The sequence below is a fragment of the Asterias amurensis genome, chromosome 7, assembly GCF_032118995.1.
Source record: "Asterias amurensis chromosome 7, ASM3211899v1".
NCBI lineage: Eukaryota > Metazoa > Echinodermata > Asteroidea > Forcipulatida > Asteriidae > Asterias > Asterias amurensis.
The window spans coordinates 17585872-17825131 of NC_092654.1; the positions used below are offsets into that span (position 1 = coordinate 17585872).

Genomic DNA, 239260 nt, shown 5'->3' on the forward strand with positions numbered 1-239260 from the left:
GAAAGTACTGCTTGAGACATTTCTTTACTTAGCAGAAAATGAGTGGGGCACCAGTCACAATGACGTAACCTTTAATACAATTTTTGCTGGTAACCTGCTTCTGCTAAGCAAAATACTATTCTGTGTTTAGCCAGTTGTTGTGCTTACAGGCTTTATGAAATTGGGCTCATGACTCTGCTTACCATTAGCAAATAATTAGCACTTATGGAAGCAGGGAATTCAGCGTTAGAGTCAAGCGTATTCCAAGGGTTAGCAGTGAATTTTTGCTTGTGCGCATCCTAGTGCTCCGTGATAGGCATTCTTGTCTTTCACATGAACAGCGCAGACATTCGGCGATTGCATTAGCGGGAAATGGTGATCTCAAGCTTAGAATTCGGTTGTGAGCAGAGCCACGCAATTGGGCCCAGGTTGCACACAAAATGACATGTACATGTATAAACAAATTCGTCCAGTGCTTGTAGGTTTCGGTAGCGAGATCTAGGAGAGAGGTCCACAAAGCGCTATAGGCCTACATACCATCGTATGAGAAATTGCCAGACCTTTTGTATATTTTAACATCATCTTTACTAAGCAATTGATTTGCAGTTAACATCAGTCGTCTAGCTCATTGTGAAATAGGTGTGCGCAAATATACTCTTGCGTTTTGGGGGTCAAACGTAAGGTCAGAAAGAGTACACGAAAAATGTGTCTGTGCTTTCTCATGTATCACCTAAGCAATAAGTCGGGGCTGATATTTGTGGATCTACTAGTCTTGGTGGCAGCATTTACCAACGGTAGCTGTCAGCAAGGGTCATTAAGAGGGAAGCAAAGCGTGTTAAATAAGCGAGCAATTTCGATGATTATTTGTTGGCGGTTTTGCGGGCTCATTTCTATGTCTTTTTCTTTCTTTAGACGTGTTGACAAGAAGGGATGAAAGCTTGAATGTAGGAAGAGAGAGAGAGAGTCGTTGACGGACGGCATTCATCGCGCAGGAAAATGAAAAAGGGAACACGCGGGAAAATGAAATGAATTTAATTCAACTATAAATTCAATTAAATTCACAACTATTCGTCATGTTGACAATGACAAATTAAACATGCAGTTGAAACAAAATAACGATAAGTATTTATTTTGAAAGAGATGGATGCCACATAATTCAACAATAAAATGTGTACAAATTATTTCCCAGATAATATCGAGTGTAATTAGCATGCTAGCGAACATGCACTGGGAAAGGTTAAGGATTTCTGCTTTTGTATATTTCGTAAAGAAGGCAACATTTCTGATGTTAGAGGTTAGTCAAACTTTCTTAAAGATGATACGAGAATAGTGACTTACATGTGAGCGGCCATGTTAGTGATGCTTGATGGGAAGTAAACATTAGACTTGAGTCAGTCTGCTAATGGCATGCTGATACACATTTCCCTGTAACAGACAAGGACTATGGACACGACAAGAACAACAACATCGGTGCCTTGTAGACCTTTATCACGTTGTCACCATCTTGGTCGTGTTCCCTTTTTCCAATAACATTGATGAATGCTAACATTTATTGCGCAAATAAAAATAGATCCCCTTATAGATAGGCCGGAAGTGGTGATTATGATGCATTTTGGGAGAGTTTATGAGTAAGCTATGCACGTTTCATGCGTGACGAACATCCTAAAACATCGCATTCTATCTCAGAATGCAATTTGTCCCCTATTTGTAAAGGGGTCTATGGCACCATTCGTCCAGCCTCAGTTTGGCGCAATGGGTTGGAATGAAGTAAAATCAAGATGTCCACACCGTGATGAAGGCCTATGACATCATTTCAAACCATCTACGTGGAGAGCTTGGTTTATTGATTGTGTGAGCTCAATCGTGAAATCCAGAGCGTCTTTAACAGCGATTCATACAAAACCAGCGTTTGATATTCGGGTCACTGTTCACGCCAATTATACAAAATTTTAATCAAAAATAGTCACATTTTCCGCCTCATCGCTTTATCATTTAGCCATTTTACAATAACCCATTTTTTCCCCAATATCCCGTTTCCCTCTCAAAGCTTAATACTTAATTCATAACATCTCTAGTTACCACAGTTACGGCACCGTACACGTCACTTCAATGGGATAGGCTATAGTGGCACAATAAACACTAGGCCTACTGGGAATCAACCCCCCCCCCCCCCCAAAAAAAAAAAAAAAAAAAAAACATAGCATCGTTCTTCTGTTGTTACCCCAAACAAATTAATGATCTTACGAAGGGGGTAGATATTTATGCATTACTATTTTGTTTTTCTTATAAACCCTGGATATAAATAGAAAATTCCACAAGAGAACTCAGAAGATATGCGCTTTAATAGCGAACTGGAAATTGGGTATGGGTTTGCTTTCATTTTGTAACGGGAGTATTCTATAGATATACTTAGTGCATTGTCAATGGAAGGGTTTTTACATTGAGAGTGAAAAGGGATCTGTATTATAAGCATATTGTCGGTTGGCTTTTAATAAAAACAGATGATCTCCACAAATGGTTTTAAATTTGATCGGCAATTTTTCTTCTCATGTTCGGCTTAAAGTGCAAGAACAATCCTTTAGGCTTGCGTATACATTCAAGACTTCCTATAGTCATGTTACTTTGGGAAAACTGTTACATTAATTGTAAAAGGGCACTTCGCAGACTGCAGAAAAGAGCTGCACGGCTGTCTCCAACAATTTCGGTTGTATGAACTGTATTAATCAATTTTACTAGCAAACCTTGGAACAAAGAGATTGTTGCCTGTGTGTTTAATATATGTTTCATGGACTTGCTTCAAGTCGCCTATAACAAATACATCACCAAATAAAAAGTCACAGATTAAGGGAACTTGGTTTACAATAAAATTACATCAACAATAAATGTACATGTATAATAATGTCAAATACAATATTGAAAATATTACTTGAGTTAAACAGACAAACAGGAATTGGGAAAGCAGCATTAAAAACAGGCACAAACCTATAAGAAGTGCGGACAAAATTAATAGTGTACTTCAATGCTTACCACTTTAAAGGATTTGATTACTTTTTTGTAACACAAAACACAATGTCCACAGATTTACATTAAACTTACACCGTTTGAAGATAATGATAGTAGAAAGCTTCCCTGAAAACATTAGATGCTGAGGTGCTGTAGTTTTTGAGAAATGAGTAAAACAATGTCATGAAAATACGTTTTTACATGCTAAAATAAACTTCGTCTCATGATGAGTGAGACGAAAATTATTTTCATGACAATGTTTTACTCATTTCTCAAAAACTACAGCACCTCAGCAAGTAATATTTTCAGGGAAGCTTTCTACTATCATTATCTTCAAACTGTGTAAGTTTAATGTAAATCTGTGGACATTTTGTTTTTTTGTCCCCCAAAAAGTACATTTAAAGGCAGTAGACACTATTGGTAATTACTCAAAATAATTATTAACATAAAACTTTTGTTGGTGACGAGAAATGGGGAGAGGTTGATGGTATAAAACATTGTAAGAAACGGCTACCTCCGAAGTGCCATAGTTTTCGAGAAAGAAGTAGTTTTCCACGAATTTGATTTCGAGACCTCAGATTTAGAACTTGAGGTCTCTAAATCAACCATCTCAACGCACACAACTTCGTGTGACAAGGGTGTTTTCTTCTTTCATTATTATCTCGCAACGTTGATGACCGATTGAGCTCAAATTTTCACAGGTTAATTATTTTATGCATATGTTGAGATAAACCAACTGTGAAGGCTAGTCCACTGCCTGTAAAGCCATTATACACTTTCGGTAAACAGTGTTGTCCAAGTCCCACACTTCGTGTATCACAACTTATATGTAAAATAACAAACCTGTGAAAATTTAGGCTCAATCGGTCATCGGCGTCGGGAGAAAATAACGGCAAAACCCACTCGTGTTTCCGCACGTTTCGCCGTGTCATGACATGTGTTTAAAATACTTTCTCAAAAAGTAAAGCATTTCATGGACTAATATTTCAAGAGAAGTCTTTCACCACTACCTTCTGTAAACCCTGTAAATTATTTGTAAACCTGTGAACTTTTTTTTCTGTACCGAAAGTGTATAATGGCTTTAAGTCAAGAAGGACTTTGGTGTAAGTTTTTGTAATGAAACAGCAACATAGTTTGTTCGAAAAACACATACAATTCATAAAATTCGCAAAATCTTCAAGAAGTTTAAATTTATGGTATTTTCCCCTGTTTATCCTAAATACTTTATAACAAAAAGCCTTTCCCCTCACTTATACCTTAAGGGGGATTTACCTGTTAGGTTCTTTGAATCTTGAAGAAGGTAGAGACATCCGTTTCCGGGTACGAGTGTAAACTCCACCTTTAGAGTATGCTGAGGTGAAGCATTTGAATATTGATTGTAGGTATATTTGGAGGCAGGACAAGTGGTGTTAGATAAAACAGGGAGGAGGTGGGACTTTATTCTAACATGAACAGACTTTAAACATTGCGTCGTTTATTTCACAAATGACGTAAGAGTATATCTCGCGCCTCCCTGGGATCAATGAGTTTGTCGATATTCCTTCGGTAACAACCATCAGTAAAACTTATTCCCCGGGTGTACATTTCATCGATTTAGACTTGGGTGGGTTTAAAACTCGGCGAAGGGTTTGAGGCTATGACCGCGCAATGGGGCAGAGGGAGACTGCACATCACCTTGCAACAACGCTTGTAATTATAGAGGTTACGGGGAAACCGGAGAGCGTGAGTTGGGAGTCTTTTTGGCCCGTGGCATGACGGGCCAGTTTTAGGCTACTGACCGCAGCTCTCTAGTCTACTACGTACGTGGAATGACTCAGGGTGTTGAGTGACATGTATTGAACTGAATTTGTATTGTATTGAATTGGCGAGAAACGAAGACGAGAGGGTATGTCGAGGGTTTGTTGGTGCGGATTGAAAGGGGGAATGTATGTCGAAACTACAGGGGGATACAAGGAAGGAAATGGTGTGAAGTAACACAACATTCAAAGACCATGATCGTACAATCTAACTGATCATAAAATTCCATCCATGAGGAGAATTCGTGTCCGAATTGACGTCCATCCGAAAGTGACTCCTGGGGTGGATTTCACATAGAGTTAAGACTAGTCTTATCTCAAGTTAGGACGAGTTACTCGTTCTAACTTAGGACTAGCCATACGTTTTTAATATCTCCTAGGACTAGTCCTAAGTTAGGACTAGTCCTAACTCTTTGTGAAATCGAACCCTGAGCCCACAGTCATACCATTTCTTATTGATTCTTTAACCCCATAGCTTTGTGCTCCTGACCAGTGGATATGAAATACCGGTGGATACTGTGTTGACTTTAAAACCATTACGATAATAGTGTAGGGTCCAGAAGTAACATAAACACGCAACATTATCTACACTACAACAATTTTAATACCATCTTTGACGAGGCTGTGGCACTTTTGTCTCTTGTAAAGAAAAAGACGCAAATATCTTCAACAACATGTTGACACATTCAAGTCATATACATTCAAAATCGTGATTTGGTAATATTGTCAAAGACCAGTATCCTCACTTGGTGCATAAAAATAACAAACCTGCGAAAATAATGACTCATTTAATTGTCGAAGTGGCTAGAAAATGATACCCTTTGTTGCATAGATTTTGGTTTAACACTACATGCGAAGTGCGAAGCTGAGAACTAAAGACGTCCACGTACTTAAAACACTATGTGGACTTACACACGTCCATATAGTGTTATTTGTTGAAGAATATGATTTTCCCCTAAAGAACTCTTTCAACGAAAATTTCAAGTCGTGATCTTTGCTGAATTTCGTTTAAAATGTTTTCTGTCAAAAAGGAAGTTGAGTGATATGAGTATATATAGATTTTAATTGTGTAAAAAAAAACAATTATTTCGAATACCCTTATCCGGTGCTTTTCTGAAAAATTCGCGCAAAGCTCTGTCACGTCATCACTCAAATTAAGTCATGTGGGAGCTCCGATTTGTATAGCTGCGTAGTACCTCTTTAAGTGTACAGAACATGTCCACACAGTGACTGCAACACATCAGCTGCTTGAATTTATTTATTTATTTTTTATTTTAAATCTTTAGACATAGGGGCTGTCAAGGTTAAAACAAAAAGCTTTGTTTTGTGCTTTTGTACCCCAGAAAGGCTTCATGCCTGAGCCTTTCTCAGATCATAATTATTGTTTTGGATGAAACATTTCCCTTTTTTCTCTAAAACTACATTACAATGTTGCATTATATATCTAGTGCTATTAACCAGGTGAGTTTTTACGTTCCTTTACTTAACGAGTTATTGCCCCAAAAGGTACATGCTGCATACAGTTTCTTTAAAGCCATTATACACCTTTGAAAAAAGAAAGAAGAAAAACAAGTTCACAGATTTGCAGGGTTTACAGAAGGTAATGGTGAAAGACTTTTCTTTAAATATTATTCCATGAAATGCTTTACTTTTGAGAAAACATTAAAACAATATCAATTCTCGATATCGAGAATTACGGATATATTTTAAACACGGCGAAATGCGCTGAAACAAGGGTGGGTTTTCCCGTTATTTTCTCCCGACTCCGATGACCGATTGAGCCTAAATTTTCACAGGTTTGTTATTTTACATATAAGTTGTGATACACGAAGTGTGGGCCTTTGGACAATACTGTTTACCGAAAGTGTCCAATGGCTTTAAGAGCCATTATCTGGTTATATTTTCAGGCCATGTTGTCAACAAACCAATGCTTCTGTGTCCAGATTTGGAGCTGAATGCGTTTCAGCCCTTGTTGAAAGTTCTTAGGGAGTTACTAAAATACAGTAATTAATTTTGTGACAATCGCCCAGCGGGCTACGTGCATTTAGTGTTGAACAACGGATGTGAGAGATTAAGTCTTACGAAATCCAAAGAAAAGAATATACGCACAAAGGATATATAAAAAGCACACTCTTTGAGAGGGGGAAAAACCAAGGAATTCTTCTATTGTCCGAGACCTTTTTCAAAACCTATATCAGAGAGTGATCAAATTCGTGCGTTCAATGTGTCCATTCAGCTACAGAGTTTCAAGTATCTTGGTTGAGAGTGGTTTCAGGTTTACCGTTGTGAATGTGATAGGTGATTATGAGTTGATTGTGCTTTTTACTTTATGTCCATTGCTTGAATGTGGGTCTCTTATACCTGATTGTATATTAAGGGATATTTCCCCTTGGTGACAGTGTTGATGTGATAATCTCGAAGTTTGTATAGAAATTGGGTCCTTTCCTGAATGAGTATACAACCAATAATTGGTGTGGTCGGCAACAGTGTGCCCTTCTGTATATATTTTGGGATCCGCAGACAGTTTGATTGTTTAAAAAAGAAAGTTGTTTGATTTTTACTGCATAAAACACTGAAATTTTCGCTTTAGTTGTTGTACGTTTTTCCTGTTGCATAGCTTTGCATCGCTTTGTTGTTGTTGTTGTTGTTGTTATTGTTGTTGTTGTTGTTGTTGTTGTTTTGTTTTGTTTTGTTATTATTGTATCATTATAGGCCAGCATTTATTATGAATATTTTTGACAACATCTTGTGTTTTTGTGATGGTAATTATTGCCCTTTTTGATCGATTGACCGAGAAATTGACCATCTGGTCTGTCAGTTTGTTTTTATTGACCTGTATGTGACATGTCTATTGGCTTTGAGAAATATAACTCACCCGGACGCTACAGCATAATTTAAGTGTTGTGTCAACGACTAGAGATCATGAGATTTTCAGGATCATTGGACCTGTCTGGTCTTTCGTCTCGGTGTCACCAGGTTCAAATCCCGCCTCGACCATAGCCCCGTTTAATTATTAAACTTGCAACCTTTATCAGGCCTAGTTCTTCCCACGTGTGCTGTTCGTCTTGCATAGAAATGCATAGGGAAAAATAATAACAGTAAATATATATATATATAGATCCCACTGGACCTATATATGTTGAGTTGCTATTAGCGATATTGTGCAACGTCACAGACAACTGTGTTTAAGGTTTAGTGGCAATCGTAAAATCTTTACCGACCTCAGCGTTTATGATCCACCCGTGGGGGCGATGAGAGAGAGATGTACGGGTTGGATTAATCAGTCCGCCACAAAAAAAATGCCGTCCAAACCCTCGCACATTTAGGTGAGGATTTCCTGTCCGCACGGATCTATTCACTTACCGAGTCGTTGACACACGAATAAAGCATTAAAGGAACACGTTGCCTTGGATCGGACGAGTTGGTCAAAACAAAAGCGTTTGTAACCGTTTTTTTATAAAATGCATATGGTTGGAAAGATGTTTTAAAAGTAGAATACAATGATCCACACAAGTTTGCCTCGAAATTGCGTGGTTTTCCTTCTACTGTGCGAACTAACATGGTCGGCCATTTATGGGAGTCAAAATTTTGACCCCCCATAAATGGCCGACGTGTTAGTCGACGAGGTAAAAGGAAAACCACGCAATTTCGAGGCATGTTTGTGTGGATCATTGTATTCTACTTTTACAACATCTTTCTATTCATATGCATTTTATAAAAAACGGTTACAAACGCTTTTCAAAGACCAACTCGACCGATCCAAGGCAACGTGTTCCTTTAAGTTGGGTTAAATCGTGGGTTAAATTGCTGCCAACACACAATAGTAACTTAAGATGAGGGTACAATAAATTAAAATTCGGTACGGGTAAATTCTCGGGCCCGTAGTTCCATACCAGAAGAGAAGGTAAAAAACAATGACAAAGTAGGTCTACTAAAGAATTATGTAATTTTTAAGCTGTGCAATTGCTCTGGAAATGAAATTTCGAATAATGATTGTCTAATATTGTGTGCTTATGCTACTATCGTAGTCCTTTATTGTGAATTATAAGAAACTTAAAAAAAGAAATTATGGTAGATGCCTTATAGTATGCTCAAAAGCTGTTTGCGTGCGTTTAAATCCCGTCTTTTCGATGGTTATATACGCCGGGGTATGGCGCATCAACGTCATAAGTTGACGGATTCAAGCTGTGTGTGTTTTAAACACACAGATTGGATTTATTGATGCAATACTACATTGGCAATATAAATACGAATCTACATGGCTAGTAAACAAACCAGAAGAGCGTAGGCCTACTTAAAGTAAACTCAAAGTTACACTGTCGATAAACACACTCCCTTGCGTCAAAAACTCAATAAATAAATACGTTATCACGTCTATGCAGCTATAAATAGACACCCCTTTACTGAAATAATACAACAGCCAATCAACACCAGCTACTCAACAATAGCAGGAAGAAGCCAATAATATACCGATTTGACTCGCTTAATGAGATCCGTACGTAAGCCGACAACGTTACCAGTGGCGGTTACACACCTTTGCATTCAAACACAACACATCAACACGTGGAAACTGGGTTGCCCGCCTATAGTCGTGACGTCTTATTAGTGACGTCAGAAGCCTTTATGGTATTGACGCTAATCGATCTGGCGGTGATGTACACGGTTTGAAAGGTAAATATCAAGACGAGATGTTGACGGTTACTGTCTAATCAGGCCACAAATGAGCTTCAATGTGATCATCGATAAGTTAATTATATCAGGAGTCATGTTTTGGCGTTAAGTGTCAACTATGAGGACAAGACCCGATAGCTAACACCAATTCAAAGGTTAGGCCATGTACATAATTACGTCATTGGTTAAACAAATTAAATGGTGCTTTGGATCAAAGTACAAGTTAATTCCCTACGTGCGAAATGATCATGACTTGGTCTCATGACTTGGTCGAATGAGGTACACTAATTGCTTTCAACTTCAGATTTTTGGGAAGGGAGGATTTTCTCTGATTTGGTCAAGCTGGGTCTGGACTCGCCAACCTTTGGGTTCGACTCCCCGTCGCGAGATTAATGTGTGATTAGTGGGCACTTAACTTTTAATTGCTTCTCTTCACCTCGGTGTTACTTGGGTAACCTGTGAGTGGTAGAACTGGTACTTATGATTGATCTGACTGGATGTACCTTGGCAACAATTAAACGGTGTATTAACTTCCTAATGACGAAGATAATAACGTTCATCACGGAACGAAATTAGCATGCTTCCAAGCCATTTGAACCCGTTGTTTATACTTCCAGGGTGAAACTTAGTGAAGTCTGCTAGGGAGAGACTTTAAGAAAATGAGACTGGTTTTAATTTGTTACCATTACCTATTAAACTATAGCCTATTTTTCAGAGACACGATCCCATCGGTAGAGACAGTGCGAAATGTCACAATCATCCCTAAACACAGTGTATGTTTGGACGAGCTCATGAGACCTACACATGTTGGCCTAATCTTAAGACACATGCACTAATTTGACTCCCAAAATGGTAGCCTAGCCGCCTGTGACGTCAGCACAAGAGAAAAATAGCTATCATCAGTCAACAGGACCATGCAGTTAGGTTTCGTCTAGTCGGTCATATTGTTATAAGTCCATATTAATCTAAAGGTTCGACTCTATAAAAATTGTCCTTTAACTGGAATTTGAAACAATAACACGAACGAAGAATCAGTGCAGTTTGGAGGTGTATGGACAGCGGAATCAGTGAACTAGACAGAATGACTATACTTCGAGATGAGCTGTACAGGTTTGGCCGTCTTAAAACCTTGCAACTGGCTGGCGAAACACTACTCAGACAATCTTAAAGGCAGGAGACACGATTGGTAATTGTCAAAGACTAGCCTTCACAGTTGATGTGTCTCAACATATGCATAAAACAACAAACCTGTGAAAATTTGAGCTCAATCGGTCATCGAACTTGCGAGATAATAATAAAAGAAAAAAACACCCTTGTCACACGAAGTTGTGTGCGTTTAGATGGTTGATTTCGAGACCTCAAGTTCTAAATCTGAGGTCTCGAAATCAAATTCGTGGAAAATTGCTTCTTTCTCGAAAACTATGGCACATCAGAGGGAGCCGTTTCGCACAATGTTTTATACCATCAACCTCTCCCCATTACTCGTCACCAAGAAAGGTTTTATGCTAATAATTATTTTGAGTAATTACCAATAGTGTCCACTGCCTTTAAAACAAAAATCACAATTAAAGTGCAGGTTTCTCGGACGAACTAAAAAAAAAAGAGGGTTTGAAATTATTTCCAGAAGTCCTTTCTTATAAGATACTTGAAGGAGAATGCTCTGAAGGCTGTGGATGACTTTCGACCACTCGTCCAATGCCGGGCAATGGTGCGGAGTCCGTGGTATGGTTTGCGTCTAACCACTTCCGAGCCAGTCTTTCTGACGCCGTGCCCCCAAACTAATCAGCTTGTGTCAGATATTTAATTAAAAGGAATAGTCGGGAAATTTGATAACTATGAGTACAATTTCTATATTTATCATTATTTATCATTATTGCACTGCTATAACTAAATACACTTTTAAGAGAAAACATGTTATTCTTATAAATATCTACAATTATACTTGTATTCTGAAGAAGGTTATTCTTGCATAGCATCTGTGTCCCAAGGTACAATCTTAAAATGCTACTCTTAAGGGGAAAAAATGGTGTTGAGACTATTCGATTCTTGTTATCCTATATTATATAGTAAAACTAACATGTTAAAATTCGTTTCAAAAGGCGGTCTTCTTATAGCAGGAAATCCGAAGCGAATAATGCCGCGCACGAATACTCCACAACTTGAGAAGCGTTACCGACAGTAACGCTTCTCAGATGATTCACACTTTGGGGGATCAAAACTACATTAAAAAAATTCTTTGAATGCCTTATTGAAAGCTGCTGCAAAAAAGTTGTTATTGGCGTCAATTTTGTTTTAGAGTGATTACAAATCGATGTAGGCCCTACAAACAAAACATGTAAAAAAATATAATATGTATAATATTTTAAATGTCGCCGCTAATCAATATTCACCGTGTTTGATACAACAACACAAACAGACTTCCGATTCAATTTAATTCAACTCGACATTTATTTCCATATTATTGCAAAATGAACATACACGTAATTATAAAGATGGTCTGTTGAGCAAAGAGGTGTATAAAGAACTGCTATAGAGGGAGACAAAACGAAAATAAAGAGGCGTATACAAAATACAAAGCATTGTGTATAGAAATGAGTTATAAACAAAACACTGGACTTCAGAACAGGTACAACATAACAACAGACAAGATCGAAACAGGGCGAACAAACACAGAAAACGCTACTTTTAAGCTAAGCGTTTTCTGTGGTTTTTTTCCTCCGTGGAACGTTAGCATAAGCGTTGATGATGCTGCACAACGGCAAAGATAAGTAAAATAAACACACAATTAAATTACCAAACAAAATAAATAATTAAATAAATAAATAAATAATTTACTTTAACATAAACTATATGCCATGGAAATACATACAACAAGCAAATGTAAATTATACGAAACTGCTGGTGTTTGGGATAATGTGTCTCGAAACTAAGCTAAAAAATAACTGAATTGTATCTTTCGCCCTACTAAAACAAATATAGTATTTGTTGACGGATTTCTGTATTTGTTTCTCTGTATATTCTTTCTTCTTCTTTCGTTCAGCTCACATGAAAACCTACAAATTCAAACGACTCTGATTTCTTCTCGTCGGTTTGGCAAACAAAATAGGGCAATTTAAAGCCAGTGGACACTATTGGTTATTGTCAAAGACCAGTGTTCTTACTTGCTGTATCTCAACATATGCATAAAATAACAAACCTGTGAAAATTTGAGCTCGATTGGTCGAGATAACTATGAAAGAAAAAATCACCCTTGTCACACAAAGTTGTGTGCTTTCAGATGCTTAATTTCGAGACCTCAAATTTTAAAATCGAGGTCTCGAAATCAATTTTGTGGAAAATTACTTCTTTCTCAAAAACTACTTTACTTCAGAGGGAGCCGTTTCTCACAATGTTTTGTACCACCAACCTCTCCCCATTACTTGTTAAAAAGTAAGGTTTTATGCTAATAATTATTTCCAGCAATTACCAATAGTATCCACTGCCTCTAAAGTGCTCTCCGGGAAATAACGTAGAACAATCGTAAACATACAGCCCACGTCTACTTCAAAACTTACCAAACGTCACCCAGCCCCAATTTCTCAATAATAAAAATGAACTTGCAATTTGACGTCAAGCGTTATACTAGTTATCTCCAGTGACGTCATAGGAAGGCTAGATTTTGATAGAAAATGAAGGAGCGCCAAGTAGTTGTAATAACTGGCGGTGTGTTAAACTTCTAGGATATCGGCAGCCCACGCTCATCCGAAACTGACGCAGATAACACCGGACGAACGATCGGCAACATGGATTTAGCAAGAGAAAAGAAGAGAGGTGGAGAGAGAGAGAGAGGGGGAGAGGGCACATGTCAAGCAGCTCATAATGACGTCACGATGGCGTTTTCACATCGAAACCTCGATAGAGGGAATGTCGAAATGGTCATTTTGGTTTAAAATTCCGCTGCTGGAAACTTGGAAAAGAATCGATTGATACCGTTTGGTTGGTGTTGGCTGAACTGCCGTATATATGCAGCATATATGTATCCCTTTAACCTACAGACACAAAGGATGTCCATAATAATAAGGTAATACTAGTGTTTTGTGAGCTTCGCATCGTCAAAATGTATTGTAAAGTTTGTTTTAGAGAGTGAGACTTTCATACAAGATAGAAGACTTTTACCAACAGAGGGCGCAGTTGGTGATCTCCACAAAATTTGTTGTATTCAGCCACCACCTATTCGTCCAATTGAACATAGCGAAAAACACAACACAAATAACAACAAAACAAACAGAAGCAGTGTGTCAGTATCATGTGATCCAATTCAAACCATGGTATCTAAACAGTGATGTCAAATCAAACAAACCGAGATGATGGTTGCAATTGGCCAACACCTTCCAGGCGTCTTTGTACGTGTATCATTTCATATAACATTTTGATATCCCGCATTGATATCCATACTTGTCAAGTTATTTCAATGTTCGTTATTCACAATAGAGTGCATGAACCGCTATGTCAATACAAAACACGGTTCCGGCGAAGATGCCGGTTAATGAATCTGTAAGAACGTCTCCTGTGCCCTTCCATGAGGGTGTTACCGGGAGATCAGTTTATGTGCGTACTCTAGCAACAGCATGATGTAGGGCCTAGGCGTTGGCAAAAGTGTGTTTTAATAAACGATTACAAAAATTTCAAGCACGTGTGTGTGCGTTCACATGCATTTGTATGTGTTAAACGGTATGTTTACATGAACTCTTATCACGTTAGAGCATAGAAAATTATCTATGGTTGGAGTGCCTTTAGCTTTGACTATGGTGCAGTGGTATTGAAGTGTTATGGACGGCCTCGTGGGCAACAAACCGCTACTGAGGATCGGTGAACTTAGGTTGTATCTATGCAGTGGTTTCAGATCGCTTGAGTACAGGTTCAATTTGTTGAGTCTGTGCAACCTTTTTGCTTTGTGCGTGGGATACGAAGCGAGCGGATTCAACCTAGTCGTAGCGCGCGCCAAGAACAGTTGTCATGGGAACGTCCTATAATCAAATAGTGTTGCAGAAAAGGTATCAGAAGCCAAAAAGGGCGAAGAACCGATAAAGTAGGTGAAAGGTGTTGAAGAACACAAATTGAATAATGTAGCAGAACGATGTCAGAAAATGAAGGACATCCAGAAAACAAAGACGAGCTATAGCAGTGAGTCGTTGGTGAAGACTCGATAAAGGTGGGAAATGTGTTAATCTTGGGGGAAAAACTACATGTGTACACATTAACTGTACTCCTGCCTCGAGGTCACGTTCAGAAAGTGTAGTTTATGACGTGTCTGACTGATATTTGGACTGTGCGTGATCAAAACCAAATGACATCAAAACCATTTAAAGGATTCGGGTACTTTTTTAAAATGTCCACAGATTTACATTAAACTTACAGGTTTGAAGATATTGATAGTGGAAAGCTTCCCTTAACTGAGGTTGTGTAGTTTTTGAGAAACGAGTAAAACAAGTCACAAAATAATTTTCGTCTCAGGAAGATGCAAATTATTTTAAATTGTAAATTCCCATTAACCAGTTATGATATTATACCAAAACCATAGCATAACTGGTTATTACGTTTTTACATGCTAAAACTGAGACGAAAATTATTTGTTTTACTCGTTTCCCAAAAACTACAGCACATCAGTAAGTAAAATTTCAAGGCAAGCTTTCTACTATCATAATCTTCAAACTGTGCAAGTTTAATGTAAATCTGTGGACATTGTGTTGTATTGCTGATGATTTTCAGTGACTATATTATTGGCTTTTTAGAGTAGCAACCTCTAAAGCCATTGGACACTTTCGGTACAAAAAAAAACAAAATTAAAAGTTCACAGATTTAAAAATAACTTACAGGGTTTACAGAAGGTTATGGTGAAAGACTTCTCTTTAAATATTGTTCCATGAAATGCTTTACTTTTTGAGAAAACATTAAAACAATATCAATTCTCGATATCGAGATTTACGGATTTATTTTAAACACATGTCATGACACGGCGAAACGTGCGGAAACACGGGTGGGTTTTCCCATTATTTTCTCCCGACTCGGATGACCGATTGAGCCCAAATTTTCACAGGTTTGTTATTTTATATAGAAGTTGTGATACACGAAGTATGGGCCTTGGACACTACTGTTTACCGAAAGTGTCCGGATGAACGTGTTTTTTGGACGAGTCCTGTCCGAATATTGACGTCAACAATTTGATTCTTTATATGATAATTGCATAATTTTCAGGTGTCCAGGTTATATAAGAGTTTACTTACGTTCAACTCGACCACAAATTTCATTTCATGACCACAAATTTCATTTCATATTTCACTCGATTTTTATTTCGTTCGTTGGTGGTCATTTTAATTATTTACAGCGCAGTTTGTCTGTGTACATGTATGTGATTTATAAAATTGTAAATAATAATAATAACATTACTCCAAACAGTAAACCTGTGGTGAACTATTATTGAACTCCCACTGGGATGACCAAATCTTATCCACCGAAGAACATATCGCGTTATTTACAGGCTTAGTGGAACAAATTATAATTAGATTAACAATTTATACCCAAATTTGCCCAATACAATTGATGGAAGCTACAATCAACAACAACTCTTCAAGGTTGGAATAACACAGGGGAGCCGAAGGTAGGAATTGATATTCCTCTTAAAACAGTCTAGATTGTAGGATGGAAGGAAACAAGCACCGGGCAAAGAGTTCCAAAGAGATGCAGTACGTGGAAAACGCGCTGTTGATATGGCTCATGTACTACATCTCAGCAAAGCAAGAGTGTACAGGGGAGAGCAAGCAAATAAGCCCCTGGTTTCACGCTCAAACACCCTGACAGAGGGAACCAGATCGGACTATTGGTGGCACACTAAGCAGGAAAACTAGACAGACAGATGCTGGCTAATAAAAAAAAAACAGACATTGGGAATAGGTTAAAGAGTTGTGACTTGATCCCAACTCTTCAAAAATAATACTAACAGTACGCTTCTGCACTCTATCTGATCAAGTTTCAAACTTTAGTATTTCAGTAAGATTATTTCAAAGGCAAAATATATAGCCCTATGTTCATTTTATCACTAAGGCTGCATGTTAGACAGTCATTATGTACCATTTGTACAATTTAATGCGCGCTGATTGGTCCATGGCTAACATACCTCACAAAGTAAGTTAAGGAAGGTGAGTTTGTCTTAGCCAATGAACGACCAATGTCACAATCGCGCATTGAATAAAATTAGACTTTTTATCATGACATATATCTAAAGCCAAGCCTCACCAACAGAGGGCGCTATTTAATTACTACACTTCATTGCATGAAATTTTAGTTTTGTAAAAAAATGAGTGATCTCAACCAAGTATTTCTCCAACTAGAACAACCGTGATCATATTTTTCGAACATCAATGTAACATGGACCAATCTAGTCTTATGTTCGATTCGCTTCCCTGTGTTGACCCCGTGGAGCCCCTGACAAGAGCTAACTGAACGATCACTCACCCTCTCGTGGTGATGTCATGCACCTGGGGCTAGCCCCAAAGTGACCCACTTCACAAGCAGGGCACTTAGGGCTGACCCGGGTGAGCCCCTGGCATGACGTCAAAACTATTCGAAAAGACCAGGGGCAGACCGGGGTCGACCCAGGGAAGCTAATCGAACGCACCCAATATTAGTCCTAATCCTTGCTCTATGTTACAACTGTGCTACATATTTTACACTGTGTTTTGTATTGCATGGCTATTGCTGATACTCCCATAGAAATGTGACGTACACCTGCATGACTTGCAATCACAAGGTTGTGGGTTCGAATCCTACCAAGCTAATCGCTGATTTTAAAAAGACCAAAAATAAGCAATTGTCATCTAGTTACTAAATCACAATTTCTTGATTTGTGCAATTTATAATCACAGACATTAAACTGTGAGACCTTTGCCGAGTTCCCTTGGTGGGAAGATCATCTTAACGAACAAACAATCAAACAAACACATTAATTTATGGATAATTTACAGCGATCGAAATCCTTGTTGGTAATTTACAAGTAGACAACAGACTTTCCACAAATCCTTAATCACATGGGATACAGGGTCCAGCACAACATCTTGCAGGCACTTAAATGCGGTTAGAGTCCTCACAAATTTTGCGCACAGTAACCTCACGACCTCGGTGTGACACTTGTGAGAGTCCTGATGGGAAGGCCCACGCTTAAAAGTCGCTGCGTTATGGGGCAAGTCAAAGGACGGTAGTTGGTGAACTTTCACACCCACTGAAGAAAACAAATGTACACCCTCCCTCATGAACTCACCCTCCACAATGATACTTTCCCCCCTTTGTAGGAGTGGGAGAATCCCTGTTCTCTGCAAGAGTTCCGTACTGGTTGACACATCTGGCAAAGGATCGGAGGTGAATACCACTTCTCCAGAAGGGGAGAAGCAAACCAGACAGTTGAGTCTTGTAGAGCTGAGGTGATTCAAGATGGACCTTTGCTGTACTTTGATCTTAACTGGTTGGAGCAGGAAACTAGTGTTGCAGAACTGACCCTGGAACCTGACAGACTTGGTTGAGGTTGAGGTTGTGGTGCCTTGCGCTCTTAAAGTGGGGATTGGTAGTGTGACATGCAAGTAGTACACCCATCGCATTATGATGAACAGCGCATGCTTGGTCGAGGGTAATGCAAACCTATCGGCCAAATCTTCGGGTTGAAGGCCAAGCCACACATGACACAAGAACAAGAAGAGCTCATCCATGTACGGAATGGTCTTCTCTGTAAAATCCTGATAATTGTGTAGTGTTTCTTTGGCAAAGTCTACCGCGTCCTTCCACTTACTGGATCTATCTGAGGTCAAGTCGTCTGGCTCGATACGCCAAAAGAATCTCATTAAAGTATCGACAGACCTAAAACCAGTGTAGAACTTGATCTTCTCGTCAGATGCCATGAAGCGATGCAATCCGAACTTCTCTATGCTGAGTGCTTTCTCAAGCTCCTTGACCCTTTCCAAGGCTTGGGTTAAGCTAAGGTGTCCTTGTGGTTCAGTTGAGTTAAGGTGGTCACTCAGCATGTCTTCGATACTCACCGTGGTGTCCCCAGAAACAGAAGCCCTACTGCTCTCATGTTGAGAAACAGCCATAGGAGAAGCCAAGCGACTAAATATTTGCTCGTAAACATTTTCAGTTCCTGTCTGACTCGTGGTCTGGGTTTCCTCCCTGTCGAGAGGTCCCACTGAAAGAGTGTCATGGCTACTAACCTTTGAACCCGAACCGATTCTTTTGGGAGTAAAAATCCGGATCGGTTTAACGTTTGAAATCTTGGTCTTATGAATAGGATTTTTAGAGGGGACGGGAGCTGAATGCTCTTCCGGGATTGTCTCATGGCGATCAGCATCCACAAACTGACGAAGGCTTGATACACGTTGTTCTCTTAGCCCCTCTGTTAGTCTCTCTTCGGCTTGGACATCAGGTTCCAATGAATGGGAACTGATGATCCTTGGTAGCACCTCCTCATCAGATTCCACAACCATGCTGTCCCTCCTCAAGGGATTGCAAGCTGTCTCAATTTTGAAACCAGGGTTTGGGTTTTGCTCAGGCAAGCCAGAAATAACATGAACAACTTCAGGAGAATCCAATTGCTCGTGTTTGATGTACATCTGTTGTTGTATGGAGGAATACCCAGTATCACTTCCTTCACTATTATCCCCCGAGCCAGCAACTTCTAAAAAGTCCATGTGACCGACATCTGGGTACATGACTTGTGTACATGCAACCTCAGTTTGATCGTCAGCTGAAACAAATCTAGGACCTTGCTGACTATATTGAGCATGAGGCATCATCGCATTTGGAATCAAATGCTGTTGCTCAGTAGTACCTTTCGAGGAGGTACTCAAATTATTGACGGTGGGGTCGATAGTCTGGGAAGGCTCTGTATCGTCTTGTTGTTGAAAGTATTCCCTGATCTTGAGTTTTGGAGCTGTTGAACATGATCTCAGCCTGTATGTGGAAATATGACGAACAACAATTTAAAACAACCTTTAAAGGATTTGGGTACTTTTTGTAACACAAAACACAATGTCCACACATTTACTTTAAAGGCAGTGGACACTATTGGTAATTACTCAAAATAATTATCATCATAAAACCTTACTTGATTACGAGTAACGGGAAGAGGTTGATAGTATCAAACAGTGTGAGAAACAGTTCCCTCTGAAGTGACGTAGTTTTCGAGAAAGAAGTAATTTTCCACGAATTTGATTTTGAGACCTCAAGTTTAGAATTTGAGGTCTCGAAATCAAGCATCTGAAAGCACACAACTTCGTGTGACAAGGGTGTTTTTTTCTTTCATTAATATCTCGCAACTTTGAAGACCGATTGAGCTCAAATTGTCACAGGTTTGTTATTTTATGTGAAGAATAGTCTTTGACAATTACCAATAGTGTCCACTGGTTTTAAACTTACACTGTTTGAAGATAATGATGATAGAAAGCTTCACTGAAAATATTAGTTGCTGTGGTGCTGTAGTTTTTGAGAAATGGGTAAAACAATGTCATGAAAATACGTTTTAACATGCTAAAATAATTTTCGTCTCATGATCAGTGAGACGAAAATTATTTTCACGACATTGTTTTACTCATTTCTCAAAAACTACAGCACCTCAGCAAGTAACTTTTTCAGGGAAGCTTTCTACTATCATTATCTTCAAACTGTGTAAGTTTAATGTTAATCTGTGGACATTGTGTTTTTTGTCCCAAAAAAGTACATAGACCCTTCAAACAAGAAGATCTAGTCCAAATCTAAGCCCTTGGTTTTAAATTTGAGTCCCAGTCCAGAATCATTTGGGCCGAGGCCGACAATCAAGTCACGACTCTATCAAGTTTAAATATTTGTTTTCAAACTGAGAGAGTTTTAAAATTAGATAGTAAACAAAGTGTGGCCTTTAACTCTCTTCAAGTGTTGCAAAATAAAATTAAAAGAACTTTAAAAATCTTTTACCCTACAATGTTCTTGATTTTTAATTCCCCAGCTGTAGATTAGCAAAAGGCGGGAATGTTTAAAGAAACCTTGAGCTGAAAATTCTTAGACCAAAATGTAAATTAAAATGTAAATTTCAATATTCACTATTTGGCATGAAATTCACCCTTTTTTGTGTCAACTCAAGTCACAAATATCGAGTACGCTTCCAGGGACCAATTTCATATATAGCTGCTTAAGCAAACAATGCTGCTAACCAGTTTTGTGTTATGATTTTTGGGGGTTGAGCAAAGAATTGACTAGAGTGGGATTCGAACCAACAACCTCCGTTTAGTGTTAAGTAGAATTATCATATCAATGCCAGTATACAATTGTAGCATGCTGTGACGGGGTCCATGGCGTTTTGTACACTCATGGGGGAAGTTGGTGCATGCGACACAGTATTATGGCTGGTATTCTTATTCTGGTCAGCATAATTTTGTTGTGCTTAAAGTCACCAGTGGAAATATATTTTTTTTTCTTTCAAACATAAGAGTATATGCTTACGAACAATAAAACAATTTGTTTAGTAATTGTTTGTCACGATTTATATGTTTAAAAAATATATAAAGTTGTTTGGGGGGCTGACTCCGCCTACCCCTTTTGTGACGTCAATCGAGGCAGACTTTGCCTGCAATGCGTATAGTAAACACACGTGCAAAGTACATGTACGTCGAAGTCGTGAGTTGGTATGTTTCAAAAAGTGTTTTTCTGCATTCAGCAGCAATACACGTGGTCGGCATTGCCGGAAAAAAACAAAAAAATCTCTTTTTGAAACGTACAAACTCACGACTTGGTCCGTGCATGTACTTTGCAATTGTGTTTACTCTACGCATTACAGGCAGAGTATGCCTCGATTGACGTCACAAACAGCGCCCTCTCGGGTCGGGGTCTACTCTTAAATTTGTAAATAACGTAAGAACTGATTTTTTAAAACCTTAGTTAACTGTTTATTCACATTCCACTCATCAAAACACATATATTAGTGACAAAAGCTTTATTTTGAAAAAATACCACTTCCAGGTGACTTTAAGTTTCTTTTTTGTGCAAGCAGCTCTATGAACTGGTCCCATTTGAGCCCAAGTCATTGACCATCATCACATGAGTCCAAGTTTTAGTTACAAGTCATGCAACACTACTGCTTAATCGCACAAAATTATCGGTTTATGTTTGTGTTCTAATTATAACACAACATCAACAATGTCAGTATCAAAAACATCATTATCACAGGACTCTGGAAAGTACTAACATCTATTATATCGTTGCGATACTCGCAGCCAAAACATAGGATTCGAACTGCCTCTAGCTACCGGGAAATCTCGGTAGTCTAGCTGGTAAGTCATTGCTCTAGAATTGCAAGGGTCGTGGGTTCGAATCCCAACCGAGTAATATGCCTGTGATATTTTTTCAGGAGAAGTACTGAGAACTGAGTATACAGTGCTAACAAAAATTGACTTCTTTATCCCAGATGCAAATTAAACATCTATTACATCATTGTTGCAGTGTTCCTCAAATGGGCAATGAACTAGACTCTGGACAAGTCAATGAGTTGGACCATAGTAGTGAGAGCAGTATTAGTCTCACTCGAAGCAGTCAGTCTTGCGAGATAGCTGCGAGAGAGCCATTTTGCCATTTTGCAGACACCACAACAGACATTTAACGACTCGTCTACAAGCCTACCCATAAACCTTAGGACGATTTCACAAAGAGTTGAGACTAGTCTTATCTTGAGTTATAACTCGTCCCAACTTTGTCCTCACTTAGGACTAGCCTTAAAGACACTGGACACTATTGATCATTGTCAAAGACCAGTCTTCTCACTTGGTGTATCTCAACATACGCATAAAATAAAAAAACTGTGAAAATTTGAGCTCAATTGGTCATCGAAGTTGCGAGATAACTAGGAAAGAGAAAAAACACCCTTGTCACATGAAGTTGTGTGTTTTCAGATGCTTGATTTCGAGACCTCAAACTCTAAACTTGAGGTCTCGAAATCAAACTCTTGGAAAATTACTCCTTTCTCAAAAAACTACGCCACTTCAGAGGGAGCCGATTTTCACAATGTTTTATACCATCAACAGCTCCCATTACCCGTTACCAAGTAAGGTTTTATGCTAACAATTATTTTGAGTAGTTACCAATAGTGTGCACTGCCTTTACGTTTTTTTATTAACTCCTAAGACTAGTCCTAAGTTAGGACTTTCTTTGTGAAATCGACCCCTGACAATGTATTATGGTATAATACTTACAAAGATTTCTCTCTGTGTGTTTTTCTTTGAGTTGATTGCTTGGATCTAATCTTGGCGGCTGGTTCGTCACTACCAGTCGACGGTGCAGTGGAGGGGTTCGAGTCATGGTGGATCCTCTTCTGCCGAGTTTTAACGCCTGAATTCTATAAAACCACAAACCACAAAAATAATAATAATAAAAGTATTTATAACGTGCTTTTTCCCAAGGATACAAAGCGCCAATGGACCGTTCCGGCTTTCTACTAAGCTCCGCCCACCGCGCACGTGAGCAAGACACGTGTACGAGCACTCCCAATGACATCCTGCTTGATTCTGCCGCGCGTGCCAAATAATACGCGCAGGCAAGTATGACCGAGTTTGTCCGACCACAATCATTGCTGTGATTGGTCAAATGGGTGAACGCGCACAGTTTGATTGACAGGCCGGATCGGTTCATTACTTTTACTGCAAGGTGAGTGGGACGAATATTTTGAAATAATAAGTCCTAATCCTTAGCATACCATGTAATGGTTTACATGGTGCTAAGTCGATACAGCAGCCACAGCCAGGAACACCAAGGTGAAGTGCATACACTGGGTTCTTTTACATGCATTACACAACACATGGGAAAAACGGCTTCCGAAGGACGAAGCAATGGTTAAGTGTCTTGCTTAAGGACACAAGTGTCACGGCTGGGGATTCGAACTGACACTCTGCTGATCAAAAACACCAACGTTTGAATTCGGTGCTCTTAACCGTTCGCCCATGACAATTATAATGTGCCAAGGCTTAGAAGAGACATAACACCATTAACAGCTACTTGCATCAGGCCAAATTATGGGATGAGTTTTACAGGAAACAAAAACTCAAATTCGCAAAAAACGATCCGCTCCATGAGGTTTGGGACAAATTTTTGGACCCCATTTTAAGGTTCAGAGTTGTAGTCAGAAGGCTTACTGTTCCAGTCTGCCTTGTACTTTGTTTATTTTTTTGATTTCCGTCCTCATTTACACCAGAATTTGTTTTGGGAGGGGATGGGGAGGGGGCACTTTTCCCCGCCCCCCTGGACCCCTACTGGTTTGGGAGGACCTCGACGGGCTCAACCATGGGCTAGAAGTCAAGGTCTTCCCTTATGCCACTGGATGCTAGCAGCGGAAGGTTTTGTTATATGCACATTTGTGTGCAGGTGTTATAAAGGTCCTTGATGTTTTTTGATGAAAGGGGGGGGGGGGATAGAGTGAATGCTGATAATACTAATAATAGTAACCAGTTTTTATATATAATCGCCTTTTACACCCGAGGGCTTCTCAAACATTATTAACCCTGGTCACTGGGCCTTATCATTCCTCAAACCATCTCAACTCCCTTGGGATTATATGTCAGCCTGTGCGACAAATACATACATGTGCTACTCGTCTAAACCAATCACAAGAACCATCTCTGCCCGTCACAGGTACCCATTTATCCCTGGGATGAGAGAAGCAATTATAGTGTCTTGCTCAGTGACACAAGTGTCACGACCAGGATTCGAACCCACACTCTGCTGAACAGAAGCACCAGAGCTTGAGTTCAATGCTTCTACCCACTTGGCCCAAACAGCCTGTGGGGATTGTCATATTGGGTTTCACCTTTAAGTTTATTTTGGTTAGTAATTGGCACTTTAGTTTATATAGCACTTACCTCAACTGAGCTTGATGATCCTGGAGAAAGAACTCCGACATTTTCATGAAATGATCCCACAGATGACAAATCTAAATTGTACTCGAAAAATACCGGTTCTTTGCACTTTAATCCTGTGTAATAACATTTAATATCAAAGTCTTATTTCCAATACAAAGGAGGCACCTTGAGGTATACTGCATATTTTGGAAATTAAACAAGTTTAATTCAACATGTTGCCTTGAATTGGTCGAGTTGGTCTTTGAAAAGCGTTTGTAATCATTTGTTATAAAATGCATTGGTTAGAAAGATGTTGTAAAAAATAGAATACAATTGATCCACACAAACATGCCTCGAAATTGCTTGGTTTTCCTTTTACCTCGTCGACTAACACGATACGCCGTTTATGGATGGCTGACAGTGTTAGTTCGCAAAGTAAAAGGAAAACCACGCAATTTCGAAGCAAATTTGTGTGGATCATTGTATTCTACTTTTAGAACATCTTTCCAATCACATGCATTTTATAACTAACAATTACTTACAAACGCTTTTTATAGACCAACTCATCCGATCCAAGGCAAGGTGTTCCTTTAATAAACAGTTATCAATATAAACCACAAGGGAAACTGACTGGGTAAATTTTGAAATGATTTTTGGGGTTGAACAAAGAATTGACTAGAGTGGGATTCGAACCAACGACCTCCGGATTAACGTGCTGGCGCTCTACCAACTGAGCTATCTAGCCCTATATTGGCAGTGTCCCTATTTTGTCAATATCTTTGTTCAGGGTGCCAGTCAGAAGCCATACAACCGTTAACTGCCGTGTAGACAGGGATCACACCCAAATTACGATACAACCTGGGAAGCGGCAGCGAGGGGATCACCTTAAGGGGATGCAACTTTTTGTTTCAGATATCAATATAAACCACAAAGGAAACTGACTGGGTAAATTTTGAAATTATTTTTGGGGTTGAACAAAGAATTGACTAGAGTGGGATTCGAACCAACGACCTCCGGATTAACGTGCCGGCGCTCTACCAACTGAGTTATCTAGCCCTATATTGGCGGTGTCGATATTGACAAAATAGGGCCACTGCCAATAATTATAGGGCTAGATAGCTCAGTTGGTAGAGCGACCGCACTTTAATCCGGAGGTGGTTGGTTGATTGGTTCAAATCCCACTCTAGTAAATTCTTTGTTCAACCCCAAAAATCATTTATTAAACAGTGTGTAAAAGAAAATTTCAACCCACTTTTATTTTTAGATTACAACAGATTCGGTTTTAAACCAATTTAATTTTCAATATTCTGGGCAGAGTTCTGAAAAAGTGGAGAGGTCCTTGTTGGGTGATGAACTGCTTATTAGTAAATAAACAAGAATGTCCCGGGCCGAGAGGTCAAGCACACAGGATTTAAAGTTCTGGTGTTTCAGAGTGAAGGTTCGAGTCCCTACCTTCACACTTGTGTCCTTAAGCAAGACTCTTAACTAATATTGCTTTGTCCTCCACATTGGGCTTCAAGCTTTAGGTCTCACGTCTTATGTTTTGGACTAAGAAGCCATAATTTGGGGTTGAACAAAGAAAAACTGACTAAAGGGGGATTTGAACCAATGGCCTTTGGTTTAAAGAATAATTCGGAAGAGTTAAGATGTGGTTAACTCCTGCGAAATATTTGCAGCCAAAAACGGGGCTGTGACGTCAAATTTTTTATCGCATTGGCATTCGCAGGAAGTATGAACCAGGCTTTAGACCACTCTGTTGTTATTAAATACAATACCATACCTCCTTTGCGTGACTTGGGGTCCCACTGCTGCTCTGGATGAAAGTGGCAGCTGCACAACTTGGTATGTTGGGTTTCCGGACGCCACAGCTCCCCATTCTTATTCACCCTATTGATCCGTAACACCCAGATCTTGTACCATTTCTCCCAATCCGGGCCGTCATTCGGTGATGGGAAGTTGTAGAAATGGCACCCGTTACCCGACTTGTGGCCACATCCCGGGGCGCAACAAATCATTTTTTTGGGTCACACCATTGAAGAGATGAGCTTGGGCCTGTGGCTAGACTGTGCGCTGGCAAGCAAAAGTTTGTTTGGTTTGTACACAGGTGTCTAAAGAAAGAAAAAACAAATCAAATGAAAAACTAAATCCAAAAATTGATCAGTGAGGAGGTTCAAAATTCAAAACTCAAAAACGAAAATCTCTACCATGGTCTGGCAGCAAATTTGCTCCACATTACCTTGTATTCATTTCAAGATGTTAACTTCATCTAGTAAAGTTATTCTTAGCAATCTCTACAAGATTAAAGCTCTCATTACACTTCAGCGCAAAGAGTGTAAGCTACGACCGACATGGTGTGCTCTAATTAATAGCTCACTTTTGTAAAAGGAATAATAATTATAGGATAATTAAAGTTGGGCATAAAAATGCTAGGCACAAAAAGAACAATACCATGAGCACATACCCACAATTCATTAGGGGAAAAGTTTCCGTATGGCGCCAGCGCCACCACTTTTTCATTTGATATGATTATGAAATAGTATATCATAGCGTCATACGTTATCGACCCTCATGTTTTCGGTCCCCAACTTTGATTCCCGTTTACCGCGAAATTGTGCAAGCTGCACCGGTGACACAAGCTATGCAGTTTACTCAGTCTGTATTTTCATCAGGCTTAATCATGCTGAGAATAAAGTTTCCTGTCATTGGTTATGCTCAAACATTTATAAAATGATTGATTTTTGGTACTAACCACTAGTGCATTATTATGGCAACATTCAAATGGGTCAAAGAAACATCATCCAACCTCGAAAGTTCAAAACAAAATTACTATTTGCTAGATTGAGTTTCATTCTGCTTTAGTCACTAGATGGATCACGTGAGGTGGTTACTATTTGGGATTCTGTGGTGTGCAAATGTGGGGAAAATATTAAAATATTTTAGGTGAAAATAACAACAATTTTTTGTTATTATTTACTGCATACTGTAATAAATTCCAATAAAGCGTAATAAATATTAAGTCTACAATAAAGAGAAAATATCATAGATTGGTTTCTTATCTCCTGAAACCAAACATTACTGGTCTGAAATGGGGGAAAACGGATTGTTATGAAGTGTGAGTGCATCAAGGGGTGGGGTGTTTTACTTTCATGCCTTATGATATCTCTGGGTTCTAATATAGTAGCCATAATGCCTTAGGACAAAAATGTAATTAAATTTGTTCAGTAGTAATTATATATTTTGCACGCCATACTAGCTTCTGAATATTCAATAAAATACCAACCAATGAAAGGTTTGAAAATATATGACGTTGCTCCAATGTCGTGCATGCATAAGCACTGTTAATGGCGGACTGTCTCTCGCAACGTAAAACCAAAACTTTAAAAATGTCAACACACCATGAAGTGAAAGTGTTATTGTTGAAAAATTGGATAGATAATTTGGACAAAAAATATTTAGTTTTTGATTGTGAACAATTTTCCTGTTATCCTACTGAAAACACATGACACCAGGATAGCATCTTATTTACCTCAATGAGATATCCCTTTTTGTAAAAATTAGTGAAAAGGTGGTGGCGCCATACGGAAAGTTATCCCAATTACATGTGCATTGAATTGTAATGCATTATGATTGTCCCATTCATTGAGTATGAGTAGCTAATTTTTAAAAGAGGGTGTCACACATCATTATGCGGGTGGCTCAACGGTGAAAGTTTCAACGATCGTGAACTCATGTGCCTGTCATGAGTTTATTTCACAGCACTGAGTTCAGTGCTCTTACTTACGTGCATAAAAAGCAACAAGAAGGAAAGGCAACAACATGTGCAAATCAACATTGATGGTGATTTCTTTCCCATATAAAATTCTGTTTATAATTCGGAAAATGCGACCAAACACACTCCACCATCTTCTTCTGCTGCAAACTTAAACAGCGCCCTCTATACCACATGTCATAACAAACGTTGGATGAATAGACTTGGCACCCGTCCTTCCGTAGAGGAAAAGAACACTCTGGTGCAAAGAGAATTAATGCGCTCAGTGGGGGCGTAAAGGTGTGACATCATGGGAACACCTAGCCTGAACATCTGACGTCACACTTCGAGGCTCGTGAATAACGTCAGAGACCGGCATCAAAAACCGGCGTGGCGGTTTCAACTTTCCGCCGTGTTCAGTTTTCCGAATGACCAAAATACGGTAACATTACGTCATGCGACGCCTACGCATAGCAAGCGAAAGTAGTCAATATTTAGTGCCGTACTGAGTCCAGGAAAACTGAAAACGGCGGAAGACTTAATTAAAAGCAGTGGACACTATTGGTAATTACTCAAAATAATTGTTAGCATAAAACCTCTGGTGACGAGTAATGGGGAGAGGTTTGTGGTATAAAACATTGTGAGAAACAGCTCCCTCTGAAGTGCCATAGTTTTCGAAAAAGAAGTAATTTTCCACGAATTTGATTTCGAGACCTCAGACTTGGAACTTGAGTTCTCGAAATCAACCATCTAAACGCACACAACTTCGTGTGACATGGGTGTTTTTTTCTTTCATTATTATCTCGCAAGTTCGACGACCAATTGAGCTCAAATTATCGTTTGTTGTTTTATGCATAAGTTGAGATACACCAACTGTGAAGACTAGTCTTTGACAATTATACCAATAGTGTCCACTGCCTTCCTGAACAGAGAAATATGACCGCTGAAGTCGTTACAGGTGGTTGAGTCAAAACAGGCGTTTCTCATAGGGGTATACAACTTAAAAATTGAATAATTTCCGAAGTCGCAAAAAGTCGCAACCAATTTGGTTTTAGACTGAAGGTTCAGGCTACTGAAAATAGTAAGAATTAAAGCGGCAGTCGGCGGCATTTTATGTTTCCTATGTCTCTGATTGAAATGAATGAAAATTAGTAGGCATTTTATGGGATCTATCAGACCTTTTTCAAACAGTAAACAGAAATTAAACTGATTATTAATTTAATTTTCGTGACATATAGACTATAAACAACCATCGACACGGTTTTCATGACATTATCTTTTATGAGCCGATCAGGGCAGCAAGTTAAAATACCCATTAAGTTCAACGGTTTTGCCGCACTTTTTTACCATTTTGTGTCTAAATAAAGTCATAACCCGAATTTTGAAGAGATTTTTTTCATTACCCCTGGACTATTAAGAACAATAACAGCATGGAAGTACTGATTTTTCAAACAATCACCAGTTGCCTATTTTGGCGCAGTTTGACCTTGCCCTGGCCCACCGTGCGCCACACCGGTGTGCATGTATACTGTTTGGCCATGGAAAGCTCATGTCACTAGACGTATCCAATGATATCATTGTATCCAATGGAATCACTGGATCTAGCGGCGGGGACTTGTCTTTATCCTGAGGGGCCCAGTCTAGGGAACAGCCCGCCCAACCTCCCAAACCCCTCTTGATTTGCCCCTCAAATCAATTACGATCAAACAAATTGAATTGAATTGAATTGAATTGAATTGAATTGAATGGTTTATTCGTCAAGTATAGACCATGTGAACCGTGTTTACAACAAGTGTGACCTTGTACATTCTTGAAGTATTCTGGCAGGCACTGTAGTACACTGGTCCAATGTGAAAGTTGACATTTCGTGTCATAATTTCCACGTAAATCCAAGAGTTATGAAAGTACAAGCTGGACAAGTTTTGAGATGTGCCCCCTTTCATCATATCAAAAGTTGATAAGAATTAGACAGTGCAATCTTCATAAAATATAAGATTTCATGTTTTCTTCCATTGAGCTGTGTACAAATCATGCCTGCAGGAAGGCCAGGCTCTGTGGCTCTTTTGTAAACATGATGGCACAGGTTACATCGTGTACATAAAAATACATGAAGTTTACAATCCTATTGTACAGCAACATAACGTACTATTAAAGTGTAAAATTGCACAAGTTATACCACATAAAACAATAACCTTAGTTTAAGAAAAATCATTAAAATTTAAATAAAAAACAAACAAACAAACAAACAAACAAACAAACGCTAAAACATGAAAGAGAAGTGGACCCCCTCCCCAAACTAAAGAGGCCAAACAAAATGTACAAAATGATTGAAACAATAAATAGCCACAAAAATTATGTGCCTCAGCTTGCTCGCCTCCCGCCCCTGGATGGAAACGTGTCAGTAGTGTTACTATAAGTTGGCCAAAGATTATAGATATGACTAAAGACTGTCGATATGAGTCTCCCTACCCGTTACCCGGAACTCAATGATTGCGTTCATAGTTTCTTCTATACAAATAGTGCTCTAATCAGTTATCTAGATGATCAGACCTTGTAAAATCTTCTCAACCATCAAACGAGGCACGCTGTGAGCTCATGCAAACTGTTATTTTTATTTGGATATTTCCATTGTTCACATGCGTTGTGCACAATGTACGCAGCATGTTCAATATTTTCCATTGTCTTATAATTAACCACACACACTTGGTCAGTTCCTTTGCACACGCTGTCCCGTTTTAGGATAGAGGTCAACCAACATGGGGCAGTGGTTTGGTTAGAAAGGGCAAGGACAGAGAAGGAGTTACAACTAGAGCCCTTATTTTATCTGACACCAATTATACACAGATAGTACTTTTGAAGTCCCTGCAGTTGTAACTCCTTCTCTGTCCTTACTCAATGGAAAGGGCAAGACAAAACTCTGCCAACGCTGAAGTTTTGTGTAGCACCCACCCAATTTCTCTTCGAGTTCACTGGTGACTGTCCATGTATCTGAGAGATACATTTATGATTGATTCTACGGTTGATTTGAAGATGGTTAATTATAAATATTACAATCACACAAACAAGCTTTGACACTATGGATGATCTTACACCGGCCCCACCCCAACCCCCACCCCACCCCACCCCACCCCTCTCTCTCTTCGTAACGTACAGAAATGGGGCAATAAACTATCATGCTCCATGGTGCAATGGCAAAATCCTACAACTGTAAATTGTTCCCGTACAGTTATTAAGTAATGTGGGAATGGCGAACTGTCTGATCTATGTGCTTTATAGGGACCACGTGTCATTTGCTTAAAAGTGTGACCTTCTGTATCCCTTGGGCCTTGCATGGTTTAGTACCCAAGCAAGCGCTGCGCTTTTCACAAAAAAAACTATTTTTATGGAAAAGTATATTATTTTGAGTCATTATTTCCACATCAGCACTCCAATAGTTGTTAAAGATAGCTGAACAAAGTTTGAGCCGTACCCCGTGATACCACAATTAGACAGCGCAATCTGCCCTCCGGGTTCTGATGGCTCTGAGAGCCTCGATGAAGTGGGCTTGTGGCTAGACCAGAGAGATTGATCTTCCCTGTCTCAGGGAATTTGTTTGTTCGCCGGAGATTCGGTCCACATAGTCCACCATATTTTTGTATGGGAAATTAACATGGGCGAGGATTATCATAAAAAGTTTGTACACAGTTTGCCGTATGGGGGGAGGGGGAGGGGGGGAGGGGGAGGGGGGGCGAATCCCATGTTTTGTTAGCCTGTCAGTAATGGTTATAAATTACTTTGAAATCATTCCGAAATCTCAATAAAATACGCTTTCTCCAGGGTGGTGGCTCTTTTGAAAACATTGTTGTATCACAGTTATATAATTTTGCGTAACTGTTACACTGTTATGGAGCGTTTGGTGAGAAAAGGAACCAGGAAAACGAGATTGCAAATCGCTAAAATAAAAGGTGAGTTCAAATCTGCATAATAGTGTTTAAACGTATTTGATGTTGACATGTGAAATTCAGTTTGTAACCGCGAAACATTTTAACAAATCATTTTTTAATTGAATTGAATTGAAAATAGGTGCATAAAGGCGCATAAATTATTAAGTGTCATGATCTAACAGTTGTTTGATATATTTTTAGCACGAGTATAATTTGTAGATTTCGTTTGCTGTCAGTGGCCATGGCCTGTCGAGTCGTATCAATGGAGCTATAACACCGCCTTTACACTTGATCCGGCAAGGTAAATCAGATCCACCAAGGTGAATCGAAGGTGAATCAAAGGTGAATCAACGCTAGTGTAACGCACGGTGGACCAGGGTCAGACTCACCCTTTTGATCCACCCTTACTGCTGAATCAAAGGTGAGTCTGATCCACCGAGGTGAATCAACAACCAAGTGTAAACGCAACGCTGGATCAGACTCAGCAAATTGACCTATACCGATCAAACAGACAGCGCGGGCGATTTGAAAAAAAAAGAAGCAAAAAACTAGTAGTAAGCAACTGGTTCACCAGAGCATGGATATGCAAACGTTGGTTATGCCATATCTTCCTCCATGGTTATGCCATACCTCAATGGTTATCCCTTTGCGCTGGTTCCAACACGTCATAACAGCATGTGTGCACTCAAAGAGGACCACACGATTGTAATGGTATACCTGGCCTTTGCATCCCCTCGCAGGCCCCATTGCTCTGCAACAAATGTGACCGAACCACGCTTTGATTTTTTTCCTTCTGTTTTTTCCCATTCCTTTTTTTTGGCACGGTGGTAATTATTAGCTTCTTCAGTTGACCTTTGACACAAGCAGTGTTGAACTGCCTTTCAACAAGCACTGGGAAAGATGCATCAATGCCAGATATGACTTAAGTGTAAACGTGACAGGGATTAGCCTGATAACGGCTTGATTCACCTCGCTGGATCTGATTCACCTTGCTGGATCAAGTGTAAACATAGTGTTAGTAGCTCCATGGTCATTATTTACATTGTGATATGTAACAAGAAAATAACCCAGACAAGTAGATATTTTACGCACACAGTGTTATCGTAAACCAATACATTGATAACAAAAGTGATGTCAGTATATGATGCAGGTGCACGTAGACCTAGCCTTGCTCAAGGCAGTCGAATTATTCACTCCGAAAAAAGACCGCCGTTGTATAAAACCCACCCGTATTCACTGTGCGTAACATCGCACGACACGGTGCCCCCGTACACTATCCGCATGCGGAGGCCGTCAGGCCGACAGCCTTGTAGGGTCTGTGTTGAAGCCACTGACCTCATTACTATAATAAGTGAAGAGTTCCCACGGTCAGCTCATTACCATAATGCCCGCGAGGACGAGACATGTCTACATCATCACACACCACCACCACGGACGCTCAGCGAGCATGATAGGCGTGCGTGATTGGACGTCAAAATGAATAATTCATTTGCCTCACATCCTGTGTTGTCTGATAGGTCTGACGAACGATATACATATTCATGAGCTGCATACTAGCATATCCGAGAGCCCCCCCCCCCCCCCGATTTTTTCCACTGGTGGAATTTTTTCAATACAACACATTAAACCCGGAAGATACAGACCCGACAAGGCTGTCGGCCTGACGGCCTCTGCATGCGGTTAGTGGTGCGAGTGCGATGACTTGTGTTCGTACGATCTGACAGTGTGTATACGGGTGGGTCATGCGGTGTGATCGCACGCACCACGAACAGGGTATACGGGTGGGTTTACAGCTGCGTCTTTTCGGAGCGAATAATGCGACTGCCTTGAGCAAGGCTAACGTAGACCGTGCAATTTGTCAAAGAAAAGAAAGCAATTATTATATAATCAGTCTGAAGGGTTATTATGCCCGGCCTGCGCTTAACGTTGCTCTAGCACTGGATTCAATCGAGTATGAGTAACAAATCTTGCCGCAGAGTTTTGAAACTAGAGTCGGGTCATACAATAACAGACCATTATGTAAAAGCAAAACCTAGAGAGCGCTACAGTTTCCGATGTGTATGGTTTTGCACCAATCAAACCAGGAGCATCGGAGAACCCCTTATCGTTATGATAAGTGCCATGGTTCTTAATAATATGCATAACAAACGGGACAAACAGCTGTCCGATCCGAACGCATCTCTAAGAGATTCGATCCCCGAGAAATTAACATGGGCTTAGCCTTGCTCTCAAGGCAGTAGAATTATTCACTCCGAAAAAAAGACCGCCGCTGTATAAAAACCCACCCGTACACACTGTTCGTAAAATGTACGAAATTAACCACATACATTTCTTTAAAGTCACCTGGAAGTGGTATTTTTTCAAAATAAAGCTTTTGTCACTAATGTATGTGTTTTGATGAGTGGAATGTGAATAAACAGTTAACTAAGGTTTAAAACAATTCAGTTCTTATGTTATTTACAAATTTAAGAGTAGACCCCGACCCGAGAGGGCGCTGTTCGTGACGTCAATCGAGGCAGACTTTGCCTGTAATGCGTAGAGTAAACACAACTGCAAAGTACATGTACGGACCAAGTCGTGAGTTTGTACGTTTCAAAAAAATATTTTTTTTTTTTTTTTCCGGCAATGCCGACCAGGTGTATTGCTGCTGAATGCAGAAAAACACTTTTTGAAACGTACCAACTCACGACTTGGACGTACATGTACTTTGCACGTGGCTTTACTATACGCATTGCAGGCAAAGTCTGCCTCGACTGACGTCACAAAAGGGGTAGGCGGAGTCAGCCCCAAACAACTTTATATATTTTTTAAACATATAAATCGTGACAAACAATTACTAAACAAATTGTTTTATTGTTCGTAAGCATATACTCTTATGTTTGAAAGAAAAAAAAATATATTTCCACGGGTGACTTTAAGCACAACAAAATTATGCTGACCAGAATAAGAATACCAGCCATAATACTGTGTCGCATGCACCAACTTCCCCCATGAGTGTACCAAACGCCATGGACCCCGTCACAGCATGCTACAATTGTATACTGGCATTGAGATGATAATTCTACTTAACACTAAACGTTAATCCGGAGGTTGTTGGTTCGAATCCCAATCGTGACAAACAGTTACTAAAAAAATGTATTTCCAGGTGACTTTAACATGGGCTGGACTCGGGAGGAGGATTCAAAAGAGGGGGACCTCAGACGAAGTTTGTACACAGTTTGTCATATACGGGGGGGGGGGGGGGCGACACCGCACAATCTCCTGCGGTGAAATTGCTTTCTTCATCCAAAGGGCAAGGACTATATTAGAGCAAGCTCCTTGCCCCTTTATCTACTCACATCTCAACTGCTTTTGTCCCAATAATAATAGTCCTTGCTCGGTATATGGTCACACGTCACCTGTTTTTATTTGCAGTGTTTTATCATCTAGCTTGCGAGGAAAAACTCTGCTGGGGTCGAGAAACGACGCATATAAATCCAGGTCGCCAAAAAGTTTTTTCCACAGTTTATACCAGAAACTCGGTTGGTGAACAGCTTCTACATTGTTTTTAAAATAGAAGTTATTATCATGTGTGAGATGGAGTCCAACACAACGCATCTAAAAAGCAATGGCCGTGATACGTCAAGATCATCCGACTACCGGCAGCTATATCAGTCGATCCACACGGAGACTCATCAACCCACCCCAGCAAAAATAAAGGGTAGGTTCAATACTTATGGGTTCAATCGTTATGATTTTGTAATATTTTTTTATTTTTTTAATAGTATGTGTTTACTGTAAAGAGTTTCAGGTCTGCGGGAGCTGTAAGTGAGAATCAAATAGTTTCTAACTTTTTTTTTCTGAGCTACATTTTTACCACAGAAAGATGGCTTGAAAAACGATGTCTTCGTATATATTTTTTTTCTTTTCACAGAGCTCGGTGTCCATCAGTATTAAAGTATTATTAGTATTGTTATACTCGTACTCAAAATTATATTCATAAATTATATAGAATATTTGTAAGACGCCAAAAACTTCCACCAAATTGAGGTGCTCAAGGCTCATGAGAGGAAACAAGCAGAACAGAAGTATGGTCCATGTGTCTTTGTGAGAAAATGAACGGGTGGATTACTGATGGACCATAGTTCATTCAGAGACAGTGGACACTATTGGTAATTGTCAAAGACATGTCATTTCACTTGGTGTATCTCAACGTATGCATAAGATAACAAACCTGTGAAAATTTGAGCCCAATCGGTCATCGAACTTTCGAGATAATAATGAAAGTTGAGTAATTTCCAATAGTGTCCAGTGTCCTTAAAGAGCCAGTCTTGAACATTTCATTTTCCGCCACTCGATTTAAAAAAGTAACAAATAATGCGCAGACTGTTAATAGTTAAAGCCAGTGGACACTGTTGGTAAATGTCAAAGACCAGTCTTCTCAACTGCTGTATCTCAACATATTCAACATATGCATAAAATAACAAACCTGTGAAAATTTGAGCTCGATTGGTCGTCGGAGTTGCAAGATAACTATGAAAGAAAAAAACACCCTTGTCACACGAAGTTGTGTGCTTTCAGATGCTTGATTTCGAGACCTCAAATTCTAAACTTGAGGTCTCGAAATCAAATTCGTGGAAAATTACTTCTTTCTCGAAAACTACTCCACTTCAGAGGGAGTACTTTTTATTTTTTATTTTTTATTTCAAGATGGCCGTCATTCTTTTTAAAATGTCAAATATCCATTGTTTTTTTCTACTGCTTAAACACACAACACATAAATGAAACATTTTGGTCAAGAAATTCAGACAAGACATTCAGATTGTTTAAGCTGAGATCGTTTAAAATAACCCTTTTTCATTTAAAAAAAAAAGCAATGAAAACAAAATGTGCATAAAAAAATATAAAAAAGGAGGCGGCATCTAATAAGGAAGCGGGCGGGGACGCTAAACATGTTTTTTTTTAACTCGACCTTACTCAGTGACAGATTATTTTGATTACAGATTACTTCAAATGAATTTACACAAGGAGTGACAATCCTTTTTCAAGGATCAGGAATCGATATGTAGGCACGACACCCTAATCCCACCCTGATCCGTAGCTAGTACCCCCATCGCATCGAACTCGTTCTCACTACGTTTTTAAAATTTGTAGATTGACAGAAAATCACACCGGCCGTATGTTCAAAGAGTAAGAGCGTACTAAAGGTCCCATTGGTCCTAGACTTGAATTCAAGTCTGAGACTGCGGTTATTTCTCTGCATCGATCAGCCACACGCAGATTTCCCCCGCAGATTTGCTATTACTCGCAATTTCATGCACTGAACCTACGTATATGCAGCATGAATATTCACGTATTAAACGATTGCAACGAATACCCAATGGCCGAACATTTCCCATGTCATCCATGACATGCACTTAGCTTGTAAAAAATGATGAACGTGTTCCGTCGACCAAGGGCGTTTAATTTACTGCAAGGACGGTTGTGCAAGGGGCGGACACAACTGCATATGCAAATGTGTCCGGGCGGACACAATTGCATTATGCAGTAGCGTCCTGGCGGACACGATTGCAAATGCAAAACCGTCCGGCGGACATTATTGCATACCCGTGTAAACATAACTTTGCTGTTTCTGTTATTGAACATAGGTGAGGTGCCTAAATGGATAAACGGGTCGCTGTATCGCAACGGACCGGGTTTGTTTGAGGTTGGGAAGCAGAAAGTTGAAAGCTTCTTCGATGGGTTCGCTCTCCTTCACAAATTCATAATCAAGGACGGCACAGTGTCATACCAGAGCAGGTAACTTTAATATAATAACAACCCTCGTTGACGGGAATGGGAGACTTTCGGGACGCTTGGTGGCAGCAGACTTACGTGGTAAAATTCATTAATCTCTGTAATGTGCGCACGCTCAGAACTACGTAAACAATGGAAATTTACTTGGTAAGTCTGCTACCTTCCACCTAGCGTTTCAAAGTCTCCCATTAACGTAAATTTTAATGTAGATATAAAGCAGGCGTGTTTACTGTGCGTGATTATGATTGATGGGATACTTGGATAATAATAATAGTAAGAACATTCTTGTGTAGCGCATAATAATACGCGTATGGAACCCCCCCCCCCCCCCCATGCGCTGTGGAGAAAATAAAGACAATGTGCAAATACAAGACGTAGGCCACCGGGTATCAAAGCAAAATGCATGATGTTAGTAATATAAAAAAAATCGATATTTGTTTTAGAGTCGCTTACTCCGATTTTCAAATGTTGCCGTTTTGAACAATGGAAAAGTGCACGCGTGTGTACGCGATGTGCATAACTCTCAGTCAATGATAGCCTTCCATGCTTGTACGATCAAAGATGGCGGTCATTGACGTTATGTGACATTCATCTATACACAGATGATTTGTAATTATGTTTTTCCCCCACCCTCCTCTCGTCTGTAGATACTTGGAGTGTGACGCCTACAAGCTGGCTCAATCGGAACAGCGTCTTGTGTTGGGGACCTTTGGTACTGCCATCCACCGAGACCCATGTAAGAGCTACTTTCGGCATCTCTTCTCCTACTTCAAGAAACCAATGTACGACCCGACTGACAACTGCAACGTCAACTGGTTAGACCTTGGCAATGATGAGCTGTACGCGTTGACTGAGTCCAATTTGTTATGCAAGGTTGATCCAGAGACGCTGAAAGTCACCGATAAGGTAAGGTCCGGAGTTTCAAGGGAAGTTGTCTGATTTAAAGGCTCTTGACTCGTTTGGTAATTACTCAACATAATTGTTAGCATAAAAACTTACTTGGTAACGAGCAACAGCTGTTTTACATTATGGTCACGTGTCTTAGGAATGAAAAATAAGGACAAACATTACTTTAAAAATACTTTAAGAATCTTAAAAAGAACCAAAAACAAGAGGCCACTAAACAACTTCAGGTACCCAATCTACATCTTGGATACTTGGAATAGTCAAGGACATCAGAACTTTGTCTCCCAAAGGGCGTTGCCCTTCGTAGAAAACAGTGAGGTAAAACAAATGCATCCTGACTTATATAAGTGTTGAACATCGCTCACTTATGGTTTTTATTCAGATCGACATTATGGATTATGTGGCTGTAAACTCCGCTACAGCACATCCGCATTATGGAGAAGACGGCGTGGTGTATAACATGGGTTCAAGCTTCGGTTTTAGAAGTAACTACAACATCATTAAGATGGTCAAAGCAAAGAAAGGTAATCTATATTTATGTTTATAATTGATATCAAATCGAAAAAATAAAGGGACAACGACACCCGTCCTTTCTCTGTGATTCAGTAAATTAAAACAATGAACTCCTTGCATTGGCAGCCATCTTTGTTGACAATCAATGGAAACGTGCACGCATGTACGTTGCCTGAGCATGACGTCACACTTCGAGGCTCGTGAATTACCCAGAGCTCTGCAGCTGCGGAGCCCAAGTCCAAAATCATCTTTGACCTTGTACTATTTGCAATGGCCAATGGCATTTGCAATGGCCTCTGAACATCTGACGTCACACTTCGAGGCTCGTGTATAGCGCCAGGGACTGGCCCCCAGTCGTCGTGTATCTTCACATTTGACCTATACATTAATTTCACATAAAAATAGAGGGTGCGTTCGTTTAGCTTCCCTGGGTCGACCCCGGTGTGTGGCGGGGTTTTTGTCCAGGACGAACGTGGGTAATTATCTCCACACGTTCGTCCTGGGAAAAAAAACCCGCCACACACCGGGGTCGACCCAGGGAAGCTAAACGAACGCACCCAGAGATACGCAGTCAAAATATATGGCGGACGTGATGGAAGTGTACTGTTTGGGCATCTATGGAAAGCTCATGTCAATGCACGTTTATCCAATGATATCATTGTATCCAATGGAATCACTGGATCTGAGTAGCAGTTACCTGTCTTCATCCTTGTGGATAAAGACAGGCGCCCTGCAGTCTACATGCAGTCTCTAGCGTTTACATCAGGTCAAGTTGGTTAAATTATGCCGTCAGAGGGCGTGCTATAACGATTAACAACGAGCGCAGTACACTATCTACTATCTGTCACCGACGTATTTGGGCCAAGACTAAGGTTTTATTGGCTTTTCATAAAGACACTAGCGTGATGCTGTGCTTTGCACGGCACTGGTGTTTGCACGGCACTGGTGCAAGAGATTTTGTGTGAAAATCGCATTCTGTTTATTTTTGGGCGTGTATTGTATTATGGCTGACTTGGGTTTGAATATTACTGCTCAATTTGCTAACACAATTCAAAGACAACTAAGCTCCACTCGTGCCACATGACCAAGCATTGTCTACCGAATGTGGGTTTGTCTAAAAAAAAATACAAAATAATATACTCACTGTGCTGAACACGGTTTACTTTGTGTTTGCTAGTGTTCGTGAATTTTCCATCTTATTCTTATGTGTGACGACATTAATAGAGTCACTCAGTGTATTATGAATGTGTTTTTACTCCCCGATTTTCGTCCACAAAGTCAAAGGCCAATGTGCCCCGAGTTCTGTTTGTTAGCAGTTCCGTGATGCATTTCGTCTAATTTTCTTTTCACACAACAGGGGACAATGCCAACCCGTTAGAAACGGCAACCGTTCTCTGCAGCATTCCGGCCTCCACCTGCAACCCGGCCTATTTCCACAGCTTCGCACTAACCAAGAACTACGTCGTGTTTCTAGAACAACCCTTTAACGTCAACGTCCTGAAGATACTCACTTGCAAATTACGCGAAGTTGCGATGAGCTCCAGTTTAGAGTTCCATCCTAACGAGAAGTAAATTATTTTTGCACTCAATTTTTTTTTAATACATACTAGGCATTATAATAATGCAGGCATGTCTATAACTTTATAAAAATGCCACTTAACTCTAGACCCGATTTCATCTGGCTGCTTAAAGACACTGGACACTATTGGTAATTGTCAAAGACTAGCCTTGGTGTATCTCAACATAATATGCATAAAATAACAAACCTGTGAAAATTTGAGCTCAGTCGGTCGTCGAAGTTGCGAGATAATAATGACAGAAAAAAACACCCTTGTCACACAAAGTTGTGTGCTTTCAGATACTTGATTTCGAGACCTCAAATTCTAAATCCGAGGTCTCGAAATCAAATTCGTGGAAAATTAAATCTTTCTAGAAAACTACATTACTTCAGAGGGAGCCGTTTCTCATAATGTTTTATACCATCAACCTCTCCCCGTTACTCGTAAAATAATTATTTTGAGTAATTACCAATAGTGTCCATCTGCCTTTATGCAAAAAAAGCCGTATTGTTTCTTGCAAATTAAAAACAACGTAAACCATAAAAGCTGCAGGAGCAAAGCAGTCTAAAGCATCTTTACACGCCCTATTGTACAACAAACAGAGTCTATGCATGTACATACATCACAGGAAAAAACTTCAACAATTGCATTCGTCAAAGAACGATTTTAAGTACAGTATCATTCTTCTTGACTTCACAGGTGCCGTTTCCACATTGTGAACATCCATACCGGTCACTTGATCACAACCAAGTACCTAGCCGACTCCTTCTTCTGTTTCCACTTCATCAACGCCTACGAGGACCAAGGTCACGTGGTAGTGGATCTGTGCAGCTACAATGACGACACCATTATTAAGTATGCGACGTTGGAGTCAACAAGGTCTGGTGGGGCTTCCTCGCTCGAAGGATCCCTGCGACCCGTTCGCTTCGTTCTCCCCCTGATATTGGATGTGAGTTTCATCACGGTCCTCGGGGGCCTAAAATGATTTTTTTTTATTTACCTGACATTCTTATTTTACTGATAAATAAACAAATTAGTAATGTTTTTATATCATTGCAGGTTTCTTATTTAGATTTAGGCTGAGGCAGAATGTCCATAGACAGGTTATAATAACTACCGATAATTATTTGTCCTCAAACTTGTTTGTTTGGTTGGGGTTTTGTTTATACCATTCTTGTTTGCATAAAACACAAGATTTTTGTTCATCATGATCTTATACAAAAATGGGTCCATTCTCCATTCTTTTTTTCTTCTTTTTTTTCAGGGAAATTCCGACAAACTTGTTACCTTGGCTGACAGTTTAGCCACAGCAAAGCTCGTTGGGAAAGACACGGTGATGTGCACGCCCGAGGTGCTCTGCGAGGAGGGAAGTTAGTACAAATTATATTATACCCGGCGCTCTTCCAATTGAGCTGTCCAGCCCCCCTATGTTTGGCATTCTCCTAATAAATGTATATGTACGTACGGGTTTCGGGGTGCCAGTCAAAAGTCATACAGTCGTAATGCTATTTTCCCCCTCAAAGATGATGTGATTTTAAGGCAGTGGACACTATTCGTAATTGTCAAAGACCAGTGTTCTCACTTGGTGTATCTCATCATATGCATAAAATAACAAACCTGTGAACATTTGAGCTCAATCGGTTATCGAACTTGCGAGATAATAATGAAAGAAAAATAACCCTTCTCACACGAAGTTGTGTGCGTTTAGGTGGTTGATTTCGAGATCTCAAGTTCTAAATCTGAGGTCTCGAAATCAAATTCGCGGAAAATTACTTCTGTCTCGAAAATAATGGCACTTCAGAGGTAGCCGTTTCTCACAATGTTTTATACCATCAACCTCTACCTATTACTCGTCACCAAGAAAGGTTTTATGCCAATAATTATTGTGAGTAATTACCAATAGTGTCCACTGCCTTTAAAAGTAATGTGGTTGCGAAAAATTACGTCAGGAAGCTTAAAATGTGTAATCTGAGAAGCGTTACAGCAGTAACGTTTCTTAGATTGTGTATTCCTATTAGGGATTATTCTTCCTAGGTTGACATCGCTCCATATTTTCGGAGATATCTATAAAAATAAAAATAAAACGACTTATACCCTTTGAAATGAAATGTTTACAGGTTAGTTTTAGTGTACACATGTGCAACGTTCTAAAAACCAATGGTATAAGTGTTTTTGTTTTGTCCTATCATCAGCGTTTGAGCTTCCTCAAATAAACTACAACAGCTACAATGGTCGCCCATATAGATATGCGTACGGCGTCGTAACACATCATCTTCGCCAGGTAAGAACACAGTACACATTTAAAGGCAGTGGACGCTATTTGTCCTATACTCAAAATAATTGTTAGTAAGCATAAAAAACTACTCGGTGACGAGCAATGGAGAGCTGTTGATAGTACAAAACATTGTGAGAAACGGCCTCCTCTGAAGTATACGTGTATAGTTTTTGAGAAAGGGGTAATAAACATTTCTCTTTTTCTCAAGTTACACCTTCGATGACCAATTGAGTCAAAATGTTCACCGATTTGTTATTTAATGCATGTTGGGATACACAAAGTGGGCTGTAAGTTGACAAAGTTTACAATAAAATACCTATTATGTATCCAGGCGTCGACTTCACCAAACTCTTCCTAACTTGAGGATTAATCTTAAGACTTATGACGAGTTAAGTTCCGTTAGGACGCATTCAACCCATACTAAGTTAGGACGAGTTTACTCATTTTAACTTGAGATAAGATTAATCCGAGCGTTTCGTGAAATTTATTTATACTTGTGTTTTCATTAATAATGTATTATTAGTACTTTGGGGATCTGGAATGAAAAATCACCATCGCCTTTCATGTCGGACCATTGTCACGCAAAGCAACACAAGGCAACTGGAATAATTATAATTTATACATCACACAAAATGGACAAGTAAAAGAAAGAGGCTGAAATAAAACATCCCTTTCCTCACGGTAACTCACGCCAAGTACAACGTTTCCCCAAAATACAATAATACCTTACAGATGCAAGTTAGTTCAGTTTCCTATGCACCGCCGCAGCACCTGAATTGTAAACCCTTATAAAGAGCTTCATTTGGGTCTCAGAAATCTTTAAAGAACTTCTATAACCTATCTGTGTAAATGTATATACTAAGCGCCTTGTTTGGTAGATACGTGCGCTATTATAAGACTTCGATATTATATATATTTGTTTCTGATTTCCTTTCTTTCTTTTCGTTCTTTCAGATTTCCAAAATTGACATCAAAACTAAGAGTCGTGTCCTCTGGGGCTCAGAGTCGGGATCGTGTTACCCTTCGGAGCCAGTCTTCGTCCCTAACCCCAACGGCGTGGATGAAGATGATGGTAATAACCAATCATTTATTGATCTAAATTCCAAAGTACTTTTCAAAATATAAAAACAAACTCAGCAAATTACAGAAGCACGTTGCCGCCACATGACCGCTGTATAATCTTATCGCTTTATTAATATTATAAATATCGCTTTTAATGCAAAAGCAGAATCCCTGGCATGACCGGTTTCTCGCTTATCAAAATCAAATAAACTCATTCAGCAGAAATCCTTCGTTTTTCAATTGAATCGAATTGATTAATGTGTTTACGTACACGTAAAACCCCAACTATGGGTGCGTTCGTTTAGCTTCCCTGGGTATACCCCGCGGTACTCACTCGGGTGAGCCCCTGACAAGAGCTAATCGAACGATCACACTCGCCCTCTCGTGGTGACGGCATGCACCTCAGGTCACCCCAAGTGACCCACTCCACAAGCAGGGCACCGGGGGCTGACCCGGTGTGGCGGTTTCAACTTACCGCTGTGTTCAGTTTTCCGAATGACCAAATACGGTAGCATTCGTCATGCGATGCCTGCGCGCAGCAAGCGGAAGTAGTCCATTTTTAGTGCCGTATTGAGTCATCCGTTACCCTCCGGTAGCTGTCATGGCGGCGTCCACGAGTCGAGTACATGAGTAGTTTTTTATGCAAGCAGAGTGTGACCTGCCTAAAGTTGTACCCATGAATACATGTAAAGATGTGGCAAGAGATTATGTGACTACACAGAAAAGAATCGTAAAATAAACAATTTGGGGTCACCCGGAAAACTGAACACGCCGGAAAGCTAAATCCGTTCGAACAACGTGCTGATATGTCCGACTACGTCACCCGGAAAACTGAACACTCATACGATCCACGCGTTTGCCGCTAGTTGTACTCGACTCGTGGACGCCGCCATGACAGCTACCGGCGGGTAACGGATGACTCAATACGGCATCGCATGACGTAATGCTACCGTATTTGGTCATTCGGAAAACTAAACACAGCGGAAAGTTGAAACCGCCACACCGGTTCGATACCCCGGGACCGTAGAGACATTCACGTGGATTAGGTTCTTCAGTCCCTATCTTATACTGTGTGGGGTTCCCAATGGCGTTTTCTTCCCATGTCTAAAACTGAAATGTCTGTATTGTCTTCTTCACAAAAAGTTAGTGTGACGTTTCCTTCATGATGCTCTGCCGACTCTATTCAGATTCCTATTCATACAGCGCCATGATTATGTGTACTATAAAATACACAATGGCTTGCACCTTCTTTCCCGGTAAAAAAAACACCCCGTGTGGTGAAGAAAAATAACCTGGGAAAGCAACGTTTATCATCAAAACACAATGTACGGGGTTTGCATGCATGCTCAGTCTGCAGTAAACCGATATGAATTCTGTTTCAATAAAACCACTGACCTGCATAGTTGTGCTTCATTTCATTCAATTCAGATTATGTTTTGTACAGATAAACACAATGTAGTAAAGTGCAATTTGAAAATAGGTAACAACTCGTGGGAAAAGTATTATGCCAATCGGAATTTTTCAGGTGAGGTGTCGAAATCGAGCATCTGAAAGAACCAACTTCGTGCGACATGGGTGTTTTATCTCGCAACTTCGACGACCAATTGAGTTCATATTTTCACAGGTGTTTTTTTTGCATTTGTTGAGATACACCAAATGAGAAGACTAGTCTTTGACAATTACCAAAGGGGTTTAGTGTCTTTAAAAGCAATGTATCGATTAAAATCGAATCAGAACAACACAGGGTAGCTTTATGGTGTTTTTCACAAGCACTGCCTAGTTATTATTATTAACGTCATTATTTTTTATGTATATGTACCATCCCAGGTGTTGTTCTGTCTCTCGTGACTGACGTATCCCCGCCCACCAAGTCGACGTTTCTTGTCGTCTTAGACGGGAAGACGCTTGAAGAAGTTGCTCGTGCTGAAGTGAAGGATCTACCTTTCGGAATTCATGGGATGTTTGTCAATTCAACGTAGTTATGATTTCGTGATTGCCTGTTTGTTCATTTGTTCTTTTGGGGTGTGTGTTTGTTTGTTTATTTGTTTGTTTGTTGGTTTGTTTGTTTGTTTGTTTGTTTGTTCACGCAGCTTGCAATACACAAACTTCACAAGCCTATTATTTTTTTATTTTTACCCCTATACCGATGTGTCAGCACTGTATACTCAGTACTTTCCCGAATCCTGTGAAAACAAAATATCACAGGCATGTTACTTGGTGGGATTCGAACCCACGACCCTTGCAATTCTAGAGCAGTGGGAACATTTAACATCTCTTATTTCACAAGCCTAGTTTCAGTATAGTCGTTTCCATTATAGTAATAGCCGAGGTGAAATTTCGTAAATGTACTTTATGCTTTATAGCAAAGTTCCCCCACACAGAATAAGAAAAAAACTTAAACTAAATGTCCATGGCGTGACACCAGTTATGCCCCCAGGCACTTGGCTAGACAAATATTATTGCTAAATTATTATTGTTGTCAGTGTGCATTGGTGCACGGAAAACTTAGGGACAAAGTTTGCCGCTGTGATAATTAAACGGCTCACAGTTGCGGCTTACTAAACGTGGCGTGATCAGTGGACACTATTGGCAATTACTCAAAATAATTATAAGCATAAAACACTTCTTGTAACGAGTAATGGGGAGAGGTTGATGGTATACAACATTGTAAGAAATAGCTCCCTCTGAAGTGCCATAGTTTTTGAGAAAGAAGTAATTTTCCACGAATTTGATTTCAGTACCTCAGATTTAGAACTTGAGGTCTCGAAATCAACCATCTAAACGCACACAACTTCGTGTGACAAGGGTGTTTCTTTCATTATTATCTCGCAACTTTGATGACCGATTGAGCTCAAATTTCACAGGTTTGTTATTTTATGCTTATGTTGAGATACACCAACTGTGAAGGCAAGTCTTTGACAAGTACCAATAGTGTCCACTGCCTTTAACAGGGAGTGGCACAGGAGTATAGTGAGCTCCATCGCTTTGGAAGTATCGCTTATAGCTCTTCATAGCCAAGAACAATAGGGCATACATTTTGTTTCTGCTGCCAAGTTTCCTTAGAAAATAGTTAACTTTGTTAGTTTAAGACAAACAAAACAGTGAATTAACTTCATGACGTCTTTGTTTAAGTTTTCTGTCAGTATCAAGGCTTCCACAATTTACTGGCAAAGTTTAAACAGCTACCTGAGCGGAATGTTTACAACAGAAATGGTATTTTTACTTGTTTATAATGCACATGTTCACCATTTTAATGTAGTTTTGATATGTGTACACTTCTGAACTTTTCGTAATTATCGAGTAAAAAATCAGGCCCCTACCTAAAGGTTTTTTGAAAAACTAAAAACACTTCTGCCGTTGAGAGCGGGCGTCAAAGGACAATGCCGCTGACGTCATTTGAAGGAGTTTGCTTTGTTATACATCCACGCTGCAACAAAGTGGCTTTATCTACTTATGACGTTTTGAGAGTGATTACGTAACGGGGCTTTTCGCAAATCTCGCAGAAAAGCTCTGGACAAGGGCATACAAAATGATTGTTTTTTTACACAATTGAAATCTATATATAATCATATGACTCGATTTCCTTATTCATCGAAAACATTTAAGTGGAATTCAGCAAAGTTCACGACTGACATTTTCGTTCAAGCAGGTCTTCTTAATGGTTGTTGTTACCTTAGCATGACAAGTAGTTGAATTACTGATCATTATATTGGGGAGATTGTAGATACCCAAATACTGCTGTACATAATACAACAAATATATAATCATAATAACAATACAAGTTCATATGTGTGAATAATCTTAAAAGACAATGGACACTATTGGTAATTGTCAAAGAACAGTCTTCTCACTTGGTGTATCTCAACATTATGCATAAAATAACAATACTGTGAAAATTTGAGCTCAATCGGTCATCGAAGTTGCGAGATAATAATACAAAAAAGACACCATTGTCACACCAAGTTGCGTGCTTTCAGATGCTTGATTTCGAGACCTCAAACACTAAACTTGAGATCTTGAAATCAAATTCGTGGAAAGTACTTCTTTCTCGAAAACTACGTCACTTCAGAGGTAGCCTTTTCTCACAATGTTTTATAATATCAACCTTTCCCCATTACTCGTTACCAAGTGAGGTTTTATGCTAATATGCTAATGATTATTTTGAGTAATTACCAATAGTGTCCACTGCCTTTAAGATGAGCGCAGACATTTTTGTCTTACTTTTACTTGTTTTCAAACTAAGTCTATTCAATGAAGCTTTGGAACAATTTCGGGATGGAGGGAAAGCCGTTCATACTGACCTTTAGGGTAAGCGTCCTATTTCTCTTTTAGGGTAAGCGTCCTATTCCTCTTTTCAGAATAAAAGAAGTGTGGTGGATTGTTATTAAAGTGAAAGTAATTGTTTGGTAAACAGACGGTGGCTTATATAATGTGGCTTATATAAAAACTGAATAGAGTACTGATATAAAAACTGATATAAAAACTGATACAAAAACTGAAACTGATATAAAAACTGATATAAAAACTGATACAAAAACTGAAACTGATATAAAAACTGATACAAAAACTGAAACTGATATAAAAACTGAAAACTGAACAGAGTACACAAAAGTGATAATATTACCACTACTACTTTTTCCCGAATATATGCCAACGGCAAAAAAACATTGCTTTTAGTTTACATTAAAGATCCCACTAAAATAGATCCCGAATAAATGTAGACATGTCAATTTATCATACCGTAAAGTGTCGCCAAATTTGGGGGAACAATAACTTGGGTTTGGAGGTAAGTTCAACCTACTTTATCAAAACCACTCTGGGCAGAGACTGAGCAACACGGCATATTAAAGGCACTGGACACTATTGGTAATTACTCAAAATAATTGTTAGCATACAAACTAACTTAGTAATGGGCAATGAAGAGTTGTTGATAGTATAAAACATTGTGAAAAACAGCTCACTCTGAAATAATGTAGTTTTCGAAAATGTTTGAGTTGTTCGAGACCTCAGCTGAGGTATTGACTTCAAGCACGTGAAAGCGCGAGACTTTTGCGACAAGGGTGTTTTTTATTTCATTATTCTCTCGCAACTTCGACGACCAAGTGAGTTTAAAGTTTTACACAGGTTTGTTCTAAACTTGAAATCTGAGGTCGCTAGATCAAATACATGGACAATTATTTCTTTCTCGAAAACTATTACTTCAGAGAGAGAGAGAGAGAGCCGTTTCTCACAATGTTTTATACTATCAACAGTTCCCCATTACTCGTTACCAAGAAAGGTTTTATGCTAATAATGATTTTGAGTAACTACCAATAGTGTCCTGTCCCAGCGCCTTTAAGTAAGATTGGAATGTGTTCCGGTTGGCAACCATAACCAATTAAGTTTTACAAGGGCACACACACTTTACAATGTTTCTATAGATTCAAACAACAACTGTCTGTATGATTTATTATAAAGGTTTGAGTTTCCAAATCATGCTTCGTCGGGTACCAGTGCCATATCTGGGTCAGGGTTAGCCAGACACAGGAAATGAGGTATCACAATAACTCGGGTCATGGTAAACAATTTTCGTTTTAACCAATAGTATGCAACATCACAAGAATGGACCGTCAGAGCTGTCTTATAGAGTGTAGGATACCAGTGGTTGCTGATTATCAACTAAAGCACCCGAAAGCACACCAAGTTGTGCGACAAGGGTGTTGTTTTTTCCCATTCATTATTCTCTTGCAACTTCAATGACCAACTAGCCAAATTGTCACAGGTTTTTGGGATGGCAACTACATCGAAAGTCTATTGTACCCAAAAGCTTTAATAATAATAATAATAAGACTTGTAATGCGCACATATCCACCCTGCTGGGTGTTCAAGGCGCAGAGAAAACAGGGAAAACAGTCAATAAAGAACTTTCTTTGCCAGCCTGGTTTGCTGAATAAACCTGAACCAGATTATCCAAACTTATTGTTATCACATTTATAGCCTCGGGATGCCAATTGCTACTAGATTCTTCGCCAATTAAACATGATAAAAAAGGATTGTTGGGGAACAGAAGAAGGCCAACCCTGGGGCAAGACGTTCAAGTCCAAAGAGGTCACTGACATGTGGAGATCAGTGAATGGGGTGTCCGAAAAGTGTAGAGATTTTGAAACTTCACATGGTGGAAATACGAGTATGGGAAGGTTTGCGGTAACACCATGTATATGGTATCTTCTAAATGAGTTGGGGTGGTTCTAAGAACCGTTGGTTTCAACTCGACGTTTCGATCAATATGATCTGATCGGCTTCTGAAAGCTTTCTCCAGAAGACGATCAGAGCATACTGATCGAAACGTCGAGTTGAAACCAAGGGTTCTTTTTAGAACCACCTCAACTCATTTAGAGAATATCATTACATGGTGCTACCGCAAACCTATCATTGGAGTAGAGATAGCTAAAATACATTTAACTTTTTGTTCACGAAAAAAGTGACCGTAGGTCTTTATTGCAGGCAGTAGGCATATATAGCACTGGTCATGTGAGAACTTTTACATTTTGTTGAATACTTTCCACATGATTTCAAGGGCTATAAAAAAATAACACAAACGTTAATGAGATCCTACCCCTTTAATCATACTAAAATTGGAAAAAAATTCCGTGCCCTATGATCAGACCGTGCATAAATATTGTGATCAATAAAATTAGAGGGCTGTGTGCAAATCGTGCCCGCTCATGGGGATTGTGTGGGAAAACCCAGACTCTACGTGCTGGAAATGTAGGTTGGTTCGTGCATGGATGGTACGTGTTGGGTCACATCTATGGGTCTTTCCTATATAAATATATTTTAAAAGTTGTGTTCTTTTCTCCGTAACACAGAAATTAAACATGGGAAATATATCATAGTTTATATTATATTTTAATAACTAAGGATTACGATAAATTGTGTGCGGATGAAGGTCTCTGACAAGCATCGGCTTGTCGAGTTTAGAGCCCTCACTCGAATAACAAAAACAAAGAACAGAACAGCAATATGAAAACACGATTAGGCCTATTACAACCAATTAACAACTTTTACATTGGTATAGCCATGGGTCTAAACCGGAAGTGACTGTAAAACGCTTTGAAAAGGCTTTATTTAATTGCTTTTTATGTTAAAATGTACACCTTTTGAGTGTTTACAATCACATAAAACAATTTTGCAAAAATCTGGTTTAAAAAAATAATACCGATGACGTCACGAAAAATTAGTGCGCTCTATCCCATTCTGTCTACAGTTGACTTTTTCGTAATGTGAGATTTTGATTAACGGTGGAAATCGCTGTATCCTGACTGGACTAGGAACGATCCGGTCTCGCTTTTAACATTTCCAGGTAGAATATGAAATAATCCATCCATAATATACATACTAATTGGGGACTGTTGCCGACATTCATAACGGGAAATTTTTCCGTGTTTTTGTGACTTGTTTTCTCTGTTTTTGAAGCAATTTTTTTACGTACAAATTTTTCTTTTTCAAATTTGAGTTGCACCGATTGTTATTATACATAACGACAGATATGCTCTTCGTTTCAATTTACTGGTACATTATTTTGGTTGAGACTTTTCAGCAAAGGCTGAAAATGACCGAATTCCAGAAGCCTTTTTGACTAATTAGTATTCAAACCGAGCTCACGCATGAAAAAAAAACCGCTGCATATCCCTGTAGATAAATAACAATGGGGGTTAGTGTACTATTAGGTAGACTGAGGGTATTTATACCATGGAGGGATTGTCTTCATTCATGGGTTGGCAAATGTCTTCATCCATGGCAAATGTTACCAACCACGTGTCAGCGAATCGCGTGATCACCCAGAGAACTTTAAAGAACAATGGACAGCATACGATGCATGTTGTTGTCGAGAGACAAACCCCTTTGTACGAGTGCTATACCTGAATAGGTTGTACGGTGCATTTAACTGAGAGCCTCACCTATTTCACTCGACACTTCGCTGCAGCTATCAACTGGATCGGTTCGTGTCAAGCAAAGTCTTCCAAACTTCTCAAATCTCAACTCCTAACTTTAGGTGAGTATGATAAGATATAAGTTGGTGATGCTTAGCCTCCACAAAGAGTTGAGACTAGTATTATCTCAAGTTAGGACGGGTTACTCGTCTATAGTCTTTAGTTTTTAAAATCACTCTTAAAGACAGTGGACACTATTGGTAATAGTTTGTCAAAGACCAGTCTTCTCACTTCGTGTATCTCATCATATGCATAAAATAACAAACTTGTGAAAATTTTAGCTCAATCGGTCGTCGAAGTTGCGAGATAATAATGAGAGAAACAACACCCTTGTCACACGGAGTTGCGTACATGCTTTCAGATGCTCGATTTCGAGACCTCACAATGTTTTATACTACCAACCTCTCCCCATTACTCGTTAGTTACCAAGTAAGGTTTTATGCTATATGAGTTTTATGTTTTGAGTAATAGTGTCCACTGCCTTTAAAGAGTCCTGGGACCAGTCCTAAGTTAGGACTAGCATTAGATTTTAATTACTACTAAAGAGCCCTTGAACTATAATCCCAAGTTAGAATTATCTTTGTGAAATTGACCCCTGATCTGTACACCTATGCAGGGTTCTACTCGGCTCTGCAGAGTATAACCCTATTTTGAATTTATTTTATTCAACTGATGGAGTTGTCGGTTATGTGAGCACATATTTTGAAAGGGTCCAATTCGTCGCGTTAAAACAGCGAAATCATTATCAGTGTCATTCAGAGAAACGTTACCATCATAAAAAGTGTAGGAGTAAAAACACCCTTGTTTAATTTAGTCCGAAAGCCCACTAAAGTTCAAAACTTGTATTCCTGTGCGAAATATATGTTTTATCTGAAATGAAGTCATATTGTTAGGTCTGAAAACCTTTAAAAACAATATATTATTTTAAGATGAGTCTTTTGAATATTTTAGCATCACCTATGGTTGCTATGGGAGTTTATCGAGTGTGGTACACCCACTCATCAAGAACTTGAAGGGAAAAACAATCATTTGATTTATTGGTCATGACCCATTACTGTCGATATCAACAACGATCCTGTCAACCAATCACTGTTTGAAGTGTGGTGGCATGAACATAAGGTATGGGTAAATTTGTCTATACACCGTAACCAAACAGTGCACTTCTATTATTTGGCCACCAAATCTCAACAAGGCTGGGAGATTGGGAAGTTCAAATATTGTCCTTTCATGCGAAGTGGGTTTTTCACAAAAAATGCAACTATGCTCAAAAGAACCCCTGCTCTGTGCAGGTAACCTTTGCACCAAGATCAATGTCAAACTGCGCCAACATTGTGTACTATTGAACAGTAAGTGAACACAAAGGGAATCCATGACCCCTTAAAGACTTTGGATCAATAATATAATTACACATGTTGTGACGTCAACGAAATGCTAAACTTTGATTGGATGACGTAGTAGAGAATAATACTATCTAGAATTACAACTTCAGTTTATTTATTTAGTTTGTTGGTGTGATGAAACTGTACGATAAGTCTGCTTCTGTCACACATAACTAATAATAACGAACGAAAGTGTTGCTCTCGATAACCATTTCAACTATTAAAACGCAACAACTAAAAGAAAATACAAGACGACAAAAATTAAATTCCACTTTTCTCGGCTGCACTGTTGCTTTGTTTAGTGGCTTTTCAATCCTGTAAACAATTAAAACGCATCAACGGAAAGACCCCTCGAAAAGACAGAAATCAAAGTCCACCTTTTTCGGCTGCACTGCTTCATTCTTAACGGCGGTTCAATCAACAAATTAAACGCAAAAAAAACAAAAACATTACTAATAATAATCAAAAAGACAACATTTAAAGTTCATCTGTTACTGCTGCACTGCTTCATTCTTAATTGGTTATAATTTCAAAAGTTCTTTTTTTTTTCTCGAAGCTTTTCGATTCCAGGGCTGAATCAAAAGACACAATTCCAAGATGGCCGAAAAGTACAGTCAACTGGTGAAATCCTACCGTGAAGATTACGGCAAAAAGATGAAGAAGTACGACATCCTGAAAGACCTGGACCTCTTCGTCCTGGACAACTCCATCAGGGAGAGCACAGTCGGGCAGCTTCGTGGACACACCATCGAGAATAAATGGAAGATCTATAACGAGGTGAAGAAGATGGGCTTCAAGAACACCATCGTCGCCTCCTTCTCTCACATGACCAGGGTGGACGACGTCTTCATCAAACAACTCGTCGACAGAGGAGAAGACAAGGACGGGCTTTTTGCTTTCTCCGAGATCACGGATGGTAAGTGGAAACTCACCGGGAAAAATGCTTTATCATGGTGAGGCTATCTTGAATTTCTCCCAATTATATGATGATGTTACCAAACCGGGGCTGGAAGAACAAAATGGCATGGTTCCTATTTTCAACGCATTCATGAGTGTTATTCGATACGAGGAACATGACCAAGATGGAGGCAGCATGAAAAGGGTCTGTTCTCATACTTAATTAGAACAGTTCAATGTATGTGGGAAGCTTTATATGAAGTTGAACGATTCGAATAAAAAGAAGCTTCTTATTATTTTTTTTAAAACAATATATAATTTCATTGGTTTTCCTTCCTCTCCCGTAAAGGTATCAAAAAGAGAGTACCAGACACCGAGACTGTCCCCATTGGAATTGCCAAGCTGAAGACAGTCGGTCTCTACTGTGTCATCTTCGAGCTCGATCTCAGCGACTTCGTCTACGACTTCAAGAAGTTCCCGATGAGCAAGATGACAGCCCTCCTCCAGAAGTGGATCACCTGGTGCCACGACGAGCTCAACGAGAAGGCCAAGGTCTTCATCAGCTTCCGTGACCTGCCAGACACCATGCCCGACCACCCAGAGAGGCTCTTCGAGGTGGTGGAGTTCTTGGCGAAGCTCCCCCCTAGAATTCGTCCTTTCGGGTTGATGTTTGAGGAGCCTCGTGGCTCGTCTCTGCCCGAGGAGTGCGGTAACTGGAGCCACTACATACGCAAGGTGATGGACGCCAACAACTGGAAGGCCAACCTGCTGGTTCATGTCCATGAGAAGTTTGGGTACTGCGACGCCACGGCCCTTGAGGTAGGTAGTTTGTTTGGAAGGCCATTGTCTTGGGGAAACCGTCCACCGGATATACTATCACCCATTATGGGAAAATAACATGGGATTGAGGATGAATCAAAAGAGGGCGCTATCAGAAGTAGTTTGTACATAGTTCGCCAAGTGGTGGGGGGGGGGCACATAATCTCCTGCATGCCACACCGAATCCGAATTCGTGGCTACAGCTAGGGCTACGGCTAGATTTCCACGTCATCATGCGTTGAAGTATATGACGTCCTTATATAGCAACACCCACAGCAACATCGGTCCGTATAGCCGCCAACTCGTTTTTCGATAACATTGTGTGATGTACATTTAGATCCAAGGTGGTCTCACCTTTGAAGACACTATCTCAATCCTAAATATCCCTCTCTTTTTTCAAAAGAGATCTTGATGGTGGTTTTTTTTTTTTTTTATCCACAGGTTTTGATGAATGGTGCCAATGGTATCTGGGCTAGTGTCTGCCTCGAAGGTGCTTCAATGGGCAACGCACCGTCGTGCGTGACCTTGATGAACCTCATACGACTCGGCAACAAGAAGGTGCTTAAGAAGTTCAACTGCAACTATCTCAGGCAGGCCGCAATCGAGGTGACAAAGATAACCACCGGAAAGGAACCGCACTCCAAACAGCCGGTGTTCGGGGCCAGAGCTCTGGACTTCGTCTTCGATCTGAGTCCGGAAGAGTTTGATCTATCCGAGTTCTTCGGCGAGAAGGCTCCCGTGCGCATGACCACCATGGCCTCGCCAGAGATGATCCAAACGAAATTGGTCAACGTCTTCGGAAAAGATAAACAGTTCACCATTGAGCGGGCTCAGAGGATGAAGGAAGTCATTCTGGAAGATCTCCGAGCCAGCAGGTGAGTAACAATAATCCTCTGGCTTCCTTTGCAAAAGTTCCCGTGGATATTACAACGAAACCTGAATAAGTATGCTCCCATAGCTTATATACAACTTCTGTGAGTCAAAGTCACGATCATTATTTGCTTCAAAGGCCACGGTACTTTTTATTTAAACACAAAACACAATGTTCACAAATTCACATTAAACTTACACAGTTTGAAGGTAACGATGGTAGAAAGCTTCCCTCAAAATATTACTTGCTGATAAAATGGTGTATAGTTTCTAAAATGAATAAAGCAATGTCACGCAAAAAAAATGTTCGTCTGCGTAAACAATGGACATTGATTTATCTGGTAAGTCTGCTGCCACAAAGCAATCCAAAGTTGTCTCGTATTGTTGCTTTTAATGGTGTGTATTACATTTTTGTTCATACACAGGAAGGAAGAGTACATGAGCGCAGTTGGTCTGGCTCTGCTTTTTGACCGCTCCGGTGGTGAACTCACCGGCAAAATGAGGGACGCCATCAACGACATGGAGCTGAACTCAGTCCACGCCAAGAACCTCCTTGATCAGATCAAGGTCATATGGGACGAGTGGGATCTCAAGGACAAGGTCAAAGGCGATAACATGATGGAGTACGACTCGTTCTACAACGGCTTCATGGCGCCTTTCTTCTCCTGCTACCGCTGCTCTGACACCCGGAAGGCACTGGACGCCATCGACATGGACAACGACGGTCAGGTCGACTGGACCGAGTTCTTGGTGTACCTCAAGTGGGCCATGCACCAGTACCCGAAGATTCAGGATACTGATGAGCTGCTGGATGTGACATTCCGCAAAGGAATCATCCCCGCCATGCGAGATGGACAGATCAAAAAGAGGGGAAAATAGGGGAAGTAAAATCACAACAAAACTATACTAAGTACAACCTATGGGACCAAAAATGGTTAAACATTTAATCAACAGAAAGCCCAAAGCACATCAAACCATGATTTCGAAAATAGCACAATCTTTTTTTATTATTTAGAGGTAAGAGATCACATCGTGGCGAACAGCAACAAATTAATAAATGGGTTTCGATTTTTGGGGGAGTCAATAATGGTCTGCATTGAGATAAGCGTCAGTTTTAGTTCAAGACTGTTTCTCCCACCTATATTGGTGACGGGTAGCCGATTTTCTTCCAACGGATTATAGCTTAATACAAGATTAGTTCTTTTTTTAAGGGGGATATCAGTTTCAACCCTCAATTCCCCTGGGTTGTTCATCTCTAATAGCTTATAGTCTTTTTCACACTATAGTTATTTCTCTGGAATTTTCTGGGAAACCTTTTGTCGGTTTTTTCACACTAAAAAAAACAAAAGAAAACTCCGGGGCTTTCCCGGGGAATAACTTATTCACAGGAAATAATTAACCCTGCTCATGGGCAGAGTAATGGAAATAACCTCGGGTAAAGCGGTTTTTTTCTCTAAGAGACGATCCTGCATATTCCTGGAAAATAGTACCCCTGAAGTTAGCAAGTTACGATAGTGAGAACGGTTGCTTGGGTGGAGGTGGGGTTCAAAACTCCCGGGAGTTTCCCGAGAAATGGCTCAGTAGTGTGAAAGGTTTTTTTCTTGGATCTCTTTTGGGCGAACTGGCATTACAACAACATACATTACATAACATGATATTTACTTTTGTTTAAGAGGTATAATTAATTGTTTTATTACGTACAAATGAAAAAAGAAGGTATAATGGTTATTGTGTGTATGTTATTAACAAAATATAATGGTGTTAACATTATAAGATACATTAAGTTTACAATGATTCAACAATGCAGCAGTTTTAATCTGTATACATGTTTTTCTTGCTTTGTAGCATTGCCTTCAACAATAAGCGAAATAAACTGTTTTTCTTATTCTTCTCAAGGCAACTAAATACTATACCTTCGGATTAAAGCACATTGTATAATTTCTCCAACATTAATAGACTCTAATCAATACAACAAAGAAAAGAAAAAGATAATACCGTCTGCTTAGAACAAGGTCATGAATGTCAAAATAATAATGATTAAAAGTCCTTACGGATACATTTTGAGGAGAGAAAAAATCCAAATCAAAAATTTATGTTTTTGCAAAACAAAATGGCAGACGTTCCCTTTGTACCAGGAGCTCAAAAATAAGTAAAAAGCAGTTTTGCGAAATCCACTACAAATTGCACTGAATGACATGTTATAGGCCTTTTGTCAAGGCCTAAGTGGCTTGGAGGGCCACTCGCGTGCATGGTCTGCCGATCCAGTCGCTTTGGATCGTGGCTCTCCAAGCCAGGAAGGTCTTGACTCAAGGCTAGTTCTGAGCAGACGATACGATCGGAGGGACGGCGTGGAGATCACTGTTCGAAAACACGGCTTCGGCTCCAGATTCGGTTGAGGTTAGCTTGGCCCGCGGTTGTTTTAATAATATTGCGCGTGCTTTGCTTGAGCGCACCTGACATGTGGACGGAGCCTTCGCCGAATTCAAAGCCGAAGCCGTGGTTTCGAAAAGGGCAAACAGTGACCGACCGCGTCACATGTTTGATACTAGCTTTCGCATTTCTTATAAACCTGAATAAGTAGGCCTACGGGTCAGGGTGACCGGGAAAGTAATTAGGATATTGCATAATAATTAACTTTGCGTTTAGGTTGTGCATTTCTTGTTGGTAAGGTTTGCCGCTGAAAAAAAAAAACAGAACAGAACTGAAATTAAAATGAAATGTAGTCTGCGTCATTGCAACCCATTTCTGGGGCATATTATTATTTATACAGATTCTGAGTCAAACAATTCAACCCAAATAATTGAAAATCTACCCAGTCAGTTTCCCTGTGCTTTTATACTGCTGGATTGAAAATCCCACATCAATACCAAAATCCTCTAGAGAAAACCGTCCCTTTTCAAAAGTCATGAAAATTGTCATTAAAGACAGTGGATACTAATGGTAATTGTCAAAGACCAGTCTTCTCACTTGGTGTATCTCAACATATGCATGAAATACCAAACCTGTAACAACCTTTTTCCATTACTCGTTACCAAGTAAGGTTTTAAGCTAATAAATATTTTGAGTAATTACCAATAGTGTCCACTGCCTTTAAAGCCTGTTGACCCATATGCAATGACATTCCCTATCAATAGGTTCTTTCTCTGTCGGCACAAAAAGAATCCAATTTCACATGTCCTTAGCAACTGTACACGTTTGGTAATTGTCAAAGACCAGTGATCTCACTTTGTGAATTTAAGCTATTGTGTTCATTTCAACCCTACAGAACAATAATTCAAGCCAATACATGTATAATTAAAGGCAGTGGACACTATTGGTAATTGTCAAAGACTATAGCCTTCACAGGTGATGTATCTCAACATATGCATAAAGTAACAAAACTGTGAAAATTTGAGCTCAATCGGTCATCGAACTTGCGAGATAATAGTCAAAGACCAGTGATCTCACCATGGTGTATCCCATTGTACATAACCATAAAATAACAAGCCTGTGAACACTTGGGCTCCATTGGTCATCGAAGTTGCGAGAAAATGATGAAAGAAAAAACACCCTTGTTGGACGAATTTGTGTGCTTTCAGATAGGAATAAAAGACTTCTAGCTAGAAGTCGTTTGTTATTTTAGCGAGAAATTACCCCTTTCTCAAAAACTACGTTTCCCACAATGTATCAACAGCTCTCCGATGCTCGTTAGCAAGTCGGTTTTTAAGTTAATATTTGATTTGGGTAATTACCAAACGTGTATCTTCACTTTAAAGACCCGTTGACACGTTGCCTTGGAACGGACGAGTTGCTCGATGAAAATCGTTTGAAACCGTTTTGTTTTTATAAAATGCATATGCTTATAGAAAGATGTTTTAAAAGTAGAAAATAACGATCCACGAAAATATGCCTCAAAATTACATGGTTCTCCTTGGTTCTCCATGGTTTTTGACTTCATAACATGGCCAACCGTCACTGTTAGTGTTAGAACGCAATTAGAAGCATGTCTGTTATTCTACTTTCATCTTTCTGACCATATCGATTTCATAAAATGGTTTCAAACGCTATGTTTTAGACCAACTCGCCCGATCCAAATAACTCAACGTGTCCTGTTACCCCTAGCATTCAGCTCTGTGAATGTGTAACCATAATAATAATGCCTTGTTTAGAACTGTGTACAATAAAAGGTTTAAAACAAAATGAACTAGCATCCTGAGAGAATGACGAAACCTCAAGGAGACATTATTTAAGGAAGGTGTTATTTACTGGTGCAAACGGAGTGTTTGACTCGTTGTTTGATCAGTATATTGTTAGTGAACGCAGCGTGATATAATGGCCACTTTTATTATATGCAAGTTATTACTGGACGCATAGGAATGGCAACACAATACAGATTAACGTGGAAGTGAATAACTGATGACTTGACATTTCATAAAAATTACTATGCAATTAAAAAAAAACTATTTTACTATTGTACGTCGTAATAAAATATAAAATAAAACAGTTAAAGGCAGTGGACACTATTGGTAATTACTCAAAATAATTATCAACATAAAACCTTAGGGGAGAGTAATGGGGAGAGGTTGATGGTATAAAACATTGTGAGAAACAGCTCCCTCTGAAGTGCCATAGTTTTGGAGAAAGAAGTAATTTTCCACGAATTTGATTTCGAGACCTCAAGTTTAGAACTTGAGGTCTCGAAATCAACCATCTAAACGCTCTCAACTTGGTGTGACAAGGGTGTTTTCTTCTTTCATTATTATCTCGCAAATTTTCACAGGTTTGTTATTTTATGCATACGTTGAGATACACCAACTGTGAAGGATAGTCTTTGACAATTACCAATAATGTCCACTGCCTTTAATCACCGAATAATAAGCACATCAACTATAGATTAAAGCTGATTGCAAACGAAATACATAGCTTTCGTAAACTGCATCTTTAAGGAGATGTTATGTGACAAATTGGTGACGTCATTACGAGGACCTCAAATTTGAGATGAAACACAAATTCTCTGCTCCACAGTTAACTTGTAAAATGTCAACACTAATGATGATGACAGCATTTATTTATTACCCAACAAAACGCTGATCAAAATTTCACCATAATGATATTGCCTAAAGCAGCCTTGGCATTATTGATCAGTTTGGGGCATTGAGCCAGATAAACGCTTTGAAAGGCTGTTGTGTTCATTTCAACCATACAGAAAACACAGTGGACACTATTGGTAATTGTCAAAGACTAGCCTTCACAGTTGATGTATCTAAACGTATGCATAAAGTAACTAACCTGTTATCGAACTTGCGAGATAATAATGAAAGAAAACAACACCCTTGTCACTCGAAGTTCTGTGCGTTTAGATTGTTGATTTCGAGACCTCAAGTTCTAAACTTGAGGTCTCGAAATCAAATTCGTGGAAAATTACTTCTTTCTCGAAAACTATGGCACTTCAGAGGGAGCCGTTTCTCACAATGTTTTATACCATCAACCTCTCCCCATTACTTGTCACCAAGAAAGTTGTCATGCTAATAACTATTTTGAGTAATTACCAATAGTGTCCAACAACGGCATCCGTTAACGAAAGGCATTTTTTGTTCACTACACTACAATTATTACCCAGTCTAAACATATACAACCGAAAAGGACACAGATTGAGCATAAAACATAAGCCTTGGCTATCTTTTGAAATTTCAACCACGATTCCAGTAATTTCCTGCGTAGATTTTTGAAAACTAAAAAAAATATTATTTCAGCAAACAGCAGAGGCTAGAGGGTTTATGACTGACATAAAGGTAACATACAAGATGCAATGACAGAAAAACGAGAGGAATCCAATACTATCCGATTCATGTAACCCCTCCACTGTTGCCTTGAAGTTTCGGAAAGGTTAAAAAACCACTGATCTTGTCAGTATAATAGAGATCAGTTGTTTAAGAATGGAAGAATGTATGATCATGCGCATTACAAACCTATCAATGACCCTCCTTCACAGTTGAAAACGCCGAATGCCCGTGCGACAATGATGACAGTCACAATCAATGATGCTTTATGAGTTCCCAAGGCAACGAGTGTGGTTTCCAAACAAGCTTGCATTCGGAGCTCTTCAAAACGATTTCGAACGTCTTGGGATAATGGGCGAAGTTGTCAGTTTCCGCTAGGGTAACGGTTTTTTGACTAGTAATGGCGAGAAGCCAAGGTGGTTTCGAGTCGACGAGGATGAATTTAGTTACAATCTTCACCGTGTTCGTCTCATGCCATCTCTGCCTGGCCTTTGCCGCTAAATTTGTGGGTGAGTGGAAGACATACGTTTGCTTTCAAAAAGTAATTGCTTAAAACAAGCATTAGCATAAATACTTGGTAACAAGCAACGGAGAGCTAGTTGTGAGAAACGGCTCCCTCTGAAGTAACGTAGTTTTCGAGAATGACATAATTTTCCACGAATTTTGATTTCGAGACCTCCAAATTAGATTTTGAGGTCTCGAAAAACAAGCATCTGTAATTGTCAAAGACTAGCCTTCACAGTTGATGTATCTCAACATATGCATAAAGTAACAAACCTGTTATCGATCTTGCGAGATAATAGTGCAAGAGAAAAACACCCTTGTCACACGAAGTTGTGTGCGTTTAGATGCCTTTAGTTCTAAACTTGAGGTCTTGAAATCAAATTCGTGGAAAAATTCTTTCTCGAAAACTATGGCACTTCAGAGGGAGCTGTTTCTCACAATGTTGTATACCATCAACCTCTCCCCATTACTTGTCACCAAGAAAGTTGTCATGCTAATAACTATTTTGAGTAATTACCAATAGTGTCCAACAATGGCATCCGTTAACGAAAGGCATTTTTTGTTCACTACACTACAATTATTACCCAGTCTAAACATATACAACCGAAAAGGACACAGATTGAGCATAAAACATAAGCCTATGGCTAGTCTTTGACAATTACCAATAAGGTCCACTGCCTTGTCAATGTGGTTTCGAGTCGACGAGGATGAATTTAGTTACAATCTTCACCGTGTTTGTCTCATGCCATCTCTGCCTGGCCTTTGCCACTAAATTTATGGGTGAGTGGAAGACATACGTTTGCTTTCAAAAAGTACTTAAAATAATCATTAGCATAAATACTTGGTAACAAGCAACGGAGAGCTAGTTGTGAGAAACGGCTCCCTCTGAAGTAACGTAGTTTTCGAGAATGACATAATTTTCCACGAATTTGATTTCGAGACCTCCAAATTAGATTTTGGGGTCTCGAAAAACAAGCATCTGGAAGCACACAACTTCATGTGCCAAGGGTGTTTTTCCCTTCATTATTATCTCGCAACTTCCAATACCAATTGAGCTCAAGTTTTCACAGGTTTGTTATTTTATGCATATGTTGAGATACACCAAGTGAGAAGACTGGTCTTTGACAATTACCAAAAGTGTCCAGTGTCTTTATTAAAGGAACTAATTTAAAAACAAAACATTCTAAGAGACACCTGTCACACAAGAATTGTAAACGGTAGCCTTTAAAAGGAGAACGATGCCTCCAAATCTTTCGACATTTGGCTCTTTGTAATTATCTCAGTATCTTTTTCAGAGTTGTTTAATTAGCCTTCGAAAGACTCTGCTATTAATGTCAAACATCAGGCCTTTAAAGACACTAGACACTATTGGTAATTGTCAAAGATCAGTCTTGTCACTTGGTGTATCTAAACATAATTATGCGTGAAATTACAAATGCATAAAAAAAACAAATGCATAAAAGAACAAACCTGTGAAAATTTATGCTGATATTAATGAAAGAAAACAAAACACCCTTGTCGCACCATGGTCACACGAAGTTGTTTGCTTTCAGATGCTTGATTTCGAGACCTCAAATTCTAAATCTGAGGTCTCGAAATATAATTCGTGGAAAAATTACTTCTTTCCTTGAAAACTACGTCACTTCAGAGGGAGCCTGTTTCTCACAATGTTTTATACTATCAACCTCTCCCCATTACTCGTAATCAAGAAAGATTTTATGATAATAATTATTTTGAGTAATTATCAATAGTGTCGACTGCCTTTAACTAGTTTAGTTTTTGCAACTATACTATATGTAGTTTTGGTTGGTAAGTTGTTCAGTACCGTATAACACCTGCACTGTGTTGCAAGGAGTGAGTTGTGATTAAGAAACATATTTTGCCTCGGGTTATGGGGCAGCGGAAAATACGGTCGCCCATTTAAATTTAGATAAAAAATATCGGACCAGTGTTCTGTCTCGAAATTACACAAAAACCACCACACAATTGTATCTGGATCATTATACTCTACTAATGCAATCTTTTTCCAACCACTTTGATTTCACGGTTTGTATGTCCCGAAAGCGCCAAATCTGATTGCAATGAGCACCCATACAAGCGATAAGTTATTGCACCCAGAAACAAAATAGATATTGGTGATACATTGAAGGCACGTGTTTCCCGATAGGTTTTTTTATTTTTTATTTATTATGTTTAGTGTTTGTATGCGTTACTCGCACATTCTTAAAATAAATGTTGACTTTTATTGATCGTCAGCTCTCTCTTTATCTGGAAAGTCTGTATCGCAAAGCACTGACTATGGAACTAAGTACCTTGCCGGTAACGCCATTGATGGTAATCCACGGACAACTTCACATACAGGTAATTATTAAGTTTTATTCTATTATTTGTTTTCTTTGTTCATTATATATGTATTTTATATCTGAATCATTTCATGTCCACTGATTTACATTAAACTTACACCGATTCAAGAAAATGATAGCATTAAGCTTACCTTAAAATATTACTAGCTGAACACAGTGCTGTAATTTTTTTGGGAAATTAGTAAAACAATGTCACAAAAGTACGTTTACATGCTAAAATAATTTTCGATTTTTAAGACGAAATTTATTTACGTGAGTTGTTTTACGAATGAATTCATAATGACGGGTAAAACACGAGCTCGGGTAAAACACGAGCTATATAGCGAGGTTTCCTGCTACCGCGTGTTACGATGTATAGCTTAGTCCGGCTGGCCGGTCCAGTGGCTAATATTTGTTAAGTTGATTTTTTTGAATTACCCACGTCACTTGATGGAATAGACCTTATGCATTGACGTCATCCAGCGGCCATCTTTTTAGTGGAAAAATGGTGACGAAACAATCGAAACGCACAGATTTGTACGCGCGGCGCACAGGATTGGCCAATGAACAACCTCGTTTTGACCTCTTAATTCTCGCGGCCTATAGTGAATGATCTTGTTTGACTAGCATAGCTAAACTGGTGACATTGAATTTGAAACGCCTTTGTTGATGTTGAATGCTAACTCCACGGATTGTTTATTTTTTAAAAGACGAAATTGATCGAGCCGGGTGTAAAAAACAAAAACAAAACGGGATTTTTGTCGCAATTGGCCGGAAGAAACATATACCCGCTGCAAGGATGACTGATTAATTACAATTGATCTAAATATTATTGGTTCATACTGCTCTGTTATAAGTTTTCTTAAAGGGTTGTCTGTATTCATTAGCCTCTTAAAGGAACACGTTGCCTTGGGTCGGTCGAGTTGGTCTTTGAAAAGTGTTTGTAACCGTTTGTTATAAAATGCATATGGTTAGAAAGATGTTTTAAAAGTAGAATACAATGATCCACACATATTTGCCGCAAAATTTCGTGGTTTTTGTTTTACTTTGAGAACTAACACGGTCGGCCATTTATGTGTGTCAAAAATTTGACTCCCATAAATGGCCGACCGTGTTAGTCGACGAGGTAAAAGGAAAACCACGCAAATTCGAGTGATACTTGTGTGGATCATTATATTCTACTTTTAATATAAAGGTAGTGGACACTATTGGTCATTGCTCAAAATAATTATTATCATAAAACCTTTCTTGGTGACGAGTAATGGGGAGAGGTTGATGGTATAAAACATTGTGAGAAACGGCTCCCTCTGAAGTGCCATAGTTTTCGATAAAGAAGTAATTTTCCACGAATTTGATTTCGAGAGCTCAAACTTGGAACTTGAGGTCTCTAAAAATCAACCATCTAAACGCACACAACTTCGTGTGACAAGGGTGTTTTTTTTTCTTTCATTATTATCTCGCAAGTTCGATAACCGATTGAGCTCAAACTTCTACAGGTTTGTTGTTTATGCATATGTTGAGATACACCAACTGTGAAGGCTAGTCTTTGACAATTACCAATAGTGTCCACTTCCTTTAAAGGCAGTGGACACTATTGGTAATTACTCAAAATAATTATTAACATAAAACCTTACTTTGTAACGAGTAATGGGGAGAGGTTGGTGGTACAAAACATTGTGAGAAACAGCTCCCTCTGAAGTGGAGTAGTTTTCAAGAAAGAAGTAATTTTCCACGAATTTGATTGAGACCTCAAGTTTAGAATTTGAGGTCTCGAAATCAAGCATCTTGTCGTGCGACAAGGGTGATTTTTTCTTTCATTATTATCTCGCAACTCCGACGACCAATTGAGCTCAAATTTTCATAGGTTTGTTATTTCATGCATATGTTGAGATACAGCAAGTAAGAAGACTGGTCTTTGACAATTACCAAAGTGTCCACTTCCTTTAAATGGGTGAAAATAAATAGTAACATCTTAAAACTTCAAAAAGTATAATCCACAACGGAAAACATTTAGAAAATGCTTCAATCTCCCAAGTACTGACTCATTTACTCTTTTGTATCCCATGGGATTCACACCAGAGAGAGGCAAATCAAAATATCAATAATTAAAAACGTAACATTTACAACAATTTTTGACATTTTTAGCTGGATCTGACGGTTCTGTTGATGCGCATCCTTGGTGGCGTGTAGACTTGGGAGAAGAACACTGCTTGGGAAAGATCATAGTCACACTTAGAACAGATTGTTGCGGTAAGTTTACCTTTATTGTTAAATTTGAACTCTTAAACGTGTGATTTCCAATGGTCACTAAAGACCATTAGCCCCAACTGCAATGCATACAAAAATAGGAACAAGTCGGCAGCGCAGGGGACATTCTGTTGATGTAACTCACTCTCCCCACCCATCAGATGACAGAGTACAATTTGGTTGAGATTTACGGTCTTTAAAACACCGAAACGCCGAAACCCCAAATAGACTACGGTGAACAAAGGATAGATGAAAGGCAAAAATGGAGCCCTTGCATTATGACGTCAGACGAGCCCAACATGCGCCCTCAGTAAGGTCCAAAAGGAAGACCTGGCATTGCTTGAGAGTTTGTGAGGTTTGGATGAGGTTGGAGGGGGGGGGGTTAGGGGCGATCCAATCGGGCACACCGAGACCACACTTGGGGAATTTATCTCAACAAACATACATCTCAGATTTTAAACCCATTTTGTTGGTTTAAAAACTATCATTTTGAAGGAAGTCGTTTCACCGGCGCAGTCGCACGCGCTGGCCTGGGCTCCGAGTACTACGAGAACCAACAATGCGGTTCACCAGCCACCGCATCCCAGTCTAGCGCCGGGGCCTCGATCACTTTCCTCTGCGACCCTCCGGTGAGTGCGAGGTACGTCACCCTAGATATTGACCACAGTACACCCGGGGTGGACTCCACGAACGCAGTGCTAGCCCTAGCGGAGGTTACCATGAAGGAATACTCATCGCGACAGGCAGAGTGTGCTGTGGGAACCACCATGAGCCCTGAAGTCACCACCGAGCCAGTGGAACAATCAACAGTAGTGGCGACAACCTTGGAGAAAGTTTCTACCCAAAGTTGTGAATTGAATGGTATAATATGATATGGATCTTTTTTATTTTTGAAAAAGTCAGTCTCAAACTCCGCCCGAATTCCTTTTAGCACCCCAAAAAGAAGGGGGAAAACCCTGTAATAGATAGGTTGCACGTGACGTCACTGACTGCCATCTTTGATGCAACGTGTATGCGTGAAAGGCCATCATTGACTGAGACTTGTAGGCAACCCGTGCGCACTTTCCCTTTGTTTTACATCAAAATATAAGGCGATCGATGACGCTATGTGCAATCAATCATTAGATTTTACAGTCAGAGATCAGCCTGAGTCTAACATGACGTTTCTTTCACTGTTGCGAGCACTGGTTGTTGGAAATTTAAAAAAATAATTACGCCATCTTGAAAAGGGTAATTTTGACCACAGTTATAAAAGCCCCCCCCCCCCCTTACATGAAAAAATATGGATGACAAGTTGGCATCCAAATATACGGAAAAGATAGACAGAGAAGAAGATGGAGAGATGGCATCAGGGTTTATGCAGGAACAATACTATGGGCAAGAACTGCAAGAAATAGAAATTAATGGCGTTATTTACATTAGGAGGGCTACATCTTACACTGGTCGAACACGACCTAAAATGATGATGACTGAGTTATTGTAGCTCCTTCATTTATGTTGCATGCGATTTGTGTTAAACATAATCACGCCGCTTGTCAAAACGATACCACAAGAACAAGAAGGGGGGGGGGGCAAATTTGATTCTACACACACATCTACCAATTAAGATCTTTGTCATAATTATATTCTCGACAATTCACGTGTTCAAATTGTTCTCTCATATACAGGTAGTTGTCCTCGTAAACAGTCGGTGGAGTTTCGGAGAGTTTGCCGCCAAGCTAGAATCAGTAACACGAAACCAGCCGCGACTAGAGTAGCTACAAGTCCACTACGATGTGCAACCCACTGCGCCAGTCACCCAGAGTGCACAGCGTTTGACTTCTCGCACAGGTACGACCATTGTCATCTTCATGGTTACACATCAGTTATTGAGACAACAGATGATATCGACTTTTCTGTCTTTGAATTGGTGCCGTGAGTCTTCGTGGTAATAATCATGAATACAGTGGAATAGTGAATTGGTAAACACCAAGTATCAAACTGGACACTATTATCAACCAGTGTCCATTGGGCATTATACACGTGAAAGGATTCCGAGGTCAAGGTCATGTTGTAAGAGACCTTATGTTTTCACTTTTGTGTTTTGTTCTCAGTTTCTATATGTAGGTATAGTGAATATGAAATCAAAAGTTCCTATTATAAATGTTGTTGACCACATTCCCCCCCTCCTCCCCCACAAAAATGCCTCATATCACTTCAACAGTTTAAATGACTCTTAAATCCTTTTGTTTTACCTCTTGTCTTATGTTTCAGAGGCTGTTGTTTTATTCGCAGCTCTTTGGCGGTTTTCAAATCAAATTTAATGTCAATGGGAATAATAACCTTTAGCCTAGAAGCGTTTTTATTTGTTTATAATTAATTTGTTTATGATACTATTATTTTTTTTTTTTGAACAGGACCACAGTGGAAATAAGGTTTTTTCTAGCTATTTTGTGTAATCCTGGACAATTCCCAATTGCTACGTCTTTTGTAGTGTATTTAAACTACTGTTTTGTTGTCCACTTGTAGTAATAATTTAAAGAACTATGTGGATTAATATTGGTTTTACCCATTATTATTGACCCCTTGCATATACGTCACACGCGGTGACTTTTTCAACGCTCACCATTTTGGTGGTCAAGGTTTACGTGTAAACGCCGCGTCGCCTAAACTGAATAACGCACAGCGACATTGATATGACTACCAAAATGGCGCATCCAACAATATTCTGATGATGATGACGTCATATGAATTGGGTCAATACACTGGTGTTAGCGCTGTATAATCAGTAGTGCATTGTATAGACGAAATGACCTGTGAAATCACATGTTTACAAAAAGAGCCACAGAGCCTGGACTTCCTGCATGCACGGTTTGTACACAGCTCAAGGGAAGAAAATATAAAATCTTATATTTTATAGAGATTGCACTGTCTTATACTTATAAACTTTTGATATGATGAAAGGGGGCACATCTCAAAACTTGTCCAGCTTTTACTCTCAACATTATTGGATGTATGTGGAAATTATGACACAAAATCTAAACCTTCCCATAGGACCTGTGCAGTATTGTGTCTGCCAGAAAGAATGTACAAGGTCACACTTATTGTAAACAAAGTTGACATGGTCTATACCCAGTTCTTTCCCGGGCTCTGTGAAACAAAACAATCACAGACATTTGTGTAATAATTTATAAACAAACAAATAAACAAACATAAATGGGGATTGGTGAAATAAGTATACGTTAATGACACCATGGCTTTAAATATTATCAATATGTTTATTTTCTGAATTCATTTGTCCTTCCCTGATGCATTTACTGTGTATTTTACATGTGAAGAAATCACCTAGTGTCTTAAGTTCACGATAAGCACACTGGACCAATCGGCTGTCTTGATAGACAATAATTTACATATTATATGTAAATCACCTGGACTTAGTAAGTAAACATTTTTAACTGATGACCTCCGCTTCTGGAAGAAATATTGCACTTTAATGGAAGTCACTCCTATTTATCATATTTCAGTAGACACAACATCTACCGATAATTTTCTTATAACGGGGGAATACGTATCAAAGGAATCAGTTATCAATTTCTTAAAAAGAAATTCTGCATACGTCGGTGTATAAAATTGGCATAAAACAATCGATTTTTAATTGATACCAAAATATCAAGTGTTCAGCATAGTTTTGTGTTTTTACTTCTTGCATACATTTTGCAATAAACATTCGACCCCTCTCTCTAGCATAAGCTTTTTAGAAATGTTTACAAAAACGTCTCCTAAATTACAAAAGCTATACAAAATGGAAGGGCGGCAGGCAAACTGCTATTATTAATTAAATCAATGTTATAAAAACCTGGTTTTAAGACGTGTTTTAAAGAGGAGTCGCTTAGAGCTTTATCTGTCTGCTCCGCAGTCAAGAGGAAAGAAGGAAATAAGTCAAGGACGAGAAATTCTTTCATGGTAGGGAAAGGGTCATCATTTCTTCCCAACAATATCTAACGGGAAAAACTCAAAAAGAAACAGCTAAGATGTTTACAAAACATGCAAGAGGTTTAACTGACGAACGGAAGGGGAACATTGTGGGAAACAACCATAGGTCTCTTATTTGCATATTATTAATTAAAAAAAATTGTGAACATTTACACATTTCTTTACTTATAAGGTGTAGAAAAATTACTTTGTAATTTCTATGTACACTACTCCCCCTGGGATGCAGGATTCAGCTCGCTTAGCCTATTCCCCAACAGAAAGGAACACCATACTAACTTCCATCTATATTTAACATACCGTTAGTTCCTCTTTTTCCAGTCTCTCACTCTACACTTTATTTGTGGAGTTTGAGACTTGAAAATAACAACAATAATTGCACCCCAAACCCTTTCGAAATGCACAGAGCATAAACCCCCATCCAAAAAATTGTGCACCCTGTCCCATAGTCGAAAAGGGACACAGTAAAAAAATGTTTCCAACTTCACATTTTGTTTTATGTGACAAATGAATCAGAGATAAAAAATATCTAGCTTAGTCCCCTCCACCCCCATAGACTTCAAATCACACAACAGTGTACAGAAAGAAATCCCCCAAAATAATCATTAAGGTGACCAAAGAAATTGACAGCAGAACGTTGAACCTTACTCGTGGTTGCAAAATACAACACACACAAGTCTGAAGCTTCACACCAACATCTCAAATATACTTAAATATAACGTCTGCACTTGTTGCAGAAATCTATGAACAAATTATGTACAAGCTTTAACAAGCGCACAAAGCAAGATTGCCACTAACACAATATTAACGAATAAAATTCTATGACAGAAAATGTACAAAATCTACAACAACAACAAAAACATGAATGTCATGAATATTATTATTTTGCTTTTTATTTGGCAGATAAAAATATACAAATGGAGGTAGCTGAGCGACTTGCAGAATTTGTTTTGTTTTGTTATTATTTCAAGGGATATCACTTGCATATCAAATTCAAATTCCCTGTGAAATTAGGCTCTTTTAATGGTAGAAACAGCTGATTGTAAATAAAATCAACCAGATAATAAGTCACAGGCAAACTTAAGGTGGTGACATTATTTATTAATGTCCCCAGATCACTGTTTGAATACAGGGAACCAGACCTGAAGTATCAAAAACAGCTTGTCCAATGATGAGGGCATGGTAAGGTTATAACAAAAATACTATAAATAATAGTAAGTAAACACTTTTGGCCGATTAGCGTAATTGTCATTGCACATTGAAAGCAGCTCACGGAAAACCCTGTTGTTTTTTAATGCTGCTGTTTTTTAACCCAAAGGTAGGTTATTGTGTCATCTTGACCAAATTTCATAGAGCTGAAAAAAGGCAGCTAAGCACAACAAAATTATGCTTACCAAAATAAGGTTACCAGCTAAACTCCCATGTCACATGTACAATTTGTGACTGGTATCCTTCTCAGTTCTGCTTAACAATTGTTAAGCAATATTTTCTGTTTACAAGCAGCTCTGTGAAATGGGCTCTGGTCAGAAAACCTTGATTAATCAAATCAACAAAACATGACCAACTTCTAGATTTCAACTTACGTTTGTGACAAATTAATTGGTTTATCTTGAAGTAAACTTCGAAAGTCATTTTAAAAGCCCTTTCTTTACTGGAAATGTGGGATCAAGGTTTGAAGTGAATCATTTTGTTTCAAGTAGGGGAGGAATCATCTATCAAGAAAGTTGAGCTGTTTCTGGTTGCATCTTGAAGTAATAAAACCATCCCTCAATCATGTAGAGACAGACTAGGGGTAGATGAGGACTGGCTGTAGCAGGAAACATCATCACTGGCCGACAGACTCTCATCAAACGGTTGGTTAAAGGCTGGACCCCGTTGGTCTGAAGAACGACAGATGTTGGCTCGAGCATCTACAGCTTCGGCCAAGGAAAACTGTAGGTCATTTGCATTATTCTGAAAAGAAAACAATGTAAAAGAGTGAGTATAACGTAAATTGAAAAGTAAACTAGCTTTTACTTTCTAACCATAAAATAACATCTAAGTTCGTAATAACCTAAGAGGGTGAGGAATTTCAAACTACTAACTAAAAAAAGATTACTAAATAATTAAACTCGTTAACTTTGTAATAATATCCCACATAATTATAAATACTTTATCAGTGTGATGAACTTAATGACAATTGTTATAACTGGAATACGGATAGTGACACTAATGTCAATGGTAAAACAGGCATATATTTATCAATGTTATGAATAAAATGACAATGACAATAGCTGGGTACGGATTCCTAATATTATGACAATACTGGCAATTGCAATCAAATACTGGTATACAACTTTAATCAATGCACTGATAATAAATAACAGTGACAATAATGGAATTGAATACAGATCATTAATGCAATGACAGAAATGGCAACGACAAAATAACAACACTGGCAAATATGGAAATGGCAATTTAGGCATACATTCTATCAATGCAATGACAATAGCAATAATGGCAAGGTATTGACAATACTGCCATATAGTTTATAAATGCAATGACCAGAAGAACAATTACAATGACAAAGTAATGCAATAATGCCACATAGTTTATAAATGCAATGACTATGTGGGCATTGTCTATGTATTGACAATAACTGACACATAGTTTATAAATGCAATTACTTAAAGGAAAAAGACAGTGACAAAGTACTAACAATAATGAACCACAGTTTATAAATGCAATGACAACAAGGAAAATAGCAATGACAAAGTATTGACAATACTGCCACAAAGGTTATGCACACAATGAAATGACAGTGACAGTGACGACCATATATTAACAATATTATACTGGGCACAATGCAATGATTTCAACCAAAACGGCAATTCAGAAACAGAAGTTCTGTCCTGCAAAGTTTCATTGAAATCTCTATCATAGAGAGAGCAACTTACACCTCATTTAAGATAAGAATTCACTATAAATAGTAAATTTGCGGGTACAACCATGTGCAAAACTCTTTTAAAGCAGTTTACTCTGCTCATCTTCAGGAGAAAGCTGGAATGCCGGTGGTGATGCAGCAGATAGGCAGAGGATACTGCTTGAAACGTCAAAACCACATCGGCTTATTCTGAACCATCTCCTCCGAAAGAGATTTTAAACATGGCTATACCTGCAGGTTTACTAATTCTAGTTAACTCTTATCTTATTTTCCAGACCATGCAAAGCTTCAAAATACAACTTACGTTCATTTGTTCGCTAAGAGGCGTGCCAAGGTCCTCCAGCTCCAACTCTTCCCTCCTGAGAAACCCAAAGCTAGACAGAGCTTCTTTTTCCTTCTCACCGAAGCGCATGTACAAGGCTTGCAAGTCCAGCTGCAGAATGGAGACATGACAGTACATGGCCTGAGGGCGTACTACCTGACGCTTCCACCCAGACACTGTAAACGAAGGAAACAACATTTGTTACAAAACCACTCTTGAGATATGCTTAGGAGCTGTCTCAAGCCTGGTTCATACTTCCTGCGAATGCAAAGTAACTTTTGACGTCACAGAGAATGTTTCGCAGGAGTTGAGCACAGTTCAACCACTGCAAAATTGTGACGTCAATTTGGATCGCATTCACATTGGCAGGAAGTATGCACGAGGCTTTAGTCTTACTTTCTTACTTTGGGTAGTCATGCATACCTTACAGGGAAGGTCAAAAAAACTTCCACAGGTAAATTACACCATCTATTTGAAACAGATCTGGTGCTCCACACACACATAGAAACCACAGAGTAAAAGGTTCCTCTGTCTTACCTCTATCACCACCGGGCCCACCAAGAAGTTTAAGGAACTGTTTTTCATCAGGATGACTGTCAGATGATGTATCGAGACTCTCTCCTCCTTCGTCATCTTCGCTCGTCTCACTCTCAAACAGCGAGTCAAGAAGATTAGCCCTCTCCTGAAAGATACAACAAAAAGGTTAAACACACTGTGGCACATTTTGGTTACCTAACAAGAAACTATGGAAACACAATTGAGTTGTTGTCATTGGTTGAGCATGTGACGTAGCTGTAATAACCTTGGTTAGTCTTGGTTACAAGATGGCAGAAGCCACAAACTAACAAAAAGTGAAAACAAAATTTGTTAAACAATTATGATCGCTTAACCGTACATCAAAAATTAATGACATCAAAAATTAATTCTGTAGACGAATTTTCAATACTTGAAAATGATAATAAAGGCAGAATAATTTATCAACACTAACTTGTTTACAGTTGTATCTATCTCATACTTACATACAAAAATGTTTTATATACCGCCATTTAATTAAGATCACAGCAGTTTGTGATGGTTAACAGCAAAAGAAACAAGGCATCAATGATACAAAATTCAAAATTAAATTCAGAAATTCATAAACAACCAACACAATCATCATGGGAGCAGGTGTGCTTTCAGGTGCTTCTTAAAAATATGAAGTGAATCAGCAGGGCTAAGAGATGGGGAAACCGTTTCTTGGAATCAACCTGTTCTTGGAAATCGAATAGATCAGTAAATTTTACATCAGAAACTTGCTATTGTCAGGGTTGCCAAAACAGCCCCCTGGCTCTCGAACCATTTTGAGAACATCCTGTCATCACGACTTAAAGCCAAAACAAAAAGCGTGTGAGAGTTTTCACTGAGAATAAAATTGTACTTCCGCAGATAACTGGGTTATCGTATGGTCTTGATGCAAAGATTACATACAAATACATATACAATCCATGGTGAGTAGTATACATGAGGACACCAATTACAAATTACAAGGATTTGGGTCTAAAGATCGACACTGAGCAATCTGTACCGAAAAAAATAAAAAAATAAATTGAGACAGAGAGGAAGGTTTCCGAGCTTATAATCAACACTTTTTAGTACCTTACCTTCTCTGTAAGCTGAGCCGAGTTCTCCCTAGCACTCTCCGACCCTTCATCGCAAAGTTCCTCAGCATCAAAATCCTCCATCATGTCCTCATTGACCAACGGTACTTTGAACTCCTTGGACGACCCACCCTCGCTTCCTTTCACCTTCCCCTCCAAACGTTCCTTAGCGTGCAGGCCCATCTCCATGCTCCCTTTGTTGTTGCTGTTAAGCTGCTGTGTCCACTTCTTAGGATTCATCTCGGGGTCGAAGTCACCGACGAGGTGACCCCGTTCTATGTCGTGGATCAATCTCTGGTTGGCAGCATCAGATGTTGGTTTCCAGCCCCTCCTCTTATGATGATCACCCTTCGTCTTCTCCCAAACGCTTACAACTTGGACACGATCACCAGCTTTGAGGGATTCTTTACTACTTTCCGTAGCTTTCTGAGAGTTTTGAGAGCAGGCACTACACAACACTCCCTCGGAGCACAAATTGCATTTGCCCACAACTTGTTTATCCGTTGGACTACCCGTACCAGTTTCATCCATGAAGGGCATGTCTTCACTCCCAAAGTTTGAAGGCTTCTGTAAACTTCCAGCAGCTGCACTCGTGTTCTTACGTCCCTTGGTATCGCTCTCACACCTGGTCAAACTGTTCCATCCTTGACTCGGGTCACTAGGCACATTACAAGTCATCTGGATCTTGTGATCATCTTGTGAGGTGGATTTTTTACTAAACCCCTTAGAGGATTTCTTCTTGATGGAGTTATCGGAATGACTGGATTTCTGACTCTTGAAACTGTTCCTGATAAGCTTGGGAATGCGGCTTCTTCCTTTGGGCTCCCTCTTCTTGACCAGCTCAACGATACTACTTGAGTTCTCTTTACCTTCTTGCTCAACGGATTTCCTCCTCGACGACTGCCCGCGGTAAAATTTGAAATTCTTTTCGGTGATGGCTTTTGGAATGCCCGACAGGGAATCTTTGCGTTTCTGCTCCTTGGATTTTGTTTTTGTTGCCTTTGCCTCGGCCGAACGAGTTTTGGAAACCTTGTCTTTGGAAGTTTGTGGATTTTTAGAGTTGGCCGACACTGGAAGAGCCAGAGAACGTGAATGGTTTGAGGGAAGCGAATTCCACTTTGACCTTGTGCCAGGGCTGATTTTCTTCTCCCCCTTCCCACTTTTCATTGCCTTGTTCTTACCCTTTAAGCCCGAGTCAAGACTGTTACAGCTCTTGCCAAATTCATCACTCGAGATCTCCGTCAGGATGCTCGATACAAAATCAGCCATTAATGAGTTTTCCCCTAAGCTACTGTTTTCACTGCCGGATGACCGGACCCGTTCCCCATTTTTCTTCACGCAGTCTTTTTTCAGCCCGTCAGCTGTTTCTCCTTTTTTCAGCGAGCCGTTCATCGGAGGGGAAGACTTAGTAACACAGGCTCCAGTTTTAGCTTCTGCCATCTTTAAATCTTTCACTCGTTCTGTTTCATTGACTATTTTTCTGGTGGACGATTCTTTTAAGCTTGATGTCTTCGTGGGTCTGTTCAGGGTCTGGGGAGGGGTGACCTTGTCGAAGGGGTAGTTCAGAATCCACTGCTCACTGGATGTTGATGAGGTCAAGCTGTCTGGCCGTTCTAACGATCTTGGCGTACTACTCGTCAATGAATCCCGCATCTAGGAAACAAAACAGACAAGAATTAATAGACAATTCTATCGCAAAGTCACAGCCCGAGTTTTTGCCAACCGAGCTGGAAAACTATGGAAAGCCATAAATGCAAAACAAAAACAGATGGCCACAGTTTGTAATAATGTCACACGACTATTCAGGAAATAGTGTTGAATTTGTTGGAAACAATTACAACCAATCACAAGGAATATTTTGAAATTTGGACGTTTTGCTAACATTCGACCGAACATGCCAACTTGCGCAATTTGTTTATCAACAATGGCCTATAGGATCCAGTCATACTGCAACCACTTTAGTCTTATTCCATGTATGCAACAGTCATTGTGAACACTGGCTGATTTTTCCACTTTAAATCCATTGCTTTGAATGAAGACAAAAACGGCTGCACATGAAGAGCTTTAAAAAGTTCAATTGAAGAGCTAAAAAATAAATCACAAATACAATAATTAGGCCTATTAGAAAACTAACCATTACAGACTCGAGTGTGCTACATGGACATTACTTTTCAACACGGGTCAGCATCATCAATGTGAACAATTCAAATATTGCACCAACCTTCTTCTTGTAGTCCTCGACGCTCTTTCTTGGGTTCCAGTCCGGCAGCTTCATCGGGGAGGAGCTTCTGGATTTCCACATCTCAACAAAGTTTACATTCGTCTCCTCCTCATCGTCACTGTCGGAACCACTCCAGAGAATGTCACTCTGAAATAATGAACAGGGTAACCAAATTAGAATCACAGAGAATCTGTGCAGCAATATCAATGAAGCTACTCTAGAAAAGTCTGACAAACTGCAGCACATTTTGGTACCTGACCAAAACACTGTTGAAACATTATTGAGTTGTGGTCATTGGTTGAGCGTTAAAAAATGAGTCTGGTTCAGCGGCGGGTACGTGGTTGTTCCAACCAAAATTTCATTTTTATTATCCTCATTAATTTTAGTGGTAGAGCAAAGGACTCTCAGAAAAGCAAACTTAATGACTGTACTAGCCAAGAACCCAATGGAGAGAGGACAGTCACAGAAGTTTTAGTTTCAGATAAAATGGTAGTAAAACCCCTCATTTGTAAAAAGAAACAAAATGAAGTGAGTTTTTATTTCAAATTGGCTGAGAAAAAACTTTTATCACTGATAATAAATTTTTGCTAAAACATGAAGCAAAAATAAATTTATCCTAAATCATGGATTACTTGTTTTGTGTTAGCATTGTCTGTAAAGAGACAGAATCACATTTCTACCAGTCCTTTGACCCAACTCATCTGACATCATCGCCACAATCAATCTTGGTCAGTGCCATTTTGGGAGTCAGCAAAATAAACTTCTTCATGCAATTATGATTAACATCTGGACCCGATTTCATAGAGCTGCTTCAGCAAAAAAAGTAGCTAGGCATAACAAAAGGACGCTTACCAGCATAAAGTTACCAGCCAAACTACCTTGTCATACAAGTACAATATGTGGCTGGTTTCCTGCTCATTTCTGCTAAGCAGAAAAATGTTAAGCAACATTTTTTGCTTATAAGCAGCTCTATGAAATATGGCCCTGATCGACCTTCAACTTACCAGTGGAGTTGCAGGCTTCTTTGTCGTCATCCTGATCGGACTTCCCCAGTCCACTGATCCCTCTGACTGGTTAGACTGTAAGGACTCATAAGACTGACTCTTCTTGCAGGTTGTGTCGCTCATAACTCTCTTATGGCCGTCCAAGATACCTGCCGCAGAAGCTGGTTGGTTCCTACCCAGTTGCCTGGGAGAGGAATCAAGAGTTCCGATGCGAAGAGGGCTTTGTCGGCGGGCACTTTTGATGTCAGAGTCATCAGCAGTTAGCCTTTCCCCCGACTTTGATTTGGTGGTGTCTACTTCATTGGATGCTTCCTCAGCAGTTTGAGGAGAGGTGTTTCTAAGCTGACATTGGGTTGATGTTGGGTCGTCCACGCTTGCAGACTGGATGCATTGCTCCTCCACAGATGCTTCTTGCTCTTTGAGAAGCTCCTTATCCTCCTTCGGCTCTTGAAGTTTGGCTCTGCGTGAGACAGCCGAATCTGTGGTGTCTAACCCGCTGTATCCACGAACTGGTAACTCGTCAATGTTTGTTATAGGAGGTTTGATGCTGGAGTCCTCAAAGGATTTGCGAGTGGCTGCAGAGACTACCGGAGGAAGGGTAGCTCTCATGAAAGATCCAACGCGATTGTCTTGGGATTTATTCCCAGTCTCCTTCGTCTCATCTTGAGACTCGTCCAGCACCGAATTGTCTTTCAGTACTTCAGTCTCTTCCACACTCGATTGCTTATTACCCTCATTGACCAAATTTACCAGTGGAACCTTGGGAGCAACTTTCACATCCTGAGAGCTCCTCTCCTGGTTCGATGAAAACATCGCAATCAAAGTCTCAATTCTCTCAGCACTCCCTTGCTTACATTTCATATTGTTTAAAGGCAGGATGTTTTCTTCCTGATTGCTTGAGGCACTGCTTTGGATCAACTGATCCAAGATTTTAAGTTTTTGTGAGGCAGACTTTTCTTTTGGAGCCGCCCTTGTCTCCTCTGAAGCCTTTGCGACTTGTTTGTCATTGATTTCAGGTGATTGATGTGTCCGCGTTACCTTTTTGTGCTCAACCTTAGATGCGAGCCTATCAGTTGACGATAACTTCTCTAGTTTGGTCTCCTTCGATGGAATGATTAAATCAACAGGTCTAATCGCCATATTGTCTCTGGGTATGGGAGCCTTGTTGGCATTATGACTGACATTGTTTAAATCTGGACCTGAACACTGCTTTTCAGTATCTGAATTTCTATCGGGTTGGCCATGAGCTGTTCTACTATTGCCAGTGCCTTCCGTTTTGTTCTCATTCGGCTTTTTATTAATAGCATCGGGTCGACAAACACGAGGGGACATTTTGCGAGCAACATTTCTCTGATGAACTCGGGCGGCAAGGCGATCATTGGAGGGGCTTGTCGGTGCAGATGAAGTTTGTCTATGTCTATTGATTGCCTGACTCGACAACTCTCCCGATAAGGTTTTTGGCGGTAAAGTACTACTGGGAGAAGCCGATGGATTAGCTGCAAAATGAGCTGTATCTCTCTTTAAGGAGCTACTGCTGTTTGGTTCAGAGAGATGTCTGTGAGGTTTGGGGAAAGACACATTTCGATGTCTACTTGGAGAGTTAGCCGTTCTGGCTGAATGGTCAGCTCTTTGCAGGTTAGGCCCATGACTGTTAAACAAATTGTTTGCTTGTGTGTAATTGTTTCTGGCTGAGCTTAAAGGACATGTCCCACTAGATGGTAAGTGGCCTGACTGTTTGGGCATAGCTACATTTTTAGCAACCCCTCTCGACTGTGGAGGATTTACAGCGTTATTCTGAAAAGGTTTGTTCCGATGAATGGCCAGGCTCTGAGGAGGCAATTGAGTGACTATCTGGGCAAACTTGGTGGAATCAGTATCATTTGTCGGTTGCATTACATTTGTTTGCATTGTCGGAGATTGGTTCGTGACGAAATTGTCACTACCTTCATCTCTGCCAGGTACAAGTGTGTCAAGTTTTTGAGATGAGTTGCACATCGTAGTGTTTCTCTGCACAGCGAGAGTCTGCTGGGAAGTGTCATGTAAGTTCCTACCGGTGTTGGTTTTCTGTTGCACTGTGAAGTCTCTATTTTGGAGAGATCGATAGATTCCTGCGTTTCTATCAATTCTGGGCGACTGTGGTGATTTCCCTGCATTTAATACACTACTATGGCTGTGGTTTAATTGGCTTTCTGGAATATGATGAGGTTTCTCTTGTAAACTGCAGCTATTCTGGGCCTTGAAATACTGACTAGGTGTGCTGTCCGTGGACAGGTCAGCCTGACTGTTTTGGTAGTGAACTCTCTGACTGTCCACATCCCTGGAGGGAGGTTTCTGCTGCTCTGAGTATTGATGCTTCCCTCGGTTGCCATTCTCCATTCGAGAATCTGGAAAGGGTGTTATGGAGGCCTGCCTCTCCAACATTGTCTCTATGCTTTCTGAACTTGTCATTGAACTGCTGCTCTCGCCACTTGTTCTGGCGAGAGATGGACCGGCATCATAGGAGGTCACTTGATCGGAAGACGATACTGCGATAATGTGATCCGGAGGTCGACCCGGCTGGCACCTAACAACCTTCTGTCTCGACTGCGGGGAGTGACCCTCAAGGCTTGCCTTGCGTTTCTGCTGCACGCCAGCTTTCGGCTCTAATGTCAGGCTTTCAAAACTCTTGACGCTGCTGCTGATGTCCTTGAGCTCTTGGAGAAGGCTCTGCGCGTAGTGGAAAGGCGCGTGAACGAAGGGCTTCGTGTACTGTTCTCCCAGACTAAAACCGTTCCTTCCCGCCTCTCGACATACGAGGCCACCTCCAAGCTTTCTATCTGCGACTGCGCTACCGTAGCAGTTCCTAAAAGCTAAAGCCTTAGCCGGGCTGGTGACTACACCGTTCGATAGATGCCGGCCTGGATTTCCCATCTCCGAGAGGTGTCTCTGGGAAGCTGGAGACAACATGGTGTGCTCCCATTCCAGATCTTCCAGCCCCATCATTTCCCCGGCTCCATCGCTCACATCATTCTCAGCGACATTAAAGCTGATCATGCTACTCTGATGGGTGTGTCCATTGCTCTCCGATAGCCTGCCATGTCTGTACTCTGCGTACGCTTGACAATTATGCGCATACATCATCTGCTCCCTCTGTGGCGACAGCATGTCCAGGCTGCCGTCTTGCATTGTAGGTAAGGCATACGAGCCGAAAGCGTCTACAGGGTGACCTCCGCTGGTGTTAACAGGATAGTTCGGATCTGCTGTTTGGGAGATGTTGATATGATCTGGATGGGGTATGGATGGGAAGTTACTCTGGGGTGACCTCAGCTGCACAGAACCACAGGGATGATACAGGAAAGGCTGAAAGTAGACCAACAAAAAACAACTTAGTATCTGCAATCCTACAATTTCATGTTATTGACGCAAAGAAAATGGTCCTGTAAACTTCTTGAACACAATTTGAATGCATACATATGAAAAAGAATTCCCTATTATATTAATGGGAGTCTCTTAGTCACTCTTCTGATCTTTTCAACAGCTTGTTTATTTATTTATTCATTTACAACCTTATTCTTTAAAGCTCATTTTACCATCTATCAAATAGCACAATTAGCACCAACCACAGGATATATAAAAAACCAAAAGAAACGCTCAGCTTTAGGTATTGGAGGAAACCATCGCATAAAGGGACTGAACATGCTAGGCGGGATTTGAACCCGGGTCAACATAGCTGAAAGGCAATTTCTGTAATATAGTTGTCGCCACCATTTAACCCCTTTCCGTCAACCCTCCTCGTACTCCCTTTCCTTCTCTCTGGTTAGATCAAAGTTCTCTTCAACCATTCCCTCTTTACCCCACCGCTCTCCTTTTCCTAGGATTCATAAACACTCTCCCGAAAGTCAAGTCAGCTTCAACATAACTCACATAATTTCTGTAATAAAGTTGTCACCACCTCTCCCCCCTCTCTCCCTCTACCCCTCTCCCCTCTCCCTGGTTAGACTTACGTTGGCGCCATGTCCTGGACTACCCTGGGATGGCTCACAACCAGGATGTGATGAGTCAGTCGGCAGTAGTCCCTCGCTGCTGCCCCCGACGCCGTTGCCAAGTTGTTCCGGTCGACCCCTAGTGTCAGGGATCCGGTTGCTGGGTCTGATCAGCATGGGACTGGAGTTGCTGCCGGCTGGTGGGGCTAAGCCCTGCGATTGGCTCGACGATGAGAGGGCAGGGTTGTTCAGACCGGGCGATGACAAATTAGCAAACGGGTGTTGGAAGCAACTCTGTCAAGAGAAGAAAACAAATATATTTAAAAGAAAACTATTTAGGAGAATTTGTAGAGGGAGATAGAAATCTAAAGGTTATAATCCTTTTTCAACCTTCACTAATAAAGAACTTCCTCAATCGATGATGCACTGTATTATTTGCAAACAAAATACTTTACTGATATTCTTTAAAAGATAAAAAGGGGAGAAATGTGTCAAGAAATGATTATCACAAACATCAGCTGTGAGTGTTGTTAGCAGTACCACTTCATCAAACAAAGCTTTAGTATAATCAGTACTTTCTTGAGTTAAGTGAAAATAAAAATCACAGGCAAATCACTCAGGTGGGATTTGAACCCACAACTTTCCGCTGCTAGAGCAGATGTCTTACCACTAGACCACTGAGCTAGCCCCGTGACTAGAGGCAGTTTGAATCCTACAATATGTTTTAGCAGCAAGCACCACAAAAATTTGATAAAAGTGTTCAAATGCTATTGCCACCACTACATTTGTTTTAAAGGCGGTGGACACTTTTGGTAATTGTCAAAGACTAGCCCTCACAGTTGGTGTATCTTAACATACGCATAAAATAACAAACCTGTGAAAATTTGAGCTCAATCGGTCATCGAATAATAATGAAAGAAAAAAACGCCCTAGTCACACGAATTTGTGTGCGTTTAGATGGTTGATTTTGAGACCTCACGTTCTAAATCTGAGGTATCAAAATTAAATTTGTGGAAAATTACTTCTTTCTCGAAAACTATGGCACTTCAGATGGAGCCGTTTCTCACAGTGTTTTATACCATCAACTTCTCCCCATTACTCACCAAGAAAGGTTTTATGCCAATAATTATTTTGAGTAATTACCAATAGTGTCCACTGCCTTTAAACATACACATTTCTCAGGAGGATAATTAGTGGTGAACTTGATAAACTAACCAATTTTGAGGGGAATAACCAACAATCCTGTACTTTTTGTGATGCAGTGCACAGTTACTGAAGTAGGACTCGACTACAAGATGAAAGCTTCTTGATAAACAGCTGCACTTTAACACTAGTTCATAGCGTGCCAGAACAGCATGGATGCCTTAAACAGCATGGATGCATGTCTAGTTGTGTAAATAAAGCGTAAATTCAATATGGAAGCTCAGTTGGGGAAACTGCCAATCTGGATAAGGGATGCCAATTTACACACCAGCGATAACGGAAAAATGCAGTCATCGAGCCTGTTATTATATAGAGGGGCGATAGGACGGGAGGATTTCACACAGGGAGAAAAAAGAAAAAGGATTAAAAACTATTTGAGTCGTAGCTCATCACCAAGTCCCCTCCCCCTACTTGGACGTCACCACAGTGTATGGCTATAGCTTGTCGTGACGTAGGTTGTTGGACCGAATGGGTGGATTTTACTCGGTGAGAATAAAAAGAAGGATTAAAAAGGTGTAACTATACGAGTCGTAGTTCATCATTGACTTCCCCGTTACTTGCTCCATGGAGCTCCATGCTTGGACGTCATCACAGGGAAGCGTGGGGGGGGGGGGGGGGGGGTTGACAGTAAAAGGTGATAAGGCAATGAATGGTTCTAGCTCGTAGTGACATCGAGTAGTCATCATGGTGGTTTATAAAGAAGGCAGAACTACTTGAAGGGGTGTCAGGATGTGTACGGGTGACGCCAGGAGCTTTGGAACTCTTAAATTATCTGAGATATGAGATCATACATGTAGCTTTTGATGATACACAGAGAGAGCAGACCTGTAAATAGCCAATTAAGGAGCTTTTTTTTCTTTCTTCTTCTTCTTCTTCACTACAGGAAGATGAAAGAGGCAATCAGGGAAGGCTAAGGGGAGTCAATGGGGTTTGCAGTTACAGTCTTTTGACCAACCCCGGGCTTCTAAAGTATCTGCGATGACATTTCAGATTACTTGGGGAAATTTAAGAAAACAAGTTGGAGCAGGGGAAAATTGCTCGTGAGAAGCCGGAGGCGTGTGCTATGATGACAGGTCACCATTGAGGCATGATATGAAACACTGGAAAATGTTTCAAGTTGTGCTGGGGGCCAGGGGAGTACAGCTGGGATACAGCCAGGATGAAATCATCTGTTGAACCCACGCCAATTTTTGAGTTGTTGTTTTTACTTGTTTGTTTGTTGTTTTTTATTTTGTATGTTTACTCATTTGGCAGTTTTTTTTTTCGTCGTCGTTTTTTGCTGGTTCCTCAGTGTATCACAGTGTGTGTGTATGTGTGTGACTGGAATTCCAGACAAAAGACCGTTTAATTGTTTAAATAATGGTGTTGTCTTGAAGGATTGTCACTGATTGTGTTTTGTAACAAAGTCACGAGCGACACATTTAGTGCATGCAGGAAAAAAATAATTGATTTGTTTGTTATAGCCATGGCAACGAAGTTAATCAGATTGTTGAAAAGCAGTAGTCCCGTCCCGACATAGCAATCATTTCTCATTTAAAATCAGTTTTGTAATCATAGTCCTGTTTATAGCAGGAAGGGAAATTTGTCCACAGTTGTACTGGGGAAATTTGTATGACCTCTGTTGCTTTTGCCAATAAAGTTTAGTACACGTTTGGTATTTACTCAAAATATATTAGCATAAAGACTTACTTGGTGAGCAATGGAGAGCTGTATAAAAACATTGTGGAGACATAATCTTTTAGAAAGAGGTAATTTCTCACTAAAACATTTGTATTCTCCGGCATCTGAAAGCACACAAATTGTGCAACAACAGTGTTTTTTCTGTCATTATTTTTCTTGGCACTTTGATGACCAAATGAACCAAAATGTTCACAGGTGTGTTATTTTATGCATATGTTGGAATACACCAAGTGAGAATACTGGTCTTTGACAATTACCAAAATGTGTCCAAAGAATTTAAGGATGCGACTTTGAAGAAGCAGCAGAATTAAGACACCATGAAGAGGGTGAAGAGGGCGTGTTACCGAATGACTCAATGCCACAAGGAACAATAACCAAGAAGCTATGATCCTCACAAGGTTGCTATCTTAATGAAGAAAGGATGGGAAGGGTACGATGGGTGTAACGTGGTGGACAAACATTGTCTGGATAAAATCATGGAAGGGGGGTGTGTTTAGGACCTCAGACAGGATACAGAGAACAGCGTTTTAGTCCTTCATCGCTAATTCCATTACTATGTCGTCATATCTAGCAACACAAACTCTTGTGACATAACTTCTGCTCAATAACAAACATGGTGAGAAGCCTTACTTCAACTCAAAAACCACCCTGTGCCTTTGGTTGAGGGCACTGTGGACACTATTGGTAATTACTCACAGAAATTGTTGGCATAAAAACTTACTTTGTAACGAGCAATGGAGAGTCGTTGATAGTATAAATAAACCATTGTGAGTAATGGCTCCCTCTGAAGTAACATAGTTTTTGAGAAAGAGGTAATTTCTCAGTCAAATAATAGAAGACTTCAGACCTGAGGCCTTTTATTAGGCATCTGAAAGCATAATAACTTCGATGACCAAATGAGCCCAAACTTTCACAGGCTTGTTAATTTATGCTTATGTTGGGATACACCAAGTGAAAATATTGGTCTTTGTCGATTACCAAACGTGTCCAGTGCTGTCTGTGTCTCTTTTCTCCCTCCCAAACCTACTCCACAGTACTAAGATAAAAGATTGGTGAGCCTGTTCCAGTGATAAGCATTTGCTGTTGGCACCCTGCGGTGTCAGACAATTTCCTGAGGAGGGTTTTGGAGGGTTTGGGACAATTAGGGTAAGAGTCAAGTGTGCTTTTGATTAATTGTTTTTTTTTTTAACGTCCTATCCAAAGTCCCTGGGCATGGTCAGAGAATAAGAGGTACAAGTAGATAATGTGCTGGATTCAACATACAGAAAGGTCCACATCTGATTCATGAAATATAATTAGGCCAAAAAAACAAAGGGATGGGTTTTAATGTGAAAGCCTGCTTTTGTATTTTTAAAGTTTGCAACTGACTTGAGCAAGATTTCTGCCTCAAACCATCTTCAGGAGTGTGTTTCATGTGATTTTAAAAAAAGGGAGGCTTAAATTTTAACTAAAGGCACTGGACACTTTTGGCAATACACAATGTACATCCTTACAATTTTGCAAACACATCAAAACGACACTTGTTAATAATGTTTAGAGAAAAATTATCATGTTTGATTAATATGAACATATCCAAAATACTTTTGACTACACAATTCTGAGGCATTTTTTTGTCCATTGTTAAAATGCATGATTTTGCTCGCTTAACATGGTAAACCAATGTGCTGGGGATGATTCAAATATGCATTAGACATTTAGGGTCCATTGTACCCGCCTTTACAAAATTTGTATTGTCATGCTTCATACTCCCTGTTGGAGAGCATTCTAGAACAAAACAGCAAGTCATAACTTGGTCATTGTCGATAACAATGTCGCGCCACACTAACGCCGTCACGTCAATCTTCATTAGAGGCACAATCCTTGGTCTGTTCACCCCCTAAAAAAGTGAGGCTTACAGAAGGATTTCATGATCCAACATGGAGAAGCTGAAAAACTAGGTTTGGTTAATAGCGAAAAGCCATCTTAAGAAGACAATGTGGATGACATTGATGCCGCAGACAACAACAAGTCCTTTCGAATCTTCATAAGCCAGAGAACCCCTACTCTCAATCATGGAAGGACGTCAAATTATCTGAAGAACACAGGCGATCACTGCAAGGCGATTCTCAAAAGGACAGAAAGCATTTTGGGAAATATGAGAAAGTAAATATGAACAGGGCTGTATGATTCGTTTTTTGAAGAAGCAAGGGCACCAAGGCATTTTCTCCTCTGGTCAAGGGCATCCTATTAGGAAACTGTAAGTTTCTACTGGAGCATTTTAAGGGCACCAGGGCAACAACCAGGGGGCGTCGATGCAATGCCTTCTTTGCCTCCGTGAAGTATCAGGACTGCATAAACATACTTGCAATTATAAAACTGGAAAAACATTACTTCAACATTTGCAAGCCCATCCTCATTAAAATGTAAAAACAAAAACAAAATCTAAAAACACAGAGAATGTAAACATTCCTGGTGATTCATGACGAATCCTTCGTCGAAGCCAAGGGAAGACAACATTTTGCAACTAATGAAAACTGACTGTTACTTCCACAGATTTCTGGATATAGAATTCCGCCATTGTTGCAGGAATACTTATTAATTCTGTAACATTAGATCCATTCAGCGTGGTGGGGGAAGTGAAACCATGTGAAGTGCAGCAGATAAGATTGGAAGACGGCCATGATTAGCAATGAGAAGGAAACGGGTTCATCATCGCTCTGATGAACTGTCAGCTCAATGTAATACTGACATTTGGGAATTTTTCTTAAATAAAGGTTGTATTCACCGGCGGTAATTAACTCTCCCTCCTACGATCCTTTCCGACGTTCTTTGCCAAAGCATCATCGTTGATCTGGCTTGATTGGCAGCTGACTTGAAGACCAATAACCCACTCCCATCTCATGGTGATGTGTCGTCTGTCAGATCGTTTCCATTTTACAGGCCTGAAATCTCATCTTTGAGAGGGTTAGGCCTTTTTTATTTGTCAGAGGGCACTTACATTGGAAGATCTTAAAAGTTTGCTTGGGGAACTTTAGAAAGCACAACCGGGCCAAGACCTGGGCAACAGAGGTCATGACCTCTGGCATGTCTTTTACTTCCATTGAATTTCAAGCCTGATATTAAGAAAAATGCTGGAGATGAAGTCAATTTATTAGGCTTTTCGGGATGACCTGAAGGAATTAAGTCTCATAAAATTACGACTTTTGATCTTTTACATGCCACCATACTCAGTTAGTCACCCTTGCACAATTAACTGGTTTATCACTGATTTCGCTGATTATTTTGAGTCCAGTTTAATTGACCTGAACCAGTATTAAACAACAGAGACTTTGTGAGTTATTGCAGACCCTAGACAGCTCCATGCTGTATTCCCCATGCCCCTATTTGTGTATAAGTAACTACATCTAGTTAACTTGCTGGTACATGCTCTCTTCGGAAGAGTTTTGGCTCTGAAAAGAGCAGGTGTGGTCTTAGTATTTCAAGCGCTGCTCGTTTTTTTTTCCCTCCTTAAGACGGGCAGAGTATACTGTTCAAAACCTTCATACCACGCCAGAGCCAACGTTTTAAGAGCCAACACTCATCGCAATGATTGTACCTGCCGCAAGTTAACTAGTTGTAACTACTTGTTACTTTTAACACAATGCAAAGCTTCAACCATCATCATACTGTACACTTGACTTACCTGTAGAGGTGTAAGGGCAGGTCCACAGCACTGTCTCTCCCGCTCAAACAGAAACTTGAGGTTACGATTCTGCTGTTCTAACTCACGGACTCGCCGATGGAGTTTCATGCATTCCTCCTTAAGATCCTGCACCAATCAAAGAAACACAACAAGAAAAGATGTAATGCATGTGTTGTACAGAACTTATTGTGAGTCTTGGCTCGAGATGAGTCTTGGCTCGATATGTCAGTAAGTATCGACAGTGGATTGTGTTTCTGATTGTAGTAACTCGCAGCATGCCATCTTATAACATGTTTCAACAAACTTGACCAACTGTGATCTTAGGAATCCTGCAGCACTCGGGGGAGATTTTTTTCTCCAAGCCTTTCCAAGAGAATTAATCAGCACACTACCGCAGAAATAAATTATCCTGTTGAGGTTTTTTACTTTTAAAAATAATTGTTTATGCAATCGCATGCTGATTGATTCAATAGAAAAGGCTAGGGAAGAAACAAAGCAAAAAAATCAACCCATTCCATAAAGTTTCAAAAGACAGTACCGAAAGCTGCTATAATCTGTTAAATTGTGCCGTAAGAAGGTGCACTACTACAAACTACTACCAAGCGTATACACACAATCCACTATCAATCGCCCAAGAAGACTGTAAGAAGACACACCAATACAAGATACTGCAAGCCTAGTACATACAATCCACTATCAATCACCCACCGTCTTCCAAGACTACCTGTATGATTGACTAGAAACGAGACTGTGTCCTCTTGCAGGTTGATCCAACATCCTGGGACTATGTTACACAAGATTGAAGTGGTGAAGTTTTATAACTGCAATTACTTATACAGTAATGACATAAGATAATGATGTCCTCTATATGCAGATGCTACCCCTTCATGACTTATATTGTCGTTGTTGAGAAACCATCCATACCAATGATCCTGAAGATCTGTTCAGCTTGCATTGCTGCTGTTGTTTTCTCTACAGTTTAAGTGTCACATTTCGGTCGTCCTCATACTCATAAGTGGCCAGTGTCATCACCTAATGCACCGTTTACATAGATTTCCACTGTGACCTACAACAAAGATTACTCAACCCAACAAAAATCAAACCTAAACGATACATTTGACCTCCAGTTAAGCTTATTAGCTAGCTGAGGGATTACAGAGTCACTATTTGATGGAGACGGGCAATGAAGACGCTTGCGGGCTCTTCAAAGGAATGATCCCAACATGAGACGAGTGAACAACAATGAGAGAAGTTAAAATAGCTTCAACCCCCAACAATGCCCAAGGCTTTTCAACAGACGAAGATGTATGGGAACAAAGTCTTGTGTCAGAGCACAGACAAAGAATTTGGCAAAACATCTTTGGCCAAATAGATGTGTTTTTTTTTGCATCTGGTTATTTTTAACCCTTAATCTGACGTGTATTAAGTACTGACTACTGAGTACTTTCCAGAGTCTGTGAACAAAATTCAAAAGCGAATCACTTGAGTGGGGTTCGAACCCATGACCACTGCATTGCTAGAGCAGATGTCGTACCACAAGACCACTGAGCTAGCCCGATGGCTAAAGCAGTTTGAATCAAAAGCAGCGGGTACCGCAACGATTCAATTGTTCATTTCTACATTGGGGATAAAGAATAAAACCTTTTGGCAGCTACTTTTTTTTGGGGGGGGGGGGGTCAAAGAGTGGAGGGGGGTTCTGTCAGCATAAAACAAAAGTGTACTTTTTTTGAGATTGATCAGAGTATTCTTTAACATCAAAAGAAATGTAATCTTTTACGTGAATCAGAACTATCTCTCTCTATAAAGAAGCAAACAAAACAATAATAACGGAAAAAGAACAATGGTGTGGTACCTTTAAGAACAACAGTACATTTTTTTTTTTTTTTGGGCTTGTAGCAAATTTTGAGGCGTTACCAAATCTATGCATGTAAACATGCTAGACAAACTTGTAGGCTTTACCAGCTCAAGAAGAATTGGGTCACTAGTATACATGTCTAATTGGATTATCCAATCATTAAGGAGGTAGATTGTGGATCAATGCAAGGCAGACAAGACCCTCGTAAATATCCGCTTGAACATTTGGTCAGAGTCTATTTTCTCTTCTCCTAATTCTAGAGACGGTCTACCACATGGTTGTGGCTAGCATCATTGAGGGATTAGTGCTATGTCCTCCCTTGGCACCTGTTTATGTTCCTACAGTACGTCATTCTGTGGTTTGACTGAACAAGATTCTACTCGCTAGAAAACAAGGGTATTCTAGGTTAGCCACAAAATGAGAAAACAATAATGTCCAATTCGATTGACTTGATAAAAAACAGCCTTTGAGAAAGACTCTGCTAAAAAATTGGTCAGGTCAATATTGATTTTTGGCAAAAATTGGTTGCTTTACAAAAGGAGCAAATTCTACTGAAGGGTGAGTAAATCCACCTACACCCTAACCCTAACCATAACCCTAAACCTAATCCTAACCATAACCTTAACCCCAATCCTAATCTTAAACCTAATCCTAACCATAACATGTAAAAAGCTTCTCAAATAGTTATTCCTATCCAAAGCAAAGATTTCATTGTTAACTCCTTCAATTTAAATTTGACAGTACTCCAAACAATTCCTTTAATGGGTTAAAAATAAATTTGAACAACTTATTTTTTTTACAGGAAAACCTGGAGTGAATAAAAATACTGGCCAATCATCCATCAAATCGTAACAATAAACATGTCGATTTTTACATCTAATAAACATGTCTTTATAAAGACTGCACCTGTGATTGGTCAATAAAGTGTGCACATCTCAATAAAGCTTCGGGCTTACATGGGCGACGTATAAATTGTACATCTATTCTTGTACGTCATCTGTTGTCAGTAGTTGTTGGTAAGAAATTTTGGAGCGGGGGAAACAAAACCCTATAAAAAGCTTTCTCAGAAGCTTCAAATACAGAGAATGAGTTTTTCTTGCATGAATGTGCCACCAACCAGAAGACAAAAAGTAAACAACAAATTTCCTGCGTTTATGATTCAGTGGAGATCCAAGGCGCCCTAGTGAGATACTAAAGTACAGATGATTAATCAAAGACCGGAGTGATGGCCCCTGCCGAGTCGATCAGGACCAGAAGGGCGCAACAGAAGACCTCAAGCTAGGACCTCCTGGTGGTCAAGTTATTAACATCAACTTTGGATACTAATGTAATAATGTCACATAGAAATGAACGAGGCAATAAAGCTCCTGACTATAGCACGACACCTCAAACAAAACATGTATTCCAGTCCACACAAAGTTCTACAGTCAACATTCCTTCAAATGTACTTCAAACTGTGGAACTCTCTTCCAAACAATGTCAAAGACTGTTCCACGCTAGAAATTTTTTAATCTAAACTTGAAACCCATCTTTTTAATCACAGAAGTGCCTAGAGACTTTATTTGTAGTTTGCTCTTTAAAGAACTGCTTTTTGATGTTATTGTTATTATTATTTTAATTATTATTAAAGATAGACATTGAGCCAGTAACTTCCCCTATAATACATTTGCCTGAAATGCTATAGCTTTTTGTTAGAATAAGTTGTTGATCTTGCGAGTATAAAGTCTCATCTTTTGAAGCAGTGATTTTTGTTTTCTCCCCAACTATTTTTCTTGTGATTGCCTGTGTGATTTCTTGATATATAATTGGTCACACAAACTGTGGACACTTGTCTTTACCAATATTATTAAATTCTGCTTGATTTAAAAAGTTGTAATCTGAAAGACCCATGTTACTGCAACTACAAAGCTTAATTAATACCTACTTGTACAATAGCAACAGTTAAAAACTGTTTTTACAAGCAGTAGTGCAAAGCACCTAGTCTTGTTGCAAGACCTTTTCAGTTTGACTTGTCACAATTTTTCCTCAAAGAGAACGCTATCATCCACGAACCACTCTTGTCTGTAAGTATGAACCAAGACTACAAAGCACCACACCGGCCATGAAAGAAAATGACACACAACCGTATACATGTATGCCAAACATCAATTTGCAGTCATTCCTTTTCAAATTATTATAATAAATTTTCATCCCTGGATATTTGGGGTTGTAATAATTCTCAAATCTAAGGGTAAATCAGAACCTATGGATATTACTTCATCAAAAATTCATAAACTGATTCTCCCTGAGGGTTATATCAGCAGGGCACTGAGTGCACAATTTATTTTAATCTCTGTATTAATAATCAGGCTTCATAAAACAATATTGTGTTTCTCAAGAGATTTGAAGGGTTGATTGATTGATATAAATTTTAGTTTTATTATTATTTATTATTATATAAATTAGTGCTGCCATCGTTACAGATTGCAGTATGAAAATTTGTACTGAATTAAAAACCAATTTCATACATCACTTGGACGTTAGTCAGATCTCATGAGAGTATTTGATGCTCTTCCAGGCAAGCATTCTTGATTCATATCAAACTGATATGGCGCCAGATTATAATCTGCCACAAATCATGTAGATGGGTGAAAAGGGGCAAAAACAAAAACCTGACCATATTTAACAACGCAATAAAACTTAAAGTGAAACAATAACTTGAAAAGAAACCAAATTGTTCTCACCTGGGCCGTTTCCTTCAAGAAAGTCCCAAGACACATAGCAAAATAGTATAGATAATACAGAACCACTGCCGACTGCTCCATCATCAGTATTAGTGTCTCACACTTATAAAGGGAAATCCTTCAAGCAAAACTCACACTTAATCACTGCCCTACACTTGGCAAGTCTCACCGCGCTGACGGGAGCCAAACAATGTTCAAGTTTGCAGCTTTCTCCAAAAGACAATCAGAGCATACTGATCGAAACGTCGAGTTAAAACCACTGGTTCTTTTCAGAAACACCCCCAACTCATTTAGAGATAGTCATTACATGGTGTTACCGCATACCTTTCTACAGTATCCAACTTGTTGTTGGTCCAAGCAGGAGGTCGCAATTCCCCGTTGTCGTGTTCCTGTGTCATTAGGTAAACTTTCCAAGTTTGGAGTGCTGCTTTTGCGACTGAGAAGAAAACACTTGTGTTCGCATCGTCAAAAGTCTTGATGAATGGGAGAGACTGGGTTGGGGTAATCGGTCAGTGGGCAGCTGTTTTATCAGACAAGCAGCGCAATCTTTTTGTCTCAGTCATAATCCCAATGTAGGGAAACTAATTACGACTGTTGTTTTGCAAACGTAATTAGTCACTTTAACCTCAGCTTAATGCGAGGCAATTTTAACTGAGCCAAAATGATTGGAAAGACAACAAACTAAAGTGAAAGTTTTTTTGGAATCACTGATTAAAACAATGCTTTTAATCGACTTACATGTAAGTATAGCTTTTCTGGAATCCTAAGTCTAACGCTTATTTGAATATTTGGATCCCTTATAGTGCGCAATATTGTTTGCTCCACAAGTTCAAAACGATGTGCATAGGCCTAGAGTGGTCCAAAAAATGTTCGGGTATGTGCAAGATTTGCACGGTCAGTTCAGGTTGCAATGTTTTTTTCAAACTGCTACTTGTTAACGCTTAATTCAGGGTCTTGAGTCAAAGGAGCTTGCTGTTCTTGCTTTAAGGTGTTTCACAGAATCTCAACCGGTTCCTCTTCCAACCAGATATTCTCAAAAGATCACATCACAAACCGTTCAAACACAAGACTTCAAGACCAGCCGTCTTCACACAACGCAAGATCGTGCAATAATGGGCCATCTATAGGATTTGAGGTATACAATGGTGCATCTATCACTACCTTTGCCTACACTAACCTCACAGTCATTTTTAACAATCATTTCCTAAGTTCCGCTGTGGGGAATACTTTCTAACGAGACCAACCTCTTGAGACAACGGGAGTCGTGCTTCAACCTGAACTAGCTTCTTGGAGAATCACACAAGACTGTTAAAATCTCATCCAACTATTAAGCAAGTTTTTATTACACAAACTTCCTTAGTTATAAACCCATTAAGAAACTACACATCAGGTCAAGCATTTCAAGCAAGATTTTTCAAGGTAATTTTGTGTCAAAAACCGTGATCCTTGACTCTGCAGAGTGTCCAGGGGTTCAGTGATTGATCAGAGACTTTCAGGGGACACAAAAATTATTCCGAGGGGACACATATCTGATGTAGGATAAACAGTTTATTAAAGGACTTGACCTAGGATGGATCAAACTGCACCTGTGTCACTCACATCTTTAACCAAGCCTAGTCTTCTTCAGAAACAAAACAGCAACCCAGTATGCCAAAGAGGCCATGGCATACATTGCCCTTGGCCTTGGTGGCCTTGGTGCCCTTTCAAATGTGTCCTGTTGAATTCTTTAATGGAAGTGCCCTTTGCAAAATGAACATGGCTTTGCCCTATCAAAAATGAAATTTCAGGCCTGAATCAGAAAGGCATTTATTCTTAGTAGACTGTTGACTCAAAAAATGTAGGATACAAGTGAGCAAAGTATTGCTTCACAATAATCCAGGCTTAGAACTACATGCCAAATTTTCAATAACAACAAAACGCATGACAAAAGACAGGTCTAAAAAGTGAAGAGTGAACATAGAATCAAGAGCTATATTTTTTTCTAGATTATCTTTACAGAGGCATCAGAATACACTGCTTACTTAAGTTATACATGTAAACATTTTGTTGTTGTTAATACTGCAGGCTTACAGTACCGAAGTATCTTTCTTGATAAGCAAGATTCTCCTGCAAATATGGTTGAGTGCAAGTCCATAAAAAAAAAACCACCAACAACAACAATAACAACAACAACAACATCACCAAAGCATGGATCAGAGCATTCTCTCGATTAATCACATGTAATATAAATTTGATTGCTATAAATGTTGTCATACTCAGAGAAACTTAGCTGTCTCAAGTAATATCTATAGGTCCATTTCCTGTGTACGATAATAAATCAATCATTCGTATGACAAGGAAATGAGACATGGGTCCCCCTGGAAGCCTTACGGATGGAAGATGACAAACCCCCAAGGGGGAGAGGGTAAGAAATAATGCACCCCTGCTTGCTATCCAATTGACCCTGGACCTGGCCGTAAGAGAGCCCCCCTGGCACTGCTCACACACCCTCTGGCAATGTCCTTAACTCATCACTTTGGATGTCAGAAGAAATCATCCAACCATCCAACACAAAACAAGGGACTCTCGTGTCGTCTTGGGACCCCCGGAAGACCCCAACTCCGGAATCCGAACTCGACTTTTAATTACAACCAAGCTCCCACATGGATTATCGGACCAAATTGTTTTTAATAATAGAAACATCTTCATTGGTGATAACAGACCGCCTCTACTTCAATATTCTGACTTGACGTACTTTCCTATAGTCAGGCAATTGATTGCCAGGTGGGTTTTAATGTTATATTAATATGGAAAGGTCCTCTTTGCAACTGGATGGCACCATTCAATGTCATTTGTTAGCTACTTTTAGCCTCAATGTGCGAACTCGATTTTCAGCGACAACTGGGCAATCCCCGGCAGAGCCATTCAACTGAGACAGAGTTGATTTTAGGTTCGACACGAGATACTTCTCAAATTAGCTCCAAAAAAAAAATGAGCTTGAACTAGAAGCCGGGATGTGTGAAAATGTTGCTGATTATCTTTTGATGTTTTCCTGTGGGATTGTTTTTCGTCATTCATCTGTGCGTATGTATGTCAAATTTAATGCAGGTTAACCCATTAGATACGCACATACATGTATCACTTACATATATTGATCAAGCAGACAATTTGCCAAACACACATTTTGTTTGGTAAAGTGGTTTTTTTAATGAATGAAACAAAACTGTGTGCATGCTTTTCTGGGTCAAAGCATTGACGCTTTTCTAGGCCAAACCTTTCAATCAATGTAAGGCATGAACAATCTATTGTACTATTTAGAGGAAGGAAACCTAGCAATTGTATCATTTTTTTGTTTAACTCTTCTTTAGCAGTAATAAAAAACAACAATGTAAAAGAAAAAGAGCAAATCAGCTGGTTATCCGAAAAGTTAAATGTCCTATTTTTGTCCAGTCAAAATCAAAATCATTATCATTTTCTTGAGTCCATGTACGGCTTGACCAATCTATTGCACTACCAATAGTAAAGGAAACCTACATGTACATAGCACACCAAACTGTGCAGCATGTTTTAAAAACTCTTCTTTTTTTATGGGGGGGGGGGCAGTAAAAGAAAACGCAAACGAAAAAGAGTGAATCAGCAGGTAATCTGGAGAGTTGAATGTCTGATCTATAAATGTTTTTCTCAATGCTCATGCATATCTCCTAAAACTAACATGAAAAGCAGACATTTAAAAAGGCATATTTCAGGTCTCCATCCAGGTACATCGAGACTGGACCACGATTGGCTAGACTGGTAAAAAGGTCATAGGAGAAGGATCAACTCTGCCTGTCTAAAAAAGCTTACCTCCTCCGGCAAACTCACTAAAAAACCAGACAATACTCAAAAACAATTCAAAGAAAAAATAGGCCTCTCGTCATCGTTGCCATGGAATTTTGGCTGTCATTCCGAAACTTGTAGATCTCGCTTAGTGGTTTCCGCATCTAAACGATGAAGCCAGACTTCTGTAACGAATCACATTCATGCGTGTCCACATTTACGGCTGACAGAGAGAGAGCCAAAAATTGTAAGTACGTCATGTCTGATTTGATGTCTAGCCGAACATGGCACGTGATTTAACAAACTACAAGACTCACATGTAGATCTTCCTGCTTAATCTTCCTTGATCTGCAGAAATCTCATCAAGATCCATCTGTCTTGACATTTTTCTCAATTTCCTTAATTGTCTTCTTCGCTGTTTTCTGTCATCCATCCACCATCATGCCTCAGGCGCAACTTACACAAGACTTCAGAATACTGATTCCAGAAAGTACTAGAAAGTTCACATAATTTATCTCAAGCAAAAAACTTGAAAGAAGTCACCTTGTCAAGTTTTCACCTGACTTCTTTGGGGAAAACTTTCAGTATTTATCTCAAGTTTTCACGGAACAATTTAGTAAATAGTTTTAGTACTCATCTCTACTTTTTACAGAACAATTTAGAGAAAATTTTCAGTTTTCATCAGAACAATTTTAATGCAAACTTTCAGTTTTCATCTCAATTAACTGTTAGAAGCAAAAGGGAAACTTGCTGTTTGCTTGCACTTTTATTACTTCGATCTCAAAGACCAAACTAAGTCAAAGCATTGGCATGGTGATCTGTTTCCGATGACGTCTGTTTTATCCAAAAGGCAGATGAGCAACATACCATGTCTTTCACAGTAAATGTCAATTCTATATATTTCTTACGGACATCAAACGGGGCAATTTACAGGAAAATTCACGTTGAATCTTCACATAGGACAAGAAAGGTGTCTCTTGTAAGGTCAAATAAAAGAGTTCCTTTTGCAGTTGATTGAATCTAATTGCCCGTAAAAAATGCCTTATGTACAAGCAGTTAATACATCCTTTGCAGGGATGGTGCACTTTTTGTTTAGAGAGAGCAAGTTCAAACTGTCTTGTTGGCAAGAAGCCACAACACTTGGCTGTTTCACTCAGGTGTGCCTTTTCTTCTCTCAGGAGAAGACATGGAAAGGTTGTGAGAATTGGTCATGTTTTTATTTACAATGAAAGACTAGAACTTTTCTGCCTTGAAAAAAAAATACAGCACTACTGCAGGTTTTATCTCAATACATGTAAGTCTGAAACATGTACAGATGTTATAAGTATCAGCTTACAAATTACCATTAAAAATAATCTGTTGTTTCCAAACTGGTTTGTGCCTTAAAACCAAATTGAGTATCTCCATTTTTAATGCTGTTTTCAAAGAACTAAAACAATAACAACCCAACTCGTGAGCATGTGTTCTATTACTGTGAGTCACTCATGCCAACTCCTAATCTCACTAAAGATAGAAGAGTTTCCAACCTTCAACAGGTGTGGCATTTCAGTTTAGTGAAAGAGGAATAAATAAATTTACCCTAGAATCTCCAGTTATGATTAATAGCACTGTGTGTCTACTGAGAGTGACGAAAATAACCCAGGCAGTGTTCTCTGTGTAACTTATCTTTGAAATTCCTAAGGGGAAAAAAGTACCTTTTGTATAAGTAGGATTTGAAACTTTGCATGGTGGAAATATGATATAGAAAGGTTTGTGGTAACACCATGTAATGACTATCTCTAATGAGTTGGGGTGGTTCTGAAAAGAACCATTGGTTTCAACTCGTCGTTTTGATCAGTATGCTCTGATCGTCTTCTGGAGAAAGCTAGATAGTCATTACATGGTGTTACCGCAAACCTTTCTATATCTTTTGTATGTACTCAAAAATTGTCATAAATTGTACAAGTACGACCATGATATACATGAGAGGGCATTAACACTCAAGAAGTAGTATTGACTTTGGGATGTACCAAGGCAACACAAATCAGCAAGATACACTTTGTTTGGTCAGAAAGACATTTTTTTTTTTTTTTTTTTTTTTTTAAAACACATAATTTCGAAAAAGCTATAAAAGCATTCCACATGTTGGTTTAAAATGCAAAAAGAACAAAAATCGGGCTGTGAAGGGAACAGGCCTTAACCACAAGCTTACCACTGATTATTTTGTTCAAGGATACCTTACTTTGTTATAATCAATATCTTGAATGCAATAACAGCCATCATATGAGCTGTGTGGGTTGATTCTTTTTACCTTGAGTCGCATCTTTAAAACATCACCTTCCAGGGGTATAGCGCAACAATTCACAGCCAAAGCATGATCAGAACGCAGATAGCCCGAGCAATCGGCTCTCCAAGACACAACACTTTCATCCAACAAGAGATCTTAACATGGTCTTAACTTAATCGGAACAAGAATCCAAAAGAATCCCCCATCCACACCTGCTTGAAATTTACCCCTCACTGAAGACCAGACGGTAAGATGGCACACCTAGTAAATACTTCCCCAATCTTCACCGTACAAAGCCTCAATATCCAGTAGCAAGGTTGTGGTTTGTCTTACATCCCTGTAGCAGGCAGATAGAGGAAGAGTATTAGTGGGAATCTGCGGTTACCCTCTCACCAGGATTCAGGATTCTAGACTGATATGGCAATTGATGGGTTGTACCTAAGCCACGTCTGTATCTGTTATTGCCTTGAAGAAGACCCTGCCCAGGTGGTGCATCTTAAGATGGGACAACGTCTTCACAACAAATTTTCCTCCCAAGTGCAGAATACAAATGACATCCAGTGAAAGACAATACTGGAACTGGTCAATGCATTCGCAAATGGTAGGCACATGAACCTCTAAAAATTTAAATTGTTCTGCAAGCAACAATCAACAGGTAACTATCTGAAAAGGAGGTGGGTGTTTTAAAGGTAGGGACATAATATTCATTTTTGTCCAAGGTACCCAAAAAGTGACACGTGAAAGTTTATAAAAACCAGTAAGATGACTGCATTTACATTTCGTTGACAAAAACGAATCCTACCTTTAAACTTGAAACCAACGTGGATATAAAGTAAGAGTTGTTTAATCAGGTGGGGTTAACTCTCAAGGTCTTTTCGATAATCTTAAAACCTGCTGCGGTTTACGAATTTGGGTTCAATTACAGGATGAAAAGGTTCTTAGACTCGTCTGGGTGATAAACCGGTGCAGTAACACTCTGGCACCATGCCAATCCCCCACCAATTACCAAGTAATGTGGCACAAAGCACATATAACAACAATGATCGCTCATCTTCTATTTTAACTTTCATATAGCTTTGTTTTAAGCTCAGTAAAAAGAGGTTCATCAATTTGAATTAACCTCCAGAGGTCAGGGGATGTCCCAGCTGTGTCAAATTCGTTGGCATTGTTCAGTCGTGACGCAGTCGAAACTGGCGTCTTAACGTGGTGCCAGCTAGTCTTAACTTTGTGACTCAGTGTGTTTTCCCAATAGGGTCAGATAGTTGGTTTTCATTTACCCCCCCCCCCCTTACTGACCAAACAAAATATCTGTGGTCCACCCCCCTTCTCCTCGCTGCCCCCTTTTTCTGTTTGCCCCCCCTTTTCTGTTTACCCTCTCCTCTAATAGAACAGGTGTTCCAACATGTATCGTTTAAGCTGGACCACGCTTATCCTGTCACTACAGATTAGATGCCCCCTGAAACAATACACTTGTTCTGTCACCCCGCTGCACTGTGTCACAACACCTCTAGCTGATCCAAGCAATAAAAAAACACCTTAAAAACATCCTCTGTTTTAAAGAGGTACTATTTGGCTGCTTCCTAGACCGGCGTCCGTATCGATGTCCGTATCGTCAGTGTCTTTAGTCGGATCACCAAAAAGACCTAGTCTCCAATGTTGCCAAAGTCCCTTCAATCACTGACACACATAGTAAACTCATTCCTTACTATCGGACTTTATACACAAAAAGCACTCAAACCTGAGCACAAAGGGAATTTTGTAATAAAGCTGTTGTTTTGTACATGTTCACCCTCCATACCCAAGCTTACCATCATTAGAAAGAGACAGATTATTATACATAAACATCTCTCAAGCCAGAGCACAAAAAAAACATTTTGCAATAAAGCTGTAGTTTGGTCCACGATCCTCCCCATACCCAAGCTTAATGTCATTGGAAACAGAAAGATCACATCTTTTGCGAAGGTACCAAAGGCGACTGCCTCCATGCCCCTTGGTCATTGCCTTGGTGCCCTTGAAATGCTCCAGTAGAAATTTCCTCATAGGATGCCCCTTACCAAGGAGAAAATGCCTTGGTGACCCTGCCCTTTCAACAACTACAGCATACATTCAAAAATCAGCATTCAGGGCTGTGGCCTCTGTGCGGTCAGACGCCACCCCAGCCATCAGCCCTTCTTGTCTTTCAGTCTCTCACCCAACGCACTGTTCTGTCCCATCAGTCTCCAGACTTAATATTACAGGAAACACAAGCTTAAGATTCGACAAAGAATCATGTCTGATAGGACCTTATACACAAAGCGCAGCCTTGTGTCCTTCACCGATACCTCGCACATCCAATGACAAAATACATTAGTTTCAATTTTCTATCTTCTCCCTTTCTTACCAGAAAGTGGAAACCACTGCAAAAACAACAAGTGGTTCTTGCCCTACAGCTGCCTGTCACTTGTGATCATCAAAGAGACAAATTCTTGAAGACGGATTTGAACTTGTGACCTGGAAATAATATGTTTCTAACATTACAGGGGAAGGAACAATAGTGGTAGCGATCTGAATCACAGAGAACAAAATCGGAAAAGTCCAATTGAGAGGTAGCGACCTTGTACAAAATGGACACCATGCTTCAGAATCATACCGACTGATCAAATCACATTATTCTTATCCAATGGAACTGAGGCTGTGTTTTTAAAATCTCATCAGTCATTGAGATCATACCTTCTCTGTGGCTCTGGAAATATTTGCGTCAAAACATGAGGTCCTAGTAACATACTATTGGATCGAGTAGAAGACACACCATAACGACCTTTCTAAGCTTTAGCTTCAATGACTCAAACCACAATTGGGGCAAAACCATTTTCGAAGAAAATCCAGAGCAATTATGTCCACGCAGGAAAAATAAACTGTAATTGAAATACGAATCTTGAGAAAAGTTACTATCAATTTTGGTGATATCTTTCTACCTAACTACTTTATGTGATGGATATGAGCGCTAAATAAGAAGAAGTCACATCCATTACAGTATTTTGGCCATGTCTCAAGGAGAGAAAGAGATAATCTGGAGAAAATTATCTTCCAAGGAAAAGTTCTTCTGTGGCAGACAGAAGTTGGACTGATGTAATTGAGGAGCCGACAGACATTTTCTGACCACAGCCTACCGGTCAGCTTTGGACAGGCTGAGGTGGAACTCTGTCATCAAAAGGGTCACAATGAGTCAATCGAGACTCTCAGGACTGCGACGACAATGAACTAGGCAGTAAGGCACACATCCTATAAGTCATGACACAACTTTCCAGCTGCTCGATCGAACCTACATTTTGTCAAATGCAATATTGCTTTAATCTAAAAGTCAACCGTCTAGCCACACTCTATGAAGGAGTGCTGCTGGGGCTCACTGCAAAAGTTGCTTGAGATTCACAGCAGAGACTGCAAAGACAAGGAACAAGATGAATACAGGACTCTCAATTCCCACTTACCTTCTGCATTAAGAGGGCTTGAACCACTTGATTGGCCACCTGTGGGAAAACAAAAAAAGAGAACATCAGACATGCAAAAACAAAGATGTCAAATATCGTTGCGCGAAAAGAGAATTTAGATTTAGCATTTGAAGATGTGCGTTGTCTTCTGTTTGGGCAAATTAATTAAATGAGTAAAGACTTTATAGTTTCACTTTATATGGGGTTCGACTTGAAAAAATCTACTGTATGAACTGAACAAATCCATTTTGTTTTGGTTTTCAGTGATTAGTTATCAGCTACAAATTATGCAAGGCATTTGTAAGTGTAGACGTTGTGTGCACTCGAATAGGGCCCCCGTCAAGTTTAAGATTTCTGTTCATTCAATTATTACAGCAGAGTCTTTTAGACCCTAATAGTCCCTACTAAATTTGAAGGTTTTTTTTATTCTTCGAAGAATCTCAAAATGTTTTAAGAGATTTGAGACTTACATTCAAGGTACAGTTTCTTCCAAGATACAATTACACAGATCCATGGGACATCAGCAAGTTTTTGTTTTTCACTGAATGGTTACCCAGGATAAACAAGAAATTACAGAAAAAAAAAAAAAACTCAATTATTCCCAGTTTTCCTTACCTCGTCAAGGCATCGCTCATACTGGTCTCGTTGGTTCTCATTCTCCAAGACGAGAGCGGAGTTCTCGGCTTCAAGAAGTCGCAATCTCTCCAGCAACATCGTCTTCTCTTGCTGTATCTCCTCATGACCGACCTGTAAGATCCAAATCAAGGAAATACTTCTTCAATTCACGCAGGAAACATTCGTTGTGGGTGATCTCCAGGTGATGAGAATCACGCTCTCAGGAAATTGGGTGCGTACGAACTAGTTTCTGCTCATGTGCACAGCCACAATCATTGGTACCCTTTTTGTTTCAAGGACACCAATTGAACAACAAATAAATATTAAGTAACTCTTTGCACAGATATTGTATTCGACAAACTCAAGTAGTTTTTATTCATTGTTAATAAAATACCCAAGACAGTTCTGCTATTTCAATTTGTTGGAGAGCGCAGTACATGGGATGTTTAAACGGCTGATAAAGGCTAAGCTGGAGCTGTTTAAAACTGGCTGGCTTCGCGTGTTTGGCACGCAAATTATGCCAATTTAAATTCGCGGAATGCAAATTATAGCTATTAGTAACAGCGCGGTACACGCGCACACAACCCAAAGGGCACCAAACGGAATTTCAAAAAAGTTTTTGAAAAATGTACAAACGTTGAAAATTCGTTACCAAGTAAGTTTTTTATGCTAACGATTATTTTGAATAATTACCAATAGTGTCCAGTGCCTTTAAGGCCCATTGAGTAGCCTTATAATAGATACCATATGAGACACATCATCATGAACATGGTGTCTGTCCTTGCAGGGAATTACTCATTGCCAAATATCATGGATTATTGCTACACAGACAGTCTAGGGCCTCAAATACCAGGCACTTAAGCCCACAATATGTCACACACAATTAATTTATGAAGAAATGTCTCAAACTAATAGCAGTGGTCTCAGAACTACACACAAAATAATGCTCTAGTGTCCCCAAAGCAAATTTAACATCTACCCCTTGTACATGTATCTAACCACTATGTTATGTGAATTAGGAAACACAGCTGATAAGAAGGATCACATAAAATTACAACGATTTTGACATACGAGAAATACTATGACTTCTTGCATGACAAATACCGCATCTGCGGCAGAGTACATAAAGTAATCATATAAGGGTGAGTTTCTTTGATAAATAATAAATGCGTGAATGAGTATCGCGAAAGAGTCTTACGTCAAACAATAGAGTAAGGACAGAAAGCCCAAACCCAGAAGGCTGCTTACATGTTACTAGTATGATAGGGATAGAGTCAGGGTTGAAGACGTCAAACAAGATGTAAGCTGTACCCTCTGCTGTAATCATCAAACTCTACATGCAGTTATCTGAAAGGTCTTGGTGAATCAGGAGAAGCAACTTGAGGTTTAAATTTCAAATTTCCAGGATCCAATCTACAGTCGATATATTGAAACCGGTCGTTAAAGTACCGAAAAGACAGCATGATGAACAATCAAAATTTGATCAAAGATAACGTTCCTACTAGACATGCATGATCACGCAAGCTTACACTTTTCCTCCAATCGTTGATCCGTATCACCGAAAAGCTTACATCCGTTGAAGCCATTCAACGAAACAACTTGTATAATCCACAGCCTAATCCCAAGACTCGTGTAAAAGTTCTCAAGCAACAATAGAGGGCATACCTTATTAAGCACCATCCAGCTTACAACTGTGCGTAAAACAACCCGCTAAAAAATATCAGACAAGTCACCCTCCGACTTCAGGCTCCTGCGACAAAATGCCCGATCGTTTACAGGGAGAACTAGTCAGGATGAGATTGGAGAGCCATTCACTGGCAGTCTGCTGGAACGTCAGTGACAGCTAAACTCTGTTAAAGTCCCCGGTAACATTGTGAATGATCGTTGGGGAAGCCTGGCGGGCTTTATAGTCTATGACTAATTACCACATGCGTTTGACAATCCAGGCACCATGTAAAACATAACTGGTGCACCACGTACAAGAGGGGAAAAAATAAAAAAGGGCTCATGATGCGTAACATTAAACAGGTCTGGTTCAAGGAGAAAAGAGGCAGAGATGGAAACACTTTCATTGAACCAGAGCTGTAATTTGCCCTCTCACAAATTTACAACAATAAATATTTACCAACGAGGGACCTTATCATATCGACCAGAACTGATATCGACGACTGGAATATTTTTAAAGGTAATTCAAAACAATTATCTTGCATGTCTTTCTTTCAATCTACAACTTGAAAATGTTCTATTCAGTCTTTCCCTCTCCAAAATTATTTGCAAAAGTTATAAATAATGCAAGAATATCCAAGAATAGTACAATTTGGATACCTTGCTTTGTTCATGTGTAGCATGAATTGAAGCATGCATAGAAATGTCCAATTTACAGATAACATGACACTGACAGTGACTAAACATTTTAAAGGGTGAATGCATGATTTAAAGCAAGTGGACACTTTCGGTAAACAGTACTGTCCAAGGCCCACACTTCGTGTACCACAACTTATATATAAAATAACAAACCTGTGAAAATTTAGGCTCAATCGGTCATCGGAGTCGGGAGAAAATAACGGGAAAACCCACCCTTGTTTCCCCCTGTTTCGCCGTGTCATGACATGTGTTGAAAATAAATCCGTAATTCTGGCTATTGAGAATTTATATATATATTTTTTCAAAAAGTAAAGCATTTTATGGAATAATATTGCAAGATAAGTCTTTCACCATTACCTTCTGTAAACCCTGTAAATTATTTGTAAATCTGTGAACTTTTTCTGTGAATTTTTTTTTCTGTGCCGAAAGTGTATAATGGCTGTAATGCAATCAATGATTACGTTTTAAAATATGGCTCAGTGTCATTATCTTGTGATAATCAGAATGTTATGCTACTGCCTTATTAAAAATGCTATCTTCAGAAAGAATATCAGTGCATCAAATTCATAACTCTGCCTGATCATGTCTAAAAGTATGGAACATTTTAAATCATAGGTACGGCCTCGTACCATCTGCCCATTTGAACCTCTACACCAAAAGTGCTGCTTTCTGAAGTTGTGGTTTAAAAAAAGGCCTGTCGATAGGGCACCTGATCATTTGCTCCTCTTGCTATTTAAACAGTAAGTCATAGCTTGGGTCAATGGTAAGAAGTCTAGGTACCTTGTTTCTCAGGGGAAATGCATTATGAGATATCACCCTTAAAAGGTTCTTCGGACACAAAAAGTTCAAAGTTCTTTGATGCATTCAACTCGCTGTCCTGTTCTCGTCGAGTCATTGCTTTTTATTGATTTGTTGTGAGGCGATACATGTATAGACTGCCAAGGGAAGTATCTTACCTCAAGGCTTATAACTAAGCAACACTTAAGACTTGAAGAGATCACGCGAGAATGTTTGTACTTTTTCGTTTTTATACATGTCATTCTGATATCAAAGATGTACTGTGTGTATTGATCTGCCTTAATTTCATTTCCATCTTTATCCCCGCAAGTATTCAGGAATTTTCACTTATCTCTCTCTAAGAATTCATCTCTGAAGGACACTGTCTGCACGCATGTACTTTATGTGACATACTTTTATTTGCATGTTATCCCTTGTGGACAAAACAAAATCAGGTTGTCTGGTCACACATTTGCAGATTAAGCTTAATGTGTTTAACAATGTTAGGCCTAATTTCAGAAAGCTCCTATTCAGAAAACACTACAAAGAAATTTATTTGACTATCACAACTGGGCAGGGGACCAGTCACAAGTAGTACAATGATATACAATTATGTAATTTTGGGTGTTGATCAACAAATTTCGGATGTTGACCAACCAAATTTGTGAACAAAATAGCTCTATGAGAATCACACTTAAAAAGTTTATTGTGCTGGGTTGTGGCCGAGTCATCAGGGTGTGGGTTCGAATATCAGTCATGACACCCATGTCCTTGAGCAAGACACTTAAACTATAATTGCTTATCTTCACCAAGGGGGATATGGGTATGTGAGGGCAGAGATGGTTGTGATTAAAGGAACACGTTGCCTTGGATCGGTCGAGTTGGTCTCTGAAAAGCGTTTGTAACCGTTTTTTTTATAAAATGCATATGGGTAGAAAGATGTTGTAAAAGTAGAATACAATGATCCACACAAACATGCCTCGAAATTGCGTGGTTTTCCTTTTACCTCGTCGACTAACACGTCGGCCATTTATGGGGGTCAAAATTTTGACTCCCATAAATGGCCGACCATGTTAGTTCGCAAAGTAAAAGGAAAACCACGCAATTTCGAGGCAAACTTGTGTGGTTCATTGTATTCTACTTTTAAAACATCTTTCCAACCATATGCATTTTATGAAAAACGGTTACAAACGCTTTTGTTTTGACCAACTCGTCCGATCCAAGGCAACGTGTTCCTTTAATCTATGTAGTTTGAGCACAACATGCTTGGCAGCACAGGCTGTATACTCCCCGAGGAGATGAGATGGCTTAATATGAAATAATTGGCCCATTGACCAGTGGCAATATTAATTTAAGCGCGCAAAGACCAAGGAATAACATTATGTAAGAGCTGTTATAATAATTATTATAACACAACAACAGCTTTGACTACGACTCTAGCTTAAACTCAGCAATCTTGGGTCCATAGCACACAGCTTTAGAATGGCTGAAGACACAGCCACTATGGTTTCAAACAAGCCACATCCAGTCATCGTGGAGGATTTGTGGATCATCCATAACCTCTGCTGTTTTAACAACCTTAAAGGAACACGTTGCCTTGGATCGGACGAGTTGGTCAAAACAAAAGCGTTTGTAACCGTTTTTTATAAAATGCATATGGTCGGAAAGATGTTATAAAAGTAGAATACAATGATCCACACAAGTTTGCCTCGAAATTGCGTGGTTTCCCTTCTACTGTGCGAACTAACATGGTCGGCCATTTATGGGAGTCAAAATTTTGACCCCCATAAATGGCCGACGTGTTAGTCGACGAGGTAAAAGGAAAACCACGCAATTTCGAGGCATGTTTGTGTGGATCATTGTATTCTACTTTTACAACATCTTTCTACCCATATGCATTTTATAAAAAACGGTTACAAACGCTTTTCAAAGACCAACTCGACCGATCCAAGGCAACGTGTTCCTTTAAGGAAGGAAGGGAGGGCAAGGATAGTGGGAGGTTGGGAGAGGCGGAGGCTAGGGGGTTGTTTTTGTTTGCCGAGGAGACGCTCTGCATAGTGACAAGTCTGAACTTTAAGGCTTTCCTGAAGATTTCCCCCTGATGGGAAAAAAGTTATGGACACATCTGTTGTCAAATCACTCTTAATATCATAGATCTGTATGGTTTGGGGCAAGTATGATGGACATAAATACTTACGTGGGAGTGGAGGACATTTTTGAACAGGGTCATTGATTGAATATGGACACTCTAACTTGTGATGACTTCTGGAGATTATGAGATAATTTCTGTGACGTTTGTGTGTTGACAAGTTTATTAACGCAGGTGAATAGATAATAGTTGCTTCTTATTTAGCGGTCAAATCTGTCACTAGGTGACCCTCAAGGCGCGTCAGCATTCTTTCAGTCCGAAGCCTGGCCGGTAGAGCAGAAAGCACTACCTCCCAAATTTTACGTAGCAAGTGTCACAACCGGGATTCGAACCCTAACTAAGCTGATCAAACACCAGAGCTTGAATCCGGTGCTCTTAACCGCTCGGCCATGACACAACATATGCAGCTGATCGAACCATGAAGTACAGGGCAAACCCCTTATCTTTTTGATAAGCGCACTGTGGTCTTTTATGTGCACTACACAACACACAGGACCAACAGCTTTAAGTCTCATCCGAAGGCCCCAACAATTGAGGTTAAGCATCTTGCTTAAGGACACAAGTGTCATGGTCAGGACTCGAACCCACACTCTGCTGAACAGAAACACCACAGCTTGAGTCCGGTGCTCTTATCCGCCCAGCCACTAACACGCCATAAATGGATACTGTATGTGGTGACACTGCAATCACTCTGGGCCCAATTTCATAGAGCTTCCTAAGCAGAAAATCATGCTTCACAATTTTCTGCTTAGCAGAAATGAGCAGGATACCAGTCACAAAATTGTGCACAGGACAAGGTGTTTTGGCTGGTAACCATATTATGGAAATGATCCTCATTTGGAGCTTAGCCGCTTTTTGTGCTATGAAATTTGGCCTTGATAGCGAAGAGGAACAACATGTAACCTGTCAGACGTACCCATAGGGTGGGGGGTTAGATACCAAACAGAATCCAAGGGTAGACAATATTGGCATATGATATCAGGGATGGTGGTTGAGGAGAGGGTATTTCCCCCATGAATTGAGTTATCGTCGACACATGTCATCACACGTTAAGCCTGTGTGTGCCGACATTAAGCGAAGCTAACCTGGATCTGATAGTCGGAGTAACCTTGGCTTCATCCCCAGACGATGAGTAACTTCCCTCTACCCCAGACTAGAATGCAAGGTAGACCTTCCCCGGGGTGGGGGTGGTATGGTTTCCATTGGTAAACATGGATTTGGGTTGGGGGGGGCTTGCTGTTCTTGTTTTCAAAGACCAGCGTTCTCACTTGGTAAATCCCAATAAATGTGTATGCATTGAATAACAAATCTGTGAAGTTGCAAGAGAATAATGAACGAAAAAACACCCTTGTTGCACAATAATATGTGTGCTTGCAGATGCCTAAATGAGGCTTCAGGCCTCAAGTCGTTTAAAGCCATTAGACACTTTCTGAACAGAACAAAAATTAAAAGTTCACAGATTTACAAATAACTACAGGGTTCACAGAAGGGAATGGTGAAAGACTTCCCTTGAAATATTATTCCATGAAATGCTTCACTTTTTGAGAAAACATTAAAACAATTATCAATTCTTGATATCGAGAATAACGGATTTATTTTAAACACATGTCATGACACGGCGAAACATGCGGAAACAAGGGTGGGTTTTCCCATTATTTTTGACCGATTGAGCCTAAATTTTCACAGGTTTGTTATTTTATATATAAGTTGTGATAGACGAAGTGTGAGCCTTTGGACAATACTGTTTACCGATGTTGTGCGATTGCTTTAATTATTATAGAAATTCAACATCTATGAGAAATTACCTCATTCTCAAAAACTATGTTACTTCAGAGGGGCCCGTTTCTCACAATACTTTTTACTATCAACAGCTCTCCATTACTCGTTACCAGGCAAGTTTTTATGCCAACAATTATTTTGAATAATTACGAATAGTGTCCAGTGCCTTTAAGCTGTACCGCTCCTTAAATGCCTTCATTCAATGGCAGAGCTTTGAGACACTGTTTGCTGGTAATCTCACCTGTCCAGATTGATTGTTCCCATACTTATTAATCATGTTAACAACCTACTTAACAATCTGCTGAAATTTCAAGTACGACCACTAAACTTCATCTGTCTGCAGGTGTATAAGCGAGGCCTGGACTTTCAACAGAATTGACGGCAGCCTTTGCTACAGTGTCTTTCCTGGTCTTTGCCCTTGTTAAACTTCAAATGTCCCTATATTACCACGGAATTTTCGCTGAAGTAGATGAGCAATGTATGACAATTATTATTATTTAAAGGGGTGAACCGGGAAAGATTTGCTGCCCTTAAAGGCATGGTTTTTGTCAACCTAATTGATTTATCTGTACAATTATTCAAGAAGATACAAGAAAAGTTAGATGTGAAAGTTTCAGCTGGTTATTTATACAGTGTCATTTTCTAAGAGTTTGGGCTGTTTCGATTTCACAAAGCACTAAGATTAACTTTGTATCAATCTTAATTGCTAAGCAAAGAGTGACGTCAAAATACCAATTACCCTGTCCTTGTTTGTACTTGTTTTTTTTTGTTTTTTTTTCGTTGGTGATTCTGAGACAAACTGGAGGACTGAATGTTTGGGACTGCTGGAATCCCACTGCGTAGTACTACATAAGTTTCAAATCCTGCATACAACCTGTGCCATTTCCTTCAAAATTCATCCAAGTCACCCAACAAATCCAACATCATTCTCAACTTCTAAAAAGTACATTCATCACCCCCCCCCCCCCCACCAACCCTAAACCTTGTTCTCATCATTTAATCAAATACACTTATCATCTCTACCCATCACAAGTCCGCGTTTCATGAGTTCAATTGCTCCCAAGGACACACGTGTTGCACTGCTATCTTGGCCAGGATTCAAAACCTCAACATTTTTAATTTCATTTGTGACGCATGCAACAGCGACTAGATGGCAAATAACAGGATGGGTAGATCGGGTTCTTGGGATGTGGTGAACCAGAAGCTCCGGAGTAAACTCCTACTCTTTCCACATTAAGTGTTCTAGATTATTTTAACCCCCAGGTGTACATTAATCTCCCAATCATGTGGGACCTACACCTTAAACACCTACCTGAGCGGAATGTTTTCAACGGAAATGGTATTTTAACTTGTTTATAATGCACTTGTTCACCATTTTAATGTAATTTTGATATGTGTACACTTCTGAATTTTTCGTAATTATCGATTAAAAAATCAGGCCCCAACCAAAAGGTTTTGAAAAGCTAAAAACACTTCTGCCGTTGACGGTGCGCGTCGAAGGACAATGCCGCTGACGTCATATCTGGGAGCTTGCTTTGTTATGCCTCCACGCTGCAACAAAGCGGCTTTACAAATTGGAGCTCCCAGAGATGACATTTTGAGAGTGATTACGTAACAGGGCTTTTCGCAAATCTCTCAGAAAAGCGCTGGATAAGGTCATTCAAAATGATTTTTTTTTTACACAGTTGAAATCTATTTGTAGTCATATGACTCGATTTCCTTATTCATTGAAAACATTTTAAGTGAAATTCAGCAAAGTTTACGACTTGACATTTTCGTTCAAGCAGGTCTTTAACATCCCATCCTAGAAAAAAAAAGTGTAGTGTCTTCCTTAAAGACTGCCTTGACCAACAGAGAGCACACATTTGCATCACCAAGAAAAGATACATTGTCAGTCAAACACACTCTCAGCAAATGGAGCAATTAAGTCTATAGAACTGCAGCAGCCCCGCTGCATTCAAAATGTAAAGTCTACAATAACCAGCTGAGTCTAGGATCTTATGTGGAACTACAAACCCGGCCAAAAATCTTGTGCCATGTAATAAAACTAAACATACCCTCCCCATCGTTCCCCCACTCTAAGTTGTTAACCCAAACTGGAGTGGAGACCGCACAATGAGAGCTAACATTGAACGGGTGGGGGGAGGGTGGGGGCCAAACAATTAAATCTGACATTTTTTAGCAATTAAAAAAATATAACACAACATTAAAAAAGAAGGCTTTAAACAAATTAAGAATGTGCACACACAATTAATATTAATTGCTTGCTTTTCCTTTTGGGGCGTAAAAAAAGAAAAAGCGACAGCTTTTTGTTGCTGGCCCCAACGAGATTTGGCCGGAGATTGTAGGTTAATGTGCCTGTTGATGGAAAAAAATCAGGGACCTCAAGACTTAAAAAAAAATAAATAGGAACCAGAACAGCATGAAAGCGAATGCAGAGATTTCTTACACTTTGATAACTCAAGTGGAAGACAGGAAGCTTCACTATCCCCTTCCGCGGGATGTCTTCAAATAATGCCAAAGGAAAATTGTCTGGCCACGCAGAAATAATGAACCTTTTACTGCCGAAACACCCCCTGGATCCAGGCAGGCGGGTTGCTTGTGGATTCACAATGGGAGGGGATGTTTAAATACATGGAAATATCTGGTTTTTCAAAGGTCATTCTTTTGATGAGAAAATGTCAGAGGGTTAGACCGTAGTGGAAAGAAGGTAAATTCATCACACATCAGTTGAAAACCACCCACCCCCCACACCCACTACCCCCAGTACCGAATTAAAACAAACTCAGGCGAAACAACATCGAGGGAAGGGGATTTGAAGGACTTGTCTTACTTATTTACCTCTGACCTAATTTCGATGAGCTCTTAGAATGAAATTGCTTTAGCGGGGTAAATCTTGCTTTGCAAAAGTAGAATACCAGGCATGACCGGTTTCTCGCTTATCAAAATCAAATAAACTCATTCAGCAGAAATCCATAGAAGATGTGATTGTTAAGAGAAATATTGAGATTTTCTTGGTTGTCTAAGGAAAACGACTTTGGTTTTTGAAATCCTCAGTTGTTTTAATCCTATACAAATGAAGATACAATAAAACTTACCTGAGAAAATTTTGTTTCAAAACAAGATAGCGGTTTTTAGACATCACCGGAAATCTTGAGTGGTTATGTCCAGCAGGGAAGAATAATTTGAAACTGGAACACAGAAACTGCGAAACGTTTCTCATCTGAAATGTTTTTGAATCCTGTTCTCTCTAAAACTGTATTCTTAATAAAGGAATTGTTTCCTAAAATTGTATACAATATCAACAGCTACAATGCTTCTTACTAAGTCAATTTTAATGGTAATTAATATTTGAAGTAATTACCAAATGTATAACCTCCCTTTATGTTTAAATCATGTTTCTAACCAACGACTTTAGCCCTTTTCACTGAAGAGCTACGTAGTTACAAACAACACAAGGAACATAGGGAATTATTAGTCTGCCACCAACATCTGTGTTCATTTCACCCTTCTTGCAAATTTTCCTGTGGGGGAACATTCAGTTAGCTCAGCCCAGGGTTAGGCCGAGTAAAAAAAACAAAAAAACAAAAACATGTTTCACATCCGGGTTTTTCAAAAAAAGGAGGTAGAGGGGCTTTTTATTTTTTATTTCAAGATGGCCGCCATTCTTTGTTAAAATGTCAAATATCCATTGTTTTTTCTACTGCTGAAATACACAAAACATCAATGAAACAATTTAGTTGAGGCATTCAGACAAGACATTCAGACTGTTTTTGCTGAGATCATTTAAAATAACCCTATTAAAAAAAAAGTAAAAAATATAAAAAAATGAGCATAAAAAATAAAAATAATATAAAAAAGGAGGCGGCCTGTAAAAAGGAAGCGGGCGGGGACACTAAACATGTTTCTTTTTTTACTTGGCCTTATCTTCCTTACTCCTAAAACAGGGGAATGTTGTTTCCCTTGGAATGGGCTATTTCTAGGGCTGTTCGGGGTATGAAAGGTCAAACAAAACGAATTTGAAAATCCCGGGAAATCATGTGAGAAGGGCTCAGAATGCAACTTTCCTCGTTCTGTTCAGAAGTTTTCCTCCGCGGCTAATTTTCTCTACTTGTAACTAATTTCCAGGGTTATAACATCTGATCCTGTTTAAGGGGCACTAGTGGAAACTACTGCCTCCGTCGACGTGTCAGAGGGTTAACCGCTTATGAAAATAATTTTACCAGTGATCCGTCCATGTTGAAATTTGATCTTCCTGTTCCCTTTTACAGTTAATTAGCGCAAATCTGGTTTCTGACGACAGGCTGACTCTTTTATAATCTAAAGAAAACAACAACTGTAATTCCGTTTTTGATGATAAACACTGTTTCAGTTTCGATTGAAGAAGTTTGAAAATAATTTGTCCCCACTCTTGAAGACTGAAATGTTGTTTATGTGCGCAAATAAATCAAGGAGATCATTTCAGTTTTACATGCCGGCTCCATGGCAACTGAACAACATAGAAAACACAGAGTGAATTGATAGCTTCCACTTTGTAATATTTGGGACAAACAAGCTTCAAAGTTTTAAAGTAATTTCTGCTTGCTGTCACGTGACATGTTTGGTAAGGAAATAAAGGTAACATGTGATTTAAAATGTTTATTTACACATGCTTTAAAATTTGAAATACCTTTTCTGTGTTCCTAGGAAACCTGTACAATGTCGGACAATTTTTTTTCTCTCAGACAATGAATTGAAGCATGCAAAGAAATGTCCAATTTACAGATAACATGACACTGACAGTGACTAAACATTTTAAAGGGTGAATGCATGATTTAAAGCCATTGGACACTTTCGGTAAACAGTATTGTTCAAAGGCCCACACTTCGTGTATCACAACTTATATATAAAATAACAAACCTGTGAAAATTTAGGTTCAAGCGGTCATCGGAGTCAGGAGAAAATATCGGGAAAACCCACTCTTGTTTCCGCACATTTCGCCGTATCACGACATGTGTTTAAAATAAATCCGTAATTCTCGATATTGACAATTGATAATTGTTTTAATGTTCTCTCAAAAAGTAAAGCATTTCATGGAACAATATTTCAAGAGAAGTCTTTCACCATTACCTTCTGTAAACCCTGTAAGTTATTTGTAAATCTGTGAACTTTTATTTGCACTGCTGCTTACCAGAACAAGATTACCAGCTGAGCCCACAACCTTGTCATGTTTACAGGGGCATCCCTGTTTGTTTTTCAGCAGATTCTCAAGCACTATTACACAGATATTTTCTGCTCTTAAAACAAGAGTTCTATGAAATTTGGACCAAGCTTCCCAACAATAAAAATGACTGATGCTCTATTGTCACAATTGTGTCTCCACCATGCAAAGTTCCAAATCCAACTTAGAGGCAGTGGACACTATTGGTAATTATTCAAAATAATTATTAGCATGAAACCTTTCTTGGTGACGAGTAATGGGGAGAGGTTGATAGTATAAAACATTGTGAGAAACGGCTCCCTCTGGAGTGACATAGTTTTTGAGAAAGAAGTAATTTTCCACGAATTTGATTTTGAGACCTCAAGTTTAGAATTTGAGGTCTCAAAACCAATCATCTGAAAGCACACATCTTCGTGTGACAAGGATGTTTTTTTATCTTTCATTTTTATCTCGCAACTTCGATGACCGGATGAGCTTGAATTTTTACAGGTTTGTTATCGTATGCATATGTTGAGATACAGCAAGTGAGAAGACGGGTTCTTGACATTTACCAAAAGTGTCCAGTGTCTTTAAACAAATCCTCTGGCAAAACAACATTTCATATTTTTTTATGGAGTTTTCGTAAACAGCTTATTCACCATCTGTGTCATTTTCTAACGCCTACACTTTTATAGTGTAGTTATTCGTTATGATTAATGAATTGCCATTAGTGCAACAGGGAAGCCAGCTAAAGGGGCTTCCTATACACCTACTTAAGCGTAAATTGGTGCTCCTTGCATCCCCTGTGTATATGAGCCATAAAAGTAGGACACCTTGGCACAAAACCAAAAAACCTGCAGTAGTGAAAGTGATTCGTTACTCAACTTGGAGTTTTTGGACGAATAACATATTCCTTTTGTTTCATGGAAGTCCCCTACGGCTCTTTGCCATTTTATGGCGTGTGAATATTTGATAGAGTCTTTCCTCAACTATTATGCACTCCTTCAGGAGTCAACATGCTGACAATTGAACAGAGACACATTTTAAAGCCATTGGACACTTTCGGTGCAGAAACAAAATAAAAGTTCACAGATTTACAAATAACTTACAGGGTTTACAGAAGGTAATGGTGAAAGACTTCTCTTGAAATATTATTCCATGAAATGCTTTACTTTTTGAGAAAACATTAAAACAATATCAATTCTCGATAGCGAGAAGTACGGATTTATTTTAAACACATGTCATGACACGGCGACACGTGCGGAAACAAGGGTGGGTTTTGCCGTTATTTTCTCCCGACTCCGATGACCAATTGAGCCTAAATTTTCACAGGTTTGTTGTTTTATATATAAGTTGTGATACACGAAGTGCGGGACTTGGACAGTACTGTCCAATTGCTTTAAGGGGAAATAATTGGTTAACTGTTAAAAAAGATTTACGGTTTTGAGAAACAAGTTGTTTTGTGTTATGCACACCACGCTCTTGATTTCTCAAGTTCAAGAAGTTAGGGAAAGTTTACATCATGTACACCAACCAAATCGTAAGGCAACCACATGTTGCAGACGAACTTGTCAAAGCAAGTTTCATTTGCCAATAAACCCAAAGTATCCTACCTCAACTTTGTCAGTCGTGGTCAGACTGTCCTCCTTACAATTCTCACTCCCCACAATGTTTGAGAAGGTAAAGACACGATTACTGTAACTACAAGAAGTTTATCATTAAACTTACTGGTGACATTATCCCAAACTTCGGGCCACAAACAGGTTATTAAATCAACTTGATGAAGACAGTTTGGGCGGGAAACCTAAACCAAAACCAAAACTACCTACCTAAATAGTTAGAGGATATACACATTCATACAACAAGTGGTTTATATACTGTACAGATCACCAAACTTTCGGCTGGCAACAGGTAGTAGACAAACCAGTCGGTTGGTGGCGCTGTTTAAACAAACCCTCATACTTCCCTCATACATTAAACTCCTTCCAAGCTGGGACATCTATACAAACTCTACCTTGTAAATGAATTTTCTATAAAAACAGCCAATTACTTGCGTAGTTTTGTTTCCGTTGTAGTTAGTTTCACTAGTCATCCTCAGAATTAACCACCACCAGTCGGTTGGTGGCGCTGTTTAAACAACTCCTCATACTTCCCTCATACAATTAACTCCTTCCAAGATGGGGCACCTATACAAATGCTACTTTGTATATGAATTTTCTATAAACACAGCCAATTACCTATGTACATGATGTAGTTTCATTTAAGTTCAAACTATTTTCACTAGTCATCCTCAGAACGCAGCACCACCAGTCGGTTGGTGGCGCTATTTAAACAAACTCTACCTAATCCAAATTAGTAAAAAGTCAAATGTGACCAAAGGGATTTCCCCTCCCCCAAAAGATTGCTTTAATTTACTTTCACTTTTAATACCTCTTAGCTAAAGCAAAGCTCTTTGGCAACCAAAATGCCAATGGGATGGATATGATTACGTTCACGATCCAAAATTATCCCTGATGTCTGACAGGCCCTCGCTTCCTACTTCCACTCCACTTTAGGTCTTGAAATAAAACAGAAGTTCAGAACGCAAGAGAGAAAAAAAAGGAAAATGGAAAACAAATTCCTGATTGCCTCTGACCTCCACCTGCTTGAAATTTTCCAGATGACTTATCTGTGTTAAAAAACTTGAAGATACTTCCTTTTTTGCCACCTGTTTTCACAACTGCAAATGACCTGATCTAACCTGATCTATGGACTAATCATAATTGCCAGAAAAAAAATAACATCTTCCATATGCTTCAATTCATGTCAAACATCCTTGTATAGATGAAGTAAGAGTCCTTTACACCATTAAAGGCACTGAACACTGGTAATTACTCAAAATATTTGTTAGCGTAAAAACTTACTTAGTAAAGCAATGTTGGTATAAACCAATATGATAACTGACTCCCGCTGAAGTAATGCAGTTTTGAGAAAGGGGTAGTTTCTTATTCAAACATTAAAATACTTCAGGCCTGAGGCATTTTTTAGGCATCTGAGGCACACAAATTTGTGCAACAAGGGTGTTTTTTTCTTTCATTATTCTCTTGCAACTTTGATGACCAATGGGAGACCTTGGGATGCTAGGTGGCAGCAGACTTACCTGGTAAATTTCCATTGTGTACGTACTTCTAAGCGTGCGCACATGACCCGAGAACAATGGATTTTACCTTAAGTCTGCTGCCACCAAGCTTCCCAAAAGTCTCCTATTGAGTCAAAATGTTCACATATTTGTTATTGTATGCAGATGTTGAAACACACCAAGTGCGAATACTGGTATTGACAATAACCAAAGGTGTCCAGTGCCTTTAAGCAGTTGCTTTTAAAGGTAGGATTTTTTTAAACGGTGCGTGTCTTGATTCATCAGTAGCCGCAGAGGATTGCCTTAATGCTGCACCTTATTACTAAGGAAATAAGTCATTAAGGCCAATATTGAAGAACGAGTACTGTTGCTTATTAACCCTCTCAAGAGAAGGAGAAACCAAATTCTAAAAATGAAACATCCTTGTACAAGTTTAGAAACTTCTGAAAAGCGGACTGGGATAATTCATCAAATACTGAAGGAAGATTGAGTGTTGGAAAGTGTCCACGACAGGAAAGCTTTCACAGAGTTAAATCACCACACAATTATGCAACAGTCTATAAAAAAGACTACATACTATAGGGCTGCAAAAAATAACTTGGGTTTTCATCTACTTGGCATGCTTGAATAAAGACTAATCAAACTTGAAAAATTAGTAAGGTTGTTTGCAGATTAGCACATAACTGACATGATATAAAATTGGTCATGAAAGTAAACTTCCCGTGAAAAATTCTTGGTCTGAAATATCATAGTTCACGAGATAATTGTATTTCATGCGCATCATCGTAAAACGCAAATGGGCAGTTTGAAATGTGCACTGAAATTCCGGCAAAAAATGACAACTTACATGTAAATTGTTGTCCTTATCCTGTCAAGCAAGGACTTAATACCACAGAAAAAACAGGACCACGATGAAAGATGATTGGATCATAAAAACATTCTGGAATCACTTCCACTTCCCAAATCTACACATGTTTTACATTTTTCATGACATGGAATGACATGCCACCAAGTCCCCGACCAATGCTAGACGGAGCCATCCCAATCTCTCAACCAATTACATTGTAGAAGATTCCTCAAACACACATTCAGAGATAATTAGTGGAAGTATTTCTACGCCCAAAAAGTCTCCACACAGTCTCGATGTGTCTCTATCATAAGTTTATTCCATATGCTGGGCTGAGCTATTCTACGGACATAACACTTCAATTAACAACTTTAGCCACAACTTAAAGTCGATAACTATTTCATGACATTTGTGAAGCTTTACACAGTTGATGCGCTTAATATTATGTCGCCAATACAGGGATGTGATAGGCTGTTGAAAAAACCCTGAACTATTAGCGCAAAGCGTGAAAGCCTGCTTACATTCATTTATCTATGCTTTTTGATAGCCCAACTCTGCAATCTGGGGTGTTTCCATATGGTTTTATCTTCGTTTTCTTATGAATTTGGTCAAAGTTAAAATAAAATGTTTTGACATTTTTTATTATTATTATTATTATTATTATTATTATTATTATTATTATTATTATTATTATTATTATTATTATTATTATTATTATTTTTTTTTTTTTTTTTTTTTTTTGGGGGGGGGGGGATTAAAAAAACAGATTTCCTGTTAAAAACAGAGAAATCAAATCCCCACCATTTTACTAAAACTGACATAATATTGAGTCAAAGGTTTAAGGGGGTCTTTGGGGGCCCTGGAAGTTCTGATTAAAGAAGATTCCACAAGCTGTAAACTCAGTCAGAGAAAGAGCAGACAGTGATGAGTAACAATCAATGCCGATGTAGTAAATTACAAATCTCTCTAAACATCCTGTGCTTGGATAAACCCTTAAGGACCACTAAACTCGGTTTCAAAGATTTAAATTATAAATAGAGAGGAGGAAACGGAATGCAATTTATCTGATTTTAAATTACACACCCCTCTCATCAAAGTTGAATAGTTCAACTGATTTACTGGGAGCAGAACGGGTTTTAGTTAGCATAGAGAAAGGACCAATGCAACAAGGCAAGTGAGATGGTTTTTTAGACTAAAGCCCGGTTCATACTTCCTGCGAATGCGTTAGAATGTTGAAGTCACAAATTCGCAACGAAAAATTCGCAGCCGTTCAACTCTGCTCAACTCACTTGGGAGAGGAGGGTTGTGACGTCAAATTCACGTCAAACCCGCTTCACATTCACATTCGCATGAAGTATGAACCGGGCTTAAGGCGGTGTCTTATTAAGAGCTAAGGCTGCTGCTAGATCGCCGAGTCATCGTACGGACGTCCCTAGCATAATTCTTAGCAACAGTCATAGACGTAGCTGTAGCTGCCAATTCAGATATGGCTTAAAACTTGAACGCCCTGCATTGGTTGCAAGTAACATAAGAGGGCAGGCAAACGGGGGCCATATTTTTTCAAAACAAAGGCTTTCACCCAACACAAAGTAGAAAACCTGTATACAATTGATTGCTTGAACTAGTATGACAATTAACGCTGTATATTTAAATTTGTAACAGTCAGGCATAATACTTCATGAAGGTTGAGGCTACATTGTACCTCCATGGTTGAGGCAAATGTTTCTACTCTCTTGGCCATTGCCTTGGTGTCCCATGGAATGTTTAAGCACAAAATATTAGTTTCCGTCAAGTGGTGCCCTTTTATTCAGGAAAAACTGCCTTTCCCATTACCAACTACAATTTACAAAGTTCAAAGAATCAACATCGCAGTCTGGGTGGGACTCGAACCCACACCCTTCCTGGATCTGTATATGTCAGCTGTCATACGAACAAGATACAAACCACTCTGTCGTCGACGTCCCAATATACTCCTGTCAGGGTAACCTCAAACACACAGTAGCCATTCTTTGTTTAAATTAACGACCCTCGCTGATGCGAATTAAGAACAACACACCGGTTCCTTTTGAAGAGTTCCTGCAATTTTGCTCAGAGTCTAGACACGACGCACGTTTCACCTCTATTCCTACATAATGGCCAGTCCCAAACCCAGCAGCTTTACCTGCAGTTGGTCAGCACCCGAGTTTAAATTATAGCTCTATGGTTAAATGATGTATGAGGTTCGGGGTGCAGGACTTGCACATAAATAAATTATAGTTTCACAACTGCGGATCTATAAAACAATCAAAACCCAAGAGTAAATACTGACCTCAACAGTTTTAATAGGTACGCGAAGAAGAAGAAGAGACAACTTGATTCTGATTGATGGGAGTTGGTAAATTATAGACAAGAGTTATGGGCAAGATTACGACCAGGTGAATGACCTGAGTTAGGTACAGCGTACAGGTGTAAATCAAGCGAAAAAGTGACCTAACTGACCAATGCTGTTTTATGGCAGCCAGCCATTAATATCCATGGAGAATACAGCTTCAAGGGATTATCTGAGTTGTTGTGACATGGGACGGAGACTTGTCCTTCCTCCATGATTAGGTTTAGAGTCCAACTCCGACTCAATATTTTGAAAACTCAGACTCGAACCAGACTTGAGGATTAAGGGCTCAAATAAAAGTCATGAGCTATGTTTTTCAAATTCACTCTGCTGTTATATAGCGTCACTGATCCACATTAGATCACTGTCTTCAAAAAAAATATTATCACAAAGAAAGATGTTTTGTTCGATCTTTTGGAGAAAAAAAATTCAAAATTAATTATTGTTACCACAGGTCAACTTTTGAACAGTTTTCACCCTTCTTCTTCTTCTTCTTCTGAAAGGCGACAATGTCAAAACGATGCTACAAAGATTCTGCTTAGGTCGGAGTATCATGCCATTACCATTTCTTTATTACATGAATACATTTATATGTACCTTCGGTTCATATAGTCTGTAAGCAATCTGTAGGAAAACAATTCCTTGTTTTATTGTTGTTGTGTGTTTTGTTGTGTCTTCACTTTTCAAGTACTCATAAGTTAAGTTAAAGTTTAAAAAAAATTGTGGAACATTTTTCGTTTTGAGGTTTTCAAGTACGATTCTACTAGGGTCAGCACAACCTGCCATAACCATTTATTTTGTTGCAGTTACTTACACCACAGGTTCAGTTGCAACAGCTATTCCCTTGTTTCATTATTCTGCACTTCACTTTTTAAGTACTCGTGCATTTCTCTGAGATGGTTCAACAAATTGGAGCCCATTTGTTTTGAGGGTTAACACTTGCATTAATTTTGCACACAGAATAACTTTGACAAGTCATTGATTTTTAAATCAATCCGTTCTCTGCAAGGTGACCACACTGTGAAACATCTGCATGATAAGATCCAGGGACACGTTTTTCAGTTCCAGAGGAAAGAACACCAACTTAATTCATACAGAATAAATTAAAATAATCCAGAAGGTTCAGTTGGTTAATTGAATATGAATCATTGAATCCAATTTCATCGAGCTGCTTAAGCAATAAAACAAACCAACTAAGTAAAGTACAGCACAGTTATGCTTACTGTTCCCAGCCAAAATACCACGTCATTTGTACATTTTGCGACTGGTACCCTGCTTATTCTCCCCCAATTTCATGGAGCTGCTCAAGCAGAGAATAATGCTTATCATTTCTCTGCTAAGCAGCCAAGAGCAGGACACCAGTCACAAACTGTACTTGTGGCATGTTTGGCCGGTAACCTTATTTTGATAAGCATAAGTTTGTTATGCTTAGCTACTTTTTTGTGCTTAAACAGCTATATGAAATTGGGCCGAGGTTGGCCTCTCTCGCCGTGTGTATAAATATATAAACATTCTACAAGTGTACAGAAGTCAATGAACTGACAAGATGGGGCATTATGATTCAAAAGGAGGGTCCATGATTTAACGCAACCCATGGGATTCCATCTTTAAAAGGGGGTAGTGAGAGGAGAGCAAAAAGAGGGAATGAAGTCTCTACAGTGAAAGAACAAAAACGCAGTCTGTAGGACACTAACTCAGTTACGCTTAATCAGAAAGGGAAGTGGGAATTTAACAGTTATTGGGGCTACGTCCGCTCTACGGTTATTCCCCAAACGTGCTTGGATGTACCTGATTTACCCTAGAAAGGGGAGGGGTACTGTGGACACTGGCTTCACAGTCGGACAGAGTGGGGAACAGTGAAGGCCCCATACTTCAAGGAGGCAACCAGGGCAATTGCCTCCATGCCCCACTGGTCATTGCCTTGTTGTGCCGTCGAAATGCTCCAGTAGAAATTCTTTGCAAAGGAAAAAATGCCTTGGTGCCCTTGCTTTTTCAAAAACGAAATTTATGTTACATTTCAATGTCAGCCCTTGAATGTCGTCTTAGAAGGGATGCAGCAGTTTCTCTCTGGTAAGGGGGCACTTATATGATGACAATTTAAATTTGCACTGCCACTTTGCAAATGGCAAAAAAGCAGAAGCACAGGTCACTACGGTAGTTGCTGCAAGGGCCAAGGGTTATTTCAAGACCTGCAACCTACACATAAATTAAAGACTTTACTTGCACAATTACCAAAAATCGAAAGTTTTTACAACATTCATGATACCCCCATAAAATCATGACACATTTTGAAATATCAAACATCAGGGTTTTTTTCATACCAGGGGTCTACATGCAGTAAGCATTTACCAGGGGTGGTGACAAGGTCAACATCTACATTGCAAATTTGTTTGATGAACAAAAACAGGTCCAGAGATCATGGGTTGATTCTGACTCAGCCGCTCCCGCCCAAACTTCCACAAAGAGTTTAAAAAAAGAAACCCTTCAATCCTTTAAAAAGAAGCCGAACAAAAAATAGCTGGATTTATTTTTAGGTTTACATGTACATATCCTTTGCTACATGTACATAGGTTCCCGGACAGGGAAGAAATAACTTTTTGGCGGAGAGATTAAAAAGTTCCTGATGGAAACAAAATAATCAAGCACACGGCACGAAGACGAAGGTGAAAAAAAAAAGACCACTTCATGATTAGCGAGAGGAGATTTAATAAGACCTGCCAATCAGTGCAAGGTGCATAGTCACAGTGTGTGGGTAGGCGTGGGGCACTCCACCCTATATAGGCCAGCTGAGAACAATTCCAAACGCTACCGATCGTGAAAAACACAAATCACCCTGCCACTTTGTTGGCATTCAACTTGGGAGCTACAGCTAATTAGGAGCTTCCAAATATTTGGGTTAGGAGGAGGGGTGAGCGGGTGTGTTGATTATAGTGTTAGGCGTGACTGTTACCATGATGTTGTTGGGTGCACTTTCTGCGTATTCTATTATTCGGCCCTTCGATTCTCGTCCCTTTAAAGCCATTGAACACTTTCGGCGCAGAAAACAAAACAAAAGTTCACAGACTTACAAATAACTTACAGGGTTTACAGAAGGTAATGGTGAAAGACTTCTCTTGAAATATTAGTCCATGAAATGCTTTACTTTTTGAGAAAACATTTAAACAATATCAATTCTCGATATCGAGAACTCCGGATTTATTTTAAACACATGTCATGACACAGCCTAAATTTTCACAGGTTTGTTATTTTATATAGAAGTTGTGATACACGAAGTTTGGGCCTTGGACAATACTGTTTACCGAAAGTGTCCAATGGCTTAGGATAGATTGTTTGGGGAGAATATTGCAAGGTAACGAGGAGCAACAAGGCCAAGGGAAGGTCAACATGTCGCACCTCTGAGGCCTTGATTGTGTTTGTACCCATGTACACAAATGGACATTGGCTTTACAACATTGTCAGTTTAGAAATTTCAAGCCAAAATACTATGTCACAAGCACCCCCTTTTTCTTGTATCCAGCCAAATTTTGCTTTGCACTGTAAAACACTGTCCAGCAAAATTGTTCTGGTAAGCAGCTTTATAAAGTTGGGCAAGCTGCTTAAAGCCATTATACACTTTCGGTAAACAATATTGTCCAAGTCCCACACTTCGTGTATCACAACTTAGATATAAAATAACAAACCTGTGAAAATTTAGGCTCAATCGATCATCGGAGTCGGGAGAAAATAACAGGAAAACCCATTCTTGTTTCTGCACGTTTCGCTGTGTCATGACATGTGTTTAAAATAAATAGGTAATTCTCGCTATCGAGAATTGATATATGTTTTCTCAAAAAGTAAGGCATTTCATGGAGTAATATTTCAAGAGAAGTCTTTCACCATTACCTTCTGTAAACCCTGTAAATTATTTGTAAATCTGTGAACTTTTTTTCTTTTTTTTTCTGTACCGAAAGTGTATAATGGCTTTAAATTTAACACAAAAAGAAGCTACATTGTAAGCACAACAAAACGATGCTTACTAGAATAAGGTTATCACCCAAAGTAGCATGTCAGATGTACAACTTATGACTGTCCTGCCCATTTTCACTTAGCAGTAACTCGATAAGCAATATTTTCTTTACGAAATTTAGTCATTACCTTAGGGAAGAAAAGCATATGAGAAACTTTGGGAAACTTTGGGGTTGTCCTTCCACATACAAACCACAAGAATTCAACAACATATGGAATCCACTCCAGGGACTTAGAAATTAAGGCCCGCCCGCCAGGAGTAATTCAATTTTTAGGGAGGGTGCAGGGCAAAATTAAACCATTCCTAATTCACCAAATTGGACAAATTCATTGGAGACAGTCTCAACAGTGCATGTACATTACAGAACAAAAACGTACCGTAAAAGAACCTTTGCTTTCAGCGCACACACCCTTTGAAACTCTCTTCCTGCTACCCTCCGTTCCCAGATAAACCCAGACCTCTTCAGATCCCATCTCAAAACTCACTTGTTCACTCAATCTTTTTTGTAATACTGCATTGTTTAGTTTATTTGTTGCTTTCTATTGTATCTAGATGTGTTTATTTGTTTTGTAAAGCGCATTGTGAGTACTTGCAGTACTGAAATGCGCTATATAAGCATTTCTTCTTCTTACAAGAACATCAGCTTTTCACATAAGTGATGGATGTGTACAAGTACATGTACACCATTCAGGGTATCAAACCACTCATAATTTCTGATTGAAAAATTGCGACAAAAATTGACTGACGTGGAGTTATTACTTGCAGGTTTCTGCAAAATACCCTCATCCTCTCTTAATTCAGCAACAAACTCATTTCTCCTTCTTTTCCTTTCACAGCGAGAGCAAGCCGCTGACATATTGAGGAAGCCCTGCCACCAGAAAAACTGGATAACTTTTCTAGCCCGTTTGAATTTTTCTTGAGATGCTGTTAGTGTTACGGATGCCGGTGATTTCCCCGCATCGCCATCTTGTCAAAACCAGGGAAGTTTACTAAAGTCATTAAGCTCTGGATCTACAACCTTATCACCAAAAAACTCCTCTTCCTGTTACGTGACCCATCCAAGGTAAAAGAATCCTCCTCCCCAGAGGTGGAACCATACAATGGGGAATAAGCTAGACCCCCGGTATCACAATCTTGGATTCATTAAAACTAGTTCAGTCGGACTATCACATCACAGAATAGGGTTTATTTTAATCTCAACTTATTAGTGGTTTGTGAAAATTTGTCCCAAATTAGCTCGGAACTAAAACGGGAAGCACTACTCTCCTTTCTCAAAGGGGGAAGTCCGTTAATGTGTGTTATGCATTTTGGTGTTGTTACCCCCCTATGATGGCTGGTGGCAGGGGGATGTTTACTACAACAATTTTTAATTAACCGACAGAGCTGGAGGGAATGCCGTAGACGTCCGATGACAGATGCTCTAAAACTTCAGTCATGTGTCAGTGGATATTTGAGCATGTGAAATCGAGAATTCCTGTGAATGTTTTCAGCCAAGCTGAGTTACCTGATTACGTTGGTTCCCCCCCCCCCCACACCTTATTTGAGGTATTTTCTCTACTCTTCTATGTCAAAATTTCTTTATCAACGATACGCTTTTACCGTCTGGGAACTTTTGAGAACTTCTCAGTCTTATACCAAAATTTTGTAAATAAGATATGCTGAATGGACAGAAAAGACCTCTCCCTTTTTGGGTATACTGACTATTCATATTCATTGTAGCCACTGAACATCAGGAACAAGACAGCCATACAGGCACCAAGAGTACCCACACAAACTTCCAAACTCCATCCACACCTCACCGAAAGTACAAATTTTGTCCGTTAAGGGTAATTAAAACTGCACGCATTTGGGGCTAAATATAGGACCTTGAGAAATGGCCACCATTGGAAGGTGGATGGAGTCCAGTCACCTTCACCTAGGAACAGGAATTCAATAATTATTGTGAGAAACAGGATATTATTGGTCACCTATCAGTCATACATGCAACGATTTACAGAACCAGTGGCCCAGTTTCATGGCTCTGCATTACATTATAAGCATATTTCACAAAGCAGGGAATTATTGCTTCTGACATACTAGGCCTTCTTGGCTTACACAGCTAGTGCAGAAATTGGCTGCTTGCAAGTGCTCGCAAGCACAGAATAAGGCAGTAAGCAGAGATGAAACTGGGCCCATGGTTATTGTTTGTTTCCAAAAGATGCCATCTTTGCAGGCATGAATTTTAGCTTTGGAGAAAAGTCAAGCATTCTAGTTTATCTATCGCAAAGTGGTTCACTGACCAATATACAAGTAATTTGACAGACATTCTGCATGACACACATTATATTTATGCATAATGCATAGTTGTGTATTTAAATAAATTACTATCAATGCTGGCAAAGATGGCAGACTTTACACTGTATGAAATAAAGTGGGTCCGGAACTTCTGATAGCGAACATATCCTAGTAGTACATGTAGCTAGATCCAAGGCACTTTACAACAAAACCCTTTTTCATGGGGCATCATTTTAACGAATCCACAAACTCCCTCAACTCCCTTGGGAACATGCAATGTTAACGCTAAGCCCAAGCAAGCAAAACGTTCAGAGTGAACATACTTCTAAAGGACACCAGCAGGGAGATTAAGTACCCAGGAAGATTAAGTACCCAGGATATTTAGCTGCTATAAATATCCAAACCTTTACACATTCGTTATTAAACCACATTAAAACATTTCCCCGATCCAAGACAACCTTCTGTGTAGATTGTAGCACATATTCCAGAAAGGAAGTTTCTGTTAGCCCCAGCAAAATGTCTCCATGGAGCGACATGTCTCCATGGAGCGACTTGGAATTGAAAATATCCCAGACGCATTGTTTTACTTTTAAGAAAGGTGTTCTACAATACATTGGTTGATGTTGTGTATTTATAAGTCGATATCCATAGAGAGTACATGTAGGTCCTAATAGGCCTTTTTGAGGTATGGCGGACGTGATAGGAGTGCACTGCTTGGTTTGGGTGTATCCAGGCAAATTTACCCAAACCTAAATAGTGTTGTAGCATTACGATGTCCGCCATATCTAAAACAGGCTTATTGCCATGTTCACCTGACATCGTCACCACAACAAATCTTGGAGTTAATGAGTAACAAAGGCTGTGTGGACATCAGAACAAAGGAGTTCTAAACATGCTATCTTCACTGAAGACTACCCTGAAGCCTCCAAAATCCATCCCCTAGATTATGACTGATTCAGCACTGCCTACATGTATGAAGCATCACCTGCGAACAACCTGAGAACAGACGTACCAATCTTATCTTCATCCCGCAAAAGGTAGCGGAAGCAAGGTAACCATACGGCAGTGGAATTAGAGAACACTTCCTAGCAGATGCCTCGTCAGGAGTTCTGGCTTAACTCAAGAGGCTAGATTTACACTTTATCGTGACCTCATCATTTTTCTCTGTTTCCTTCCACTGAAAGACAAGACACGCCGATTCATCAATACTGGTGTCCATCTTTCATCTCCAAAGGTGTCCCTAGACAGTATAAGAATCTCTCCCAACGATAACCAGACGACACTGAAATATAATTCAGAAACCCCTTCCTCCTCCGCAGCAAGTCATCTGAACATCCTTGATGCCCACTCTCCAAGGAAGTTGCACATCCACATCTGAAACGCGTCTCCTCAATCTAGATTTCAGACCTAAATTTAGCCTTAAATGGAAAAAGATCCTTTGAGGCCGCACCCAGTTTTAATAGAAGGAAGCAGTAATACTAAAGGGACAGTGATACCAGCTCAGGGGTCGATTTCACAAAGAGTTAGGAGATATTTAAAAAAAATTAAGGCTAGTCCTAAGTTTGGACGAGTAACCCGTCCCAACTCAAGATAAGACCAGTCCTAATCTTTGTGAAATCCACCATTGCGTTTGTAGTTGTCATCATTTCTTAGTCATTAAATATTGCATAATAGAATTGTACCTTTCTATTGAAAAAATTATACTATTTTTTTTTTACAAAAAGTTCTGTCTGAAAACGCACTTGTTATAAAGATGTTAATGGTAGTAAGCATCCAGTGAAAGTATTCAATCTGAAATGCCCCCGTTGATTAGAATTCAATAACAAATATTTAATCTAAAAATTGATTCATGAATGAATCTTTTCTCAGATACATGAGGGTTGGTTTGCGTTCACGAATGCTGCCGCCAGATATACTATTGGTACCCGCCGTCACCTGACGTTAGTGTGAAAATACCTTAACAGTTCTTTGCTGTTCTCTCAACAAGTACACTATGTCTGTACTGAGCAGAAATGTTCACAGGTGGTTTTTACTACTGTATCTTTCTTGACAATTTTGGCTATAAGCAAGTTGACAACAACCAAACCAACGACCCTAGCTTTAATAAAAAATAACTATGAGTTGTGGTATCTCTGAAAAGAACTGGTGTCAAAACGAGAGCTCCACAGACAGCCACATAAAGACAGAGTGAATATCCCTTTAAAAACAAGTCGAGCTAAACCACTTCTCTGGCCGAGATATTAGCGGAAGAGTTCAATAACTCTGGAACTGTTGACAAACTGACTATGTCATGCCCTGTCACGCTGTTTATAACTCAGTCTATACTACCGTACACGTTGTCTACGCCAACATCTGATCCTGAAGACAAGTTTCCTTTACTTTTTAATAAACAAAATCTTCTATACTTTTGGCGAATTCTTGGTGGAATTGAGTGACTTTAGATTGCATGATATTAATTATCTTCACACATTATTATAATGACTTTAGGGAGGCTCCATTTCTCTCGAGGAAACTTGGATATAAAAATGGAAGTTGGTTACAAAGATATACTGGCATTAGAATTAAAGGCACTGGACACTATTGGTAATGACTCAAATCGGTTGTTAGCACAAAAACTGACTTAGTTATGAACAATGGAGAGCTGTTGATCGTATCTAACATTGTGAGAACTGGCTCCCTCTGGAGTAACGTACTTTTTAGAAAAAGAGGAAATTTCTCAGTCAAATAAAAAAATACTTTTTTTTTTTTCTGTCCTTATTCTCTAGCAACTTCGATGACCAATTGAGCTCAAATTTTCAGAGGTTTGTTATTTAATTTTATGCATACGTTGGGAGATACCAAGTGAGAATACTGGTCTTTGACAGTTACCATAGGTGTCCAGTGTCTTTAATCTTGAGACATCCGAAGCATGCTAGGGGAAGAAAGAAACAAATAATTTACCTTGGATTCCAGGACGTGGCATTCACTCAATAGATTGCTGTTTTCTCTTTCCAAGTTGCTGATGTGTGCGTGACACTTTTTCAGGTCATTCTGTGAAAGTAAAAAATGTGATCAGTTTTAAATCTCAAGTTTCGAACCTAGCAGCGTCTTTCTCAAAGGAGAATGTTTTGAATCTCATAAAGTGGTGCAAAACTTAAGCCATATAAAAACTGTTTCCAAATTGCTACTGGGCATAAGACAATGTCAAGACAATAATTTATTTTGGATAGTACTATTTAATTAGCACTGTTTTTCAGCAATAAATGAAGCTTGTATAACCATCTTGATTTCTAAAAACAGCTTTTCAAAATCAAAATCTGCCAATAATCAGACCTACCATCTTCAAAGAATATTAATAACGACTAGTTTTAATAGCGCATTTATGACCTTAGTCATTGGGCCAAAAAGATTCCTTTTCAAGCTTCCAGGGGAGTTGACAACCCAGAGCTGCCCTGGCCTTCGCAAGCTTTTTCAAACACAATATCAACCTGTACCATCCCAGGTACCCATGTATACACTACCCCTGAGCGAAGAGAAGCAATTATAGAAGCTTCTTGCTCAAGGACACAAGTGTCGTGACCAGGATTCGAACCCACACTCCAATGACTTAACCACCAGAACTTGAGTTTGATGCTCTAAATCACTCTGCAGTGACACTCATATTCTAACAAATCTCTCTTGAAATTTAGCAGATGAAGTACCATTTTGTATAAAACCAAAGTTCATACCAAAAACCAGGCTTCTTTACTTGCTCAAATATCAACCTCTACCATTCCTGGTACCCATAACTACCCTTTAGTGAAGAGAAGCGATAATAGTAAAGCATCTTGCTCAATGACGCAAGTGTCATGACCAGGATTCGAACCCACACCACACCCTAATGACTTAACTATCAGAACTAAAGCTCAAATCAAAATTGTTTCAAAACAAAATAAAGTGTTTTTAGGCCAGTAGGAGCCATTACCTCAAGAGTCATGACAATGCCACCATGTTCTTCCTTCATCTGTTCCATCTTGCTCTTATACTCCATGACGCTGTTCAGCATTCCTTGCATCTTGGTCAGGTCCTCCTGCAGCACCTCAAGGCGAGACTTGTACGTCTCACCCTCCAGCAGGGCGTCCTTCAGGCGTTTCTCGGCATCCAGACGCGACTGCCGTTCCTCTGCCAGGTCTCTCATGATGGCGTCCCGTTGCTAAAGGGGAAAAGTGGAAATGAGAGGGGGGATGTTATTTTCTTCACTCTGTGAAATGACAATGAGAAAGTAACTCAAAGGTTGCTTGACCCAAAGACCAGTTTCAAGCCTCGAATTAGAAACGGTACCAACAGCTATTGCCTTGGTGCCCTGTGCATTTGTTGTGGTGCCTTTTTCAAAGTTACAAAACAAATTTACATTTTCCTCATAGAAGTTCCCCTTACCAGAGGCTAAGTGCTGTGCCCCATCAAGAGCGAAGTTCGAGGCCACAGTTTATAATGAAATGTTGCATTTCACACTGAGAAGTTGGAACGTTATTCATATCAGAACCATGACGCATCAACAATGTTTATGTCATTTCTACTCAGCCAAACTGAGGTACAGTTTCAACAGATGCACTCAGGAGTGTTGAGCTGTTCAACCCCACTCACCTCAGCAATAATGAGATCTCAATCGCACTAACTAATAATGTCGTCCAGTCGAACAAAACTTTTCAGACAGTCTTAGTCTCAGCAATGTTCTTAACTTTTGCAGCAAATTGCCACACATGAAAACAAATATGCCAAACTGAGATAAAGTTTCAAAAGACGCACTAGATAGAGTTCAGCTTTCATCCCACTCACCTACAGCTATAGTTAGAACTCAATCTCACTCAGCTCTAATGAAAAACCACATGTCGTCCCGCAAAACAGAATTTATCAGACCGCCCAAGTCGCATTAATGTCCTTAACTTTTGCAGCAAATTGCCATACATGAAAACAAAATTCGCCTTCAAATTAAAACAAAATTCCTGCTGTGTTCCAGAAAGTTGTGCCACTCTCCAACCCCACAGACACAGTAGCTACTTTTAATTACTTCCTTTCCCTTTCACATCTACTATTAGTCAACATCGGTCAAGTCCTGGCCACCGACAATTAACAACTACTTCCCCTTCCACCAAAGTATCCAGAGCGAAAGAACCCATGAGAGAACACTGTCACTAAATCTAAACCTCGCCACTTGATGAATCAATCGCAAGCTGGTGTTTACTGTCCATCCACGGCGCTCGAGAGTGATTTTTTTCTAAATTAGTATTCCCTGACTTCCGTCCATCATGTCGCACTAAAAACCTGCCTCTGAGTGTCGCGAGGCCATTGATGATTATAGACACCTTGAACTGTGTGTAAATATTACATGTAGATGGCTCTGGTTGTGATGGCGATTTGTATAATACAAACTGACTGGTGGTCCAGGGGTTGGTTAAATCCAGAGAGAATCAGAAATGACCGTTGGTACAAGACTCTTTTCAATCCATCATTTGAACTAGACTATGATATAGCCTCCGCCAAGTCCAATTTTCAGCTTAATTTGATGAGCAGTGTGACTGGTCATTGTGATCAAAGTTTCAAGGTGATCATTCATTGGACCAAATGAGAATGCTATTAAACAATTATAAAATGACCGGGGTGAAAAGAAACACTGTGTTGCTCAGTCAGAGCTGTAGATTTTAATCTATCACTGTTTTTGAAAGTTTAACAGAAACTTGTTCCAGACTTTTTCTTACAAAACATAGCTAAGGGCCTGATACGTTTCAACCCTAGCAGACGCTTCCTCAAAGGCTTTCACGAAGGCTAAAATTTAAGGCTAAGTACTTGTACTGAATTAGTTGTTTAGAGAGCATTACGATAAATGTATCAATGCGCTTTATATAAGAACCCTGGGGTCGATTTCACAAAGAGTTTGAGTCCTCACTTAGGACTAGTCCTAGGAGATATTAAAATTGTATGGCTAGTCCCAAGTTAGGCAGATAACTCGACAACTAAGTCGAGAAAAGACTAGTCTCAACTCTTTAAGAAATCCACCCATGGTCCTAAGGACAATAACATTCCTATAATCATTTTCACCTCCCTGTGTACGGCCCAAGCTCCCAAGGTGCTCAGAAAGCTTTTTTGTACACAATATCAACCTCTACCCTAGCAGGTACCCATCTTGCTCAAAGACACAAGAGCTTTGTATAACCAGGATTCGAACCCACACCTCATTGACTTTTAACCACCAGAAGTAGAATGTGATGCTCTAAGCGGCCCGGCCAGTGACACCATATTATATTCAAACAAACCTCTCCCAAAATCAAGTTGATGTTTCACCATTTATCAAAAAGCCCAAGTTCATACATGTACTTAAGCGCCAGGCTAATTTACATCTTTCCTTGTTTAAAAACTAAACACAAAACAACACAGAGTTTCCCACGGTATAGGTTATCTTGTCTCAACATAATCTTGGAGTAATTCTGTCAAATCAACGATACATTTAGCATCATCAATAACAGGCCCTCACTTGGTAAGACCTGTATTATGAACTTGACGACGAGAGGTCTTAAACAATAGATGCTTTCATGATGTTCATGAAAAAAAAGCTAAGCCCTTTTTAAGTGCTTTTTAAGTGTTACAGATAAAAGGATAAAGAGGATTATCCCCTTGAGTATTAAACATAATCCTCATGGATTAATATTTAAAGGTCAGGGATGATGTGGTTGTGGTAAGTATTTGAAAACTTTTTCGGTTTAGTTTCAATACAAAAGCATTGATAGGATTTCCAATCAGCGCTTTTAAAAACAAACAATTTCCTCACGTTGTGTTATGGTTAAAAATATTCTTGCTATAATCTGTTCATCAAGTATTGAATTTAACATTTGCAAACCTTAAAATGCACTCTAGACTCAGTTAATATTAAAGGCATCAATTGTAATTTAAACTAGCTCAATTGTAGTAAAATATGAAAAAAAATATTTAAAAAAATAAAAAGGTGTTATAATTGATTTGTATTAATGTTTATAAAACTTTAAAAAATGTTTAATTACAACAAAAAAATGTTGTTTGTTATTGCTAAATAAAAATGGAGAAACTAACTTTAAAATATTTCAATGGTTTCAAACATCAAATTTGGGCTGGAGAGTTCATAAGTAAAGTTTTTGCTAATTTCTCAAAAACTTAAGCATTTCAGGTAAAAATATTTCAACCGGGAAGTTATCCCACTATAACCATCTTTCTACCATGTAACTGTAAGTTATTACGAATCTTGGAATATATTTCAAGACCATCAATGTTATGCCTTTAAAAACACAAATTCAAATTTGATTCTGAGAAACTTTCCAGAAGTGATAACCACTGTTAAACAAAGTCATTCATTATAACTGGACATAATGTAGTGTCTCGTTGAACTTACCTCTGCGTATGTTATATCCATAACCAGTGATATCACAGATTCATTATGCAATCATTAATAACCATCCTTTAGTCAACGAGTGCCGTACGCTGGGACCCCCTGCCTCTAATACATCACACTCCAGTCGGCGTAAGCCATGTCCCCCTACATCCCAGCTAACCCGATCCAGTAACAGAGGGCCCGCCTATGGATAACTGCCTTGGGAATGGAAAAAGGGGGGCAGGAGCGGGATCGACACTCATTGCCCTTATGGTGTAATTACGTACAAGAGTCCAGTCACTGCCACTTCCTGCATAATGCAGCTGCATAGAGATACAGTCAAACTTAAATGCCGACTTTACAGACTTTTTTTACAACATGGTGATTTTTTAATTTGATGATGTCCGTGCTGTACGGAAGGAGGATGGCTGAGTCTTACTAAGCCGAGCCCCCTTTCTTTAGATATTCACAGCTCCCAATTTTCGAATGAATGGTTTAATGTCCTGACAAATTACTTGTCTGCGATGGGTGGAGACTTAAGATATGATTTTGTGACGTGCACATACTGAATTGCTACTCCTGTATCTACTTGTACATGTTCGTTGAATTGTAGCCTTGCTCAAGGCAGTCGCATTCTTCGCTCCGAAAAGACGCAGCTGTAAACCCACCCGCCGTATACCCTGTGCATGGTGTGTGCGATCACACCGAATGACCAACCCGTATACACACTGTCACATCGCACGAATACTGTTCACACAAGTCATCGCACTCGTACACCACTAACCGCATGCGGAGGCCGTCAGGCCGACAGCCTTGTCGGGTCTGTATCTTCCCGTTTTAATGTGTTGTATTGAAAAAATTCCAATAGTGGACGAAATTGGGGGGGGCTCGAGGATATGCTAGTATGCAGCTCATGAATATGTATATTGTTCGTCAGACCTATCAGACAACACAGGATGTGAGGCAAATGAATTATTAATTTTGACGTCCAATCACGCACTTCCCTTATCACGACCTTTGGACCCTATCATGCGTCCGTGGTGGTGGTGTGTGAGGTAAACATGCCTCGTCTTTCGCGGGCATTATGGTAATGAGCTGACCGTGGGAACTCTTCGCTTATTATAGTAATGAGGTCAGTGGCTTCAACACAGATCCTACAAGGCTGTCGGCCTGACGGCCTCCGCATGCGGATAGTGTACGGGGGCATCGTGTCGTGCGATGTTACGCACAGTGAATACGGGTGGGTTTTACGCACAGTGAATACGGGTGGGTTTTTATACAGCGGCGGTCTTTTTTCAGAGTGAATAATTCGACTGCCTTGAGCAAGGCTAGTTGAATTGCGGCTCTCTGGCTGTTATCATTTCATAAGTTAAGGGAAGAGATCACTTGTTTTATGCATGAATGGAGTTTGTGGTATGCTTTGTTTAATGCACTATGAATAATTCTTTTTAAAGAACTCAAACAGATTGTAAAAGCCCCTCACGGCTTTGCCACTCGATTTACACGAGTGGTCTCCCATTCCAGTCGCTTTAGATCACAGCTCAACTAAGCTGTCCAAGCCTTGAAGGCATTGACAAAAGGCTAGCTGTGACTGGACACGAAGTGCTTGGACTGCAGACATTAGGCTATAATAAGCCTTGCCCTAGAGTAACAACTATAATACAGACTCTAAAAATAGCATACTGTGTTCCCTGAAAACAAGTCTTGAAGGAGGCCCTCTTGTGACTGTCATGTGCACACTTCAAAATTATTCTTCTTACAAATTCAAGGGATATATATAGTAACTTGTGGACCGAGACATCTTCCATTATGCATCTGTGGCTGCTAGTGACACACATGGAAGCGGTTTCTCCTCTATATAATGCATACTCTTGAAAATAACATAAGCAAAAGAGACAAACATGGACAACTTCTACAGCCACATCTCAAAATCCTCATTACTTAACAGGTAGCAGAGCCCTTTATCAGATCACATCCCAACCCAGCAAAGGGGATGGGATCTAATAAAGAGCTTGATGAGAATTTTGAGATGTGGTTGTAAAAGGTTTCTGAGTTTCACAGCCAAAAGCTTAAACACAAATTGACTCAGACTACAAGGACGTACTCCTGGTTGCCTCAAAAATCTCAGCTTTCCTCTTAAAATTCCCAAACCAAAACTGTAAGACCCGAAGCCGGTGTCCAGAAAGGTTGAAGAAACAATCCCACTAATAAAACCTCAAACACAAACAAAAATGACATACTATGCCTTGAACACCCAGCAGGGTGGATATGTGCGCATTCAAAGTCTTATTATTATTATTTATTATTATTACCACTACTGAAAGTTCTCTGGTTCAAATTGAAATTACAACCTCTCACAAAGCCTTTGAGAAAAAAAGTATGTTCACTTGATGATAACATTTAATTTCATTTCATTTAGTCTGGTTGCGAAGCCAAGGGCTCTCATAAAAGCAAGCATTAATAAATGTACTAGCCAAATAACTCAAGTTCAACTTTTTCAGTAGGGAGGAAAAACCAACAAAATATTCCATGGCAGTCAGGTAGGGACTGAAGACCCAATCCACATTAGGGGTGCCCCACTTGGATTCGAACCAGGGTCCAAGAGGTGGGAAGATGAGAATGATATCACTACCCACTACGCAAACTAAACCACCCAAGAGACTCAAAAATTGCTGTTGTACGTGATACATGGCACACAACTGATCCTTTGGCAGCAAGATTAATGAATACACACACCCTGGAAAAAGAAACAAATCTCAGAGCAAAGCACTGAATTCCCTAAAAGCTAGCTAAAGAAACCATTACCTTAACATCAAGGGATTGGACATTAATTTCTTTTTTGAAATTCAGGTTGATGGAATACAGTCCCCAGAGACAGAAAGCGGTCAGAGCAATATCCTCCCAAATGATCCCAGCCTCAGACTCAAATATCAAAGCAATTTGTTGCCTAATTTGATAGTTCCCTACACTCTATGTTTTCCCAAGAGACACCTCAGTCTTCTAGGCTTCTGTAGTTCAGCCCTTTACACTAGACACAATGCTCTCCAGAAATAGTTTTCCAGGGACTTCTAAAATCACAATTCAATACAGGTGTGTTTTTCTGTCAGCTGAAAAAAATTATTAAAGTAGATTGGCGAGTTCCTCCCATCCCCCTTTTTTCATTGTGTTGTTTCATTATGATAATGATTAAATCTGTAAAAAGTGAAATCTACTTTTGGCATTAAAATTAACAGAGCTGGGCCCAGTTTCATTACAGCTGTTATTAAGCAGAAACTACCGCTTGACAAATTTCTTTGCTAAGTAAAAATTAAGCAGGGCACCAGTCACAACAATGTAAATTTAATGTAGCTGGTAACCTGTTAAGCAATACTTGTCTGTGCTAAGCAATTTTTCTGCTAACAGCCTATGAAATTGGTATCCCAAACTGTTAAGACCAGTTTCTACTTCCTGCGACTGTCTGCAGGCATCCACAAAATTTGAGTTTACTGTTCATACTTCATCGAAAAAAAGAAAAAAAGGAATGCATTAGATTTGCGTTTGCGCGCGGACACGCAAGCATTAACTAAATTGTGTTCATACTTTCGTGCAGTGCAAGAATCTTTCCTGTATAATATGAATTGTCCTTGCATTCCTTCCCATCTTAAAGGAACCTGTTGCCTTTGCTCGGTCGAGTTGGTCTTTGAAAACATTTGTAACCGTTTGTTATAAAATGCATATGATTAGAAAGATATTTTAAAAGTATAATATAATGATCCACACAAGTATTACTCGAAATTGCGTGGTTTTCCTTTTACCTCGTCGACAAACACAGTCAAACATCTCCCATAATCGGCCGACCGTGTTAAGTTCGCAAAGCAAAAGGAAAACCACACAATTTCGAGGCAAATGTGTGTGGATCATTGTATTCTACTTTTAACTTATCTTTCTCACCATATCCTTTTTATAACAAACGGTTACAAACGCTTTTCAAAGACCAACTCGACCGATCCAAGGCAACGTGTTCCTTTAACCAGTCTCTCCCGATTTTCTTCAATGAAGTCACTGCCCTTTCTACATCTCGGTATTCATTCAAACTTATATTATACAGATTTGGAAATAGGCGCAGTCTTCATCGTCTTTAAATCAGGTTTGCCATCAATGACTGACACTGCATATATTTCAATTTGTCCGACTATGCATCCAATTAGTGTGTGTATGACCTAATTTTTTAAAGGTTTTCTTTATTCGAACACCAAAACGTAATGTCATTAAGCACACAGTTCCTTTCGCACATTAAATGGGTCTGCGCGCTGCATTGAACATGCAGCGAGTATGAACCCGCCTTTAGACAGTAAAATGTTTTCAAGTTTTAAAGCTGTCTTTAGAAGACAGACATTTCTATGTGGAACTTCTCCCCTACAAGTCCACCCTACTCTTCCACGATAAGGTTCTTTTACTTACACTACCAAGCATACATGGGACCTACGGCTTAATGACGACCCATACGAAGGCCAAAGCAATTGTGAAAGACATCTTGCTCAAGTAAACAAATGTTATGACCACGACACAAACCCATACTGTGCCGATCAGAAACACCATAGGGTGAGTCCGGTGCTCTTATTTAACTTACTATGATTGAGCCAACAGCTTTTTGCCCTTTGTCCGAAAGACAAAACAATTACGGCACGCATCTTCCTAAGGGTAGAAGTGGCATCACCGGGACTCAAACCCATACTCTGTTGATCCGAAATACCAGTGCTTGAGTTTGGTGCTCAGAACTTAACTACTTTGATTGAGCCAACTGTTAACAAACTACTTACCTGATTGTTGTCTGTTTTTGTTTTTGTGAGCTCTCGCTGCAGCCGAGCGACTGTCAACTTCTCCCTGCAAGGTGACAAGAGAAGAAACATAATAAATTGAAAAACTAAAAATTATTGCTCAGTAGTCTTCCGTTAGCTGTAAACAATAAGCAACAAAAAAGACCAGTGTGGATAAATTTGTCACACAGCAGTTGGTCTAAATAACTACAGGTGAAAGAGTTAATTGTATCGTAGAAATCATATTAACGTACTCCTCCGTTGAAAAAAAAAAAAAAAGACTTGAAAACGACTTTTGAAACACTTAAACAACCAAGAGCTAGACTGAAATAAACTCTACTGATGTTGAACACTTCAGAATGACACAGAAAATACAGCAGAAGCACACAGAAAATACAGCATAGAAAGCCCTCCATTATTCTGTTCATCTAAACTGCAGATGAAAAAAAATTAGTTGTAATGTAGAAATCATATTAACATACTCCTCCATGACACAAAAAGTCTTGAAAACGATCGAGACGTTTCAAAATACTCTCTAACAACCAAGATCGAGACTGAAATACATTCTATTGATATTGAACACTCCTTGATTCAATCACAGCACACAGAAAAAGCAGCACAGCAAGCTCTCCATAATGCTGTATTTTGACACTACTGTAAACACCAATAAGGGTCTTTACAATGTGGTGTGGATTGCTTGGGTGGCTGTAAAAAATTTGTTTAGCATTCTTATTCCCACACAATGCCAAAATTGCTTCACTAGGGAGTCTCTATTCAGAGCTTCCCTTTTGACAAAGGTGGGTTCCCTGAACGGAGCTTCCACCAGGGGTAGAGGGAGGGTCTCTAGAGGGCTAGACAGGAGTTTAATTAATGTATTATTGTAGTCTAGTGATGGATGAATGGGGGTTGGGGTGGGTTACACAAAAAGGGGGGCAATCTATGGGTGAGGTCACAGGGTTGTTTGATCTTGGCAGACTATGAGAAGTGTGTGCCCCTTGGGGAAGTAACAACGGATTGGAACATTCATGTCAAATCGAAAGTACAAAGTACAAGTAGCCAACATTAAAGTTCTTAAATTTTTAAGTCGACTGTTCAAGACGAAGTTATGAATACTGGTCAGTTATAGACAAGGAAAAGTATTCTGACAAACTGAATTTGTGAGGGGTCCCCCCAAGGGGGCAGGCCCTTAACCTGGAAGGTTTAGCCTAAAGTTACATTTGGAAAAATTCCAAATTCCTCCGTCAGTACATAGTATACCAAAGAAATTACTGTGGACGCTACAATGTGTGTAAAGTTTCCTTTCTCCGTGGTATAAGAATAATTTTCTTAAACATAAGAATTTTGCAGTGACATTAAATATGTATAGATCTCATTTTTGTGATGGTGGTTCTGAGAAGAACCGATAGACTTAACGTTTCGGACAGTTTGCCCTGTTCGAATTATCTCCTGACTACAGACAGTAGTGTATGCCCTGTTTGAAGTATCTCCTGACTACAACAGAGTAGACTGTCTGAAACATGTGTCTATCAGTTCTTCTCTAAGCCATCAATCACTCAAAAGAGATCTATATTCATGGTGTGACCGCAAATTTCTTAAGTTTATTGTCTTAATCCACCTTGCAAACCTTCAAGTCTTATTTACAATTTCCTTAAACTACCCCCAGTTTTATTTGATATCACCGCCATGCTACAGATACCATTAAATTACTCTCTCTCTCTCTTCCAAGCTGTCAGAGTTGGCTCTAACCACAACCAGCATCTCAAACTCTACTCCAACAACCTTGATTTATCTAGAGTCCCACTGGGACCATTAATTACCACATATGGTGCTAATTATCATTATACATGAGTGACTAAGCCAACCCCCCCCCCCCCCAACTCAATGCTTCTGAAAGCCAAGTTATTGATTTAAGACTAATTTGGGAGGATTGTATTAAAGCGGTTTTAATGACTGTTGGGTGTAGTTGGGGTTTTTAATGGTGTAACAAAGGATGACTCTGGTATTCAATGGATACAAAGGTAAGCATAGAGAAAGGACACTAGAGGTAATTCAGTCAATAACTGCAGGTGCATCTGCTCACTAATTTTGACAAGAATGATGGGTGGAATTTGAAAGTTTGCACGGTCATGGTGGAGACACCAATCTACCAAATTTTGTGATATAAGGTAGGTAAAAAAAAAATTAATTTAAAAAAAAAAAAAACGAATATAGTGTCCTGCCTTTTTGAAAAAAGGAAGGAGAATTTTTTTGTTTCCTCTTTTGAATGGCCGCCCGACACACTTTGAAAGACAACCGGCTAGGCTGTTTGAAAAACAAAACATGAAGTCTCTCTTTGAGTTGTACTGGTTTTGTAAAAGAACCAGTGTTGTTACAACTCAATGTTATGATCTTTATGCTCTGACTATCTTTACTGCCACGCCATCTCACCACTATGCAGCGTAACTCCTTTTTGATCCTGCACAGTATCTTAATTTAACAAACTTCTCCTTCTGGTCTAAGGAAACAATGTTAAGAATTGCAGTTGTCATGATTCGGCCATCTTGTCTTCAAGTCCATTATGTCATCCGTATGATTTTACACAGCGTTGCCAACATGAGGTTGAAAAAAGCTACTGGATACACACCCGTAGATTATTTCAATATAAAATTATTTCCAGATGAATTATTACATTGTGTACTTTCAAAATCACTCAATATGACAAAACAAAATGGCATTACAAAATGTTTCATACATTAGTTGTTATCTAGTCATGCATTATATAAACGAGCCAGACCATGTAGCATCTGTTTCGATTGTGCTCCATCACTGCCCAACCATCTCGCAGAATTATATTCCCACACAGAATCTTAATTGCTACACTTCAGACATCTCCTTTCGACCTAAGGAAGCTTGCAACGAGTCCAGCGGGAATTGTCCACCCCTTAAGAAGTGCATGCCACCATCCCCCCCCCCCTCCCTCCCAGCGTCAATGTACCAGTAAGTCGATTAAATTGCAACCAGCTCCGAACCCAAAATTTGATAGTCCGTCTCAACATTAGCAGACGAATCTCTCGCACACATGCAGCACTTACGTGGCTCGCTCCGCTCCTTATTCCCAGACTCTATGCAAACAGCTGAGAAGAACAGAGCAAATCCCTGAGCAGATTTTTTCTTCGAATCCGTCTCCACCTTACCTCATAAGCACTCCCTCCTCTTGTTCGCCCTCTCCTCGTAAGAAACCCCCCTCAAGAAATTACAGCCAAGAAACCCTCCTCAAGAAATTACAGCCGATGCTTCTTTTAGTATAAATCCATCCAGTTTGAAAAGTTAACTCCTCAGACACCAGTTAGCACCACGCTGTGCACCAATCAAAACAAGCTCAGCCCAAACACACTCATGAATTTCAACGTCTCGTCTCGATCCTGCCGAATTCCATCGTTCCACATAACAGTTGGGACAGCTTTTGTTGTAATTTTTTCCAGCAATGCAACACAGCATGGCGTGAGGGGTATTCTTCCAGTAGGGGAACTCCACCGCTCTATGATGAGCTTAAATCCACCAGCAGGCAGTCACAGTGAATATTGACAGAGTGATTAGTGCTACTGTAGATCCTCCTGACAACCTCCTATTATTGTGTTATAGACGGCTGACTGCACATCACAAGAGAAGGAGAGAGGAATCATGAGGCTAGAATGCTATAGAACAATGCCAGGCTAGGCCACACACACTACCCACAGCCTTACAAGCTAGACATCTTCAGCCTAGACTTGCCTCAAGTCACTCCTATGGGAGGATCTACATACATCAGTGGCGACCACAATTATGCAAAACACTCTTGCTTAAACAATTACTTAATATACTAAGATAATAAAGTCGACAGGGGTAGTTTGTCACAAGGCAGTGCACTCACCATGGCATTTTTGACATGTTGTCTATTTTCACTGAGCATGGTTGTCCAAAGTAATGTCAAAGGAATATTGCTAGATCTTTCTGCAGTAACATGTTCCACTCATAGAAACAGACATTGCATGAGACTTGTCGTCAAATGGATGCCTTTGTGCAGATGGGAACAAAGATGTTCAACAGCTCTCATGATTTTGTTTCTATTTTGGGCGAGCAATTTGATCACGTCCTTGACAGGAAATTTTAAAACCTTGTACACAGGGAACATTTTCAATAAAACATTGCGACTAAAACATGAATCCCTTTTAAAAAATCACTTTCCCATTACCAGAATTACCAAAGCTTCCCTTGGTTTTATTTAATCCATACCGTGTATCTCAATTGCCATATGGAAATGTTCAAAGAACATTTTTTTAATTTGCAACATCGGGATTGAAAAATTAATCTCTCTTTAAAAACCACTTTCCCATTATCAAAATTACTGAAGTTTCCTTTTGTCTCAATCCATACCATGTATCTTACTTGCCATATGGAAATTGATGGAAGCAAAGTTGTCAATAATCAATCAAACATAACCAGCTGACGTAAGTTGTGTTCAGCACGAGGGCATGAATGGCACGAACTTCTCTTTATTAGCAACATAAAGTACACACGTCAAATCAATATATGGAGCAAAGTAATTATTTCCCTTGATGTTTTACCTCGATACCAAACAACAAAATCAGTTCGCCTGAAAGAGTTAAAGGGAACACAGTGACCGAAATTATTCACCAAATTCAAATTTGAATTGAAGTTGCATAACCCAATTTTTTGCAGAAAAAATTTGTTTTCATTATATCACAAACTTAGGACAAACTTTGTTTCAACATTTGGGTACAGAATGGCCCACAATTTTAAAAAATCCGGGGGAGAACCCTGTAAAGTAACTGAGGAGCAGGTTGGCTCAGTGGTTCCTTTCCTTGCCTTTCACCTATGTGGACCCAGTTCGAAACCCACCTCAGTCTATTGAGCTTTGCATGTGGACTGGTATTTCAGTCTCTACCTAATTGCTTGGGAACTCCCCATAATAAAATAATAATAATAATAAATGAGACTTATAAAGGGCATTTTACAAAATTCAATGCGCTGGAAGAGTGCTACGGAAAAGACGATTATGAGAATAGATGTGTTTTTAATTTACTCTTGAATGTCTGGAGTGTGTTGGTGTTCCGAATATGACTTGGTAGGGCGTTCCAGCACCGGGGACCAGCGACTGAAAAGGACCGGTCCCCTGCCACTTTGTGTGTGCGAGGGATTGTAAGATTCTGGCCGGAGCGGAGCCCACTCCGGCCAGGTTTGTTGAAATTTAGCGACTCTGTAAGGTATTGTGGAAGTACGTTGGAGAGTGCTTTGTGCATGTTCACTGATGTTTTGAAGGTGATGCGTTGTTTAACTGGTAACCAGTGTAATTGTTTGAGAAGAGTGGATGCGTGTGTGTATTTGGGTTGCAAGAAAATGATACGAGCAGCATTGTTTTGGAGCCTTTGTAGCCGGTCAATGTCAGCTTGCTTAATACCATTGAGGAGAGAGTTACAATAATCCAGTCTAGACAACACAAGGGCTCTGGCAGCAGCGTGGCATGTGTTTGTGTCAATATATTTGCGTATTTTGGAGATGTTTCTGATGTGATAGTTGATGGACTTGCATGGTGTGACGTGTGTGCTCATTGTCATGGAGCTGTCGAAAAAGACGCCTAAATTTCGCACTGTTTGAGATGGCTTAAATGTTGTGTTGTTCACGTTCACAGTCAAGTGGCTGAGAACTTTCTGGTGATGAGGAGAAGCAGCAATGAAAAATTCAGTTTTGTCTTTGTTCAGAAGAAGTTTGTTTGCGATTAACCAGTTTTGAACATCGGTGATGCAGTTTGACAATCTGAAAAGGTTGGGGTTTTCCTCTGTAACATCTAAGTGTCTTTTAGTGGTTTATCTAACATTTATTTGTATTTTTACTTATTGTCGTCTTCTTATATAATGTTCCTATGTACCCCGTGGTGGTGCAATTTTTGTGTATTTTATCTCTTCAATTTTTATCAATATTGTTATCTTGTAATGCCACATTATTCAGCTTTGTGCTGCCAGTTGTTTTTTTTTTAATAAAAATGAATGAATGAATGAATTAATGAAAGCTGAGTATTTCTTGGATGTTAAATGAAATAAATAAATCCTTACCCAAATTTCTTAGTAACAAACACCCTGCAGAGTATACACCCTCTAACCAGGCTTCAACAATGAGGGTTTGCAATGGTCAATGAAACCTGCAATTGCCGAGCAGGTTAATGCAAGGGATGTTGTTAATTTCCAGACAGAGATTAAATTAAATATAAGGCAATGGAAGCTGGGCTTAACTCGGCTTTTTGCCAAGCAGCCCTTGCTCAGCAAAAAATACACAAACTGCCGCACAGTGACAAGGAAAAGGGTTAGAACAGTTTAGATAATGGTTAAGATGTTACTTCAGGAGATTAACAACTGAACGGTCGAGTTCATGTCAATTATCACCAGGGAATTAACCACAAATTCCAAACCAATTGATTGAATTATATCCAATTTAAACAAAGAGATAACAAAATTATTGAAGGAGCTTATAGCTACATAAAAATACAAATCAGATAACAAATTATGTTAAAATTACACGATATTGAAATTTAAAAAAAACAATAAATTAATTAATCTTTACTCCATGCTAAAAGATCCTATAGGGGTGGGTACAACACAATCAACAGGGGGAAATTTAGTCTGCTTGAAAACTGTTTCACAATGCCAACGAAATATGTTTGGAAGAACAGTACGCCTAGAATCCTCTGATCAGAGAGCAAGTTTTTTTAATGCTATATGCTCTGCTCTGATGGGGTTCCGAGTTTACCAAAAATACCCAAACTGGAAATATTCAAGTTGAAGTCTGAATACTTTGTTTAAATGTGCACGTACTTGTAGGAAGATCCTGCCCATACAGCAAGATGACTAGGAGCAAGTCTATCATTTTGTGGTTTCCCTCCTCCTTCTTCTAATAAATCAGTGAATTTACTGGGTTTCCAGTACAATAGCGGACACCCCAGGGAAGTCTTGGTGGTGTACAAAGTGCTGCAATTGAATTAGGTGTCATTATGGTTTATGCATGGCCGAACCCTAATGGGAGATTGGTCAGACAGGTTTATAACACTGCAGTAATTAATCCAATTGGAATGGACACTGATAGGCAAGCATTGGTTTACAGACTGGACCATGTCTATGGCTAGACCATGGCTAGACCATGGTGGAATTGGAAAGATCATTCTATAGCACTTCATCATGGTGCGGCCATCTTGATTTTTTTCTCCCATTCAAATCAATGTACCCAAACAGAGGCTCGAAGGAAAACTAGTCTGGTTCCTTTTTGTATGATGAATACTAGCATTCCTTGCTGTTACAAGATACAAGGACCATGACCAACATTGGCAGTATGATAATGGGCTCTAGTTCATCCTCCATGTGTTGACTCGACCATCTTCGAACATTACCAGTGCGCATCCACAATAACAAACACTGATTATTTGGTCACTCTTGCTATTTAAATACAACAAAAAGCAAGCTACCTTCTCCAGGAGAAATTTCGATAGGAGTTCTAACCAAAAAGGGAGCAAACAGGACAGGGCCAAAAGGTTCACCTTGAACCCAATTTACTGTATGCCCAGCAGAAAGACAAAACAAAGGTGTGCACAAATTTCATAACAACAAATTAACTGAACCAAAATTTAGGAAAATGTCTTAACATTTTTGAAAAATTGTGCAGGGTTTTTCACTATTTTTTCCTGACCCACACCAGGTTTGTTATTTCATGTATACAGTTGACAACACAAAACATGCACACTGTCTGCAACTATTTAGTCAGCTCATACTAATCCCGATAACACCTTTTAAAAGTGAGGTTTTTTGATAAATGGTCTGAAGCAAAAATCGCAGCTTGGGGTGAATCCAGTCAGCGTTTATCGTTGAATAGTCGCCATCCATCCTTCTGCCTACGAGTAAAGAACTCACTGGGGGTAACTCCTGGTCAAAACACTCATAAGAGAGAGAGAGAGAGAGCACCACGGCGGAGACTACGCCATCCTCTTAGATTGATTGTCAACCCGCGACGACGTCTACAACCGCCCGACTACTAGTCAATTAATCATTCTTACTGTATGCAGGTTTTTTTTATACATGCCCTGGGTAATACAACACTCTAAAATTCATTGGTAATCTCATTTGTATAATTTTAGTTCGTGTAGGAATTCAGCTCGTAGTTTTTATCGGTGTTGGACAATCATTGAGTTATCATGGAAATCTACGGAAACCATTAATTAACAAAAAACAAGCAGAACAAATGAAGTCGGTGTTAAGAACAAATTGAAAGAATACGTGACTAATATCAGGTGCAAGTTTATGCTAATGTTTGAGACTAAAGAAAAAAGCAAGGTTTAAAGTTGCACAGCCTCCTTGTCGCGGCAAGTAAAATAATTTAAATACTTGTTTTCTCAAAATGAACTTTGACAGATGATGCAGATGATGAAGACATTTAACAATAAAAAAATATAGTTTTCCCAAGAAAGAAACATAAATTGGGAATCAGACTTAAGTAGGAGGAATATCATGCCCGTATGTACTACCCGTTTACATAATCCAAATCAAAGCTAAAGATGTTCATTACACACTGACTTCTCCCCAAACATAACGTAGTCTGAACAATTCGAGCCTTTACCGACGAAATTCTGCTAACGATCAGGTAGATCCATATTCGACCATGAAGCTATTAAATCCAAAAGATAAAAACCAACTCAAGCCTCCACCACACAAAGCCCTAAATCAAACAGAATTCCCATCTTATGTCAACTTTTCCCGTCATCATTTCTCATCTTTAAGTCATCCTTTCATCCACCTTTCTCATTACCATCATCTCGTCCATCTTATCCAAGACCCCATCCCGGGGTAACTTCAGGATACCGTACTTTGGGCCGTGCTCAGAGCTCAAGCAGATAGGCCCACTGCAAACAATGATCCTGTCGTGGAGTATGGCAAAATAAACAGTGGAGTGAGGGCTAATTATATCGCTGCGCTGGAATTGCCCTGGACGGAAAGCATTTTCTGGGAACCGATGATGATCAAAATATCAACATTTGCTTAGCAACTGCAAGGTACCCCCATTGGAAAACCACGCTACTTAAATTACATGGACGTTGTACTGATCAAACCAATGTGACTTTGTTCATATTTTTACTAAAACCTAATGGGGGAATATATTTTAGTTTGAAAAACACAATCGTTTTAGAAAAAAACAATTTAGAAGGAAAGGAAGTTTTGAAAGTAAATATGATTGATTTGGTATCACTTCAACCTGTTAGTGCATTCCGATGTCGAAGTTTAACCATGGAGGAAGAAAATAGAACCTCCATGGTTTAACTGACTACAAATACTCAGGAGTGTTTTGAAGTCAGGTTGCTAGACCAATGCAGCACCTTTCCCCTCCAAGGACTTTTAACCATCTACATATTCCTCTCCGTAATTACACTTGCCCCAAACTGATTTTGGTCACGCACCCATTACCACCGCAAACACCAGCGAATTCAACACCAAGGAGTTCAACCGCGGACACGGCGTGCACTCTCGCATAAAGCTCCGCAGAAAACTGATATCACATTTGCAAACAGAATTCATTCGATTACCACCGAGATATTTGGTAAATACAGAGGGACCACTTATGAAATCGGCGGGGGGAAAAGAAAAGTTGGCAGTTGGGTGCCGGTCAAACATGTAGCTCCGGCTGTAATTGAGCGAGAAGAAATCCACGATGTGGTGAGTCAAAGAGGTGGGCAATTTCTAATCAGATTGATATGTGTTGAACCTGGAATTATGCCAAGTCCATTTTCTTTTGGCAGAGTATGTGCGAATAGATGTTTTTGGGGAGATGAGTGTTGTTGGGTATGGGATTACAAGGTTGGTGGACGCAATGTTAGCACCAGGAGTTTTCAAAACTGGGGGGGGGGGGGGGAGGGCATTCCGTACTTCTATACGTAAACTTTTAACTTTTGAAATTTATTTGTAATGTTTTAATACTCTGTTGGAATCAGGTTAAAGCATTGTTACCTTAACAAAACTACTTCCAGGGTATGCTAATAAAACTATGTAATTTTGAATCAAGACAATGATAGCGATATCGGACAGTCTTGTTTAACATCTAGGGAAAGGAAAAAAGGCAACACTCCTACAACTTAGCAAGGAACCCTAGCTAAATTGCTCTCGTGAGAAAGGGGCTCATCAAACAATCATCAGATCTTGTTTCATATCTAGGGAAGAAATAAGATGCACTCTTCAAAATATGAAACTTGAAAGGAAAAAAACGTCTGGCAGAATGAACCAAAAAAGTATGTTCCTCACATCCCAAGCACTACATTTCTCACAGAGTGGTTAGTGATTCACAGGTGTTTGATTAGCTGCAGTGGGGATGCATCTATAATCTTGTCCCATCCACTCCCCAGGCAATTCAACAAAACAAAAAAATCCACCTAAAATATTGACCAGCAAAGAATAACAACAGCATTCATTGTTCATGTCGCTTCAATAACTCCCGAGCAGTACACCAGAAGCTGACAAAACAGGTAGTCTCGTCCCATTATCGTCCGACGGTGGGCAAGTCAGTGTGACAGTGGCTTGGAGATTATAAAAAGATATAGACGAAGATTCCATTTACTAAACAAACTCAATGAACCACCAGATTGTCTCCTAATTTGATTAGCTGATACATATTGCCTGAACTGGGTTAAATTCGTCCGGGAATTAATTCACGTTGTCCAAACAATAATTACCACATCCCTTGGGGAATAATCTCATGCCTTTGGATATTCGACCTAAAAAACGAAGAAAGAAGATTGACTCGACTTGCGCACCTTGACGTTACACAGTGACACACAAAGACAATCGCCTCTTTATTATATATGCCTTTTGTCGTATTGAAATTGTTCCGCTCACAGTGAGAAACGCCACCGGGGTCTCCGAGAAAGCTATATTAGTAGCCAAAATCGCTGGATTAATTTGGTTCCAGCATTACACCAGGGTTGCGCGACTGATAACATTGATGGCTCTGATAAGTCGTGTGGCGACAAGGGACGAACACACAGCCCGAGGGCAGCAGATGCCTAATGAAGTCGGGTCCCAGAGAAAATCACAGGCAAAAAAATTGGAATATTATTGATAGTAAAAAGAAAGTGGAAAAAAAACGTAATTTCTTTTTTACATTTCTAGCGATGAATCACTTGAAGCCCGGAGGAAGGGAGAGATGGACAATGAGTGGAGGGGGGAGGGACTTGACAATGGGATGCAGAGGAGCAACAGAGAGCCCTGTTGCCAGGGACAACAAGCTTCTTTGTTAAGGAGATGGGGAGCAGACTGATCGAGATGCGTACAAACAATTGGATAACTACAAAGGTAGACAATGGAGGAGTAATTACATACCTTGTGGAAATCATAACAAGCCTAATGTCTCCCCCAATGGAATAATGAATGTTCAAAACCTCATTTCTAATGGAAACTCTTTTCGATCTCCATACGAAGTTATGCATAAAAGCCGCTGGGAAAGATAACAACCAATCTCTCTTGCACAAATTTACATTGAACTGACTGTGCTCATGAAATAAACATAAATCTGAGCATTTGGGGGAGTGACTGGCTTTGGTCTTTGGGGGAGTGACTGGCTTTGGTCTTTGGGGCAGTGATCCACTTGGGGTTCGAACCATACCACTAATCCACACAATGATATCCACTCTACGCCGATGACATAGGGGGTTTGGTCCCCCAGTGTTTTGTCACCATCATGACCATACAGTGAGTTAACAAGGGCTGAAGGAAGTTGATTTATAAGAGTCGCTATTGGTAATTTTTTTCACACAATTCAAAGTTTGAAGGGAAAGAACCTCAAGGGGGACAGAATCCCCAGTCGTGAATGGTGTCATATATGTAGAAGATTGGAACTTTTCATAACTAAGAGAGGTTTGCGTTAGTGGTGGTTCTGAAAACTTTACCCAGCCTAACCGACAGTTCTTTTCAGAATCATCACTTACTCAAAAAAGATATTCACATAACATTACGGCAATAAGAAGATAAAAACAACTTGAAGGTAATCCTTCTGCAGCATTCTGCATTTTCAAACTAGCCTCATAGGCCTATCGCTTATGAAAAATAGTTTGTTTGAAAGATTTATAATACAAAGTATATGAAGTTGCTCTCACCACAGCATAATAACTTACAGCTTTATTTTGTGCAAAATAAATTTGTAAAAGAGTTCAAGGGCCTTCGTCTCGGAACAACCTAAACCACTCCACTTACCAAAAATATCCAAAGAAAATATTTTCCTCATATGCACTGAACAATTTGAGGGTATCTCTAACGTGGTACAGCAACATGACATGCCCATAAACAGTGAATCATTTCTTAAAAAAAAAAAAAAAAATTATAATATTGACAGAATTAAATAAATACCGCGAGCAATACCCAGAAAATCAGTTCCAGGCCGTTGGTGCTAACAAACCAAAGCAAGTACACCTACACTAAGCATACAGGTATGCCTCCAACCGCCGACTGAGCTCACCCTACCCCCTCGGCTGCACTTAAGAAAATTAATCACTGCTGGCTATTTTGCAAATCAAATTATCTTCGTAAGTTGTCAGCGACGCTTCATTTAATCCTGCTTTTACTGGAACAAAGCGGGGGGGGAAAGGTGCAAACCAAAATAGTCGGTACACACACACACAGACATGCACACAAGTCACTGAGTGCTGTTTCTACTGGTACGGAATAACGAGATTCACGTTAGAAAAATTTCACACGTGAATTCAAATCGGAATGACAGTGCTTTTTATTACTGGACTTACGCAGCTAACCAGTGTTATGAGAAGATGAACGATGGTGTATTAAAAAAAACACGTCAGTCTGCTGTCAATTTATGACATAATTATGTTTGAGTCAAACAGCACTGCACTCCAGAGCAAACATTTACCAGAGTGTTTGGCTTGTACAAGAAATGAAGATGTAATTAATTTTGTTTGGAGTCGAGCATTAAAGGCAGTGGACACTATTGGTAATTTCTCAAAATATTTATTAGCATAAAACCTTAATTGCTAACAGGTTATGGGGAGCTGTTGATCGTACAAAACATTGTGAGAAACGGCTCCCTCTGAAGTAACGCCGTTTTCGAGAAAAAAAGAAATTTTCCATGAATTTGATTTTGAGACCTCAGATTTAGAATTTGATGTCTCAAAATCAAGCATCTGAAAGCACACAATTTCGTGTGACAAGGGTGTTTTTTTCTTTCATTATTATTATTTCAGTCTTAGACAATTACCAATAGTGTCCAGTGTCTTTAAATGTGAGCATTAAAAACCAGGGTTGTATAAAGGTTACTGTTAAAGGATTCTGACAGTAAAACATCAAACACTGAAATGAAAAGAAGAAAAAAAAGTTGTTAAAATAAGGAAACTACATGTATCTGTTAGTCATACTGATCCAGTCGGGTATAAAATCTTGCTAAGGCTGATGTTTGTTAATAGGGACCCAGACTTCATTTCCTTCCAGCCTCATTTTGGTTTACATTGTGTTTACATAAGCAGGATAAACATTCATGTACTGTAGGTCCACCATGAGAAGCAGGCATTAATGTGTAAACAAATAAATAGTTGAATTTTTAAATATGATTAAACAAATTTGTTATGAAAGCCATAAGACTTTCTTCCCTCAAATGTTCCTCTTCCTCAAATCACGATAGTATATTCATGATGCTAGTCCTCAATGCACGATGGAAAATATACAAACATACTTGAACAAGCATCCACGTTCTTTTTCTGAGACCGACTACTATAATTTTCTTCACATTGTGTCTGTCAAGCAGTGCAACAGATAAAATGTAAGCTTAGTTTATTTGTAAATATACACAGAGGTTCTGGGATTAGTCATTTCAGTAAGTGTCGGCCATCACGTAATCAAATTATTACATTTCCACCTTTTGGTATTGTTAATTTAAATTGATTCATTGAAATGACCTCAACCAGTAAACATGGATCCGCAGAAAAAGAAATTGATTTATGTCACACTTGGATTATTGCACTCTTATTTATATGATTCAGAGAGAGCGGTGGTCTTGGTCATCCTTGTGTCATTTCGTGCCGAGTCTTGCGTGCTCGCCAACCACCGTACAACACCTACGGGCAACGGGATGGATAGCCAGCTAATTTTCCTCCCTTGACACGACGTCACGTTACGACCGTGGTCAGCGGAATTGATCAACCTTGCTTCCTGACTTCGGGCAGGACAATGAGATGGGGGGTTGGCAACCACAAGATGGCCCAATCAGCCCCAGGGTAGAGCAGCAACAGTTTCTTCCTCGGACGGACACACTATGCGAGGCGATTCCAGGGGTATCCAAAGGATTGTTCGTAGTAGTTAGTTACTAAAGCAAAAATCTCTCAAACTGAATATATATTTTCTTGAAAGGGTCAGGGGAATCCCTTGTCTTGTTATGATACAATTTTTTCAATGATCAATCTTTTCCTTTAATCTAATGGTCCTGAAGGTTACAAAGAATATTTGGTAAATTAAAGGGCATTTTACTTTTACTGTCTTTCAAGTTTGAGTTGATCATGGTCAATAATTTTTAGTTTTTTAACCAAAACCGTAGGTTTAAAAATAATCATCAAAATTAATGAAGCATTGTATTTTCGTCGTTGTTGTTTGTTTTTGTATAAACATTACATAAATTTTCCACTTCGAATTCAATGAAAAACAGGAATTTTATTTCACTACCATTATTTTAAGACTCACCTACCCCTTCTAAATACTTCAGATGTTTTTTTTTTTCTTTTACATCTCTTAATCTAAATAGGCCAACCTCTTAAATCTCCTGCCATTCTGAGCGTGTTGTGTAACAGGAGGAAAAGGCTGGACAGGTCAAGAGAGAAAGTCAAATAGAAAATCATTTGCACTTTTTCCGTAATCTGCACTCGTGTCTTCCATCGATCTTTAAGAGAGAGGGAGAGATGCCAACCTGGGGATTCTCTCAGCTCCTTCATGTCGTGCTCTTAAGATGTGCACTTGACTTTGAGATGTCACCTCATCTGATAAGATGGTGACCTTCTGAGAAAGGACTTTTACATTAGAGAATGTATAAACAGATATCAATTGTAAGGCACAGTTGTAGGGTGAGATTTAAAACAATAAAAACAAGCTCAGATCTATCATGTGCTTATTGGTGAATGAATGCTAATTGCCAAGCAAAATAAGATGTTACAATACATTGTGAAAGACATCTTATCTTGAATGTTGTAATATTTTTTTTCTAAAAGACTCAGAAAGCAATAGAGTACAACATCTGCAAACAGTGTAAGATTTGACCTACATGTATTTAGGCTCAAACGGGAGCAAGAGATAAAAGAAAAGGTTATGAATCGAACTGACTTTGTCCAATGTTGTCTACTGTGTCAACAAAGAATCTATCCACAAACCCATATTTCTGTTTCATAATAATTTTCCTGACATTTTTTCCTGCTAATATCAGAGTCAAAAAATGAACAAGCTTAGCAATATAATTTTGGCGTGTAGTGATGATTACCAGTACAGAAATTTCTCTATATTAAAAATGCTAATGAAAAAAAGAACATTATTGAGAAATGCCACCAAAGTTGACTGACATAGAAGCAATGCAACACAATGACAACCTTACTTTGCCCATCTTAAAGCAGTCTAAAAAAAAACTGGCCTAGTTTTCCTTTAATCAAAACAGTTTTTGTATGAGTAAACTAATGGAAATTATACCCTAATTCATCTAGGGTAATGATCAATTTACTTCCGCCCACTCGTTCATCACTCCCGCCCAGGCCTCCGGGTGTGGGGTACCGCCATTGTATTACGTTCCCTAGCCTCCTTCACCTTTCCCAGTTTACAGCATTATTTTAAATCCAGGACGTCCATAAAAAAAACAGCATGGGATACCTGAGAGTAGTTTCTTCTGTTGGGTGATGATAGACAGGTTTGTGCTGTACTCTCTGTCTGTTGGGGATGTTTAAAAAAAAAAAAAAATACAAGTTGACCAACCATGGTCCAATTACACTGTTCAGCTGAAAGTATTTGCTCAACACATTTCGCGTCGGGAAAGTAACCGGGGATCCAGCAGCGTAATTGTTCTGATTATTTACATTACATCATGGATTGTTGGCATTTCGGACAAAGTAGGGGGCTCTAAAATGAGAGACCTAACCCGCAAGAGCACCACCTCTTCCCACAAGGCATCAAAACATGGTTTATCCAAAAGAATTACAGGGCCAAATTTCATTGAGCTGCGTAAGCACAAAAAGTAGCTCAACCCCCAAAAAATGATGCTTTCCAGGACAGGGGTACGATACAAGCCAAAATACCATGTCACAAGTAAACTTTATGACTGGTATCCTGCTCATTTCTATTAAGCAATGAATTATTAAGCAATATTTTCTGCTTTAAGCTGCTCTATGAAGTTGGGTCCTGGTTGTATGGCTGCTGGCAGGCACAAGCCAAGTCCTGATCATTTTGAATTATGTGGTAAGCAGTTGTCAAACTTCCAATGCTTAGCAGTTGTGCTGGCTAACTGAGTACACGATATCTTGAAATTATCATAAAGGATGTTAGAAATTTTCCTTCCAAAGAAACACAACTCAGCCACACTAACTTATACAACCAGTCTGTGATTGGAAGCACTGATAAGGAACTCAAGAGGGAGGGGAAAAAATCCTTGGTTTAAATTCACACAATTACGATAAGCTATCGAATCTGCGAGTTATATTTGAATTCATTATGCTATTACTCATCACAGTTTCATTGCGCCCCACCCTGCATGCACAACACGACGTATATTAATCCTTGGGATTAGATAAGGATTACCAGCCACCTGCCACTGTACAGACGGAGTGATTGTAGGGAGGCAGGAATTAAAAGGAAGATTGCTAAGGGTGTAGAGGGGGAAGGGGGAGTGCACCTTGGGGAAAATGTTCTTGGGTCGTCAAATAATGTGGTATCCTCATGTGGGAATGTTTCTTGAGATGAATGTAATTAAAGGAGCTGCATATTTTTACTTTAAAGGGAAGGTTTACATTTTGGTTTTGCTTTATGAGTTTAATTTTTTTTTTTTTTTTTTTTTTTTTTTTTTACAAACTTTTGTTGTTCAGAAAAAATGTAAACACGCCAATTTTAGTCTTTTTAACTAGTGTCATGTGTGTTTTTTAATCAAATAATAAACCTAAATGAATTCAATTTGATAATCACTCTTAAAATTAACGGCAATAAAAACATACTTGTGAGAAGTGCAGCAGCTTTCGATAGTATAAGCATTTTCAGAATCATTTCACTTTGAAGTAATGTAGGTATGGAAAATGATGCAAGTTTTTATCCTCCCAAAATTTGAATCTTAGAAAAGTTACTGACAGTACTATCAGTAACGTCTTTTGAATTGTGTGTTCCAGAAAAGCCATTGGACACTTTCGAAACAGGAAAAAAAAGTCACATATTTACAAATAACTTACAGGGTTTACAGAAGGTTATGGTGAAAGACTTCTCTTGAAATATTATTCCATGAAATGCTTTACTTTTTGAGAAAACATTAAAACATTGATATCGAGAATTTATTTTAAACACATGTCATGACACGGCGAAATTGCGGAAACAAGGGTGGGTTTTCCCGTTATTTTATCCCGACTCTGATGACCGATTGAGCCTAAATTTACACAGGTTTGTTATTTCATATAAGTTGTGATACACTAAGTGTGGGCCTTTGGACAACACTGTTTACCGAAAGTGTCCAATGGCTTTTACGGAATATTCTTCCTGACTTACATAATCGCTCTGCATTTGTATATAGAATTAAAACAATCAAACATACAGTTCCAAAAACCAAAGGTATACTTTCTCTTTTATACAATATTAATTGTTTGGAGAAAGTTTACTTGCTCACAAGTTCTAGTTCTCAAATAACACATTGTGACGCAGTGAAATTTTATTCCTCAGATTTTAGGTTATGTTTATGTTTTAACAAAGAACTTCATGCACTTTTTATTGCCAAGTTTCTTTGAATTTTTTCCCCTAAAAATAATCCCCAAATGGAACAGCTTCAGGAAGAACCAGCCAAAGCATTATTACATGGTTATAAGACATCTCTCCATCTCACAACAACAGTGCCCAAAGCACCATCTTAAGACATCTCGTTCCACCACTAACGGCAGCCTTACATCTCAAGAGACTAAGCTTACCTGAATCAGACCATCACACCTTCAGGTGCCATCATCCAACAACCGCAACGGCCAGTTTTTTTTTTCAAAAGAAAAGACGTCGGATTCACCAGAAAACTTGACTGGATTTCTACCCCCTCGACAACAAGGAGTGCTTTGTCAACGGACCGGGGCTCGGTCACTTCAGAGACTCTCAGTAAAACAAATCTTGAAACCGATCCGTGATTCTTGCACTTGGGAGCTCGATAGAGCGAGGAGCTCTTGAGACGGGATGAAGAAGAAGAGAAGAAAGAGAGGAAGAGAGAGGGGGAGAGGTTTGGTGGGATTGATTTGTCAGCCTGGGCATCAGCGACACACATGAAACCGGCAGCAGATATTAATGGGCATGTTGGGACAGTCGTTGACGTCGCTATTGTTTGCAGGAAAAAAATAAGAAGTACTTCTTCATGAGTGTGCCACAAGGCACTCTCTAATGCAGTCTTTTATTTTGCGCTGAGGAGGGGTAACATTCACAGCGTGATTATTATTATTATTTGTCTTCCTCAAGTATAGGCCCAGGGGACTTAAATTCTTTTTTATCTTGCGCCGCCACGTTTTTTTCCTTATTAGAAAATTATTTAGGCTGAAAATTTGTGGTTGACTTGTCTATTGATTCTGTCACTTTAATGTGTTTGCAAAAGAGGATCTGAGGCTGTTTTTTAATTGAGTTAATATTATGTAAAACCATAACAGTCTCAAATCCTACAGAATCCATCGCCGGAAGTTTTCTGACTTTGTTAGGATATGATACTCCAGTCCTAAATGGATTGAGCTGGCAAACCAGTCTTATTATGTCTAAACATTTAGGCATGCAGGTCAGATACTTCATGGAGGCAACAAAGGCGAATGCCTCCATGCCTGTCCCTTGCTGCCTTGGTGCCCTTGAAATGCTTCAATAAAAATTTACAATTTTATCATAGGGTGCCCTTTACCAAGGAGAAAACACACCTTGGTGCACTTTTCCCTTTCAAAAACGAAGCATACAGACCTGGGATCTTTATTTTTATTAACAGAACCAGAATCTAGAACCTGGTCAAGTCCCATCATACAGGCGTTGATTAATTCACACCCACTTTCAATTAATCACTAAGTACGTTATAATATTAACAAAAAATGCGGTAAAATAGGAAATTGCGATAGGCGGTCTTCTTGAAGTACAAACTGATCAAAGGTCTCTCAGGAGCAAATTGCTAGCAGAGAAAAGGGGAGTCAATGATTTATTAGCGGTAATTTACTGAGGATGAAAGATGCCGCAAAACATCTCGGCACTACACTGCGAATACTCGTACAGTTTACAAATACTGCAGTCCTCTGATTTACTGTGAGAATATATTGCTGGTAGCCTATATCTGTACATTGTGTACCCTTTGAGTAAACACCTGGGTACAGACATAGTTTTTTGTGGATTGTGATTAATGTCTACATTTATATTTACAAAGGCATAGTTCCCTAATTAGACAAAAATAGGGTAATTAGGTTTAAAAGAGAATTGAATTGAATTTCAAATTTTGGCATGTTGCAAACAAGTTTTCTATAATGGTCTGCGCACCATATATTATGCCATGCTTATGTTATTATTACGAGGATGAACTCTTTTGAGGAGGAAACAAATCTGGGCCCAATTTCATGGCTGTACTGAAATGTTGCGTTTCACAGGGTGCCGTTTACACATTTTTTTGTGGAAAGCAGAGCCATAAACTGGGTGTAAAAAAAGGATAAAATATCATGCCTGCATCAGTGCATACATTACATACTGAATATGGCAAGACATTGCTCAGATGTGGAGTGTCGCTATTACGCTACACTCATTCCTGACCATTACAACAAAGGCTCAGACAATTTGCCTGAGATAAGCCTCCATTTTATTTTAAGAAATAGAAGAACTGCACAATTCAAAAAATGTATTTAATATAGAGCACTTGTACATCACTTAACATTTATCATCAGTTATTTTCTACATATTCTTCCTTACATTACAAACAATAAGTCTTGCACCTGTACCAAAGCAATTACATAATGCTCAACCCCATTTCATCATACAACAAAAGTCTCAGACTATCTGCCCTTCCAGCTTCAATATGGATGAAAAAGAAAACAATGACACCGCTACAATACAGCAAAAAATACATTATGAAACATCACTCACCATTGATCATTTGCTATTTCAACATATTCCCCCTCATAGCGCGAGCTAAGCAACTTGCACCTGTAGACCATACGTTATGACACTCATTCTCGTTCATTTTACTTTCCTAATAAAAAAGTGACAGCTGCTCTCCTAATGCTGTTCACAAGCATTGGCAATCAGGCGTCTCAAGAAACCAGTGAGGCGCCTTATTCAGAGGTGGCTCGTACAAGTGACGGAGCATTGATAAGAGCAAGGCACCGATGATGAAAAGCCAGTGTATTAAAATCTATAAAATATAGATTTGGTGACTTGACAATTTTCATTATTTAAAAGGGGTTGGGGTGGGAAGGCTGTCAGTGTCTGTTTGTTGACATCACACTGTGTGAGGGCGGGTGGGTATTTGTGTGTCGTGCTGTGGCCATTGTTGTTGTACCATATTCAAACCAGTGTCAGCAAAATGAGGCCGAGAGGCAAAATGGTCTGGTTTATCGAGAATTGGTATCGAACATTCAACAATTTGAAAACCAGTGATGTAACAGTTATCTCACCATAATTTTTTTAAATTAGTTATCATTGGTTTGTCGATAAAAAATATAAAGTGCTTGAATTTGCCAAGCATATCATTCAAAATGTATCTACATAAATTATTAATTTTCGGTCTGTGTAACTAAAAGGACACCATGATTGTTATTGTCCAAAACTGTAAAGTTGGAGATAATGTTTTGCATATGAACTGAAACTAAAACAATTGTTACAGGTTGTATGGCTTTTGACAGATACCTGTGACAAAAATGTTGACAAAATAAGGAGACTGCCAAAATGGTTGGTAGGCTGCTGGCACATTAATCCAAAGGTTGACGGTTCAAGACCTGTCATTTTTCTTTGTTCACCCAAACAATGAAACAATAGAACAATGATTACGATGTAATGACATCTTCTGAAAAGGACACTGCAGACTGCAATAAATGTTTGGAAATGCATACAAATCATCTGCAAACCATCATTGTTCTAGCTTTATTGGAAATTGCATTGTTATATCAAAATTTCAGAAAACTAATTAAATTTCCAAACAATTAATCAAACCCGGTTTTACCATCAAATTACGAGCAACCTTTTCTACCTGTGAATTCCAACAAAGCAATGAAAACGACATCTGCTGACGGAGAAGCCTATTCACACCAACACTGACCAATCGAATAAGACCACAGAGTGTTTGGCTTTTCCTAAAACCATATGGATTTTTTTCAATAATAACAGCTCCACTAAACCAGCAGGACATTTCATTTTCCTGCATCCCATTTTCCACATTTCAAGGATAAATTCGCTGTAAATGGACACCGGCAGGTGAGAAGTATAATATGTGAAGTGGAACCTGTTCGATTCACATTTTTATTACAAAACGTCTTCAGCGGACAGCAAACAGCTTCGGTCCACTCTGGACATCTAAAAAGGGGTCAATGCGTGAAATGACCCAATGCGAGACAAATGCACAATAATTGAATTGACCATACCATGCGGCGTACGGGATACTCTTATTCTTGTCTTTATCCTGAGGATGAATTCTAGGTAATGGGGACAATTGTTACTTCAAGGCCCACAATTTCTAGATTAATTGCTCTTATTTCTCTAGGTGAATGGTAAAACGTAAGATAGCGGGGGAAATGTAAAGAGGAAAGAAATCAAATAAGGACAAAGGCACCGCGTCCTGAAGGTAGTACAGTATTTAAAGGCATGCACTTTTATCATTACACGTGTCTTTATCATGGAGCGACCATCTTGTCTTTCCCCATTCAATACAATGAGAGCAAATTGAGGCTGGAAGATCAAGTTAGTCAGACTCCTTTTTAGCAAAATAAAAACCAGTATCCATTATTGATTTGTATCTGGTAAGAAACAAGACAAAGAAGAGAGCACAGTATAGTTATCAAAAGAACAGAAATACGGGCAAATTTTGATATGTGAATTTTTGAAGAAAACCTTGTAGAATGCTCCAGATAAGCACCAAGCGTGCCCTGTATTTAAAGTTTTTGTTAAGGAATTATTGTCTCCAAGTAACTGAATCACAATATTTTGATTTGTGCAATCCATAATCATGAATGTTAAACCAATGTTTGTATGAGAGAGATTGCCCGTTGCCATGTAAACAAAATTACAAACAAACTTCACACTTAAAAATGACCAAGTACACTGCTGTGTTTCTCACATTGCTGATGTAAGGGTTAATCCAAAAAAGCAATTTAAACACCATTGTGAATGATTCACAAAACTTTAAAATGTAAGAAAAGTTGTCACAGTCATTACGCCCCCCAAAATACTACGTAGATGTCAAATACTTATAAACCAGTCTAAGGGTAATACTTTCTGGTATTTGATCTTAACCCTAAATACGTAAGAAATGACAAGAAACAAACCCGCAACTTTAAGTCGGATCTCTTCTTCATAAAGCCCCACTTGATAAAACCCCAAACTCAAATATGACCGATAAACCGCAACTATTTTTTTGGCATCATGAGGACCATCGACATGGTCTTCATACACACAAGTGGCTTCCTCACCGCAAATCTCATTCATCTTCTTCTTCTTCTTTCTCTCTCTCTCTCTCTCTCTCATCATCAAAATCACGTCCAAGCACGGGGCAACTTCATCAAGAGGAACCCAAACCCACAGATACCGCGTATTAACTATCTACCTTGTGGCCGAGGCATATCGGGTTCCAAAGTTCTACTTTAAATGAAGAGCAATGCCCGGCCCCTTGTGAGTGTTTGCATGCCAGGTAGCGAAGGTTGCGTGGAGACAACACTCCTGAGTCTTCTAATGAAACCATCTACATGTATGGAGGAGAGGGGGAGAGAGTTAGTAGACCTCATTGACATACCCCTCCTTCAACTACCATTTTGTTTCTTGAGATCATCAGCTCAGGTTTCCTAAACCCCTACATTAAGACTCCTTAATTTCAACTTCCATTTTGTTTCTTGAGACCACCATCATGACCATCTCAGGTTTCTTCAGCCACAGCCTTAAGATTGTCCTTGTGTACCGAATCTCATGTCCTTGTGTACCGAATCTCATATCCTGGACATCTTCCTTATCTTCTGACCGCAATCTCTCTAAGAAACTCTACATCTGTGCCTTCTTCTTTGAGATCTATTGTCCAGCTTGATTCCTTCCTCCCACTTTCTTACATCTTGATCAATATATCATCATCTCGAAGTGTTCAATAAAAGGTGGCTTAATATTAAGCTATTTTCCAAGCTTTAATTTTGAAAGCTTCTCAATATATGCCAAGATGTAGTAGAAAGCCAGCGAGACTGGTCAGCACAATTTTTTGCGCACAATACTATCCAACCAAATTGTGCAAATAGACAAAAAGTTCTCAGCATCTATTCTAGGCATAACATTTAGCACTTTTGAAAACATTTGGAGCACAAATTTGAGCTCTGATAAGTACACATTGTAAATATTGAGATGTGCTTTTAAAAAAATCAATCCCCACCCCACAGATACACACACGAAAGAAGCTGAATCCAGCTTTAATGCCGAGAGCTCACATGCCTGTCTGTCCCTAATTCTATCGTCTTGCCTATTTAGGAAGCTTTTAGCGCAAGTTGAAGAAGAAAAAATCATACAAAGGTCATCATAACAGAGTACTTATCTCCACATATTATGCATGTATGTTTGCATTATCCACTGTCATGGGTTCTAACACAGTAGATGAGACTGAACAGACCACATGCAACATCCCATCCACAATTCAGACACGCACCTGAGATTCATAAATATCACGTATAGCTGCTTCAGCGAGGAGCAAGGCCTACTGAACACGATTAATGCAAGGCAGTGCAGCATGCATGGATCAATGATTTAGAAGACACATTCACAGCGACCCCTGGTTGTCAGAACTCTTTCTAAATTTGATCAAGTCAGGCGATGAACCCTTCCACCGACAGCGCGTCTGAAAACTGATCCGCGAGCTTGATACTCCCTAACCCCTCGTTGCCAAAACTTGTTTATTTTCAATTTAACTTGTCAATAAAAAGCCACACTGTATGATAAATGCCTCGACGACCCTTTTTTTGTCAAACATTTTCATGTTTCAAGCCGAGTCAAAGGATAGCAGTGATAATGAAAAAAACTGTCTATATTAATGTAGAATTTAAACGAGGTTAACGACACATTATGTGACGTTCCTTTAAGGTGTTAATTTTACTCCAAAGGGGTTAAAATCAGTGATGGACAAGTAATAGTAGACGACAAGAAAAGAGAAAAAGTGTTTATACACGTGCAGAATGAGAACGCTTGTCAGAACAATGAAATTAGGACGAGCCTTTGCAGAAACTCAACTCAAATATTGTATTAAAAAAAGGGTCAAATATAGAGCACAACCTCTTTTGACATAACACAGAGAAATAATATGAGGTAACATTTAGTTTTCAATTTAACATTTTTAGCAACAGGATTGTAGGATAAGGCCATTGTTTCCAAAAGGCATTTTGGAAGTTTGGGACTTTTAATATGGAGCTAAATGAATGTATTAAATGAAAACCAACTTAATTTTTTAACAAAATTGTGATAAACCCTTTTTTTGGTGGGGAGGGGGGTCCTTCTCTGACCCTATAGAGAATGCTTCTCGGAGCTCTGATAAATAAGCTCTTTATTTGTTCCATGATCTGGTGTGCCGACTCGCATTTCACAAACTGTATAATACAAACCCCTGTTTATTTATAAACACACAAGATTTACTTGTGCCGATTACAGATGGTTGATATACCGCGACAATATCTCATTCAGTGACACTTGTGTATGTGACTTTTTGTATTAACGAAAAAACAAGAATTTTGTCAGTGCATAAATTGGGCTTGAATTACACAACCCTTTTTTTCTTCTTTTTTCTTTTGGTTTGTGTCATTTCTGTGTTTGATTCTGTACCAACAACATGAATGCACTTAGCACACTACAAAACACAAACTGAAACATGCACATTGCAAACTTTTAAGTTCACAGCTTTTAGGTATTTTCGGAAATATAGTTTGTGCCCCTGAGATTGCTGACTTCCGTACTGGAGCATTTAGGGTAACCTAGATCAAGAAATATTGCCCTATTAGCTTTTTAAAAAATGTGTCCTTTCTCCAAGACAGTGTCTGGCCTATTAACTCATTTAGATTTTCGTTCAGTTGTCAACAAATATTTTAAATTTGTTTCAAGAGGCTGAGGTACTTTTTTGAATATTGATCATTTAGCAATGGTAGACCTTGTTCAGAAACAAGAGCCAGGTAGGACAGTGTTTATAACTGGACTAAGTGGGAAGATTTAGAACAAGTCATCATGTTCCGTCAGCTTAACATCAAGTGCAAACCATCTGAGTGATCCATCCATCCACGATCCATCCACAAAATGAAAGTCCCAGGCCTATATTCCACAGAGGCTCTTTTTTAATCTCTACTGTTTACACTAAATCTGCGAAGAAAACAAGCCGGGCTCCCTATATCAAAATTTAGAAATGCCAGGAGCAGGAATGCAACAATAACTCTTGAGTGTCATTTGTCATTTGTAACACTAGATTTGGTATTTCTAGTCACGACCCCTTGAAAAACAAAACTACGATCACTCAGGGGGCCAACATCAAAGTGGGGTACACTGACAGAGATAGAGCGAAGTTGCTTTTTTTTTCAGGGGATGAATCATTTTGGCGAGTGTCAGGTCTTCTTTAAATCCGAGGCACCTAACACAGTGTGACTTGCGTTAAAAACCAGGGCTCAATTTCATAAAGCGGCTTAGCAGAAAACAGTGATTAAAATGTTTCCGCTAAGCCAAAGAAATGCAGAATACAGTCACAGATTGTACTTTTCACATATAGTCAATAATAAGCCCATCGGAAAATTTACATTTTTGCGTCTGTGCAATTTCCCTTCATCCTTCACAGCTCAAAACAATCCGAAGTACTCCATTACTGAGCCATAAAGTCCATACAAGTTCACCAAACCTTTTGTCAAGTCCATTGCTAATTCAGTAATGTGCAATTCACTGCAATACTGCATCAATCAAATAAGGAAGGGTGAAAAAAAATCTACTCAGAATTTTACAGTGGTCGTTCTGGGGGAAAAAATGGTCAAAAGCGGTCTCCTTTATCATAAAAAAGTGAACACCTCGTGTAATGACATTTTCACAGGTTATATAAAAACAACTGGAATGAAGGAACACCTCCTAAACGCAGCGCTATCTTTCATGAAAGTGCGGAATACGTAGCGCGATAACACAGTCCAGACCTTAATCTCTCGGGACCCATCTACAGTAAAATCCAACACATGCCTGCTGTATCCTTCATTTAGTTGGATAACGAGTTTTGATATATAAAAAAAAATTGGATGACTCAGCTGACTTCACGGTCCCAAAACAAGACATCAATTCTTCATAATCAAAGGCGAGAGTCATCAATCATATTAGTTATGCAGTCGCAGGGAAAGGAATACATACACGGACCGAGTCCTTGGGATTTGCCAGATGAGAGAGTCGCGCTAAGTGTCGTTATATGTATGTAGCTATTGAGCCTGGATTAATGCATTGGTCATTTGTTAGGGTGCAGATCGTTATTGCCGAGTGACCCCCTTTCTTTAGCGAGGGTCATGATTGCTGGGATGAATTTCATTGATGAGCAATGAGTCATTGTTTTAGGATTACTGCATCATGACTGTTGTTTTATTCATTTGTTTTATTGCAGGGAAGGACGGAAAATCAAATTTAGTAAAAAAAAAAAATTAAGGACTTGTACTGAAAACAATTGAATTTGTGTTTATTTGTAAGGTTTAAAAGGCAAAAAAAACAGTGATTAACTGGAGGAGCAAAAACACCCTAAAATGAGCAGTTAGCAAAACATAAAAAAGTCACACTAAAGATTCTAACCCTAACCCTTAGATTAACTCTAACAAGCCCTAACAAAATTGTTTGGCCACATGTATTTACAAATAATTGTTATGATTTTTCCCAAGGGCAAAACAAAATCACAAATCAGATATACATAAAAAGGGAGAATGATCACGGCTAGGGAACCACAAACTCATTATTCAACTAACCTGCCAATAAACTTCATTAACATCAACAGAAGGGGGACAGTATTTCCCCATCTACTTCCCCGAACGGAACCATTCTCAATTCCCTTTTGACATCATAAAATTGCAATGAGAAAGAATGTCCCTTCAATTTCAGGCCCTGCATTTCATGTGACAACCTCAAATGAACCAAATTTTCTAATATAAAAAATTCAGCAATAAATCAACCCAAAAAGTCTCCAGTGTGCATGACTTGCTTTCAGTGGCTAGGGGAATAACCGTGCCAGAATGAAGCAGTTAGTTTTACTGTATCTACCTTCGACCAATATCTCAGGGTTCGCTGCTTTCATGCCAAATATTATTCACTCCATGTATTTTATTTCTCGTAGCCACCGTGCATGCAATGCTTATCAGCATCAACCCCCCCCCATAAAATCTAGGACACCGCGTCAGTTTTACCAAACTGCAATGATTGGTTGAATTTTTTATAACACAAGGCCATAACGCCAAGGGGGGGAAAATCACAGACTGACAAAAAAAACCTGAAAATCTATATTTTATCAGGAATATTCTAAAGTAAAACCTACAAGTTTGTCTCCTTATAGAATTCCCATGGAAACACTATAAAATTGGTTTGTCTGCGATCAGGTTGCACAATAAATCTATACAATGGAACTGAACACCTACATTGGCAAAACAATTATCTTTCTCTTCAACGTGCAAGTAAAAAAATCTATGAAAAATTATCAAGATTATTCATGATGTGAAAAAACAAAATTCTCAAATATGCATTTAATTTTTAAGAAATTTTAAAGAAATACTGAAAAGTCATGAATGATTTTGAATTCAATTTCGTTTCAGGCCTTTTGATTGGTTCTACATTTTATAAAATCAGTAACCAATAAGCTGTAAGGTAAAGCCTTAGGTTGTGCATTAAACATGTCTGGCAATTTCTTTCTCGTCTTGTTCTGTTTTCATGACCAAACGACCCATCCGTTTTGACAGCAAACAGTGCCAGTAGCTATTTAAAAAAAAAAAAAAAAAGGCAGTTTCGAAGAAAAAAAAGACAATTTCACATCTTTTAAAACATCTCCGTGATCGATACACTCCAGCCGACACATCTACAAAATACCCCGCAGCGAATGTCTTCATTATACGAATCCTGTGAACATTTAATGGCAGGGGAGTCGGTTACATTCACAGCAAGGGGGGGACCAAAATAGAAGAAAGGGAGCTACCGAGGATCCTTACCAAGGCCCCCAAACACAGTGTGACTCTACGCTGAGAAAACATCACTTCCTCGTATTGTGCATTATTTTAAAAACCCAGAGGCACTATGTCTGCACATATCCAGTACTCTAATTTCACACATTGACTCCTGTGTGGATTGAAAATGCCTGAGCTGTATCCGGATACAATCACAATATTTATGATAAACTCTTCCTGTACCAAATTATCATATCAACACATTCTTTGCCTAAAATGTAGCAGAAAATTATCAGCCTCTAGAGGTGAAATTCAATCAAACTGGGTTGCAGAATCACTCAAAAGAGGTCATGTTAATTCCCAGCTCTCAGAAGGCAAAAATCCGTTCTGGTTTTATAACCCTATTGCTAAAGACCTCCTTGCAATGTCACAGCCCAAGCGTCTGCCAAAAAAGGTTGGAAACATATAGGGAAGCCATTAATGCAAAGCAAAAACTGTCAATCACAGTTTGTAATAATGTTACACTCACCATCATATGGAATGGTGATGGAGGGAGAATGTCATGGGAGTATCGGCTCAAATTGTAAACACTAGCTATCAGATAAAAACATTTCCAAGATCCAGTTGCCAACAGCATGCATACCAAATGACATTTTGCCTGGTGATTTTGTTTTCCTGCTAATGTAAAACCACGCTAAGCAACTTCGGTGAAATCAGGCTCCAGAATGCAATTTGTGTTTCTGTCATCAAAATTATCATCCTCAAAAATTGTCTTGTGTTTTTTTGTTTTTTTTTGCGGATTCTCGTTTTTTAATTGATTTAGAAATAAATATATACTGATTGGAAAGCACTATTAAAAGACAGTGGCAATTTTGATGAACAGAAAAAAAAATTTCCTCCAGAACCAAGTGGCTCAATCCTATTGGTGGCAGGTACCCAGGCTCTAAATACACATTCCACTGACAGGTCAGGTACCCATATCTCAACCCTGCTCTACACCATTCATCATTCACCATATATGCTGTCGGAAACAGACGATAACTCAAACCAAGCAAGAGACTTTATCATTACCAGGTAATCCAGCCATGTTTAAAAAAACAACCGCAAATTTCCCAAACCCCCCTCCAAAGTACACAACATTCATTAACTTCCAAACCCTTAAGTCAACAATTTTCCACATCATAAATCTGTTACTACAGAGCGGACTGACAATCTGATTAAGACAAATTCTCTTAAGTCAACAATGTTTTTCTGTTGTCCTTTACGGTGTCGGGAGCTCCGACTATATGTACAACCCCGTCAATATTCGGTATATAACACGCCGGGGGGAAAGACCATCATTCTAGTTTCAAAAGACGATGTTGTCACGTCGTTGTGTTGTTAGTCACTCCAATTTTGATTAGCCCGTCTGCACTTTAATAGCATGTGCACAATGCACACTACGCAAGCCTTGATATTATGTGTGTAAATGCAGAAGTTAACTCATCCATAATGCTGTGTAATATTAATAATAACTGTACACTGTACAAGACCTGAGCAAACAATCTGAATGTAGAGTATGATATTAAATGAGTCTGACAACAACGCGCTACAGTCCTCTCTGCCGATGTTCAGATTCTAAATAACAAATGGGCACATTTATTCTAGTGGGAGACTTTTGGACGGTCCTTTTTCACAGTTCTCGCCAGTAGTGCGCATGCCTAGACCATGGAGGTAGAAATACCTCCATGCTTAGACCTACGCGCGCAATACTGAGCATAAGTGCTTATTGTTTCGCCTCCAAATTATTTATTAGGTGTACATCTAAACTACAAGACCTGAATCCATTTAATGAACCATTCTTGTACAGCGCATATCACATTCATAGAGCAGTCTCTATCAGCTTTAAGATGAACAAAGGAGAAATTATAGTCAGAAAATAGAGACAAGTCAAAGTAAAGTTTAGTTGACACAAGCAATACAAACTGAGTGCTTTTGCAAAAATAAATGTCTTTTTAGCATTGTCTTGAAATCTCTTTGCATTTTACTGTCGAGCACTCTCAGAGCCTCTTCCAAACCCAGGCTTTGGCTCTGGCTGCAGCATGGGTTCCCATCTTTGTTGACATAGTAATGTAGTTCTCAAAATTCAAACAGAGCCTGGAGCCCGAATGGGACCATAAGCTATGGTTTGGAAAAGACCCTTGCACTTGAGTTCAAACACTTTTTTTAAACATTATGCTGAAATATATTAGATAGACATGAATTGTACTGCTCCTCATTTTCAAGTTTTGTCCGAGTATCTCCAAATTCAAGGAGCTTTAAGAATAACTTGGGATGCAAGTAAATCACCTGAGAGATTTGCATACAAAATATATTAACTTTGTGAACATAATGCATTTTTTTTTTTTCCAATTACCCTATCTGGGACAAAATGTCAATGATCTGCATTTACAATAGAAATATGTGCTTAAAAATTGTGTGCTTAGCAACAAATAAGCAGGGAACCTGTCATAGATGGTGCATGCAATATTTGGCTGGTAACCTTAGTATTCCTGTGTTGAACAATGCTGTGCTTGACTATTTTCTGAGCTGAGAAGCAGCTCTATAAAATTGGGTATATGTACATGCATAACATGTCCCATGAAAACAAGACAACTTGGAATGAGTGGCCCTTCCTCCAGCAGTAACACTGTACCACCCCTTTAAAAAGGGACTGCATATTTCCAGGCCTTTTACATCAATTGCAGGCATTCTTGGGGGGCATCAATGACCCTAGGAAATGACTTGATGCAGCAAAGCCTTTGTGATCATCTTTTGTGATGATGCAGCGTCCATTGATCAGGATGCTCTCAAGTTGACTCATCTTCCTCCGATACTTCCTGCCTCCCTCTCTCTCTCCGTTTCTCGTCTCGTACCGCATCGTCGTTTGATCTTCGGATGGTATACCCGCTCCTGGTAACTTGTGATGTACGGCGGGGGGCATGGTAGAACCCCACAGGAGGCCGATGGTGGGTGCTTGGTAAAGAGCTTAGGCGATTAAAAAAAAAAACGACTTTCCACACTAATGGATTTTTATCATGAGCAATATTAACTGATCAATTGTGTATGTATTTAACCCTGACTGTTATCAGTGTTTTGTTAAAGGTGTGAGTAGTGTTAATAAAATATCTGCAAAAAAACAAATCTGCAAACAGACAAAATCCATTGATATTGGCATCATACTGAAATCAAGGTTTTGTATCAGGTTTGCTGTTTGCTTGTTCGGTGCATAGACCATAATGAGCATTGAGCATTTGGCTGTTACATGAGTATTGAAATGGAACTTGTGTGTACACATTTTTATTTTATTTTTGCTTTGTTTTGGTTTTGGTTTTTCAATAAATTATTTTTTGTATGAACCCAGCAAGGCGAAGTGTGAAACTTTGTTGCATGACACTCCGCGAGAAATGTACTTTGTACCTAGGCATCGTCCATCCACTGCAGGATGTAGCCCTCTGTCAGATTCCTCACTGATGCCCTTTCCTTGGACACTCTGGTCCAGTTCTTCACGCAGACATTTTCATCCCTGGTCCGTCTTTTCTTTGGTCTACCTCTGGATCTTTTCCCAAGTCTGGGTTGCCATTCTATGCTTCTTATTGTCCATCTATTGTCTCTGGTCCAGTTCTCGCCTTGGGATCTTCACAATATCATCCCTCCATCTTTTCTTTTGGCTATAACCTCTAAATCTTTTCCTTACTCTGTGTTGCCATTCATTGTGTTATTCTTATTGTCCGTCTCATGTCTGCCATCCTTGCTACATGGCCTGCCCATTTCCAATTCATTTTGTTGACATAGTTTGTGATAGTTTGTTTTGTCTGTGATTGTTTGGTATCCAATCTCTCAGTAAAATCCATAGCAGTATTCTTTCCATTGCCCTCCAACTGGTAGCCAAATTTAAATTTATTATAATGTCCTGATGAGAAATGTGTCTGTGCTGATACATCTGATCCAAAGTAAGACCATTGACAATCTCACATAACACTATTACAGAAATAAACATGATCGTAAATGAATTAAATTTATGTGTATGTTATTGAATCGGTGCATTCACATCAAAATTAGTTTATTATATTGTATGAGAAAACAATTATGTGTCTGTGCGAAGTTATCTGATCCAAGACAACTGACAATTTCACATAACACTATTTTAGGAATAACCATAATTGCAATTGAATTAAATTTATGTGTATACTATTGAATTAGTGCATTCACATCAAACCTAACAGCATCAGTAAATGACTCAACAGGCTCTACTGCAGTTATAATCATCTTTCTTTTTCTCCGACTCCGATAACGCCAGCCATGAATTGCATATTATCTAAAGAACAAGCGTGTCTCCTGATTATGCTGTGGTTTCCACGGCAACTCACATGCATGAATGGCAACAAAACTGGTTCTGCAAGAACATGGGGGAAGATTTAATGCTTTACAGCTGTCCGCCTGAGTGAACAAAAGGGCTTGTATATACCGAAGTATTTACATGTCTATTATTCAGCTCTCGAACCACATCCTACATGGTCTTAAGCGTCCGACCACGCTCATAAATGAGTCAGAGAGAACGAGAGAGAGAGAAACCAACTCATCTCAAGCATTACACGCAAATTTTAGTCTCTTGAGTTATTAATGAGAATTTGGACAAGCTCAATAATGTCTTTGTCACCTGCTCATTAAGCGCATCAACAGTTATCATAAGAAAGAAAAGCGTGAAGGCGGGCCAAACACACGCTCTTTTTGTGTCGGCACAAGCGACAAACAAACATCCAGATTGGCCTGAAAAAATAACCAGCCGGACCAAAGCAATTTCTCCAAATTCAAATATATATGAAGATTTCCATTGGAAGCGGTTGTTATTACCTTGGAACACAATGCCTGTTAATACTTCCCAAGGTTGAGTTACCGACTCAGGCTGCGAGCCAGCGCTATTGGCGGTGGACGTAATTAGCCTTGTACAATATTAATATCTCTCAATTACGCGAGAATACTCTCGATTTTAAATGAAGGAGCTCAAAAAGCTACAGTCCACTTACCCAGTCCCGCCAAGGCCAGCATCACAGCATGGTTTGTGTCGGTTTTTATTCCAGTCTTGTCATCTGTGAGCTTACTCAAATCCACATCTCAAACTCCGCAACATAAAAAAAAACATCTAACCCGACCCGGCACGCTTAAAAACACCAACCTCATTGGCTTTTTTATCTCCCCTTTGTCAGTTATTCGATAGTCCACCACCAGCATGTGCGTGGTTATAACCGGCTTGTCGCCAGCCGGGAGAACGTGTGTATATGTGCATTCACACACAGTGTTGATTCCTTTACCTCCCTATTGACATATCCCAGCGTACACGGACCAGTAAAGAGAATTGCACTCGGTAATTTCCTGATGAGATCAGTGCTGCGATTGGACAAGACTGCCCAGGGCTCTTCCACTTAACGGGCTGCAGGTTTCTCCCCCTCTGGCCTGTGCTGCCTTTTTTTTTCTTTCTCTATTCTATTTTGGGCTGTGTGTATGTGCCGTCGTGTAATGAACTTTGCGTCGTTGAGTAGCGTCGTTAAAGCTTGGCTGAGAATGCGGAAGGGATTTTAACGATGACTTTGAAATATGAGACGGCATGTTCGTTTTAATTTCCAGGAGCCACTGGTAAAATTAATATGGGGTGGTTAACAATGTTCATCCCGCGGGAAAAAATTGTAAATGCATTTAAATTAATACATTGTACATTACATTATTTGTATGCCTAATTAGTAGGCCTACTTATCAACACTCTAGTATTAATGATGCATGTAACTGTACACACACCCATTGCATGTACGCTTGAATCAGTTCAAGAGGGAAACATATGGCATAATTGTAATGTTTGTGTTGTAGAAACTAATGTTGCTGATGTGTGAAATTTGGTTGGCTGCAGATGTGAGACTGGTTATGAAGGTATCAATTCATTTAAAATTATTATTTTTGTTAAAAAGCTGTTATCAAGGCAGATGTCATAAATATATGCCGTCCGATTCTTCTGACCTGAATCTTATTTTATTGATGTATGAATGTGTGGGTTTTTCACACAAATTTGTTCTCTTTCATTTTCTGTTGCCTTTTTAACCAATGGTCTGCCGACCATCGCTTCAAAATGATAACAAAATTGCAGAGGTTTTATTTTTAAGAAAGACAATTTCAATGGAATAATAGATACTTTCAAAAAAACAAGTCTATTTGTGCTTAGTAAAAAAAAAATATAGCTCATCTATGTCCCACAAGCAATGACGACACTATCATATTTTCACTATCCCACTTACACTTGTGGAGAAACTAATAATAGTAACAGTGACCAGTCTCGCTACTTGTATTCAATTAAACTTGAAAACCAGGATCTCATTAAATGGCATATAAACAAAACGGGCAGGACTCTATAATCTACTCCATTGTAAATCATCAATTACTCCTTCTTGGACCCTCCTCAAAGTGGCATCTGATGAAGGACATGATGCAAGGAGAGCGTATCGACTTCAAGACCTTCCAGCCCCAACCCCTTTTACAGTCTCCTTCAAAGTGACCAACAAGACAAAGCACTAAGATCTGGGAAGATTTAAAACCATTTGTAGCGGGGTCCGGGAAATTTCCCAAATGACCAGTGGTCGGTTTCATACAGCTGGGAAATATTGTTGCTTTATGTTAAGGGTCAATTTCGTTCTGCTATTAAATAAGAAATATTGATGCTGTACAAAATGGCAAAACAGGCAGGACATTATGATCTACTCCATTGTAAATCATCAATTCCTTCTTGGACCCTCCTCCAAGTGGCATCTGATAAAGGATATGATGTAAGGAAACGCATCGTCTTCAAGACCTTCCATACATAACCCCTTTTACCGTCTCCTTCAAAATGACCAAAGAGATAAAGCAGTAAGATTTGGGCAAATTGGAACCATTTGTATCATGGTTTATAGCAATTTCCTTAATGACCAGTACTAGCACTGGTCATTGACCGCTTGGTTGATTTCGTGGGCTGTTTTCGGTAGGAGATAATGATGCTTAAAAATAGTAAATGCTTTGTTCAAACAAATTGGCCATTTTCATAAGTCAGAAATAATTATGCTTAACAATGGTGTTGCTATATATAGGAGGATTGTAGGTAAAATTATTGTAACCACAAAATACTTCAGTAAAGCAGGAACATGAATTTGGACCCAGGTGAGGTTATCTAAGCAACATCATTCGCATTCTGGATGGTAAGTCGGTAAGATGGTGACATCTTTCTGAGATTGAGTCAAGGGTGCAATGTTTATTATTTGCAATCATATTTTTTCCTTTTTTAATTTTTTTTTAATAGTAATTCCCCTCCAAAGACATTTTTATTATCTTCTAATCTATTTAATTTATGTATGCAAACCATGAAAAATAAAACTGAAGAAAAAAAAAAAAACTCCAAGTTTACAAGCATGCATTGAAGATAAAAAAAAGTGTCAAAACACACTCTTCCACAACAACAAAAACATATTTTATCTTTCACCAACACAACCATTAGAAAAACTTCTCGGTGAAAAACAACAACATTCCGTGCAGGCCAACAGGTCCATTCACCCCACAGTAGAGTCTCTAAATCCCCCGTACTTGCTTCTCCAGCGTATATTTATCCATCATGCTTAACCAAGGGGGGGTCGCATAGACGCCGTTATCTCTGGTGTAATTATTGCACCTTTCCAACAAGCACGTACCTCCTTACCCATCATTCGTACAGGGGTTGGTCCCAAGGTGATTTGAGTGATGGAGTGTTAAGTGCTGATCTAACACGTGGTGCCAGACTTACTGTCTGCAAGATCCATTCTTCTCCTTAGGGTATATATGCAATGTCATGACTAGCATCAGCTGATTGTAGTTTTACATTTCTTATTTCGTAGTCGTGTAGAGATCCAGCGGTGAAAGTGTGTGAAAAATCCACTTTTTCAGTGGATTTGCAAAATTGTGTGTCCCTGTATAAATTTGTCTGACCATTCAATGTCACTCCAATGTGGTCATGAAAGGTGTATTTAATGATGATTTAAAGGGAAAGTTATGTTTTTGGAACCGTTATGAATAAAAACCTAAATATACAACAAAACTAACCTCCTACAAAAAATATCTTTTTAGAAGATGGTTGCGTTTTTGAGAAAACCAGCAATTATGTATCAACAGGAAGAATACTGCATAGTTATGGAATCACAATTTGAGAGACCCTACTGTCAGTTACGTTTCTCAGATTCAAATTTTGGGGGATGAAAATAGAAAATATTTTTCCATAAACACATTATTTCATAGAAAAACGATTCTCAAAACGCGTACTTCTAACCATTAATTTATTGCCACAAATTTTAAGAGTGATTACGGAAAGTATACTTTCCCTTTAAAGCCATTGGACACTTTCGGTAAACAGTGTTGTCTAAAGGCCCACACTTTGTGTATCACAACTTAAATATATAAAATAACAAACCTGTGAAAATTGAGGCTCATTCGGTCATCGGAGTCGGGAGAAAATAACTGGGAAAACCCACCCTTGTTTCCGCACCTTTCACCGTGTCATCACATGTGTTTAAATTAAATCTGTAATTCTCGTTGAGAATTGATAATTGTTTTTAAATGTTTTCTCAAAAAGTGAAGCATTTCATGGACTAATATTTCAAGATGATGCCTTTCATCATTACCTTCTGTAAACCCTGTAAGTTATCTGTAAATCTGTGAACTTTATTTGTTTTCTGTTCCGAAAGTGTCCAATGGCTTTACCTTACAGTCTCATCACAAACTTGGTTCTGAAAACTCAAAGCTCCGCATTGAGCCGTTAATCTATAGTCATTCATGGGGTGACCAATCTTGTTCTCTCGCTGCATCACATTAATATAGAATAGATCACCATGACATTTCAAATCATAGGTTTCTTTTTTAGCCAATTAATGAAAAACATAAAAACTTGCCTTTTTAAAGGCAGTGGACACTATTGGTAATTGTCAAAGACTAGCCTTCACAGTTGGTGTATCTCAACATATGCATAAAATAACAAACCTGTGAAAATTTGAGCTCAATCGGTCATCGAACTTGCGAGATAATAATGAAAGAAAAAACCCACCCTTTTCACACGAAGTTGTGTGCGTTCAAATGGTTGATTTCGAGACCTCAAGTTCTAAATCTCAGGTCTTGAAATCAATTTCGTGGAAAATTACGTCTTTCTCGAAAACTATGGCACTTCAGAGGGAGCCGTTTCTCACAATGTTTTATACCATCAATCTCTCCCCATTACTCGTAACCAATAAAGGTTTTATGCTAATAATTATTTTGAAAAATTACCAATAGTGTCCACTGCCTTTAATGAAGCATTGCATAGTACTGTTTCCTGGATTTCCTGCCATACCCTTGGAGTTATATTTTCAATTGACTTGTTGTTGTTAAGCGCCATGGGCATTTTTTGTGGACTTTCAAAATTTCAAACCTTCCAAAAACAAACCTCATGTTCTGTGGTCTTTGGGGAAAAATGGATATAGAGTATCAGCACTTTGTTTTTTTTTAATACATTTTTCTTGCATTGATAGGTTTAGGAAAAAACAATATGATCCAATCACACTTAACAAAAAACATGACAGCAACTCAAATAGTAAAACTTCTAAACTGATTAAAATAAATAACAACCTCGTACTAAGACGACAAGATACATTTACTTTAACAGCCTATCTTTCTTTGTGTAAGTTACAATTAAAAAATCATCATTTGCTACTCAATATTATTATTTTGTGTGTACAAAATCTGTTCAGTCAAAATGTTCCCTGATAATGTACATTTGCATCCCATTTGTCCCCACATAAACATTGCTATTCCTACTTCAACTGCAACTAACCAAAAACACAAGCTCCAATTTACTTAAATCCATGCCAACTAAACCTCATGGAAAACAATCAATGGAGCCCCTCTCATTCCGCAAGGAACATCTTCTGAATAACAAACCTATACGTAGTGTAGGCAAGCCTCCGGCCTCAGCATCCTAACTAATTCCCGTCGCCAACGTTTCTCCCACACATGTTAATTTTGTGCTTTGGCTGTCTGTCAAGAGATGGCAGTGTTTCTCCAGCCAGCATCTCAAAGCTGATGTTGTCACTGAAGACATGCACACCACCGTCAAGAATCCCCCATCCCACATTGTCACTGATTCACCAACAGAGGGGGCTATAGTCACTCACCACACTCATGCTGTAGTAACCCAATAACCAATGCAAGCTACGTAGACTCCTGTCTGCTGGCACTGGGTAGCTACCAATCAATTAAATGTCTAGCTGGTTGTCATACAGCATGGAGGGCTTCCACTTTCATTCATAAATTCTTTGAGCCCCTGGAAATTTTCTCAATGCATTGACAATCAATACAAATGCATACATGATGGCAACACACTTTGTACAAGCTTGTTCCAGCCATTATAAGCGCAGAACATTAATCAAGTTGCAGATCTCATTATTCCTTAAGTGTGAACAAATGTTATTTTAGGAACAGAAATCTTTTACGAGAGAGTCTGTACAATTAACCATGCAGTTCAAGAACCTTGTATTTCTATAACCCTTAAATTTCATCAAAGCGTATCGGGTTTTGGTACATTGTAGATAAATGACACGTCCTCTTCACTCAGGGACATACAAATACTGTCATGATTGTTGACTTGAGAAATGTAAAGCCATAAAAGTATTATTTTCATGTATTATACATGTACATGTGTAGGTAGTGTCCAATTACGGGTATTATGTGTGTTTCTTTATTTTGTTGTATTTATTAATTTATTATACATTTTTTTGGACAGCTGGGTAATTGGCAATAATAAAGAACCTTTCAAAAGGACAGGTTGACAAATGGATTCATGAGAATTTTATAGTGAGACCTTGAGGATAATATTGTCAGATCCTCTCCAAAGTAGATAACATGTTTTCGTGCCTGCCTCCTTGACAATCATTATTTGCGCATTGGCGATGCTAAGAATCGGTGTGTCTCATGTAAAATAAAATTGTTTAGTCAAGAAGTCAAGGCATCAGCCATCAGCCTCCCAGTTGTCAGAGCCATCCTCCCCACCATCTTCTACAATGAGCGACTTTCCTTGGAGCCAAGCACCCCTCATCAACTGTCTGCGAGATTCACTCAGCACTTCTCTCAGCGTCTGAGAGGAATTCATGAGCGAGAACCCTACTCCTCGAGTAGTACATTCAGAGACAAATTTTACTCTGGTGAAGTCCAGCAAACTGACACCCACTAGAAACTATCACAAATTAGTATATGAAAAAACTATCACCTTGAATAACTCCCCAACATACCCCAAAACACATGAAGCCTCCCCGCCCACAATCAAGGTATCACCTCTTAACATGATGGAGATAAAGGGACAACATGGTTTTACTTGATAACAACATTTATCCACAAAAGCCTTATCCACAAAAGTCTCATCATCAAACCCTGATAGATTCACTCCCCATTTTGTCAATAACTTTTGTCAATACCTTAGTTCTGAAAACAATCAGACTTGAACCCTACCCGTAAAAACCTTCTTAAAATTTTATATTTACAGATTCAACACCGAGTCAAAGAAAGTCAATGAATTAGACAGCAACATCATTCACCATTTACTAACCAAACCATTGACAAATAAAGGTTAAACAAAAATACAATGAAAGCCTACAATTAAGAACATGGTGTTAACTGTCAAATAACTTAATGAGGGTTAGCTGGACGACATGTCTGGAAGAGTTTTTATGTGGGCTTTTTTCCCCCTCCTAAATTTGATTGTGTGAGTTCTTACCTTCTGGTTGTTTGCTGTTCTTCAAGCAGCTTCGCACTGAGCTCCTCAATCTGTTTGTCCATCTGCTCCTGAAAAATGACAGGAAAAAATACAAATATTTAACAATCAGTGGAAGTAAAAAGGGATGCAAAAATGGTTGTTGTCACGTAGATAGGGGTGGAAACCAGTTGGTATTCTAGGGCAAATTGCAGGTGGCTTTAAACGCTTCATTTGAAAAAGGCAGGAAGTGGCGTTGGTTACCAGTCAACTATCGAGTATTTCAAGTGTTCCTGATAAGCATCTCAAGAAGATGTTGTAGCACACAGGAGCAGCTGAACAATGAGACTACTGAACACTAGAGGAAAATTTCCACATACAATTAAGGAAAGATGCAAAACAGAAAGTCACCTTCTTATTTTGTATTTACTGGAGCAACCATAACTGAACAGATTGAGAACTTGTGTAAACTTTTGATTGATCGATCGGTTGATTAATGATTGATGGATTTAATGGTTAACTGATTGACAGGTTGAACTAGTGGATTAGGCCAATTTCATTGCGCTGGTAACCCACAGACCTCAACCCTCACAGAGCCCTTACCCAACAAACCCCTATATCCCATAAACCCCATTCCTCATAGACCCCTACCCGCACCCCTACCCAACATATCCCTATTACCGCCAGGCCTCTAGCCCATACACCTCCATCCCACAGACCCCCATCTCACCCCACAGACCCTCATCCCTACAGCCCGACACCCTACAGGCCCCAACCCCATTGGCCCCCACCCCACAGACACCCAACCCCAAAAACCCTCACCCCACAGAACCCCCACCTAACAGACCCAGGGTCTGTAATGACCCCATAGGTCCCCGGCCCACAAGCCCCCAACCCACAAGCCTCTTCCCCACAGAACCCCAACCCCACAAACCCCCACCCCACAGAACCCCCACCCTACAGACCCAACCCCAAAGGCCCCCACCCCACAGGCCCCCAACCCACAAGCCTCTTCCCCACAAACCCAACCCCACAAACCCCCACCCCACAGAACCCCAACCCAACAAACCCCTACCCCACAGAACCCCCACCCTACAGCTCAGCACCCCCACACACCCCCCACCCCACAGACCATTACCATGTTCCAACCAAGAAGACGTTCATATTCTACCCTACTGACAATCAATCAATACATCTGTCACACACCAAGAAACCCTGATCCTTCATCCCATGAATGCCTCACCGAATACGACACCCTCTCCACCTCCCGGCCAGAAACACAATCGCCTCATCACCAGACCAGGAAAACAAGGAAAGTAACATTGGAGGATGGTAGCACCGACACTTGAGAATGAGACAATGTTGTACTGCTAGGCCAGAATCAAAGATCGTCTCATCTGGTGTCTTATTTGATTTAGCAGATTTAAAGTTACATCGCCCAGGAAAATGTAATATTATTCTATAAATTTATTTCTCTGAATGAACTTTGACAGGTAATGATGCTCCAAACTAATAATAATAATAGAAGGTATTTGTAATGCGCCAAATCAATCTTTACAGATGTTCAACGCGCAGGAGAGACAATGTTAACACAACAATACATGTACTGAGAAAAAAAAACATAAAAAATGTGTGCGTATGCCATGAGCATTGCCTGATTGTCTTTCCCACAGCCATGATTAAACTTTCCCATCTACGTAAACAAAAGATAATGCCGGATTCTCAAAGAAACTTGTTTTGATTTAAAAACAAAATAATTGGCTGCATCCTGAAGAATTAGAAGGTCTTCCAACCCACTGATATTATGATTTTGATGCAACATACACGTAAACAGAGGCAGTGTTTAAAAACCGATGTGCATTATAATGCTTGGTAAATCAAGCACACTAAACCAAACCAGGTTAGTTCTTGCCAATCACATAATTACTAAATCACTTAATCAGCATACCATCAAGACAAAAATAACAAAAGACACGACGGTCCTGGACAACACTGCAAGTACGCAAGACTCTCCACAGCTCAACCCTCTCAATGCAGATGAACTGCTCATTCCATTCCGCTTGGAAAGTTCCCGAGTTTCTATGGCAACCTGTCAAATAACGGACTGGTAATTGAGAAGCCTCACAATGGGATGATAACATCTGCGCTGAAAATTACTGGATGCGTTGTTGTCCATGTACTATCACCGTTACAATAGGCTAGTATGACACGGATGTGAGCACAACAACAATACTTGCACACAACCTCAAATCATAAACAACTTAATGTATTACTTCAGGCATCATGGTACCACACTACACAATAACAACCTTTGTGTAGAGACAGCATTGATTTGGAGTGAACACGTAATGCATGCATCCATCACAGGTGAAATTGTACAAAGATGAACAAATCCTTATAGGTACATTGTACACCATGTACCTCTCTATTGGTTGAGTCAAATGACATTGAACGTTCACAGTGTTTAATTAGGTTTGAATCCCACCCAAATATGCCTGTGATTTTTTCACAGGGCTCGGGAAAGTACCGAGTACTCGGGAAAGTACCGAGTACACGGTGCTAACACACATCAGTGTATATGGGTAAAAACAAAATTAATTCATTTGGAGTAGTAGTAACATCACCAGAAATAGGAAAACTAGAGGTTGTGTTTCCTTTCTGTTTGGCAGAAAATTTAGATCTATTATCCTGAATTAAGAGCAAATCCTGACTCAATCATTTCAAATAAAGGCAGGGAATTCCTTTTTAGGGCAGGACCACTTTTCTTAGATAATTCTTAGAGAAGAGGGAAACTTCCATTTTTCAGCATCATTTTTTAAGACCACAATTATTTTGTGTTGACTTAAATGCTAGCATGCTCCTCACAAAGCTAGTTCTTTTCCTCGTAGTATGGGGTCTCCACTTTACAAGCTCAGGAGACCTCCACAAATCCTTACTGTTTAGTCCTATAGCAATGCCATCTTGTTAAGCAAACCAATTTAGTGGAAAATAAATTTATGATGGGAACATTTTCAAAGTACAAGAGTAGTAATTATTTGCGGGAAAAATACATGATGATATTCAATGTAAATTCAAACCAGTGCCAATCCTCCATAGAAAATACCTGTTCATGGGCATAATGTACTAAGTATGTCATCCTACTTTTGTGTTTTCACAAAAAGATATCTTTAAGTAAATAAAATGACGCCCTGTTTATTTTTGAGATGAAACTACTCTTCCCAAAAATAAAATAAAAGTTGTCTTTGATGACGCACCACAACCAAAACCAACATCAATTTGCTATGATTCTGAAAATAATTTCTCCGTGAGAAATATCAATTTGCTATGATTCTGAAAATAATTTCTCAGTGAGAGAAAACAAACAATTTTGTTTCATTGACAAACGAGCATTAGCTATCAACGCTGATTGCAATTGTAGAAAGTACCATAAATTACACAGGTATGAAGCACATTGCACAATTGACAGTGTCATCCTTTTGTCTTGATTGTGTTTGGAGAGTCTTGCAATTTCCTTTTGTGCCCGTGGCGACAGTTCTCCCATAACCGGTTCCCCTCCAGCCAGATGCTGATAAAACACTGTAGGGTAAGTCAACCACTCTCTACAAACGGTCCAACCTGCTAGCGAAATAAGTCCCTCCAAAAAAACTTACAAATGCAGAGCTGCCAACGTTTGCATCTTGCAATCAGAGAGATATTTAGAATTACATATAACATAATAGGGGTAACGTTTTAATAATCAGGGAGATGTTTCAATTATGTTCATCCGAACAAGAAAAGACTGGTTTATTTTCAGGGAACTATCTGCAGAATCAGGGAGAGTTCGGCAGCTCATCTAATGAGCATGCAAAGCTGTGTTCCACCCAAACGCAGCATGCACAGAATGGTCATTTGACTTTAAATTCAAAGACAGCTCAAGTACACATAATCATCTTCTACTTGTCATACAAATTAGTTATCTCAATATTGATTGTTTTACAAGCCTTGATACACAACTCTTAAAGAGACTATTAACAAGGACCTTTTACAGTAATGGTAATTATCAATTTAATTAATTAATTGGTTTAAATGACAGCTCAATGATCAAACAAACCAGTACTGCAAGAAACTATACAGCAAGTTGACCAACCATTTCAAACATTTCAAGTGAACTGCAGTTTGTGTATGATGACACCACTCTCCACAAAACAAAGTTTCTGTGCAAAAACATTCTTAGCACATTTTGCTGTCCAATAGGTAGACTGGTCCCCTGTCCTTCCGCAAGGATAATGACAGGTAGTGGTTTGTATACACATATACAGCGGATTTAACTGCGAATCTTCAGAGTCATGAAGATCATGATGCGAGGTCAAAGGTGATTATGGATGTGGCTTGACGGCAGATATCTGGCGTAATTCACGAGCCTCAAAGTGTGAGAACAGATGCTTAGGCTACCCAATGGGGGAATTGTTTAACACTAGGTGACAGCAGACTTCCCAGGTAAATCCATTGTTCTCGGTAGTGTGCGCACGCTCAGATTACGTAAACAATGTAAACAAAGGAAAATTACCTGGTAAGTCTGCTGCCGCCTACATGTAGTGTTCCAGAGTCTCCCTTTGGTTACTGTACACACTCCGCAATGTACAGAGATTCACTGGTAGCAGACGCTTTAGTACAGTTAGGAAAGTTTGTTGATCAGAAGAGAGAGCTACTGCTTAGAAAGCCCTCTGTCAGCAAATCGTGAGAGAGCTGAATAGCTAGCTATATAGTGTACAGTAAAGAACGTCTTGTACCAAGACTTCAAACCCAACAGTTTACTTGTGCATGTGTGTCTAGATACATTTACCACATGACATCAAACTGCAAGCTGACATAGTTTATCTACCATTCAAAACCCTTCAATGACTTTGAATGGTCAGACTAGTAGGAGGGTTAAAAATACAAGTCCTCTCAAGGTATGTCTTTCTAAACATGTAATATTCACCAGAACGTTGTGTCTTTCAAGACCTTACCATCTAACACACTGAAATGCCATCCAGGGTGTACCCATCTGTAAAGAGCATATATATCCTCCCAATTTGTATATCAGGAATATGCATCTTTAATATAATAATATTAGTACCGGCATGGCGTTTGTGGACGGCCTTCCCAAGCATTATGGACAAACGTTATCAAACCTTTGAATCACTACAGCCCGTTCACTTCCAAAGATGCAGAATACCTCCCCTAGATTAAATCAGATTTCATAGTAATGTATTTAAGGGTTAAACCCGCTGTGGCGATTTGATTAGCTAATTGATGGGCACACAGGACATATGTAAATCTCTGCGGAGAGAGACAAAATGTACAAGGAAGAACTGCAAATATTTGACTTTCAAATCAGTCAAAACATTTCATTTTTTTATCAATTAGATTACTTGGGTTCAAGGTAATCATCCATGAAAAGGACAGGGAAGTAGTAGCTGAGAATCTTGAGCTGTTCTGTGCATGTATTTTTTCTTTAAAAGGTCCGCTACGAATGGCGAATAAGTTAGATTCTGATTAATTTGATAAGCCATGTCGGGTAGGTTGAAAGAATTTTTGTACATTTGCAGGAATGGAGAGAGAAATTGGCATTCTAATCTCACCCAATCTTCCCTCAGCAACTCTCCCGCTGCAGCATTTACAGAAATGTGAACACATTTTTATGAAAGGCCAAGCAATGTCGTGCACCCTCACTACAGATTAAGCACTCAGTGGTCACGGACACAGGTCTATATGCCCGCTAATGATTAACTTTGAATTAGGGTTGAACACATAAAAAATGACTAGAGTGAGGTTTGAACCAACAGCCCCCTGATTAACGTGCCGGTGCTCTACCAACTGAGCTATCTTACCCTACATGTATTGTTGGAGTTCCCCCTTTTTGTCAAAAGTAGGGATGCCAGTCAAATTTTCTTTGTTAAACGGCCAATATATTTTTGTTTATTTCCAGTCAGTTTCCCTTGCAGTTTATTACTTAATTATGATGAACTATAAACAATGATTGCCAACAACTTTTAGAACTTGTTTGTCCACTGTATCTTCCAGAATTCTTATTTCTAAAAACCTAAATACACTATACAGAATGAGTTATGTTTGTTGTTAAATTTGAAGGTTTATCTTTCGTTTTTACAAAAGAACAAAATGATTTTGCTTGTGTTTCTGCTGCATACCAAGCAAAATTACATGACAATAAAAAAGGAAAAACAAATTCAGATCAAAAAGAAACTCCTCAGCAGTGTTTCTCAGGTTTTTATGGACACTAGTATTTAATAAGGAAACAGAATAAAGCTGCCAATCAACTGAGAAATCACGTGACTGCACAACACAGGTTTCTCTACTAGCTGATTTTAAACAGTTTGCACAGAAAGTAAAAACATGCACCGGTGAAATGACTGAGAATGACCAGTGACTTGTACTTGCATTTAAGATGGATACACGTATTCCTCAGGTCAGAGGTAGGCCTAAGCTTATGGAATTAAACAAAATAAATAAATACAGACTGACCTATACTTCAAACATCCATTTGCATTCAATAAAATAATCTGATTTAAACCTTGATGGACAGAGGAGAGCTCTTGCAACCTTGAAGGGGGGCTGGTTAGTCGTCATCCAAATAAAATCTACATCCTCAATAAATTTTATAATATGAATCGATTCCTACGACAAACATGCCTTCTCTGCTTGCATTTCTAACAGGGGGACATTTTTTTATTAATAAAAAAAATAAAACCTGCTCTCATCTTGAGCCAAGGTCAATGGCTAGCCTGGAAATGTTGACATTTGAAAAACTGCAAACGGAAAAGCTGTGAGGGATGCAAGGTTCAGAAATGAAATATTCACAAGGCAGTGCGCAATTTTGAAGGAGAAATATCTAAAGGCGCCATCGTTGTTGAACTTGTAACATGTAAAGTTGTCACATAGTTGGGAGTGCAAGTGTGAACGACGACGGTGTTTTTAAGAGGTTGGTGGAGGATGTTACTTATCTAAGGCGCCTTGCTAGGGAAAAAAGTCATGTCTCTGAAATAGCCAAAGCTTGTCCGCAGAAGAGCAAAACATGTTTTAGAAAACAATTTGCTCAAAGGGAAAGCTAGCTGGGCAGAACCAGGTACACATTGCTTGAGACTTAACCCCCCCCCCCAAACACATTTATGCTAACAACTGAAATTTAGAGCGAACAAAATCTGCAAAGAAGCAAAAAATCGATCTTTATACATTTATCTGGAACTACATGATACCAAACTAAGGCTGAGATGACAAAATAGTCAGACCCCATTGTTGGTTCATTGGAGTCAGCATGTCTTATTTCTACCATGAACACAGGGTACACGACAAAGATCAGTGACCTGATCAGTTGTTCCGAACCAACTGTTCCTTCGCCTCATTTGGATAGAAAACTTCCAGAACTACTCCAACATGGGTTTATTTTCAATAAACAAGACAACCTGATACACATGTACTTGAAGAAGCTGTGAGCACCTGAAATCCCAGACTTACCCTGGTGCGAAGCTTACGTTCCTTGTACAATCTTTTCTCTTCATAACTCCATTTGCAAGCCATCCTGAAACAGTGGCGATTCAAAATGAGAGACAGAGAGCGCTACCAATTATGATCAGCGAACAGGGCGTTCAACTGTACAACTTGACTACGAGTCCTTCAGCGTAGGCAGACAGGATCCATCTCAAATGTCCCGCTGTTAACAGTTGTATGTCAGCACTTCTCTCATTTGATCGCATTGACAATGATGAATTTCCAATTTGCCTGGATGCTTTGGCTATGCGCTACAATTGCGCAGTTGACAAAAGATGACAAACACATTGCGTTCTGACAATGGTTAAGTAGTGGAAGTACATGCCCCATTGATGGCAGCTTTCAAAAGCACCTTTCTCTACTGACGTCAAGGTATCAAAATCAAGGACGACGAGGTAGAAATCCATTTGCTCCTTCAAGATGCATCAATGAAGAATCCACTGAACCAAATAGAGAGTTCAAGTTCAACTGGAGAGAAAGGTCAGATGATGCACTTGAGAAGGGAAATTGGGACTCTCCGACAACTCAAAAGGAAAATAATTCAGTACAGTGCATCCAGATTTTGAAAAAGTACAAACTGATCTCTAAAAACAGTGGAAACTCCTTTTTTTGATGAGAAAACAAAGTATTTGAAATGTACAGTACTTGAAGAATGTCCCTGAAGTAAAAGCATTAAAAACTGACCAATGTTTATACATCGGTATAAGTGTTATCATTATGTGTGCTGGGCAGAAGAATGATCCATACTTTAAAACACTGAGGGTTTTTTAAGTGTTTTGGATCCACCAAAGGATGCAAGTCGTCACCATGACACGGTCATGTAACACTCAACTCTATTTTTAGCTGAACTGCACTGATTTACATTTTCTTTGTGCTGTTTTAAAGATTATCTCTCGATCGCTATCTATGGCTCTTGCCTATTTTTTATATTTTTCCCCCTGCTCCTTGTAAAAAACAGCTGTTCATTGATGCATTTCTTAAGATAACGGTTCAAGCAGTTCCCAAGATACAGATTCACGTCCACGTCAAGTTGAGACCGGATGCTACTGAGTTAGGACATGCGGAGGTACAACTCCAAGCAAGTCCCCGATAAACGTAAACTGACAAGCTCCTTATCATGCCATCACTTTATGTCCTCCTATGTGCATCGATGCAAATCCCAAGAGGAACAGGTTCAAGCAGTTCCCAAGATACAGGTTCAATTCCACATCAAGTCAAGAGTGGATGAAACTGAGTTGGTACATACGGAGATACAACTCCAAGCATCTCTGGTAAATGTAAACTGATGCAGTTCCTAAGATACAGGTTCAAGTCCCTGCCACGTCAAGTCTGGATGATACTGAGTTAGTACGTACAAAGGTCCAACTCCATGAACCCCTGGTAACAAGTCGAGACTGGACGATTTGGTACGTATGGAGGTACAACTCCAAGCACCCTTGGTAAATGTAAACTGTAACCTGCCAAGTCGAGACTGGATGCTACTGCATTAGTATGTACGGAGGTACAACTCCTTGCACCCTCGGTAAAAAGTAAAGACTGGAAGATACCGAGTTGGTATGTACAGAGGTCCAACTCCAAACAACCGCCGGTAAATGTAAACTGACAAGCTCCTTATCATGCCATCAATCCATTTCCTCCCTCCTTCCTCCCCACATCCACGCAATCCCTTCTTTAGTTTAATTAGCCAGGTGTATACAGCATACCCCCACCTCCCTTTACTTGCTCACGGTGGTGTGGGAGGGATCCAAAGACATGGAGGTTTGCGTTACAACCCTCGGGTTGTGAGGCTGAGACTCTGGCACCAGCGTGACCAGCCACGGCTGCCGCACGGTCAAAAACCACAGCTCATCAGGATTAAGTACAATGGAGTGGGGGACGAAGACGTTGACTGAGATTCAATATCGATTACTTGGTGTATCAATATGCATGTACAATGATTCGATATCGATTGTGAAGTATGGATGTGAATGAGAATGAATCGACGTCCAAGGTTTATCATCGATATGTGGACTACAGTGATATTACACAACGCTCCCCACAATGGAGAGATGTGAGTACCTCGCCAATTTGTTTACTACATCGAGGACTCACAGAAGAAAATCACTATCGCCCATCTTTTTCAAATCTCATGCCTTTGAGAATTCCAGACAGATGCCACAGAGCTAGCCCTTCTATGAAAATTTAAAAAATCTAGTAGAAAGACAAAGTTTTCCGATGATCTTATTGAATTCACAACTCCATTTGTGCAGATTCAATATAAAAGTGCGTAGCTTGGGTGCTTTGTTTTAGCATGGAGGTAGAACTAGCCTCCATGGTTTGAGTTAAACTAAATACTCAGTTCAACTCTGTGCTTCAACTGCCCCTCCGGCAACTTAACATCATACTTATCAGTTATGTTTGGAGAAGGGGAAATGGTACTAATGTGTTTTCATGCTTTACACAAAAAAAACGCAAAAGAAATACTAAGCTGTTCGATACATAGCCTGTTTCATACCTTTTTTTCACAATTTCTGACACTAGAGCAAGGAACAGTCTGACCATGGTCTGACAGACTGCAAATGGAATGGTCAGAAATGGTCAGAATAACATGACAGTATGGCCATCAGACAATTTTTTTGTGACACAAAGATGTACTTTGTGGCGGACTAATCAGTTATTACCATCCATCTTTTTTTAAGAATCATTCCTTTCCTTTTCTTGAAAAAAAAAACCACATTAATATCAGAAGCTATCTTTTCCATATTTACCCACTGTGTTTTTTATCTATCACCAGGAGATTTTACTTATACAAAGCAGAGTGTTCCAAAAAGTCTCAACTGACAAGATGCCAGACTCAAACCCTTCTCAATCCCCAAATCCCATGATTTGATTGAATGCTCCGCACGTGCATCATGCACTCCTCAATCACTTAATTCAGAGTTCTATGATGTTCAAGAAATGAAGCCTCCACAGATTCCAAAGTACAGCTAAGTATCAAACAAACAAGCATCAAAGGAAAAAATAATAAACTCCCTTCCCCCACCGAAAAAGAAAAACCAAAAGAGAAAAAAAAAATGCCCAAAACACATATCCAATAATTAAGAGTTATCCGCTGTTATGGTATGTGCCTGGGAGGGGGTATGTAGGCAGAATAACAGGGCTGGCTGCTCTGGTGAGATCCAAATTCAAGGGAATCGTTACTGGATTGCCGTTGGGGTCGGGCACTTACAATCTCGGCTGCATCGGTATGTGTGTTTTAGGCACGTCCCTGAGGTCAGTATATGCACAAAAAGTGTAGGATACTTGTATCATATTTGGGCTTTCATCTCATTCAATGAATTTTGGTTGGATATTATTTCTGGAGGGCTCGGAATAAGTGGGGAAGTTCAGGACCTTTTTTTGGCACAAATTGGGGTTTCATTTCAGAATAAACTTGTATCATTTGAATAACTTGTGATTTTTTGAAGCAATTGTGTCATTGAGTGTGGGATATCAGATTTCTCTCGTGGTTGATTACTGGGCGTCTAACCTAAGGGGGGCAAGTAAAGACAGAACTTGATCATGCTGTAGCCATCATGGTCTGGTTCCCTTTAAATGCACAATGCTGACAGTTCTAAGTGGTTATTTGTACAAAGAGGGCCAGACTATTTTGTCCTTGCCTCGATTTGGTTACTAGTTAATTTGCAAGGAAGTAAAAGAAAAGCGTAAAATTTAGCACAGCAATCGAACAAACAAGGGCTTTTTATTAGAATGATTAGAACCACACATACATAATGCTTTTCTTTTTTCTGTAATCATTGAATAGGTACTGCTACTTCTAATCTCTATAGTCCCTTTCACACCAGAGCAATTTAGCAAGGGTCCCTTGCTAAATTGTAGCATGGTTGTAAAATTTTACAAAATATACCTGGTTCAAGGTCTCTTGTAAAATCTTGTCAAACAATTGCTACATTTTACAACCATGCTAAATTTAAGCAAGGAACCCCTGTTAAATTGCTGCCGTGTGAATAGCACTAATGTGTGCCAAACCACCCAGACGAATCCATATAATCCAGAAAGTAAAAAGAACCGATAAAAACTCTTCAGATACCCAAACAGTGCAGCTGGCCTGACAACCCTTGATAATATGCTACTATTAACTGGCTCTCCATGTCTAGATGCTTTGATGATGACCACACAAACAAACCAAAAATAAAGTTGGTGGCTATGGCTACGGCTGGCTAGATCACCACATCAACATTTATTAACCCTTAGCAACAACCACAGCTGCTGAATTTAGACACTGCCTTCATGTACCATCTTCAGGTACCATCATCATGTACCATATTCAGGTATCATCTTCAGGTACCATCTCCAGGTACCATCTTCAGGTACCATTTTAAGGTACATTTACCATCTTCAGGTACCATCTTCAGGTACCATCTTCAGGTACCATCTTCAGGTACCATTTTAAGGTACATTTACTATCTTCAGGTACCATCCTCAGGTACCATCGTCAGGTACATGTACTGCCTACATGTACCATTTTCAGGTTGAGGACTCTGGAGTAAATGGTAGTTCAACAACTGCAGGCCTACTACACAAACATCTGCATATCTGTAACCTCCAAGAACATGGCCGATTAAAAAACCTTAGAATTCATTGAATCAGAAAGAGCAAAGGCAAGAACAAAATGGTTTTACATTAAGTCTTTTGTGCACATGTTCACGCAAAAGCTCTTTGACAATGACGTAGCTTGGGCAACATTGATGAATGGCTGAATGCAGTGCCGTTGACAATATACCTGCTTTGACTGATAAAGACCTGACTTGTTTTTTCCAAATTCTGTCTATATTTAGAGAGAAAGTGATGTCTGGCATTAAAGACTATGCTGGGCTTTGAATCTGGAGAAAATTCTAAGGTGTATGCTATGTACGTACTTTTTACGCAAGTACAATAAAACAACAGTGAAGGATGAGTGATTGTACTTTCTTGTGGCCAACAAAACGACATATCTTTAAGAAAATACAGGATAGTGTGAATGAACTTTCTCAAAAAATAAAAAAAATTCTATCTAGCATGAAACTCATGCTAGAGAGTGCTGCATTTAAGACAAATACAGAATGCACATACTACAAGAAAATATCAATTATCAATTAGGCCTCATGCAAAACTGAATGTATGTAGACAGGAATAAAAACAAAAACTTTGTTTTAAAGCATACCCCCTTAATTCATTTTGTGAATAAGTCTACACTGCAGGCCGGGAATTACACACAGACAGCGGAGGCCAGGGCCTTCAATGCCGCTGGTATTGGTCTTTGCCTTGGTGCCCCTTCAAAAGTTTCCCATTGGCTTTAAGATTTTCCAATGGAAGTGCCCTTTGCAAATTGAAAACGGTCTTGCCGCCCTTTTAGTGATGAAATTCGAGGCCTGACACTGTACACATAGAATGTGGTTGACATCATGTATGTTATTTTTATCGATCTCTCCAACCGAATCACACACTCAACCTAATGTACATAGGCCCTACACCATGAATAACTACACGCACAAATAAAACAACCCACAACCCTTACCAGTGACATATCTCGGGGAAAGAAGAGACATATTCAGAAATCTAATCCAATAAGGGCAAAACATGCGGAGCCATGACGCCTTGAGTCCTAGCGCTACTACATTCTTCCTCTCTTCCGACAACCCCAACTCTAAGATTCTACAAGAAGCACTGGTCACATTCAGATGGATTGAGAGAGAGAGAAACGTCCGACCCCCTCCTGAGAATTCTCAGAGAAAACCAAGATGGGTTTGTCTTTCTTTTCGTCTTCCGAATCATAGATCCAAGAATGTAGAGAGAGACAAAACAAGCGAAGCTTGCCTCCCTCATGAGACCAGGAGAGAGCCCTAGCATCCCGGTTCCGTTTGTTCGCAATTTACTCTTATAAAAGCCCGCTGACATTGTCCGCTATACACACAAGGCGCTTTGTTGCCTTTAACGATCGGATGAAAGCATCACAAACACAAGCAGGAGATAGTCAGAGTCTTGTCAATTGATTTCATATCTCTAGTGGTTTTCCATATTTATGAATAGTCATTCAATTTATGAAGAAGAAAAAAACATGTTTAAGTTCGGAGTCGCTTTCAGAGATATTGTAGTTTTTTTAATTTAATAAACACATCTCTTTACAAGCGGCCAGTGGCTTTTCATCCAAGACATGAATGATGGTTCTACGGTTTTTCATCGAAGAAGAAAAAGGATTATATTTTTTTTTTACTGAGGAAATTGAATGGTAGGGGCTATAGGAACAATCCAGTGTAAGAATTACTTTTTTTTTCAATTGAACCTTCCTTCTAATAAATGGATGTACATGTACATCTACACTATATGTACACTGTATCTGAAAGTTCACACTGTACTCACAACTGCCTGGAGCAAATTTCACGAAGAGCTAAGATCAATCTTAACTGTGTATTCTTAATTGAATTGCTAAGCAAAGTGAGTTGTCACAATACAAATCACTATTGTAATAACGATAACTCATCGTAAAGCCATTGGACACTTTCGGTAAACAGTAATATCCAAGGCCCACACTTCGTGTATCACAACTTATATATAAAATAACAAACCTGTGAAAATTTAGGCTCAATCGGTCATCAGAGTCAGAAGAAAATAATGGGAAAACCCACCCTTGTTTCCGCACGTTTCGCCGTGTCATGACCCAATGTGTTTAAAATAAATCCGTAATTCTCGATATCGAGAATTGATATTGTTTTAATGTTTTCTCAAAAAGTAAAGCATTTCATGGAATAATATTTCAAGACAAGTCTTTCACCATTCTGTAAACCCTGTAAGTTATTTGTAAATCTGTGACCTTTTATTTTTTTTCTGATCCGAAAGTATACAATGGCTTAAAGGTGAATCCTGGTGCTTTCTGAAATCAAGTCCATGCACCCATAATGGTGAAAACACAATTTCTTTAACCCTGTGCCGTGCATGAAAACAATTCTGAAAATAATTTTCTGCCATCTATAGAACAATTTGCATTTTTCTTAACTGATTTTCACTTTATTTCTGAACAGCAAACAAACAAGGCAGTACACTGAATTCTAAGCTCATTTTTTCAATAATTTCCCCACAAACCTTTCACTTCCTCACTATGAACAAAAAAAAGTAGTGCCCGCCGTAACTTTTTACAGGTCGTTCCACTTGACTGGCACGATTGCATCAGGAGTAACTGTTAAATCATACTTAATAAATGTTCGATTCCTCCGTCGCTTTGATCAACATCTCAAGTTGTAAACACCTAAACTGCTTTGTTCTCTCTCTCTCAGTAGCACGGCCGTCCTTCGCTGCAACGGGTCGTGCGCACCCTCTACTACTACGCCCACCAAACCATTTGGCTGACTGAAATTATTAAAATATAAATCTTTCCCGTGCAGCACGTACCACTGAACCGAGCCTCAGGCACATTCGATTCTATATTTGTGATCCAGCAAATTATCTTTACATCTCTCCTCTGCTGAACTTTAGAAACGGCAGTGGGGAGGAAAAAATACGGAAGGAAAAAAGGACGAAGAAAGAAAAAGGATAAAAAAGCTTGCTATCTTGGAGGCATTTAGTCGGTTGGCCTGGGTATTAGCAAGTCTTAGTTATGCCAAAAGAGTGTAAAGGGAATGTACTTCAATAGTAGTATTGAGTGATTTTTAATGGTGCAGATGACACTAACCCTAAATGTACTTATAATACAAAAATCCATAAAACATTATAGTGAGTAATTGCTAGACCAAGTAGGGGCCGTTTAAAGGGGATTGTACATTAGTGTTAATTATCTGACAAATACGTTTAAAGGGAAGGTACACGTTTGGTAATTACGCAAAATTAAAATGAACTTAAAAACTGACTTGGTAACGAGCATTGGAGAGCTGTTGATAGTATAAAACATTGTGAGAAACGACTCCCTCTGAAGTACCATAGATTTTGAGAAAGGTTATTTTTCACTAAAATAATAAAAGACTTCAAATTCGTCCAACAAGGGTGTGTTTTCTTTCATCATTTTCTCGCAACTTCGATGACCAATTGAGCTCAAATTTTCACAGGCTTGTTACGTTATGCTTATAATGTTCGGACACACCAAGTGAGAAGACTGGTCTTTGTCGATTACCAAACCTGTTCAGTGCCATTAATAAATTATTATGTCTATTCTTTGCTTTTTATACTGTTTTATTTGTGAACCAGACTTAAAAATTGATCAAACAATAAAACTCATAGACAATATTGGAATATCAACAAAGGAACACCAAATTATTCAGCAATTGTGCAGAGCAGAATTCTTTAAACTGAACACGTTTGTGGCACACTAAATGGTAATAAATAGAGAGTGGCATACTATGATTTGTTGAGTAAATGTTATATTTTGAGAAGATTTTTGCTAGAAATTATTCACTGTCTCTCCTCTGGGCCCCGTTCAAAATGAAAAATTTACATTTGACATTTCATCCATCAAATCATCTCTACCAGTTTCTTCAATCAATGTCGGTGATCTGTGCTTCCACATTTTCATTCGATTCCAGAAAATCAATCGGTCTTTTCAGAAGCTCGCCCGCAACCTGAAACAGAAATGATTTTTTTTTTTTTTCAGATGAAATTAACCTTTTCGTCAGCAGCTCAGCAAACCAAGGTCAAGGAATTACTACATTTTCCAAAAATCACTTTGGAAAACACTTCTTCAGCGATCATCAAATGATATCCTAAACATTTGAGCAGCAGGCCTGGTACTTCAAAGATTCAACATAGGCAATTGCCTCTGTGTGCCCTTGGGCACATTGCCTTGGTGCCCCTTGAAATGTTCAAGTATGTTTTCCTCATGGAGATGCCCTTATGAAAAACCTACCTTTCCCTACCATGAACAAAGCAGAAGTCCTGCAGCTGTGGGTAAGCATTACATACAAAGTGTGGACCTGATATCAAGAGAGGTCCACATAAGGCAGAGGTTTGAAGCACTATGTGGACTAACAAGCATCCACACAGTGTTTTCACCCCTTAATTTAGAAGTGTAAAGAACACAACGGCCACAGAGTGATAGCAACACAGAGCTGGGTGGGCATGTCCACGCATTCAAATTGCATGTCCACGCATTCAAATCGAGGATTTGGAGAGGGTTTTAACAAAAGTAATCTGGGAAAAAGCCACACCGAGGACGTCGTTGATTTGATTTCGTGTACAAAACCAATGGGGCCTTAAACAAAAAAACTATCTCCAAACAATGGGAGAACAAAGAGAAGTCCTTGGTTGAAACCATAAACAGAGATGTGTGTATGTGTAGTATGTATCACGTCTGAAGCATACAAAGGTAATGGAGGCATTGTCTCAATGCCCCTTGAAATGTTCTTACAGAAATGTACATGTATGTACATGTATAGGTGCCCTTTACCAAGTAAAAGCTGCATTGCTCTTGCAAGAACCACGTACATCTACATGTATCAGAACCTTTTATTGAGCATTTCAAATCTCCAATGCCCTGAAAACGAAATATCCAATTATTGGGAACCATGGAAGTAAAGAACATGGCGCACCATGGCTGACATTTGTTTGTCAACCAATGTCAGTCCTCGAAATAACCCACGACACACATATCAATTGCTAAGGTGCCCTGTACTTTTGCTGCGGTGCACTTTGCAAAGTTTCAGTACAAATTAAAAATGTTCTCATAGATGTGCCTCTTACAAGAGGAATATTGCAGTGCCTCTTCAATAATGAAATTCAAGGCCTGCATTTCCTGACATTTGGTTCCAGCTTTTCTAGATCACCAAGAAGAAGAATCAACAAAATACATGAAAAGTTGTAAGCCTGATATTTAATAATGGATAGTCAATACGCAACTTGATACCTGAGAGCGCCTTTGTTCCCTTACGTTTGAACATAAAAGCAATTTCATATACCAGAAGTTCCTTAAATCGCTTACCATGTTTCGCTGGAATGATCCCTTTTTTTCAGCGAGCCACCAAAGATGTCATTGTCTATGATCCAATCAGAGCACAAAAAGGACCCCACTCAATTCAAAAGCAGCGTAGATGAAAATCTACTACACGGTCACTTCATCATCTTCTTTCCTGTCTCGATATCTCTCCATTCATGACTCCAAACTTATCAAATCCGAGCCCCCCTCATCCTACGGCGGGTGAGGAAAAAAGGCAGCATCAAACCTCCCTCCCAAACCAGAAAGGACCGTCTCCCCGTCGTCTCTCCTCAGATGAACTTTTGAACGGCGAATCCAATCTACCTTATCATTAAATCACGCCAGGCCGGCCCCCACGACCTTGTTTTCCTGTTCCACCCTCTCTAAAGTCAAGCAAGAAGAAATACCTCAGCTCCTTCTACTCTCTCTCCCCCTCTCTCTCTTTCCCGAAAGAAAAACGGAGAGAAGAAAAAGAAAAAAACGAGTGAAGGAATTTGAGGGAAGGGCTTATCGTATTAGATATACCTGGTTTGTGAGAGCCCTGGGGCTGAAGTGGCTGGTGCCCACTTTTGGCCTGGCAACGGGCGCTCTCTTCTCCCGTTGGCTTTTCCTTTGCCGTATATTGCGTGTAATAAACTTATGAGCCATGCATGTGGAAATAATGTGGGATTTATGGCCACATGATACAGTTTATTAATAGCGATCCCCGACACGTACCTCGCCATTGTCAGCTGTTTCTATTTTTGAGATGCATGGGGATTAACGGCAACCGAAGAAACCTCAACATTTAGGCCCTTAACTAAATTAGGGAAATTGTTAAAGTTACCTGTCTTATAAACAGTCACATGACTGTGTATAAATTATTACCAAAGTACATGTAGTACTAATTAAAAACAGACAAACTGTTTTGACTAAAACTACATTGAACTGGATTACAATTGAACTAAGCTGACCTGGAACTAAACATTTTTAATCCTTATCTTTTCAACAAAAACACATTTTAAAACCTAAGAAGATTTGCCACATTATACAAATTTCAAAGTCAAAGTATATTTTGTTTTTTCCTTCATGCTGAACACACATGAGCACACCCTTAATTTTCAATTAGTTTTAAAGGTGTTTTTTGACCCCCTCACCCCCCCCCCACCTGACCTGGGCGTGCTGAACTCTAACCTTTGACTCACCCCGACAACAGACAACATGTGCTTTCCATCCAATCAAACTTGTCAACTTTAATGTCGATCATTTTAGCCACAAGCACGTCAGAGAACATGATGCATGGATTGTCGCATGAACAGACAAATGTCCATGTAACACTTTCAACGGTGTACTTTACGCATGAACATTCACGCACACGTGTACCATGTCAGCCATATTTCATGTCAACATTTGTACAAACCAATCAAGTTTGAATCTCTACTTTAAAAACTCTTGGAACAGAGAGTAAAAATGCTTCCATTAAAATTTGTTTTCATCATTTCATTTTCGCAACTGCGACCCGGCAACAACACATCCCACCCAAGTGTGAAACGAATCAATACTTCCCAAAAATATGGAAGTATAAATAAACACTCTCTGACAGGAGCTCTTCCAAGTGATGCCGACAACGCTTAAAAGAGCAAAAAAAATAAATAGAAGGAGGAAGAAAAAAAGCTTAGAGAACTAGATAATGTCAGGACAGGACTGCCTACTGATTGAACGGACAAATAGGATTAGCGGGTTCTAAGCTCTTGGTGTAGCCACTGCGCCGTACGTAACACTTCAAAGCTAGAGCTCGCTTCTCATGCGTGAGAGAGATGCCCTCATCAGGAACAAGCCCTGGAGGAATCTATGGATTGTTTACTGTACTGACCTTACTGAGAAGATGTTCATAAACGAGGTGAAAACAAGTATAGATTCGGGCCATGGTAAACAAGAGAAGCAACTCTGCGAGTCGTTAAAGGGTCCTTGTAGTCAAAAGCTCAACCTCAAATAACATTTTTAAGGGATTCAACATTTTCCAACAAATTCACTTATAGTTTCATTATAACAGGCATATCTGACCATAAAAGTACCATAAACATTCATTTGAGAATGAGAGCTAACGCACATAAAGTGTTCTCCCTTAATAACAGAGGTTCGCTGTACACCTGTATGTTAAAACACCCATGGACCAGTCAAACTTAACTCTTCGTGGTAAGTGATTCTGCTGGCTAGTTCAGTGTTGAAAAGCATGTATTTTTCCTTTCAAATATTGATCAGGGGAAAACCTAGCGACATGAAAAGCTAATTGGTCCTGCTGGCTAGTGTCTAAAAATGGTGAGGGAAAACCCGACAATGGTTGGGCTTGTGTGCCATAAATAAAATAAATAAAACTTACTGATTTTTTGAGGACAACAAAATCTCAAATCAGATAGGAAGATTATAATGCGTGTTTTATTTGTGGGTTTAAAATAAATGTACATCATTGTTACTTCAAAGAGTACAGTAACTGAAATTTCTTTCTCTAGTTTTCTTTAAATAATGAAAAACAACTTGTGAAACATTCATCAAATTTGATGGGCTGGGTCAAATAAATTTAGCGGAATAACAACAACAACAACAAAGAAGGCAGAACTTTAAAGAGGATGCAAAGTTCATTTCCCACTTGCCCTACTTTTCTTCTCAGTTTTACTTTTAAAAGATGTTCCCATGGATGTTCTGACTTTCGTATGATTCTCCCTCTCAGGTGGCCTAACCCTTTTAAGAACTGATAGATCAGGCCTAAGAGACATGAGACGGATTCTTCAAAGAGGCAGAGAATAAACCAGTGAACGATTTCCCTCGTATAGAAGAGGAAAATGCTACACAAAATGTTTTCATTTTTTTGCTACTCAAAAAATATCACATTAGCTTCTCAATATTATTATAGTTCTATATAACATAAGTTCAGTCTAAATTTCTCGTGATGCAAAATTGCTAGACGAAATCATTCCCTGTAAACAAATTCAATTTTGTGACTCTGTCTTAAAGCCATTATACACTTTCGGTAAACAGTATGGTCCAAGTCCCACACTTCGTGTATCACAACTTATATATAAAATAACAATCCTGTGGAAATTTAGGCTCAATCGGACATCGGAGTCGGGAGAAAATAACGGGAAAACCCACTCCTGTTTTCGCGCGTTTCGCCGTGTCATGACATGTGTTTATAACAAATCCGTAATTCTCGTTAACGAGAATTTATATTGTTTTACCGTTTTCTCAAAAAGTAAAGCATTTCATGGACTAATATTTCAAGAGAAGTCTTTCACCATAACCTTCTGTAAACCCTGTAAATTATTTGTAAATCTGTGAACTTTTTTTTTTTTTCTGTACCGAAAGGGTCCAACGGCTTTAATGAAAAGTTGTTGAAGAGAAAGGGAAATGTCAAATTAAATTTGAGTGAAACTAATTTTCCAATGGATAGAGTCATCACGTGAGTGAGGACAAAATTAAAGTCCATTCAGGGAACGATTTCACCCAACAGTTTCGTATAGCAAAATATTTAGACTTAAGTATTCTTTATGCACATTGAATGGTAATATTGAGTAGTAAATGATGTTTTTTTAGTAGCAACCAGGACATTTTGTGTAGCATTTTGCTCTGCTAACCCAGGGAAATCGTTCGCTGCTGTTTAAAGGAACACGTTGCCTTGGATCGGTCGAGTTGGTCTTTGAAAAGCGTTTGTAACCGTTTTTTATAAAATGCATATGGGTAGAAAGATGTTGTAAAAGTAGAATACAATGATCCACACAAACATGCCTCGAAATTGCGTGGTTTTCCTTTTACCTCGTCGACTAACACGTCGGCCATTTATGGGGGTCAAAATTTTGACTCCCATAAATGGCCGACCATGTTAGTTCGCACAGTAGAAGGAAAACCACGCAATATCGAGGCAAACTTGTGTGGATCATTGTATTCTACTTTTAAAACATCTTTCCAACCATATGCATTTTATAAAAAACGGTTACAAACGCTTTTGTTTTGACCAGCTCGTCCGATCCAAGGCAACGTGTTCCTTTAATAACGAGAGTGTCTATGAAAGTCCTTAGACACACCACAAACAGCATTGCCAGCTTTGCAATTACTTTCAACCTCCGTTGAGATAAATACATGTGATATATAGGCTAAACGAGCATCTCAGCATCTTGATTGTTTTATCTCATGCTTCTTGGTGCCTTACACCTTTCGCTACGCGCCATCTGTACAAAGCTCACCCTCCTGCATACGCCTCAGTCACTGGATATTGCTGTTTCATCTGGACCGGTGTTCCAGCATGTCACTTATTCCTACTCTGACAGAATATCAGTTGGCTGATTTTTCATTACAAAAAAGTTTTTAAAAATCTAACAAAAAACTGCATGCTTTGTTTGATTCTGTTGGACCTTATATCGCTCATGGAAGAATTTGTAGTAAACTGATTATACTTTACACAGGATAAGGCATAAATGTGCCACTGTAATCATGGACTATTGCTGTTACATCTGGAACAGTGATTCAGCATGTCACTTCTTACTGCTCTAACGAAAATCAATTTTGGAGTGTTCATTACAAAAAAAAAGCAGAACAGAAAAAAAAACTGCATGTTTTGAACTACATGATTCTGCTGGACATAATAGCTATGATTGGCAAAGAATTTGAACTGACTATGCTTGAACAGGAGATCAGGTATACATATGCCACTATAATCATGGAGGTAGAAATAGACCCATGCTATAATCATGGACTATTGCTGGTACATCTAGACACAAGTGCTCCAGTAGTCACTTATTTCAGCTCCGACAGAAATCAGTTGTGCGAGTTTTTATTACAAAAAAGTTAAATAAAATAAAATAAAAAATGAATGTTTTATTATATTCTGTTGAACCAATGGTTGGGCTAAGAATTTTTAATAAACTGATTATGCTTTTACACAAGATCAGGCATATAGATGTACCACCATAATCACAGTCTACTAACAGTTTGAGTGTTGAGCGACCATATGGTGTTGGATTTAGTCAGAGTTAGAAAGGATGCAAGTATATAACTCCAGGGAGTTAGGGTTTTAATGGGATAATGTGCGTTAACATTACCCTGATAAAACCAGTGACCGAAGAGGCTTGGAAAGCAGTCAGGTTAAAACAATTACAGAGTCTTCCTGGAATGAGCCATTTTCAACTTTAAAAGAAGAAGTTCAAAGCACAACCAGGGCTTGATTTCATACTGCTTATCAGCACAAAAAGTGCTTCAGAAGAACTCCCCCCCCCCCCCCCCCCCCCGGTGCTGAATCAAGTTGGGCTGAATAGAGGTGCCTCAACAGACTAAGAACATCAACTGGCCGGTGCGAGGTGTCTCTCAAGAAGTGGGGATATCTAGACTCTGAAAACGTGCCCTGCATATGTAAGACCGAGCCACAAACTATGGATCACCTCCTGAGATGCCCCCTACTGGAGCAAGAATGCAAAACTGAGAGGACCTTGCTTGCAGAGTACAATGATATACTGCAAGGAGCTGTGTTCAGCTCTGGCTTAAACACAACATCTAGTGTGTGGACACGATAAGAAGAAGAAGCACAAAAAGTAGAAAAGAACAATAAATATGCTTTCCAGAATAAGGTTACCAGCCAAACTACCATGTCATACGCACAACTTGTGACTGGTATCCTGGTCATTTTTGCTCAGCAGACACATTTTAAGCATTTTTTTCTGCTTAAGCAGCTGTATGAAATGTGGCCCTGAACTTGTTCACATTACATCTGGTAACACCCTTAATTATTGGCTGCAGTGTTTAACCCATCTGAGGATTTGGCACTTTTTTTCACTCCTGGGTGAAGAGAAACAATCAAGGTAATTATGTCATGCTTTCCTCAAGAACACACAAACTATGAACCTCTTTAAGTAGACTCAGACCCACAAGCCTGGACTTTCATCTATGAGAGGGCAAAGCCATTTTACGAAGGAATAAATGCATTGGTAAATGCATTGGTACCCTCGCTCTTTCAAAAAAAACCAAACAGGCCTTGCCAAGCATAAAAAGGCCAATGGAGAAACAGATGAAGGCCCACAGTTCCTGGCCTCTTGCCTGGGTGACTGCAAACCATTCCTACGCCCACCAGGATTCTTTCAACTCACTGATCACGGAACGTCCGGTGCCCTGTACACTACTAATCCTGACAAGCTGTCCCAGCTTGAGCCACCAGAGAGAGAGAGAGAGAGAGAGAGACTGGGGGTGGAGGAAGCCAGATCTGGGAGAAGTACGTGTTTCTCACTCGACAGGGATACACGGTACATTTGATCCACCTGGTACACTGGCTCAAAAAACCTTCACTGTGGTTGCCGCAGTTGTGCATTTTTAAATACACTTTAAAGGGCTCTCTGAGCAAATCCTTTTACTTGGCAATAAATGAAAACATTTGTTTGACCATTCAAATCTAAACGGAATAATACAAACACCCTGAAAGGTTGTCAAACAAGTTTGAATGGCCATGATAAACACTCTTTTAAACAATGCATAATTTCTTGGGTAAGTGCAGATCACTGAAAGCCTTCAATGTTCCAATACTCTTTAAATTTATGTGAAAAAATATTGTTCATTATATTTTAAAAACAATTTTTTTTTTAGGTTGAAACAAAGAAAGGGTACTTTTGGTAATCTGCAAATGAACATGTGTTATCCAGTTATGAGTTATATATATATATATAACTCATATATTTGTTATTATTCCAGAAATGAGATACTTCAAAACATATCTTGCATGCTTCCCTTTCAATTCAAATCATCGTGACTTCGTTTCCGCTGATTATCTCCAATGCATCAAAAGGAAATAGGATTATCTTGTTTCTTAAGCATCAAAATAATCAACGATGCACAGCAAGGAATTACAGCATATAACCACGGGCAGTAACGCAATCTGCAATCAAAGAACACGGTGCTTTACTGGAATTAAAGTTTGCAATCAGTTGGCTTTCCCTGCCTGTTTTATGTTCTCCTTGTACCTTTGAGGACGGAGAGTTGCAAGCACATGTGCTTTACATTTTTAAAAAATCAGAAAATCCGATTGGATGGTTTGTGATCATGTGGTGATGGTTCAGGGCGTACAGAAACTAGTGAGCATATGTCCTCAATAGACCCTTATAGACCATTCTATCGCAACGTCACAGCCTGAGTTCTTGCCAACCGAGGTTGGAAACTATAGAAAGCTATAAATACAAAACAAAAACAGACGGCCACAGTTTGTAACAATGCCACACAACTACATGTATATTTAAAATAGAGTTGATTTGTTGGAAACAAAGCAACCAATCTGGGAAGGTATTTTATTTAGGTACACCTTTGCAGCTTCGCTTCACTTAAAAATCATCTACGTACACTAATCAACACAAAGTGAGATTGAATCCCATAATGGCGCATCCAAGATATTTGTGAATGGTCTAAAAGCTTTGAGAGTTTAATTTGAGCTTAGAGATTTTAAGCATTGCATAGTACGTTGGTAGCGTACAAAGTACAAACTGTCAAAGTTGACAGGAAACAACCACATGAATTAAACCTTCACGGAAAAGCGCCAATATCTTGAACAGTGTTCTCTGCTCATCTTCCTTAATAAAAAGTTTACATCACAGTGTCACAGGCAGACCTGTCTTGTTGGTCCAGTACAAAATCCAAGTTTTGTCTAGCTATGGACGCCACAAAAGATACAACAGTCCATCAACAATTTTGGTTTTGATCATGGACTAAACTGATCTACTTCTCCCTGAAGTTGCCAGGTAATCTAACGTTTTGAAGATATTGCTGTTTTTTTGTTTTCAGTCTTGGTTTGTGTATGGCACAAGTATGGCACCATCAGCAGTGCAGTGGCAGCTGTTAATGTTGATATTAGTCTCGGTCTCCCTTGCAATGCAGTTGAACACAGAGTAATCCGCCAACCTTCAACGAAGTGTTAATTTCAAGTCCTGCATACCCGATCCTTCGGACTGGGTCCATTAACAGCAGCCAGTCACCAACCTGGTCAATATCATCACCCAGTGAAGACAACTCCTCACACTGTTATTGCCTAATTATGACACAAGGGTTATGTAACACTAAGTGCTGAGTAACATGCAAGTTTTTCTAAGCCAGAGAATGATAACAAGATGGTGGTACAATAATGTTACCTCTGTCTTAGTCTTGTACTTCTTCTTCTTTTCATGGTCCTTCTTCTTGTCATGATCCTTGTCATCTTTCCTAAGCAAAATAACAAAATAAATAAGTGTTAACTAATTGTGTAGTCTGCAAAAATACATGGGAATGTAGAAAAGCAATTTTAGTTTTATGATTGCATTCAGAATAAAAAAAAAACTTAAAGCTTGTGTAAATACTAGGCGATTAATGATTATATAGTTTTTTAAATAATTTCAAATGATAATAGAGCCATTTATCAACCTTTGGAATCTAGTTCCTTTCCAGGCCTTGAATTTCATTCTTGAAGGGCACAGTAATTTTCCTCTGAAAGGGCACTTCTATGAGGAAAATTAAAAGTTGATTGGAACTTTGCAAGGGCACGCTAGCAAAACCACAGGGCACCAGGGCAATTGCTCTGGGTGCCGTGGGTTATTTGGAGCCCTGCTTCACAGCACTTTGCAACCTTCAAGTAAACTTTTATAGCCCCCTCTATTGGTCATCATTGTGAGCTCTGTTCTTTATTTCAGCATCTCAGATGCTCAGATCAGAAAGAACCAAGTATCAATGGACATCTCGAATGTCGCCCTCTGTTGTACATGACTGCAAATTTTAAGAAGTCTTGTATACATGCACCAGTAACTTGGCAAACCACTTGATAATGTCAATGGTGCATTTTTTTGCATCTAACTAATAGAGCTGACTGTTTTCAGCTTCTCTCGGTTTTCTTCACTGATTATTAAAAACACCAACTCATGTTCGACCGTTTATGTGATTTTTCAGTCAAGGTGGAAAGACTCTGCATAAAAAGGCTGAGATATGAGCCAATAAATAGCAGTTCTTGTCAATCTCTCTTTAAAGGGTACCCGCTGCCAAAACATAGGATTCGAACTGCCTCTAGCTGCCGGGCAACCTCGGTAGTCTAGTTGGTAAGACACTGCTCTAGAATTGCAAGGGTCATGGGTTCGAATCCCACCCGAGTAACATGCCTGTAATATTTTTTCACAGGACTCGGGAAAGTACTGAGTATACAGTGCTAACATACATCGGTGTATGGGTAAAAAAAAAAAAAATGTTAATATTTAAAGGGTTTGATACTTTTTATAGTAGATTTTGTACGTTTTTGGCCATGACAATCCCTACTCACTGTGAATGAAGATGTATTGTAGAAGTTTCAGCTTAATTAGTCGTCAAGTTATTTTTTTTTACAAAAAAGGGAAAATTAAAGAGCAATATTTTCAGGAGAGTTGCGTAAATTTGATGTACATGCTAAAATAATATTTGTGAAATTGTTTTACTCATTTTCTCAAAAACGACAGCACCTAAGCAAGTAATATTTTCAAGGGAAGCTAAATTCTAACATCATAAAGTTGAATGTACATCTGTGAATGTGTTTTGTTTTGTGTCTTACAAAAAGTACCCAAACCCTTTCAGTTCTTGATTTCACAAATCACTAAGATTCATCTTTAAAAGATGAGTTGCCAGTATTGCCATGTAGTCATTTATATTGTGACATCCACACTTTGTTTGGCAACTAAGATTGATACACATCTACAGATACATCTCAAATCTTTGTAAAACCGGCCCCTGCAGCGCATTTGAAGAGACTATATGTTCCAAAGCTGTTCATGATTGTTCATGGCAAAAAAATCACTAATGAATCTGTGACCTTTAGAAATTACAAAGTAATTTTAGAAAGTGTTACATGTTGAATATATTTCTATTAACGAAACAACATTACAAGTTACAACTTCACCTTACACATGAAATATACAACAGCTGTTCGCTGCCCAGTTTCTCCAACGCTTTGCACACCTAAGGACTTCTGCTAAAACAACAGATCTGTCCCCTTTTTTTCAAATGTCAACGACTTTCAGTTGGCATGGCAACGGCTCAAGAGAAAAGTCCAAACTGAGTTAAAAGGCTACTACACTTTAGTGAGAATAAATATCCCGACAACATCTTGAAATCCCTGGAGTCCTCGCAACAGGACTCAATCCAGCCAAGATGAGTTCTTTTGAGGAATACTTTTAAAATATTTTATAAAAAGCAGCGAGGCAAACAAATGTAGCCTCTGGGATGTTGGAGCAAATTAAAACAAAGCGTTCCAGGGAAGATATATGAAGTACAATGAATGTATTTCTGGATCATTTGTTTACAAAATGCTTGACATCTGCGCTGACATCCTTCAGTGAAGTGTAGGGAAATTTGCACAACGGCTTACAGATATTGTCATTTATTTGTACAAATGGAAATTTTAGGAGTAGGCAATATTGGTAATAAACACCTTTGTACACAAACGCCTACGAACGAATCATCAAATGAAGTTCACTTATGCACAAAATAATAAGATGGTGCATATTACCGATCGAGCCACTCATGTTCGACCATGAGTAACATGAATACGAATATTGCCATCATTGTTTCATTGACAACCTAGGCAGACCCTCATTCAATCTCTGAAACACATGATGGCATGCATAATGGAACAAGTGCTCAGAGAAAAAACTGCTCAATATTAGGAAAAATTCATTCCTACTTATCAATGTTTGTTAACATTCTGGACCATGCTGGAATAGTATCAATGGCAAGACTTATGTCAGGGTCATTCTGTTTGTAGTTTTAAAAACTCTTCAAAGAAATATCTTCTCTCAAGTTATTTGACTAGCTTCTTTCACCTTTTTTGAATTTCATGGTTAACCCTCTTGTTCCATTCTGTTCTAACGAAAACTTTTGTTCAAGTCCAGTAATTTGCTCATGAGGCATTTCTAGAAAACACTGTGCTTTTTTAATTTAAGTCTCCATTTTTGCCCTTTTATTTCATTGCCTCCTTTAATTCTTATTCAAACAGTTCTTTCTCTTTGTTCAATAGACAATTATAATTTTGTGTATGTTCATTTTGCAATAATATGGAAATAAATGTTGAGTTGAGTTAATTGAAGTGTCAAAGGTCAGCAATGTGGCGCTTTGGGTTCTTAAACTAGAGGATTTGAATGATGGATTTTTACAAACAAACAAAAAATATATAAAACGATACACCGTAGCTTTAAGCATTTGTCCTGCAGCATTATGCAAAAATCACATGCAGCCCCACCACCCGCCATTCACTGAAAGACACTGCAAAGCACTTCCCCTAGACTGTGAAGTATTAGCCACCCAATGCCAATCAATCACGTAAGATTTAACATCTCTCTAGCAGTGAGCAGTATGAATGTATCCAGCCCCTTCGCCCTTCAGAATCCAAAGCAGCTTCGGCTAATCACATAAATAAATGGGGGGGGGGATTTCCTGCCATGTGATGGATGCCCATAATTCAAACACAGAGTATACACGTAAAGACCCCCTTGCACAACGCAAAATGCTGCAAGGACGCTGAGCTTACGCGCTCGTTTTTACGCACAAAGAACATCTATCGTCCAATCGTTTACCTCCTTTGACCATTATGAGGACACTTTTTGACCCAAGTTAGGGCGCTTTTGGACCCGTGAGGACGCTTTTTGAGCGTGTAATGTCATGTGCAAGGGGTATATTGCAGTATGTTCATTTTACCAATTCCAAAGGATGAAAAAATGGAGAACAAACTACTCTATAGTGGCTTCATCTAGTGGTGAAACATCGCTGAAAAAATTTTTTCTCCATTTTTCATCCATATATTGGAATTGGTAAAAAGAACATCTTTACCAAAGTTTTAATGGTCATTTCTAATGAATCTAATCAAAATCAGAGTAAATTTGTTTCAAATTTTCCTTTCCACTACACTGGAGAGAAATAACAATTATCATCGATTGTCATTAAGCTTTTATCTGAATAACTGATGTAAATTTCATTTATATTGCTGTGATGGGTGCCCACAATTTTATCTGTATCTGATGTAAGTTTAATTGAGCTGTTGAAACATTGTTGTGATGGATGCCCACAATTCAAGTCCAATATTTGTTTCAAATGTTTAAATTTTACCTTCCACTACGCTTGAGAGAAATTATAATTATCATGCATTTGTCATTAAGCTTTCATCTTTCTGATATAAATTTAATTAAGCTGTTGAAACTTTGTTCTAATGGATGCCCACAAAGTTTAAATTCTGCCTCCCACTTCACTGGAAACAGAGAGGCAATTATCCCTAAGCTTTTTGATCTTGACATTTGACAACTGATGCAAATTTCATGAAGTTGTTTTAAAAACATTAATGTTTAATTGAGCTGTCAAACCATTGTTGTGATGAGTGCTCATAACTCAAGCACATTATTTGTTTACAGGAAACAGAGAGGCAATTATCATTAAGCTTTTATCATGACATTTGACAACTGATGAAAATTTCATGAAGTTGTTGACAAAAATATTGCTCTGGCAGATTTGCTTTCTCTTCAGCAAATTTTCCAAAAGAAGGAAGAGACCAATAATACACATAATTTTGACAACATTTTGATCTTTCATTTGCATGTTATGACATAATATCTGTCTGTTGGATTTTCCCTAAAAATTTGAGCCCTTGACATACAAATATGTCTACACCATCACATGATTTTAATTTGTTAGCGTTTTTTGTTTGTTTTAATGATGCTCTATTAAACCTATGTTCCCTGCCACTCCTCTCCATCCCCCAATCAGTAACAATTTATGTGTAAATTTGTATTTAGGTAAGTCATTACATCTTAAGCAGAGAGTAAACAGTGCACGTAGCAACGTCGATGCCCCCATGACATTTTAATTGTTAAACCAACGACAGAAACTTATAGGAATCCAATTTGGTTGTTTTCCCAAAAGAATGCCTTTAAAAGCCATACCCGAAGAGATGGACAGAAGTCACGAAACCCCCAAGCTAAAAAAAATCATCTGGAAAAGACACTGGTCACACTGGTCAGGCAACCGTGAAATTAATCTTGGTCCCACAGGCGATCTTAATCAAAACAAAAAGAGAGGCGGCAATCATGACAGAAGAGCGTGAATTTCTACAGAAATTGCATCTCAGTGTCGCTTGGAAATGCATTAGGAAAATGACGATAAGGAAACTGTACTCAGAGTAAGTCATGTGGAATATGGTTTGCTAGTAATAATCTCAATTAAGTCAGTGCAGAAATATCTTGCTAAGCAGAATAGTGTTACCAGCCAAACTGCATACTGTACTTGTTTCTACATTATCGAGGCTGGTACCCTGCTCTTGCTTTGCAGAATATAGTTACCAGCAAATCTGCATGAATTGTAGTGGAATATACATTGTTCAGACTGGTACTCTGCTTAAATTTGCTAAGGAACACTTTCTGCTTTAAAAACAGTTACAAACCTGGCCAGACATTGGTCAATTCAGCAAAACTAAGCATAACACATACTATACCCATTAGTTGTTCAAAGAAATTGATATGTTATTTTTAGGCATAATTTATACTATTTCAAAGTTGCCCATTTCCGAACAAGCACAAACATTCTAAATCTAATGTTGCCTCGGTCTCCCAGACATCAATACAAGTTGAGTCTTTCTATTCAGTCCATGAAATTGCTTTTTCTGTTTTCGTCTCGGCTCGGGATTTCCAAATCTTAAGAGATCCTACAATTCCTCTTTTTTTTTTAGTCAGAGAGACTTCTTTCCAGACACAGAGAGAGAGAGACTTTTCTCCAGACAGAAAAAGAGAGACGTTACTTCAGATGTTTGAAATGAATCCTTCATGTCATCATGTATCAATTGTCTCAGAGCAGACGTCTTGGTCTTTGGTCATTCTCTCGATACACAGCGATGTCTCAATGACTCACAGACAAGATGCAATTACAGTAAAAACATCCATGTGTGTTTTGTCATTTCCCACTCCTCTCTCTAATCAGAGTTTGTTTTCAGGAATAATTTTAAGACACAAACAGAAAATAAAACATTATGTAGTTGTTCAGTGATTTTTGTTGTATAAATTATGATGTAAGTTTGTTTATTTATTATATTGATGTAAATGTTTTGATCAATATAAATATCATTGTAGAGCATTGTGGTTTATTTTCTTGAAATTTTAAATAAAAGGTTGCATCCCCTTGTAAGGTAATCCCTCTTCTGCCACTTCCCAAGTTGTTGTTGATGTATGGTAAATTTGTGTGTGATCTCAGGTTATACGACAGTTATCTTCTTTCTGATTGCTTTTCTTAAAATAAAAAAAAGGAAAAGAAAAAGAAACTAAACTTTGAATATTTAAACAAAGCTCTCACGTCCTCCTTCATCGTTGTTTCCAGGAAGAAAAAAATTCTCAAGCAAGTTGGACGATTGGAGTAATTTTTGACATCTCCGCACAAATGTTATACAATGCAGCCCTTCCTGCCCAGGTACATACAAGATCTGTAATCTAACAAGACTAAACAAGTGGTGGCATAAAGTAAATTTTTTGACAATTTGTTTTCCCCTTTTTGAGGCCAATGAAATGCAGTGTCACCATGACTTCTTGTGGCAAGGGTCGGGCACCTGTTATAAGTGTCACACAGGTGTATCCTCTGTAGTCCTGCTCCTGGAATGTTACCATGGCAACCAAAGGCCCTGGTCATTTCAGAAGGGGTGACATAACAGAAGGTTTTGACAGATAGTTATTGAACTTCCCCAGGCAGTTACCCAAGGGGTGTATCAGCATCAAACTGTGGCCCAACGACATCAGCGATCAGTGGTGCCGGATTTCTAGTTTTGATTCCGATCTCCTTTTTTTTCTTGTCAAGACCGATTGGAAAGGTCCTTTACAGGTACAGTTAACTGTCACAGAGGAAACACACTGTGCAATATTGATAACGGTCTCAAGGCTAGTGCTGAGTAATCCACGGTCAACTGTTTACGTCTTTTTTGCAACCAAGATGTGGATTGAAGTCAAGTTTGCCTGGCTGGTAGAGCAGATTGCACTACCTCCCAACTTTTAACAAAGCAAGGATTCAGTGCCTTGCTCAAGGGCATTATAAGTATCATGACTGGGATTCGAACCCCCATGCTGCTGCTGCTGACAACACCAGAGCTTGGGTTCAGTGAACTAGACCACTCGGCAACAACAAGGCTACTTTTTGTCTCCTGATGAACTGTCACAGAAAGCTGTCACGGAAACACACTGTGCAATATTGATAACGGTCCTAAAGTTAGTGCTGAGCAATGCACACAGCTATCATTAATAACAATAATAATAATAAGACTTGTAATGTGCACATATCCACCATATCATTGGGCGGTCAACTTTGTACATCTTAATACATTTTGCAACCAAGATATGGATGGATGTTAAGTTTACTTGCCTGGCTGGCAGAGCAGATTGCATTACCTCCCAACTTTTATCAAAGCAACTATGATGATTCAGTGCCTTGCTCAAGGGCATTATATTAGTATCATGACCGGGATTCGAACCCCCATGCGGCTGCTGGCAACACCAGAGCTTGGGTTCAGTGAACTAGAGCACTCGGCAACAACACAGCTACGTTTTGTCTCCTGATGACACCTACGGCACACTGGTCAAAATGTTCAGAGCGAGCCAAACAGCACTATGTAAGTGCCACAGCTGAGCAAATATGTCAGTTTGAGACAGCTTTGCAACCTATCAAGTGGCTAAACTGCAAGATTGCATCTACTCAGGTGTGAAGATCGGGGATGAGGGCAAATCAATTTCTTAAAATCACAAGATGGATCTTTTAAGTTGGCGTCAGAAGGGCCAAGGTGAAATGGATTTTGTGTTTTTCCATTTTTAAGATTTCATCAGTGAAGATCCATATCGGGTGGGGGGCGTTGGTGGTTGATAAGTGCAAAATAGAGTTGGGATTTTTTTTTTCTTTTTTTTCCAATGCTCACCTTGTCATTGTAAGAGATGATTAAATATAATTTCTTCAGTGTTGATTTACATTAAAATGAATCAGCCTACACATGTCATATGTACTAAGATACATTCATGTACTAAATCACTGTTACTGAACAGAAGGTATACCTTTCGATTATTTTAACCCTATATAAATGAAGGTAATAAAACTAACCTGTGACAATTTCATTTCAAAGGGTAATAGTATTTTTGAGATATCGTCGCAAATCCGCAGCAGTTTAGAATAAATCATATATGAAATACAAAATCTGAGAAACAATTCTGACCGTAACTTTTATCTAATCAAATCCAAATATTGGGGATAAAAACTTTTATCTTTCAGTACGCGCTAATCCACCAATCAGATGCTTGAACTGGAGGTGGTATAAAAAACTATACACTACTTCCTCTGTTTTTATTGCACAGAGCGTATTGTGAATGTCAATGCCTCACGCTCCGTATACGGACAGTGCAAAAATTATTTTCTAAACTTTGAGCGCTTCGTCGCGAAATAACGTTCTGAAATTTTAAACTTGAGTTTTTGACGTGAAACTAGAAGATAAATTCGTTCGGCCTTGTTGGGTATGGTATGCAGAAGCGCTATATTTTTCCGTATTCCACTCGCGCTTGTGTGATACATGTAACTAATACTATTTTTTTCCATAACCACATAATTACTTCAAAGTGAAATGATTCTCAAAGTGTTTTATCTTATTTAAAGCTGAGCTGTAAGTCTGCCATTCATTTTAGGAGTGTTTACCAAACGTGTACCTTCCCTTTAAGTGAGATACCTGCCTGAAAGTCATGCTGTTGAGTATGCCTGTAGCCTAAATTTCAATCTATTGCACACATAGACACATAGTATAAACACACAGGACATAATAAATTTCCCTCCATTTATCGCCTCGTTTAATAACCTACAAGGGATATGAGCCGCAAAGAAAATCTCTCAGAAACATCCTAACGACGACAGGAGACAAACTGACTCGGCCCACGAAGAAGAAGAAGACAAAATGCATCCAATCGTGACGGCAGCCCAATGTCCGGAGACATAAAATGACACTTTTAATATCCTGCATGAGTCATCACAGCAGCTTCCTCCCGTTACACTCAACCCCTCTCAGCACCCAACCCATCTGTATTGTATTGTAACCATCGACTCATACTCCTAAGCATGGGGGAATTTCCCATAATACTCGACGGAAGGGGGTCTTTTGTTCTGGGGGTAAACGCCGGGGTCTATATTACAGGAAGACTCATAGCTTTAGTAGGGACATGAGCAGTCTGGCTTCTTAATAGCAGGTTTAATTTAATTGGTGGATGCGGAACTGAATGGAGGATTAGTCGGACTGCATAATGGCGATTTAATATGCACTACAAGTGCTGCTTAGTATTCGGGGGTAATTTATTTTTACGCAAGGCATGTTTAAGGTTGATTTTTAAGACTGTTGGCGAGAGTGCAATCTGCATCCCAGACTTAATTTATTTTAAATGGTATGGAGATTGCAGTTTCTTCATCTTATTGTGAATCTTTCTTCCTTGTGTTTAAAAATTGTGTGTGTTTTATGTATATGTGATTGAGAATAGACTAGTACAAGTCTGATGTGTATTTTAACATTGGGGCCAGTTTAAGGGACATGCTCGGCTTCATTTGGCTATTTTTTAATACAAAATACGACCCAAACATGACTCTTCAGGTCTTCCATGAGGAGAGTAGAATGTTTCCTGAAAGTAATTGGGCAATATGGGCAAATTTTGTCATTGTCATGCATTTGTTAAATGCATTTGTTTTTGTTTTGTTTAAAAATAAGGTCAGACATGATTTGTCCTAACCAGATTTTAGTTAAAATAAAATCACCTGATCTTTAGAGTTTTACTGCCAACTGTAGACCCTATAAAGTAATTGTAGGCTACCAAATCCAATTCAACTGAATTCACACACCTTGCCAAAAAATCCAAAACTATAGCGTAACAGAGAACCTCTTTACCTAAAACAGAAATGACTCCACTAATATCCCCCAAAAATAAACAAGTAGCTCTTTCAAAAATGGCACACAATTGAAGTCGAACCTTCATGTACATGTCCACAAATTTACAATCAAAGCGATAAGTAGATTACATTTTATGGCATGCTGTTATCATTCATTCTAGCCCTTGGGAGTGTTGTAAAGTACACTTTATTATCACCAAACAGAGAGGGTATTATGGTGTTATCAAGTCATGGACTTCATTGGACTTCATCGCTTGTTGAATGACCTCATAAAAAAACTCAATCAAATTCAGACTAAACCACACAACGAGTAGGCATTAAAATGATAAAGTGATAACAGTTTGATGGACATCTGGGGTAGAGGTGTCATTATTTAGGTTGTTAATATAAAAAAAAAAACTAACCCTGTTATGGTCAAGTAAAACAAAATGCACCAGTTGGAAGGTTACAAAAGACTGGGTGGACTTTTTGGGAGTGTCAGAGACCAGTAGCCACGTTCGAGTATGCCACAGCAAACTGTAATATCCCATGCATAAAATAATAACCCTATGAAAACTTGGGCTCATTTTGTCATCAAAAAGAGATGAAAATAGCATGAAAATAACGAAAGAAAGAAACACACTCAGTTGCAATTGTGTGCTGTCAGATGGTTAAATAGAAACCTTTCTCATAATTCTCATTTTTGGGCCCTGGTCACATTATGTCCAATTGTCACCTGTGGGCTCTGTTACCATCGATCAATCACATGACCTACTCCGAACGTGCTTTCGACGTCCGGTTCTACATTAATGTTAAAACCCATGACCAGTCCATGTTTTGTATCCTGTGTTTACCAGAGTCTTCTAGCTCCCTCCGGCAAATCTAATCATACAAAAAACTAAACCTGCGCATAAAACCTTACGAATAAATCCGGCAAGATTTGATTAAGTCCGTGTCTGGATGCAAACGTAGTTGGAGTCGTCTTTCTTTCCAAAGCCTCATCCATTACATGTCAACAAACCCGGCGGGATGTTTTGTCTGCTCTGTTTTCTTAGAAAAGGTCCGTAAAGGAGGAATTAGGATGAAATTTCATAGATTTGTATACTTGCACCTTCTCCTGATGAATTGCTGTAAGTACACTTGTATGAACACTGCAGGATGACCCCCCAAAAAATGTGAGATTTCATATTTTGTGGAATATACCACAAGGGAAACTGACTTACTGGGTATATTTTAATATTATTAGATTGAACAAAAAAAATTGACAAAAGCGAAATTTCAACCTACAACATTATTTTGTGTCCGGGATTTGAAGCATTACCTAGTGAGGTGTCAATCTATTTGGCGGTAACACCGTTTGTGCAGCTTCATGTAGGTAGATTATGTTCTTGTGAGAACTTCAAGTATTAAGTCTTGCTTTATTTTGTGTGTAAGATGGCATTTTACAAATAATACAGCCTGTGTATTGTGGTTCATATCATGTAGCTCTTTTACATGCTACTTGCAGAATCAGGTTTGTCTCACCATGCTGTACAAACACAAAGGCAATTCCACAAATCCTCATGCCACATTTAACACACAATTCATGGCAAATGAATTCCATGACTGCTACTATTGTAACTCATTGTACTCGGCTCAATGGAAAGTAATTCCAGTTGAATTGAAAAACCAGCCTAGATTCCGGCCATGGAACCAATTATCGACTCCTGGTTCCAGGGCCGAGGATTTAGCGATTTATGCTGAATAAATCCAATACTTTCTCAAAACAGAACAATAAATCGCTGTCCTTTCCTATGAAAACCTTTGTCGTCTTGCCCCCTTGTCAGATTTTCAGTAGTCTTGGTGCAAAACGATGTAATATTCACCATCACTCAACTGTCACGATCCCCTGCTCCTCTTCTCCTCGCCTCGCAGTTTACTATCGAACGATAGCAGAGGGCGCTGTTGGGAACCTCCAGATCACCCCACCACACCACACTCGTAAAATAGTCGCAACGTGTGAAGGGCATTACATTACCATAGAGGTTGACCAACTCAACAAGAAAGTCCTGCACCAAGACTAGGATTCAAGGTGTGACGTTGATATTCTCATCCAAAACATATTTCCACCTATTCAAAAAAATAATACAGTACAGAGCCCAACAGCAAAGATTTTTATTAATACCAAACTGAAGAAGAGATAAACGAGGTCAACAGGTAGGGTGTCAGTTTAGACCATCAAATTCAAATGCTGGTGGTTTAGTCATCGCGGTGTGGGTTCAAATCCCTGTCATGACACTTGTGTACTTGAGCAAGATACTCTACTATTCCTGCTCCTCTTCACCGCGGGGGAAATGCAGGTACCTATGAGGGTAGAGGTTAAAAAAGCCTTTGGTTTACTCCTCAGGGAGCTGAGAAAGATACATGAATGACACTGACTGACCAAAAAACTATGGGGCACATAATGTAAAGTACATTGATTCGATACATTATTGTCAAATGTGCTACATAGTAGAACTAAGGACTAAACTTATGATTGTATGCAAATCATTTAGTTTTATCATGGTACCTGCAATATAATAATACTAAAAGTTTGAACATATATCTGTTAGCAGCTTCCCTTGTAGCTTTGCCTAATTCTTGGAAACATTTCCTCATTGATTTTACACCTCCTTAAAAAACAACACCCGATCTCCCCACCAAACACTCCTCCATCCAAACCAACCCCCCCCCCTACTTCTCTCAATGCCAATGAAGTTCAGGGCCACCTGTCTCAATCCACCTCTAGGTAGAATCACAGATCCCACATTGATGAAATTCAATTCCCGCAAAGATTGACGGCCAATTAAGTGGATAAAAGCGTCCCCCCAAACCCCCACACTTGCCTTCTGTATACAACATTATTTTATACCCTTGGATTTAATAACACCCATAACATTCAAGCCAAGAAATGTTTATTAATCCCTGAACTGTTGAGTGACAGATACCCTTAACTAGGTTAAATTAAGATTTCTGGGTCATGCTGAAGCAGTAGAGTTTTAAGCATCAGAGTCCGAAACACACCGCTCTTGTTCTACGGGAAATGCGGGCATTCGACAAACGTGTTCCAATTTAATTGTACACGAATGCCGCGCGTGTAAACATCAGACGTGATTCACTCATTCTTTATACGGGGGGTACACAATGAAATGCATGCATCAATAGAAACAGTAATTTAATTCACGACCTAGAAACAAAAATGCTAAATTGGGATGGGTTACAATGAAACGGTGGTCGAGATGAGAAGAAACTTCAAATTGACATGCTCGTGGAGCTTTTTGTTTGAGGCCCTGAAATAATTTGAAGAGGGTACTTCATCTCAAATGTTGCACGAGTAAAATTATCAAAACTATACTATAAAAAAAAAATGATTAACAAAACAAAGAAATGATAATTCTTTTATTATATTTTGTCATTTTTAAATGAGTACAGTGCTGGTTAATAATTTGGGGAACTTTTTCTTTCCATTTAATTTGTCTGTTCTGTTCCTTTTTCTTTGATCTCAGCTAACTATGATCTAATTCCATAACAACTTTTCAAGAAATGATGGCACTAAGATGACATTTAATTTCTTTGGGTGTATCAGTACAAAATCATGAGTTTTGGTTAAAAAAATATAATTATATGAAAAATATAAAAATTCACATCTCTAATACATTTTAAAGCACCAGACTCTGAGGCCAAATGGTAAATTTTTTTACTAGCAAACCAACCTATAACCTGCAAAACACACCACCCTGTCAGTGATTAACTTGTAAGACAGCTACAGGGCCCCTGAACAAGGGCAAATTGAGTCATCAAGTCATTTGCATTCAAATTAGACCAAATAAATTAACATTAACAGCTTTATCAGAATCTAGGCATCTCAAAAGATGTAGGTTTATATGTCATGTCATCTACATACACCACTCTGCTAAGCACTTAAAATCTTTTGGCCAGAACAACTTGATAAATAAAATGGAATGCAAGTATCTTAAATTATTTGTTCTTAATTCATCTACATGTATAAACCACAGTCTACATACAGTAGGCCTATGCGTGCATTTTTGTTTTGATTCATTGTAATTTGATTGTAATTATATTTTTAACAAAATGAGTGTTATACCCTTTACATTGAAGATAATTTTTCAACTGTGATTCTGAAATATTTGTTGGAAATGATTCAGAAGAAAAGATCTACGTAACCACTATGCCTGCAGTCCTGTGACAAACATATAAACCATATGCAAGTCAAAATTAAGACAGCAAACGACGATGCGCTTGAACATTGCACCAAAAATCATTCATGAGCATGCAGCATTCCCTGCAGCCTGTAACGTACAGGTGAGCATGGACACCCACTCATTATAGGTTCAGTGCTTGCATGTTTTATGTGGTCGTGCCAGGTATTGTGTTAGCCACTTGTAGGGCCTCTTTGCCCCACAAAAAAAAAGGGATGCACATTTGCCAAGGGCCGAGGTCAAAACTAGAGGCCTGTCTTTTAAAGATAAATGAGGGGACGGAGGCCAAAACAGAGCATTTATCACACTCATGGGGAAGGTTGTCTGGGGAAATAACCAGTAAACATCCCCTATGCCCAAAAGAAAGAAACACTCTTTGTATTAAGGTTGATGAAATTTACAGTTCTGGATTCTTCTTCTTTTTTTCTGCCTTAAGGAAGTCTCGCGGCTAGTTTAGCACCTTTCTTAGATTGGTCACGATCTGAACTTTAGGGGACTTTGCAGATCAGGTATTTATTGGGTATAGTTGGAACTTGACTAGAGGCATGCCGATGCATTATTAACATCAGGAAAGCTGTTTAAACGAATAGTCAATCTAGAGTCATAATAAAGGGACATCATGGAAAAAGTTTGAAGATAAACCGAGGCAGCCTGCCTCAAATTAACCCATTGCAACCACAGCAATCGCTGCGGTGCCCTGTTCTTTTGCTTAGGTGCCCTTTGCAAAGTTCCAACACAAAATGTTCATTTTCCCTAATACATACAAGTGGCCCTCACCAGAGGAAAATTTGGGCACCCCTTCAAGAGCAAAATTCAAGGCCTCCCAGGGTACATTCTACCAAGGCTCGAATTGGGAAAATAATCTGCAAGTTGTCAACATGAGGGCATAGAGTGGGGCGTGGATTTTCACTTTACAAACTGTACATGGGTGCACGTTTGTACACCGGTGTGTTACTGCAAAGGAAGTGATACATAGTCCCACTGAGTCCCCAACCCTTGTACACACCGAGACTAAGCATCCTTAACGACTTACATGGATTATGTACACACAGTGCTACAAAACCTTCAATCAAATTCTTTCCTTCCAAAACCACGCACACCTGCAAATGCCAAGCTATTTATATGTGACAAATTAAAATATTGTCAGCAGATTTTTTTCTTTTTTTTCCCATCAATCTTTTGTTTAATTTAATTTTCCTAAATTCTATTTAAAGCAGCTATAAAATCTAAAAAGCTATCTCTAAAACAGGTAGAAAAACACTGCCGGACAGGAATAATATCGCAGATACAAGAAAATGTCATTTTGCAAAGTCGAAAACAAATAAATGGAACCCCAAATAGATGGAACCCCAAATAGATGGATCTACATACGTAGTAGAAAGAATTTGATCACAATTTCCAGTTTATTTTGACAAAATACCACTTCCGGGTGACTTTAAGGCTAAAGCCACTCTTGGTGAGGGGCTACAAGCTAAAATCAATCCAGATAAAAATAATTAATTCAGAGGAGCCGGGAGCTGAAGGTAGAATTGATATTCCTCTTTTTGAAAAACAGTCTTGATTGCCAGATGGAAGCAAACACGCACCAGACAATAGGTTCCATATTTCACAATCCAGTTCGCTCCTTACAACTCCCTCTAAAAGAACTTAAAGCGTATACAAACCAAACTCTACTATCAACCACCCTTAATAATGCTTTGCGTGTGTCACCTCATTATTACATTATTGATGATTTCCCCCGTGTCATCTCATTATTACAGCATTAATGATTTCCCATGATGTTCATAAAATATTCATCATATAAAGTCTGTGGGAAACATTCAAAACAAAATAAAGGTCCAAAACTAAATCAGCACCTAATGTCACCCTATTATTATCAAAAACAACTTCAAGGGCATCGAACACAATACAATTTTTTAAAATAAATAAACAGTGTTTCTGTTTTCCTACAAATGTCCCACCCATAGACCATTCAACCACTCAACCACTCAACCATCAACTGAGTAAATTACAGTAAAAGACAGATGTCCCAAACTTCCTGGGCTTGTGTGACCTCAATCGTAGAGAAAAAGGAACCCAAACAAGGTTCCCAGGGGGACACAATGGGTTATTATCCCCAAACCAGACAAAAGCCACCCCACTCTGAATGGGCGAACCTTGGGCGCACAATGCCAGAGAATGGATTATTAGCTGCATGGCTACCTAAATCATTGGGTGCACTGTCCTTTAAATAGGGGGTAATCAACAGAGTGATAGGGCAAGTAATTTGCCTGTTATGTCTGCGCAGGGAGCCAATGTGGTGGGCAGGAGTTACAGAGTACCCCCCTTCTCTTCTCACTCTCAGAAGCGGAAAAAACTTCAGAAGGATTCCGGAAAAAAAGGAAGTGCTTGTACGGGCCATCATTCATCAAAACAAATTGGCATTTTGACAACTGAAGTTGAGTTTTACAACGTGCATCAATCTATGCAAAGGAAATTGATGAGAGAGGCACAGTACAAATAACAACTGGAGAAACAACAAATCGTTGTTTAGTTTCAATCTGACAGCTCATTGTTTATAAAGTTCATAACAGTAGGCCCCCAGCCACCTACCGATCCTTTAGAAAAATCCTTAACAACTATGTTGAAGTTGCAGAAATTAAAGCAATTTGAAAACACCAAGCACTGTTGATTGCTGCTGTAAGCATTTCCCATAGAATTGCATGCACTTTTGAAGGCAATGGACACTATTGGTAATTACTCAAAATAATTATTAGCATAAAACCTCACTTGGTAACGAGTTATGGGGAGAGGTTAATAGTATAAAACATTGTGAGAATTGGCTCCCTCTGAAGTGACGTAGTTTTTGTGAAAGAAGCACAGTGTAATTTTCAACAAATTTGATTTTGAGACCTCAGATTTAGAATTTGAGGTCACACAATCAAGCATCTGAAAGCACACAACTCTGTGTGACCAAGGGTGTTTTTTCTCATTATTATCTTGCAACTTCGACGACCAATTGAGCTCAAGTTTTCACAGGTTTGTTATTTTATTCACATGTTGTGATACACCAAGTGAGGTCCCGCAAACTGAACAGAATAGAGTAGATCATGTAGGCAGATGACGTCATGCCATAAACGGCATGCCATCATCCTAATCACCAGCCCAATAAAAAAAGGTGTGATGTTCATTGTTCACTCAATTTACCAAACAGTAGGTGTTTAATGCATAGTGCGTAGTGTGCAATTTACTAGAATTCATGGGAAGAGTCTAATCAAACTTGCCAGATTTGTCCAAAATATTTTCATCAAATTTGACAAAATGCTGACACGCTGTTTTTTTATTGCAGTTATTGAGTTTTAGAAGATGGAGACAAGCCCCACATGTGTCTATCCACACAAAAAACTATGACACACTTTCCCTTAAAAAAAAATTGAAATCAGGATCCCAATCGACCCAAATCCCTGACCTAGTTTTAAAACTGAATGAGATAACTGTATAAAATACAAAATTAGCATAGGCCTATCCATCACCCATGATTCTACTAAACTTAAGAGAATTATTGCGTTGTTAATACAAAAACACAATAAATTAACATTTTTGGTGTGCAAAATATGCTAACATTGAGTAGCAAATTTTAGCATTTTTTAGTGTGCTCAGCAAGATGTAGGCCTATCATTCATTCTACATTTTCCATAGTTTTGAGGGATAAAAATCAGAGGAAAGGGAATGCAAACAACATGGACATGAAATGAAACAAACCATGGCATGTAAAGCCAAATTCAAGTGGCAATTGTGACTTCAAAAATAGAGCACTAACACTCACTGCTTTATAAATTTACTTCAGTGGCAAAAGGGAGCTGTTTAATCATCAACTGATGCACGATGGAACTTAGAGACAAAAATATTCACCTAATTATGACAAGGTCTTGAATTTCAAGGGCCCTTTATCGTCAAATCATTTTCTTCTCCTTATTTTTTGTTGGGCACTCGCTCCGATGGCGACTCACAGTCCACAAGGCTTGAACGGATCAATGTTGACCTTTGACATTCATTTCCTTGCATTCACCTTGCATTGAGATCTAGGAATACACTTCTGGTATAAATACTATGCTGAGCAACGACGTGGAAACTAAAGAGCAATCGTTAAAATCAGCTTGAAATACTATATAGCAATCAAATTAAATCAGGCCTACTTCACAGAGGCAACAAAGCTGATTGCCTCATTGCCCCCTGGTGGGGAGAAAATGTCTTGTGCCCTTGCCCTTTCAAAATTAAGCACACAGGCCTGGGACTCTACTGGGATACATCGTCTGCTGAGCAATGGTGACGCAGAAATTAAAGACCAATTCTTAAAGCCAGTGGACACTATTGGTAATTGTCAAAGACTAGGGTTCACAGTTGTTGTATCTCGACATGCATAAAGTAACAAACCTGTGAAAATTTGAGCTCGATCGGTCATCGAACTTGCGAGATAATAATGAAAGAAAAAACACCCTTGTCATTGTCACACGGAGTTCTGTGCGTTTAGATGGTTGATTTTGAGACCTCAAGTTCTAAACTTGAGGTCTCGAAATCAAATTCGTGGAAAATTACTTCTTTCTCGAAAATTATGGCACTTCAGAGGGAGCCGTTTCTCACAATGTTTAAACACTAAATAGCAATGTAGGCCCCCTAATAAACTTTATAAAAAGTTGTTCATCATCGGATTGATCGACTTTTTAAAACATGTCACTGAGACTATTTTTCTCTTGTAACTCTGCCTGTGATTTTTTTATCCATTAAAGTGTTACAATAATTTATGGATTTTAAATTCCAAATATAAAAATACAAATACACTCAGTTTTGCTTTTATTAGTTTGCACTTTTAAACTTCATTTAAAGACACCGGACACTCTTATCAAAGACCAGTCTTCTCACTTGGTTTATCTCAACATGCATAAAATAACAAGCCTGTGAAAATTTTAGCTTGAATGGTCGTTGGAGTTGCGAGATAACTATGACAGAAAAAAAACACCCTTGTCACATGAAGTTGTGTGCTTTCAGGTGCTTGATTTCGAGACCTCAAATTCTAAATCTAAAGGTCTCAAAATCAAATTCGTTAAAAATTACTTCTTTCTCGAGAACTATGTCACGGGAGCCGTTCCTCACAATGTTTTATACTATCAACCTCTCGTCTCCCCATTACTAGTTACCAAGTGAGGTTTTATGCTGATAATTATTCTAAGTAATTACCAATAGTGTCCACTGCCTCTAAAAATATACAGTGGTAGTCTGCGTGAACTCCATTCATCGAACCCCTTTATACATTATATCAATAACTCTAGGGAAGTATTGCACTCAACTGCTGCTTTTCACACAACCGCCACATTTACAAAAACCAGTCAATTAACCCAGATTATAATATCTGATCATTACTAAGAAGGGAATCATCGCAGCCAGAAATGACCTTGATAACCAAATCTAACACTTCAATTCTGTCAATAAAACTCTATGATTGCATAAACATTTTTCATTCTAAACCAGAACATTTGAAACAGAATAGGTGTGCTGTCGTAGTACTATAGGCCCTACTCATCATCATTCAAAATGATATGGTATACACAACAATGAGCGAAAAGGTCTCATTCAATTAGGCCTATAAAATAATTCAAAATTTGATTCTCTGACATTACTTTTAGGTGATGTCATGAATTTCTCAAATTTCTAATATTACTTCCCCTCCTGACCTTGCCCTGCCCCAACCTCACCCATAGCCCCGCCCCCAACCTCACCCATAGCCCCGCCCCAACCTCGCCCCGTGCCCCGCCCCCGACATTGCCCCTCGCCCCCCCCAACATTGCCCCTTGCCCCGCCTCAACCATAGCCCCTTCCCCATTTCTCCGCATTTTAGTTCGAAATTAAAGAGGTTTTAAAATACCAGATTACCATCGTCACAATATACAATTCTTTGGGAATTCGGGGCACAGGTTTTCTCAAGAAAACACACACGACTGTGTGATGGAAATTACACCTATGCTGCGCTACATTCGACTCTCCAGCAAGCATAGCAGAGCTACAAAAATACAAGCAAAAAAAAAACAGATCGCTTCACATTTTGTGCAAACACCAAACCCAAGCAACGTGTGTGCTGTGTGAACCGCACGCCAAACAAAACAAACCACTAACCTTCTGTCCGAGCCCCAACGCCGATCCAAATCAAACGGTAGAGGCATGGTTTCTGCCCTCTAAAAGCTCCTGTAGTTAGCTAGGTGTTTATCAATAGGTCCCTTCAGAAAATCCGGTAAAAATTGTTGAAAAATCACTCAAAATAGTGTTAGTTCCTTAGGTTCTTGTACGCCTACATCTTCCTTTCGTTGGATGGATGACACTTGAAGATCGGAAGGCGAATATGCATGTATACCACGTACGATGTGGTATGCTATGTACACACGTGTATATTACATCGTACAAAATCAGCATGCTGTAATGTTCAGCGTATTCTCGGTGGTTCGCACTGGGACCGTCCATTGTAGTTTTAGGGGTAATTTAAAAAAATCGTTTATTGCTTGAATTTTTCAAGGAGATTCACCTTCAAATAAATGTCCTAATTTAAAATATTAATGTGCAATAGGATAATGTGTTATCATTTTTGGTGTAATATGAAAAATTTAGAACTACATTTGATTATTGTATTTTTAGTGAAGAATATGTTCTCACCCCAAATAAAATACTCCTTGAAATCGTCCAATGACTGATTGATTTAAATCCCAGAAGGTATGAAAAAGGGGAGGCGGCGGCGTTGTTTTATCGATCACGACATAAGGAATAAAGTGGGATCAACATCTTATCCTCATCACTTCTACCCCAAATCTGTCTGTCCATCATCCATTGCCAACGAAATCAGAATAATGTTTCAAGGGAACCTGGTGACTCACCCCATCTATAGATCTATGGTATTGGTTTAAGAGGAACAGCCTCCATGGTATAACCACCCAAAATGTGTGGTTGACTCATTTGAGTGTCTGGGTACCACAACCCCCCCCCCCCCAAGGTGGGTGGGGAGGGATGGTATTTCTACCTCCATGTTTGTTCAAGACCCTCCTGTTATGAACCAAGACTAGGTAGGATGGTATGTGGGAGTATTGTCACTCTTTATGCATAAAGACTAGACCTGAACATTTAGAATCTGATCGAACGTACTCAATTTACCATTGTTGTTGGTAAAGGTCCAAACCGTCATTGACGAATTGTGGCGGGGGTAGAACCCAGTACCCCAAAAAGAAACGTGGGTGGAACATCCCAATCCAAGACGCAGTGCATGCTAGTGATCAACATTAATTTGACTTTAACGTTTTTTTAACAAATTGGATTTTGTTTTCCTTATGTTAAATTAGTAACAAGTAACTTTTGACTAATAGCGGTTTTTTGTGCACGGAATAATAACAATTTATTCTGTGCCTTGTCCGTGATCTTTACTTCGCTCATCTTTATTCGATTATGATCGGGGGGAGGTCCAGCTGCAAAAAAGTTCTTTACCTATCTTTTAATCATGTACTCAACAGAGGGCGCACTCCAGTAAACGTTTCCAGAATAGACCTTATCGCAAATACCGGGGCGCGCGCGTAAAGCTTGGAATTAGGTGCATTGTGGTCTAGCTGGTAGCAAAATTTGATGCATATCTATCCCACAATGCACCTCATTCAACAGTCTGCGCTTGCGCATTGGTATTTGCGCTTGCGCATTGGTATTTGCGATGAGGTCTATGCTAATGCTAATTTAACGTTACTTTCAATTTTTGGCAAGTCAGCCCTTTGGCATGTCTGCTAACTACCCCAGAACTGGACACCTATGGCAAATAATATTTGTCAAAGACCAGAGTCTTCTCACTTGGTGTATCTGATCTCAAAATATAAAACATTGTGAGAAACGGCTCCCTGAAGTAACATAGTTTTCGAGAACGAAGTTAATTTCAACTAAAATATTTGAATTTGATTTGAGACCTCAGAATTAGATTTTTGGGTCTCAAAATCACCCATCTGAAAGCACGCAACTTCGTGTGACAATAGTGTTTTTCTTCCATATTATCTTGCAACATTAATAAGTAAGGTTTTATGCAAACAATTATTTTGAGTAATTACCAATAGCAGTGTCTTTAAACCGACTTGCTGTCATCAGTTTTCATGAAGCACTTCTCCACATTTCAATCCAACTCAATGAAGCAAAGAGCCCCCACGCTTTATCACAACTTGGGGGTTTCTGTGTTTAAACTTTTGAAGAGATTTGATTTACGACGTTAAAATTAGTCCTATTAATTTGGCTCTGGAATTTGAGGAGTGCTCATGAAAACTGGGGGGGGGGGGTAATTAGCAACGATTTGCTTTTTAGAAATCTGAAGTTGAGTTGTCTGAAAATATATTTGAATGTTTGGTTTGCAAGAGACTGAGTAACTTAATTATTTGTTGATTATTGCATTTTAAAACTTAGCATTTTTTTTCGTGTTGGTTGCCACCAAAGATTATAGAGCGCCGCAAGGCGCAAGATGAGGAACTGAAGCTTTATCTATTGTTGGAACGTGAAATACGCATGGGCGCCATTTCAGCAAGTAAATGTTTTGTTTCCCATTGATAGGAATGGTCATTGTCTGCACTGATCTGCACTGATCTACTGTTGTATCAAAAGAGTTACTTGCCGAAATGGCATCCAGTGGGATTTCACATTTCAGCCCGAGTTCCGCATCTTGCGCCTTGCGGCGCTCTATAATCTTTGGTTGCCACATCGAGCGCATGGTTGGATGGTAGTTCGTTTCGGTGGTGCGCCCACAGACATCCGTAACAGCATTATGAACGGCGCCCTCTGTTGTTAAAGATCGTGATCGTGTATCAAACTCACTTCTCTCCCCGAGGTTTCCTCTCTCTCTGCTTACTAAGTATCTCAGCGATTCCTCCATGGTATTATCAATACCGCTGGCTGATTACTTTCAGGAAAAGATTGAAACAAAAAGAATCATGGAGATGCCAAGTTCAGATTTCAAAGACGATAAGTTAAGCTGAAAAACTCAATGGTGAATGTTTTTGAATTATTTGCAAACTCACGTTAAAAATATTATGTGTTTTTTGTGCTCCAAGATAGAACAAGGAACCTAAACGAACTTCTAAGAAACAATAAAATAGTGTAAATATAACTGTAACCGTACTTCAAACAGACGTCTGCTTTTTGGTGATCAGCCAATCACGCCTGTGGGCAGATGCTATCCCCGTTTTATTGAACGCACTCAGAGTTAGAATGAACGACATGTCTGAGCCTTGTAGTTGTTTGTTTGACGGACAATGGGTGAACATGTTTGGCGGGGACCTCTATCTATTGTATCTAGAGTCAGATTAAAGATCCACTGTCCGGCGTCAGGGTTTCCAATTTAAGAACAAGTATGGTGTTTTGTTCATGGATTCTCATGGATTATTGGGGCGCATTCTTGCAAGTGAAGAGTGGCATTTTAACGAGTTAAAGCGAAAATGTCCGACTCAATTATTTTATACCTAAAGACACTGGACACTATTAGTAATTGTCCAAGACCAATCTTCTCACTTGCTGTATCTCAACATATTTATGCACAAAATAACAAACCTGTGAAAATTTGAGCTCAATCGGTGTTCGAAGTTGCGAGATATTAATGAAAGAAAACACACCCTTGTCAGACGAAGTTGTGTGCTTTCAGATGCTTGATTTCGAGACCTCAAATTCTAAATCTGAGGTCTCGAAATCAAATTACTTCTTTCTCGAAAACTACGGGGTTTTTTTTCAGAGGGAGCCGTTTCTCACAATGTTTTATAATATCAACCTCTCCCCATTAAGTTACCAAGTAAGGTTTTATGCTAATAACCATTTTGAGTAATTACCAATAGTGTCCACTGCCTTTAAATTGGAAATTCTTCAACTTCAAAGATAGGCCTACTAGAATTTTCAAAGAAAATTTATAGTGATCTCCGAAACCAAACTTATTTTTTTCGAGATGGGTGAACTCGATTTCTTCCAAAGAGAACTCAGGTTTTGTAGGACCCGCAGAATGACTATTATAGGTTTCTCTTTATTATTTGAACACTGATTAAAATAATTATGAGCAATGTGCCCATTAGTTGATGATCGGCGTGCTCATGGCTGGCAGACTTGTGATACAGCTAATGTAGCAGTAGATTGAGTCCTGTTAATTACAAAGGAGCAGACTGTAGAGTCGATAAGACATTTGAAAACCAGAGTCAGATTTTGAAGTTAATGCGGTTCGAAATTGTCAGCCAGTGAAGGTCGCGAAGGATTGGAGAGACACTGTCTTATATGACAGCTTGAAGAAGGGAGAATTTCATAATCGAACCGAGATGTTACACAATGTTAATTTATCTTCAAAATATTAATTATTAGGACTATTTATTATAATACTTTCTTCGGTGAGTTGCGATAGCTTCAGCCCGATTCATTATTCCTGGAAATGTGAATGGGATATGTATTTTGACGTCGCAATGTTTGCAACAAATAATTCGGATGATTGAACTGTGTTCAACTCCTGAAACATTCGCTGCGAGAACTGCCATACACGTGGCGTCACAATTCGCGTTGCATTCGTCGCAGGAAGTATGAACCGTGGTTAAAGGAACACGTTGCCTTGGATCGGTCGAGTTGGTCTTTGAAAAGCGTTTGTAACCGTTTGTTATAAAATGCACATGGGTAGAAAGATGTTGTAAAAGTAGAATACAATGATCCACACAAACATGCCTCAAAATTGCGTGGTTTTCCTTTTACCTCGTCGACTAACACGTCGGCCATTTATGAGGGTCAAAATTTTGACTCCCATAAATGGCCGACCATGTTAGTTCGCACAGTAGAAGGAAAACCACGCAATTTCGAGGCAAACTTGTGTGGATCATTGTATTCTACTTTTAAAACATCTTTCCAACCATATGCATTTTATAAAAAACGGTTACAAACGCTTTTGTTTTGACCAACTCGTCCGATCCAAGGCAACGTGTTCCTTTAAGGTTACCAAAGATTTGCTATGTAGCCTTTCAAGTAACACAACTTTCTATATGATTGGCCATTGCTTATGAAGCCATCCCACGAGATGGCGCTACAGACAATAACAACACTAATCAATGTGCTTATAAAACTAATGATCACAACTGTACAAATAACACTATAACGGACAAGAGCAAACATGACCTGACTCAATATTCATTGCCTGATACGGCTCTTCTTTGATTCTTCTTTTCGGCAAAGGAGATCCTTTCAAAAAGGCTTTACTTTTCTGTTATAGTAACAGATTATTGGCACTAGACGGGTATAGGCTTACATACTATTGTGGACTCGACAGCAAAATGTGATAATATTTAACGCCGTCACAATTCATGGAGTTGATGAGCTTGGGCAATATCTTCGAAGAAGCGCATCAAGAGCGAACTGGATGCACTTCATGAAGATGTAACACAAGAAGACTGACTTTCTGCTGACAGCCCTGCAGAAAAGGACACATTCAATTCAAGACATTCAATCTAATTAAAAATAGCTTTCAGGTGAGTAATGAATGTCTAACATGTTGTCTAATTGAGATGTTTTGCTGCAGAAATTCCCCACGACGGATATTTCAGTGGTGCAAATAAACAGCAGTCCTTGGTCATCGTTTGTAAGTAAAGTAACAATTCCTTTTCAGGCTCACATATTGTGACTTGAATTTTAGCTCATCAACCATCCAACATTATTACACAATCCCTGTTCACATTTAGGCTATTTAGCTGGGATCCCCTGCTTTATTTTTTAGCAAGATTGACAATTTTGCAAATTGAACTTTGTCCGAAATTACAAAACTGTTTGGACTTTCCATTTTTGATTCTTTGAAAGCAAAACTTTTTACTGTTCCGGATGTCTAGCGATGCAGTGCGGTCCATGTCCAAGTGTTTTACAGCAAAGGTTTAATATCAACGAACAAAATAAAACTAGAAGAAAAAGAGGAAATAAAATGTCCCTAGCGAACTCTTCTTAAAACATTGAACAATTTTGTAGCAAGGGACACTTGGCTATCGTCGTGTTTTTTAAACACAAATCGTTCGAAAAAATCAGTCACCGTCAAAACAGTGTATTTCAGTGTCTGTTGATTCACTAACTTGTCCAACCACAACCCAACCTTGTGTTTACTACCACAAATAAACGAGGCATTACTAATTACCCGAATGAAGATGTTTATATTTGTTTTCAATTAGCAGAGATGGTACCTAATTAGATGACAAGTACATCCGGTAGATTGTGCAATTATTCTGTGTGAATTAACATGATTGAATGAAATGAAAGGCATTTCCCTGTGTGTGACCAAACGTCACTCATTCTTCCGTGCAGTATTTCCTGTCATCTATATCATGTATGGAAATTGTTGAAGATTTTAGTTTTAAAAGGATGTCTGTCATTGTTAAACCAATTGTTATAAGAGAAGGTATATTATGTTCGGTAAATAATTGCCATGAAAACTTTTGGTTCGAAGCCTACATCAGTTTTCAATTGTATAAAGCACTTTTAAAAACACATTAACTTCGAAAAAGATACAAGTTTTGTTTGCCCCAATTTCTTTAATATGGGCAGCTTTTTTTACTGGCAGTAACGTCTTTGATGGTGTGTTCCAGTTACGGGTAATTCTTCCTGCGTGTTCATTTGCTCTAGACATACGTCAATCTCATAAATGCAATCTCAAAATTAGTTCACATGCAGTTTTATTGTGGACTATAGGATTAAAACAATCAAGCGGTTTAAAAAAAAAGAAAAAAAAAAAGAAAAAAAAAATGTATCAAGCACATCCCTAGATTTTCAAAAGTCTGATTTTGTGTTAGCTCCGGCATGGACGTTGTCCTACTTCCGAGCTTTTACAAACTTGTATACAAGTATTGAAGATTTTGTAAGAAAGGTTATTTTCCGGTCGATTGCGGAGATACCCGCATATAGGCCTGACATTTAGTGAACGGTGTCCTTTCAGTGTTTTATCTGTGTAGCTTGTTTCGCCTCTGGGGTATCCAATGTAACCAATAGCGATAACTATTTCTGTGACGTCAATACAATTGACTGTCAAACAATAAAATGGTTGAACTTCTGTGATTCACACAAAAAGTATAGGCCATAAGTATACTGTAATTTTGTAGACACTAAAAATTGGGTAAGTAAACCGACGTTTTGCATTCTGTAATCGATGGTTTTTCTCCATGATTGACGATTACGGCAGTGAGGAATTGGTTAGTGACAAAGTCAAGGCAAGTATGGTACATGCATGACTGTTCCTCCATGGTAGAAGAGAAGGAAAGGGATAAGAACAGGTTTAAAGGGATGGTACATTTTGGTCATTACTCCAAAACTTGAAAACTGAAAAATGTACTATAGGCAAACCGCACTGCAGCTGTTGATAGTTAATTTGGATGTGGTTTTATAATAACTATCTATGAAACGTTTCTCAGATGCTCTATGCACAGATTGTGTATTCCAATTACAGATTGTTATTCCTGTGTGTGGACATAACCGCTCAAGATTTTTCATAAAATGAACAGAAAACAAACTAAAAATGCATTTGTCCACAATATTTGTGGGGTCCCTAATTGCTTGTATGATGATTCACATACAAAAGTCTAAACTATCATTATTCTTATACAGGCCTATAATTATACTTTTCGTTTCTTCCCACACAGTTTATTGCACACCAGACGACTGTTCCATGCACGGAGGTTTGTCACTATTGTAATTGCGAGAGAGTTGAGAGCACCACTATGGTTTGACGGAGATAATAATAACGTCAAGTATTCACCCCCTTGTGTTCTTGATTTCACGCTGTGGGATTGCGGAGGATGACACCATGGTAAAGTAGAAAGAAAAATCGATGGCAGACATGCCAAAGCGGATTGGACCCACCGTATAAGCCCCAGATTACAAGGTGGGGGTTCATTGATGCCCCATGTTGGAGGAGTATGACATCTCGACCTTCTCATCATCAGAGGTTGGATTATTGAGTTTAGATTGGGAACATTTACAATGTTATTACGTCGGGATATGTATGGAGTTTAGCCTTCGGGGTGGTTTTAATCAGCGAAGGATCTAATGGACACTAGCGCCACATCAATGGATACAGGCGCCATCACATTTTAAGACCTCCTTGGATAAGTTGAGGAAGTAGTAGGAATGATACAAACGCCAAAATGTCAATCATTGTGAAGCTGAGAATTTGGAACTGAACCGAAAGCCATAAAGTGGCACACAGGCACTGCAGAAGATAGTTGATGGTTTATGGATAGTTTGTTACATATACAACATTATCCTCGGTGGTGTGAGATTTTATCCCAAACGTGTGAATCAACGCATTTTCCTCGGGGAAACCATAGAACAGAGTCTTTGCTTTATGGTGGAAGTGTGAAAGTTTTGGAACTGAAGTCTACCGTCAGTATACATCAGCGGAATCCCGGAGGAAGTCCCCTATGGCTGAATCAAAACGATGAGCAGGACAGACAGTGGGTTTTAATCCCAGCCATAAGCAACTTCTCATCATCGGTTTGTTTGTACTGTGATCATCCTGCAACACAAACGTTCATCCAGCGATTAGTTTATTCATGCCATCATAACATAACGTGATAAACAAAAAGAGGATGTCATCGTTGCGTGTCTTAGACATTATAAGATTTCTGAAAGTTTAGTATCTGTATCACTTCTACGCCTCTACGGTTGTGTCAAGTCTCTGCTCGATGTCTCCAAAAGTTATAGCTGAATGGAGATGTTTTTGTGTATGAGTTCGGCATCAGTAACTCCAACCCTGCTTGTAATAGGAAACTTCATTGGAACATTTTAAACTCTGGAACCGAGGGAAAGATTAATGATCAATCTTCTATCAATAAGAAACAGAAGGGTAAGCTTATACGTAAATATTTCCCCATCATTATTGGTAATTGTCAAAGACTAGTCTTCTCACTTGCTGTATCTCAACATATGCATAAAATAACAAACCTGTGAAAATTTGAGCTCAATCGGTCATCAAGGTTGCGAAAGAAAAAACACCCTTGTCACACTGAAGTTGTGTGCTTTCACTCAGATGCTTGATTTCGAGACCTCAAAATTCTAAATCTGAGGTCTCGTAATCAAATTCGTGGAAAATTACTTCTTTCTCGAAAACTACTCCACTTCAGAGGGAGCCGTTTCTCACAATGTTTTATACTATCAACAGCTCTCCATTACTCATAAGGTTTTATGCCAGTAATTATTTTGAGTAATTACCAATAGTGTCCACTGCCTTTAAACAGCGGGCACTTTTGGTTACTACTCGACGTGATTTTTAGCATAGAACTTACTTTTGTAACGAGCACTGGAAAGCTGTTGATAACAATTGTTGTTTCTCACTCAAACAAAATAGTAAGCGACCTGAAGACTTTTATAAGGCATCTGGGAGCACACAATAATGTGCAACAGGTGTGTTTTTTTCTGTCACTCACTCTTGCAGCTTCGATGACCAGATGAGTCCAAATTTTTCACAGGTTTGTCATTTTATGCATATCTTGGGATAAATCAGGTGAGAATACTGGTCATTGGTCAATGACAATTACCAAAGGTGCCCAATGCCTCTAACTATCGGCTGCATCAGGGAATTTGATAAATCGAAAGTCACTACTTTTACATGTACACTAGAGTTGAACAAAGATCAAACACTTTTTCCAAAACCCAGTTTAACCTTTTCCCATCTCTTTGCTGTGTCTTGAACAAACCAGGAGCACTTTAAAACAGCAGACGCTCTGTAAGTTCGTCGGCATAAGCTATTTAATTTGTCAAGGATGCTGGTTGAAATTTCAAGCGTGCATCAACTCACTGTCTGCTTTATCGTTATAGCTTGCGTGTCATTTTACCGGAAAATTTAATGATTATGTTATGCTTCATTTATCCCATCAGCCACGACGCATTCTACGTACAGTGATGGCGTCGATCAAATCTGCGCGCTGTCTGACAATTTTCTTTGGGCTGCTGGTTATGCACTTTTTGGCGACAAACTTGTCTCAATCATCATCTGCACATTGGACAACATCTCAGGTAAAACGTTACTCGAGTGGTAACTCATCTGAGCATAACCAGCAAATTCCCAAGGAAGACAGTTTGGATAACCTAGGGAAGAGAGTGCGAGGATCAAATACACGGAACCCAAACCACCTTGAGATAAATCAGTCACCAGATGCATTTGTGATGGATAGATTACACAGCAGGAACATGCAAGATGGTATCGACACACCAACAGAGGGCGCTCCATGGACAAGAGGGGTTTTCTGGAGTGAAAAGGCTGAGGCAACTGTGTCGATAATCCAAGGGGAAAACAGTTTAGATTTAACTGAGGTGATCAAAGAAAACTCGGTGGTTAACATGGTACCAGGCTGTGGTCATTCACAGAACCGACTCTTGACTTTACAAAATGGCTGCCGCGTGTGCTGTCGCTACCGCAACAGCCTCGATCTCATACTTGGTGAGATGTATGCGTACTATCTATCTCAGGTTCTGCACATACACAACCTTCCACCAACCACGCTCGGCGTTATAAACGCTACGGACAGCAAATGGGATGCCGTGAGGACTAATATGACCATCGCTGATTGGTCAGCTAGTGGGCATCATGTTGTTTTTAGTCAATGGATTCCGAAATTGGCGCCAGCTCTCTTGCCACAAGTTTTTCTGAAACAATCAAAACGCCTGCATCCACGAAGAGTCATCGGCATGGACGCTGCGGATGCTGCAGAGCTCGTCCAATGGTCAGATTTGATCATCTTTGATTACCTCACCGGCAACATGGACAGAATGGTGAGCATGCTGGTGAACAAACAGTGGAACAGTCAGATTATGGAGTCCCCGGTGCATAATCTCGAGAAATCCACATTAACGGGCCAACTCTTTTTCATTGACAACGAGTTAAGTTTCATACACAGTTATCGTCTGCTAGATAGATATGGTCATTACCACACGGCCATATTGCAGTCTATTTGCATATTCCGATTGCAGACGATAGAACTACTGCAAAGACTGCATAGAGACGGTGACATTTGGGACAAAATGATGGATTTTGCTGGCAACTCACAGGGAGGAAATAAAAAACTACCCAAACTATCAAGAAAGAATGTAGGCATTTTAAAAATGAGAGTTGTTGAAATTCTTAACCATGTAGAAAACTGCAAGAAGATGTTTTTGAACTCTGATAGCTAATGACAAAAAAGCTGCGTGTGTTTACAATTAGAATGACCACCATGTCTTAATGAATCGCAATGTCACGCCGAGTGTTTTTCAATTCACGTGCGCCAAACTGATTATCATTATTTATAGTTCCTCAAAATCGTTGGAACAACAACGTTTGATGCAATGAACAGATTGACGTCAATATAACAATAATAGTTCACAAACTTGGGGCACTGTGCTTCGAATGTTAAGAAGATTTGATAATAAATTTAGGCTTCAGAGTTTGTACTATTAATTGGCTTGGGAATTGGAGTAGTCCCTCGAAAATAATTTTAAAAGGCTGACCTGTCAAAAATTGATAAGAAATTTGAAGGAATTTAATTTTCTAGAAATACATTTGATTTGTTTTCAAAATAATGATGACTTTAAAATAAGGTTTTGAATGGGTTGTTTAATAATAACATTAGCATTAAATAGTTGCTATTGGAGTTTATTTATTGTGGTGCCCCCTCTACGATCAAACTTGCCAGTGACCACCATCGCAACTTAGGTTGTGAAAATGTAGATACTAAGACATTAAAAAAAAAATTATTTTAAAGAAAGAATGTTTTTTTTTTTTTTTTTTACTGTTATTAATTTCATAAGTTTAAAGTTCAGAAGCATAATGAAAGCAATCATGCGCCCTCTGCTGGCGATGTGCTTGTTCATAAACCAAAAATAAAAAAAGTAAAGTGCGCCCTCTTTTAACATGTCGATTTAACGTTTAACCTGAAACGCAATAATTATTATGTAAAGGGTAGGCCTACCACTTTCCATGCGTCGGGCTAGCAGTTTTTCCAAAAGGTGTATAAAAAATTGTAGTTTATATTGTACCTGAACATGAAAAACCTGGAAAAAAAAACATCAAAATGTGAATGGACATTAGGCCTAAAGACTTGTACTGGAAATAATTTGAACTGGTCGGATTTATATAAAGATTTTGACA

The 239260-nt window shown here is 39.2% G+C and overlaps 6 protein-coding genes across 8 annotated transcripts; 4 read left to right on the forward strand and 2 right to left on the reverse strand.

The window, feature by feature from the left end:
• Nucleotides 1–11943: 11943 nt before the first annotated feature.
• On the reverse strand, nt 11944–28263 carry LOC139939824 (uncharacterized). The gene is made up of 5 exons (XM_071935958.1): nt 28107–28263; nt 26106–26433; nt 24347–24459; nt 22688–22830; nt 11944–19421 (listed from the first exon to the last, which is right to left on the reverse strand). The coding sequence occupies exons 2-5, from the start codon at nt 26338–26340 to the stop codon at nt 17444–17446; spliced, it is 2469 nt and encodes an 822-aa protein (XP_071792059.1). The 5' UTR covers nt 26341–26433; nt 28107–28263; the 3' UTR covers nt 11944–17443.
• Nucleotides 28264–35563: 7300 nt separating this feature from the next.
• On the forward strand, nt 35564–48676 carry LOC139939580 (carotenoid-cleaving dioxygenase, mitochondrial-like). The gene is made up of 10 exons (XM_071935589.1): nt 35564–35696; nt 37624–37774; nt 38419–38677; nt 39060–39201; nt 40548–40758; nt 41449–41698; nt 42014–42119; nt 42942–43030; nt 43979–44096; nt 45914–48676. Exons 1-10 carry the CDS (start codon nt 35564–35566, stop codon nt 46063–46065), a joined length of 1611 nt encoding a protein of 536 aa, XP_071791690.1. The 3' UTR covers nt 46066–48676.
• Nucleotides 48677–51882: 3206 nt separating this feature from the next.
• On the forward strand, nt 51883–57936 carry LOC139939860 (uncharacterized). Its single transcript, XM_071936013.1, has 5 exons — nt 51883–52121; nt 53995–54354; nt 54685–55154; nt 55596–56029; nt 56450–57936. Exons 2-5 carry the CDS (start codon nt 54036–54038, stop codon nt 56901–56903), a joined length of 1677 nt encoding a protein of 558 aa, XP_071792114.1. The 5' UTR covers nt 51883–52121; nt 53995–54035; the 3' UTR covers nt 56904–57936.
• A 4247-nt stretch (nt 57937–62183) lies between these two features.
• On the forward strand, nt 62184–67550 carry LOC139939581 (fucolectin-5-like; the record flags this gene model as incomplete). Its single annotated transcript, XM_071935590.1, has 4 exons — nt 62184–62292; nt 64544–64648; nt 66775–66879; nt 67372–67550. Coding segments are annotated over exons 1-4 (498 nt in total), but the record flags the coding sequence as incomplete, so codon positions are not given.
• Nucleotides 67551–72017: 4467 nt separating this feature from the next.
• LOC139939731 (uncharacterized) lies at nt 72018–227439 on the reverse strand. Of its 3 annotated transcripts, XM_071935822.1 has the most exons (16): nt 227263–227439; nt 207118–207187; nt 181573–181640; nt 141194–141257; nt 132984–133211; nt 131981–132070; nt 104180–104311; nt 103565–103603; nt 89459–89584; nt 82936–83208; nt 78953–82291; nt 77949–78095; nt 75731–77380; nt 74628–74772; nt 74073–74266; nt 72018–72798 (listed from the first exon to the last, which is right to left on the reverse strand). In XM_071935822.1, exons 1-16 carry the CDS (start codon nt 227307–227309, stop codon nt 72613–72615), a joined length of 6798 nt encoding a protein of 2265 aa, XP_071791923.1. In that variant the 5' UTR covers nt 227310–227439; the 3' UTR covers nt 72018–72612. The 3 variants fall into 3 exon arrangements, with proteins under 3 accessions (XP_071791923.1, XP_071791924.1, XP_071791925.1); XM_071935823.1 differs by lacking the exons at nt 181573–181640; nt 207118–207187; nt 227263–227439 and adding an exon at nt 144364–144406; XM_071935824.1 differs by lacking the exons at nt 131981–132070; nt 132984–133211; nt 141194–141257; ... (1 more) ...; nt 207118–207187; nt 227263–227439 and adding an exon at nt 105845–105971.
• A 7498-nt stretch (nt 227440–234937) lies between these two features.
• On the forward strand, nt 234938–238843 carry LOC139939771 (four-jointed box protein 1-like). The gene is made up of 2 exons (XM_071935882.1): nt 234938–235981; nt 237013–238843. The coding sequence occupies exons 1-2, from the start codon at nt 235949–235951 to the stop codon at nt 238303–238305; spliced, it is 1326 nt and encodes a 441-aa protein (XP_071791983.1). The 5' UTR covers nt 234938–235948; the 3' UTR covers nt 238306–238843.
• Nucleotides 238844–239260: the final 417 nt, after the last annotated feature.

Bases quoted from the DNA above. Each gene is read 5' to 3' on its own strand.
- LOC139939580 (XM_071935589.1), top strand. From the start codon at position 35,564: ATGTGTGAGATGGAGTCCAACACAACGCATCTAAAAAGCAATGGCCGT. The intron at 40,759-41,448 runs GTAAATTATTTT...TTGACTTCACAG, and splicing joins GAGTTCCATCCTAACGAGAA to GTGCCGTTTCCACATTGTGA. The intron at 43,031-43,978 runs GTAAGAACACAG...TCGTTCTTTCAG, and splicing joins TAACACATCATCTTCGCCAG to ATTTCCAAAATTGACATCAA.
- LOC139939824 (XM_071935958.1), bottom strand. From the start codon at position 26,340: ATGATTTGTTGCGCCCCGGGATGTGGCCACAAGTCGGGTAACGGGTGC. The intron at 22,831-24,346 runs GTAAGTGCTATA...GTGGTTTTATAG, and splicing joins GATCATCAAGCTCAGTTGAG to AATTCAGGCGTTAAAACTCG. The intron at 19,422-22,687 runs GTAAGTATTATA...TTCCACATACAG, and splicing joins ACACACAGAGAGAAATCTTT to GCTGAGATCATGTTCAACAG.
- LOC139939731 (XM_071935822.1), bottom strand. From the start codon at position 227,309: ATGCCTCTACCGTTTGATTTGGATCGGCGTTGGGGCTCGGACAGAAG. The intron at 207,188-227,262 runs GTTAGTGGTTTG...TATTTTGCTTAG, and splicing joins CGTTGGGGCTCGGACAGAAG to GAAAGATGACAAGGATCATG. The intron at 74,267-74,627 runs GTAAGACAGAGG...CTTCGTTTACAG, and splicing joins TGGGCCCGGTGGTGATAGAG to TGTCTGGGTGGAAGCGTCAG.
- LOC139939771 (XM_071935882.1), top strand. From the start codon at position 235,949: ATGATCAATCTTCTATCAATAAGAAACAGAAGG. The intron at 235,982-237,012 runs GTAAGCTTATAC...TTATCCCATCAG, and splicing joins TATCAATAAGAAACAGAAGG to CCACGACGCATTCTACGTAC.
- LOC139939860 (XM_071936013.1), top strand. From the start codon at position 54,036: ATGGCCGAAAAGTACAGTCAACTGGTGAAATCCTACCGTGAAGATTAC. The intron at 54,355-54,684 runs GTAAGTGGAAAC...TCTCCCGTAAAG, and splicing joins TTTCTCCGAGATCACGGATG to GTATCAAAAAGAGAGTACCA. The intron at 56,030-56,449 runs GTGAGTAACAAT...GTTCATACACAG, and splicing joins GAAGATCTCCGAGCCAGCAG to GAAGGAAGAGTACATGAGCG.